Source organism: Tricharina praecox (assembly GCF_024521635.1).
Source record: "Tricharina praecox strain CBS 144465 chromosome Unknown BZA05scaffold_35, whole genome shotgun sequence".
NCBI lineage: Eukaryota > Fungi > Ascomycota > Pezizomycetes > Pezizales > Pyronemataceae > Tricharina > Tricharina praecox.
In genome coordinates, this window is record NW_026250437.1 from 52,463 (window position 1) to 294,864 (window position 242,402).

Consider the following 242,402-nt stretch of genomic DNA (forward strand, 5'->3'; position numbering starts at 1 on the left):
ACGATTAACTGCTGCAGTCGTACGGTGCTATAGTTTTAGGTGCGATTTAAGGATTCAGAGAACCAACTTCGAAGGCGTCGTTTCGGCTCAAGCGATCTCACGCGGTTATACTTCCACGATACAAACTTACAGACGCACAAGCCACGCCCCACAGAGCCAGCGGGAGCCTTCTTTGACACATAACCCCCAAGGTAGCCGCACGTACGTATGTAAGCCAACCGGCCCGCGCCGTCTCTCACAGACTCGCAACCCAGTCGACGAAAACGGACACGCACGTGGGCCGGCTGTAACCGTTCCATGGCCGCGCACTGCGCAGTTGCTGGCCCGCAGAGGTGTTTGACTGTTGACAGACTTTTTCCATGGCCGGTGGCCGCACAGGTGCCCGAGGAGACAGAGTTTTCATATACTCCCTGACCTGGGCGGGTTGGCTCTGCGTTCTTATACCTCATCCCCTCTCTCCCTCTCTCTCCCTTTCGCTGTTCAGTCCCCACGAAGGGCGCACGCACGACGGGGCAGTAGAGATACCGCTTCCCCCCCCCCCCACACACACACCTCTCTCGACGACATGCTTCGCGCGGCACCGGACAATCTTCGAATCTTGACCTCAGAGATATGGCCGCGGGGCACTCAATCGACTTTCCCTTCCTGTCGCAACCGTCCCCCCTACCACCAAGTCGAGAGTCAAGATTCCCAACCCTCGCGCGCGAGACGCCGGTGTGTGTGTGTATGGAACTACTAGGTATACGCATGAAGGTCCGTCGCCGACTCGCAATACGGACGACCCATCTGGCTTTGAGGAATGCAATCATGCGTGCACCGCAACAGTTTCGGGACCCGGCGATCGCAGGTTTGGACCGTTTGGTGGGCGGACGGAAGTCGGCGCATCCGCCGTTATGATAGTAACAGAGACAGGTTAATACGTACTATTTGTTTCTCCGCTCTCCGCCGGTTCGCCGGTTCGTTATTTTCGAGAAGCACTGCTCAGCGAGCAATCAGAATAGCCCCCCAGGGCCCCCACTACCCCCAAACCCAAACCCCGTACCTGCGTTTTCAACCCTCCACCCCACCTCCCAAGCGCCCCGCAAACAAAACAAACATAAAGATCTCACCCACCACCATCCACCGTCCACCGTCCACCGATCGGAGCCTGCCACCGTTTAGCATCTGACTATGTGCATACATATAGTAGGTAGAGTACTCTAGCCTCGCTGCAGATCAGATCCGTCCGTTGTGATAAGGTATATACATACATCCTACACACCTACACAGGGTGGGGTGGGGTGCATGGTGACGACGGTTGCTTGTGATATCACATACCAGCGGTACCGGTACCGGGCGGACGTCGGCATTAACTACAGTCTACAGCTGCGCGCTCCCCCCAGTGTCCACATCGGGACGAGTTCTCCTTCGAATATATGTCCGGTTTTCACGATGGGATGGGGATGGACGTGGCGGGGCAGATAAGAGCCGCTTTCCTCTCTGGGACGGTTGGGGGCGCCGCCCCCAATTGCCCGTGCGGAACCAGCCGACGACCTGCAGTCTGCAGAGGCGGAGGGAGCAGGCAGGAGGAGGCGGCTCATGCTTAACTTGACGGCCGGCGATCCAGAGTCGACCGATCGTTAACGGCGCGCGCTCTTGCCTCACGAGATTCCTTGTCGGCCAGCCTCACCGCGCGCCACTCCGGCCGGTCGTCAACATCCGCAGTGATTCGCACGGGATGATGTTACCGTGGAATCTAGATACAGCAACATGCGCGGCCCGGCGCATGGAAAGACGGGGGCGATAGTGATTCGTCGCGCGTAGTAGTCTGCAAAATCTGGGGGAAATCTAGGGGAGGCGACTCAGGCGAGGCTGCCGTGCTCGTGAAAGAAGGTACCGTAGTCTGCAGTTTCGGTGGGACATCGATGGGGAATCGAAGGGAGGCGAGGCTGCAGTGCAGTGCTTGCCCATCCGATCCGATCCATGTCACTGCTTCACTGCTCGGCCGGCACCGAGGACGAGTCAGGAAGGACCAATGGGCTGGGAACTTAGAGAGGGGGGGCGAGGACCAACCGGTAGGGGTGGGTCGACAACGGCGACAAGCGTAGGGCGGGGTGATGGCCCCTCGGAGAATATGATTGATCCATGTCGCATTCTTCCATTTCGTTGCCGATTCCGGCTGGCAGAGGGCTAGTCAGTTATGGCAGGGGGGCTCCTGATTCGCTGGCTGGGACTCCAAGTGTGCGGTTCCTGAGAGAGGTGAGACACGCGGCGCGATTGGCTGCGCGGGTGATGAGAGTGATGTGTACGCGAGCTTGGAATTGGCAGGCTCCTGTCCACGCCGTTCGCGATGTTTGATGTTTGATGGGAGAGGCCTCGCCACACGGGCGGCGCATTGCTGGCGTTTACTGGAGCGCCAGGTCCCCCGTGCCACTCCCCCTTCGCTTGCTCTGTCTATGCCACCCCATACACACAACGCGGCGTGGGCATGAAGCACCCCATCTTCGCCGCACCCTGTTTTGTTTCCACCAGTCAGAGCACCCCCGAGACGGCGGAAACATCAGCTGTGGAGCCCGCGCTCAACACGATACCTGTACCACAGAGGGCTGAGATTCCCCAGCTCAATACGATGAATGTTCCTCAGCTCAGCCCGGCTGCGCATGCACACGAGCTGACCGTCCGTACGTCGGCGCAATCCGCATAAATGCGAGAAGGAAGCTGTCGACTCGCGCATCGATCCCTCGGACCGTTCAGTGTTCAGTTCACACGACGACCCCCGCACGCACCTACCAGTATGTCCGTCGTCGCCGCGTGCCTACAAGGGTAGCGATCGTCATGCGTTCGCTCCTCCGCCACCTGGTTCTCTCCAGCAAGCATTAACCGCGGGCGGGCCCTGTCGTTCTGTTGTCCAATGTCCCTTCTGGGACAAGACGAGTTTACGCGTCGAACGAGTGGCCGGATGCGATAACGAGACGGTATCGGCCGGCCGGGTGTGGTTTTACTACGGCCTGTGGCCTGCGGTCTTCGGCAGGCGGATAGCCACGCTGCAGACTGCAGTTTTGACGTGCGTGACGGCCATGCTTTGCGCATACGTCTATCATAGAGTAGAGTAGAGTACTGCAAGCAAACATGGACCAGGGCTGGGATGGTACTTGCGTACTATACAATGGACAGTTACTAGGTACACAGGTGAATCCACCCTCTCAGCCCCCCAGTCGGGATGTTCCGAGGAGTATGAGATAAGCTACCACCTACCAGGAGTAACCGTACAGGATCGTCACAGGAGATCGGGGAAATTGGAGTCGGATAGTAGCGCAGTTTGAAGGGGGAGAGCACCTGTAAAGCAGCAGGCGGGAGGCGTCATTGCGACCCCGTGCTTCAGCTTCGTCGAAACATATGGCTACACCATACCTGCTACTATCGTGGACGGAGCGAATGAAACCGTATAAAGAAGCTCCAGTCCGTTTCCAATAACAGCTCCTACTCACCATCCACCCATCCATCCGATCACCAAGGCCAGCCAGCAGCAGCCTCTTCCTTCTTTCCAGTGCAGTGCAGTCACATATCCGGTCTTTTACCACCAGTCCCGCCCAAAATGCGTCTCTCAACAGTATTCACCCTCGCCTTCGCGGCCTTCGCCTCCGCGACCCGCAAATGCGGCACGGTCGAGCCCTCCGCCGAGTTCATGGCGAGCTCCAACGAGGTGATGACCAGCTTCGCCGTCACCGACGTGCACGCGCAAGCCATCGTGGTGCCCGTCTACTTCCACGTGCTGCGCAGTGGCACCGCCGTGTCGCAAGGCAACATCGGCGACGCCGCACTCTACGACCAGCTGGACGTTCTCAACGCGGACTACGCATCGGCGGGGATCAGCTTCAACCTGCTGGGGATCACGCGCACCACCAACTCCGCCTGGTACAACGACCAGGCGGAGTCCGCCATGAAGGCCGCGCTGAGAAAGGGCGACTACGGCACCCTCAACGTTTACTTCCAGAACTTGAGCGGCGGCATCCTCGGGTACTGCTACTTCCCCGAGTCTAGCCCGTCCGCGGCTACCATCCGCACCGACGGCTGCTCCGTCCTCTCAACTACTGTCCCCGGCGGCTCCGCCTCGAACTACAACCTTGGACGCACTCTGACTCAGTAACTACCCCTCCCCTCCCCCCTCCCCCCTCCCCCCAGATGATACAGGATGCTAACACCCACCAGCGAGGCCGGCCACTGGTTTGGCCTGTACCACACCTTCCAGGGCGGGTGCACGGGCGGCGACAGTGTCTCTGACACGCCGGCGGAGGCGTCGGCCGCGTCTGGCTGCCCGACCGGACGGGATACCTGCTCGGCATCCGGCGTTGATCCCATCCATAACTTTATGGATTATTCGTGAGTTCTCCCCTTCGTGGTTGTGATGTGAGAGTAGGGGCTGATGGGACAAACAGTTACGATTCTTGCATGTACGAGTTCACACCCGGTCAGGCGACTAGGATGAACACCTTTTACAACAACTACCGTTAAAGCGGCTGCTGTCCGTGGCGGTGGCACATAGGAAAGGAGGGGAAAAGTGATGTGATTTATGATGTGATATGATGCGGGATATGGGCTATGATACCTAGACGGCCGGGACGAGGAGGGTGGACGGGATGGGAGGGGATGGGAGGGGATGGGATAGGACTTGTACTTATTCAGTTGCGGCCTGCTGGTGCCGTGCCAATGCCAATTTTTCTGTTGATGTTGATGTTGATGTTGAGCACTCGGTTGCATGTTGATGTTGATGTTTGCTCGGTCAAGTAGTCATCCATGCATCCCTCCCACAGTGAAGAAAGTTGCAACCTCCACCCCACGAACGAGCGGAACACGGTGGCGCGGGCGACGAGCGATGGTTGACGAGCTGAATCAGGCCGCACCGGGTCATGCAGCCTGCAGGTGTCCAGAGAGAAGTAAGCTCCAGTCTTTGGGTAGCAGTAGCAGTATCACTGGCCGGCGCTGGAACGGCGGACCGGCGGAACGTGTATGTGATCAGGTTTTTTATTTTTATTTTTTACTCGTCATTAACGATTGCATCTGAGCTTGGCAGATCATGGCAGATCATGGCAGATACATGTACTGTCTTCTACTGTGGCCCTGTGGGACTCAGCGGAAACGAAGCCTTGGAAAGGCCGTTTCGACCCCGGGGCTGCAGACCTGCGTTGAACGGACGGGCTAGAAATTGTGAACTTGCTGGGACCTGGTGGGACCAGCTGCGATGGTCTGTGTTTGTTTTGACTCGATTTGAGAGCGGGCAGGGTCGACGCACGAACGGCGAACTTTAGCCGACCGACCTGGTGTACGTTTTGTCGGCCGGTCTGTCTGTTTCCTCCTCCTCATCATCATCATTGACCTCATCCCTGCTCATCATCATTGTTGTCGTTCTCATTGTCGCTTTTGCTGTTCTCGTCGTTTTTTCGCCGTTGCTCGGTCTCGCTCTTCGTCGTTGCTCGGTCTCGCTCTTCGACATGTAGCGAGGTTCTCGAGGGACCCCTGGATAACACAGGTGTCACGTTCTCTTGCATTGTCGTTCTTCTCTCTCCTGAAATACCATCGGTCTGTCGTGACTCGTCTTTACCAAACTTGCCAAGAGGGTGGTCCACGTCCCCAGCGCGTCTCACTACCCATAGTCGACGTCCTGAGCTCAATGCGGGACTCCCTATTACCATCTAGCCACTGTATGGCCGTGTAGGCTGTCTAATCTACGCGGTAGGTAACAGGTTTTACTAGTCTCGTTGTACCACTAACTCCCCGCCGAGCGGCGATCGCGAGTGATGCCTCGTGCCGTGACTGCGGCGGCCTCGTCTCCCCCGCCCCCGTCCTCGGTCCTTGGCGCGAGACGGCTCGCTCGCTCGCCCGCTCTGCTTCTTCCCCGAGGGACACCTGGCGGCCTCTGTGCTCCTAGAGTATAGCTACATGATCCCTTAGATCGTCAAAAATATTTCACCGTAACGGAGAGCGAGTGGGGGATGCAGAGGGTAGTCAAAATTGGGTCACTACATATGTAGCAAGGAACCGCTCTCCCGCCGGCTGAAGAAGGCTGGCTGCTGGCATGTGGTGCGGGCAAAGGTGGTGCGGCGATGGCGGCGAGGGATCGCGTAGTCGGCCGCACAGTCACCTCACCATACCACTTGACAGCAGCCCGACATCATAACCTACTTCACACTGGTTGCCTCCACCCGTCTGTCTCTCCACCCCTTCAGTGCCGTAGCTTGTCGAAGTGGAAACAATCAAGGGGATGACGAGAAAACAAGCAACCCGCCGACAAAATAGAGCAAACAAGAGCATTCTGAAAGCTTGACCCCACCGCATCGGGTCTGACCAGGTCAGCGAAATTTCGCCGCTCGTGCATTAGCCATACCCGCTCTCCACTCGAATCAAAACAAACACCTCCGTACATAGTTAAACACGCAACACAGCTAGCAGCTGGTCCCAGTTAGTCCCAACCTATTCACGACGTCTAGACAGTAGGTCCCTCTCAGGGCTCGTGCGTCAGCCATACATATACACTCTCCGCTCAGATCAAAACAAACACTTCTGTACATTGTCCCACACGCAACGCAGCTGGTCCTACCTGGTCCCAGCCTATTCACGACTTCTGGACAGTAGGTCCCTCCCAGGTCCGCTGAAACCGACCGTCAAGTCGTCGATTTCAGCTGTGTCCCCAGTATGTTCCTAGATTAGTTCCTTGGTGTGTGCGGGCTTGCGGGGATGGCGGGGATGCGGCCTCAGTACCGGCGGCGGTCTCAGTACCGCTCGCAATAGGCCCGCACTAGCCCGCACTAGCCCGTCACGATTCCGCATAAATATCCGCCTCCCCCGCTCTCCTCTCCTCTTCCTTCTCTCCCTCATCTCATACATCCATCAATCTCAACATTCTCACTCCTCACTACCTTCGGTAGACATCCACCCCAACCTCAATCAACTCCGTCTTATGCGGGCATAAGCCGCCTCCGCCGCCGCCTCCGCCGCCGCCGCAACAGCAGTACGACACGATGTTGTCGCCATATTTATTTCTCTCCGACCCTCAGTGCCGCAACACCACATAATTGGTATGTACTCTATCTACCCCGTTGTGTATCGTAGGAGATGGCTATGCGCTTCTACATAGTTAACTAGAGTATGCTAATATGATGATATGATGCTTGTAGGCGCCTTTTCCATCCTCGCCGAGGCCCACCGCTGTAGTTGTGGCCACCGGTCCTGCTCCCCCAGCAGAACTCGTCCTCGATGTCCACGCCCCAGGTGAGAGACGGACGGTCCTTTTGTACCATATGTCCCCTCTCACCTGACTTGCGGACGTTCCAAGAATCTGCACGGGTGCTGGAATTGTTGAGCGTTTAGAGCTCGATCCGGGGCTTGGAAAGGGGATGGTTCGTTTTGTCGACGAAGAAACCGCCGAAAGCTTTCTTGAGCGACCCGCGAACGGTATCCTCTATAGGGGCGTGGCCGTTGTTTTCCAACCCTGCATGGTGGAAAATGCCATTCTCGATTACATGAGGAATGCAATCTAAAATGGTGTCCGCAGAATCCTGCGGATTGTAGGGGCCGATGCTTGAGTGGGACTTAACTTTCCCGTGGTTGGTCCGGTGAAGAAGATGATGGACCAGTTATGTGTTGTCTGTGTTTTGTTCTGTGTTTTGTTCTGTGTTTTTTTCTGTGTTTTTTTCTGTTTTTGCTTTCTGTTTTTGCTTTCTGTTTTTGCTTTCTGTTTTTGCTTTCTGTTTTTGCTTTCTGTTTTTGCTTTCTGTTTTTGCTTTCTGTTTTTGCTTTCTGTTTTTGCTTTCTGTTTTTGCTTTTTGTTTTTGCTTTCTGTTTTTGCTTTCTGTTTGTTTTTGTTTTTGTTTTTCTTTCTGTCTGTCTGTCGGTTGAGCGAGGAGGTTTAGCGGGAGGATGGGTGGAGATGGTCGGGCGGGGAGGTTGAGCGGAGAGGGAACGAAGAGGTGGTGGCGGGAGTGCTGGATGAGGCGGTTGACTTGGAGGGGATCGACCTCTTGGCCTTATTTTCTGGTCAGAAGCGTGGTGGAAAAAGATATGTAATTTGCTATGATCTACTACATAAGGTCGAATGCAATGATGATTAAACATAGAAAAATGAAAATACCTAGTAAAACGTTCCGGAGAATGCTCGAATACCACGAGTAAGGCCTAACTGACTACGGTATGTAAGCAACTACATGGTGCATACCACCTTTCTGAAGTTTGAACCGACGATACCGGTAGACTGGTCACTACGAGCGCGTGAATACTAGGGCGAGAAATACGATAGGTACAGGACGAATGAGGTGACTGGTCCGTCGGAGGACATGGACATGGAGAACACGGGTAGCAGGGACGGGGAACTGTATTTCCCTACATCAAGTAGTTGAACGTAGTTACGGGAGGTTTGACGGGACGAGAACTGGACTATCATACCAGCAGGTACCTATGGTAGGCTACCGCTTTCGGCCACCGCTTCGAAGCTGGCCGATATGCGATCCAGCCTACATACGCCCGCCAGGCCCGCTCTCCTCACGCGCATGCGTAGCTCTGACCGTTTCAGCTCCGTGCCCCTCGCTTCCGTGGGTGAGCGACTCGCGAGGGCAACAGGTGGTGGTGGAATTGTCGAAAGCCGAGTGACTGTCATGAACGAGTGCACGGAAGGAAGCCTGCCTACTGGAGTATTGGCACCCGGGGACGTCGCATCTCGTGCACGGTATAGTAGATTCATCGGCACGCTCACATCTCCATCTCCTCACACTGTCTGCACAGACTTATCTATTCTCTGCATCCTTCATCATTAAGCATTACTATCCACTAGGTAGTTCCGAGTAGAGTAGAGTAGAGTTTATCGCGTTACACCTTCAACATCCCCACCGACGCCCTCCCACTGCACCTCGACCTTCCGATCCCCCGCCGGCGCCTCCACCTCCACCTCCGCCGGCGCCTTGACCACCACCACCACGTATGCGTGTCCATGAGCATGTGCACCCGCCTCCTCGTCCCCCCGCCCCTCCGTCCTCCGCGTGTACACAGCCAGCAGCAATTTCGCAGCCAGTACTATGCTTCACAGCTCGTCAGCAACGAACGCCACGTATTGCACGAGAGTGTTAAGTACCATAGTGTCGCAGCCGCACCAACATTCCCCCACTGCCACTGCGCCCTCCGCGCGCACACGCTCCCGCCCAGACTCGCGCACCACAGCGCCAGCGACAACGTATCTGGCAGCACCACCTCCAGCGTGCCCAGGTTCTCGCGCGACGAGGAGATGTTCAGGATTGCTGTGAGGAGAGTGAAGGCTGCCTGATTTCCTGTTAGGTTAGCGGGGGTGGTGGCAGGGGCGGGGGGAGCGGGGAGGGGGGGACAAGGATGGGGGGACAAACGACAACTGTGGTGGTGATGGACTCCGCTCCGGTCGAGGAGGATGAGAGAGAGGGCGAGGGCGCCAGGCGGCTCCAGACGCTGGTTAGGAGCACGGTTGAGGAGAGCAGGAGTTGCAGGATTATTAGTGGGCGGAGAGCGCTGGGCCAGCGTTGGCGGACGGTGCGGCGTGGGGTGGGGGTGTAGTAGTGTTCGCACATGGTGGGTATTGGTGTATAGAGGATGGGATCGCTGTTGTCGTGAGAACGCGAAGTAAGAATCCCGTCCGTCCCGACAGAACGAGGGAGGGATGGGAGGAGGGAGGGGCGATGTCGAGATAGATATACATATGCAGACACCAGACACTCTGTACGTAGGCATCGACACGGCATCGACACGACCACCACCACCACCACCACCACCACCACCACCACCACCACCGCAGTGGTCGACAGTCTCCTTGCTTTTTTTCTGCTAGGAGCGAACGAACGAACAAGCAAACCTCATGCATGCAGGGTGGAGGGGAGGGGGCACTGCTGAGCGAGCCAAGAATTCCAACATGCACAACCAGCGAGTCAGCGACCACTGGGCAGTAATCGAGCTGTTGGTTACATATGTAGAGTTGGTGAGTAGAGTATAGTACAGGTCGCTCCGGTGAGGCTGGACGACGCGGCCACGGCGGCGGCGGCATTCCCGAGCAGCGCACGAACGCGCTGCAGTTCCCGGATGGGGATGGACGGATATGTCGCCGTTGGTTCGTGCGGAGCACACGACCTGATGAATTCGAACAGCCTGCCCGCCCGCATCTCACACACTTGGCACCTCCGAGCGCGAGAGCGAGAGTGCCGGTCTGTGGCGGCACGATTCGCTAAGCCATTCCGTTCTCTCGCGCTCCTTTTCACTGCTCAGTGCGCAGTGCTCAGTGCTCCGCGACCTGCGGTGGAATTCTCGCTCGCCAATGTCGTGCTCCGTTCTCGGAGTCTCAGACAAAGACTCCCAAGTACGGTACGCCGTGAACAGGTACCGATGTCGGATCATCGCTTAGTGCGCTCGGTAAAATCTAGTCTTACACCAACCAGCCGGGCCCTCCTGAGTCCTCACCCTTCGACATCAGAATCTCGAGGACGGCCCATCCAGCTTCGAGGACTGAAGCAAAACCTGCGCCCACTCAGGTTCCACAGCCGACCTCTCGATCGCTCGCTCGCCCCTCCCCTCACTCCCACTCCCACTCCCGGGCCGCATCATGCACGCATGCGGCATGCCCAACTTCCCTCCCTCGCAGCCTCGCAGATCTTCAAAGTTCGGGCGCGTTGTGCTTTCTTTTTTTATATGCATAGTTGGGTAGCTATTGGTACATACTTCTTCAACACCACCGACAGACACGGGGAATACAGATCGCCGCTGTGAGGTGGGTGAGAGAACGGCCGTGACGATATCAATAATCAAGCTTCGAAGCGAAGACGGAGAGGGGCGGGCGGGCGCTTATTCACATCGCATGGGGGCGGGGTCGGCTGTGTAATCCATAACGGATCCAGGCCCGCTCTATACTGTGCTGCATAGCACACAACGATTGATTACATACCTATCCCCGCGTCGGCGTAAAGCCTATGCTCCGCAGGCGCGTGGAACTCTGGCCGCTTTCGAGGACAACTCCGCTGTCGTACCGACTAACTAGTGCTCGTCGGCCGCCGCTAGTAACTGTACTCCAACTAGGTGCCTACCTAGCCACGTGCGCCCAGGGTGGCTGAGCTCCCACTGGCACCCACCCAAACATCTGGTAGCGCGAGTGATGGGTTCATACCTCCCTACATCCCTATATATTCAACTATTATGTATTCCCGCGCTTCCCAACCAGTCATCGATTCGTGGGTCGACGTGCGAACCCCGCGGCGGCGGTGGGGAATCGGGGGTAAACGTCTTGGTCAGCTATGCATGGCACATATGTAAGCGCCCGGGGGAGAAAGCTTGGAGTAGGTACTCTACTGAGTTACCCAACCCACCGCGCCTCGGTGTGCATAAAGTGCATAAAGTGCTCTTTCTGCGGTGTTGGATTTGTACGAGGTGATTACTACACGGTATAACATAGGTAGTACGGTGGGTACCGGCGATAAAGAGCGCCACTGTAGTGGGGGTTGAGGCTGATATGGTCCTGACGAGTTTGTGGACGGGTTTCTGCGAGTTCCAAGATGGGTTGCGAAGGTTGAGCGGTAGGTACACCGTACGAATGGAACCCTGTCGGATCGATTCCGTTGGTACGTACCTACCTGGGTGCCTATGCACTACCTATACTTGTGGGGAGGGGGGCTATACTGGTACATGAGATGTCACTCACGTCGGTGGTATAGAGTCTGAGTCGTGACCGATGCGACGAAAATTATGGGGCTCTGTGGCTAGGGAGGTCTGTGGCAAAGTTACTGTGGCTTCCGTATGAAAGGAGTGACTGGTCAGAGTAAAAGAATGGCGGTGTCACTAAAAATCAAGATCTGAAGGGCCGTCGCAATTGGCACGGGTGATTAGCTATGAAGGGCTCCTGAGTGGTGATGGATAACTCGTACAGCTAGACAACTGTCGGACATAGCAACATCAAACTACAGTTGAGAGGCAAGAATCACGGTAGGCTGCTTGGACTGACGGACGTTCGGGTAGGAAACTAATATTCGTCAAGTTTACTTCGGACGTCTTAGCGCGTGTCTTGTGGATGAATAGAATTTAGATAGTATGTAGTGGAGATCGAGCCCTTCGCTCAACTTCCGGGATATGTGAAGTACCTACCAAGTTGGTAAGAATAAGAGGTGTGAAACAACAGCATGGACCGGGAAGATGATGCGCGCCCCGGCTCCGGGTATCCTGTCCGCTTTCCACCCACGACCTCGAACCGACTTCGATCAGTCTGCAGGCGGCAGACGGCTCGTTGTGTCTCCTCCCCACCCGCCCACCGCCCCCACAAAGGTCCAGATTGCACCAAGGAAACCACAAAGGAAGGAAGAAATCAGCGCCTTACTCGAGGGCCTCGGCTCGCAAACCGGGATAATTCCGAGTGATCGCTGCACCCCCGAGCCCCCAGCCAAGTGCCCACGGCAGCATCCAGCCGTGGAACCCCATAACCGGTCACTCCTACCACGCATTTATGCAGCCATGCGGACCACCGATTGGATATACTGCTACGACTTGCATCCCGCCTACACTCGGCTGGGATGCCGCGATACCACTCGAGGCTGCCACGGTTGAGTCTTGACCGGCGGAGTACGGTACCAACAAGTATGGACATGGCCGAGTGGATAATGACATAACACAGGCTGCCTACCTACTCATAAGCTTGTGCGGTCCAGCCTTTAAGTTGAGGCGGACATGCAGCGCGCAGGGCCTGTACTCTGCATATGTCGGAAGTGAGGGAACGGGGGTGCCGCGTGCGGGGGGCCCAGGTGTGCAGACTGCAGACCAGCGGATTTAAGGCTGGTTATCTTCCTCTTGGTCCACGTGGACAGCCCTATCGATACACTCCTGCCACAGATATGGTAGGGCGTCGATGCATCTCGCATTACTTCTTCCCCATCCACTCTGTGGGGGCCAGCCTATGTAGAGCATTGTGCGTCAGCCTTCCCTTCCCCACGGATCGTTGAACACGGAAATTAATCCTAGATCATGGCGGCCGCGGGCCATCACGATTCCCAATCTTGCCTTACCAGTCAGCGAGCACGCTGCAGTGCGGTGCAGCTTGATCCATGACGGAATCCGGAATATCTGCAGCGGTCACGACGCACTCTGCAGCGGATAAATGCGCGCGGTTCCCTGAGCCCTCGTTCCTGCACATATGTAGGCCGGAGACGCAGTGTAACCCGCCCGAGTTAAATACAACCGTCTACTGGTCTTTCCGCGCCCCGCGGTCGTTGACGAAGTAAGCGCTGGCCCAGTTGCGACGACAACGACGGTTTCCCCACGAGATACATAGCAGTACGAATATGCCCGACGCCCGTTCCACCCGCTCGATTTTCGCAGCATTCAGGCATGCACGTCCGGGTGCGGGTCCGGCTTCGACTTTAGGTTTTTGCAGCCATGTGCGGTGTGCGTAATTTACTCCGCTGCATTTTTAAATACAAAGTTTGCAGTGTGAGCTCGCAGCTCTCAGACAAGCCATGCCGTCACGCGACCAGTACAATGCGGCCATCCCCACAGCTGGGGCTTCATGGCCCATATGTAAGCGGCCGTACTGGTCCTCCGAGCAGGGCGGTGGATATACTCCCTGCGACCTCGCCCCGTCCGCCCCATGGTCCATCCGGGTCCCGCACCGTTCGTTCGTGCGCAACTTCGCAGAAGCCGCATCAGGTGCTCGCGTGACATTATCTATTGCAGCCAGCTGGTTAGCTAGCAGTGGTAGTAGTAGTAGTAGTAGTAGTAGTAGTAGTAGTAGTAGTAGTAGTAGTAGTAGTAGTAGCTACCGCCAGTTTCACATCCAGAATTCACATGCTCCAGGAGAATCCAGATACCTAGATAAAAAAAGCTAAAAAGTGAACGCGCCTCCCCCACGTCCTCCCCTCCCCCTCCTCATCCTCCTCCTCCTCCTTCACACAATCACTCGTCCCCGCGTGTGTCTGCGTGTGCTCTCTCTCTCGTGTATGTGTGTGTGTGTGTGTCCGGATTCATTTTTCAGCACTTTTCTGCGTGCCGAGTTTTGCACTTTCACTTTGTGCACTGCCTACACTGCCTAGTGCTCAGTTCTCGGTGCTCAATGCTGAGTGCTGGGTGCTGAGTGCTCGGTGTTCGGTGCTGAGTGCTCGCAACAAACAATGCGCCAGCAAGAAAGACAGCAAGAAAGACAGCCAGTCAGCCAACCCATCTGTTCATCAGCACCGCCGCCGCCGCCGCCGCTGCTGCTCAACCGAGTCCTCCCAGCCGACACTCAACCACTCCAGCTGCCCGGCTGCCCGCGGAAAACCTCGGCTTAACCAGCAAACCCAGCAAACCCAGCAAACTCAGCGAGGCCGGCGGGGCCCGGGTCTCCAGAGTCCACTGACTACTGTTCACTGTCCGCCTCGCAGTCCCCCTCCAAACACGAGGGGTGCGATACGATGCTCTACCTTATAGGAAACTTCTCCTTACGTTTGATCGTCTGCTTTGTCTCCGCCTCTCCTGACGGACAAAGTATCATTCCGCAATAGCGCCGAGGTTCAGGCAGGTCCGTCTACATACTAGGTCGTAGTTAGGGCGCAGAAAGAACCAGTGGGGAGACGTATCTACCATAAGTTAGCTGGGGGGGCGAGGGGATATACCCAATGAACCAACTCCCACCCGGCAGAGTGGGGGTTGGAATCACGATTAAGTTATAAACATTAGATATGAAGTATGTACATTACTCCGCCCCAGCACCTACACCGTGGGCCACCACAGCGCGACTGAACTCTATAGTAATTACTGCCCTCGCGGGCATCGATATCATGATTCTACCGGTACATCAGCGGACGGACGGACGGTACTTACGTTACAAGAATAGAAATAAACAGAACAAAAAACAGCGACCCCAAGTAGAAAAACTCCCAATCGCAGAGAGAAGAAGAAGAAGAAACCCAGACAAAACCAAAACCATCCCGTTCATCCGGAAACAGAGGGGAAAAAAAAGAAGGGATAAAGAAAGACGCGCTGAAAGAGAAACTCTCCCTCCTCCATCCACCCTCACACCCTCCCACCATCACACTTTCCCGGTATTCTGGGTATTCCAGGTATTCCCCCAACGCACTTTCCAGGTATCCCCTCCCGTGCCCAATATGACTCCTGTGACAAAAAAGGAAAGACCTGATCTTCTCGAAACGAAAAAGAAGTTGGAGTCACTAAAACATAAATAAGAGGAAAAAAACCACAAACGATTAGTACTACTATCCCGAGAGCATTTGTCCGGCGGCTGTCCCCACTAGAAACCCGCTATGGGGAAGCAGCAGCGAAACAAAATCCGGAGATGTGAAGAGAAGCCAAACAAAAACGGACAATGCACGGAATGAAGCGGCGTTAAGCGGCAGAAATGGACAATCGGAACGAACGACAAAAACCCGCCCCAAGAGATGAGAAAGAAGATGAGTGCGAAGAATGAGATCAATCATTCGAGCCCCGGCACGAACAGGTTTCGCCCCGTCTTCTTCATGTGCGTCTTCCGGTGCATCCGTAAATTATCTGTGCGCGAGAACTTTCGCCCGCAGATATCGCAATCGAACGGCCGCTCGTCGGTATGCGTTCTCTCGTGTCTCCTCAGGTGCTCCTGCCTCTTGAAACGAGCATTGCACGTGCCAATGCTGCAAACATGCGGCTTGTCGTTGTTGCTGACCACGACCGGAAGTCGTCCGAGGCCCGTACCTTTCGTCTTTTTCGTTGGGGAAGTGGGCTTTCGGCGTTGTATCTGGTGGTATTGCATGGGCATCAGCGGCGATGCGGCGTAATAACAGAGGTGGAGGGCTGATAGTGCGGCGTCACCACAGTTTGTGGCTGGATAGTCGAGCATAGCGGTGGTGGTGGGGGTGGTGGGGGTGGGATGGAGATGGGTTTGGTACTCAGGGGATGGTGGATGATAGCGGTCCGGGCTGTATACGAGGGACTGTGGAGAGTCGGACATTTCTACGGAATCGTTGAATCCGGGATAACGATGTCGGGAATAATCCAGTCCACTGTCCAGGCTGTTGCTTTTCCGGTACTGCGGGTGCTGTAGTTGTAGTGGCTCTTCACATTCCGACCTAGAGCGCATCTTGATGTCCATCTCCATATCCATCGATGACGGGTCGTGTTGTTGTTGCTGTTGCTGTTGCTGCTGTTGTTTTTGCCGTTGCTGTAGTTGTTGCCGTTGCTGTTGCTCTTCTTGTTGCTGTTGTTGTTTTAGTTGTTGTAGCTGTTGGTGGTGGTGGCGGTAATGATCGATGGGATTTTGATGTGCCGTATGATGGTGTTGTTGATGATGAGGATGATGATTATCGTGATGAGGTATCGGTGGCTGGCACTGGGGATATTCCGGGAGGGACAGGAGTTTAGGGGCGACGGCGATGCCGTGGGGGATGGCACTGCCGTTCGAAGGGTAAACATCGTCGTTATCGTCTTCATCCATCATGAGGGAATCCGTGTACGATAGCTGTATCGGAGCGGTGCTGTAGTCTCCAAGTGTTCCTTCCGGAGTACTCGGCAGGCTCTCGTCGCAGCCCGAGTCCCAGGAAAGTGAAGAAGCTACCGAAGTGCGACGGTGCATCAGCGGCGGCGAAGATGAGTTGTAAATATACTCGGAAGGGTTCGGTGTTGTGATGGGCGGTGTTTGAGTCTCATTCTTCATCCCGGTGAAATATTGAGCATTAACGTTGAGGTTAGGAAACCGGGATTGCTGTAGATATTCTTCGGGATCCACTGAACCGAAACAGTTGTCAGCGGAACTGAGGCGATAGACTTAAAAGTTGATATATAGGTATAAACACAAGTGCTCGCGTGGTTGAGATCTGCGCTGGGAGTGTCACGGCAAGCAGACAGGCAAAAGAAAGGATGCATATTATGGAGGAGAACGGTACATTATGCATAGAGCGAGTAGTGGATGGAGAGGGATGGGGTGTATGAAGACAGCCTGCCAGGTTGGTAAGGACCGCAGATACCGCAGCCACTGTACGATTTCTCCGCGGAAGGCGGACCAAGCGAATCCACTCAGTACGGAAGAGCCAGGCCCAAACAGCGTCTGGTCGACAGGGAGTAGTATTGTACAGAGCAAAGCGGCAGAGTGTAGACGCAACAGTGCAGGAGTAAGAAGATATGATACTGGCTCCTCCCCCCCTCCCCCAAGTGGAAGAAGAGTGAAGACAGTAGAGGAGCAGTGGTATAATAAAACACCGAAGGATTTCTATATCGAACCTTCAACCCATCAAGGTTACTCCAAATGAGGGGGTAGACTGGGGGCGGGGGTGAGGGGACGAAACAATACATCAACACGAGTTACGAACAATTGGATTTAGTCTGAACTGACGCGGGGGTGAGGGGGTGGGTTACTTTGAAGAATTGATATATCAGTCCTCCAATGATATATAAAAGCCGCTGAGAGGACGGGCCGTGGGGGACGGGGGAGGGCCGCGAGGGTGGGGGGGAGGTTTTTTTTTGCTGAGAACTCCGCACTGGGAGGTGTTTGACTGAGAGGAGTATCTGACGGAGTGGTGGTTTACTTTTTCCGAAAGGGATGCGACTCCTTTCGAGCGAGTCGATGCTTTCGAGCTGGAAGGTCGGATGTGTGGTATGTTCACAGTATATAGGTTTCGTCCGGCCAGCAGAGATGGGTGTGCGGAACGGTGATTGTTTGTTTGCGCAACGTCTACCGGGCAATTTGTCAACGGGTCTTCCTCTCTCAATATATCGATGTGACCTCAAAAAAGTCAAAGGGTGGGGGGGATGGGGATGGTTACATGGCAATCAATGGGGTACGGGGGCCCACGGGAAGCGGTAAACGGGCCGCAGCGAGTGAGTGATTCGACGATCGTTTCGTTCGATGCTAACCAGCGAAGCGGAGATAGAGTGGTTGGGGGGGGGGGGTTGCGCTTGTAGCGGGGAGTCTGTGTGTAGAGAGCTAGGCGGGGGCGGGGCAGACGGTTGAAGCTTGGGGGTGCTTAGCTGTCGAAGGCCAAACTGTCTAGATCCTGCATCAACGGCGGCGGGCCAGCTTTCTATAAACTCTCCCGTGGCCGCGCGCCGAGTTAGCGGAGGCGTCTGATATCCCCCCTCCCCCCCCTCGACCATACCCCGGCAGTGGACTGCAAAACCGGAGATGCACACATCTTGGAGGGTGGGCGGCAGTACGACTCCCAATGCGGTGATTCGCGCGCCTAATCTGGGCCTTGGCCCCAGCATTTCGGAATAAACTGGTCGCACTGTGGAAAAAGAAAGCGACACCCGGGGAAATGGCGTGTACCGATCGAGGGCTGAGATGCTGAAAAAAAGTGCGTGTCGGATGTTGCGGGAAGAACTCGAAAGGGTGGCCATCTTATTCTTGTTCTTTTTTCGGGCAGTTCTACGACAAGATAAGTAAGTTAGGTGCGTATCACGGCTTCTGCAGGCGAGGACTTCAAACTCATGCTTCGTGACCGCGACGCTCTCATTACCGCCCTAATCGATAGGCTACATGCCTAGGTGGTTCCCGCATCGTGGTCGTCGTTGTCGTAGCCAGCATCGAAGTTAGCCACGCCGGAGATGGGTCTCCAGAGGGACTGAAGGTGGCGGTAGATGGCAGCGATGGCAGCGATAGCAGCGATAACAGTGATGGTATGCAAGGAACCCATTCTCGCCATGAGATCAGCTAAGAATTTAGTTCCATCTAGCTCTGGTGCGCATGTTTCCCGGATTCCAGAAGCGTATGTAACCAGGTAATTGTGTCCTTAGGTAAGTTCTTAGTGCTCGGGGTCTGTTTGCGACACCGTATCCGTCAATCGTCAATGCATCCGCCTTGTTCTCTGCGGCGGCGGCGGCGGCTGCTCGGCCGCTGATGGGGCGACGCGAGGCCAAAACCGTGAGATGCGCAGTCAACAGGGGGCCCGGTTAGTGGTGTGTCGAGCATGGAGCACGTTGATTCCTGTATTTCTTTTTTCTTGTCTTTTTCTTTCTTTTTCTTTCTTTTTCTTTTTTTCTTCTTTTTCCGGGAAATAATGCGTGCGTTAAGCGCGAAAAAAACAACAAAAGTGAGAATATACGGTAGTGGCTTTTGTGGATGCATGAGCAAGCCACTTCATGTGAGTCTATGTAGAGGAGGATGAGAAGGATGAGGAGAAGGATGAGGAGGAGAGAGATGGGGCTTTGGGCGAGTGCAAATCCTGCTTGTCCTGGTGTGCCTGGCCACCCCCATCGAGAGGCGCGAGTCTTGTCGGGGAAGAGAGGCATTGAGGCATTGAGGCATTGGGGGCATCCTTCGCACGCCGATGGTCTGGGATTAGGTTCCATGTCCGGATGGACGTGAACTCTAGTGTAGTTATCTCGAACTCAATTCAAATCTGGACCTCCCCCATCACAGTGCGGACTCGGGAAACCAAAACGGCTGTGCGAACGTATGTACTATACTTAGTACTGTAGTTACAGTGTATACCATACACCTACCGATCACTGCACAGTGTAGGCCAGTAACCTAGTTACCGATGTAGGAACGGCGCAGCACGGCGGCCAAGTATCAGGTACCAAGCACGCCCGCAGCCCGCAGAGGCATCATCTGCACCGGCGCAGGTCTAGGGAGTCAAGCGCGTGTGCGCACGCAGAGAACCTGAAGGAGGAACCGGCGCAATCGCCGCACTAACCGGAACACCATCAAATCTCAAAAAACAGTATGGACGGCGGCGTTCGGTGGCTTTGCGGGCGGAGATGCATGGCCGAATCTTTCCCACCCAACGACCTCGAGGTGGAGAGATGGGCCACGCCCCCCGGCAAGATGTACATACCTATTCTGTATGGACAAAACCATCAACCCACTCGGAGTGGTCACCCGGACCAAAAAGGCTTCGGCGGCGGCGGTGGTGGGCCATGCACACGCGGACACAGTCATCGCACTACTCAGTCGATGGCTGCAAGCCTGCAGGTATTGGTTGGTTGGTTAGTTGGTTAGTTGATTTCTCTTTTCTTTTGGAAAGCAAGCCTCAAGGAACTCGGGTGACTGAGTGACCCTCATCTCAGCGCCGTCGGTACCCAGCCACGGTGGTACAGACTACGTAGTCACGCCGTCCTCAGGAATCCGGGCGGATTGGTTCAGCAACCCGCCTCGAGCAGACTTTGTGAACGGAATGTAATGTTGCGTGTATGTACTCACTGGCGGTGGTGGATGCGTCGAAATGAAACAAAGGGTGGTTGGGTGGGGTGGGGGGGAGGCAGGGAGGGTAGAAACTCAGAAACCGCTACGAGTGGTAACGACGGTAGGCCGCGAGATGTTGGTGACCGGTCATCTGCTGAGGGCAGCCGGAGGAGGCCAGGGGATGTTTCGACCGTCGAGCTCGAGGGTTGCTCGCGTACGGGGAGGGGAATTCTGACCGTGCATGCTTGAGAGCTGCATGGCGGCCATCCAAGTGGTCGCTGGCAAGTGAGTGATTCATCCCCCCCCCTCCCCCCCCCCCCCCCTCTCCCTCTCAATCGCAGCTCTCGATTTACCCATCATCGGCACCACCACCACCACCACCACCACCACCACCCAGCCGCTTGCAAGTCGCAACGAGACCAAACTGGCTGGCCAGGCCATCTCCCTCTCCGCTATGCGTTCCGACTGGAGTAGGTATTCCTCGACCGGGGGTAGTCGTGTGGATGGGTGGGTGGGTGGGTGGGTGAATGGGGCGGAGTGGCAGGAGGCCACACTGGACGCTGAAGCAGATGGACCCCGCAACCGAAAGGTCCCCCGCCCCCCCCCCCCCCCCCCGCGAAAATCCCATGCAGCCCCCACACCCTCTATCGAGGCATATCCTGGCACGGCTTAACAGCGTGCGACGTGCGTGCGTGCGTAGCGTAGGCAGAAATCGACGGCCAACCCTGTTGGTGCATTCGGAGTCTGGGCACTTCGATTGTTGGTTGGTGCTGGAGCGTTGCGGGGCTCTCGCTCTCGGAAGAAGGCACCTGCACGGCGGACGGTGTCGTCGCGTGTTCGAAGCTCAAACCAAGCGTCGTCGTCTGGTGGCAGCGTGGGGGGTGGTGTTGGTTCTCTGACTAGCAGTCCGACCTTGAATTGAGAGTACAAGCAGCATGGACCAGAGAAAGCCAACAAGCTTCGAGTAGCGGCGCTCCGTTACTCGCCCAAACCTCCAACCGAAAAGTCGCATGTCCAATCATGTCCGATTAGCAGTCAGCATCGATGATGGGATGTTGTGTTTCTGATCCACGGAAGCTGCAAACTAGATTAGAGTTAGTTAGTGGGAGCCTGGCCCGAGCTTTTCTTGGTTCCGTTGAGACAGACAAGCATTCATACCAGCAGCAGTGCGCACCCACGCACGGAAAACTGGCGGGCCCTGTTGTCTCTCGTCCCGGCAGCCGAGATAAAACAACTCGGAATGGGGGCAGGAGGATAATACCTATCGATTGCTCTTAGCCCGGTTCCTCTCCGCTCCTCTCCGCTCCTATCGACAAAGCAATGGGTGGGTGGAGCGTTGCATATCCTTCCATCACATGCATAATGCATAGGGCAGCGAGCACGTCGCTCGACCGATCCCCCCGTCAGTAAGATGTCCCATTGATCTGAGGCTCTTGGTGGCTTGGTATGTACCAGGAGTGCCGGAGACATTCTTCGTCGACCGTGAGGACTCGGGGCTGGGGAAGAGCTGTCCTCTGCGGGAGAAATCGCGAGCGGTCGCCATCGATTCCCCGATCACTCGCCATGCTTGGCGGTGGGCCTGATCGCCCTCTGTAGAGACAGCTCCAACACCACGATCACCGCATCGTACATACTACCAGTACTCTGACTTGCTTCCTCCTTGTACCTACGGTAGTCGTCTCACACCCATCACATCATCAACGGAGAAGCAGGTATAGATGCCGCCCATTGCAGCCCGGCAGAGCAGCTACTCTGCTCACTCACTCACTCACTCACTCACTCACTCACTCACTCACTCACTTACGTTCCTAGGTTGACGGCGTTATTTGCAGCCCGGGAGGTTGCTCTACTTGCGTACTTAGCCATCCCACAAACTCGGCTCGGCTCCCCGCATCTACATTATGGCTGCGGCTACCCGCGGAGCACGACCCCGTATCTCACCGGCACCCCGCACTGACGTTTATGTAAGGCGTCGTCTCATCTGGAGGGACATCATCTCTAATTCTTCGTCCCCAGATCTTTGTTCGATGCGATGCGCATCCGTCCTTGCGTGAGCACTTGCCTACTCACTTACTTGCTGGTTGATCCTGCATGTTATGCGAGTTGATCAGGCGGAATCGTGCCGATTTCTGGATGGGCTCTCCGGTCCAGTGCGCGATTGAAACGACAAGCAGAATCCGCGAGAGCGAGCGGCTAGGCTCGCAGTCGCGCAGTCTCGACTCTCGCAGTCTCGCGCACCCCCCAAGAGTATATTTAGATATCGTACGATAAATATCGATGATTCGATTGTGTTCAGTCCAGTTCGCCGAGCCGTTTTTTCTAACGGAGATCCGCGTGTTTCGATGTCTCGCAATCGGTGGGGGGTTGCCTCCATGCTCGTGAAACAGCACACAATCCAAACAAACAGTCGATGTCAGATCGCACCCCGGCCGATCGACTTGCCTCGGACCAGGTCGATTTGGAAGAGATTCAAATGCGGTGGTACATATCGTTCCCCGAAGTAGAAGTGGCGGAGATTCAATGCCGTGCCACCGTTGCTCGAAGTGGTAGAGATTCGATGCTGTGCCACCGTGCCTCCGTTCCTCGAACAGGGCCGCTTTCCCCTTGGGGCCAACCAGCTGTACTACAGTACTACATGCAGCTACTTACCCGCCTGCACCCAACCATCACCGCTCGCCGTTCACTTCTCACCTCTCTCGTCGACAGCCCGTACCGTCGAAAGGGTCTCGCAGCAAGCCTCGCAGCAAGCCTCATGGCCGTGCGGCGTTGATTGATTCGCAATTTCGGTCTCGTGCCCGGCCAGAGGAATCCCCAGGTACCATACCGTACTGTCCTCGGAACGTTGGGACCGGAGGTGCTGCGGCACGACATAGGACGTTCAATCACTAATGTCGCAGCTGCAGCTGCAGTATTTCGCAAGTGCACGACTCAATAACTACTACATACAGAGCAGACGAGACCTTTGGTCTCATTTCCGATGTCGAGCAGAAAAAACGACTATAAATTGCCCTTTCACTATTCATCCAGACAGCCCCTCATCCGTCCAGCAAGTCAGCGACACCTTAACCACCGCAAGGTTTTCCTATTGGCCGCAACAGTCAACCTTCTCTCCCGTCTCAAAATCGATTCTCGATTGCAAGCTGCAATAGCTCGGTAAATATAGACCACAGAAGTGCATTTCCCGGGCTTCATACTTCTAGTGCTGACGGGCGTGTTCCAGAAATCTTCCATACTACTTTTTCTCACCTAACTGCACTTTCTCAATCACCAAGTGCTCCGGGAAGGTGTTTCAGACTCAGGCTGACTTCCCCCCCCCCCCCCCCCCCGCCCCTACATATGTATGAGAGGAGACGGGACGAACCCATCATCGCCCACGAGCAACGTCATATATACTCTTCTGGTTTATGCAACAACAGCACTCACTACATCGATGCACTATGCATGACGGTCATCTCTGGGGGAACGCTGAGGGACTAGAGGTTTTGGAAATCCAGGAGTCGAGCCACGTGGATACCAGACCCTTTTTTTCCCCCAGTTTACTGCTATGCATTGATATCGAGTTTACGGGGGTGGCAATAACTATGTCGCATGTCTATTGACGAGGTATGGCCAGCATTGGCCACGGGGTGGTGCACGGCAGACTCCAGAGTCCAGAGCGGACTCCGGAGTGGAGCGGAGCATATATTTATATCCGCGCTGAATTCGGAAGCTGTGCGTCGATGTTCTGGAATCTGGACCGCTTGCTGGGTATGCTTGATTATTGATACCGTGAACAACGTTCGCCAGTTTTATAACATTCCTGACAGCGATAGTTATCACCGTGAGATAGGGTCAAGCCTTAACACCCGTGGTATGTATGCATATCTCTTGCACTTTCGCGAGCTCACATAGCAGCCCGTTTCATTTCCACGTACGGTACCTAGTTACGTGGCTCTGATCACGATTCACGATATACGGTACTAACTAACTACTGCTCAAGGCTCGAACGAGTTACGAGTTCATGGCCGGTGGACGGCGGGCAGCATTCCAATTTCTCTTGCATGAGCCAGCCACACACCGTCCGAACCGTGACATGCCCAAGTAGGTGCATACATGGAATATATTCCGCCGTCCAGCCGAATCCAGACGTCACCGGAACTTTTCTCCACGACGCGAAGGGCAGTTTCCAACAAGAAATGCTCACTCGCCGGTAGGCTCATTTCTAGATAGGAATCTAGAGTGGTACACACTACACAGAACTCACTGCACAGAACCCACATTTCTCCAGGCACTCGCGAAGATACCACCGTGTTTCGATACCAGCAATGCCTGCGCGCGAACGGCGCATAATACGCTGTCCCTGCTGCCGCGCAGCACTACTTACTCCACATGCATACCACTCCAGCTCCAGCGCCGTCCTCGCTGTAGAGTACTTTCCTTTCTTCACTTATATAAGCGAGAACGCATCCTCCCTAATCCTGACGATGCCTACTACTTCCTACATTCCAGCCCCGAAGAAGAATCGATCACTACTGTTTAGGATCGTGACGCCACAATCATGAGCAGCCCATCTCGCAGGAAACACCTATGCATCTCCATTTATTGGTATGCGTACTGCGCGATTCATGCTGCGCGGATACTACGCCGACGCAGGTCCGGATTCAGACATGCAATCGTGATTCGCCGGTGCTGTACACTGCGCGTGGCGTCTGGGTAGAGTACTCTACACACATGCCATATACAACCGCAAGAACCCCCCCCTTCCCCCCCCCCCCATTGACACGCTACAACCACCCAGCCCAGAGGAAAAAGCAACTCCCACAACGGCTTCCAGAAATCTACCCAGCGCGGCCGAACCGGTGGCCAAAGTAGAGTATCATACTAATACTGTATACAGCATAATGGAGCTCGCCCAACGCCCTGCAAACCAGCGACGCGCGTGCAAAACCGTGAAAACCCGTGCAAAAATCCCAGAATCCCAGGCAATCCCAGGCGACTACGACCAGAGCGGAACAGTGCCGTGCAGCTTGCGGCCAGTGTGCGCCACGCCACGGTTTTTGGGGGGGGAGGGGTGAAACGCACATCCACCCTGGTTGGGTGGGCCTTATTGGATCTGGAAATTCGCATTCAATCGCTGTCGCGGTCGCGCTCGGTGGGGATGGGGAGGGGGGGGGATCTGCGCCGGATCCGTGCGCGGAATGGATGCGCACGCGAGTAGCTGGAGCTGGAGCTGGATGGATGGGTATTCCCATGAGATGATGCTTTTGGATCCTGCTGCTGCTGCTTCCGCTGCTGGCTACACGGTTGGTTGCTAGTAACTAGAGTGGGTATTGCCCCCCGCTGGAATCGCCAATCATGGTAGATCACTCTCAAAAACATTCCACGGAAGCCCAGCGGGTGAGGTTCACCCAGGCTTGCGGGTTGTGGAGACCGAGGAAGCGACGCTCGATAACCTCGGTTGGGCGTGGATACAAAGTAGAGTAGCCTGAGCCTTCACTGAGCCGGCGGGCATCAAGCCTAGCCAGCTTTGGTCGCGAGAAGACACTCCAATGATTATCGAAGGCCATTGGCCACTCCACGAGCAGCTCCCTCTGCCCTCCCTCCCTCTGCCCTCTCTCCCTCTTTCTCCTGACGTATCAGGAGCCAGAGCCAGGCTTACAGGGCCTTAATCCCCCCCAGCTACACCGTCAGGGCAGGATGTGCCGGATCCAGCAGCACACAGGGCCAATCCCTGACGGCCCTGACGGGACGTCTTCTGTGCACGAATCACGATGCCATCCATGATCCATCGCCCCGAAATGGACCTTCGCAGTTCAGTTCACCCGACGCCCTGGGGGATGCGGGGGGATACGGGGGATGCGGGGGATGCTCATGCGGGGAGCGTTTGGGAATTCATACTCTTACTGTTGGGAATCGCATGCTCAGCAACGGAGTATTGTACATACGTCTGCTCGTTGAGTACGAGTACGAGTGCGCGTCGGCTGTCAACTGTCACATGGCACGGAATTGGCATATGATAGCATAGCACAACTGGGTACGGGAGAACCCCGCATCCCACTGCACCGCTCAGAGTACTAGTACGTGTGATAGTAGAGGTGGGAATCACATGCTTCCCCACGAAACCGCCGCCAGTACACAGTTACCTAAGGAAGTAGATAAATCCCCCGGGCCGTAGCCCGCATACCAGTGTAAGTAGGTATTGTACATACACAAAACCGCTCGTAATGATCTGCACCAGGCGAGGCTCAGGCTCGCCCCCCGCTACGCTACGCTATCGAGGGCCGAGGCTAACCAAGCGAAGGCATTTCGCGGAGAACGACATTCCAGAGAACGGCATGCGCGGATGCTCCGGTGGGAGTGAGACTAAGCCAACTACGTACATACCAGCTCGATCTCGGAAAGTTCCCTGTTTAATGCGTGCGATGATCCTAGGGGGGGAGGGAGGATTCTCGTCAGGTGTATGACAGTATGACTACTTGGTAGCTAGAATTACGCCGAGATAACGATAGTAGAATAGCTACAACAGAGTAAACCCGGTTTGCACCTGAAGGCTGAAGGCTGAAGCCGTGTAGCCATTGTAGCCATGGTGGCGCGTGGCGTGTGGCGGGCTTGGCCGGCAGGCCGCGCTGCGGCTGAAGCTGAAGCCAGGGTCCTCTGCGGTCCTCCGTACGGCGGTAGGCCCGTAGGCCCGTATTTATGTAGGCAGCTGAACATCCTCCGTAGCCCATACCGACACCGCTACCTGTGAAGGTGGCGAAGTGCTTCCGTGTAAGTAATTGCGATGCAAGATTCTCAAATCATGCGCAAGCACTCGTATAGCGAGTGATATAGTGTGTCGGACTCAGCAAAAGTTTAGGTATGTAGGAACTGAGGTGGGGAAGCAACACCGTAAACGAAACGAAAAACCTTCACCGCCCCCAGTGGGTGGCTGGAAGCCCCCGGGAGTTGAATCGGTGTTAAATCTCATCTCCCTCCGCCGGGTACGTGAAGCTAGGCCACGTGGGGGTTTTTTTTTCCACGGTGGAGTAAGCGTTTCGCAGGTTATAAACTGGTGATGACTTCGGGTAACAGACGAAGTAGTGCCGCCGCTCTGGTGCTTTTTGGTGCACGATGCACACGGATAACTACTCCTTGCCTTTCAGGATAATTCAACAGTAGGTGACTATATTTTCCAACCGCGAGCTCGATACCGGCCCCCTATTGTTCTCCACCCAGCCCTTCCCGCTCAACCCTCTCCACTCATCGTCGATAATCATTGATTGCATGCGACCTATCTACTGGCATGTAACTATTAGCGAGTGACCGATTGTGAAGAAGTCCGTCTGCAAAGACCAAGTCGGCGGATCGAACAGCTCGTCTTGGATCCTGTGCAAGTCCTTTCAGCTATGCTGATCTCTGAGTTGCAACGACTATAACGACGACGCGGTATGGTCCTGTCCGCGTCAGTTGCAAATACCAGCCACGACCTCTCTTGCTCAACCTACAAATCGATAGATCGGAACACATCGGGGAGGGTGTATGAGCGTGACTCCTGCAGTTTTACACAGTCGAGTAGACGCTTTACGGTGGATAACACTCCGGGAGTACTGCCATGTGTGCAGTGTGCACTGCAGGACAGACCGTAAGGAATTGTAGGACTGGACTGTAAGCGCTGCCACTACTACCAGAAGACTACATTCAAAGCACACAGCACTTTGCCCGCTCTCTCAACACATACAGCGTTTTAGCGGCGGAGCTTGTCCTTCGGGGCACCCACCACTTCATAATTTTCGAATTCATGTATCCAGCACGAAAAAACCCCCGCGAGGTCTAGTTGTCAACTACCTAGGCCATGCAATCGGCGAGGGGAGTTGAGTGAAAGCTCGGAGTTCAAGCCCGGGTGAAAGCTCAGCTCTTGGGGTTTCCAAGCTACCCACTGGGGTGAACCCCCGGGGTGGTGATGGTTTTTGTTTTTGTTTCTGTTTTTGGCGTGGGGGAGGGAGCTACCATATTGAGCCGTGTACTAAAGTCAAAAGCATTGTGACAGCCACACATGAGGGCGATTTTGACACTAGAGTTTTGGGGGAAAAATACTAATGTAAAATAAGGCTTGGTCAGGGTTTTCAAATTCCAGCTCTGATTGTTGAATATGGCTTCTTCAATCCTGAGTGCAGTGAAAATCAGTCCCGACTCGTAAACCTTCTGCAACCACTACGGGCCCGCCCGCCTTGGAAGTTCATAAGAGTTCTATATGAGCTCTGTAGGGAATCTTGAAAAAATAAGGATTAGTAAGGCTTATACGCTCAAAAGGTTTCCATAATGGCTCTTCTGCGAGAAGCCTCATCTAAATGTCATACTTATCACTTATCAATGCGCTTCATTTGACGATGACTATCACTTGTTCCGTACCCTTATATACCTAAAATACTCTTCTTCCCCGCTTCCCAGTCTCCTACTCACCATACTGTGTCCCCCTACTGCCCCTCGCCGTGGATACCGGTATGGCAGCGACAGGATGTAGAGAAGAAAGTGATGGAGGAACTATCAGGGCGAGGAGGAGTTGCGGCGACGGTAACTGTAAGAGATAGTAGTATCAGCAAGAGAATCTATCCGGGAATGGAGGAGCTGCAGCAGGAGTAGTAGCTATATGAGAGATGAGATATCAGCGGGAGTAGCAGTAGTAGTTGCGGCGGGAGTAACAGTTGCGGCGGGAGTGGCAATTGCAGCGGGAGGAGGAAGTGGAAGAAGTGATGCAGAAGCTGTCACCGAGAGAGGAAAGTGATGGGGGAGCTGTCAGCGAGGCGATGAAGTGATGGAGGACCTGTCTGGAAATGGACTGGACGGACGATTCCCAGGCCTGGTGACGGGGGAGCTGTGGGCGAGAGGAGGAGTTGTTAGAAAGATGAAGAGGACGGGCCGTGGGCTCGAGAGTCTTAAACTGAAAAATAAGCTTCATCATATCTGTCTTCAGAAAACTCTGCGCCTAACCATACGTTAGGACATTATCTGGTGGGTTCGATTCTGTCTGAGCTGCCTCTCTCTCTCATCGCCATCTACAGAATACCTAGAGTCCTGGACGTTCAACCTCCCACCCCCGCTCTCTCCTCTCGATCCGCCGCCAATACGTGACACACTTTACGCCGCTGCAGGCTGGGGAGGCGAGAATCCCTACATACGATGGACTTCATCATCGAGGGAAGGGAGGAAGCAAAACGTACGGCGAGGAACCCAAGTCCCCCTACACAGGATGTAAGACTATATACAGATGGATCAAGACTGGAATATAAGGCGGCGGGCCCCCTAGGGCCCAAGCAATGCGTGAATCACGCATTGACTGTAGTATAGATTACATACACTATCGACGTTATAGCGGAGTGATGGAGGAGCTTTCGGCGAGAGGAGGAAGTGAAGGAGGACACCTGTCGGCGGGAGAAAACGAATGTGGTTAGTAGTGAGCACCAAAGTTGGTGGAAATCAACATTGGCGGGCATGGCGGGGTCTTCATCATCATCTTCTTGTTCTTCTTCTTCTTCTTTTTCATCCTGGAGAATCACCTATCGAATAGACGGTCAACCCGCCCATCCCCGCTCCCTCCTCTGTGTGCACAGTGCTCCCTTCCGCGTCCGAAGCCTGCCGGCCTAGAGAGGCATTGGTGAAGAGCCCTCGGAAAACTCGTACTACGGTTCTTTCGCCCCGAGTCCTCTTCTGCATCATGCCGTCCATATACCGGTATTCGGTATCATGTGATCACCTTTTTCAAAAAGCCACTGCCGGTTCGTCCACCACGGTATGATGTACATACGAGCATATGTAGCATGCATACACATCTACACGGTCATCACCGTCACCAGCAGACCAGCAGACCACCATCACTCACGCTCACTCACACTGAATATAGCAAAGTATCAATTGAATTGAACCACTTCCCTCCGCATCCTCCCATCCCATCCCATCCCATCTCCTTCCCCCATCCCCACCCCATCCCCACCCCCCTCTCCTCCATCCACCAATCCTTCCACCAATCCAGAAAGAAAGAAAGAACAGCACGGTTTACAACAAACAAACATCAATGATCAATCGCATCGGAATCAACAAAATGCATCAAAGTGGTTAAAAAAGAAGAAGAACAAGAACACCTACAACACCTCTTGCAACTGGGCGGCAGGATCGGTTTTTTTTTAGGATACCACCCCCTCTCCTCTCCTCTTCCCCCATCCCCACATCCTCCCGTCCTCCCGTCGCTATTCACACTCCCGTCACTACCCACACACTCCCACTCCCACAATCAACCATCCGCTCTAAGTAAAAGCGTAAAAAAAAGGATATCCAGAAGAATCGAAGTCACAAACCAACACAACACAACACACAACACACAAGACAAAACACTATCTTAATCTCCCTCGATCCCTCAAGGGTTCCCTCGAGGGGAGGGAGGGAGGGGGAGGGGGGCGTAAAATAAACAAAGGAAACTTAGGTTAGAAAATCATAAAAAAAAACCATTGAGCAAGTCCAAAAAAGAAAACGAAAAAAAAAAAACTTGTTCATCCATCCACACACCCCATTTCCAGGCATAATAAGGGAAGAAAAGAGAAAAGAAAAAGACATCCATCAAAAACCTCGAGCCACTCGATCAAGCAACATTCCCGCACTACACCGTGAACGAAAAGGAAAAAGAGAAATAAAAGGAAAAGGAAAACGAAAAGGAAAAGAAAATCACAAACATCAAGAACGAGGACACGTTAACCCCTCATGACCGCCGCATTACTAGAACACAAGAAGAGGAAGAAAGAAAAGGGAAAAATACGTAAAATAGAAGATGTAAAAAGATCAACACGGAACCTTAACCCCAGCCAGCCAACCAACCCAACCCGCAGCAGACCAGCCAACCCACATACCCTCCCTACCCAATCAAGCCCAGAAGCGATCATCTTACCCTCTCTAAAAGCACGCAAAGCTCCTCGTCTTCTTTTTGTTCAATGCCTGCATGCGTTCCTCGAGTGCCGCACGAGCTTGCTCCGCCTTCTGTCGAGCCATCCTCTCTTCTTCAACCGCCTGCACCGAGTACCGGCTCGACGCGCTCTCGTTCTTAGTCTTCTCGAGTTCCTGCTGGACCTGGCTGGCTTTGAGCTGGAAGCTGTCGCGATCGCTCGTGAGCCGCTTCATCGTCGTCTCACAGTCGGTCAGCGCCTCCTCGAGCGTCGCCGTGAGCGCCTTCTCGGCCTGGAGCTGCTTCTCGAGCGTCTTGATACGGGCCTCCTGGTCCTCAAAGTGCGTCGACACGTAGTCCTTGCTTGGTCGGCGGGCCGGGCCAGCACCTGGTGGAGGGCTGGTGGAGGGCAGCGGGGGGAGGGGAATCGCTGGAGGTGGTGAGGGCAAGGCGCTGGATGTGCTCTTGCGTACGCTGCCAGTGTTGTTGGAAGAAGTGGAGTTGGATCGCTGTGCTCTCGAGCCCATGCTTTGAAGCTCCAACTCAACCTCAGACAATTTCAACTAGTTATACCGTCAGCAACTCATTCACTCAAACGCATGTATCCAGAGATAGACATACCCTCAACTTCATGATTTCCTCATTAAGGCTCTCGATGACCTTCTGTGACTCGGCCGACTTCTGCTCGGACAGCGCCGCCAAAGCATCGCGCTCCTGCTTCGCCTTCTCGAACTCCAGCGTGATCGCAGCCAAGTTCTTCGAAGACTCCTGGTTCTGATCGAAGGTGAAAGTGAGCTCCTGTTCGAGGTCCTCGACGAGCTTCGCGTGCTTCCTCTCCTTCTCGCTGAGATTCTTGAGTTCCGCCTCGCGCTGGTCCTGGACGTCCTGCAGTTCCTTCAAAGAAGCAACATGCGCAGCAATCGTCTCCTTCTGCTCGGCGAGTTGGCGTTCGAGGTCTTCCTTCTGCGCAGCGAGTTGGCGTTGCAGATCTTCCTTGGCCTCATTCCCATCGTCCGCGGCAACCGACTTCTCGCTCTGCGCCTGGTCGTACGAGGTCTGGACCTGGTCATACGAGGCCTGGAGCTGATCATACGACTCCTGGAGCTGTGCAAGCTTCACAGCGTGTGCGGCACCGGTCTCCTGGCTTTCGGCGAGTTCGCTGCGAACGGCGGCAACAAGCTCCTCGTGCTTCGCGGCAGCGGCGGCAGCCTCCTTCTGAGCACGCTCTTCTGCCTCCTTGAGGGCAGTAAGCGCGGAAACCTTTTCTTCCCGAAGGACCTCAAGCTGTTTGACAGCCTCGTCGTAGTCACGCTCCATCTTCTCGAGGCGACGTTGCTGGCCCTCGATGAGTTCCTTGTTCTGAGCAATATTCATCTGAAGGTTCATGTTGACGATTTGAAGCTGCTCGATCTGGTCTTTGGATGAAGCCTCATTGGTGAGCAAAAAATCGATTTGTCGGTCGGCATCGGACTGGAACTTCTCAAGCTCCGTAACACGGTTGAGCTGCAAATTGATGGTCTCCTTATTATGTGCGATATTCTCCTGCAGTATATCCACGCGCCTTTGGTAGTCGTGGAGCTGCTGATCGTACGAGAACCGGATGTCAAGCTCATTCTGCATCGATGCCTCCTTGGTTTTTGAAAGATCGATCTCAAGGTCACGAAGATTCTTCTCAAGAGCCTGCTTCGACTCCTGAAGGTTGTCAAGTGCCCGGAACTGGCCAGACTTGAGCTGCTCCAGGTCGTTGTGGAGCTCAAGGATCTTAGCCGCCTGATCACTAGTCAGTCGCCGTTCCTTGGTCAACTCGTCGAGAAGACTGAGAGCATTGGACGGAGAGTTTGTTGCGATCGACTCCACAGCGCCTCTCGCAGATGCAAGCTCGCGCTCGCGGTCCGCGAGAGATTGCCGGGTCTTGTAGAGCTGAGCTTCGGTCTCGTCGATTCGGCGCTGCATAACCGCAACGACGGAAATGTCCATCGGCGAAGTCTGAATGCTCGTCCGCTCCCTGGTCAGACCGGCGATCATGGTAGACTTGGACTCCATCTCCTTCCTGAGCGAGTTGACTTCTTGCTCCAGTTCAGAGATACGGTCCAGGCGATTTTGAAGTTCCCGCATGGCACCATCAATGTTGAGCTCAAAGTTCTCAAGCACATCAGGTTGCGCGCTCAAGTGCTCATTCGCAAGTCTCCGAAGACTGGTAAACGCACGTTGCGCGCGATCAACAACAGCCAAACTCTGACTCGACTTCCTTCTAAGAAATTGAGATGGGCTGGGGCTGCTGCTGTTCCGGGGGCTGTTGCCACTCTTGAATTCGGCAAGCTCGTCGCGGGTTTTGCTGAGTTCCCTCTGGAGATTCTGCTGCTCTTCCTCGGCTGCACGCTCGAGCTCTTCCTTCTCCTTGAAGAGCATCTCAAACTTCTTCAAGAGGTCATCCGGCGAGGCGGTAGAAGCCCTGGTGACTTCGCGTTCCGTTTCCGTTTCGAGGGTGATCTTTAGCGCGTTCTCGTCGGTTTCAGTATAGCCCGGAGGGGCATGAGACACACCAGCCAAGGACAGCTCCGATGATAGCGAGAGCGATGATGAGAGCTGTTCCTCGGATTCCTTCAAACCGTTCACCCTCGCGTCTGCTAAAAAAGAGACAGGCCGCAGTTCTGGGGACTCTGGTGGTGAGGTTCCCCTTGATATGGAGTCCATGACAGGAAGGGTCTTCTTGGCGTGCCGAAGCTCGTCGAGTTGATCGCGCATCGCTGATATGTTTCGCATGGCCTGATCGTAGTTTACGGTGACCTGCTCGAACTCCTGCAGAGTCTGCTCGTGCTCCACCTTGAGGTCGAACAATTCCTGCTGCACAGTCTCGAACTTGTCGGCAACAAACTGCGACTGTGCGGGACTTTGCGGCATGTACTTGTACTCGTCGTCTTTGGAAGTAGGCAGGTAGTCGTCCTCCGCAACGGACTCCAAAATCGGAGGAGTGCCGGACATGACAGGTGGAGTGGGTGATCGAACGGCGAACCGAGAAATGTCCAGCGTGGGATGGTTCCGATCCTCTGAGAATGGCTCGGAACGAATAGAGTCTGCCTTTGATGACAGCGAAGGAACCGGCGTTCGGCCTTCCTCGTCGTTGGTCTCAGCAGCAGGCTCTACAGCCGCCTTCTCCTTGTCCTTGATGTTATCCAATTCGAGGAGCAAGTGGTCGAGCTTGCCGAGACTCCGTTGTCGGTCAATGACATGCTCCAAGCGGTCGATCTCGCGCTGCATCAGCTCCATGTCCTGCTCAGATTCCGCGAGTCGTTCCTCGAGAGTCGAAATGTAGTCTTCGCATCCCGCCTCGTTCTCACGAATCCGCGCAATCTCCTTCTGCAGTTCTCGGATGATGGCGGAGTTTTTCTCCTCTCCCGATGTATGGCCACTAAGCTTTGTCTCGAGGTCTTTAAGGTAGTTTTCGGTGCTCGATTCGCGATCCACCATCTTCTGCAGACGAGCCTGAAGTTGGTGGTTGACGGTCTCAACATAGGCAAGCCTGCTCTCCTTCTCGAGCAGAGTGCTTTCCGAGTTACTCAGGGACGATCGAGTGCTAGTGAGCGACGATTCAAGGCTCTGAATCGTCTTTTCGTACTCCAAGACAACCTGCTCGACCGCTTCCGCAAAGGAATTCGACCTCTTGATCCTGTCCACGGCAGAGTCGGCGTACTCAGTGGGGTGCGCCCGAGGCTCATCCGTGTCTGTCGCCCGGGTGATCTCGGAAATCACTTTGGCATGTCGTTGACTCAAAGCGGTGTAATTCTCCTGAAGATCGAGGAGCTGGTTCTGCAACTCAACCTCTCTTTCTGCCGAGCGACTGTCTCTAACTCCTCGCGTCTTCTCATTGGTTGTTCGCTCGTTCGATTCCGTTCTGTTGCTCTTGAGCTGCTCGCGGAGGAACGCAATTTCAGCACGTAACCGATCGATGAGTTGTTTCATGTCGCCGTCATCTGAGATTTGCTGAATCCGGGGTTTACTCTGGATGGCACGAGCGCGTTGAGCGTACTAGAGGCGAGGTCAATCATCCTGCACTACCAATCCACAAAATGCAATTTTGGATTGACTTGCCTGAATGGTGTTCAGTGTTTCACTCAAGTGGAATTCGGCAGGCGTTACACAAGCAATCATGTATGTGATGGCGTTACCACCCAGGGAGTCTTGCAGAAGTCGTGTGAGTTTAGAATCACGGTATGAGACGTGGGATCCCGATTGGCGTGATGAGAGTTGAGATATAACCTTGCCCAAACTTGCCAGACCTGCGTTGATAGAAATACCCTCCTTTGCTCGCTCTCCTTGGGCGTGGGTATTCTACGCACAAATTCTTAGCAACCCATAGCTTCGACTCCGCCTCCCCTTCGGCACCTTTCCCCCTGTATCGTGGATGGAGAGCCCTACCTTCAAACGTTCACTTCCCGCCAAGTCGACAAAGTGCATTTTGCTGTCAACAGTCATGAAACCCTCCGGTCCCATGTCCGCCGGCATCGACATTCTTTTCGAAGCCTTATCCATGTCCTTCACCTTGCGTTGGACCAAGTTCAAACTGAACACAGCATGCGAACGCGAAGATTTGGCGTTGATCGCGGTGGCATCGGTCTGTCGGATTGAGGACCCGAAGCTCAGCACTCCCATCAAATCCTGTACATTATTGATCTCGACTTGTCGCAATCCGGTCAGTAATATGCGCCCCTTCGTGTCCTCCCGGACGGTTATAGGTGCTCTGTCGTCGTGTCGCGTTCCTTCCGGCAATAACAGATCTCGCAGTTGCTCGTTGTAAATCTACAGGGTTGTGTTAGAGAAACATGCAACATCCGCCATCCCCGTTGGCACACGCGCACACTCCGTGACGGAGAGGGGCTCAGCATCAACAGCACCACAAAGACTCACCTCGACATATGTGGCCTTCATTGTCCAGCCTTTATCGGGGTTGTTCCGCTGAAGTGTCGCGATTGGGGTCGAATAGCGCACGGGCGCCCTAATACCAGAATTCTTATCGCAATTCGATCCTCCGAGTCTATCGAAGAGAGCAATGGCAGCCCTTGGGATTACCCCTGAAAAATACCAGTTGTATCAGCCCGCCATCCTGGTTACCGAAAAACAAAAAAACTACCCGCGCAGGCTAAACAGGACGACCCCCCACAGACTCGGGGGCGGAGAGTGCAGTGGGAGTTTCTGCACAACGAATGCTGCGTCTGGAGCCTGCCGTCTGACCCGGGGGAATGGCCTTACTCACCCATTTGGTGGTGATCGGGATGCTCGCCAGGCTCAGCCGTGCCCATGGTATACGACTTTCCAGCGCCGGATTGACCGTAGGCAAGAACTGACACATTGTAACCCTGAAGAAACGCGTTGACGCTCTCCTCCAAGTACTCCCAGACGCCATCCTGTGTGACATCGGGCCCGAAAACACGATCGAAGACGAAGATTTTCCTGCCCTGCGGACTGTCGACGGCGGCGCTGGTGGGGCTCGTAACGTGTACCATTCCCCTCTGAAATCGCTGTGGGATCAACTCAAAGCCGGGGTCGGACGGTTTGAGCGGCGGCCGGACGCGTACAGCTGTGACAAAACAAAATCTCCATGTTAGAAAAAATGCGCACAATAAACTTTTTCAATGCTCGGAGTTTATAGCCCGACCAATCCCAGACCACCGCAACCGTTACCGCTTAAATCCCCCCGCGATCCCAGCCCATTACCGCCAACTCTCCTTTCCCGACTCCCGAGAACACAGGGGGGCGGGAGGGTAGGAGGACGGCCAAGTAGGAGAGTATGCGGGAGAAAGTAATGCACAGGTAAAGCCGGGGATTGAGCTATAGCCTTGCAGTGGTGGGGACAGTGGCGAGGTGATGGAGATACACGTACCGACTTTGACAGATGTCCTCCCATCCTCATCCGAGGCTCTGCTTCCACCCGCTCGACTGCTCATGCTCATCCGACTCGAGCTTCGCGCAGGTCGCATCATGGCGCTCATGGGTCGCGGAGGGTGGTCGCGCGGTGACGGCGACCCTGGAGACCCGACCATTGCCGCCGGAGGATTGGTTCTGACTTGCTGTGTATTTTGAGCGACGATGGTTCGGTGGTTGATGTGGTTGTAGATGGTGTAGTGTGTGCGTGGTACGGTATTACTATGGTTGTGGTATATGCGTGTTTATTTGGAGTCGTTGTAGGTAATCGTGCTCGTGACGATCGTCAAGATTATCGTCGAAGGAGTGATACTGTTAAGGAGCGTATTGGGTTGATTCTGGGGACGGTGGTGGAGGTCGGTGGGTGGTTGAAGGGCCGTGTGTTGCTAGGCGGAAGAGGAGGGAGGGAGGGTGGTGGGTATTGGTGGTGGTAGAGGTGGTAGAGGTGGTAGTGGTGGTAGTGGTGGTGGTGTTCTTCCTATGGCTTTCCTCTCTCACACTTCCTCGCTCTGTCGAAGGAGGTAGGACAGATGGCAGGCGTAGCGATACTGGTGGTGTTGGTGTTGGAGGAAGGAGTGAGATGGCAAGGGGGGGTGTGTGGAGGGGGGCTTGCTTGCTGTAGAGTAGCGGGCTAACGAGTCGTCGCGCGTTCCTCCCTTCGGTCGTTGGGCGGTGGTGCTAGTCCCGGTATTGGTCTTCGTTCGTTCTGCTCGTCCTTCGTCTTCTTCTACTTTTAGAAGGAGTCTTCACGCTCGCAGAGCTGTCATGGGCGGCACCCGGTTCGACTGCCAGTTAATCACGATGGGCCACGAATGGGCACCCTCTCCATGAACAGCAGCAACAGCATCATCAGCATCATCATCACACATCTATCTAGAGTACTCGGCGTCTACGTTTACGTCTGCTGCAGCTGCCTCGCCTGCTGGCAGCAATGAACGGTGATGGGTGAGTAAAGTTCGCAGCTCGCCGGCGAGCATTGCCACTGGTCGGACCGTCGAAGGATGGCGAGGCAGAGCGGGGAATTCGGTGAAGGTAAGGATGTGGGACAGACGGCACTCTAATATCGGGCCTGACAGGCAATCAATCGCAAGAAGGTGCCGTCAAAGGAGGAGACAGAAAAGGAGATCTTTCTCTCCAGATCTAAAAATGCCCACGCCCTCCCATTCCATCCAACCAAGTCCCTCTCTTTCCCCGTTCATCCACTCTCACTCTTTTAATCGAATGAGGCGATCTGAAAGGGTCCGCACACACCTATTCACACACACACCACACCACTGCCACCCACCACCTCACAAAACACGCGGCACACAAGCGAGATCAACGGTTAAATCCAGGAACACCAGTCAACATCTCTCCTTCGGCGGGGAGCGGCAATTGTTCTCGCACTCTCTCTCAGTCTACGCCACCCCTTTGCCTGCGGTACCGGGCCGGGACGATATCTGAAGTGGACCCTTTTTCTTCAAGGGAAGCTCCTGCAGTTTGTTTCGTTTCTTTTTTTTCTTTTCCCATGGTAAGAGCTTGCTCGCCCTGCAACTGCTGCACTAAGCTAGTGATGCCGGCTGTAATCCTCTCGCCAAGACAGAAGGGAAACTGCGGGAGTTACCTGGCGATGCTCCCAGGTATCCTAGGTAGCCTTCCTCGAATCCAAAGTATCAATCCGTGAGTTCAACTTCGAGTTCATCGTTGATGATCCGTTGGAAATCATCCGCTGCAGACGTCAAAAAATCTAGCACTCGAATGGCCCACGCCTCGTCGATCCCCAACTCCTGCTCCGGAGCTTTTGCATGAGATATCCAAGACCGCGGAGCGCCCACTCGCCCGGCGTACGTACTCTACATATGTAGAGTATGCAGAGACGGGGCGGTAAATTCTCTCGAGCGATGTGGGGCGTCAAGATGTCGCACTGGATCTAGAGGATATGTCAGGCGGTAACTCGGAAGACAGGAGAGTACAGTTCCCACATACCGCATAATCCACACGTCATCGAGTTCGACGGTGAAGCTGTAAATTTGTCACCGTTGTCGTCGTTGACGCTGTCGCGGTTGCCTTCGCCGTCGTGGTGCTGTCGTGGTCGTTGGAGTTGTTGGATGGGGTTGGCGGGTATGTCCGATCGAACAAGTCCCCTCCACCAGCAACGAGCTCGTACTCGGCTTCATTCGGATTCTTGCAGCGGGTGCTCGTGTTCGAACTTCACCCGCGCGAACAGATGGGTGAAGTACTCTACTATAGCATATCTACTGAACGTCGCGCCGTCTATGCACGTTTACTCGCCCACTCCTCCGAGCGGTTGCGGAGAACTCACAGCCAACGCAACCACCACCACCACCATCACCACCACCACCATCACCACCACCACCGTCGCCATCGCCATCGCCAACACCAGCATCCGCAGCATCGGAAACATCTGTACTTACGCGTCCGACCCAGCGTCTCCCACGCGACCGGAACCGGTTAGCCCGACAATGGGGGGTCCGTTCGGCTGGGAAGAACACGGAAAGATGGGGGCGGGCGAGACTCGAGAGGGGGAGGGGGGGAGGCATGTTTGGTTTGTCGAGTGCGGAAAAAGTCCGAGCACCCCTCTCCCTCTCCTCTCCTCGGCATGCAGAATGGATCATGCATATCGACTGCTTCCACGAAGCATAGCATGCACATGTCGAGGATGCGGCAGTTGCTGTGCGATACACGATCTCGGCTCGCCCAGCATTCCGACCGTTCGTTCGAAATCCAAACCTGCAGTAGAATTTTCCCTTCCCCTCCAAACCCTTTGATGGAGAAAAAAGGAGAACATCCCCAACCCGGTAGAAGATGGATGGAAGAGTTCGGCGGTGGGGCGGGCACGCACGCTAGATACTCTAGTTGGCACTAGCAAACACAAGCGACCACCCCTCGTTCTTCCTGCAGCCAGCAGGTGTGCGCGCATGCAGGAGGGGCGAGCTCGTCACGTCCTGATTCGGGCGGAAGTACGAAAGTACGAGCTGAGGCGTCGAAAAGGGGAAACGAACGAAGACGAGAGCTTTTTTCTTTTCCTTTTCGTTCCTGGCTAGGGGCGAGGGTTGGGTTGGCCACCCGGCTGCACCGCTGCCAGTCAGCAACACCTTCCCCCCCCCCCCCGACCCATCCCATCCTCCTCGAATCACCGCGGCTACGGTGGGAGGTGGAGACATGTACCGTACCGGTGTATGTGCACACACGTCTGGTGCAGCATCTTTAAGCTGGGTTGCTTCTCTAATTGAGTTGCTTCTCTTTCTCTTTCCGTATGGTTCGTCTGTTTTCGCCTGTAGGCTGTGTTTGATGAGCAGCAACTTCCCTCCGCACAGTCCACCCGCGTAGGTACTCTACTCTACTCTATGTGCCCACTCCGCACGGAAAGTCCCACCGTTTCAAGTGTCCCACGTCCCAGGGGCTGGCCTTGCTTGTTGGAGATCAACTCGACTCGTCTCGACTCGCGATGTTGCAATCAGTTGGATCTGCAGTTTCAGATGCAGCTGGCTGATTGAAAGGGATCTGGCCTTGTCTTTGTACTCTACACACTCTGTAGCTCTTGACGGCGGTGGGGTTCCCATCAGGAACCCCTCCCATTTACGTTCACCTATGTCTCCATCGGGACAGCGGGACAGCGGGAGATAGAAATTTTCACGGACAGAAACGCGGTGAAGAAGGTGAAGAAGCAGAGACCTTCCAGAAGTCGCGATGCAGCGCAGATCCTTCGTCCATCATCCAGCCATCATCCAGCCATCCAATTACATGTGCACGAGCAGCCTTGGTAGTGCCCCCCGTGTCTCCCCGTTCAATTTCGGATCTGCCGTAGAGAAGGCGGTATCTAACTATAGGTAGTAGAGCATCGTGGAGCGTGGAGCGTGGGGCGTGGGGCTAATGCAGTGGCGGAGATGATGCTGATGGATGGATCGAGTTGTGATGGCGGTGTCTCGGAGACTATGCCTACGGCGGTGGACGGGGCACGGGGTGCGGAACATAGGCTCTCACTCGGAGTGAGGATGATGGATGAAGGATTGGTATTTGAAGACGACGACGACAATGACTTCTCGCATGCGAAAATCGTGGTGGATATCTGAACGTGCTATTCTACCTACCTAGTTGAAGAGAGTCGGAGGCTGCGCATTGCCCGGATCTTGAGCGCGCAACGCCAGAGGCTACAGTGTCTGATAAAAGGTGACCTTCACCAGTAGAAGTCGGAGAGGCCGACGTGCGATCCTACGTGCGAGGAACATCTCGTCAACATCGTAGTCCCCTACAAATCCGTTCCCTTGGACAACATGGCAAATACATCCCGCCTCATGTTTTGGAATCAGATCTCACGATCGCGATTCAGGTCTGCGAGTCTGCAGTGATCACGACCACGAGGAAAGCAGCAGCCCGTTGTCTTTCGAGGGCTGTGGGATGATTTGACTTGGCTAAGTCCATGTGAGGAATCTGGAGACACATACATAGCTAAAAAGGGAAGTATCATGGTAGACACGGGAAAGATACTCTTCGGCTGGGTGCATATGTGGCTTTTCGAGGACGACTCAGTTCAGCTCGTCTCTGGGGTACATCGACCTGTTGCAAGAGGGGGGATATCTCAGCTGGAATGGAGTATCCAAGTCTCATTCCTCTCTGGATCATCCGAGCCTGCACTTGTATGTACCGCCTCTCACGAGCGGATCGAAAGCGAATGGCACTTCGAGCCCTCTCTCTGCCCAAAACCGAGTGACAGCCATGATTTCACATGCCTCCCGGCCTTGGCCGAGCTCAGCCCTACGGTATCAGCCTTCGTTACACGGCGCATCTATACGGCAACGTACGCGTGCGTGCGAGCGTGCATCCCGCCAACCTCGGCCCACGTACGGCCCACGTACGGCCAACCCACGGCATGCCTTAACCGCAGCGCACCGCACCTCATCACCTCCGCCAACGCTTCAAGCTTCCCATCTCCTCTTCTCTTCTGTTCTCCCTCATAGTTACTCTACCTCACTAAACACGGCAAGAAACGAAGCACGATACAATACTATGGCAAACAGACTTGCACAGTTCGTTGGTCACTTGGAGTTATCGCCCATTGCGCAGGTCGCTGGGAACTCGGTTGGGAGGTGGGTTACGGCGGGATGGGGCGGGCAGGCGGGCAGGCGGGCAGGCAGGCGGGGTGTCTGGGTGTCTGGGTAGGTGGGAGTGCTGACGAAGTGAATACCCAGACGTTTGGAGGGGAAGGTTGCAATTATCACTGGTATGTCCTGTATCCCGCCCGATCACTTATGAGTTGGGCCTGACATTCCGCAGGCTGTAATTCACCGGTAACGACCCCCACCTCTCTCCCACCATGCTATCATAGGCTCTCGTTCTAAGAGCTCACCGTCCAGCTCGGAATCGGCCGCGCAACAGCGCACCAATTCGCTTACAACGGCGTGCGGGCATTGTACGTGTGCGACTTCGACGGCTCCCACCTTCCGGCGCTGCAGCGCGAGATCGCCGCGTCATACCCGGGCGTGCAGGTGTTCGCGCGCACTTTCGATGCCGCCGACGAGGCCGCCGTCAAAGCCGTGGTCGATGAGGCCGTCAAGGATCATGGCCGCCTCGACGTGTTCTTTGCCAATGCTGGCATCGTCGGCAGTCATGTCCCCGTCACTGATATTCCGATCGATCAGTTTATGTGGACTATGAGGGTTAATGTTTCGAGGTGAGTGGGGGGGGGGGAGGGGCGAGGGGGAAAGTGTGCGGGGAGCGGGGGGGGGCTGATTTGGAATAGTGTCTTCCTGGCCGTCAAGCATGCGTCGAAGGCAATGATGTTCACCGGCCCAGAGAAGCCGCAGTCCGGCGGATCGTTTATCGCCACCGCATCCACCGCGGGAATCAGGTCTGGAGCTGGCGCAAGTACTAATCCCCCGTTCCCGTAACCTACTACCTATCCCATGACCCTCCGAACGACGTTGCTGGATACACAAAGTCAAAATTCGAGGTCCAGAGCGGTGATGGCGAGGGCACGTATATCTCACGGCACCCGCCCGTCCTACGGACCGCGCCGAGTCCGGTTATATATGCCCCACTATTAGCGGGACTCCGCAGCCGGGAGTGCCGTGCTCGGTGCCCTTCCTGTCAAGCTGTCAATCTGTCAAGCTATCCCCTCTCCCCGACCGTTTCCCATACTCACCTACCCACCCACCTACCCACACCCCCTTCCGCAGACATATAATAACACGCCCTCATAGCCGACTACTCCGCGTCCAAAGCGGCGGTGATAAACATGATGCAAACGAGTGCGTTCCAGCTATCGGGGACGAACATCCGCTGCAACGCCGTGTGCCCAGGCCTGATCGAGACGGGGATGACAGCGGCGGTCTACGACGGCGCCCGCAAACGCGGCACCGAGGCGAAGATTGGACAGATCAATCCCCTCAAGCGCGGGGGAAACGCGGATGAGATCGCAAGGGTTGCGTTGTTTCTGGCTAGTGATGAGTATGTCTCCGCCTCCAGTGGAAACGGGGGGATGGGGGGATGGGAAGGGGATGCGGAGAAAGCGGGCTGACGAATGCTGGATCGTGCAGGAGCTCGTACGTGAACGCGCAGTTCTGGGCCGTCGATGGCGGGCTCAGCGGGAGTCATCCTACTATGCCGGGGAGGATGGCGTAGGCCCGTTGAAACGTTGAACGGTTGAACGGTTGTGTTGTGTCGATATGGTTGTTTCATGAATGGTTATGTATTCTGTCCGCTCGTAGTCATGTAACTATCGCCGGTTGATATCCTATATTTCTTAGGGCATTGCGCGGGTGCGATGGTACATCCGCTACATACCTCCGGTACATCGGGCATACCGTCGCCTACAACCCTTCATTCTCGCCGGATGCCGGTGTGTAGGTATGTGGGAAGTAGTTGTTGTAATTGTGAAATGTATTTTTACCGTGCATGGCATTGCATCAGGGAATGAGTATAGTAACAAGTGACAAGTAACCCCTAGTAACGAGTATACAACGAGGATATCGATTGCATTCGGGCAGGGAGTACATGAAGTCCACCCCCTCACCCCCTCACCCCCGCACCGTGTAGAGTATATATGTGGGAAGCAAGTGGAGTGGAGTAGATGCAATGCCTAACTGGGCCCTGTGCATGCTATTCGCCTCCAGAGCATGCGGAGGATGCAGAGCATGCAGAGGATGCAGAGCCTACAGAAGTTTCTTTTGCGGTTGTGGAGGCGGTTGTAACAAGTAAGCAACTTCTTACCCACAAGCAAGAAACCGAGTGCAAACTCATGCCTCACCTGGCCCTCACCCTTCTCTTTCCTCCCTCTTTTTCCTCCCCGTCTCCCTGCTTCCCCACCCCTCTCTCCCTCTCGCTCGCCTCCCCTCCTCCGCCTTCCCCTATGTAGAGTATGTAGGCAGAGTAAGCATGTATGTAGGAAAGTGGATATCACGAGACCACCAAACAGACAAAACAACAAAACAAAGCAAAATAACACAACACAACACAACAACACGGCCCAAGCTCCCGAGCCGTGTGTGTTCGTGTGTTCGTGTGTGTGTGTGTGTGTGTGTGTGTGTGTGTGTGGAATACTCAGGGTACTCCACTATGATGGTTAGGTGGGAGGGAGGTAGTCCGTGTCCCCTTCTATGGAGCAGAGTGTGATTTTGTTTCCTTTCTTATTTCTACGGGCTGCTTGGTGGTGCTGCTTGGTAGTGCTGCTTGGTGGTGGTGGTGTCGCATTTTGGAACGTGCCCACCGCCCACCGCCCACCGCCCACTGCCAACTGCCAACTGCCAACTACTAGTAGTGTACCTGGGTAACCACGGTAGAAAATAATCGGATACACAGATGGATACCATGGTCCACGACTGCGCCAGAGGGCCGGACCGTCGCAGCTACTTTTATAAGTAGAGTACTGGTAGACTCACTCTCGACGTCTCGACGTCGAGGATTCGAAAGCAATAGCTATCATATCTACAGATATTTGAGTTGTACCATAGATACCATACAGGAGCTTATCATGCTGATACGGTAGTTATCTTCATTCACACACACACGGCTGTTCATGAAGTCCACGCTTTATTTATGTCTATGTGTGTGTGTGTGTGGGGGGGGGAGTTTACTATTAGCGCGTCCGATTACTATTTTCCATGTCCCCTGGTGGATACTGGAGAGGGAAGCGTGGGCGTGGGGGAAGAAGCAATTATCTTTTATTTTCGCCTTCCTTTGTTTTTGTTTTCTTCGATTCTCGGCGAAGAAAAGGTCAAGAAAGAAAAGGTCAAGGAGGAGTGCTGACTGTGTAGTAGATACCGTATGGTGATATGATCGCCACGATACGATACATACGGCGGTAAGTTGGAGAAACCCACGGGTTTACCTACCTTGATGTTTGACATATATAGAGTGATATGCATCATAGAAGGAGGAGGAAGAGGAGGAAGAGGAGGAGAAGTTGTGCGGTGAAGGAGTGCAGTGCGCACGGGCGCAGGGAAAAAAATGAGAATTTGGCCATGAAATCGGGAGCCGAAGGCGTTTAGCCGAGGCCTTTTAGAGCGGCGGTTTCTGGAGCGGTTTGTTTGGGCGGGCGGACGAGCAGGGAACAGAAACGGAAGGGGATGGGGAAGGAAGGGTCTTGCTTGCTGTCTTCGGATTCGTTTAACCGATGAGTGTGGTTGTCGGATACGAGACGAGTAGAAACAGAAGAAGAAGAAGAAGAAGAAGAAGAAGTAGAAGAAGAAGAAGAAGAAGAGAGAGGGATGTTCCTGGCCTGGAACTGGATGGAGAGCAGGCGATATCTATCCGTTCCTCGGTGGGTTGTCAGAAGGTTAGGTTGTGATGTGGTTCTAGAGTAGTGGCTTGTTTTCGAAATTCCATCCGTGCGGAGGAGGCACGACCCAACCAACCCCCACGGGCCGAAACACCGACAGTGAGAGCGTCGGCACACATCTCCTTTCCAGGTGGAAGGCGTGAACGCTTTGATGGCGAGTCTGCACTCTCGGTGTGCTTACACATCTACAGACCTTCCTTGTTATGTATAGGCAGGCACCGTATGCACAGAAATACGGGTCGTTGACGCAGTGCATCATCGTCACTTCCGACAGAGTGGTCGTCGAACTAGAGGAGATGGAGGGTCATAGTGAGAGGAGCTTGCTGCCCCGGGTGCGAGGAGCATTTCCCTCGAGATGATGGCGGTGATGATGATAGTGATGATGCTATCTATCCGCTGTGCGGTCGGTCGGTACTGCAATCTGCAGAAGCAGCAGCGGGAGGTTTGTGATGGACTCTGCAAATGCGCAGACTAGAGTGCTACTGCGTCGTGCGGCCGCCGTGGGTTGGATGCGAGATTTGGTGTTCACAGATACTCTAGATATCGATCGCGCCGGCGGCGGCGGTGTGCCGGGGGGAGGGGAGGGGATGAAGCCAACATGTGTGCTCCTGCAGAGTGGACATCCAACCAACCCAACCGTCACCAACCACCCACAGCTGCGATCCGTGACGGAGATGGGGGAAGGTGTGAGACTGATTTCGATTGCCAGTCGACTGTTGGATATCGTGAAGCCGACAACCATGACAGGTATCTCGGTGGGTCTCGAAATGCTCGCACTCTATTTCCTTTCCTTTCCTTGCCTGTTCTCTGTCGTCCTGTTCGCCGTTGACTCCGAACGGCCGCAGGGAGAAGGCCATCGTGCCAAGTGCATCGATCAACCGAATTCTGCAGACCGAATCTCCAACAGCTGCAGGTACCTCACGCCCCAAGCCAGTAGGATTGCGAGCAGCGGGGCCGGTCTAGCCCGACTCGTCACGCCCGCCGACCTGGAAGACTTCCGACGGAGGCCCGAGCTGCCTGTGGTGCGTGCATGCTGGAAAAGGGGATGGGAAGGCATGGGATGGGATGGATGGGGTGGAAGGCATCTCTCGCCGAAGGATTTCTTTGGGCCTGTTCGGACGTTCGACTCGCAGCACCTGCCACTAGGGCAGGTAGTCGGCGTGCCCCGGTCCTCGCGCCGCATCCCTGCCCGCGTCTGGCCATCGCGCTCTCCAGCCAATGGCATCGTAGCATCGCGTGTGAGACTGCGGTGGAACGCCATCTGCACTTGGCCTCTCCCAGCCGTTTCGTGATGTTCCGTGCGGCACTTGGGAGAATGCGCGGAATGGTCTCGTCCCCTCGTTCGTTCCTCTCGCTCCTCTCCTGCTGCATCTGCCTGCCTGCCTGCCTGCCTGCCTGCCTGCCTGCTTGCAACTGCAGGAACGCTGCCCTGCACTCGCCGCCTCGCTCGCTACTAGCACAGCTGCGCCGCTCGAGAGACCATCCCCCCGTCGCCGGACTGGCCTGCTAGTCGGCCTCCCGTCCAGCTGCTCTCGCTGCTATCAACCGTCGAAATCCCTTCTGCCCTTCCCTTTCGGCTCGACCCGGACTGTGTTCTTCGCTTGCTCTGCTTGTTGTTTGCATGCTGGTGCTTGCCTGCTTGTGCTTGCCTGCTTGTGCCACTCGTTGACCGCCACTCTGAACTCCACCTGCTCCTGGTGCTGTCCCCGAGTTATTATTATCATCATTCTCATTCAAAGTCACTCATTGCTCATTGCTGTTCGCTCCCCATCTACCCCCCCCCCCCCCCCCCCCGCCACCCACCCTCCACACACACACTCCCCCCCTAATCCCCGCCCGCAGGCAACATCTGAATCCTTCCCGTGGATTGTCTCCTCCGTTCCTCCCTTCTCCTCGCATATCTCCTTCCTCCGTGCTCGAGAGACTCAAGCTCGCCCGCCAGCCCGCAGTCCCGCCGCCGTCCCGCCCGCCCGCCCCACTCCGCTCTCTTACCTGGCCGTTACTGCCGACGCGGCCGTACTGTGCTCGTTCCTCTCTCTCTCTTCCGGATGACCGCGTTTATTCCCGTTCGATCACTGTAACGAAACGACAAAAAAGTTACTACTGCATACAATACTGCTACTGCTATACACTATCCTTTTTACAGCGCGCGCGTTTCTTTTGAACTCCCTTTTGACGAAAAATAACAAGTCCGCTTCTGCCCAACTCACCTACCTTCCCCACCACTACCACCTCCACCTCCACCTCCTGCCGGAACCATAGTTGTGGAGAGAGTGAGAGAATTCGGACGACCAGCCCAACTCCCGTCAATCTTTTCACCATATCACCCTCATCTTCATCGGAAGGTGCGGCGGCTAGAAGAGCAAGAGCAGCAACAGCAGCAGCAGTTGGTTTTCTCGCTCGCCGTCCATCTAAATCGCCCACCGAAGAGATGCCTCCGTCACTTCGAACCCAGCCGTCCTTTGTGCGGCCACGAACTTCGGACAATAGATCTGAGCGGCCAGTGACCAGAGGCGATGATAACCCTTTGCCGATACCCAGTCGGACCTCGTCGCTCCACAGCAGGATCACCCAGCCAATTCCCTCGACTTTAAACATCAAAGTGCAGCCTAGGACACCAAAGACCCTCACGCACGCGTACCTCGTCTGTGGTGTCGGACGGGAACCATCACAATGGGTCAAGGCTCCGACTCCCGCCCAAGGGAAGATCGCACACATGAAGGGCGCTGTCAACCAATTCTGGCTCCCTGAGATTCTGGGAAGCAGCCCCCGGTTGGAACAGGACAATGAAATGGCAAGATCGTTGCATGCGGCCATGCGGGTACGTCTCGAATATTTTCCCCTGTATCCCCTCGCGTTGCTTCGAACAACCAGGTGACGCGAGATGGGGGTAAATGAGAGGTGCTGATTTGGATTGGCGATGATAGGCTTGCTTCCCCCACGACGTCGAAATTTGCACCGGCCGCACGCAGCCACATTGCATTCATCACACATTCGTCCTTCAGCAGGACTCCTCGCACACGCTCTATGGTATCGCTCTGAGGGTATGGTCGAGGGCCGATGACAAGCGGGCAGAGACCATCAGGGAATTGCGAAAACGGAACGAGCCCGATTATTACGATACTCCCGACGAGACATACTGGATCCCCTATGCTCTCAGCTTCTTGTCGCGGTATCCGCTGTTCAACTTGTTGGGTGATTATCTGAGGGGCATGTGGATTCACTGGAATAAGGCGACGAACCTTTTCCACGCAGAGTACGTGTAACCGCCCTTCGTTTGTGGTCCCACAGCGGGCTGATATCATGTGTTTAGGGAGGTTTCGAGGATATTGTCCTTTCCCGCCCCGCGGTTGAACGATCTCGTGCGAATCGACATGAAGGATTATGCGCTCTGCTACCAGTTTCCCTCTTCGCCAACCGGATTCCAGAACGTATGCAATCACACCACTCTGGCCTCAACCCCCAATTGTGCTGACGATCGAGTAGTTCGCGATGTGGCCGCTGTTCTGTTGTTTGTCGATCCCCAACATTGTCGGTCTCGTCGAGGCCGCCCTTTCGCCTACTCGACGAATAATCTTCGTCTCTCACTACCCAGCAATGTTGACGGTTGCAGCCGAGACATTGCGCTTCTGCGTGAGAGTATTCGAATGGAGTGGTCTGTATGTTCCGATCGTGCACGCTAGACATGCTAGAGATATGGTCCAAGAGCCCGGTCCATATATTCTCGGTTTCACCGCCGAATGCCGAAGTCTATTTACTGCTCCCAGTGACGTAAGTTGGCATTAGAAACAACAATCAAAACAAGCACCGCTAACAACCGAATGTAGGCTCTGGTTGTTGATTTGGACCGCAACTTTGTTCTGACCTCTTCCCCTCCTACAACCCTCAACCCGGGACAGCGTAACAAGATGATTCAGCGCCTCACACAAGCTTTGAGCGGAGATATAGCCATCTCCGGTGTCCCATCTCACCTGAGGTCCGCGTATGGCGGCGGCAAGCTCGTTCCCGCAGGTCAGATCATCGTGATGCGAGGCGAGGTCGAGAGTGTTCAGGATCCTCAGTGGTGGGAACAAGACGCTGTAATGGCCGTCTTGGACCATGCATGCGAGAAGATGGGACGCAACACCGGTATCAAGGCGATCTTCGGTGGCTCGGTCAAGAAGCCTCTCATGACCAAGGTCTCTCTGAGACATCTCAACGAGATTGTCCGTGAACGCAACCAGTACTCGCGTGATGCTGTTGAGGCATGGCAAGATTACATCAACCTTAAGGGGCGCATGGACACCGAGTTGCAGAAGGTCAACAAGAGGAATAACTTCCTCCTGGAGGAGGTTGAGAGCTGGAAGCAACAGGTACAACCCACCTTCCATCACCCTCCTAACGCCCCCCCCCCCCCCCCCCGCCACTCGTAGTGGGTGCTTACGGTCTTGTAGTTTGAGAAATTCCAAGCATTCGCTGCCCAGCTCACCAAGGAAGCCTCCGATCTCAAGGCCAAGATCGAGCTGCACAAGAAGGAGAACTCCCGTCTCGCTAAGCTCATCGATCAGCAGAAGACCGACAGCAACAATCTCGGAATGCGCCTTGCGGGCACCGAGAAGCAGCGCGACGACGCCCTCGAGGCACTGGTCATGCAGCAGGAGGTTGCTGAGGATTTGGAGCGCGAGAGGAAGAAGAACAAGAAGGAGCTCACCGAGCTCATCCGCACCAACCAGAACATCCAGAGACAACGAGACGAGGCACAACGGGTTGTCATTCACCTGCGAGCACTCATCGAGGGCCAGGCCCATCACATGGAGCACCTTGTCCGCTCCCTCACCGATACCGAGCCCGAAGATTTCATCGAGGAGGAGGATTCGAACGGCCAGGTTACCGCCCGGCAAACCCCATTCATGTCAAGACGCGCGTCGAGGACTTCCTCGAGAAGCTCATCACGGACAGCGTCGCGTGCCAGTACGATCGACCCCAGAGGCCTTGATTCCGATGATGTCACGCCTGACATGGAACGACGACTAGTGAATAGCCCATCAATGAAGCGATTCTCCCAGATGAGCTGGTCCGACGTCGCCGACCGAAACATCCGCGACAAGACCGACGCGATCGCCGACATCATCCGCAACATTTCCGAGCAGTGCGCTGCCGCCGTCGAGGGGCTCCACCTTGCACAGGCTGCCGCGGCACAAGAGGAAGAGGCCATCCGCTCCGGCTCGGGCCGCGACTCGGAAGACGAGGATGAGGAGGAGAGGGAGGAACGGGAACGGGAGAAGCAATATGCTCTCCGCAGACGTAGGCGATCGACCATTGACGAATCGAGCCTGCTGAGCCCCACGCACTCGTCTGTCCCCCCGACCCCGGAACTGAGTCATCGGTCGAGCACGGCCATGAGCATGACCTCAACCCTTACACCCGATAGGCATTCACTCGGATACAATGAGCTCGATGTCCCCACAAGAATCATCGAAGCGGAGGACTGCATCTCGGAGCACACCGAGGAGACTGCCTATCTGGAGGTGGTCAAGGACAAAATGAGGAACTCTGATGGCATCATCAACCGTGCTGGTGCCCGGGTGTCTGCTTTCGGTACTCCGTAGTTTAGGGTGGTTTAAATATTTTTGCAGGATGAGATGAATGGTCCCCACTCTGAACTTCTTTTCCGTTTTCCTTTTCCGTGTCTTCCTGTAGGATCGTTTGGGTGTTTCTTTGGGTGGTGTTTTTTTTTTATACTTGTTTCTTTCTCGCTTCTTTCCTTTACCTTCGACACGATGATCTCTGGGTGCTTCTATGTATACCTTTTTTCCCCCTGTGGATTGCCCACACGACACTGCGCTGCGCTCCGGAACCCGACTTCCCTTTCCCTTCCATTCACTTATTGGATCCCCTCGAAACAGTGATACTCTGATACCTGACTATGACCTTCAGCGTCGATTTTTCTTTTTTCTTTTTTCTTCTTTCCTTTTCTGCTTCTCTTCTGTTCTCTTCTATTTTACCTATTCGATTCGATTCTTTCTTCGATTCTCTCCTCCCTTCCGATTCTTGTAATTGATTGTTCAGCGCCCGTTATGGTACCTTGTGTGTTATATTGTTTTTTACTTTGCTTTACTTCTACCCTTTGATTTCATGTCAGAAACCCAGGCGGTGTGGTGGTGGTTACTTCTTCGCAAGTAGGAGGTTAAGTTGGTGGTTATGTAGGTGGTTGGTTGGTGGTGGGTGATTCGGTCGTGGGTGGTTGGGTGCCCATTTCATGATTGTGGATGTTTTTAGCGGTTTTTATGCTTGTGGTTTGTGGTTTTGTGGTTTGTGATTGGAACTTGGAACTTGGAGATATCTGCTTGGTAGGGAGGGAGGAGGGGCTTGGAAGGGATTGGTTAGAGTGGGAAGGCGGTGGGGATGAGTGGGGGGCGGAGGGGAGCAGAGGGAGGGAGGGGACGAGTGGGCAAAGGACGGGAGGGAAGGAGGGGAGTAATTAAGGAACGTTATGAACTTCTATCTATTGGTGACTTATTGGTGACTGCTCAGTGCTTGTGACGTTTTCGCTGTGATGTTTTCGCTGTGATGAGTCTGTAGTTAAGTATTTGCTCTGTGAATGGCGCGATAGGGCGGGCGGTGGCGGGGATGGTGGAGGTGAAGGTGGAGGTGCAGGTGAAGGTGGAGGTGCAGGTGAAGGTGGAGGTGCAGGTGAAGGCGGGCGAGTAGTGAATGAAACTGATTGGCCGGGGTTTGAGACGGGGTACCTACTCTAGAATGGATGTAAGATAAGATTGGGACGGCCAGCCCGAAGCGTAGCTGCGTTACAGAGTTGGAGTTGGAGTTGGAGGAGGCGTGACAAAACCGTAATACGGGTTCGAATCCAGAGCATTGAGCACTGTGTAGACAACCTCGGTGCCCCCAGACAACTGCAGGGGGGCAAAGACAACCCACGTGGATATGGATACCGCATGTACGTAGGTACTCTAGATATTGTGGTGGAACCCCTCAGGGCCTCCCCATGCATACAGTATAGTACACAGGCACTTACGTACGCAGCACTGAGACGACTGAGACGACAGATCTAGACGAGTGAGACGAGTGAGCTCCCGTGGCGTGGATACTCCCTGGCCTACCCACTACGGGGGCCTGTCTACCACGGGGGCTTGCCTGCCACGGAGTTGGGATATAGGTACTATGTACTCTAGGTATGTAGATGCAGTGCCCACTTATCTACATATCTACATAGGTAGCTTCCAGAAGGTGATAAACTGATAAACTGATACACTGATACATGCTTACCTACATGCTTACCCACCTACCCACCTACCTACCCACCTACCTACTCGCCTAAGCATAAGCCTACACCGGAGCCGGCGCCGGCGTCGGCGTCTGCAGATCTCACCGCTGCTGGATACTGGCTGCAGGGTGGAGTACTGGTACATATGAGTATGGGTGTATGATTTCGTATATGCCGAGGGTGAACCCGTGGGGCATGCCGGCTTGAGGTGATGAGTGGCGGGGGAGGGGGGGGGGGGGGGGGGGGGGGGGGGGGGCTAACTATACGTGTTGCATACGAATGCATTGGAGTCGGCAGTGGGGTGGTGGGTGGTCGGCAGTGGGTGGTGGAGGGTGGGTTATCAGATTAATCATCAGCCTGGTGCGCATGTACTACTCCATGGGTGAGAGAACTTGAGGTTGAGGTTGAGGGTGCATATCACGTCTCCTTCCGTGTTATTGCTTCAAACAAGAACGGAGTGGATCCGGCATCTCATTCATCTCTCCAGCTCTGTCCTCCATGGGCCATTAACCAAATCCAACCATGCCCCGCCCCCGCGGCCATCCCAACCCTCCCAAATAAACAAACAAAAAAAAAACGCCCGTAGTCTACCGGTATATGTAGTTATCTAAGTATGTACAAGGTCTCTGACCCTAAAGAATGGAGGGGAATTATATGTAACCAGACGATTAAAAGGAATAGATGTTATGTTTGTATGCCACATTACATTAGGTGTTCACAGCTTCTACAGCTTTGTAGGATCCTGCACTACAGGAAACTTCGGGTAGTACTGATTGTACAGGCTCTGGCAGATATCGTTATAGTCCGCACTTTCACCGTCTCCGACTACAGCGGCGAGTGCGCCCCTCAGCCCCAGTCGGCCCACCACGCCGCTGCCAGGCGAAGTCTTCGCCCACCCCGGCCCGGCGCTCGGATTCTTGATCCACCTGACGAACCAGTCGTGGACAGACTCGGCGAGCGCCTGCTGATGCACCGTGACGGTGTCGCGGATATTATCCGCCCATGCGGCGCCGCCGCCGTGGAAAAACGGCACCTCGCTGCCGTGCGTAGGCCCCGTGCCCGCGATGCCGAGCACGTTGTCGAAGTCGCCGAGCCACTTGTAGCGCCACACGTCAGTGGAGCGCGCGCGCACGTCGACCATGTAGTCGGTCGCGCACTCGAAGCGCACGTCGCCGTAGGACTGGCCGCTCATTGCCGCGATGCTGGGGAAAGCGCTGGTATTGTAGGCCGCGAGAAGCTCCGCTGTAGGAATGTGCGCCATCGCCGCGTCGAACGTGCGGATCCAGGAGGTGAACGGATTGTTGATCCCGCTGTACACGTATGAGAATAGGGCGCCTTCGTTCGCGGTGCTGCCGACGAGGAGGGGGACGTGCGTGGGGAACGCGCGGTCAGTGTACGACGAGAAGTGGGTTGTCTCGTCGACGACAGGCGCGAACCACGTGTTCGTCGTGCTGTTGAACGTGGCCGTCTCGATCTCGGCGACACTCTTCTTGCGGAGGCAGGCGAGCTGGCCGCTGCCGCTAGTAGGACAGCCGACCTCTGCGGCGATGGCGGAGAGGCCGACCCCGGCGGGGGCGTATGGTGGGCCGGAGACGGCGTTGGCGGACATCTCGAGGGCGCCGGCGAGCCAGGTGTCCGGGTGCGTCCAGAGGTAGTGGTCGACCATCACCGAGCCCGAGGAGTGGCCGCCCAGGACGATGCGCTCAGGGTCGCCGCCGAACGCCTGGATGTTGTCGTGCACCCAGTCCAGCGCCGCAGTCACATCCTGAATTCCGAAGTTCTGCACCCCGTCGAGTTCGGGGGAGTTCGGGAAGCCAAATACGCTCTCGCGGTGGTTCAGGTTGACGTACACGACGCTCTTGTTGGCAAAGTTGGCCCCCGTCAGACCGGGATTGCTGTTGCTCCCCGTTACCTGCGAGTGATCGTCAGTGGATGCTACATGCGAGTGAAAAACATATGAAGGGGATGGGTGTTTACCATTGCCCCGCCATATATGTAAACGAATACTGGCAGCTTCTTCCCCTTGGAGGGCGCCCAGATGTTGAGGTTGAGGCAATCTTCGTCTTGCGGCGAGAACTCAAAGTCGTCGCGGTAGGCCTGCGGACAGGTGTAGCCATAGCTCGTAGCGTTGAAGAAGGACGGTTTCTTCTTCTTCTTGAGAGGTTGCGGCGGTTTCCATCTATACCCCGCGGCGTCAATAAAATTTCCCGGAAGCCGAGAAAACCGGGGGAATCGCGCATGATGCCGCACCTATTCTCGCCGGCCGTCGACTCCGCGTACGGGATCCCTCGCCACACGTAACTGCCATTCTCGACGAGTCCGCGGACGACTGCATTGGTGATCGTGAGTGCCGTGGGCGCGCCATCACACAGCGCCGGGTTTCCCGTGATCACCGAGGCGGCCACGGAGAGGTAGCACCATACTGCAGCGAGGTCGACCATTTCTTTGTGGTGGTGGCCCGCTCGCTCGCTCGTCGTTCGAATGCTTTGGAAAGGGAGCGCAGTACGGCAACGACTGTGTGTGTGTGGTGGGTGTGGTATGGCGGGGCGATTCCGAGCGACTTGTGGCGATTGCTAATATATACGATGACACGGACCTTGAATTTCCGTGGTTGCTGCCGCCATTGTTATTTTGTTTTGGCCATTGCAACAGGCCTTATGCTGGAGATTGCCTTGTATGTTATGGATGTTGGAACTTGGTTGGTGTAAGGCGGTGATGGTGCTGGGGTTGGCCTTGGTACCATACCTAGCCCTGGACGCTCAGACGTGCGACGGTGCGAGCCCTCCATCCCACGCCGCTCGGACGCGGTCTCGGAGGGAGAATAAGTACCAATGTTTCGACAGGTTCGGGCCGCATGTTTACGAGGAGACCACAGGCCTCTCAGAATATTCGACGTGGCGGTGTGAACCGTGCTGAGGAAATTCGGTGGTGCGTACTGATACCATCCGTGCCTACGCACTTCTCCCCGACCTCGAGACTGTGCTTCACGGGGTAAATCAATAGGTAGTCAATTCAATCTGGAGAGATGATGCGTAGTTGGAGCGCGATTCATGTAAGTACTAGTTACCGTCATACCTACAAAAAGTCCCTCCAACTTCACAGCCCTACCCCGCTGTGCAGTTCTAAGTATTGCCATCAACAACTATAACTTTCGTACTATCCCCTTCACCACGGTTTTGCAGACGACTCTTCTGCCAATACCTCTCTAGGCCGGAGGCGGGGTTAAGCGGAGAGCACACAGAAGAAAGAGGAGATAGAGGTCGAACGTTTACTCTGTAGAGGGTGATCAAGAAAGAAGAAGAAGAAGAAGAAGAAGAAGAAGACCCCGCCGGACCCACTTGGTCGACCCCACCATGGTCGCCATGGCCGCCAACGTTGATGCCCACTGCTACTAACCCCATTCACTTCCTCCCGCCGACATCTCCTCCATCGCTCCGTCACAGCAGTCAACTGGTAACCAGTCAAACAAACGAATCAGATGAAATCCGTCCGAGAGGCGATAGAGTACTACCCAGTACTTTGGTGAGAGCTTGCGTTCTCGGCAGGGATTGCTATAGTTATAAACGGCGGACCTCCCACAGCATTGCTGAAGGCCCGTGAAGCTAGTAATCTGCTCGGTGGTTCGGCATTGGCGATCACGCGTGGCGCTGCGTCGTCACCCGTTCGCGAGATATCACTCGATACCTGCCCGTCCGGCGCAATTTGGACTGTAACTAAGTTTGTTTATTGAGCTGTTGGATTGTGGATATTGGAAACGGCGGGTAAATGTTGCTATGGTATACCTAGATAGGCCGCAAGTGATTAATGATTGAACCAAAAGTAGATGGATCTAGCCAGTGGCCAGAAGCCTCAAGGGCAGCAGCGGCGTCGAGAAAGCGGGTGAATCATGAGGCGTTCAAGCTGACCATCGTGGAGCCGGACGCCCGTGCAGTGGATTAGCCGCGTAATAATACGGTCAGTACGGCAAAAGGCTCATGCCGTCGCCTGCCTCGTTGTGCTGTTACCTGTAACTGGCCATCGCGGAGAAGAACCGGCAAGAGCAGATCTGCCAACAATGCAAACTGGTTCGAAATTTTGTCGGAACTGCACTGAACCGGCCAACTATGGAAGGGGCTAGAACTGAACTTCGTACAGAACCAGTTTGAATATTCAGTTGGAACTTGTCAAACTGAATAACTGGGAAATTGGTTGGTAGCATCCCAGGCCGCGAACGGGTAGCAGTTGCGAGGCAGAGGTGGCCGTCGACTCCACTCCGAGCCGGTCTGTCAAAAAATGGCAGCGAAACCATCGGCTTGGAAGGTTCGGTAGTCACAGGGCCGGGCCGGGTCAAGCTGGAGCTTGCAAGTTGCAGGCTGGTTCGTGATCCGTCCGCCGTGGGCTGTAGATTATCGGTAGTGAAATGAGAGCCAAGGCCGAAGAAGCTTGGCGAGCGGGGGCAGCTATATAAGATCCTCCGCAGGACCGTAGCGGAGAGAGAAGTCTAATGAACCATCATTCAACCATTCTCCTCTCTTGCCGCTCCGTCGGCCCTTCGTTCCTCATGGGTACCTAGTCGGGCAGAAAGTCTTCATCCGCCTTACCTACTCGGCCCATTGATTGGTAGGTAGTACGGCGCGGCAGTACAGTGCGTCAGTCAACTGATTCGCAGGAGGGTGGGCATGGTATTACCGTACCGTACTCCTTACTGCTCTGCAGTGTATTCGTCGTCGTTGTCGTCCGCTTATGTACATACTTGGTAGGTAGCCAACCAATCGCCCAGGAGCATTGCGGGCTCGAGTGGGGTTGATTGATTTTTCATACAGCACGGAACCCTAAGGTGATGGCTTCCGTGCTGTATGAATTGTCAATCAACTACACTCGAGCTCGCGATACTCTGCTCCAGTGGAGTGCGGTGGGGTGAAGTGAAGTAAACATCACTCCGCCTCCACATCTCGTCCTCCCTGGGACATCGTAGACTTAGTTATAGTATACCAGATGTTTTCACGATTTCGACGTGCATGGCGGCCTGCCCACTGTCACTCAGGAGGGGGCACCTGGATAAGTGGGAGGAACGGGCTGGGCGGAAGCTACTATAAGTAGTATGTAGCATCCAATCTCTCCCTCTCTGTCTGCTTAGATTATACATTCAATTAAGTTTCTACATATATCATTACATCCACCTCGTCATCTAGCCGTATGGTTGACCTAGATATGTCTCGGAAAATCCACCGTCCGCTGACTTCTGAGAAGACTTCTCCGAATCTCTACGGGTATAGACCGAGGACTGGAGTGGCGTGTGGGCAGATCTCTGCCATGTGGGACTGATAGCTGGCCACCACGGCCCGGGGGGCTCTCTCTTTCTGCACTCCAGCGCCCCGCCGTCTACCCGTTCGCCGTCTCGGTCTCCATCCTCTCGGCCCTTATGCCTGTCCTCATATGTATGATACGTATATACCCCACTTCACTGTCCATCCTCCAACCCAGCCCCCCGCTCTCCTGCTATATTTCAGCTTTGGGCTGTATTGGCACGACACCTGATTTGTTCACCGCGGCCGAGTAGCTGCGTTAAATCCTCCAAGCTCTTCTCGTCTGCAACCTGCAGCGCTGTGCCGCAGCCCGAGCCCTGGGCCTCAGTGTAAGCGCCGTAGTCGAGCAGCAGCTGGACTGTGATTGTATGTCCGGAGCTAACCGCGCGGTGAAGCGGTGTCCAGCCCAAATCATCTTTGGCATTGGTGTTGGCCCCGCGGTCTAGAAGCTGTTGCATTATGACCGTATACCCGCGCGTGGCAGCCTGGTGAAGCGGTGTCCAGCCCGAATTGTCTTTGGCCTCGATGTTGGCACAGCGGTCGAGCAGTAGCTGCACCATGTCCGCATTGCTGTCCCAAGCCGCGCGATGAAGCGGCGTCCAGCCGTTTACGACCTTGGCCTCGATGTCGGCTCCGCGGTCGAGTAGTTGTTGCACTATGGCTGTACGGCCGCGCCGGGTTGCCTGGTGAAGCGGCGTCCAGCCGGCAACGTCTTTAGGTTCGGTGTCGGCTCCTCGGCCAAGCAGTTGCCGCACTATGGCTGTATACCCGCGCGTAACTGCCCGGTGAAGCGGCGTCCATCTCAAATCGTCTTTGGCCTCGGTGTTTGCACCGCGATCGAGAAGTAACTGTACCACATCTGTTCGACCTGCCCATACCGCTATATGTAACGTCGTCAGGCTATTCTTAGCCTTTCCCTCGATGTCGGCGCCGAGGTCGAGAAGCAGTTGTACCATATCCGTTCGACCTGCCTCTACCGCTGTGTGCAGCGTCGTCAGGCCGTCCTTGGTCTTTGCCTCGATTTCGGCACCATGGTTGAGCAGCAGCTGAACCGTACCAATATGTTCCGAGATAACCGCGCATTGCAAGGCCGTGTATCCGTTGTCATCCCACGAATCTATGAGACCACCGACAACCTTTACAAGCGCCTCGACGGCGGCGTTGTCACCCTTGCGGGCTGCAGCGTGTAACAGAGAGATCTGTTGCCTTAGAGGTGTCAAGAGATGCCCTATTCCGACGTCGCCATCTCGCTGCCGCTGGAATTGCTCCACGGGAATCCTCCTGCTCGCAAGCTTATCATAGGATTCCCCCTGACCATGAGGGTAAATGTAGCCATTGTTCAACTCAGAGATGTATACCGGGAGACAGATGACCGATATGTTTGAGATCTGGGCCATGCTCAGCCCGGTGAGTTGAGACCATCTAGAATCCGTCGTGCCGATAGTCATGCAAGAGCTACTTGAAGAGTTTTTGTATGCCTTTTTGTACACCCGGGTCTCAACCAGGGTCTGTTCAAAGGCGATCGTGAAGCGGCGAGAGCATCTTTTGGGTTCTGTGGAGAGGATTGAGGTTTTGGAACGAATTGATGATACGTCGTCATTGTTCTCGGATGATCTGGCCGCTTCCAATCGCTCTGCGAGGGCCGGAATCACCCGCAATACCTCGGCCAAGTTGTGCTTCAATTCTGCGTTTTCCTGTTGCATTTGCTGCATTGACGTGCTAAACTTCAATGTTAGCATGTATGTATTTCCATGGCCACAGCAGAACTTTGGGGTTTGGACCGACCAAGTATACACCGAGAGCAACAGGCTCAGCGATGTTTTGTGCATTTGCAGGTTCCGCAGTATCTTGGCGATATCCTGGTCCTTTGCTGCCCACTTGACGCTATCCCAGGCGCCAAACTTGGATCTAGGACCGTCACCGTCACCATCATCGGCTTTGAGGCCTTCGAGCTCCTTGTCGAGTTCGGAGAAGGCGCAAACGCAGCCCGTCAGAGCAATGATCAGATCCTCGACGTAGATCCTGGATTTCCGGGCCGTGCTGTGCTCGGCGAAATGGACTATGAATTCCTCCAGCTGGCGAAAGATTCCGTGCAGAGCATTGACCTCGGCGAGCACGGCACGCGCGGTACTGGGGGCGTCGACGGCGGTAGAGAGGAACCCGATGACCTTTGCTCCGATCTGCAGTAGGCCGGCGACCGACGCCGCAACTGAAAGAGGGTCCATTCTGATGTTCGTGACGCGTATGTAGCGAGTCGTTCTCGTTCTCAACGGGCGGGAGGATTCAGTGCGAGGAGAACGCGTTCGTGAGGCGGCCAGTTGCAGAGCTGGGCTCTCCAAATATTACCCCATAGCTGCGAGCCTTGTGCAACGCAACACCAATGCCATGGCAGTGCTGACCTGTGTTCGTCTAAAGTGCGCACACGCACACGCAGACCAAATTAGTACAGATGATTATGTCTGGAACTCCAAAATCGCGACGCGAACGGTGAGATTTAAGTATCTACCTCAACCCAGGATCGATGGACGCAAGTAAGTACTACATGTAGTACCCTGGCTACGGATTTGACGAGCATGGCGGCCCGCCCACCGCACCACCTCGTGGCCGTTGGAATTGCTCTACGGAGAGCTCCTCCACTCGTGACCTTGTTAGAGTACTGGTTTCCCCCTGAGGGTGGTTGCGGTACATACAGGCGGCGGGACGAGAGGCGGGTTCAGTGTTTATTTCGAACGTTCTTTCTTAGTGCACGCCCTATACCAACCTTGCAGAGATCGATGGTGCCGGTAGTGGAGTTAGTGATGTGTTATGCATTTGTATGTAGGGTGCGTAGTATCCTCGCGATCATATCTCGATCTTTCGGTACCCACTTGGTGATGATACTAGGTAGCCGAGTTGGACTTCCCCGGCATTGGCTCGAGTTACTATTCCTTTTTTCGGTTTGTTTCTTCATTGATTGTGTGCAGCCTATCCAGACTATGGTGATTTACACGCTCTTGACAATCATGTCCACGGTTCCGGTAACGGGCTCGGTGCAACAGCCTCGTCTCCCTCAGTCTTCCGCCTTGCCGCGCAGCCGCAGTGCTAACCTTTTCACAACGCTGAATATCCCCGAGCTGGACTGATAACGACAGGGAGAAAAACATAGGAAAGGGAGGAAAGACCGTCCACATTCTACTCTTCCATCGCCTCCGCTTGCCTCTCCGCTTCGTTCGCCGTCTCCCTGCCCAATAGATCCAGGAAGGCCATACCTAGCTTCCTCTCGCCGTCCATTCCCTCGCAATTCCTCCGACTTGAGCTGGTAGAACCGTGCCGCTTGTCAGAGTCAGAGAGGTGGCCTTCGCTGGACTGCTTCCTTTCACACTATAAGCGGGCACTCTGGCCACTTCATTTCAGATATGGGTAGGTTGAAGTGTGTCCGAAGTGTTTGCTGACTTCGACCAGCCACCCAACTCCATTCCGGTCCGCTGGCTGGTAATACTGTTCCTAGCGTCCATCACTTCTCAAAGCCAGATGAGTGACTGTGATGCAGTGGCTCCGGAATAAACATGCAGGGTGCACTGTTTGTCTGGTATTCCGTTTGAGACCGCGTTTGTGTGCTCTAGTTAAATAGTTTCCCCTACATAAGTTACATAAGTTCTTGGTCAGATATGTGGGATTATGATGGATATATCACTGGCGAAATGAGATGTGCGGCTGGCCCAAGGGCAGTGCAGGCAACAGCCCGAAAAGCCCACGGGCTGGGCTGGGGCTGGTGGGCTGATTTGATAGCCCGGGCTATCAGTTGGGCCGGGCGGGCTGGATCCTAGAGTCGGTATGGTAGGGTAACACCACGACAATCGATAGGAAACAACGTTGATAGGCAGCGGCGCAGCAACGGGCCGTGGTGGTACTAGAGCTTTCTTTCGACCAGCGGCGCTGGCAGGAAAGGAAAGGTTTGGAAGTTGGTGGTCGCCATAGTCTAGTAAGGTCGCGTGCGATAATAATTGACGTTCTCTCTCTCTCATGATAGATAGGTAACAGTCCCACGCCGGCAGCGCCCTTAAGAAAGAAAGCCTGAAGAAACAGGAGGAAAAAACAGTACATGAAATGTCAAGCTACTCTACTAAGAAGACAGGTCCACAGTGGCGGAAGCATGCCAATGTCGCAAACATTCGCAGGCCTCAATGATCTCCGGCTTCAACCCAACCATGAGTTTATCGCTACTAAACACTCGTTCTACCTCTGCCGACATATGCGGAGGTTATTCTCTTGCGGTTGTTGTTGGGATACAGGAGGTGGCCGTGCCGGATCCACCACCCTCGACGATACTAGCAGTGAGACGCATCATTGGAGCTCTCTCGCCGTCGGCCAGTGTGCTGCTCCATTTCCGCTGGACAGCCGTATTTGGCGTTACAGCACAAATGTACCCCCATCTTGATGCGGTCCGCTAGCGTCGGAATGCGGCAACAGCTCGCTTGATTTCAACGTTTATTTAGCGAGGAACAGCGGCTCACAAGCGTCCCCGCTACCAAGTTCTGGGACCGCTACCAACTATTTAGTCTTCCGTCCCCTCACATCCCTTCCCCACACTCCCTCTCTTAAGTGTCACCAGACACTTCCTCCTCCCACTCCCGTCCACACTCAATCCCCACACTCCTTCCATTCTTCCATCCCCCACTCCATCCCTTCTTCCATCCCCCACTCCGTCATCTTCAATATGCCTCCGGATCCGCCCGTGGCTACGAACCAGCCTACCGCCAGTACGAACCAACCTACCGCCACAATGAATCACCCTGACGCCGCTACGATTTGCACCGACGTCGCCTTGCTTTCGTCGCTCCTCAGCTACGAACAGCGCCTCAAGGTCTTGAACCATCATCAGCTCTACGACCTTCTCCGTCACCTGAGGCAAGACTTTCCGGGGATGCCGGCTCTCAGTGCCGACGAACTGGAGAAGAAGGTGGTCCCACGAGAGCGTCTCAGTGGTGTTCTCAGCGGCGACGGCGGCGACCTTCCTCTAAGTGTTAAAATCCTTCGTCTCCTCAACCACCGCCAGCTTCGCGCCATTGCTAGTGAAATCGACGGCATGGCCGGCGTGCGACTCCGCGTCCTCACCTCCGAGTTGGTCCTGAAGAAGGAACAATATATCTCGGCCCTTACTATACCCCAGCGCCACTATTTGGAAGCTCACATGCCGGGACTTCTCCAGCTGGAGGAGAGCAAGTGTCTGACCCAACTACGCTTGGCTGACGAATTTTCCCCCGATGTCATTCGCAAGATCCACGAGACACTTATCCAGGTTTTGGTGAACGCCATGCCCGAAGTGGACGCGCCACAGCAGGTGAATCACGACGCAGGTGGTGGAAATGGTGCCCCAGTGGTATCGGGACCCGAGCAAGAGCCCGACGAGCAGCACAAGAAGGAAGCCGACCCCGCATCCGAAAACGACAGCGACAGAGAAGAGACCATCGATAAAACGCGCATTCCCGTTTACGAACAGATGGGCTATCACAGCTCAAACGCTGCGGGCTACAAATTCGATCGACGGGTTGCCGTAAAGGCTCTGACCGGGGCTCCGAACCGATTGAAGCTCGTCAATCAGCTGGAATGGACGTCGCTCGACACTTCTGTCCAGAACGCCATAGTCGAAAAGGTTCACCAGGCTCTTCCAGCGCACAACCTCGAGTTGTGTCGCCGCCTGGTTTGTCAGATCATTCGTCCCCTCCCCACCGGCACACTTCACCCGAAAAAGAAGAGGCGCATTGATTCGCCCAACGCCTAGATTCGCCCAACGCCCAAGGACAGAAGAGCTGGTGGTAAGATGAGGGTCTTTTTTAGGTGTGGGTGATCGGGTGAAAAAATGGACGGTGCTGACTTCGGGTTGTTCTTGGTTTTCTGTTTGTGTGGGGTGGAGTGCTACTCTTCTGCAGTGGCCTGCGGTGGGAAGTTGAACTTTCCTTCGGTCGATTGTGTGCTCATGAGGAGTTGATAGGGATTACCGACTACTTGTGTAAGTACTTGAGTGCTTACATCTTACACTTTGTACTGACTTGCATGGTTTTTTTTATCTTTAGCTTAGTTTTCTGATTGGGTGGAGTGCTACTCTTCTGCAGTGGCCTGCGGTGGGCAGTTGAACTTTTCTTCGGTTGAATTGTGTGCTCATGAGGAGTTGATAGAGATTACCGGCTACTTGCCTACATGATTTTTTTATCTTTAGATTGCGGCATACGTAGTAATGGGAGGGAACAGACATCATCCTCAATGAATCCCCTTTTTCTCTTATGCTCACACATCTAGATACCTATGGTGGCTGTATTTGAGAATTGCAACGTCGATATATCCGATGGAGGCCTGCACCTGAGTTTCCTTTCCTCGCACGCACGAATAGGATGGTGGATGTGCTACGTAGGTGGGTACATAGCCTAGGTATGCGATATGCCTCAGTGGCAGCGGCGGCGGGGATGAGAGGGTATGCAGCGACGATTGTGTCGTTCTTAGTGCCTGGCTAATGGATCTTATGATCTAGGGGGTACTACATATTGGGTACATGCGTATGCCTAATCGGCAGTAATTTTCATCTTTTTGATTTGTAGTTAATCGCTTGCGACCCATCAGATCGTGGCAATATACACACACCGTTTCCGTATATAACTATTACCGGCAATATTGTAGTTTTTGTTGTATCGTTAATTGCTTGCGACCTATCTGGACCATGGAAATACACGCTCCGCTTCGTCATACACTGTCCAGCCCAACAATAGCCAGTAACAGTGTGTAAACCACCGGCGCCAGAGACACTATGTGAGTGATTTTCTATGACTGCAACACTACCACTGATCGACGGGGTTGGGATTGAGTTTGAAGGTTGAAGGTCAGCTGCGAGGGTGAAAAGATGATCCGGTTCAGAGGATAAGACAAAGACACGGAGAATCGTTAAATGTTTGCGCTACACTCCGAATAGGTAACCTCTTATCCCAGCCGAGTCCCGACCCAGTGACGAATCACGAGTCCCAACACGGCGATTCCCGCACTCACGTGTCATCACGTCTACTCGCGCCAATCGTCCAAACGCGTTCGCCCGCCAACCGTGCCCCAACCCAACCACCATGCCGCCGCCTCTAGACCCCGTCTTCGAATCGCACGTCCAAAAGATCCACCAGATCACGGGCAAGGCACTCAACGAAATCCGCTGCGACCTGCGATTTACCCAGAGCGCTGAGGCTACGACCAACAGGGTTTACGATGGGACGTTCTTGGCCGGTACTGAGAGGGATCCGACGAGGATGACGGGTATCCGGAAGGGATTGTTCCTGCTGCGCCCATCGACTTCGCCCGCTGCTGCCGCTGTGGGGCGGATGGATGATCGGTGAGATACCAGGTGCCATGTTTCTCTTTTGCGTTGCCCACCAACTGCTGACGGCGACGGTCGTCAGCTTCATGACCGATCCAGGTGCAGCTGGGGGGCAGGGTTCAAGCTTCTCGCCGGCAGCTAGCGGCGCGAAGAACGATCGCTTCAACACGTCGGATCATAAAAACCTTTACGCAGTCGACTCCTTCTCGTCCCTCCCAGCAAGAGGAAACGGCATAAAACATCCGCCCACAGACTCGAGTCCGACGCTCCCGATCCGACCGACACCACCACCATATCCCTCGTCGGCGCCGCTACTTCCCATACCACCGGCAATCAAACCCTCGTCATCTTCGGGGCCACTGTTCAATCTCGAACTTCCAGGGATGGATCTAAACCCGATAGAGTTTTCGTCTTCGGCGCCGCAACTACAGTCACGTCCGCGACATCCCATACGGCGACCGGCACAGCGACCGCCGCCACCGCCGCCAACGGGAGAAGTTATCGATCTCCTCTCCAGCGGGGACGAGCTCCCCTCAGTGATCATCCCCGCCAAACGGAAACCCAAGGAGAAGGAGCAAATCAAAGCAGTTGAGCGTTCACCCGGCAACAAGAAACGGAAGAGTCAAGGTACTGCAGAACTACTGGATCTCAGCAACATCCAGGTTCTCGATCTCTCGCAACCGGATGTGACGCCGCGTAGTGGGTTGATCCCGTCTAAGACGCCCGGAAGAAGCAGGGTACCACGAATCGCTGTTGAGGCCAGGGACGAGATAGTAGCTTCTTGTTCGTCTTCGCCACAGGCTGCAAAGAGCATTGGGGGAGTTCCGGATACCAGGGAGGAACCGGTCTACTTCAACAGTGACTTTGACGACAGCCTGTTGGGAAACTGGCGCTCACCCGTATCGGCTCCCAAGATGAAGGCCACAGCTACAGGAAACCCGGCTTTGTTGGTTCTTTCGGACTCTGATGACTCCGACGACTTGGATATGCTTTTGGGGACAGCAGCACAAAAGTCTACTCGGACTCAGAAGACTACTACAAACTCTGTCCGTCCCTTCAGCGCAAAGACTTTGGAGATTTTAGCAAAGTTCAAGTCTGTTCCTGACGACGACGACTCAGATAATGAAAACCCACCTTCAACAGAGAAAAGACATCCCGTCATCAAGCGAAAGACCACTACAAAGAAGGCATCCGCTCCTACTTCCCGCGCTACATCCGCTCCCGTCCCCGCTGCAGCTGCATCAAAACGCGGAGGACTGTCCGAGGAGGAGAAAGCCCATCGCGCCGCCGAGAAGGCCGCCGAAAAGGCCAAAAAAGAGGAGGCAGCACGAGCCAAAAAAGAAGCCAAAGAAGCAGCGGCAGCCGAAAAGCGTCGCGAGCAAGAACTTGCATCGTTCAACAAGCTTCGAACATCCAAGAAAGACTCCTCACCCGAAATGATCGTCGACATCTCCACCGCCCTCGCCAGGGACGATGTTGGAACAAGGCTGGTTGGGCTCTTGAAGGATTTGGGTTCCGACCCTCGCCCTACGTGGCAACTTTCGGGAATCGAGCGCGATTGGAAGGTCGTCAAGTGGAGGCGCGAGGTCAAGGCGGAATACAATCCAGCTCTCTCCGTATTCGTCCCGCTCCCACAGAAGGAAATCAGAAACGAGAAGCACATTCTCGTGCACCTCACAGCTAAGGAATTCGTCGAGCTTGCCTACCCCGAGGACGCAGACGCTCTCCTGAATCTAGACGCCCACGTCAAGATCATGAAGAAGCTCGTTCGCGGCCCCGACGTTCGAGTCATCTACATGATCGACGGCCTCGTTGCCTACGCACGCAAGTCGAAGGCTACAAAGAACAATAACTTCCGCGCACAGGTTCTCTCTGCTATGGACGGCGCTCCAGCACCCGCCGCCCGTCGCGCCGCCCCCTCGGCCCGTATCATCGATGAAGAGATGCTCGAAGACGCGCTCCTCAAGCTGCAGGTCAAGCACTCCTGTCTGATCCAGCAAACCGCGGGCTCCATCGAAAGCGCAGAATGGATTTCAATCCTCACGGGCGACATATCGACAATCCCCTACAAGACCTCGCGCATGGTCTTAGACACCAGCTTCTGCACCGACGTGGGACAGGTCAAGACCGGTGTCGATACTATGGATACGTGGTCCAAGATGCTGCAGGAGATTCATCGCGTCACCCCGGCTGTCGCCAATGGAATCACCGATAGGTATCCCGACGCCCGCAGCCTTATCCGCGCCTTTGAGACGCTGGGCGAGGGCGCGGTGGCGGATGTGCCGCTTATGGCTACCCGTAATGGCGCACCGAGTAATCGCCCGGTGGGAATGGCGTTGAGCAGAAGGATTTGCACTGTCTTTGCGGGGAAGGACGAGGATTGCTTGGATGTGTGAGGGAGTATCTGGGCGTTTGGTCTGCTTTATTAGATAGTATGGTGGAAGAACTGGGAGTCTGGTGCCTGTATTATTGCTACTACTTTGAGTTCTTCTCTTGCTTGCTGCATTTCTTTGCTTATTCGCTGGGGAATCGGGCGCGTATGGTTATTTGTGGGGAGTGAGATTGAGTGAAGGTTGTTTATGCTTGCTTATTCCGGAGACATCTGGCTGGTATACACTTATTATCATAAACGATGGAGATAACTAGAGGAGAGAGTGCGGACGGTCCAGATTTGGCGAGTGAGAGGGGAGGTATATGATGAGGAGTAATACTAGTAATTTCAACAGGCCGAGTGTCCTGCGTGCAGGCTTGGCCTAGGTACTTTAGAATAGGTAACAGCGACTCTTAGCCACGGCATTCTCCGTCCTCGACATCCGTCGCGTCTCCCCAGCACCATCACGCCCCGCACTCGCACCCAACACCACGATAACCATGAGCAAATACTACGATATCGATGCCATCCTAACCGACGCCCAAGTCCCTCTCCCCTCCCCCTCCGCCTCTCCCGTCCTACTAACCAACGCAGAAACTCCCCTGCACCTTCGAACACGACGTCCCGGGCCTGGGCTACCTCGAGTCCTCATCGAGCAGCCCGGACATCAAAGCGGGCACGCGGCTGCAGCTCCCTGTCTGGCTCGCCGAGATGCTAGCGGTCTCGCAGCGCCTGGGCACGCTGTCAGACGTGATCACGCTGGACATACCTGTCGCACTCTCTCCGCGCGTGCAGAATGCACTCAAGGCCGATCCTAGGACCGTCGAGCTGCGGAGTTTGGCTACGCACTTTTATGGTCTCGGAGAACGCGTGCTGGGACTGTTTGAGGAGGAGGTGCTGTGCGATGTGCTTGTCTCGGTGGGATACTACTCTCTCCCTCTACCGCGACCCGCATGGGGACGGAAAGTATGCTGACCCGGGGGCGCGGGGTAGACGTACAAGCTTAGAGCAGCTGAGATCGCGGATCTTGCGCATAATCCGCAGGGTGCAATGGGCGGCGAGGCGGGCGCGTTCCTGCGCGGGCTAGATGAGGAGGAGAGGCAGTGTGAGTTCTCCTTCCCCGCACGCACGTGAAATCGGATCGGCTGCTGGGCGGGCTTGCACTGACGGTGCGATCGATCGGTCGATAGTGTTTCGCGTTGCCCATGAGAGCTCGAAGGCGATCAAGATGTATCTCGGAGGTGGGGAGAAGAAGAAGTGATATAGGTAATACGGTGCCAATGCGATTCACGACGATACGAGCTACATACTTGCCTATAAACGGAACGGGTTTTGGAGGTGCGATGATGTACAAACGAAGTACCGAATTGTCGTGGGATGGAGTATCGGTGGTACGATGGCTATCACGTTGGGCTCACCCGTGGATACGGCTGAGATCCATATGTGTCATCTTGCTGGAAGCAATTACGAGTCCGGCAGCGGTGGACTAAGGTCAAGTACCTAGGGGCTGCCTTCACGGTCCCAAATTCCCAATCATCATTCCTGATGCCTATCTCCATCTCCACCTCCATACCTATCTCCATCCCCACCACAAGCACAAGCACAAGCATGTCCACCACGATTGGCCCGCGAGAAGCGAATACCACACATGATACTACCGTTTCGTTATGAGAGTCTGAGACAAGAACGTAAAACGAACATGTTACCTATCCCAGCGCCGTGGATAAACCCTCCGGCTCGCTAAGCGGGTCAATCATCACCTATGTGCGCCGTGAAGCGACGAAAAAGAAAAAGAAAAAAAGGAAGGAAGGAAGCGATGTGCATGGCTGCGAATGCATTTTTTCCCTCTTGTCGTCGTCAACTACCGTATGCTCTACAGTAGAGTACGCGAGGGAGAAGAAGGTCTACTGCTCCGGACCTCCGGCCTTCGTATGTAGAGCTCGGTGCATAGTACTGGTAGAGGTGGAGGATTAGAAAGTGAAGATTCGGTAATCCGGTGGTCCTGTGGATGCTGTCAGACTCTGGACTCTGGTGCGTGTGGGCAGTGGAACACGATGCTGTGATGCTGCGATGGCGACGCTGCATTATGCATATCGACGATACCCACACTTCGCATGTGGGCACCAGCGGGGTAGGTACTTTGGCATAGGTAGTTCGAGAATCGAAACACTGTTAACTACGGTACTGCGGTCACGACACAAAACCAATAGCAACGATTTCCCAGTGAAGTTCCCACAGTCAACCCATAGTAGGTACACAAGTGGGCAGATACAGTCAGCGATGCAAACCAGCCGCGTAATTCCTTCCAGCTGATGGTGCATTCGAGGACCCGGAATCACGCCCGCTTGTCCGGGTTGTATTTGGAGCGTGCTGGACTATGTACCATAGTTATCGTCCAAGTCCTGGAGTCGTGAGCGGTGTCGAAGATTCGAAAAATGTCAGACGTCGACATGCAGAATGGAGTGCAGCATCAAGCCCTGTAGAATATGTACTCTAGATTAGCGATCGCCGTTGCCGGGTCGTCAGCGTCATGACATGACATCCCGGCCAGGTAGCTGGGAATGGCGGGGAGCAGCGATTCCGCGATTGTGGAGACCCCCGGCCGATTACTGGTGCGAAATGTGCTAGGTGCCCAATCGTAATCTAGGCGGGCGAGCACCATTATGCAGATATAAAAGTGCTGCTCTCGGCTTATGAAGCGGAGGAGATTTGTTCTTGTAGACGCTTCAATTCAATATACCCCGTTTCGTTTCGTTTCTGGCTTTCTTTCTTTGCTGCCTCCATCGTTGAAGATCGATACCGCCCCAGAACTCACTGTACCGGTCATGGTGTTCGGATTCGCTACCAGAGAGAGTCCTGATTTCGAGGAGAAGAGGGAGGATGAGGAGGAAGAGGAGAAGGAGCAGGCGTATAATGACTGGCCTAATACTGCTGGGGTGAGTGATCCTCTTCTCATCTCTGCCTTGTGTCTGCCGCCTAACTCGTGTCTAGTTTGACGGATTCCACGAGGAGACCGCGCCCGTCGAGCTGGTGGTGAAGGGGAACATACCTGAATATGCCCTGTGAGCTCCCACCATCTTCGAAGAGATGATCGCCTCCGCTGACATGTCCTCTTTACAGCGGCGTGCTCTATAGAACCGGTCCGGGAGGGTGCGTAATCCCAATCGATCAATCCACCCGCCCGCAACCGCACTGACAGTCCCACCAGCTATGACGTCCCCACCTCCAAGGGCACAACCTTCAGCATCAGCCATTGGTTCGACGGCTTCGGGCAAACGCACCGCTTCCAGCTGCTCTCTTCCACCCGGGTTCTGTACAACTCGCGGCACTCAACCGACAGCCTCGTGGCGCACGTGCGGCGCACCGGCAACATCCCCAGCAGCTTCACGTTCGCGCAGCGCCGCGACCCGTGCCAGAGCCTATGGCGGCTGTTCCTGACAACGTTCCAGCCGGCGATGTCGGAGCTGGAGGGGAAAGCCGACGGGCTGAACATCGCGGTGACCGTATCGCGCGACGTCCCCGGCCTGCCCGCTACCGCGAAGGACGGCAAGCGCAGTCTCTACACCGCCACGGATGCGTCCGTGCTGCAGGGCCTGGACCCGGATACCCTGGAGCCGGTGGGGATCGCGCGGCAGACGGACCTGCACCCTGAGCTGAAGGGACAGGTTTCGTCGGCGCATGCGCACGTCGACCCCGAAACGGGGGATCTGTTCAACTACAACCTCGACATCGGCCGCACCGTTACCTACCGTGTCTTCAAGACGTGCAAGGCGACGGGGGAAACGGAGGTGCTCGGGACCATTACCGATGCGCCGCCCGCATATATCCACTCCTTCTTCATGACGGAAAACTTCGTCGTGCTGTGCGTGTACTCGGCGCACTTCGGCATGGGCGGCATCAAGATCCTGTACAACAAGAATATGCTGGACGCACTCGACGATGTGTCCGCGGACAGACGGGCGAGCTGGTATGTTGTCGACCGGCGACACGGACGGGGCGTGGTTAGGAAGTACACTTCCGATGCGTTCTTTGCGTTCCATTCCGTCAATGCGTGGGAGGAGGATGGCGGCATCGTCGCCGAGGTGCCCGCGTACGAGAATATCGACATCATCAAGAAGTTCTACCTTCACAACATGAAGGGCGAGACGGATGAGGCGAGGAAGTGGATAGCCGAGGGGCGCTCAAGGTTCAGCAGGTTCTGGTTGCCGGGGCTGGACGATGTTGAGGCCGGCGAGGGGAAGGCACAGCTGGTATGGGCGAGGGAGGCGGATATGTCCATGGAGCTCCCCTCGATCAACCCTCAATTCTCGACCAAGCCCACGCGGTACGTCTCTCTCCACCCCATCCTCCACCCAGCTCACCCAGCTCACCCCACTAACCCACCACCAGGTACACATACGGCCTAACCAACCGCCTCAAATCCACGCTGATGGACGGAATCATGAAGCACGACAGTGCCACGGGGGGCCACCTGCTATGGGAGGAACACGCGCACACACCCGGCGAAGCCATCTTTGTGCCCGACCCCGCAGGCACAGACGAGGACGATGGCGTTCTGATGAGCGTCGTGCTGAATGGAAGGACCGGATTGAGCTACCTCCTCGTCTTGGATGCGAAGACGCTCAAGGAGGTGGCCCGCGCTGAGATGCGCTGCGCGGTGTTGGTCGGGTTTCATGGGAGTTTCGTGGGTGCTTAGGGAGCGAGGGGGAGGGGGCGTTTGGGTGGTGTGGAATTGGGTATTAGGTTTTGGCATACGCTGCGTTAGTATTGTTTACGATTTTGTTCGTACTCAATTGAGTGAGCCGGCCAGATTGGATTGGGCGGGGACAGTATTCCGGGAGCTTTCCGTGTGCGAGGACGAGGGGACTGCAATGTGCATTGTGCATTGAGATTCGAGAGGTTGGTATTCAAATATACCTCATGGTGACCAATCATGATTCATCAAGCCTCAAGTTCCGACGACGACTTGCACTTGCACTTGCACCGGTACATCTAGTAGGTAGCAAAAAGTGAAGTGGGATTGATACGGGAGGAATACCGCGGTCATTTGAATACCGACGAACGACCAGATTTTATTTGGCCAACTTCGGTAGTACTACGTGATCAGCGACCAGATGGCTGCGGTTTCAGTGATCACTACCGAAATACTTCCGTGCTTGCAGAAAGAGATGCTCACCAGTACTTCAAAGTCCGTAGATATACATACAATGCGATCTTTTGGAGTACCATGGGCTTTGGTAGATGCAGGAGCACAACAGAGTTTTGGGAAGTGTAACTGATATTGGAGATGCCAAAGTAATGTTGAAGGGCTGTCATAGTACTGGAGGAATCCGGCAGAACTACAGCAGCGGAAAACACCACGCAGTGTTGGCACTGCCCGATAGTTGCTTCTCGATTCCGTAGGGACTCAGCAGCTCTACTATATTTAGCTCAATCCGAATGGTTTCCTCTACGGTTTTTATTCCGTAGGCCTACAGCACTTCCTGCACTACACGAATGTCGTAAATATTTGCTTGCGTACAGCACGGCTTACTCACTGTACGTATTCCTGGAACTAGAGGGTTTCTACCGTGTGCATACCGGGTTCAGTGACCAGTGCATTCTGCCCACCACGGCATTTCGTCTGTAGGACTCTTGTCGGCATGACAACGTTTTCTCTGCAATACGTTGTTGCGCGAATTGGGTAGTTCTCTGGTAGGTCTCTGGTAGTTCTCCGGTATTCTGGACAGTGCGTAACACCTTACATTCAGAAGAACCGCGGTAGTTCTTCCGGTGTTTTGGTAAGCGTATCTTTACAACACTGCGTATAATTTGTCGATACTGCAGAAATGAGAATACTAGTATAGAAAACAAAATATCAGAATAAATCTGTATTCTTTACGACTGCTGGATGTAAATCTGAGCGGTAGTACTACTGGGGAACTTCGGGCATCAATCGCACCCCATCTTTTGCTCCTGTAATTAACAAGCTGGGACTCCGTCTTTGAAGAAGTGCGAACTCCGTAGGCAGTTGTGTAGGAACGGTATCCGGATTTAGGAGCAAATTTTCTTCATCATAAGACTGCACAGCTTCCAAGAATCTAGGTTGCATCAAATTCGGATAATACATAACACGAGGTAGATGCAGGATCACAACCAGATCCCCAAAAATACGTCTTGCAATGAACACCCATCAAATACCACTTTATATACAAGACTGAGGTGCCGCCTAACGTTCGCCGCGTAATCATATGCTCGTCGACACTCGGCCACAGCCGTTGAGCGTCCTGTACTCTACGTAGAACGGAACGATGGGAGTGACGACGTACGGTTAGGCAGTCAAACAATTTATTGGTGAGTGTCTCGGTACATACAGAAAGAAGAACCACAAGATTGAAGAGAGCCCGCCGCTCCACTGCCCGTCTCCTCCCAAAACTAAGAAACCACTATATAAACATTCGATCCAACGCTCCACACTGTGACCGTCGAGGCTCGGTCTCGACCTTCCACCGCGAAACCCTATCCGTGCCGACGTCTCCGGACGACTACCTAGAGTTTGCCACTTCCCCTCGAACGGAGAAAGTACACAAATGGTACAGACTGGAAAGAAGGAACAGCAAGGGCCAATACGATAACGAGACGTTCCGATTGGTCCTCGCAGAACATGGCATCACCTTCGACTCTCCGAGCCTTCGCCGCCAGACACTCAACATAGGAACGGCGTGTTCGAGCGGTGATTCAGACGCATAACATGAAGGCCCGATATATGCTACTGGATAGCAACCTTACACCGAGCGTGCAGGACCCAGGTATTTTGCGGTGGGTACTGATACTGCTTCTGCCCACCTACGCGGTGGAAGATTGCTGTCCAGTAGCATAGCTCGAGCCTTCGTGTTGTGAGTCGGGATCATTCGCTCGGACACGCCGTTCTCATGCTGAGTGTATGGCGGCGGTGGCTCGGAGGTGATGCCATGGTCTGCGAGGATCGATCGGAACGAGTCATCTCGTTGTCGTATTCGCCCTTGCCGTTCCTTCTTCTTCAATCTGTACCTACTTTCTCCGTTCAAGGTTTTGTTCTTCCAACGGCGTCCTTTGAACTTTCGAGTATGACCACGATGTTTGCGAATGTTTTGGCGAGGGTTGCGAAGATGCGCATAAGTAAACTCCTAGGTATCATCGAGCTCGTCTGGGGTTCCTTCTAGCTCCTGGCGTATATCGGATAGCAAGGAGGTTGTTGAAATATACGGGTAGACAAATGATGATATTATACCTATACGATACCGGAAGCAGACGTCATGGCCAGTTAGGTTCAGTTGCGGAACAGACAGAAGCGGAGTTTTATGGTCTGGGACATATAGGGCTTCTATGTACCCGGAGCTCCATCCCACAGTCAAACCGGAAGTGAATTTGGCCGATGGCAGTTGCTAGACTCGTGGATTCGGCCGAATCAACGTCCAGAGGTGGGTCGAGGGTCCGGTACGGTATTCATCGAAATCCGCCAGGTTAGGTGTGATGTGATGAGTAGAACCAGAGCCGAAATCCAATGGCTGGTGCTTCTAAGTGCGTTGCCGACAGAGCGGGCACTGGCCGTTAGGCCACGTACTATGTTGTCACCATCGGCGTTCCCAAAGGGTCCGGATGCCTGGGAAGCTCGCCTGTGTTGGTTTTCCTTCCGTATCTGGGCTGCATTGTCCTTCATCCGACATTCACCAGCTCTATATATGGCCTTTCTTCGTACAGTAGAAGCATACTACCTATGTCGGGGTCCGAGCTTTCCGGCTTCCTGTCATAGGGCTTACCAGTGTTTTTTCCGCAGCCCTTCCGCTTCCCATGTTTTCCGGAGTTCCTCCTATTGGTATTGGTTGGTCACCATTGCCTGAATAAACAGTAGTACCGGCGGTGTTAGGATTAGACCCAGCTAACGCGGTGCAGAGGTTTTCGGAGGCTTCGTGCTCGATAAGGACTGCGGCGACAGAGTCGAGGGTTTGGTCTTCCCAAGGGTTCCCTTTTCAGGATGACGACTATGTTTGCGAATGCTTTGGGAAGGGTTGCGAGGAGGCGCATGAGTACAGTCCTCTCTTCTTGTTCGTCTGCGGTACCTTCTAACTCCTGTTTTATATCTGATAGGTAGGAGATGTAGTCGGACACCGGAGTTCTAGGTTTCATCGATGAGTTGTGAAAGCGGGAGATGGTGGCTATACGTGCTGACTGAGATGTTGCGCAGTCAAGTCACTGTCCAAGGGCTTCCCATGCGCATTGCGGGTCGCGATGGCCAAGGCCACTGATAAAGGAACGGATAATTGGCTCAGTGGACGATCGTATCACGCCGAAGGCTTTGTTCGACCGTCTAGAGTAGTCTCTTCCGAGGGCAGATGTCATGTTGGCTGATGCTCCTTCCAAGCCGAGGACAATGTCACGGGCGTCGTCCATACCGAGGAAGTCCACGAGATCGTTCTGGTCCCAACATCTTGGCAACAAGTCCGTCTAAAGTCCGCAGCCCCGAGTGATAGTTTCTTGCGGTGACTTGGGCTGTGGAGCCGTGTTTGCTGGTGTGCATCGCGGTGGGCTCGGCCATGGTTTTTGGTGGTCGCCATAGTCTAGTAAGGCCGCATGCGCTGGATTCATAGTCTGTTGAAATATGGATAGAACGATAGAGATGATTGATTTGATACAGAAAAAACCTATCGTCAGCGGGCGGCGAGGCCTCTCTTTATACAAGATTGAGGTGCCGCCTAAAGTTCGCCGCCGTATAGTTAACCATATGCTCCTCGACACTCAGACTTCAGTCGACGCCGTCGAGGCCCGGTCTCGACCGTCCACCGCAAAACCTTATTCGTGCCGACGTCTCTTGGCGACCAAAGTTTGACAACGTTTATGTGGAAGCCGTTCTTCTGCACTCAGTCTTATACTAGTACTCGAGTTTATACTATAGAGAGAGATCTTCCTGTTTTATTTTGCATGCAGCCTATCTAGACTATGGCGAACCCACAACCTCCGTTTCCTGTCCGCCCTGGCCAGTCGAGGTGAAAAACCCACCCGGGACCGACCAGTCTGATGCGGCACCCCACTTCCCCCGCCCCATCCGCCTCGGACCGACACAAGCAAAGAAAAAGTATATCGTCAGTAAAGACCGGTATGGGCCCACATGCCCGCTCCTCCTGCTGCACCTCGCCTCTCTTCCCCTCGAGTTTATACTGTAAAGGGCCCGGTTGGATGGCCTCAGTTTTAGCGAAAACTGTCAGTTTTTCGAGAAACTGAGCAAATGGAACTGAGACCCCGTTTGGATGGCACAAAAACTTAAAAAAAAAACCTGAAACTGTGCGGCTCCAGCGACGAAACTGGTACTGGCCTCGAGAGATCATTTCTTTGCTGCCACTCAGTATCGCATTTTAACTTCAACCATGGACTCCCTTTACGGGGAAGAGACAAAAGCGGGGCCACAATGTGTCCACTACATATTAAAGTTCTGGCGAAGCCTATTATTCAGACTTATGGCTGAGTAATCTAAAAATTGCCAAACACTCTGTTCATCTCACAGTTCTCCGGAAACTGAAACTGGACAGTATTCGGTGTCCCGGCGGGGAACTGAATTTCGCTCTAACATTGGAACTGAAAACTGAGGCCATCCAAACGGGCCCTAATAAATCTCTCGTTCCGTGCATATCAACAGTGCTAATTTTTGAATGCCATGATGCTGCTCAACTACTCAAGCCCAAACCGCAAACCCCCCTCCCCGTGGTGCAAAGTGCTCCCATATTCTACATGCATTTATACTCCCAAACAAAAAAAAACCAGAAACCAACGACCATATCTATGCAAAACTCCATTCCCATCAGATTCCCCACCGGCCTCACTCCTCCCCTCTGTTCTCGCTAACTACCGCTGCGGATACGGCAACGTATTAGTCTTCTGCAGCGGCACGCCCCTCGAGTCCCTCCTATCACTCGCGGCCGAATTCGTAGCGCCACTCTCCCTCCTCGGCGCAACGAACCCCGGATACGGTCCCGAGCTCGCACTATTCGTACTCGCGCTGGAATCCTGTCTTTGGGGCGCGACATATCCAGGCCTGACATACGCGGGCGCACCACCGGGGGAGACAGTGCGGGGGGCCGGAGTCGCCGTGGTGGACGACGGCAATACCGCCTTGCTCTTGATGACATGATTGAGCCTTGCAATTTCATTCTCCCTTGTGGCGAGCGTTGTGCGCACCACCTGCAGCTCATGCCACGTCTTCTGGTGCTTCGCCTCGTCCGCGGCCCTATCCTGCAGCTCCAGCCGCAGCGTCGCAACCTCGGCCCTGGCCGCCTCGAGCTCGCGCGCCGCCCCCGAGTGCTGCAGCGCCGCCGCCTGCAGCTCGAGCGCCTCCTTCCGCAGCTTCGCAATCTCTGCCATCGCCGCCGCGAGCTCGCGCGCAACTCCCGCGTGCACCACCGCAGCAGCCTGCAGCTCCCGCACCTCCGTCCGCAGCTTCTGCCCCTCCGCTGTCTTTTCCGCGACCTCAGCCCGCCCCTTCTCCACATCGCGCTTTACCCCCGCCAGCTCCCCATCCCTCTCCAGCGCCCGCTTATGTGCCGTCTCGACCTCAACTCTAAGCGCCGCCACCTCGCGCTTCGTCCGCACCAGCTCCTCATCAGCCTCACCCGCCCTCTTCCTCGCCACATCGATTTCCGCCTGCAGCACCGCAGCCTCCCGCCTACACTTCTCGAGGGCACCCGCCTGCTCCCGCGCTTCGGCCGACTTCCGCACCAGCTGCTGCGTAATCGTTTCCAGCTCGCGCGTGACGCGCGCGCACTCGCTGTCCTTGTCCGCGAGCACCCGCGTAAGCCGACTGTTCTCGATTTTGGCGTCGTACATTTCGGCGGTTTTGGTTTTTAGCGTCGATTCTTGCGAGACCGTGAGGGTGCGCAGGCGGGCGAGCTCCGGGTCGGGCGCGCTGGACGCCGCGGGATGGGAGGGCGCCGGTGGCGTGTAGGGCGGCGTGGGCTGTGCGGCTTGCGCGGGAGGTTGGTATGCCGGCGGTGGGATGTGTTGGGACTGCGCAGGCTGCTGGGGGTGGGCGGGCGGCTGGAAGTGCGGTTGTTGTTGTTGTTGTTGTGGATACTGCTGCTGCTGCTGTTGTGACTGCTGCTGCGGAAACTGCTGCTGCTGCTGCTGCTGCTGCTGAACGGGCGGTCTATACTGTTGCTGCTGTTGCTGTTGCTGCTGCTGGGGCGGCTGTTGTTGCGGCCACTGTTGCGGCGGATGATTATACGTCTGCGGGCTGGCCACATACTGTTGTGGGGAGACGGGCGTCACGGGCTGCGGAAACGACGGCCGCGACGAAAAGATGTTCAGGGTCTTGACCAGGCTTCCGCCAGACTGTTTTGGCGAGACGGGCGGCGGGCGGTAGCGCGGGTCTAGGTATGCGGGCTGTTGTTGTTGCTGCAGTGGTTGCGGCTGCTGCTGCTGTTGCTGCGGAGAGTAGTTCGGTTGCTGGGGCGGCCACTGTGCCATGGTGTTTTTGTTTTTGTTTTGTTTTGTTTTGTTTGGATATTAGATGGCGATGCGGATGTTTGGCGTTGCACAAGTGATCGTGGCGATGGAGAGAGTTACGAGGGATTTTTAGGGGGCTCGGACTCGTTTTAATCGCGTCCCGCGAGCTCAGAGTCACTCCACCCTCCCTTATCCTCCTCCTCCTCCTCCTCCTCACATCACATTCCGCCTCCACCTCCGTGAGTATGGGTTTCCCCGCAGCTGCGCACTTTGCACGCTGCGCTGCGGCTGAGAAGAGAGTCAAGCCTTTGCTGGGTGCTGCTGCAAGTGGGTGGGAACATTAATGGAGTATACGAGCAGCTGCCCAGCTGATTGGCCGCAGTAACGAGCGTGACACCGTCTTCTTCCCCCTGAGCCGTGGAGATCTGGAAGGTGGGACAATGGCCACAGAAACCGCATGAGGACTGTGGGGTGGCGGCAGGTGGCGATGATGAAAGCTGTCTATTAGGGAAAACGTATATAAATATTCAGTGTCTTCTTGTCGACGAACCGCGCAGTGGACTTGTTCGGTTGGTGGACGCGGAAGACCGCCGGACACGTGTGTTTGAGGCTAAAGGGGCCGTTCATCCAGGATCACTCACGGAACTCTCAACAGAGCAGGCAGGAAAGGCTGTACGAGAAAAGGAATTAAAGTTTTCTCTCCTTTCCACCGTGAAACCGGGTCGCCATAGTCCAGACTCTTGAAAGGCTGTATACGACAATAAACTGATGTCCCTCTCTTCCGTCGTGAAACCCAGCGGTGGGCACAGCAGACGGCTCTGTGGGTGAGAGTGAGGAAGGAGACACGACGGGAAAGGCGACGGTGGAAATGGCCGAGCTGTTCATACTTCGCAAACGAGCTGTGGGAATTCCTGAAGATGACAGACAGACGTTGGTAGGATAACTACATCTCGAGTATTTGGTACCCAGCAGACTTATCTAGAGTATCAGGGCGGTCAGTAAAGTAGTTCCGACGTGACACGGGTGGGAAAGATTCAAACACTTCGATTTTGGCAGAACCAGTACCGGTGAGCAGTCCCGCGCCCCGGCTTCTGTGCGGGGAGCGGCGGCCATCTTTTAGGCGAGTGCGGACAGCCCTGTCATCGCGGACAGTGTTGCGGGGCGTAACGTGGATCCTTCGGCGTGGCTCGTCCACTCTCGGGTACCAGCGGGGCGCCACAGTAGCGGCCGCTCGCAACAACCTCCGCGGAAGTTGCCTGCGCCTGTCCAGTGTCGGCAAAGCCCGAGTAGCTAGAGCGGAGCAGCGATAACGGAGTCGGCGCAACGTCTCAAGAAATAATACCATGAGCAAAGGCAAACATGCTGTGTCCGATCGGCCGGCGATTATTGATCAGTCATGTTACTTAGGTAGGGGTGCATATCAGTAGGTATTTAGAAGCATCGGGGGGCAATCCGAAGGGTTCGCTTCTCTACTGCTGCTGCAACCACCTACTTCGAGATCTTTCCCCGCCATGTCACTCAGAGTCCCCCACGCTCGCAGCCTTCTCCTCCGGCGCCACCGACCGCCGCCAGCACCACGACTGCGTCTGCTTTCCCCGAATCGCGCCCACTCCTCCTCCTCCTCCGCCGCCGCCGTCTCAATCGCACGCCCAGATGCCGTCCCCCCGCCGTCGCCGTCGCCATCGGCACCGCCCGCCACACCCCGCCTCACCGCCCTGCGAACAGCCAAGCCGTTCTCCGCCTTCCTGACGGACCGCTTCTCGCGGCAACACAACTATCTCCGCATCAGCATCACGGAGCGCTGCAACCTGCGGTGCCTCTACTGCATGCCAGAGGAGGGGGTGGCGCTCTCGCCCGCCGCGCACCTGCTCAGCACGCCCGAGATCCTCGAGATAGCGCGTATATTCGTCTTGCAGGGCGTGACCAAGATCCGGCTCACGGGTGGCGAACCGACGGTTCGCCGCGATGTCGTCGAGCTGGTCGAGGCCCTGGGCGGTCTGAGGGAGCTGGGCCTCAGGGAAATCGCCATGACGAGTAATGGCGTGGCCCTCTCCGAGAGGAAGTTGCAGCGCATGGTGGATGCTGGGTTGACGGCGTTGAATTTGAGTCTGGACACGCTAGTGCCAGCGAAGTTTGAGTTTATGACCAGGCGGAAGGGGTTGGAGAGGGTGTTGGGAGTAGTCGAGCACACTGGCAGGATGGGGTTTGGAGCGGTCGGCGGAGAGGGGACCAGGACGTTGAAGATCAATGTTGTTGTCATGAGGGGCGTGAATGAGGACGAGATTGTGGATTTTGTCGAGATGACGAGGGGCAAAGAGCTCGAGGTCAGGTTCATTGAGTACATGCCGTTCGATGTCCGTCTGCCCCGCCCCGCCCCGCCCCGCCCCGCCCCGCCCCCGGTGCCTATCCCACATCCCATGCTGACCGAAAAATATGTAGGGCAACAAATGGGCCACCAAAAAGATGTTCCCATTCGCGGACATGCTCTCGACCATCCGGGCCAAATACCCCACATTCACCGTCCTTCCCCAGCAGCGCCCGAACGACACGGCAAAAACCTACCACGTCCCCGGCTTCGCCGGCAAAATTGGCTTCATCACCAGCATGACCGAGAACTTCTGCGGCAGCTGCAACCGCCTGCGCATCACCTGCGACGGTAACATCAAGGCGTGTCTCTTCGGGAACGAGGAGGTGTCGCTCCGCGACATCATCCGGCAGTACAGGGCTACGGACGAGGCGGTGGGCGCGGGGAGGGATAGGGACGCGATGGAGAGGATGCTGCTACAGGCTATTGGCGGTGCGGTCGGCAGGAAGGAGGAGGGACATAAACCCGCTGAGGAGATCGCCAGGGGCGAGAATAGGCCCATGATTTTGATTGGTGGGTAGTCTTCTCGGTCCTTCTTGTTTGCGCGCTTGCTTGCTTGGTTCGTTTGCTTTTGCTTCTATTCAGGCGTGCATTGGGTGCTTGTTCAAGGGGTTCGTTGTGTATGTGTATGTGTACGATGATGAATGGGAATGTGTGTTGGTTAACGTGATGGACTCGCTCGGGACATGTAGATAAACATATGTACCACACTGGCAGTGGCAGTGGCAGTAGCCACACCAACCCCCACCGCACCCCCTCCCTCCGCATCCCTCTACACCTCCTCCCCCACAGCCTCACCCCCTCCCTCAGCATGCGCCAGTACTCGACCAAGCCCTCGACCAAGCCTTCACCCGCCCCCTCCGCACTCCCACACCTCACCCCCACCGGCGCCGCACACATGGTACCGATCCACACCAAGGCGGTGAGCACGCGCACGGCAGTAGCCGTAGGGACAGTGACGTTCAGCAACCCCACAGCACTCGAGCTGATCCGCAGCAACAGCAACAAGAAGGGCGATGTCCTCGCGCTCGCACGCATCTCGGGGATTATGGCCGCAAAGAAGTGTGCTGACATCGTCGTGCTGTGTCATCCCATTCCCATCTCGTCGGTGGAGGTGGATGTGAAAGAAGTGGTGGGGGAGAGGGAGGGACTGGGGGGCGGGGAGGGTGATGGGAATGGGGTACTGCAGATTAGGGCGACGGTTACGTGTGAGGGGAAGACGGGTGTCGAGATGGAGGCGCTTACGGCTGTCATGGGCGCTGCGCTTGCCGTGGTTGATATGTGTAAGGCGGTCGATAAGAGGATTGTTGTTGGAGGTGTTAGGGTGATCGAGAAGAGGGGCGGTCGGAGTGGTGATTTCTTTGCGGATGGGCCGCCGCCGGTGGAGGGGAGGTAGATGAATGGATCGATGGCTTTGGTTGTACATGGTGGTCACATTGATGTCTGGACTGCTACCAGTTGCTTGTCAAACTTGGTTGGAGAGAATCCAAACCGATCCTACATATCGCATTTCATTCCAGTAGATCATCGGCAGTCTATATGATACGCCCTCTACCGCCCAAACTCAGGCTTAAAGGCCACAACCCCACCCTTCATCACCTCCCTGAGCGCCATAGTCGCATAGCAACTCGTTCCCAACCTCATCCTTATGACAACCACCATCTCCTCCTCCTGCTCCTCCGTCTCCGTCGTCTGTACATCCTCCATCTTCTCATCCTCTCCCTCACGTTTCCTCTTCTCTCCAGCCTCCTCCGTGGCCTGCTTCCCCGCCTTTTTCTTACTCTCAATAATCTCCAGATCGGTGCTGACAACCTGCTCACCGAGCTTACACCTCCTGACCTCGTAGCTAATCTCATCATCGATAAAGTTACTCATGATCTTCCTATAACTACCCGTGAGCGAGTAGTCCCTCACGCTCCTTCGCATATCTCTAGGATCGAGCTGCTCCGCCGCCATAATCTCCTTGTACACCGCCATCAACTCCGGATTGGCGGGGTACTCGATATCCCAGCCGGGCGAGGGAAGAACGACATCGGTAATAGCGAACCTCCCACTCGCGGCCTCCTCAGCAGAGAGCGCTCTCGCGCGCTGGATCCCATCGCCGCCGACGTCAGCCGAGTCAACGGGCGCGATAACCACCTCGCCGTCCTGATCGACCTCCTCGACAGGTGCAGGTTTCTTCTGTTCGGCGAGGACGAGGTCGCCGGGCAGTACAGCGGTGCGCGACATCCGCAGCCTCGCCGACGTAACGTGATTCCACACGAAGCTCTGGTACGCGTGCGCGTACATGATTCTCAGCGAGCGGGGGATCGCCTGCATGGCGCCGAGGTAGTCGAGGCCCTTGCCCTTGCCGTCGCCGGGCATGCCGCGCTCCGCGAAGTACCGGAGGATTGCCGACTCGGCGACGAATTTGCGCGGCATGGTCGACGAGGCCCGCGAGAAATCGTACGTGTCGTGGTAGATCTTGCAGGCTTCCGCGCGCTCCCGGTCGTCGCGCGAGAATTTGTTTTCGTTCTCCACAGGCTGGTCGCAGAGTAAGGCGTTGTAGCTTAGGATCTTGTCCACGGCCCCGCGCCAGTCCCCGCGCAGCAGGTACACGCCGATGTCGGACGTGGTGACGTCGAAGGAGCCGAAGCGCTGCAGGCCGTAGTAGTTCGCGAAGCCGGAGCGCTTGACCGCGTCGACGCAGGTCTTGACGGCGGCTTCGAGCGTGACGCTGGCGTCAAGGCTCTGTGCCTGCCGGAGGGTGATGACGAATTCGTTGCCTTTCAAGTCGCCCAGAGATAGGCCGTACGGCTTGTATTCAAAATCCCCCAGACGCGCACCTCGCAGGCCGTGTTCGCCACCGTTGTTCAAGCCAGCCAACCTATCCGCCCTGATCATATGCGCCGCACATTTCTGCGCCGTCACAGCCCGCCGATCCTTCGTCCCCGCAAACGAAAACGCCTTCCCGCCACTCTTCAGCTTCAACAGCCTCGCCAGGAGATTCAGCACCTCCATCGTATCGCGGTTCTCCTTGTACAGGGTGAAATGGCAATACTCGCCGCCGAGCTCCTCGAACCCCCCCGGCTTCTTGTGGTTCTTCCCGCCGCGACGCGAGCGCCGCCGATCGTTTTCGAGCGCCTGGACACTACCTCGCTGGATGGAGATGCACGGCGGATCGTCGCTCGTCGCCTCGGTCACAAGCTTGCTGTTGAACAGCGTGCGGATCAACGCGTGGAATGCCGACCGCGAGTCCTTGTTATCCATGGGCGGCGTCGTGACGTCGGCCGCCTTGCCCGGCGCACATCGCGCCAGCTCGATGATCGCCGCTGCGGTGTCCGCAGGAACGAACGCAGCGAGCTGTTCCGCCGCGGTATCCGGCGTCTTCTACACACCCATCAGCATCTCTTCGCCAGAAAAACCCCAATCGCACGCACCTCCACAGCCACCTTCTCCCCCACCTCCGCCACAGCCGCCGCGGTAGGCTTAGCATTAGTCGTCTCCCTCTTCCTATTCATATTCGCATTCTTCCCCTCCTCGCCACCACGGTCCGCCTGCGCCGGCGGCCTCGTGTTGACAAGATGCACCACCCTCCCAGCCTGATCGACCTCATTGACGAGGAAATCGGAGTATCGCTGCTTCAGCACGCCCGACCACGCGGGTAAGGTGGGATTGACATATTCGGTGATTCCGACGGCGATTTCGGCGGCGGATTGCGGGATTGCTGTTGTGCTCGAGGCAGTGGTGGTAGTGGAGGCGAGGGGCGCTGGAGACGGGGACGAGAGGCGCGCCTTTTTTGGAGGTGGGGTGGACATGGTGTGCTGTGCTGAGGTGTGGTGGGGTGCGGTGGGGTGCGGTGGGGTGCGGAACCGTGGTCAGGCGTGAACGTGGAAGGACGTGAAGGTTCGGTTTGGCGTGGTTGGAACTTGGGACGCGGAGCCGCAGGCAGGCAGGCAGGCTAAGATATGCTTATGGACTATCACTCGCCATTGAGTATAATGAATACATAGACGTTCGAGTACGTAGCAGCAAAAGGAAGAGGCTGCGCATGCGGGGCTTTGCTTCGCTCTCGAATAGCTGGTAGTTTGCTTTTCCCCGCGCCGTTCAAGCTCGATTCTGAATACCGGCTGAGTGATATCCCGTGCCTGGTCAACACGAGCGATGACCATGTTCATGTTCATGTACTCTACAAAGATGTCACGCGTGGGACTGAAGTGAATATTTGTTGAGAATACGAGTGTGATATTATCCAGTTGCTTTATTCATTTGCAAAACACAGCGGATGACCAGCTAGGTAGGTACATAGACATACGTACCAGACAGAAGCAGGAGCAGAAGCAGAAGCAGAAGCAGAAACAAGTATGAGAATAAACAGGATTCTCGCGGCGCACTCGCGGCGCACTCGAGGAGGCGCAAATGAGGCGCATATGACCAATCTGACAAATGTGCAATATCTGGGAGGAGTGATGACGGTGGCTTTTCAACGAGGATCGCAACAATATTGACTCGATGCCGTGGGACTCTCGAGGTGTCGTACGTATTGATGGCAACGGTATATAGCAACCGCAATAGTTGGCTGGTCGGTCCGAATTCGATAATCCGCCTACAAAGCGCTTGGGTATTTGGGCTCCGATGGCGATAACTAACCGGAACCAATGCCAGTCCGGGTCATGGTCATGCCGAGAGCGATGGCTCTGTCAAGTTTCAACCGGGTCCGGAGATTAGAGTTACGGCCCGCACCGGGAGGGATTCGGATACTTGGGAAGCAGCTCCAATTTGTATCAGTCGGTACTCTACATACCTAGACTTCAATGAAGATTGGAAGGGGGTACCTAGGATAGCTAATGCCTACCGACGAGTGACTGTACATACTGCATGTATCGAGAGGCTTTAAAATTGCCGACGCACCCAGGTATGTAGAGTACGGTATCATGCCTGTTGTTTGGGATGATGGGATCCCCAACATTAGAGATCCTGGAAATCGGGTTTAGTAATCACCCGGTCGACAATGCAATTGTCCTCTTTCGGATAACTCGCTTCCACCGGCTGCAGCTGCCCATATATTCCCGGTTGTTCCATATTTCAGGGTGTCGGCGTTGGGGTCCCGTTCGGCGTTGAGTGGGCCTGAGTATGTGCGGACTGATGCCTACGCTCACCGGATTACCTCCGTGCCCCCCGTGCCGCACGCCGGTCCCGGTCTCCAGGGCGATGCTTTCCGGAATGTTCGGCTGTTGCATCGGCAATGTCAAATACGGCAGATAACCAGTTAACTACCGGTATCGAGATTATGCTTCCTGCTCGGGTTCGTTGCAATGTTTGCCGCCACACAGCTGCAGCCGCCCCCCATCGACACTGAAACACACGATATCCATGCAGGCGCCAAGAAGCCTGCCTACACCGGACTGTGCACGCCGCTGGGGGCTTGACGCCTTGACTCTCATTTCGTTGGTGAGAAGTACCGTAGTGCGGTCACATGCGCCGTGCGTCCGCCCACATAATCGACCGCGCTCCCTCCCTCTCTCTCGGAAGCTGGCGGCCGTCCGAGTGCTGGATCGCGCCGAATGGAACTCCGCATGTTCAGTTCCGGTTGTTCCTCCAACTTACGTAACCAGGGGGTTCCTTTGACTGCGGCGGATGGCGGCGACTCGAAGCCCGCAGATCAACCAGGACGGTGTGCCTGCCAAGCAACGGATAGGGCGTGGGCTTGGAATTCACATGCAGCGAACCGCAGGGCTCCTTGTTTCATCTGCGGACAAATTTCTTCTCGACTGCCAACGCCTGGCGCCCAACCAGTCGTGGTCTGGCGGCAGACCGCCAGCAAGTTACACACCAGAACTGACGGTACTACGTGGTATGTATCTGACGTGCCGCCCAGCATCGAGAACTTGATTTCTGATCATGTCGCTCTTTTCTCTCGCTGGCGGCAACGCTGTGGGACGACCATGCGCTCCATGGATGCTCTCGGAAGCACTTCTAAGTTCTGGATCTGAGTGGCATCACCGTAGCTGGGATCTATTTTGGATTCCCTGTGTTTACTCTGCTGTTCTCGTCAACGCTGTGGCCCCGGGTGACCCCCAATGTGTTTCCCGAGGCCTTCGTTCGGCCACCGGATTGTTCCCAGAGACTTTGATTCGGCCATTTCCTCTTTCGAACGGTGATGTGGAGTACTTAGCGCAGTGTACTGTTCGTTCCTGGCTTGGGGTGGCTTTTTTTGGATGCTTGGCATGCAGCTTGCCTCGTTCGGGACGTGCTCAGCTCCGCCGCCCGCGCGGCCAGGGCCAAAACGTCCGGCAGGGGGAGTCCGCATCTGCCAGGGCATGCATTCCTCCATGGTGCGGCCACTCTATGGCCCTTGGGTCTGTGCAACCATTCAAAGTCCGCCTCCTTATATCACACACTCCTCTCTTCTCTTCCGCTTACATCCGTTCCTCTTCTTATACGACTCCCCTTCCTCTCCCTCACCTCCATCATCACTACCACCACCACATTGACGAATCGCCGTCACCCACAGTCGCTCAATAATCCCATCCACAGTCCTTTTTTATTCGAGTCCCGATAGACCCACTCTTTATATCTGTCCGGAGTCCCACAGCTTTCTAGTCCGCCGTCGAACAGAAATTACCCACCTTCTGATATCAAAAAACATCCCACAACATGAAGTTCTCCGTCCCCGCCATCTTCTTGGCCTTCGCCGCCGCCGCATCGGCTGCCCCCACAACCAGCTACTTCGCCGGGTTCAACTTGGGCCACACGCATAAGAGCGGTAGCTGCAAGACCACCGCGGCATGGACTCAAGAATTTAAGAAGATCAAGTCCTGGAGCACCGGTGGCAAGGGAACCTTCAACACCGTCAAGCTGTTCTCCACCAACGACTGCAACGCCCTTGAGATGGCCGTGCCGGCTGCTAAGGCTGCTGGTGTCAAGATCTGGGTTGGTGCGTTATCGGTCTCCCATCCCGGTGGAGAAGTTCTTTGCTGACGGGATGTAAAGGTGTTTGGAACACTCCCGAGGACAAGTTCAATGCCGAGAAGGCTGCTCTTGAGAGAGCCCTGAAGGCGCACCCCGACACGGCTAAGTGGCTTGCCGGAATCAACGTCGGCTCCGAGAGTTTGTACCGCAAGGACGTTCAGCCTTGGAGACTGGCCGAGCAGATCTACGGTTAGTCTTATGATCCTCTTTGCCATGCGAGAGTGCTCTACTGACGATGGATTCTAGACGTCAAGGGAATGGTCCAGACCGCGTACAAGTCCCCCAACACCCCCGTCGGTACTGCCGATACCTGGACGATGTGGGTTGATGGCGCCAACGCCGCCGTGATCAAGGCCTGCGATGTTGTTCTCATGAACGGCTTCCCGTACTGGCAGGGCGCCACCATCGGCGAGTCGCTCGGAAAGTTCAAGGATGCCATTACCAACACCCGCAACGCCGTCGGAATTAACAAGCCCTTCGTCATCGGCGAGACCGGCCACCCCACCAAGGGCGACAACTTCGGCAATGCCGTCGCTTCCGTCCAGAACGCTGCCGCCTACTGGAAGGCCGCCGCTTGCTACCTCCAGACCACCAACATCCCGTGGCTCTGGTTCTCCGGCTTCGATGAGCCCAACAAGTCTGGTACCATCGAGCAGAACTTTGGTGTTGCTCTCAGCAACCAGCCCCTCAAGTTCAGCCTGAAGTGCTAAATGTTTTTGAGTCGTGTGCTTGGTGGGTGGGTGTTTTGGCTTTGCTTTATTAGACGGGGGTTTTGGAATGCCTGAGGCCCCCCCTGGGTCGTTACGTTAATCATTGCTTGCGCGCGTCGACGGATGGATTGGAAACGTTTCTTACGAGGGGTTTTTCATACCGTCCTTTTGGTAATAGAAGGGGGCGCTCGCTCGGGGGTAGTTAATTGTTAATTGACGCTGCGAGGGCTGGTTTGTGTCATACACTGAACCGTGAACTGTGAATCGTGATGTGATGTGATGTGATGTGATGTGTGCCATCTATGTCGTAGCATATACTCTAGCTTCCGCCCGGTGAAGGAAGGCTAACTAATTGATTAAAGTACGGGTGGGTACCTATTACTCCATTCCTTCGCTCTATGCATAACTTCTGCTATCATAGAAGTGAAGATTATGGAAGATTCAGTCATGGCATTACCTAGGTTAAGATGTGATTCTAAAAGTTGGTGAGATCATAGATGCGGCGTAGTTAGCTGTCGTCGGATTTGAGACTTCCGCTGGTCTGGTGGTTAAACTAGGTAGGTAGGTAAGTTCTTGCCGTGACCTCTACGGCATTACATTGCAACACTCTTGGTTGTTAGAGTATAGTAGGTACATGGGCAGGTTCAATTTGGTAGCGCATGATATGTAGATGGAGGAGGGAGGATGGAACTTCGGACATGGCATAGCATGGTCGGTATCTGTCTTGGTTGGCGTCATGGACATTGGATATCACTCGTGCCAGTGCAGGTGCATAGCTTCACTCGAGTACTAGGGTCTACCTAGGTAGTGCCGCCCGCTTCTACCAGCTGAAGACAGGGCACGCCATCGTGGCGACGTACCTGAAGTGGATTAAGAAGCGGGGTGATGACCATTGCTGATGGTGCAATAGGCCTACCAAGCAGTCCCGGGAGCACCTATTCAAAAACTGTTCACGGTGGAGAGGTCAACAGAAAGCCTTGTGGGCGAATGTCGGGAAGGAGACGGAGAGAAGGAAATAGAGGTGATCAATAGCGGAGCTGTTCGCCGACGAGCGGTGCAGCGAGGCGATACTAGAGTTTCTGGGAACGACGGATGTGGGGGAGAAAAGCTCCACCAGACCTGGAGGAGGAGGATGAGGAGGAGGCAAGCATCGGATCGGGGGCAGAGCAAGAGTGTCCAGCAGGATACTGCGTCTGCGGCCGGTACGAGGAAGCAGGAGATGAGGATGGGCGGTGATATTTCTTGGTGCGATTTCATTTGTTATTTGTTTGGTAGGAAGCGGCGCCACATCGTGCTGGCTGGCAACTGGGTCCTAACTCCCGGCTCGCCAGAGTGGGCAGGAAAGGAGTGTGACGGTTCGCCATAGTCTAGATAGGCTGGATGCGAAATAAAACAGGAAGATCTCTCTCTTTTACTACCTAGGGCCTAGGTAGGTAGTATAAACCCGAGAACTACCTAGGTAGGGCCCGTATGGATGGCCTCAGTTTTCGGTTCCGGTCTAGGTACATAGAGCCAAATTCAGTTCCCTCGCCAGGGCCGGGACACCGAATACCTACCTCCTACCTACTGTTCAGTTTCAGTTTCCGGAAAACCTTGGGGTGTTCGAACTTCAAGCAGAGTGTTTGGCAGTTCTCAGTACCTACTATATACTCAGCCATGAGTCTGAATACCTAATAAGCTTCACCAGAACTTTAATGGTATGTACACAAATATCGTAAGGCTTGTGAATTTTTTCTTCTGCTTCATCATATCATATCATATCATTCAGTACTCGGCCGTGTCCGGCCATGCCAGTTCAAGCACGTAGTGATAGGTAGGCGCTCCGCGACTTGGACTTGGGCTTCCGCCGGACAGGCCTCCAGCCATGACCACAGGATGGCTTTAATTTTCGGGATTCCAATTTTTTTCTCCCCGCAGCACGGGTGTGTTTATACACCGATAACGGAACGAGTGATGGCTTGGAGGAGGAGTGGTCTGTACTAGGTACCTAGGTAGTACATGCGGGTACGCCGGGAAAGTCGGTATGTAGGCGTCGAGGATACTGTAGAGCTTTTTGTACAAGCATTGCTACTGCTAGGTTGGCAGTGAGGAAGTAGAAGGCGTTTGTGAGGGTGCCGGCGGCACGTGGTGTCGGTCAGTGAGAACGGAGAACGGCGTGGCGGCGGAGGAGAGAGCTTGGGAGACGCATCTTCCGGGGATGTAATGATGAGTCGGGAATCGAGAATCTTCGCTCACGGCGCGCGGAGGTACTCCAGGAAGTGAAGTGCTCCACTTGGGGATCAACCCGGAGTCAGCCAGGATCTAATCCATCCAGATCATGACATCGGCCGGCCGGCTTCGAGTCGAGTTTGAGATTCATCCTGGGGACCATTAGCACTACCTACCTACATACCAGGAAGCCCCCGCGAAGTTAACCTTCTTCTTCTCGACCGGTTTGTCCCAGCACCATTCCATAGAGTAAATCCTTGAAGGCTGGAGCGCCTTCGCAGCTGCCCCAGGGACATCCTTCAACAGTCTCGGCAGCTGGGTAGCCATGGGAACTGGACCGAATAGCCTCCAGCTGCAGGAAGACGTAGATTTCTTGGATTGCGGAGGGACGGACGACCGAGATCTCTCGGGGGCCTGCCGCCTGCGGAACATGTCAGATGTGTTTCCGGTGGGAGGATGGAGATCTGTGGGGATCTTTTCACTCACCTGTCCTGACGGAGTCACCATACTTCCAAATTCCGGTGCAAAAGCACCCGATGAACCAGGATAGGTACTGGTCACCAGGTGGCAGGTGGGCCTTAAAGACGGCAGCCGCTATCTACGAGCGTTTTGCATCCCGTATCCGCGATGCATTGGCGGTGAAGCAGATAGAATATATAGGTAGACCCCCGACATACGGAATATATCCGCCGGCGATCTGCTTGAGGCGCAAATCGTGCCCGTACGGGATAATCGAGAAGTTGGAACTCACGGCCAGCGCTGCTGCTCCAACCGAGCGATACATGGTATTGGTGCACTCTGGCAGGGCACTCATCGTGAGGTCAGTGCTGAAGGATTCGGAAGGCGGACTGGTGGCACGGAGGGCGGAACGGGGGAAGATATGGCTTGCTATAGACGACTTGGGTACTCGAAGTTGGTACGTCCGCTCTGCAGAGCCAGTAGGTATCAGCTATCGTCTCGCAGAGCACCTACAATAGAGTACATCCGTCAAATGGCTGCGTCACTATCAGTTCCTAGATGTACAGTGGACACTGAAGAGCCAGATGCCCGGAGGGAGATCCGAGAGTTCGATGCATGCGCCAGAAGCCGGGGAGCTCAGACGTACCCGGTCTTAGATTGGTTGGACGGTGTGTGGAGGAGTTCACTCCACAAATTTCATCTATTCCCCACACTTGCCGTTTCCGCTGGTTGTCTATCGGACACGTGGAATACTAACACTCTATAGCCGATTTCATGAACCAGCAGGATTTTGTGCGCCTCCGTGGTGAAGACGAAGACTCCTAATCACTCGAGCAGGAAGTACTTGGTATCTGTAGAATAGTACATTGGCCAGGTGAAAGATTGTTTTGCAGGTCTGTTAGCAATGATACCTACAGCTTCTACAGACCCCACCTATGTAAGTATCTAGCGACACAGCGGATCGCCAAATACTCCAAATGCTGGGTACAGCGGCGCCGCGGTAATTTAGCGAAACCAGGGCAATTCTTTGTCACTTCGTGAAGGGTTTCTCCGAATTCCTCATCCAACGAGGAAGCTCTGGATCATCCTGAACGGGGTTCGCCGCTGGTTAGGCCCAATAACGAAGCTGAAGGATATGACACGCCCACCTCTCAGGGTCATCAGCCGACAGAGGATCGTACTCCCCGCGCTCGGCTAGAAGCTGGCGCCCTATGTACCCGGCCAGGACTCAGACGATTCTTCGGCACCACCGACAGGTACCGTACATACTGGTTCTTCGACGGTGGGCTGGATGGTAAGTTGATTATTGATAACCGTGGCAATATCCGACGATTTGTATGTACATAATGTACTTAGGCACGACCGCCCGGAATTGTATGTAAGTGAAGGGTATGTAACTGACAGTTTGTGCCATCGGGTCCAATCACATCTTCAAGCCTAAGCTGCTTGGCCATGCATGCAAAGTGCGTAATTAGCGATGTCACTGTTTACATTGCATCCACGTGGGAAAAGAAAGGAAAGAAACGTGGAACATATCAGGGGTAACTATAATTCTGCACTCATGTTACCTTTCTGCTTGGGATTAAGTGCACTGTGCACGTACATACACAGGTATATCTATTCAGATCTATGATGAGAGTGATCCTACAGCCGGCGACTCCGAAGCCGCTCAAGCTCTCGTCTAATTCGACAGCGGCCAAGGTAGGTACGTAGGGGAATTCTTCTGGAATGTGTGTGGCTTCGTTCGCGGCAGTAGCGGATAGAGATATGTATAAAGCCGGCACCGGGTCGGACTGCAGTCTCATCCGCTGGTGGTTGAGAACTACCTATTGCTGAGCAGTCCGTCCAATCTGAAAAGATCTGAGGATTAGCTATTAGTCAGGCATAACCAGATCCACCGACGGCAAGATCCGTCCTGTACCTTTAATACCACTATATAACCCTTCTTCTCCTTCTCCTTGCTACTAGTAGATACCTAGTACCAGTTAGTCCCGGAATCGGTCAGACTGTTTCGTGCGTCGAGTCCCTTCTTAGGGAGAGCCTGGATGAAAAACCAGGCAACTACTAGTAACAGAAGTCAGTATACATACACCTCCCGAAAATGTACCACAGGTGCCCTCCTCTGTGGTTGCAAACGAGTAATATAGTAGAGTACGTCAGCCCCTGGGTGGTGCATTTAGGCACAGTATCTTTCTTAGCTCGGGTGAGCCAGCCAGCGATGTCGGGATGTGGACACCGGTGATGATCAAGAACAAAGGATCCAGTCGGCCTCGAGAATCGCACATTGCTCTCGAGCAAGACTTGCAATGCACTAGAATTCCACCCGTACCGGTGGACGTATGTACCGGACGGCACGCAGCCTTCTATGGCATATATTGTAGAGATCCAATCCTTCGCAACCCTATTGACCCCCCGGTGTTCCAGTGGATACCCTAGAGCACCTAGATACCGGTATGTCAGCGCCGGATTAATCGTGGGCTTCTTTTGGCTCATCCACCTAGGTACCGTAGCTGGTGTTCGAGATATAAGGTCAGCCCTAAAGAAAGCGTGTATGTAGGACTCACGGAACCACTGCAGGACGAAGAGTGGGAATGCCGGTTCCCGGCAAGAGATATGAGCGCCAGAGTTGCCTCAGGGTGCGGTTCATCCAGTCGTTTTACCTCTTCGCCCTGGCCGGTAGTTGTACTCGGTAGGTATCGTAGGTGTGTAGGCAGAAGGAACGGCGACGCCGGGCCGTCGTGTGAGCAGTCAATCCAAGCGGGACCCATTGTGCAGGCTGACATCTCTCCTTCTGCGAATGATGGATGATTTTCGCGGTGTGTTGCACGGCTCGCCTGAAGTTATGCACGGCGAGGACGCCCACATGGACCATTCACGACCTTTATCCTACATATACGTACACAATCCCTCAATCCTTCAGGAATAGCGCAAGTCCTACAGGCCTACTGAGTTACCTACCTGGATCACTGCCACCGCAAGACACTACGAAGCTGTTTTATAGCCGGCGGCTTTCCCGCGAACTTGATCTCCAGTGGATCGGATCTCTGGGGAACCGAATCTTCATATTCCCCATACTCATAGTTAGAACCCATCCTCCCCACCCTCCCCACCCCCCAATCCTTCCCTCCCTGCAGGTGTTTGAGAAAGCGGACCCCATGGCCGACTAGTCCGTATCTACCACTTGAATGCGCATGTAATGGGATTAAACGCTCAGGATATAGGTACCAATGATCCGCCAGGGCGGCACTCGAACCTTCAGCCGGGGGCGAGGTTCGAACGCATCAAGTACATACCCCCTACATATCGCGACCAAGAGCTGAACTTTTACCCATACCCACCGACGCGTTCGCTTGCGGGTTATCTCTCCTTAGAGTACCCCGCACTCTGCTCAGGAACTTATTTGATCAGCAAGACCCCCGAAAGGCTGTACGTATTGTACATTGCTGCTGCTACGACTAGTACATACTACTCACCCCCAGTTCGACGCTCACTTATGCTCGTTTTCCGACAAATAACGTTCACGAACCGGCCTGTTACATATACTACGTAATCTCTGAATCGGTGCCTGCGCTTGGGCTATCCGGACGGCTATATACACACACACACGAGTGATACCATATCGTGCACTGCGGCAGGGACTCCAATCCACACGAATAATCGAAACGTCTCGACGGAAGGCGCAGTTGGCGCACAAGGCTGGGGACGACAAACAGCGGCGATAGTAGTCGTAGGCTACATCAATCGAAAATGGACAGTCGGCCGTCACCACCACCAAACTCAACTCAAGGACCGGCACCCCAGGACTACGGCCATGGACTCTCCCGCTCTCTGGTGACGACCGCGTACGCCGTATCCATACTCCTGTTCGTCATTGGTACCATTTCGATTATCCTGAGGATATACTCCAGGGCGGTCGTGGTAAGGCTATTTGGTCTGGACGATTGGTTGATGACAAGTATTCTCGTGGGTCTATCTGTGCTATGGGTGGCGACGATAGTGGCTGATGAAAGGGGGATAGGTCTTTCATTCTGGGCAACATGCTATCCTCATGCTCTTCTTGCATTATGGGGCGGGATTGTAAGTCTGCTCTTCGCGGTCAACGGGGATCCATTCAACTAACCTTCGTGATCAGACATAACAGTGTGCTGATGGAAACGGACCCCGGAAGTCTCGCCGTTCTCCCCAAGGTCCTCCTCGCCGAACAATTCTATTATGCATTTATGCAATTCATCATCAAGATGTGCATCCTAGCGTTCTACCTGCGCCTCTCACCACTCCAGACATTCCGCAGAGCCGTGTATGGTACCATGGCACTCAATACCGTCTGCACGGTCGTGATCTGGCTGGTGTACTGTTTGCAGTGCATACCTTTGAAAGGGTTCTGGGCTCCGACCGTCAAGGCGAAGTGCTTGCCGCCATTGTTCTTGAACTTTTTTCCGGCGTCGCTGGTAGGAACCCTTCGAGCTTTTCTCGGCTTCGCACAGAGGGTGCTGACAGAATGGTGCAGAACATCGCAACCGACGTCGTCATCTTCATCTTGCCTTTGCCAACACTGTTCAAACTCCAGACTAGCCTCAGACGGCGGGTTGCGGTGATGTCGATAATGAGCGTCGGCGGCATCTCCCTGATCGTGTCTTGTCTCCGACTCATCGTGTATGCCCCCCCGCGCCCTCTCTCTCTCTTTCTCCCGATCGTTCCTCCTTTCCGGTCAGCATCAATACTAACTCCGGGACCTAGCCTCCACCAATTCGCCGCCGACCTAGACTTTGCCTACCTCCTGGGCAAAATGGTGATCATGTCTGCTGCCGAGCTCGAGACGATGATCGTAGCGGCGAACATCCCGTCCTACAAAGCGCTCTGGGTGCACGGTCTAGGGTGGAAAGTCTTCTGGGGCAGTACTCGGAACGAGAGCACCGGTGGAGCCCAGAAGCTCAGCGGGTACGAGCTCACGCACCACAGCCGGCTGCGCGCGCCCACGAAAGAGATCGGAATCGACACCGAGATCGGCCTGCACGATTCCCAGGAAGAGCTGTGTAAGAATGAAGCGGCGGCGGCGAGGGCAGGCGGCATACAGGTCTCGAGAGACTTCACCGTCACGAGTGATAGGTGTGGAGAGAGGGACGCGGCGAAGTTGGATAAAGAGAGGAATCGAGCGTATTATGATGTCGGCAATAGTTGATGCATGGATGTAACGGTAGAGATAGGGATGGATAGACGCAATCATTGCAACAGCTTTTTTTTTCCTTCCTCTTCTGCTTTTGTTGCGGCATTCGGTGTTCGACGGGTCTGGTCATGATAGTTTTAAGTACACCATACGTTTCCTGTTCCCACCAGAGGCCGAGACGGCTGGCCCCGACAGGTTGAAGGAATCGATATCACTCGTGGACAATATACCGTAGATGATAGATACCCACTCACGTTCACCAGTGGCACCGAGCAGCGGATATTTCAACTCCCTACCTACTTATTGTGGAAGTTCGCTTCCCAAGGCCCACGTAACCTATCGACAGAGAAGGGAAGTGCGCAGCACGAATGAACCTCGGGTATACTATATTCTCTATCAATCGAAAAGGTGACCTTGTGCTGAGGTATGTACCGGTTATCAAGCACCAGTCCTGGCGCTACGTCAACGGTCAACATCTACATATGATAAAGCAAGAAACCTCTCAGCTCCCAGCTCCTACTCATCCGGGGGTTTGCGTACTACCTACATCACTACGTGACATTTCTGATTTTTTTGTTTCATCATTTTGCATTCGCCCGTGAGCGATCATGCGCTAGTTATGCTCTCCTAGTACCTACTAGGTATCATGGTTGCAGCCGATCCTGTTCCCACGGGGTTCCCGCGGTATTGCCGCGGCCGAATTCCGATGGCGATAGATAACCGGCTCGACGGGGATGCGGACACACTTCCCTACATAACCACCACCTAGTACCTACTGCATACCCGCCGGTATTGAAGCGAGAATCTGAGATCGACATGGTCTTAATTAAAGTTTTGCGCACGCACGGGAAAACTTTTAACCCACGCTCCGCGGCTCCGAGTGCGGAATTCGAATGATACCTCGTGCTGCAGAAAGTTGAAACTGGACAACAGTCGACATTCTGGCTACCTCTGCTTGGGTACTAGTGAGTAGGTCAAGCTACCGGTGGGGGTTAGCTTCTGTGATCGTCCATGGGAGGTGGTACAATCGGGTGCGAGCTTTTGAAGGACTGCGCGAGTGCTTTTACCTCATGTCCCGCTTTACTCCAGCTACCGACTCAATAACTATCAACATCTTGAATGAGGGTAGCTGCAGTCACGTCCTTGCTCCCCCAGACATATGTGCGGAGCAGTCAAGCATCACAGAACCATTAATTTCGAAGATGATTCTCCAGCCTTCAGGAGAACGGTGTGCAGTACCCTCAGTGGTTTCTCCCTCTTTACAAACACGTAACATCAAAGCTCGACGCCTTAGTCGCAAGCCAAGAAAGTTGAGCTTACACAAACAGGTCCCCTGTGATATTTATTCTGGAGTGATATCTACAACTCGATACGGCTGGAAGGAAGGACAAAACGGCATATATGACGAAAAGCACGATATGCCGTATCTGACTCCGCGGGGATGGGAGATGTCCGTGATGAAAGTGAAAGGCCTGCACCTTCAAGTTTAAGGTGCTCATGTACCGGCAGGATCTCAGAACGGCACCAAGGCCGCCCAGCTTCCGCCGTCTTGAGGGGTAAGAATTCGCCTCACTCATCGTAGGTACACCCTTATCTTTCCGGTCAGCATGAGGAAGTGGATTTAGGAGGATTCTGGACGAGGGCAAGAACAGCACGAGAATTGCCAGAGGAACAGTCAAGTAAAGTAAGGATAGTATCATGACTGGCCCTCAGTCTAAAAGTACGGAGCCAGCCGTCAAGACAGTTCACTGACTGTGCGCAACTGGTAACAACAACAACAAACTCATTCAGTACTTGGAGAACGAGTGCCACCTAAAACCGAGGCAATAAACCCCCCCCCCTCCCTTTTCAACGCCCGAAAACAAGCCTCATTCGTCGTCCATCACCATAGCACATAATCCCCCACCGTCAACTACTTGGGACCACCCAACACCCTACCAATAACAGACTTGACTCCCTTGAAACACTGCGCCTTCACGTTGCCAGCCACGCATTGGGTATCGACCTCGGACGGCACCACGGTCCAGTCGTCGTCTTCTTCCGCCGGGGCCGGCGCGGGCTTCGCCGCCGGCACGGGCTTGGCTGTGGATATGATACTTGCAATCAGCGGGCTATTATCTTTGAAGATTGGGCACCGGACGAGTAATGGTGTACTTACACTTGATATTCTCGACGCGAATAACCTTCGTGCCGCTGGGGAAGTGGACGTGGATCTCCCTGTCGCCGTTCGGCAGGCGGTGGGTGGTGACCTGCTGCTTGTAGGCAGGAATGTACGTCCATCCCGTGGAGAGGGAGGCGTCGACGGGGTTCGACGGGGAGGACGACGAGGAAGAGGATGAAGAGGCCATCTCGGTAATCGGGTTTATGGAAGCGGTATGGAAGGAAGTGGGATGATGAACTCGGCGGGTTGTTGGCAGGGAGTGATGCCGAGGGTTAGGTTGCAGGGACGGTACAAGGTGAAAAGATGAGGGAGTCTGCTGTGGTAATGAAAAGAACCTTCGCAGGCACAAACGGAGGGTCAGAGTTGTCGAATTTGGGGAGGGAGAGGGAAAGGGAGAGGGGGATGGGGGAGTACAGCAAGTTAGTCACTCAACTCTGCTTCACTTGCTTCTGCGTTTCTGCGTAGGAATGGTGTGAAGTAGGAAGATGGAAATCGCTCTCTAGTAGACTACAATGTGGTGGGAGTGATGAGTCGTTGGTACGGTTGTTTCTGATCTTGGAGATGGAGAAGGAGAAGGAGGAGAAGAAGAAGAAGGAGGTAGTACGTGGGAGGGGAAATGGAGAAAGTAGGGACCTCTAGTTGAGGCCGAAACCAGCACTGCATGCTCATTTTCATTTAATCGTCTGCTGGATGAATAAATGAGTTGTTACGTAGCTGCAATAACGGCTAGAGGAAAGAAGAAACAGCATACTCCAGAGAATAAACAAACAGCATACAAAGATAGAAAGCATCCTTCCACGGCACATTCACATTTGTGTGATGATCTAGCCATCTTCAAGTTTCTCTCTGTCGAGGGCATGTTCTGTGCAAGTACGGCCCCAGGGACGTCGACCATCTGCTCCGAGAAACAGGCGTCATCTGTTCAATACATTCCCGAGGCTACGTGTAAAGCATTGAATGATCTTTCGTTAGCAGTCGCCCTCGGCCAGCAGCAGAAGGAAAACACAGATTAATCAATTCACCATCTTCTACGGCTCTGCCCTCTATTTCTAGTATTGCTTTTACCCTTTATCGGATTCTTCCATCGCCGTATCCATCCACCATCATCCCACACACCCGACTCTCGTAAAGCCGTTAGTCCTCATACGACATCAGTCTATTGTCTACCACGGCTACACGTCATCATTTCACAAACATCGAACAAAAATGCCATTATTCCTGTCCTGAGTAATTTCACCACGATGACTTCCGTCTGCCTACGCTTGAATCCGAATTCGATACGAGAGCTCATAGTCATCAGCCATCATTCGATACTAGGGCTTGTCATCATGAGCCCTCATTCGGTACGAGTGCGATATAGTGAATAGCCATATTAAGAATCAATGGCAATAGAATGTTTCTTCAGGTAGATCTGTATTGAATAGCTCTACACGAAGCTATTCATTGATATTCAACTGAAGGGGGCCTTACGTGTCTGAGGAAAACCCTGCCAAAAGATGGTAGCATCTCGTAATTTCTTGTTCTTTATACGCCGGCAGCATAGCTGGCAGCTTATGAGTCTTATCACTGTTTATTTCATGCATTTGCTTGTTTGTAAATGACGGACTCTACCACTGCGACCAGCTGTGGCAGTATGGGAGTGAGATCGGCAGGTTACCCTATCGAGCCACCCTACCCATCGAGCCAACCCGCCCATCGAGCCACTCCGCCGATCCTTCTTCACATCACTTCAACTCTCCTCTGTCCATTCTTCACATCACATCCACTCTCCTCTGCCCATCCGTCTTCACATCACATCCACTCTCCTCCGCCCATCCGTCTTCACATCACTTCAACTCTCCTCCGCCCATCCTTCTTCACATCACATCCACTCTCCTCTGCCCATCCGTCCTCACAACACATCTACTCTCCTCTGCCCATCCTTCTTCACATCAAATATACTCTCCTCAGCCTCAGATCGTAGCCATGGCGGCAGCATTCTTCGACGGTGCAGCATTCTTCGACGGTGTTGCGCAGATCGTAGCCCGTCTTTCTTCACATCACTTCAACCCTTCTCGTCTCATCCTTCTTCACATCAAATTTACTCTCCTCTACCCATCCTTCTTCACATCACATCTAGTCTCCTCTGCCCATCCTTCTTCACATTAAATTTACTCTCCTCTACCCATCCTTCTTCACATCAAATCTACTCTCCTCAGCCTCAGATCGTAACCATGGCGGCAGCATTCTTCGACGGTGTTGCGCAAATCGTAGCCCGTCTTTCTTCACATCACATCAACCCTCCTCAGCCCTCGGCGGCACGACCTCAACCACAACTGTGTACGCTGTCCCCGAGCCGACCGAGCCATCGGGTGGTACCATCAACCATCATCGATTCATCCATCCAACCGGGTGGTACCATCAACCATCATCGATTCATCCATCCAACCGGGTGGTACCATCAACCATCATCGATTCATCCATCCAACCAGTGCCGCCCAACACCAACAAGACGGTTGATACGACTTTAGTTACATTAAGGGTCCTTTATGGAGCATACTGTGGGTCGGACGACTACTGCAAGACCTTTCACCCACGCGCAGATCTCCTCCCCATGGTTCGTCTTTTTGGACGTGACGAGAAATATCATCTACTATTCATCTTCAACAATGCTTTTCTTAACGGCAGGGAAGTTTATCGTGCATTCTTTCGATCAAGAAATTTAGAAACAGCATACCGTCTCCATGACCAACCGATTCAATTGGCTACCGGCCCCAGGGCCATAGATCTGCAGATGTTGCCTGCGGCATCACTCGTCGTGCACTTCCTCGATCAAACAATTGCGGCGAATTTGAGGCTGCATTTCTATGCAGCATTCCGTCTCCATGACCAACCGATTCAATTGGCTACCGGCCCCAGGGCCATAGATCTGCAGATGTTGTCTGCAGTGTTGGACGTTGTCTGCAGCGTCGGACCTAGTCTGCAGTGTCGGATGGGGGGGGGGGGGGGGAGGCGAGAGGAGGAAGTGAAGGTCGACGTTGTCTGCAATGTTGGATGAGGGGGAGGCGAGAGGAGGAAATGAAGGCCAAAAATATATGCAACGTCGGATGGGGGGGAGGCGAGAGGAGGAAGTGAAGGCTAACAATATCTGCAATGTTGGATGAGGGGGAGGCGAGAGGAGGAAGTGAAGGCGGACGCTGTCTGCAGTGTTGGATGGGAGGGAGGCGAGAGGAGGAAGTGAAGGTCGATGTTGTCTATAGCGTTTGGAGAGTAAGTGAAGGAGGAGCTGTTGGCGAGAGGAAACGAATGTGGTTAGTGGTCAGCATTAATGTTGGTGGATGGCTGGTTTCTTCTTTTTCTTTTCTTCTTCTTCTTTCATGATCATCATCTAGCAAATATGTCAAATGTACTGAGATAGATAGGAGAATTGGTAGGAAGATAGAACTGTTTTGTAGCTTGCTTTTTCTTCTTCTCCTGGCCAGTGTACTTCTATATATACAGAATATGTCTGCAATTGGGAGATATCCCCGCCGGCGAGACCAGACAACAGACCAGACAACAGACCAGACAACAGACCAGACAGCAGAACTCATCTCCTCCTCCGGATACAGTTCGCATGACTGAGTCCTTGACTCCTTCAGAACTGAGAACAGTGCTCCTTGAAACTTCACCATCACCATACAGCAGACATAAGGAGAGAACCTTCATGCGCTCCGCACGCCGTAATCTGACAGAATAGACGGTCAACCCCCCATATCCGCTCTCTCCTCTGTGTGCGCTTCCTTTCTCGTCAGGCCTGGAGAGGCATTGGCAAAGAGCCCTCGCACAACGGATAATGCGGCAGTCACTGCTTACAGTCGCGTTTGGTGTACTGCGGAAGTTGCATCGTGTTGGCTGGGTCAACACAGCTGAAAGAATGAAGAAGACTCCGTTCTGCAGTGGACCTGATCCACGCAAGGAAGGTGTGAAGAATCCCGTCCAGTTAGATTCCTAGACGAGTGCGGCATGATGACTGCCCACGTGCGTGCTCCCCTCTAGTTCAGATCCGCTCTAGCCCGATCGAAACCCAAATCAAAGAGAGCTACTTTCGAGCTAATCACAGTCCATCGGCAGCCCTCGATCGGTTCCCCTCATGCCTCATGCACGCCATCCGATCCTCCCCCAACCTCCTCCATAAACTAAGCGCCCGTACCCCAGCCTGCGCAGATCCCGCGCACACGGCAGCATCCCCCACACAACCACTAATCCGGCAATCCGCCGGCCTCCAATCCAACCACACAAACGAACGGAACGCGCTCGATCTTAGATACCTACCCCCCCTCCCACCCGCCGACCGCGCCCGTAAACGACCCACCACAACAAACCACGTAACTCATACCTGCCTGCTCTACATGCACTGACGGAACGGACGATGCCGCGCTCGCACCGAGGCCCCAGCCGCCCTGGGCCACACTCTCTAATCCTCCCGTTCGCGCTCACACTCACGACCGCCGCCCTCGCCTCCGCCGGTCTATACTTCTTCTCGTCTGAGTCCTCCCCACCGAGCTCGTACCCGGGCAGCGACAGTGAACACGAACCGCCGCGTCGCAGCCACAGTAGTGGCCACCACTCCCACCGCCGTCGCCGCCGCCATAGTGACCGTGTCCATGACCACATCACCGAGGAAGACACCGATGCGATTGAGGATTCGCGCCGGGAGGAGGAGCTTTATCGGAAGCGGAAGTCTGCTGCTGGCGTCATGTCCTATATGAAAGGCGCCGTGGAGAACTTTACGCATCATGACGACGACGATGATGGGCTCGCGTTCGAGGAGGACGAAGAGGTGGTGCACAGGCCGAGGCCAGGGAGGGATAGGCCGTCGCAACAGCCACCGAGACCGTCAGTGATTGACACCGCCACTGGCCGTCGGCCTACTGCCCCGTCATCAGCCCCCATCTCCGCCGTTACACCGAACCTCCCCGCCCAGAACAGCTACACCGCCTCAACCTCCGCCGCCTCAGCCTCAGCCTCAGCCTCAGCCTCAGCCTCCGCCGCCAAACCTGCCCAGAATAAGAGCCAATACGTTCCACCGCCGCGCAGGAAACGCCCAGTAGTACTTGTTGTCGAAGAGCGCAAGGCCACACACGGACATGATAGCGACGCCGAGTTTGAGGAGCTTCTACCGGCGGTGCGTTCTAGTTCCCCTTTTTATCCACACCGTCCTTGGTGTTGTGGCACTAATACGTGCGCCGTTTTTCAGCGATCGCTTCTCTCGAAAATCCCGCACCCGCTTAAGCTATCCAATACAATTCTGTACATCCTGATCCACTCTCCGCACATGGCTTCCGACAACCAGAGCACTACCGCACGGAAGGCGAAGAGGAATGTTAGATCGAGCGACAAGTTGACTGTCCTGGAAGCTCCCGAACCAATGCCTTCGCCATCACTCCAGGGCATCCGATTCCATGAGGACATGAACAAGAGTACTTTCGAAATCGCCAGCGAGATCCTACCCGACGGCACATCACAGGACAACATCGTGCCCTTCGCATCAATGGACGCGCTTGTGCCGCTCCTGCGCAAGCTGGCCCCTGACGTCGTGTACTTCGAAGAGGCGGCGGTGGATGCGGAGGGAAGAGTAGTGGATGAGGTTCTTGGTGGGAGATGTATCAACCGCGCGGTTGTGGTTGTGGGTGGTGGTGACGGAGTCGACGATATTGCGGGACTGGTTGACAGCAGCGATGAAGATGACGCCGGCGACAGGAGGCGGGGAGAGGGGAAATGGTGGGGCCCTGGGGCGCCCATCAGAATCCGGCATGGAAAGCGCGTGGATGTCGTTGAGGCGTGGACTGTCGAGGACGATTGGAGGAGCCGTATTGAGGAGGCCGATGTCGCCCCTCAGTAGGGCGTATTTGTGTGGGTGGGTGATGATATTTGATGACTTTGTTTTTTTGGCTTTCTGTTTGTTGTACGTATACCCGGTGTATTTCCAATTTTGATACTATCACTTCCTTCTTGCCTTCTCCCTTAATACCTACACCGAGGGTTGCTTTGTATATCATGCTTTTTTGGATGGATGGGAGGGAGGTCTGAGGGGAATGGAAAATAATCAGCATACCCAAGTACTGAAGTACCTACCTTGAAGCCTGACTGGAGTGAATCTTGAGGTGTCACTCGTGAGAGATGGCTCCATTGCCACATCTGCAGTCTGCACTGGCGAGACCAAATGTGTGCTTCCTCAATGCAATCGTAAATGCAGGCGCATAGGCTAGGGACCAACGCCCAGTCTCCAAGCTCTTTGTTGAGATATATGGGTGAACAGATGATAATATTCTATTCGATACAGAAAAGAAGAACCTATCGTCCACGGCGAAGGCCTCTATTTATGATTGAGCACCGAACAAAGTTGGCCGCCGAACAAAGTTGGCCGCTCATCAGAGTTCGCCAGGCCCGCTCATCAGAGTTCGCCTGGCCGCCGTCGAGACTCTTCCACCGCCAAACCTTAACTGAGATCTCCGGGCGACCAAAGTTTGACACTCTTCTATGGCCGGTGTTCTACATAGCCCAGTTTGTCCGGTTTTCACCTATGGGCTGGACTGGATTACCTATGTGACGTGGTCCGTCTCAAGGCCCGGACGGGACGGTGCAGCTTGGGGGTGTGACCAGACAGGACAGCCGGCAGTCGACTGCCAAAGATGTTCGGAATCACCGAAGAAAATTCCGGCAAAGGACGTTGCTGTGAGAATGATGGGGTTCTTAATGGAGGAGTCGGGCATCCGGTATGCAGAGAAGGTCTAGGGTGGAGACGGGGCAGAAAGAGACCGCGCGGATGATGTAAGGAATTACAAAAGTGTCATTTTGACTTTACGATACCTGCATGCTTCTAAAGAGGTAGCTGCTTCTGTAAATCCCCCGAGCAGAGTGCCTGCAATATATTCTCTATCGCTTCACTTACCTTCCCTCGTTCCTGCAAACAACCCAGCTATGCCCACCGTTTATGCCATCATCGCCATCAAAGAGCTTTACATCCGAAAACCACTAGTTTGGGTCTCCTCATCCATCCAGAGTGGGTCAATACCGTAGAATTCGCGCCTGATGGCAAGTTCTTCGCATCAGTACAATCAATGGTCTAGCAGCTTTTAGTATGTGGATGAAATCCTGGTGCCCCCCAAAGTTTTTAAGAAGCCATTGTACTTGCCACCGTTTAGCGGACGTTAACCGCAATGAGCCCAGGGCTTTGAAACTTGGTGTTTCAATGGGTAAGGCTAGACTGTTAGGATGGAGCTTAATACGTCGTTTCTCGGTGACGCTACGGTTTGAAGTGACTACGATCATCTTGTCCCCTCTACGGATGTCAAACACCAGCTTTATTTTGTATTCAGTGCTGTGTTCATCTTTCTTCATATGGCTTTTATATCACGAATTATGCACATGTCCGATAGTTTTCGGCCCTTCGGGACCGGCCGTGGGCAGCTGATTACATGCAATGACGTGCAACACCGAGTCAATCATGATGATGCACTCACTGACGTTCACTCGCCAAGTGAGAGGTGTTACCGCATTCTTAGACCTTCTCCGAGCTCTCCATTAATATGTATTCTCATTCAAGATCATTCCGGAGGTTGCCGTTACGCGGTAACTTCTCTCTCTTTCTCCGTCAGGTTGAAAGCGCCGCACGTGACGCCAAGCCTGGCACATATCGCCATCTCTCTTGCACTCGCGCCTGAAACTCGACTACCAACTTCAACTTCTCCAGCTCCCAAAATCAAAAGTCGCACAACCGCACGCTCGTTCCACTCCGCTCCTGCAGTTGTCGCCAATTCCCACTCTCTCTTTACGCGATCGCGCAGACCCCTAAATATCTCCTCCCCCCAATGATTGTGGCATAGAAGGAGCAGTCACTTAGCTATTGCAAGCGAGCAAGAAGCCCCCGTTTAACTTCCCGACCGCGCTGTCGCGAAACGCACCGTAACAGAGCCGCATCGAGGGGACCAGGACATACTATCACACACCACCCACCACCCACCTACCCTTCAACACTCGCGCGCATACCCCTCCCCCCAGCATATGCCCACGACATCCTCACAAAGCCCATCCTCAGTGCTCCCTATCTCCCGCATAAAGCTCCCCGCCTCCAATATGGCGGCTGCTGCCACCTCGAATCCTCCTAGGCTGACAGGAAAACATCCACCGGGCGGGTTGGCATCGGCGTATGGGCGGCCATCGGCCGGATCGAAGACGCGTCCCCAAGCGCTGGCGAATGGCGTTGGTGGTGGTGGCGGTGGGGCGGCGGCTTCTGCGACGGGGACGGGTACGCCTACCGCGGCTAGTAAGCTGGCGGAACGTAAGAGGGCCGCCGCAAATAATAAGGCAGCAGAACTGGCACGACAGAGGGCGAAGACAAACGGGGGTAACGACGACGACGACGCCGGTGGAGGAACCAGACGGGAATAGTGTTACGGCGAGGGAAGCTAGAGAGAGAGCTGCTGCGATACAGGTTCGTAGGTCGTTGCGCGCGCGCGCCGGCGGCGGTGGACCGTATGGTGGCGGAGGAAGCTATTGCTAATTCTTGTGCATCTGTAGAAATTACCGCCGCGACCGCCTGTTATATCTACATCTTACATTCTCAAGCGATTTACCGGGAAACCGCCGAGCTTAGTGTTACACCTCCACCAGCTTAACTTCCGGTTCGAAGGGCAGGATGGGAGTTTTGGATATGGCAGTCCTATGAGGGTGTGTTCTTGCGCTGGCGTTGCCGTTGCCTGAGCTGTAGCGCTAACTGATGGCTTGACTTAGACGATTCTGGAATGTGTCCGTAATGAAGAGATTCCCCATGAGCTCATAGAGGAGTTTAGGGATGCGGGGACGATGTTCTACGACGGTATGTGTGCGCGGCGGGGTAGGGTCATGGGGGCGGGGATAAACGGGACAGTGGTCTAACGTGCGCAGGCTGTTTGATTGTGCAGATACATGACCATCGGTCGGCCTCTTCCACGTCAACGTCGAAGGTCAAGAGCAAACAGGACCCCGGGTCGATACACAACTACAACGAGTGGATATGTCCGTCGCCGATGGTTCCATTCCCGACTCCGAAGCCCCCTGAAGCGGTCGAGAAGAAGGAGGAGAATAAGGACGGCAAACCGAAGGGACCGAGGATCTTCACCACAGTTCTACACCCCACCCCACTCACCCTACACTGCGACATGGCCGTTCTTGCCTCAACGCCCATGCCAGGCCGATCACAAACCCTTGCGCAAACTTCTACCACAACTACCCCACGGTTACCCCCTACCCGCCGAACGATATTGGACAACTCGAACTTGCACGATTTCGAAGCCAAGAACCTTTTGGCCACCTCTCCATCTCTGATCCTAACCCCGGCAAAATCTGTCGAACATGCAAAGATGATCCACAAGATACTTCAGCACCCACTACACTGCTTTCCATTGCCTCCGCCGAAGGCGCGGAAACGCACCATGGCCGAACTACAGGCGGACGAGGCACAGGCGGCAGAGCAGGAGCGACTGCTGCTATTTATGGACGAGCGCAGGTACGCCGCACACAACGCCAACGGCTCAGAATCCGCTGTTGGCGATGGATCCGGCTCGTCCTTTGAGCACAGCTTCAAGAAATTCAAGGTCATCGAAAGCATCAAGCTTGCACAGACCGAGAAGAAGAAGGAAGCGGCGGAGAAGGCCGAGAAGGAGCGGAAGTTGCGTGCGGAGCAAGATCATGCCAATCGTCAGCGCGCCGAGATGCGGAAGCAGGAGGAGATGGAGAAGCAACGGCAAATAAACGCTAGGAGGGCGGCGAGCGCAAGTCAGCAGGGGAGTCCGGTGCTCGCTCAGGGCCCGATGGGAAGCTCCGCTGCGCAGGTCAATGGCATTACTGCTACAACGAGGCCAGGTTCCTCGGGTGGCATGAACTCTGTGCCTATGAGCCCGGCGCAGCAACAACATACTGCTAATATGCGATTACAGCAGCAACAGCAGCAGCAACAACAGCAGCAGCAACTCGCACACGTTCAAGCGCAAGCACAACAAGCACAGGCACAGGCCCAGGCTCAAGCTCAAGCACAGGCCCAGGCTCAAGCGGCACAGGCCCAGGCCCAGGCCCACGCACAGGCCCAGGCACAAGCACAGCAGCAGGCCGTGCAACAGCATCACCAGCAACAGGCTCAGCAACAAGCCCAACAGCAACAGCAACAGCAACAGCAACAGCAACAGCAGCAGCAACAGCAGCAGCAGCAGCAGCAGCAGCAGCAACAACAGCAGCCCCAAGCCCAGGCAATGGCAATGCAACACTCCCTATCACAACACTCTCAGCATCAATCCCCACGGCCACAACAAGCCGTTCCCCGCCCTCAACAGCAAATCCCACCGCAACAGCAACCGCTTCAAATCCATCAGCTCTCCCAGACCCCACTCCAACAGAGTACCCCCCACTTAGCCTACATCAACCAACTCCGTCAACAGGCCCAAAGCGGACAGAACCCAATGGTTGGCGTCTCACGCCCACCACAGGCCCAACCCCAACATGCCCCAGCCGCACGCCTTCAACCTCCTCAGATGAGCCATCCGCACGCCTCCCCTCGTGGCACCATCTCCTCTCCACGGATGCCTCCCAACGCCACTTTGCAGCAACAACAAGCCGCACAACACCAAGCCGCTCTCTACCAACAACAAGCCGCCATGGCCGGACACCCGCAAATGATCTATGGCAGCGCAGCATACATGCAAGCCGCGCAGCAACAGATGCTCATGCAGCAGCAACGGCAGATCCAAGGCCGCGGTGGCCAGATGATTGGCAAAAACATGGCTGGCCAGATCCGAGCAGGGCAGATCGGTGGTGGCGGTGTCGGCCGTGGAATGCCCATGCAGCAGCAGATGGGGGTGCAGCAGGGCGTTGGAGGTGTCGGTGGCCAGGGTTTCCAGGACTATGGGATTAATATCGGGCCTGGCGGCGGGATGATGCAGCAGCAGGGGATGGGCGGGGTTAATATGATGGGTGCGGCGGGGAGAGGCGTGGGGATGGGACGGGGACGGTAGTTTCTCCATCGCCATCCTTTCCATTGATTGTGTTTCCGGTGTTGGGCGGATAGGGTTTGGTTTGGTTTTTTCTTCTCTTTCTTTCACTTTTTTTTCTTCCAATCGACTCGCAATTTGGCCGGATTATGCGGATTGTGGGAGTGTTAAATGTTACAGTGGTTTTGCGCTTTAGCTTTTCTTTTCTTTCTACTCCTTCTATTCCTTCTTACTTTTTTTTTACTGTTTTTTACTTTCTTTTCTTTCTTTTCTTTGCTGTTTTGCGGTCTTCTTCTTCTTCTTCTTCTTCTTCTGTCTTTTTGAGTGCTGCTCAGTGTTTACATGCAACTGCAACCAGGCGTTTATCGAATTGAAATATATGAATGGATACAAATTTCTGCGTTGGTCTGATGCTTTGCTTGTTCCGCCGTGCTGGCTGGTTAGGTAGTGGATAGTCAAATGTACTGGTGTTTAGATTTTGAACGGCTGCTGGTCAATGAAGATAGCGGGTTATTTGAATGGTAGAATCATTTGCCGGAATTGCAGAGCCTAGGCGGTGGTATATTCCCACTACGCCCGCTCGCCCCTAGGGTGAATGGGATACGGTACGGCCGATTATCGACACCGATCACTCGCCGCACGTGCCCGATTCGCCGCGCCAGTAGCCAGCTACTCTGGATACCTACGTCATACCCGCCCCGACCCGCCCGCCCGCCCGCCGCAAGAAAGAGAGAGAGAGAGGTATGCTGTGCCATGAAACATGAAACGACGATCGGGTGTGTAGATACCGTACCGTACCAGGAGATACCGTGCCGAGTGTAGACCCCCCCCCCCCCCCGCCACCAACCCCGACCCGGGGCAGGAGGATACCGGCAAGGTTCAGTAGGCCCGCAAGTGCAGAACTACAACCGCAACCTACAGCCCACAGCACAACACGGCAAAACCATCAGGACCGTAGGAGCATCAGTCTTCGGGACCACAAGTCTCCAAATCCCCAGTCTCCAATGGAACAAACCCTCGGAAAAAACCATCGGAACAGACCCTCGGGAATCGGAAACGGGATCGGAATCGCAATCAACCATGTACGCTCAAACCCGAACCGGCGTAAACTCCCATCCCAGTGCCCGCCCCCCTTCCCGGCCCGCCCCAGTGCCTACCCGGCCCCGGCCCCGGCCCCGGCCGCAAACATCCCCGGCCCAAACCCCCAGCTCGGCAGCACCCACCAGCTCAGCAACGTCCCTAGTCCACTCGCAAGCACATACCGGTACTGACACTCGCAGGTACTGCTAGCCTGCCAGTCTGCCAGTCTGCCACAGAAACCGAAATATTCTATATCCTGCCGTTCCTCTCCATCCTCTCCTTTCCCAATGCTCATCCGCTCAATGGATACCACCATGGCACTATCATATCAACTATGCATGATAGGTAGGTGAGTAAGTAAATCCGGACCAGCAGCACCAGCATATCCAGATTCCAGCCATAACACCAGCCATCATTTCAGCCATCACAGCCAGCCATCACCGTATCCAGATTCCAGCCATCACCATGAGCCATCACTATCACCAGTGAATCGAACGTAATGTACCGTAATGAACCATACCATACCGTACCACAACATAACATAACTTATGCCAGTCTTCGCATCTTCTTAGCCACGCAGCCACACAACAGCAAAGCATCTCGACAAAAGCCCAGCACAGCGTGGCACAGCGTGGCACAGCACAGCACGATAATAGTGGAGTAAAACAAACAAAACCCCTCCATAGCCCGACGGTGACCTTAATACCTAATCCACAATTGTCAAGTCAAGTCAAGTCTCAAGCACAAGCAACAGCACAGCATACCTAATAAAAGGACAAGAAGAATAGAAGAAAAGAAGAAGAAAAAAGGAAAGAAAAAAGGAAGAAAAAACACATCAAGAGAACAAATATCCATTCACTCCAGTCCAGTCCAGCTCCCCAATCCCAACCCAACCCAATCCCATCCAACCCAATCCCATCCCGTCCCATCCCGTCCCGTCCGGCCACTGCGCAATCCAGCTTTGTCCCCCATAATCCTCGCGCCAGCTAACGAGCCCCATCCCCCCCCCTCCCCGCCATTTTCACCCCACGCACAGCCATTCACAGTAAATAAGGTAACAAAACACAAGAAGAAGAGACCACAGGAGGCAAAGTGAAGTGCGTGACAGGTCGAGTAAAAGTTAAAGAAAAAGAAGTAGGATGCAGAGTTGAAGAACGTAAGTAGTAGTAAGGTAAGGTAAGAAGTAATTGCCGCTCACAAATCCCTCCCAGATTGTCGGCTTCGGTTGGTTCAGGTATTGGTTGTCCCCGCTGTACACAAAAAAAAAACACACATTTGAAGGAAAAGAGAAAAAAAAGAAGAGAAAAGCAAAAACACCCGTACCATCCATTAAGAACTGTCCACACGATGGCGGTGGTAAGTGTGTATCCACCCAGAGTGAAGAGTTTTCTACATATCTATCGAAGATATGGGCTTCACCTCCCTCATCCGATTCCGTAAAGAGAGGTCGTTTCAAAGATTCTCACGAGGCTCGGCTTCCCGGTATGCTTGGGCCCTGGCAGCTTCGGCTTCTCGGTCATCTCGAGACTTGGCGGCTTCAGTTCCCTCATCCTGGATGGTCTCCCGGAACCACGGGTGCTTGAGCGCATCTTTGGCGGTAATCCTCTTGTTGGGATCGTAGACGAATATCTTCTTGAGCAGATCGTGGAACTGCTTGTTGAAGGTATTGTTGCTGGGGATGATGTCCTATTTCGACTAATCAGAACGATGGGAAGAAAAGCCAAGATATCACGGCTGGAGAAAAGGTAAACAAACCTGCAGATGCTTCATCGCGTTCACGTACTTCTTGCTGGCCCTAGTAGTTTCCGCATTAGGGTAATCCAGCCTGGCTCCCTTGAAGTACCTAGGTAATGTCAGTGAACGAGTCGCCGGGAATGCACGCCAAACGGATAGGTCCGTACTTTGAAGCATTTGAAGTGTTTCCACCACCGCTCTTTCCCGCGATTGCCCGAACCAGCTTCGCGTCGATACGCGGCCCGCAGACGGCCTGCATCATGGCGAGATGCTCCAGGTTGTCGTGAGTCTGGAAGAGAGCATCGCCGGTATAAAACTCGACCAGAATGCATCCGATGCTCCAGATATCACAGGGGAAACTCCATCCCAGCCCCAGGATGATCTCGGGGGCCCTATAATGTCGAGTACTCACGACGCTAGAGTGGTACTCGTCGTCAAAAGTGGCCGAACCGAAATCGATGAGACGGATATCAGTATCCAAGAGTATCCGTCGAGTCCGTCCTTGGCGCTGGGTCAGGTTGGACGACGACGGAATCGAACGGTTGTAGTTGTACGTGTGGAAGCCGTTGTTGACTAGGAGGATATTCTCGGGCTTGAGGTCCGTGTGGATCAAGTTGAGATCGTGCAGAACTAACCAATCAGGTCAGCATCCCATCCCATCCATCCATCCATCCATCCATCCACCCATACCGAACGCGGGGAAAGAAAAGGGAAGAAAGCACTCACACGCAACACTAGTGAACAGCTGCCGAGCAAAACTCTGGATGTGCGTGCTAGGAAACGGAGCAAACTGATTCCCCTTGAGGAAATCAAAAACACTCATCCCGAGGAGATCGGTAACGATACCTGGAGATCTTCGTCAGCAGTGAACTCAATCGGGCTTTTGTCGTGTGAGCGAGAAAGCTGACAGATATGGTTCTTGTAGTCGAAGCAGTCCCTCAGATGAATGCACTTATTCCTATTCTCCTTGTCATTGCAGGAGAGGGTGGATAGAACTCGCAGTTCGATCCTCGACGCATCCCGGTATTTCTGGACCGATCGAATCACTTTGATCGCACATTTCGTACGTTTCGTGCGGTCGTAGGCCTCCACCACCTTGCCGAAGGTGCCCTGTCCTAGTAACTTGGTGATGCGATCTGAACACAAAAAAGGATTAGTCCGGGTCGATGGTCGATGGTGGTGCACAGAATTGTGGGGGGGTGGAGGGAACGACTACGCACATCGAGCAGTCAAATCCGTATTCGGTGAAACAATGTAGTGTCCGTCGTTGTCGTCAACCCTCTGTTGACTATTTCTATCCGGCTGTTATACCAAAGAAGAAAAAAGGGCGACCAGTCAGCAGCGTCCCATCCAAGTGCCGAAGAGAAAAGCGTAAAGCGTATACGAGGGAGGGTGGGTTATCGATCCACCTCCGCGAAACGAACGCTGATTTTTTTTGCAAAGCCAGACTACTTACATCCTGAATTGGTTGCACGTAAACATCCTTCGCCTTGATCGGTGGTTTCGGTGGCGGGTGATAGCTCGCAAACGCATCCAGCGTGTTGGCAGCAGCAGCAGCCGCTTGACTTGCCCTCGTAACCCTCTTTCGCTTCTGACCGTTGGCGGCGACGGCAGCAGCAGCTGCTGCGGCGTTCGAAGAGGCGGCGGCGGCGGCGGCGGAGGCAGTGTAATCCTTAATGCTGCTCACGGACCCCAGCGAAGTCCCCGCCGTGGTACCATTGACGCTCGAAGCACTCGAGTGCGCCGACAGAGTGGTGGGTGAGGCGTAGCCGTTGAGATGTGGCGTCTGCGTCGCAGAGTAGGCGTGGCCCTCTGGTTGACTTCCGTACACGGGTTCGTATTTGACGGACTGTGCCGACTGCGTTGACTGAACTTTTCGCTTCTTGTCCGCATGACGAGGCGGAGCGTTGTTGGCGGCGGCGGAGGCGGCGGTAGCAGCGATCGGATATTGCACGGTTCCATTCTGCCGTGAGGAGGACGATGCCGGAGCGGGGGCCAACGCCGCGGTGCCTGCTGCTGCGGTTGCTATCGCCTGGTGTTGTCGACCGCTGCGAGACGACACGGCAGGAGGGGGCGGACTCGGCGAATCGTCAATGACGATGATCTCCTTCGGGGGTCCATTCCGATAAAATTCCTGCCAGTCCGGTGTCCGCCGGCGGGATCTCCGGGGAGCCGATGACGAAGTGGACGCAGCTTGTGTTCTCGACGCCATCGTTCCTGAAACTGTCGTACGCGTTTCCACGGACGAAGATGGGGACGAGGCCGACGACGGAACTGGAGCTGTCGCTAGCGGGCTCTGAGGCTGGAAGTACGGTAGCGGAGCGGGTAATCGCTGGTGGTTGTGGTGAGAGTGGGAGTTGAGCGAGGTCAGGGCAGCGTGCGGGTTGGTGCTGTGGGTGTTGTTGTTGTGGATCTGGAGCGGTTGGAGGTGGTGGTGGAGGAGTTGGTGCGGGTTGTGGTTGTGGTTGCTGTGGTGGTGGTGGAGGTGGTGGTGGTGGGAGTAGTTGTACGAAGAATAAGGATTGGCGATGTCGAGTGGAGCAAGTGCGGTAGCTGTGGAAGGAGTCGACATCTGGAAAACGTTCCGCGTATTTTTTTTATTCGGCAACGCTTTGCAAGTGCACACGACTCAGCGAGGAGACTCGCTGAGGACTATCGCCAAACCGTTATCTTTTTTTTTCTCTTTCTCTTTCTGCCTCTGGCTCTTGTCTCTGCAGCGCGAAAAACGGAAGGGGGTGGTATGGTATGGTGCGTGTGGTGTGCGTGGTGTTGTGTGGTAGTTGGCGGAATATTGTTTTGAGTAAAATTGACGTGGGAAGGCGAAGGGGGGTTTGGAGTGCCGAGAATTTGTGGATAACTAGAGTGTATTGGAACGAGGCGGAGAGACCGAAGCAAGCAGACAAGCAGGCCGGCAAGCAGGTAGACCAGCAAGCAAGCAATACCAGCGTCACTTGAACGAGGTGAGAAGGGGGGAGACGGCGAAGTTGGGATCGGTGGAGAAGGAACTCTGGCCACGCCACACGCAACAGCAAGCGGTTGAGGGGGTTAAAGGGAGAAGCCGGGTGTCGTGATTGTTCGACTTCGTCTTATTCTTGTCGTTGAAGTTACGCTAAAGGGAATAGAGTTGTTTGGAGTTTGTGGCGGCGTGTGAACGCTGCAGAGGAGGAGGAGGATGGGAGGGAAGACGGAGGGACACGAGAGATGGAAATGGAAGCAAGCCAAGTTCGATTGTTGCCCGCGGATTCTATAGTAAAGGGAGTTTTTTTCTTCTTTTCTCTCTCTAAGTAGGTCGGCTTCAGGTCTATAGTAGGTACGCAGATGGTTTTCTGATCTTGTTCCTCCGTTCCCCGTGTTCTCGTGCCGTCAGAAGTCAGTGGGGGCATGGGTGGTGCGAATATCCGTGTCGTAACAAGCAGCAAGCGAGACCGCTAGAGTATCGGCTGCGGCGGCGGCAGTGGGAGGCAAGTCGGAGCAAGCAAGCAAGCAAGCAAGCAAGCAGGACGCAGTTGGCAGTTTTGGCTGAACGGGCGAGTCTGAATGGATCGTGGCAAAAGCGTTTGGGAGGGGGGGAGGTGGTTGGAGTTTGGGGGTCTCGTGAATTCTATTCTTCTTTGACTGCTTCTGGTCTTCCCGTCCGTTTCTGCTATGTGGCCGCGGAGGTCTCGGTGATTGGTTGTGCTGGCCGGGTTGACGATGGTTAACGATGGGGTGTATTGGCGGTGGTGGTGGTGATGGTGGTAGTGGGTGTGGCGGCGGATTCACGTTACTTCTTCTTCAAGCAGGCAGATCGATATCGAACCAAGTTCCGATTTGCAGGCTGCAAAAGAAAAAGAAAAAGACGAATAAAACACCAGAGCGAAAAGGAAAGGGAAAAAAGAAGAAGAAATCTCTAAAAACGGCAGACAGACAGGAACTCTGCCTGTAGAGTATAGTTAGTACTCAATGGAGTGGGGTACGATATCTAATTGAGAAGACGCAGCCAAAGAAAGACGGAGATGCTGGTGCTGATGATGTCGGTGTTGATGATGCTGATGCTGATGATGCTGATGATGCTGCTGGTGATGATGATGATGCTCCGAGTTTACATAACACCGGCCGGGCCGGTGGCACTCTAGAAGTGGAGTGCTCGCCTCGAGCCACGGAAGTGGTCGTGAATTGTGATTTGCTAGAGTGCTGACCCTCGCAGCAGCCACACGACTCAACGAGTCTGGTTTCCGTGTGTACAAAACTCGGCTGCAGCATAGCCTCCGAGCCCGGGTCACTGGCCTGTCTTGTTTATGTCCGTCTGTTCATTTCCATCCGGGCTCGCGCGTCGGCGGTCGCGGAGGTGGTGGTTGTGGTGCTGGTGGCGGCGGCGGCGATGGCATTATCACAGTAATGATGGTGGTGATGGTGGTGGTAGTCATGGCGGTGGTGATGTTGCGCGATATAACGGACTCCAGAGTCCAGAGTACCTAGTTTAATTATGTATGTACGAGTACAGCATCGCTTCGCTTCCGTCTTTCACATTCCCAGGCTCAGCAGACATGTCCGATGTGCATTATTATGTGATATCCGTAACTCCAGCTTCAGCTCCAACTCGAGTTCGAATCTCGCACATAATAATAGCGATCGATACGAAGCATCCTCATCTTCACGAGTTCGAAGTTGCAAGTTTGAATCCGTCGAATCTCGTAATAGCCATACATACAAACAAACCATCCTCTCCATCCGTCCATCTCGGCCATTCCTCGTCCGTCAAAAACTTACTTACCTACCGAGATCGCCATCGCATGAATGCAAACAGGCCAAAAGCCAAGGGCCCACCCACCGCCCCACCGCCCACGGCCAGGATCCATCCCATCCCACGGGGTCGATCTGGGCTTGGACGGGTTAAGGGCTAGCCGGTAAGTACTCTAGAGCACTTTTGCAGGTGGTGGTGGTGGTGGTGGTGGTGGTGGGCGCTGGACGACCCTGATCGTGATCATACCGTACTTATGATGTGTGCGGAGAGGGTTTCGACACAGCGATGATGTCTTTTCTCTTTTTTTCTCTCTCCTTCTTTCTCTCTCTCTCCCTTTCTCGCGGGAGGCGGGGGGCCAGAGCGCTATGTACCAAGTTGAATCATCAAAGCGACGAGAAGTCCATTCTCTGTTTTACCTTCTCTCTCTCGTGAACTGAGCTGAACTCGAATCTGGGTACTCTAGGTAAGTTATCCCTTGAGCTCTCGAAACGCGTCCACTCTCCCACAGAAAACCCTGGCCACTTTACGCCCCTCCCCTCCCCCCGACCGCCCATCTCCACCCTATAACTACGCGTATCTATCATAGGTAGTACCTACCGTAGTTACATGTCATAGAGTACATAGGAGGTATCTCGCAATCCGCGTCTGTCGCTCAACGGCTACTGGAAACATTCCGGCCAGCAAGTACCCAAGTACTATGTTACGCCCCCCTGGGCCCTCACAGAGTCCCCACGAGCCCGTCCTGTCCTGTCCTGTCCTGTCTGTCCTGTCCTGTTTTTGCACTCTACCATACCATACCGTACCGTACTATACACCCTGCATGTCACCGTCCGCACCGCCATCCGCACCACCGACCGCACCACCGTCCGCACCGCCGTCCGCGGCGCGCGCCGCAGGCCGTATATAGTAGTACCTACTACCCAGTGGAGTGGAGTGGACAAGTAGTAAGCAAGAGCAAGCAAGAGCAAGCAAGAGCAAGCAAGAGCAAGCAAGAGCAAGCAAGAGCAAGCAGACATCACAAATTCCAGGTTTGGTTTACGACGTGCGATCGCCCAGAAGGGCGTGGTATGGAGGGTACGTGTGGGCAGGGGAAGTTCTCTTCCGCTCCGTTGCTGCGTTGCGCTGCGTTCTTAACTTCTTGTTTGTGCGACGACAGACCGGCGCTCGCACTCGTCCACTGCTCGCTGCTGCTGAGTGCTGCTGACTTCATCTGCTGCCCGGTGCAAGGACGGCAATTTGGATTTTGGATTTTGGGGGAATTGCAACTGCACAACTGCAACTGCTGCAACTGCGAGACAGCATAGCATGGCTGCTCACTGGTGGACACGGTGGATACTGGGGATATTTGTGACACCGGGGACACTGCGGACACTGGGCACTGGATCGTAGATCTGGCGCTGCCTGCAGAGTCAGCGAGACGATGACGAGAAGACGAGAAGACGAGAAGGCTTGAAGGGATGCACGGCGTGCACGGTGTGCTTAGTCAAGCGCAACCACCACCTCCACCGAAACTGAACGACTGAACCCCACATACGGCAGAGAGCAAAACAGCAATCGAACACCAGCCGCCGCACGGTGAGCGGTGTGCAGTCAGCGGTGTGGGGAACAGGAAGCAGGCAGTCTCGAGCTTACTCTACCTACCGTCCTACCTCCGAACCTACCTACTCGAGACAGAGAGAGCGAGAGAAGTCAGTATCTATGCATCGCTTCTTCTTCCTCTTCCTCTTCTTCCTCCTCTTCCCCTTCTCCCCTCCCCCTCCTTCAAAAAATTTACGATAAACCCTCCCCCGATTCCCATCCCTCTCATCCCCCAGTGTTTCCATTCTACAACCGAACATCGACCGTAGCTAACGTTCTCTCGGCGCGTTCTCATTCCCGAGCGAGCGGAGAGGTGTCGGGCGTTGGGTCGGGTGTCGGGTGGCGTTCTACATTTCTACACATCTTGTGGCGCGCCAGATGCAGAGTAGGTAGGTTGAGTAGGTAGGTTGAGTAGGTAGGTTGAGTAGGTAGGTTGAGTAAGACTCTGTTACTCTGCTCAGCGCCCGCTTCCCCTTCCCCTTCCTGCAGTCCGGCCGGAACCACGGCAACGGCGACAGCAACGAAAAACGGAAACACGAGGTGTCAACAAACAGCACGACAAAGCAGCATGTGCTATTCCAGAGTAGCAGCAGAGTAGCAGCACGGTCAGCCATCAGCCATCCACCGGTAAGCGCGGCCCCGTGGAAGAGCAGCGTTTCAGCCACACAAGGCTGCTGGGGGAGGGGGTTTCGAGCGGGTGGCTAGTACTCTATGCATAGAGTACTGTAAACGAGGAGGCGTCTAAGCGCGGAGGATCTTACATACACTCCAGGCGCTGGCGCGTCCGGAGCGCGTCCGGAGCGCGGGCTAACAGGATACATAAAACTGAGGGGTGGGGTGGGGGTGGGTAAGATGGGTGAGTGATAGTTTGTGCACCACCCTCGCAAGTCGCGGATCGAGTGGCAGAGGGGGGAGGTGGGTTTTCGTTTTCGCAGCGGGGATGGGGTGTAGGAGTGAGAATGGAGTGTAGGAGCGGGCTTACGCGCTGGTGATGGGTAAATCCACGAGGCGGGTGCGAGGCGGGGTTTGTTTTTTTCTTTGACGTGCTGCATGCTTATGCGCATGCGCGTGAGCTTGAATGACTACTCCGAGAACTACTTGAGCTAGCTTCGTTGATGTTGTGTATGCTTCCAAGCTTCGTGACGGACTTGATGCGGCGGAGCCAGGCTCTAGGTGCTCTGGAAGACTCATTCAAACTTTGGTCTGGGGATGATGAATGATGAATGAGGGTCATAATTTTGAATAGCGTCACACAGATAACAAACAGTCAGCGACTTGTTATGTAAGTACACACTTTTTTACCCCTCGAACCGCAACCCAAGCTCAATAGCCCCCCATAGCCGCAACCCGCGCTCAACAGCCCCTCAATGCTCATCGCAAACCAACCCAGCGCCACTGACACTCCTCCCCCCCTCCTGCGCCGTTTTGATCTCCCCGCGATCCCCACATACTCGGAGATCCTTTCGAACTTCGTCACGATGATCCCCCGCCACGCTCGTGCACATACTTCCTAGGTACGCTGCTTCCGGCTGTTGACATCACCCAAGCGCCATTCGCCGCCGCAGGCCCGCATACCCCGCAGGCCGCAGACCCGTCCGAGGGTTTTCGGACATCGAACGGTGGGTCGGTGACAGCCCATGTGCTTTGTCTCGATGCGGAGTCAGATACCATCTCCTCGCGCGCTGCCTTTACCCAGAGTACTCTACCTACCGATGTGTAAGTCTTACGTAATCGCATGGCTGTCAACGTCAACGTCAACTTCCCCGGTGAACGAATTCGGCGCTGCTTCCTGGAGCTGCACTACCTAGCCTATAGTAGCCTGTCCACGACCCCACGACTACGTAGAATCGATATCTCCTGGAGGTGGATGGACTGGTTTGGATGGCGAACGGATGTCAGGAGGAGTGGAGCACAGTGCACGCTGAGTTGAGTTGAGTCGCCTAGGTAATGGCGGTTAACTATGTGCAAAATGGCTGAATGTGGTGTGAGTGCGGGTGGGGGTGGGCGTCGCTTGCCCCCAGGCGCTTCGAACGGCACAAAGACCTACCTAATCGACCGTCGACAACCGGTCGAATACCCATCGCCAAAGGGTCCCGGCGATCAATGCTATGGAGCTAGTGCTTAGAGGATTGAAACCGAAGATTCGCTTCTACACTGGTAATCCATATTTTGGTCTGGCTACATACTTTCCCAAACGTCGGTACACCGTACCCATCGGAAAGCCTGCTACATTCGGCTGTGGCTAATGTGTTCCTAGGTGTGTGTCTCTATTCACGTAAAATCACTCGGTATTGAAGTCACTTGGGTAAGAAGATCTGTGAAGAAACGGGGTATAGTACGACACACGGTTTGGGCGGTCAAGCTTCCTAGTACCTATTCAAGCGTTTTCGATACTATTGGGTGATTTACCGAATGGTAACAGCTCGACTCTGCACAGGGCTATCCATAACATGGCTTTTCTTTGCGGTGTCATGGAAATTCGGAATGCGATACTCAGTTACATTGAAGCCAAATTGAATGCTTTACTACGGCTAATTCTTCTCTAGGTACAATGTAGGCAGTCCCGGTGCCCGCTCCTCACTCATCGATCCTAACATAACTCGGCGCGGGCGTATCATCGCTCAGATCCGCCCAGGCCGTCCAATGCCTTCCGACATGCCTCCTCTCCTCCGCCTCATCCGCAATCGCGACGGCCAGATCCGCGACCGAAATCCCATGCAGGCGACCCTCCATGGCCTCAGCACTGTTCCTATCCCCCTTCAGCGGGAGAACATCATACGCCCACATATACACCCCCGTCCTCTTCCCGGGTCGATACAGAGAGCTGGGGCTAACAAAGGACCACGCAAAATCCGCCCTGCCCTCAAAAAACATGAAGCTAGTCCTGCAGGCGGTCACAAACTCCATCGCTGCATCCCTGTTTTTCACCTCCTGTTCATACGTCTTTATCACCTTCTCCTCCACCTCCCCGGCCGTCCCCGCCTTCAGCGCGAGCCGCGCATTCCGGTACCCCCGCAACGCGACCCCCGACGGCCCCAGGCGCTCCTCCATGTACGTCACGTGCGCGTGCGAGTCGGCTATGCCGCGGCGGTAGTCGAGCCACCACTGCGGCGACTCGAGGACGGAGACGTGAGGTTGTCCCGGTAGGTGCAGGGATCCCGTGCCGCCGACTTTAATGAAATACGGGACGCGCGCCAGCTTTATTGCGAGGATGACGCGCCGGGTTACTTCGAGGAAGGGCACTGCACCCACCCACCAGGACTACGTCAGCATCGAGGGGGAAGCGGGGGGAAGCGGGGAGGGGAGGGGGGGAAGGGGAAGCACTGTATTTCAGCGCCGCGAAACCGGCGGCGTGCGGGCCGTACTCGTCGACTATCACGTCGAAGCCGGCGAATGCCGCTGCGAGCACGGTGATGTCTGAGGTGATGTCGAGTTGCTTCGGCGTGTAGAGCGGGTGGATCCCGAGCTTTTCGGGGTGTCGAGAAAGACCGGTCACTCGGTGGCCGCGCGAGATTAGCTCCTTCGTTAGCCAGCTGCCGCCGAAGCCGGTGGCGCCAATTACGGCTATGTTCAGCGGAGTGGTGGGGGAGGGGGAGTAGGTGGTGGAGGCCATTGCAATAAGGGAGGTGTGGTTGGTTGCCTAGGCATCGAGACGATGGGGGTGGATATTATATGAGTCTGTGCCATTGAGACGGTCCAGCAAAGATGGATACTGGCAGAAGCTATCCGGCAGCAGGTGGGGCAGATCATCTCCAGATCCCCAAATGTGGGGTTTACTCTGAATTCCCAGCAGGGTTGTGGACCCGAGCCCGGCCGAAGCGGTGGTGGATCTGCCAAACCCTCAAGATGGAGCCTGTATAGTGATTTACGATACTTCTGGAATCACGACAAGTACCTCAACATCGTCTAAAAACGTATAGCAAGTAGATAGGTGTTACAAAAAGCCCCACAAAATCACGGCAACCTCCCAGTCTTTAGCCCCTCCTCAACCCACTCCTTCAAATCCTGATCCAGCAGCCCCATCAGCACCGGATCCGTTCCCTCCTCCACCCAGCTAACATCATGCGCAAGCGCCAGATGCACTCCCATCCCCCTCAGCACCCTAAGCTTGGCCATTGTATCCTTCGCCGCCGGAATATCCACATGCAGCGCCCCCTGGCTGCCATCGGGATTGCACCACGTGGCAATATCGTATTTCCCCTCGAGGAGGCCTCTGGGAATTGTTATTTAGCCACATTCAAGCATTGCAAGGAAGGATAGATGAAACAGCGTACCGTGAGTGACAGCAATCACTAGCCAACAGCACCCACTCGCCGCCTTCAATCCTGACGGCGCACGCCAAGTTCCCGCCCATATGTCCCGGCGCCTGGATAACCCACATGGTGCCATCGCCCAGAAAGTCCATCGCCCTCTCGAACGGCCCAAACCTCTTCCACGGGCCCCGCAGCGCCTCCCAGCTCTCGGTGCGATGCTCCGGATGGAAGAAATTCCCGTCCCACGGAACATCCGCTAGCTCTTCTCCGGTGGCCGAGAAGTGCCCGGCGCCGCAGAACTCCGCCGTGCCTGGCCCGAAGTACCCGGTTGCCCGCGGAAACAGGGCGCGGATGGGCCGGCAATGGTCCCAGTGTGCATGGCTGAAGATCACAGTATCCACCCCCTCTGGAGGTACTCCCGTACGCCTCTTGATCTGCTGCTCGATCGGCTCTGGTGGAGCGAAGGGGCCGAGCGGGAACATGTGTTGGCGCACCCACGGAGTGTAGTCGTCTGGATTCTTCACGGGAGTCAGTAAGGGGGCTTGGAAATGGCAGGCCAACCAAGGGACGAACGAACGGAGGTGTTGCCAACATCCCACACGATCTGACGGCCGCTGGGATGCGAGATGTGGAAGGCCCAGTTGAACATTGTAAATGGAGTGGCTGCGGCGCCGGCGTGCAGGAAGTTGGCTGTGGCGGTGAAGCTGCCGCCCGCGAGGAGGGTGAGCTCCACGTGGCTGTCGGTTTGGGGTAGCGGTGAGGACATGATCCTGTGAGGAAGGGTTATTGGACTGTCTTCAGCAATCTGAGGGGTGGGATGGAACGTGCAATGGTACTGACGCCTCACTACACATGGCTGCGAATCTTTACAGTGATACCGAATCGATAGAGTGAACTCCTTTTCTAGCACTCCTCTGGTCCTCCAGCGGTTTGATAAGGGCATGGCCCAGCCCTCGAGGGGTATCGCTCGTACCATCCCGGCACGGCTCATGGGCGATGCCGCAGGTGTTCTTGGTGAGTCCCAAGCAGCAGTCTCGTGGCCATCAACACATGCGTCTGACCCCGTCCGCCGTAGCTGCGACGCAACTACCCCTTGTTGAAGCGAGTAGCTCTCTCCGCAATTGCGGGTCCGGGAATTGGGATCCCGTTCTGATTTTGTGGGGCCGACGTTGCCATGTGGAGATCTCTGGCCAGGGCGCGTTTGAGGTGTAGAGTAGAGGTGGGGCGATGTGGGGTAGTTTATCGTCGGAACGTCGCACAAGCGACATGCTCGGCCACTACCAGCGTCACTTGCGCCGACATGGCAGTACGGTACGGGATACGTAGACCGCGTAATAGCCGGCTGGCAATAAGTTCTCGCAATGAAAAGATTAAAGAAAACTGTTTGTGCTCCAGAGTCAACCTATCAATTTCAATCCACCGCCGCAATCACAATGGCAGAAAACTCAAACTTCTTGGATGTCAACTTCGGCTTCATCGGTATGGCTCCCCTCTCTCTATTCTCTCCACCCAACTAGCTAACATCTCAGGCCTGGGAGCAATGGGCTATCCCATGGCGATGAACATCTGCAAAAAGATGTCGCCAACCAAGGCCCTTTACATAACCGATGTGAGCCGTCCGGCAGTCGAAAAGTTTCTTGCGCAGGCGATGCAAGAGAACTGGGGAGGTCTCGTGGTGATAGTGGAGACGGCCAAGGCGGTGGCCGAAAATGCGGAGACAATCTTTACAATTGTCCCCGCAGCAAGCCATGTAAGGGATGTGTACCTCAATCCCGAAACGGGGGTGATTGCTGCAGGGAAGAGCGAGGGAAGGCTGTGTGTCGAGTGCTCCACGATCGATCTGGCGACTACGCGGGATGTCGGAGAGAAGATCATGCAGGCGGGGGTGGCGGAGTATGTTGATTCTCCTGTCTCGGTGCGTATCCTGCCCACATTGCTGTCAAGATCCAGATGCTGAGTGTCATTACAGGGCGGCGTACCAGGCGCCACAGAAGGAACCCTCTCCTTCCTCCAAGGCTGTCCGCCTGCCTCCGCTCTCTCCGCCCGTCTCACCGCGGTCTCGCTTCTCATGGCGTCCCCCGACAAAATATTCCCCTGCGGCCCGCTCGGCAGCGGGCTAGCCGCCAAGATCAGCAACAACTACCTCTGCGGCACCAACCTGCTTGCGTCCGCCGAGGCGATGAACTTCGGCATCCGCAACGGAGTCGACAAGCACATCCTGTACAAAGTCATCCAGAACAGCACGGGACAGAACTTCATGCTTGACAAGGTGACGCCTGTGCCGGGAGTCAATCCCGCCGCCCCGAGCAGTAGGGATTATCAGGGTGGGTTCAAGGCGCAGATGATGGTTAAGGATATGACGCTTGGCGTCGAGGTCGCTGAGGCGACGGGGGTGGTGGCGACTATGGGCAGGGCGGCGTTGGAGGTTTACAAACAGGCGGCAGTGGATCCGAGGTGTATCGTAAGTTGTTTCTCTGGAGTGGGTGGAGTTGATCTTGAAGCTAATCAGTGACGACAGGATCGTGATGTGAGTGTTATCTGGCGGTTTTTGGATGGACCGGAGTGAAGATTTTGTCCCGCGAGGGTTGCCGGCAGGTTACTGGTAGAGTGATATGGCGAGAATTAAGCAAGACCTCTTCAGAACTTTTAATATCACTATGGTTCAAAATTTCTGATGCGAGTGATGTGTCGTGCCCATGTATTGGTGACCAGCAACTGTGAACTAAAGCGAACCCGTAAAGCTGAATGAAAACTTGCATGATTGACTATCTCGGTGGCTATTGTGGCAGAGCGATGGTGGAGCTGTCGGCGAGAGGAAACGGATGTAGTTAGTGTGAATGGCAAGGGCAGCCAGCGGGGAGAGAGCGAGCATGAGAGACCTTCTCTCACTTTCTCTCTCATCTACAGAATAGACGATCAACCTCTAACTCCTCTTTCTTCCGTGTGTGCTCTCCGCTCGACCCCACCACCGGCTTGGAAGGGTATTGACAGAAGAGCCCTTTGCAAAACTAGTTTCCCAGCTTCGCTGGCCTACCGTGGTCAGGACGAATTACTTCACAAGCAGACGACCACCGCAATTTATTCACGATAGTCCTCAAGTCCAAGCATCAACACCACCTCTCTAGGATGTATTCACTTCTCCACTCCATACGCCTTATCCCACAACTTCATACTCTCCACTCCAATCCACCTCTGACTCTCATCTGGATAGTCCAAGACCGGTCTCATATATATCTCCTCGACCGAACATTCTCCACACAGTCCCGTCTTTGTCCCGTCGTTAATGAACAAGTCATATGCTTTCAGTATCGTGCTCATCGGGGTGGTATGTTTCTCCGGCCAGACGGCGAGCAGCTCTTTTGGCGCGAGCGAGGTTGCGACGAAGCCGGGGAGAATCGTGTTCACCGTGATGTTCTCGCCGAGCAGGTTGGGGCCCATGCTGCGGGTGAAGCCGACGAGCTGGTGGTGGTGGTGGTGTCAGTGATGCTTCAAGTGAGAACCTATAAGGGAAGGGGGGGAGCATACAGCATGCTTCGCAGCAGCGTACTGCGGCTGCTGCGCCATCGGATACAAGCCAGCAGGGGAGCTTGTGATAACGACCCTGCCGCCGCTGCCCGGGTTTCGACGGAAATAATGCACCGCCAACCACGTCCCGTACACAGGTCCGAGCAGATCCACCTCGATAGTCTGCACATTTGGCTTCCTAGGCGTGCTCTCATCCCCCGGGACACCAGTGGGGCCAAACATCTGTTCGCGATCGGCGATGCCCGCGTTCGCGGCGTGGAAGTCGATGCGGCCCCATTTGTCCCAGGCGGCCTTGAAGAGCGCCGCTTGGTCGTCCCACGAGGAGACGTCGGTGCGGATGAAGATTGCGGAGTCGCCGGGCAGAGTGGCTAGTGCAGATAGGCCGCCCGCTTCGTCGATGTCGGCGAGTGCGACCCGCCAGCCTTGGCTGATCAGGTGCTTGCTGATGGCCAGGCCGATGCCGGAGGCAGCGCCGGTCACCACGCCGACGCGAGCGGACGACGACGGGGAGGAGGAGGAGGGCGCAGTAGACATCTGCCTATGGATTTCTGTGGGGAGGCTTCGTCTGGTCGAGGTTTGACAGATACCGGTACCTATATACACGCAGCAAGTCCACCCTCTCCTCGTGAGACTACTAGTGCAACTCGGTATGCTGAACAGCCCCCCACAGCTTCATTTTGTGGGGCACCCCGTCCTAGCTAGCCGAGGTGGGCTCGAATATTTGCCAGCAAAGGTATCATAGAATGTCCGCGGTGGAGCTAAAAAGGTACCCGGTGCCCCTCGTTGGTACCCGGTGCCCGCTGGTTATGTGTTCCATCGGTTGAGAAGTAAATTTTTTGGTTGGTTGGTATTTCAGTGACTTTGGAGTCAATCCAAGTCAGTGGCAGGTCAATCCATATTAATGACAAGTCACTAGGTGTGCACATAGCAAGTCAGTAACTTTTATGATTCAAGCGCAAAAAATTCCACTCATCTGGTCTGTGCTGTGCCCATAGACAAATTGGCCAGTATACAGTTATGAAATGCAAGCAAGCAGATCCTTAGTAAAATTATTTCAATGATAGTTGCTACAATATCTCGATTCTCGGGGTTCTCTCTTTTTCTACCTACCCCACTTTCTGTCTTGTTGCATTGTCTTCGTTGCATCGATGCCTGAAATTATTGCTGTGGCTGGTGAGGGTGTCGCGTATCATACATATCGACGAGGGCACCGTACCGGGTAGATACCTTTTTAGCTCCACCGCGGGCATTCTAGAATCTATGGTCTATAGATACCTTTGCTCGAATATTTACACTTTAGCACGGCCTGGCACTGCATTGACGAATACGCCTAGTTAGGTAGCGGGCGCGAGGCGCAACTAAACCCTGGCGATGGCCTAGGCATGGTGAGATTTCGGGCATCCGGACTTTCGGTGGTCGGCATGGCCTAGGTGCCAGCTATGTGGGGTCCTAGAAAACTACCCCACGCGGATATCCACGATGACACAACCACCATAGGTATCTCCAGCCCAACCAAACCAAACCAAAGAGGCCGTAGGTATGCTAAAGATGATCGACGTCTGGGTGGGTGAATGAGTATTGATATCCCCAGGCTTATCCAGTAGGTATAGTAGACTGGGTATCAGCATCTATTTTGGATATAAATCTTGCCTCCGCTTTGGTTACAGTTACATACGAATTTTTATCAGCCCGCTGCCCCCTATCATCATCATCACAATTCACCACTGCCCTACCTACCTACCTACGTCCCCGCCCGCCCGCCCGCCCGAAATGGCACTGCCCATCTACATCTACGCCATCCTCGTGCTCGCCGTAGCCCTTGCAGTCGAAAAACTGATCAAATCTAGAAAGCCGCTGCCGAGCGGCTATCGTCGAGTTCCTGGGCCGAAGGGCTTGCCGTTGATAGGGAATACACTGCAGATGGCGAGAAATCCCCGCCCGCAACAGCAGGTGAGGGATTGGGCAGATCAGTACGGAGAGCTGTTTATGATCCAGATGGGGTATGAGAACTGGGTGTTTTTGAACAGGTATTTACGGATTATTTTTTGTTTTTTGGGGGTGGGTGGCATGTGCTGACGCTGAGGATGTAGTCCCGAGGCGGTCAAGGAGATCCTGGATAAGCAGTCTGCCATAACGTCGTCGCGAGTGCCGAGCCCCGTCCTTATGGACCTGGTCTCGGGCGGGATGCGGTTCTTGCTCATGCCGTACAGTGCGCCGTGGCGGAAGATGCGCGGGATCGTGCACCAGCTGCTGACGCCGCGCATGTCCGGGACGTTTGTGCCGAGTCAGGAGTTTGAGGCGAAGCAGCTCGTCTTCGATTGTCTGACGGATAATGAAACCGGCATGGACTTCTATCAGCATGTTAGGAGGTATACCACCAGTGTGGTCATGACGAGTACTTATGGAAGGAGGATTCCGAAATGGGTGAGCCGCTGTGTCTCGGCCCTCGGAGAGAATTGCGCTGATCATGGGCAACAGGATTGCGATGATATCAAGCAGATCTATGGCGTGATGGAGGACTTCTCCAAGACCTCTGCACCAGGCTACTTCCTCGCGGACACCTTCCCGCCTCTTGCCAAGCTCCCGGTATTCATGCAAAGCTGGCGCAAAGAAGCCGCCGTATACTACGAAAGGCAGTGCAACATTTGGATGCACTACTGGTCCACGCTCTCCTCGCAGATCGCCACTGGCGACGCCCCGGCCTGTTTCGTGAAGCAGTTCAAAGACACCGGATACGAGAAGATGAACATTAGCGAGATGCAGGGCGCATTCGTGGCCGGAACCATGATCGAGGCGGGATCGGAAACGACTTCGGCGGCACTGAATATTGCGCTGCTACATCTGGCGGCGTTCCCACAGAAAGCCAGAGCGGCCCAGGAAGAGATCGACCGTGTCGTCGGGCCCAAGAGATGTCCTTCCTTCGTCGACGAAGACCAGCTGCCGTATATCCGCGCCATCGCGAAGGAAGTACTGTGCGTACCCCCTCCCCCTCCCCCTCCCCCTCCAGATTGTCCCTGATCGCGCGGCGACTCACGCCCAACTATGCAGCCGGATGTTTCCAACTACCACCTTTGGAATCCCGCACTACACGGATGACGACGTGAAGTACAAGGACTTCATCATCCCGAAGGGCACCGTAGTCGTCATAAACCAGCAAAAACTGCACTATGATCCCCAGCGCTGGGAGAACCCGTTCGAGTTTCAGCCCGAGCGGTTTCTTTCCTACCCGCTGAAGGCGGGGGCGTACACTGCCATGGCGGATGCGAGTAAACGGGACCATTTCTCGTTTGGAGCTGGTACGTGCTTCCCGTTCTTCGTACGTTATCAGTACTTGACTGATTGTTCCCACAGGCCGAAGAATCTGCCCGGGCATGCATCTTGCCGAAAACTCGCTGTTCATCACGCTGGCGAGTCTGCTGTGGGCGTTCCACATTCTGCCGCCGTTGGATGAGAGCGGAAGGGAGGTCCCCGTTGATACCAGCGAGGACGCGTTTCTGCTCGGCAGCGGGATTCTGGCGAAGCCGTTCAGGCTAAGGTTGCTGCCAAGGAGTGAAGAGATTGAGGGTACGATTAGGAGTGAGTGGGAGATGGCGAGGAAGGAGGGGTTTGTGCTCGGCGGTAATAGAGTTATGGTTGATGGCGTTTTCTGCGTAGGGTGTGTTATGTAGGGAAGGAAAAGTCAATGGTACACACCTGTGAAGAGGATACTTTCGGACTGTAGAAATCTTTTTGGTCGCAGATCTGTACATGTAGATCGAAAAGCCTTCGATGGAAGATTGGATTGGATCAATTCAGACTGACTCACAGTATGTCACTCATAATTACCATTCGTTTCTAGGTGCGATGCTTGTTTCTGGAACTCTGATAGCCCTCTCGTGAGCTTGAACGTACATATAGACTCTAAACTTGTGAATGAAAATCATTTTGAGTAAGCCGACAACCTTAATTCCCGTCCCTCATCCACAAAAGACAGCGCATCAACTCTCCGCATATACAGGATATATCAGCCCACTACCCCTCGACCTCCTTCAAAAACTTCAACACCTCCTGCTGACACAGCTCCGCACACTCCGCATAGATCTCATGCCCCTTCCCATCGACCTCGACCAACCTGGCCCCCTCAATCTGCCCCTTTAGCCACCTAGACGCCTCCAAGGGCACAGCGGCGCTCCTCGTCGGCGCCAGTATCAGCGTCGGCGTCCTAATCCCCGCCAACACCGGGCGCGCATCCAGCGCGCCCAAGAACTCCGCATAGCCCGCCAGGCCCTCAGCCTGACTCTTTGCGACCTCATCGAGCCACCAGCTCAGATACGCCGGATCCTCGCCGGCAACCGTCCCGCCCACGGCGGCCAGCGCCTGCGCCCACCCACGACTGCCGAGCGCCCGGCACGCGCCCGGCCAGTCCTCGTAGCCGAAGGCGAACAGCTCTTGCGCGGCGGGCGGGAGGTGCGTCGGCGATGCGCAGAGAGTTAGCGACGCTACGCGCGACGGGTGCGCCGCCGCAAAGAGCATAGATACTATGCCGCTGGTGCTTTCGCCGAGGAGGTGCGCGCGGGTGACGCCCGCTTGGTCGAGGGTTTCGAGGATCTCGGATAGGATTGTCGAGACGGTGTAGGGGTAAGGCGAGTCCGGGGAGGGGAAAGAGGACCGCCCGTGACCACGGATGTCCCGTCGGATGATGCGGAAGTTCCGCGATAATGAGGGGATCCAGTGGTACCAGAATTGAGAGGTGCGCGCGAAGCCGTGCTGGATTAGGAGTGTGGGCGGCGGGGCGGCCCATGGGTCTGTGAAGTTGTCGATTTCGCAGTAGGAGGTTTGTCCGTTGGCGTGGGTGGCGGTGAAGGACGGCATTGCGGCCGTGGGAGTAGGTAAGGTAAGGTAGGATATGGGATATGGAATGCTGGATGAGAGCAGCTGGGCAGGTTTTATATTTGCAGCGATCAATGGGCAATACCCCACTTTACTTTGATCTAGGTATTCCCGGTCTCAATCTCCAGCATGAATGGTTACCGCAAACACAAGCTTCATTTCTCGCATCTCAAACACACATCGTTACTCTACTCTACTCTACTCTACTCCATTATTCCAACTCCCCGCTCTCTTTCATCTCCCCCAACACCCTCTCCGCGACCTTCGTCCCCTCCAACCCGGCGGGCATACCACAATAAACCGCAACCTGCAACATCACCTCCCTAACCTCCTCCATAGTGGCACCATTCACAATCGCGCCCCTAACATGCAGCGCCAACTCCGGCGACCTATTGAGCGCGCACAACATGGCAATATTCAGGAGACTCCGTGTTTTCCGCTCGAGCCCGGGCCGCGTCCACACGGCGCCCCAGCACGCTTCTGCCACCAGGTCTTGAATGGGCTGCGAGAAACCCGTGGCAGAGGCGAGGGAGCGGTCGACGTGTGCGTCGCCGACGACCGCGCGCCGTACGGCGAGGCCCGCTGCTTGTAGCGTGGCGTGCGCGGAGGCGATTTCGGAGGGGGTGGGGGTGCTCATTGTGGCTGTAGAGAGAGGAATTAGTATTATCCACTGCGAGGATGGGGATGGGTGCACACCGATTGCAACTTTGATGAATTCTGAGAAGGATGGAGGCGCCGAGTGAGAACTTGTGTATGTACGAATTTGTGTGGTTTAATGGGTAGCGGAAGGCATGTTCGGCGGCGCTTATACACCACCGAATTATTCCCCTACCTGTTCTTCACACCGTTGTAATTAAATCTTCTCAAGCCTAACATTGACAGACAACCCCACCCCGCACATTGCGGGGTAGGGTTGGCTGGGCTGAAATTGTGGGGTACATTGATAGTCCGCCCGACATAACACTACCACACGCAGGGACCCTGCTACCCCACACGATCAACGGCGGAGATGGGAAGTCTAGGGTGGGAACGTAAAGCTTGACTGCAAATCCCGTTTGTTATCCGAAAAACATCCTGCTCAGCCGAGAGGGCGAAGGGGTTTGCAATAATGCAAGAGCCGGTCGTAGGCTGTAGTCGGCCTGGCAAATTTGAAGGCTATGACAAGCTGTCCGACGAAAATGCGGGTGCGATATTGCGAGGAAAGGAACCCCTATGCAGGCAGGATGCTTCGTAATCCATAGTATACATGGTATTGGTATCTAATATACAAAACAACACGTGCAGAAGACGCCCAAACGCCATTGGCCGTCACAACTCCAGAACACAACCAAACCCCACAATCCAAGCTCCATCTAACCAAAATAGACTCCTTAGATACCAACCGCAAGCCCCCATTCAGATCACGCTGCCCGCCTCCTCGCAGCCTCAAAATGACTCGCCAACTCCCTTAGCGCCGCGCCCATACATGGCGTAATACCCCCTGTATTATCTCCCATTAGCCATGATTCCCCCCTCCCCCACCAGCACGCGGACCGCCGTGGGAAAAACTTACAAACCCAAGTGTCATCCATCATCGTACTCCAGAGCAGGACAATTTCCTTCGCTAGGCTTGTATCGTTGGAGATCTCGATATCGACGTCTTGCAGCAGCGTGCGGATCTCGCGGAGTACCTCGGACTCTTCGTGGGTCAGTGGCGGTTGAGTCTCTACCGTGTGAGTCCATTTTGCCAGGAGGAGGACTGTGGACGTTAGTTAGTAGTGTAGGTGGGATTCATGAAGGGGAGGGGTGAAATACTCCCGCACCAGCCCGTAAGACAGTGTTCAATCCCCCAATGCAGTGCCGCCGTGCGGCGTACGAGTACATATCCGACCTTGATGGGCTCGTGCAGAACCTCATAGACAGTTCTGATCAACCTGATGAGTTCGGGGTACCTGACCAACGGCTGCGCTACGAACGCGGCCATCGCGCCGGCCACATACGCGCCATCGTGCGCGTGTAAGAGGCTCTTGCTCGGAAAGCCAAAGTCGTGCGCAAAGTGCCGGACATGTGCCAGACGCAGAAGTGAGACGACATTGAACGGGAGCGGCGAGTCCGGGCTTGACGGTTTCAGCTCGCTCTCGTGGCGGCCGAAGAAAAGAATTTTTCGACAGCGGCTCAAAATTCCTTCTGCGAGACGGGAGAGTTCTTGGCCGCTTTGCTCACGTCCCCACATCATGGCGGAGCATTGGCCGGATAACCAGAGCTGCGAAAGCACGCCGTGCATCAGTGCCAGCGCGCCGAAGGCGGGTATCGTGCAGTCGGGCGGGAGGTCAAGTGGTTTGGCAAGGAGGATGTGGTCGATGCAGGATTGGTAAGAGAAGCTATGCGGATATCGTGCCGCAATTTCAGCCCATTCCTGGCCTGGTGCCGCTTCCCAGAGCTCTTCGGCACAAGGAAGCTCCTCGTCCAGGTCCGAGACTAGTGTCGAGACCGGGTAGGAGAAGGTTATGTTCAAGAGGCTACCGAAGACGAAGATTCCGTAGCGGATCCGTTTTGCGGTCTCCCGCTGTATCCAGGTGTGCCAGTCGGAGGTCTCGGTATCAAAGGGAAGGGGACGGTGATGGGATATTGTTGTATTTGCTCGGAAGTACTGCCGACAGTTAAGTATGGCACATGTAACGGTGGGGGAGAGGGCAACCCACATTGACCACCACTGCCTGCTCCAATATTGCTTCCTCCTTCAATATCGGATCATTGCTCCACGCACCAAAGCATGCACACAGCAGCCGTGTCTGTATGATCCATAACATATCACTCTGCGAAGGTTGCATCTCCCTTTTACTAGCCTGAGTAATCTCGTTAGTCACATCACCCCCACTCGCAGAAACCGGGAAAACGAACGTGATCCACCAGCTTCTTCGCCCAATCCCGCAGCGTCCTTGCCCTCTTACGTTCTAATGAATATAGTGCTCCAATGCTGAGCATAGCTAATGTCACTGGAGCAGGTGATGACCCAGGATCAAACGACGGGCTATGAACGATCGGCAGATGCTGATGAAATGCGGTGAAGTACGTGGCCAGCAATCGCCGTAGGGTGTCCCTATTCGGCAGCACGAAGCCCTCCACCAACTCTTCCGGATATCTGGCCTTGATCCCCGCAAACATTGAGTCCCGCGTCGCCGCATCCACCTCGGGTCGCGCAAGTGCGGCAGCCGCAGTGCGAAAGCGCATCTTTTTCTTCGGCCCCCCTGATGAGGTCGCAGATATCGAGGGTGTTCGTGGACATGCGCCGCCGATGGTGTGAGGTGTGGCGACTTTTGGACTGCTAGTGTGTCCGTACAGTACCCCGTCGTCATAATTGTGTTGGTGCTGAATAGCCAGACCGGCAGGTGACTCCGCCGCGGAAACCGAGAGTGGGCTCAGCATTCCGCCGTCGTCAGATAGTGGCAACGCGTTCGGATCAAAGTCGCACATCAATCCCATGAACTCGGACGAAATCCAGGGCGCGAGCCCGGGGAAATCGCTGCCGAACACGGACAGCAACGGTGGATCGGGGTATCGACTCAGTGCCTGCTGCTGCTCTTGTGGGCTGGTGCCGTCTTGCGGATGGTACGACTGTGGGAACTCGAACTCTCGCGCATCCTGGCTGTAGCCGTAACGCGGAAGACCTTCACCGTGGTGTTGGTGCTCATGCTGCGGCTGCGGCTGCTGCTGAAACTCGTGCTCGTGCTGAGGCATGTCCGCCGCTGATATCGAATTCTGTTGGAGGAGCTCGACGAGATGGTTTTCGCTGACGTTTGGCTGGTGAGAATGCGCCGGCGAATCGTTGGATGCACTTTCTGGATTGTCCGTCAAATCGTCATGGGTACCATCTTCAACCGTCCCGGTGCTCTGTTCCCGCTCTTGATTCCCCATCTGTTCTTCTCGAGACTTGTTCCTTGTGCCGTTCGCAGACCGCTGAGCTCGTTTCTTGATGATTCGGGGTTTATCGTGTAGAGTGCGCTCATGCCTTGTTACCAAATCCCTACCGGTCAACCCGCTGTCAGCTGCAAGCTCCTGCCGGATGTGAAATAGGAGTAGTATTCACTTTCTCGAGAATGACGCGCCGCAGAAAGAGCAAGCAAAAGGTTTGTCGGATGTATCTGCAGCCACGAGCCAGAAAAAATCAACACTCCGATCCTCCGAATTGCGAGACGACCAATTAAGCTCCAGGGGAGAAGATTACGGGCTCTCTCGTGTCGTGCCAGGTGCTCTCCACGCTTGAATATCGCGTCGCAATGCCGACAGTTGTATGTCCTCTTCGGTCTGCCGGTCTTTGCGGGCGGCGGGGCCGGAGCCCGAGCTGTGGTGTGTGATGTGGTCTCGGCCATCGTTGTGGTCGCTATGGCAGCCATCTTTCGGGAAGGGAAGAGAAAAGGCGATTGGAGAGGTCCGGAACAGACGACTACTAGACAGGAGAAGGATCATGAAGCTCCGAGAGTCCGTCGAGACAGGAAGCGAGAGGCTAAGAACCGGCCCTAACCCTCCATATTCGTACTCGGGGGTTTTAGAATCCATTACGGGGATGGACCGGCCGGCGTCCACCAATGGTACCGCGGCCCTTGCTGATCATTAAAACCCGCTATCTTGGTAAGCCAATCTAGACGAAATCTGGAGCGAAGCTGCACCTGCGCGGCGCAGAGTGTTCGGAGAGGGGAGCTGGATGCACAGCATGAGGAGATCAACAGGCCGGCGGAACCCGAGAAAGATATGTACGGAGAGGAAGGACGGACTTGGGAGAAATTGAGAGATGAGATGAGATTTTGAGACATGAAGTACTCCGCTAGGGATGGGAGGGGCCATTATGTACCAGCCATTGAGTTAAGGTTCTATGGATACTGGAAAACATCGGACGGCACGCTGGCGTCGCAGTGGGGCATCCTATGCAAAACGAGACGAATAGTTACTCTATCCAGTAAGCTCGTCTATCTAGAGTATTGTACATACTCGCTCCATCTTACCTGTCTTCACCTTTCCACTCCCCGCCAGCGGCCAAACCATCTTCCCTCTGTTCTCCATATACCAACCCACATCGTGCGCCAGCAGGACATTCACATCACATAACTCCAACAGCCCTCTGATCTTCCCCAACGTCTCCTCCGCCATTTCCTTATCCTGATGAATACACCCACATCCGCCGCCCTCCACCGTCCACGTCCCGATCTCATTCTCTCCCGTCAAAATCCCCCTATCATGCGCCGCATCACCGCCCAAATACCACCACCCCTCCCTCGTCCTAACCAGCAGATTGACATGCCCCATCAGATGTCCAGGAGCATCGACGACGAACACGCTCCCGTCATCAAACAAGTCCTGCATCCAGAACCCCGCAATCATCTTCCAGCCAGCGGCTTCACCAGCGACCGTGAGCTCGACGGTTCTTTCCCGCGGCAGCAAGCCGCGCTCGAAGTTGCTGTGCGAGCCGCCGCCGGGAAGGCCGTGCTCCAGCAGGGCTAGACTTCCAGCTCCGACAAGGAACTGTGCGCGTGGGAATGCGGAGGGACGCCCTATGTGGTCCCAGTGCACATGGCTCAGCACCACGGTGTCTATCTCGTCCGGAGTGATGCCTAGCGAGGCGAGAGAGAGGGTGACATCGGGTGTTGTGGTTACCGGCTGGCGGGAGACAATGTGCGCTTGGATCGGAGTGGAGTACTCGCTGATCGGATTGCGGATTCCTAGGTCGAAGACGAGCCGCCCGTGGGAAGGGTGTGTGATGAGGAACGAGAGTGACGGGACTGTGGTACGGTCGGTGGGTGAGGCACCAGAGATGAAGAGGTGTCGTGGGAGCGTTAAGTGGCCGGCTTCCAGTGCGTGGAGGGTGGTGAAGGATTGGTTTAGAGATGCGGGAGGGAGGGGAGAGTTCATGGTGGAGATAGGCAGAGGAAGTTGATGGCTTTGGGCAAGCTATGGTGGGCAATTACCATAGAGCCCGGGGTCTAGAGATGCCCCTTTTCTGTGTCCCATACTCAGAGCTCGACGGTCTGACCGAAGAGGTGGGGTTGGCGTTGTCGATTAACAGTCCCAGGCCCGAAGACCCACACATATCAGGCTACGAGTTTGACTAAACTACGCTTCTATTCGATCGGGGCTTGATCATGAAGTCGCTGTTACAATCAAGCAGAAATATCTCCAAAGACAGCTGATTTTACGCCTGGTGTTGTCAAGGCTGGACCGATGGCTCCACATACCAGTGATCAACTACCTACTATCAGAGCCCACAACCGCCAATTGCTACGAAGGAAAACTCTCGCCCCGAGATATAAACGGAGAGAGATGTCTGTTCTGTCCCACTTGCTGTCGTAGATATCACATGACGGACTTTTGATATTCGCTTCCACAGACAAGTCGTTGCGCGTGAGCAGGGGTAGCTGTGGGGCAATATCTAGTACAGCTAGTGGGGCATTTAGTCTATAGTAGTGGTGGGAATCTCCATGTACTTTGTGGGGTAGTAAATGTAGATCTTACGCGGGGTATCTGATATTCCAATCCCACCGATACATATGTTTGTGGGGTGCCGGCGTGGTGCTAACGTGCTAGGTGGGGAGAGCCAATGGTGGTGTACGGTAACACCTCAAAATGAATGGAAGCTGAAGCATCAATTGAACGAGGTCACTCTAACCATCAATTTCACAGTACAATCAACAATAGTGAGCGATGGCAGAATCAATCTACCCACCCTCGATAGGCTTCATTGGACTTGGGGCAATGGGCTATCCCATGTGTTCCCAGCTCCGCCAGAAACTACCGGTCACCACGCCGCTGTATATTTTCGACGTCAATGCCGCCGCGCTTACACGTTTCACCATCGAGCACGCGAATAGCGGTCCCATTACCGTCTGTTCGTCTGCGAGGGAAGTTGGAGAAGCCGCTGTATGTACTACCATTCGCTCTCAGCGGTGTAACTACCACTGATCATTTGACAGGACACAATCATATCGATTGTCCCGGAAGGCACGCACGTCGAAGCGGTGTACCTCTCGGCGAGCGGCCTACTGCGTGTATCCAACCTGGCGGGAAAAACACTAATCGACTCCTCGACGATCGGGGTGTCAACCTCGACCTCGGTGTCCTCGTTTATCCCCGCGGGCACGCGCTTCCTCGACGCGCCGGTCTCCGGCGGCCCCATGGGCGCCGAAAAGGGCACGCTGACGTTCATGGTCGGCGCAGCGGAAGACGCGTTCTTCACTGCGCGGCTGCGCCCGCTGCTAATGCTGATGGGGAACAATATCTTTGCTTGTGGAGGCCCAGGATGTGGCCTCGCTGCAAAGCTGTGCAATAATTACCTCTCCGGATTGATCGCTGTGGCCACAAGCGAGAGCATGAACCTCGGGTTCGTCCTTCCATCCTTCAGTCCTCCCGCCCAAACTAACACACTGTAAAGCATGCGCTCAGGCCTAGATCCCGCCGTCCTGCACGCGATCTTCAAGACCTCGACAGCGCAGAACTGGGTCAGCGACAGCTGTAATCCCGTCCCGGGGGTATGTCCGGAAGCGCCGCCGAGCCGGGGGTACGAGGGCGGCTTCAGGGTCGAGTTCATGAGGAAGGACTTTCAGCTTGCCGTTGAGGCGGCGGAGCAGGTCGGTGCGAGGCTGGAGCTGGGGGAGGCGGGGCTGAGGGTTTATACTGCTGCTAGTAGGGATGAGAGGTTCCGCGGAAGGGACTCGAGAGTGGTTTATAAGTGGCTGGGGGGAAGGGATCCGACGGTGGCAGAAGGAGGGAAGGAGGCAGAGATGTAGTTATGACGGCGGGATACATATAGAACGGGAAACCTCTTTCTTCATGTCAAACTCTCTCCCATCTAGAGTTCATTCTCTAGGTTTCTAGTGATATCAAGTGATACTCCATAGTGGTGACCTCTGATTATTCCCGCAACCGCTCTTCCGCCTACGCACTGGGACGCAATGGAAAACCCATGAATAGATGTGTGATTTCTGTAGAATCCGAAGTATCTGCCATACGTTTCTTCAAGCAATGAAAGTGCCCGCCGAGAAAGCCGTGCGAGTGATCGTATATGATGTTGCAATTGATTAATCTTCAGAATCAATCTACTGACAGGTTAGGGTGAATAGAGCACTCCACACAAAGGTCTCAGAATGGTGGGCAAGTGATACAATTGGAACTCCAGGGATGTACCTAGGTGCAACACGAGGAGTGCGTGGAGTCTACACAATGGACAGATTCCCAGTTGAAGCAAAAGCAGCTTACCGTGATGATGGATTTCTAGATACTAAAGGAAAACACAGCAATTCTTGCAATAAACGTAAACACACGAATCACGATAATGCCAGCACTCGCCCGAAATCAATCCACTTTTGCCATGTCAAGGTCCTTCATCGCAATCTTAGCCACGTAAAGTTCCTAGCTCAACCTCTGATGTTACAGCTTGGAATTGCGAGTCGCTAAGTACAACGTCACTTGAATGGGGCGGCGAGTTTCTACTGTGTTCTGCATCCGAAGCACGTCTAAATGCCTCCCATTCATTTGATTCATCTCTTTAAAAAGATACATACAAGCACCAGAGAACAGACGGATATGAAACTACAAAATAAAGCAAAAGAAGACAAAACCCCCACGCTCTACGCCGAAAAATCCTCATCCAAAAACTCGTTCATCTGACTTGCCATCATTATGCTCGTCTCCTTCGGCTTGGTATTGAGCGCACGGAAAAACTCATCTCTGGACTCCACCACCGTTGGATCTTCCGAATGCAGCCGGAGCTTGTTCTCCATACTCTGCGGATTCGAGTACTCGACGAAGGCCTTCCTCCGCACATCGCCGTACCGCCGAAGCAGCTGGTCGGACTTGTCGGCATCGCCCTTGACCAGCAGCCGGATTAATATAGTACCGAGCGCTGCGGCATCCATGAGTCCTGTCGTGAGTCCGAGGCCGCCGATGGGGTTGTTGGACTAAGTTTGAGATATCAGTCATGTATCCTCTGCAAAGTTTCGAGCGAAGAACTTACGTGTGCAGCATCTCCCGCGAGAATGATTCTTCCGACAACATACTCCGCCGCGACCCGTTGATGCGCCCAATACGGGCTCGCATTGAGGAGCTCACACTCCTTCCTCTCCTCCGCAGTACCGGGCAGCAGCTCCGCGAACTTGGCCGGTATCTGCTCCAGGATTTTATCGTCGGGCACATCCGTTCTTACACCGAAGGCGACCCTCCAGATCCCCTCCTCGGGCTTCCCCGTGCGCGCAACGACCGCCCAGTCCTCAGGGTCGACGATCATATTTGCCGTCGGGAAGTTGTACTTATCGAAACCGGGATACTTAACATTCGTAGCGACGAAGCGGAAATCATCCCACGTAGACCCTTCGAAGGGGATACCCAGGCTCCTGCGGACACTGCTCCCGGCACCATCACACCCGACCACATAATCGGCCGAAAACCACTTCTCGCCGCGATTTGTGACCATGCACACACGGACCTTGTCGGCGTCCTGCGTTGCGCCCGCGAAGCGGTGCGAAAATCGGATGCCGAAAGTCGGACATAGCTCGGCGCGCTTCTGGATTATCGCTGCAAGCTGGTGCTGCCCCATGTGGATACCCGCGTAGTCGAATTTGTTGACGCCCTTGGGCACCACCGAAAGCGACATCCGCGCAAGGACTTTGTCGCCTTTGCCGGCTGGCGTGCGAAACACGACGCCGTCCGAGTTGATGTGCCCCCCGTCGATCACGTCTTGCAGGAGTCCGACTTTTTCGAACTCGTTGAGGACGACGGGCATGTAACTGGGGAATGTTAACTGTGGTCTGAAAGATGGGGGGAGAGATGTGCATACGTCGTCGCCCGTGGGGATTGCATGATCCCTCGCTCGCCCTCGAGAACAAGCACGTCGATGCCCTCGCGAGCTAGCTTTAGGCCGAGGAAGAGACCGGTCGGCCCGGCGCCGACGATGATGACCTGGTGGTGCTCATGGTCGGTTGGCGGCACGGCTGGATGGAGGTGCGTGTTGAAGCTGGGCATATTTGTGTGAGAGAATTATGAGATGGGGAAGATGATGTGTGTAGACTCTGCTGGATGGTCAAGGTTGAGGTCGGATTGATGTTGCATTATATGCCTATAAGCATCAGGTCGATCGTTTGCCTCTATGAAGTCTCCGCGATATCATACGGCCCTCCCGTTGCCGACGTGGGGCGATCGTGGGGAAGTGGGGCGCCGGCGTAAGGGTCTTCCGTTCCCCTTCCGTCCCCGCTCACTGCCATCATTCCAGCATCCGAGATGACAGGTGGGTGGACTCCCTTGCATACGCGATTGATCTCCACGTTGTTAGTGACACGAGCATAAGGCTTCAGTTGAATGTGGGGAGTGCTGCTCGGCTGCGCATTTGGTGGGGTTCTCCACACTACATACTAGTAGCACATCCGATACCCCACAACGAACGACTGACATGGTTCGGGCCGCCACCATGAAGTGGATACAGGAAAGGCTTCGGTATATAGTATATTCCGGACACCGATACTTGTGCTGTGTTTGTCAGAAGAATATCAGGCTATCGTAACGGCAACATGATGGATTCTTTCAAGTCTCTTACTGTACCGGCTACTCTTAATCCTCTGGCACTTGCAGCGACAACGCTGAAAGGATATGCTTTGCTCGGGATCGTGGGCGTGGTGGTACGAAACACAGCTCCCACCTTCAGTGAACTAAAACTTGGCTAACAACAAACAGCTGGTAGCACTCCTCACAAAATTCCTCACCTCCGACAAACGACGAAAACACCTCCCACCGGGCCCAAAGGGTCTGCCTCTCATCGGGAGTCTTCTAGAATTCGCCGAATCCGACGAAGTCCCCAAGAAGGTAGAGGAATGGGCCCGAAAGTATGGCGATATCTTCCATCTCCGGCTAGGCCAGACGGATTACATCTATCTCAACACGCCGGCTGCTGTTAAGGAGTTGATGGATAAGCGAAGCTCGAAGTATTCTTCGCGGCCCTTTCTACCCATGGCGTTTGGGGTCGTGTCCGCTTTTCGGAGGATGCTGTTTATGGAGTATGGGCCTGAATGGCGGGTGAGTCTCTCCACTTCCACCTGCAAGTTGTGTATCTAACGTGGTGGATGTCTAGAGCCAACGCAAACTGGTGCACAACCTCCTCAATATCCGCCGCTCGATCTCCTACCAGCCTGTCCAAGACTTCGAGTCCAAGCAAGTGATCTTCGACATGCTCGACAACCCCTCGGGGTTCTACGACCACAACCGCCGATACTCCGCCTCGGTAATAATGCTCGTAACCTACGGCTACCGCGTAACGAGCTGGAATGACCCCGTGGTGCAAGAGATCTACAGCGTACTCGACAACTTCACCAACATCTCTGCACCCGGCGCCTTTCTCGTAGACTCCTTCCCCTCACTCGCCAATTGGCCGCAATGGCTCCTCGGAAACTGGAGGAGCAAGGGGCAAGCCATGTACGAACACGACAGCAAAGTCTACCTCAAGCTGTGGCGGCGGCTGAAGTCGGAAGTCGACGCGGGCACCGCTGCAGAGTGCTTCTGCAAGGACTTCTACCTGGCCGATCCGAGCAAGAATGGTATTGATGAGCTGGGCGCGGCGTTTGCGGCCGGTGGATTGGTCGAGGCCGGCTCCGAGACCACGTCGACCACGCTCAATAACTTTATCCTGGCCGGTCTACTGTTTCCTGAGGCGATTGCAAAGGGACAGGATGAACTCGATAGAGTTGTGGGTAGCGATCGGCTGCCTACATGGGACGATGAGCAGAACCTACCTTACATTCGCGCGATGGTTAAGGAGATCCTCCGGTGGCGGCCCGTCAACAAGTTTGGGATGAACCACGCGCTGAGCGAGGACGATTGGTGGAATGGATACTTCCTGCCGAAGAACTCGGTTGTCATGTTGAACTGGTGGTATGTCCCCCGATAGCAGCTATTGAATGTGGCAAGTGGAACTTACATGAAGAAGGGCTATCCATCGCGACCCAAAGAAATGGGAAAACGCAGATCAATATATCCCCGAGCGGTACCTGGGCGTGAATGAGTCAGCTGCCGACCTCAGTACCGCAGCAGACCCGAACGGCCGCGACCACTGGAGTAAGTCCTTATCTACATCCCCCAAATCACCTACTAAAAAACAGTCAGCCTACGGCGCCGGCCGCCGCATCTGCCCGGGAATCCATGTCGCCGAGCGGTCACTATACATCAACATTGTACGGTTCGTGTGGGCATTTGATCTGCACAAACCCGTGGATGCGGCTACGGGTAAGGAGATAGAGCCGACGATGAGTATGGTTAGGGGATTCCTCAGCACGCCGAACCAGTTTGGAGCCGATATCCGGCCCAGGAGTAAGCGCCATGCCGAGGTAGTGAGAAGGGAGTGGAGTAACGCGCAGAGGGAGGGGTTGAAATGGAGTCGAGACTAGGACATGTTTGAGGGCTGTTTTTCTTGATTGGGTTATGTAACTATAATTGTAACGAGATGGCGAAATTGCAAATCTCACTCGGTCCGATTTGTCAAAACGATCAAGTGAAAAAAATAATAGTGATGCAACTATAGTACCTATTACGGCATTTACTATGCCGCTGGAAGGCAAATTGAAACTTTCAGCTCCTCCCCTCTTCGAGTATCGAAGGTGCTATACACATGACCCCACGAAACCTACCGAGATCGTGACATCCCAATGTACTATACGTACTGTTTCGTTCCAACCCCATGGCTCTGGGTGGGGTAGTCATGTATATGGAGCTCCGTTATCCTTCAAGTTGATCTTCCCATCCACACTATTTTCTCCGCATGAACGTCGATCTCCATGAACCGCAATATCCCACTGCCAATAGCTGTCAGCGTATGACCGTTCCCGTGATTGGCCAGTCCCTTCAATTCTAGGTCCAGGCCCCACCCAACTGGAAGGCTGCACATGTATTCGGGCCATATTTTCGGTTATTGGAGCAGTCCGGTGCTCATGTAGCCCACGAACTTGGAGTGTCCCACATTGTGGGGTCGACTCGCCAATTAACCATAGAATAAGCGAACTCTGGGGTAACTATGGAGCACAGTGCACACGAGAACCCCACAAATACCCCACAATATCGTCGCTTTGCAGTCCAGTGACGATGTTTGCTTTGTCCTGGCAGTCGATCTCTGGTGAGTGAGTGATGGAGTATATATCCCACCGTAGTCGAACCGAAGTGGTACGATGATTAGCCACCAGCAATCACAATCAATCAACATGGTGTTCGGAATCCTCGAGCCCGCAATCATCTCTGGTGAAAGAGTTCCCGGCACCGCGCTCCTCGCAGAGCTGGAGGACCCCAGTCTCGGCCTTGTCAACGCCCGAGTAGCGAGTAGGCTCAAGCATGGCAAGGGAAAGAATTCGCATATCGTGCTGGTTCCGCAGCCGAGTGATGATCCGAACGATCCACTGGTAGGATGAAGCCGGTGATGAGTGAAATGGTGGTCGGCTAATGGTCATAGAACTGGTCACTACTTGTGCGAGATGGGATTTCCCTCATGTTCGCATTCACCATCATGACCTTCGCTGGCGCCATCGGGCCGCTTCTCTCGTGAGTCTCACCTTGACCGCATCCGGTCGTATGCATGTACTTCCACTAACAGCAACAGTCCCTTCGCCTTCCAACTGACCCTAGAATACAACGTCTCCTTCACCAAGGTCTCCCTCCTGACCGGCTGGCAACTCCTCACCGTCGCCATCTCCGGTCTCTTCGTGTCCCCGGCCACCCGTATCTACGGCAAACGCCCCGTCCTCCTCCTCTGCAGCATTATCGGCTTCGCGGGCTCTGTATGGCTGCCCTTCGCCACCTCGTACAACAGTCTCCTCGGCGGAAGAATCCTCCAGGGCGTGGGCGTCAGCGCATACGAGTCCATCAGTTTTGCGTTTGTGGCTGATCTGTATTGTGTGCATCAACGCGGCGCCAGGATTGCGTTCATGCTTGCGCCGCTGGGGGCGATCAATATTCTTTGTCCACTGATTGCAGGCGTCGTGGCGGAGAGACTGGGAATCGAGTGGGTTTACAAGATTATGGCCATCATGACTGGGATTGCGTATGTCCCCCCCATCGGAGAGAGGCTTGATACGGGACACATTCTGATGGCCGCAGACTGGGCGTCGTGATCTTCTGCATGCCAGAGACCACCTTCCGCCGCGACCGCTCGCCGATTCTCGCGCTGCTGCAAGAAGACTCAGCCAGCGAGAAGCTCGCCGCCGCGGTCGAGAAGGAGCACGCCTCGACGGAACCCACGATCCCCAAGAAGCGCTCGTACGCCTCGCAGCTGCATCCGTTCACCGGCCGCGTCTCCTCCGAGACCTGGTTTCAGGCCACCACCGGCCCGCTGCGCGTCATGAAGAACCCCGCCGTGTACTGGAGCATGTTCACGCAAGGCGCGGTCTCCGCCTGGACCGTCGCCGTCTCCATGATCCTGTCGCAAGTGTTCGGCGTGGCGCCCTACAATATGTCGCCCGCGGGCATCGGCTACCTCAATGTTGGCGGCATCGTTGGCGGCGTCGTCGCAGAGATCGTCACCATAGGCCTCAACGACAAAATCGTCAAGGCACTCGCCAAGGCCAACGGCGGCATCTTCGAGCCCGAGTTCCGCCTTTGGTCGATCGTCCCGATGCTCGTCACCGGTGTCGTCGGGTTTTTCGGGTTTGGACAGGCGGCCGCGGCCGGACACAGCCCCGTCGTCGTGTCGATGTTCTACGGCTTCATCACCGCCAGCCTAGTGTTCTCGCACGTTGCGAGCGGCAGCTACATGACCGATGCCTTTCCCGAGTGCACGGTCGAGGTGTTCATCGACGTGATGATATTCAAGAATATCTTGTTCTTTGTGTTCTCGCTGGTGATCAATGAGTGGATCATCAAGGAGGGGCCGGCGCAGGTGTTTAATACTATTGGCGGGATCCAGATCGTGGTTTGTGCGCTGTCTGTTCCACTCTGGGTCCTGGGAAAGCGGAATCGCTGGATCATGAGGAGGAAGGTTTAGGTTCAGCGGGTGGTTTTTGTGCTAAGAGGAAGTGAGAATATAATGATTCGCATCGTCACCTTAATGATACTGGTTACTGAAAGATTAAACCTTGTCCTAAGCCATAATCGTGATTCATCACTCTTGTCTTACGTGAGCGTACCTGACAGCGGCGAGTGGGTCGGGTTGGCGGGGTGGATGCACCGTACATATACATTGTAGATGTTGTACCAGGAATAGCCAATAATTAAGTCGTGCCTCACCACCAACACGAATTATAAATGCAAGATGAGGCACCACTTATCCTTGCGCCGGGTACATCTCCCACATATAAAAGTGAGACACGCCACGCACATGACTGCAGATACTGATGTTGAGTGAAGCTTCTAGAACAGTCAGGGCAGCAAATAGGTTTCCCCAGAGTACTCTGTAGCTAGATCGCTGTGGGGTGTTTTTCCTGTAACACGATGAATGGAGCCTCAAATAGTGAAAAAGAAACAGGTACAAGGTGTGGAGAGTGTGAATGGCCAGTCACCCGCAAGCATCAAGGTAGTTAGCCCCGCTGTCCGCCACACCGGCCACCTAGCCTCGTCCAGCAGCCACCAGCAACCACCAGCAACCACGCTGGCAGAAAAATACAACCGTCACGGATTTTGCTTTTCAACATCGATCGCATTGCGTGGCACCACGTGACATGAAACGACTTGTCACACCTACCGGCAGGTATTACGGTTTTCTTCCCTACCAGATCTTACCTTTGCTTCCTGCAGTTGGAAGTTGGAACTGGACAGGCTACAGCAACAACATGATAGATCCCGTCATTATAACTACCAACACAGTCTTTGGAACAACATCCGGCCGTTTGTACAATACATACAGGTTCATAATCAATCATCAATCACCAGCCCGGCCCAAAAAAATTCTAAATTCTGATTCCCAACACAGCCAACAACTCAACAACGCAACAAACCTCGCAGGTTTCATACTGATAATGACCGCAGAGTCCACAACGTGAATACGACGTAAATCGATAGTATCGTGATGGTGGCAGCCTGCTGCCTGTGGGGGCCGCAGGGCGTGGACCACCGCACCAGGACCAGGACCAGGTGCGTATGATACATACCACCTATGGGCCTATGGCCGATAACTCCGTACGCAGTGCGCACCGCCTGGAGATAGGGCATCTTCGTTGTTCCTAACTCCTGGCGACGTCTCAGACTCGGCGACTATCCGTTCGCTTTGCTTCTAGCCTTCTACGGTAGGCATTCTCCCAGGCATGTCATCCATGGCCGCTACCTTACTAGGTACCTGTGGTTTTGCTTTGCCTCTTCCTGGGACTTGGGTGCCTACATACGTTGGGCCACTTCGGGTATGTCGATGATTCGGAGATCGTTGCTCCGATATATATGTTCGCGTATCGAGAATCGAGATTCGACGGTAAGATGTCAACCCAGGTCCCAGGCCTCATAGCCATAGTCATAGCCTCTTCTCCTCCGATGTTGGAGGGACACACCTCAGCTCCGCATTCGTTCCTTCGAGCACTATTCCGCACTGCGCAGCGTGTTTGGGCCAGATTCACGCTCAGAGCAGTGTTTGACATAGGTAGGTAGTCCGGTGCGGACGGTAGTCTGGACTGGACGGCTTGCCTAGATCTGGTCCTGTCCGGCGATTTGGACGGACTGTGTAAACGTGGTCCGTCCAGTCCGTGGATCTCGTGGACTGCAGTCGAAGTTTTATGGACTAGTCCGTCCGAAGGTCGAACACTGCCCCCGGACGGCAGGACTGCCGAGATACAGTCCGGTCTAGGTAGTCCAGTCCAGTCCGAGGCTCAGGATGGACGGACGGACTGGACTAGATATGTCGAACACTGTCTCAGAATACAAGTATGCACTCGAGTACGTAGGCAGGTAGGTAGGTAGGTGTATGCCTTGGAATCATCCCCACCGGGCCGCCGGGCGTGCGGGCTTGTTGCATGTTCGCCCGTCTTGTGTTGGATACGGTACCTAGCGCGGGGTGCATACAAAATCAAAATGGCAATGAGCCTTCAAGTCGACTTCTTGGTGCTGTTAGCCGTTCGCCTAGACGAGTGCAAGGGGGCAGTGCAGTGGGGTCGGTTCGAAGGTGTACCGTTGAAGTCGATGCCTGGATAGGATACGAAAGGTACGTGTCCGATAGTGAAAATGCACCAGAGTATTCTAGTGGACTTCGAACGTCTCGCGTTCAGCTTTACAATGGAGTGTAGTGTGAAGTATGTAAGTGTGTATCAGCTGGTGTACATCCAAACAGGTGGCTCGAGTAAGCACTCGGAGGTGCTGGGATGCTAGTATTCTGGTAGGTAGTTCTCATTGGTCGAGGAAATATTAGTAGCTCTTGGTCTCACAGGTCCGTCAAGAAGATGCAGTTGAGCCTCAGCACTTGGATTGGCACGCGGGATCAGGCATCAGCCTGGGTACTCGTCGGCAAATCCGCCTCGTCGCGAGTGACAGATCATGCATAGCCCCTCTCTTGGAATAGCTAACGCGGGGCACAGAGAGCGTCGGAGTACATAATTTCGATTTTTCGTTGTAACAAGGCCCCTAGATGTCAAACCGCAATAAGCCAGTCAAGAGTATCACGTTTGGCACTGCCTGATTACCATTTACCAGGCCAGCGGCCAACCCCAAGACGTCGGATGCCCAAGGGAGCTCAAAGCCCAAAGCCCAAATCAGCCATGCCTCGTACCTAAAAACACGAGGGAGGGTGTTCGCGAACTTATCATTAAAGTACCTGATTACTTTGCAAGGGACAGCTGCGTGATCTGGAGATTAGCAATTCGCAGCAGCGCCTGCGCAATGCGCAGGCGTCGGCCGTCACTCCGGGTCTGCACATGTTCATCTACTTTGTAGTTACGTGCATAGTACCTACTCGGCTATTCGGAAGCCGGGTCGCTCGGTCTTCCAGAATCCATGCCGACGAAGAACCGTATTTAGCAACCGTATGCACCGCAAGTCTGCATGCCCGCTCGTATGCACATAAATCAGCCTCTTCACCACCAAACTGCCCATGTCGGTCGTCCGAACATTTATAATCCAAAACAGCGATGTGACATTTCGAGCACGAGAAAGTTCTCGCCGAACCTTTGGCTCCTGTAACTAGGTCTGTATGGTATAGCAGGTAGTTGGCCGCACAGCCACACTCGCTTCGTTTCGACTGCAGATTGCATCTTGCGCGCGGTTAATCTGTGCCGTTGGAACTTGGGGCTGATAGACGAGAAATGTCGGGGGATAAAGCCCTACGTTCATCTGATACAAACAGTGGGGCGCGGGTTGTCTAGTGATTGTTTAATCACGGTAATTTGGTTGGTGTGAAACTGTATGTAGAAGTAGAGTACATGCGCAATGATGTCTGTCTTCGAGTCTATCTTCCACCCGCCACCACTCGCAAGCCTAACGTGGTAGCGCAGGAAGAGAATCAAACCTGGAACGAGGGTCAGGTTTCGGTGAACCAGGCTTATTTCATTTGGGCGCTCACAGCAGCACCCCTATGTTGAAAATACTCGACACAACAGCGAATACTACTGATTTTTTTCTCCCAATTACAAACCCCAATCGTTCCCTATACTTACTTTTTCCAATTACTACTACCTATTATAATGAAATTCCTGTGACAAGCAAAATCTACCCGATTAGCAGTGCCGGGAGTGTTGGTACCGGAGAGCGGCTTTCAAATAGCTGTCAATTTTTACTTCGGCAATCGAGAGACGCCAGTTACCCGTTTCTATCTGTCAAATATACTGAGATTGATAGGAGGATAGGTAGGAAATGTAAATGTTATTATTGCTTGCTTCTTCTTCTACTCCGAGCCGGTGCCTTTCTATATACCTATACGGAATATGTCTGCCTTTGGGAGATAGACCTGCCGGCAAGACGAGGCAGCAAAACACATCTTCCCCTCCGTATACAGCTCGTAAGATCGAGACCATACAGAATACCCCATCAGCGCCTAGTCCACCAGGGGCACAGGAGTTCATAGTTTTGAAAACAATGGACTCTCCAGGTTCCGCAGCAGGTTGTGCTTCATAAATGCCACCCATAGGAGACTTGATCATTGCTTACCCAAAAGCTTTGCTGTAGGGCTTAATAGCGATCTCATGCATCTTTGCCACACGTCGTATGTAGTCAATGACTTTCTTTCCTGTTAAATTTGGACCGATAGTGTCAGATTACGGCGTCCGGAGCACATGAAAGATCTCTCCTCATGTCCGCTGTAAAGCAATGGTGAAGTTTTAAGGAGCACTGTTTTGAAGGAGTCAAGGACTCGGTCATGCAAACTGTATCCGGAGGAGGAGATTTGTTCTGCTGTATGGTTCAGCGCATCGGTGGTGGAGGTTCTCAAGTCGGAATTCTTTGTTGCCGCACCCCAGGAAGCAAGATCTGAGGATTATCAACAGTTCCTCGACTGAAGAAGGATAAGGTGAAGAGAGGCTATGCGCATCATGGAAAGGCAGAGAATTTGGGTGTTTGGATGACTGATGTAGCAAAGACCAAGGACGAATGGACATTCGTTCACATTTCCTTTCCATCGGGAACCGCTTCATCGGGATTCGGACTCGGATTGGAGTTCAGATGCCATTTCTCATTCTCTTCTATAGATTAATACATGTAGTAGTATCATAGTATCCCTTTCAATGTATGCAGACAAAGGCCCTCCATAGAGGACAACTCATTCGTTTCGGCCGCGAGCGATTCGTTTCTCGCACGTACCTAGTACCTACATCATCATAAGTAAGTTAAGCAAGCAACTGGAAGAACCTCACCTACCATCAGAAGTTCAAGTCTCGTTTCGCTGGTCACGTTCCATTTCGCTGGTTGCGTTGCGTTCGGTGGTGGTGGTGGTGGTGATGCGTGGTTGGGATGGATCATGGATCATCCACTGAAGTGGTTAGCATTGGTCCACCGAAACCTGACCCTCGTTCCAGGTTTGATTCTCTTCCTGCGCTACCACGTTACCACGTGACCTCTGTCTACAACGCCACTTTACAGCTGCGCCACACGTGGGGTGCCAGACGGAAGAACTTTATGTGGGACCACAACCGGCGATCACACCACGAATAACGCTATCATGTGGGCGATAGTTACCGGTGTCCAACTTTTCGGTGACAACATCAGAAAAGTTTACACCAAGCATTTTTGCCTTCGAAGACCAACATACTTTTTGGAATTCCCTGGTGGCGGAGTTCTTAAAATACTGGAACGCTTTGCGGAGTAGAAATTTAGATTGTTGCCAGTTGTGACCTCCACACTCTACAGAAAATCTCATTACCTTAAAGTTTGGTATGCAGTCACGTTCAAGCGGTCAACTAGGCTCAAGCGACCCTTTGTGTGTGTATGATTTAGCTGGCGCCGGTCCCTGATCGAAGCGATGGCGATGCGCATGCATTCTCGCACCCCAGTGAGACGTTTGATCACCAGCCCCGCAAACAGCCTCCCTTCTCCTGGGAGCGCGAGGTTAACTTGCAGTGGCGGCAAAGTTAGTGTCAGTTAGCTAAATCGTAGGGCAGGGAGCGAGTGTGCGCCCCGCAGCCTCATCGGATATGCAGATTCAGCAGGGATGCGCGGGCGCCACTTGACCCAACCGGTAGCGATAAAGAAGGCAGAAAACAACCCTCCACGATGTGCGCACTCGACTGATGGAACTAGGTTATAACGTGGAATGCGGACAAGATGGGGACAGGGGGGGCGCGCCTGTTGCGTTAATTAGACCTCGCCAGTGAATGCGCAGGCATCTCATCGCGGTGGGTGTTCAAGACCCTCTCGACTCATTGTTGGTCACGGGTTCGCCTTCGACCGTTCATCATTTGCCTTCGGAAGTGGATCCACTTTGTGCTGGACGATCCTGAATCGGCCATAGTTATCCGCTTTTGGTCCGAGTGGCCGCACCGTCTTTGTCCCCGCCACCTTTTTTTTTGGCTTGGGGGCTCATGGACTGACCTTCTGCTAGAGCAAGCACCTATGACTTGGAAATCGACTCAAACTCGCCACGTAGGTACCAGTTAGTACCGGCATGTACTCCCAAGCGAGACCGGCCCGGACTGGATGCCTCACCGTTGCGAGCCCGCCCCCTCCGCCCCTCAGCCTCTCCGGCCCGCCGATACTCGAGTGACACACATCTAGCGTTCTATCGGCTGGGAAGTCTCGATGCAGGAGCAGCAGTATATCTACCGGTCAGTCATGGTGTTGGCAGCATGGGCCGCATCGTACATAGATTCTGAGAGCAAGCAAGATGCCTTGGGGGATGCTCATCCATTGAGCAAGCCAGCCACGTCATACCGGTAGTCCGCAGCGGGATTTGAGCGATGAGATGGATGACATCCGTTGCCGGTATCCAGGGCGCCCGTTGAGCTTGACGGCTCTTTGTTCGTGTGGCTAGGGGCCATGACAACGCTGATGCGAGGTTCTCAACAGAAGGCGACGGGGTTGTGTGTGTTTGTCCGCGCCTTGGAAGTTCTTTCATTGTTGGAATGTAGTCGCAGAGAATACCGGTAGGTTTCATGTATTTTGTCCGACAGCCCTTGTACGTCCACTGCCGTTGAACGCCGGCCGATGTGCATGCAGTACTATACCGTAGTCTGCCCTCTTCTCAGTCTTGCCGGCAATCGGATTCAATGATCAACTACTGGGTGCCAGAGACTTGCGTGTTATTGGCAAAAGGGTCCTTTGTTTTCAAACATGTAGAGTAATTACATAGAATTTAGTTATTTAGGTGTGAGTGAGGGGTGTAGGATGATGGTGTGATTGATAGAATGCGGGAGTCCTCAGTATACAGGGTTGCCGGAAACCATACCTACATAAAGCACCCCTCTCCCCACACACCCCCACCTCCTGAACCTCACAACGCCCACCAGACATCACCGATCCCCACCGCTACTCCACCGCTACTCCTCCATCTTGGTCGAGCAGTATAATCCACACGCAGTCTTCACACCTAATTGATCGCTACATATGTGCTTTGGCCGAAAATCGCGCGGAGGCGACTCGGCAGTCGGGACACGCTCCGTGCCCGGCAACGGATCTCCACCGCCCTATTCCGGGCCTCACGATGCCCCGGTCGCCACACGCGCCTCAATGCCTCCAGCTATGGACGACGGCAAAGCGGATCCCTTCAGCTCCAACCCCACCCCTTTCCAACCCTCATATTATCCGCAGCCCGCATACAATCAACAGCCTCAGTACAATCAACAGCCTCAGTACAATCAACAGCCTCCGTACAATCAACAGTCACCCTACAATTCACAGCCTCCGTACAATCCACAGCCGGGGTACGGACCACAGCCGCCATACAACTCACAACCCCCATACAATGTACAGCCCTACGGCAATCCCCAGCAGATTACCGAAATCCTCCCGCCGATCCGCTCGCACCCGCCGGTCGATGCATACAGCGCACTGCGGCGCTTCGACACTGTCTTCCTGATCGACGACTCCGGGTCGATGCACGGCAAGAACTGGTCGCAGACGGCGTCTGCGCTCGCGTCGATAGTGCCGATCTGCACGGAATACGACTCTGACGGGGTTGACATCCACTTTCTGAACTCGTCAGCGTCGCAGCAGCACGTGCGCAACGCGGAGGAGGTATTCAACCTGTTCGCGCGGGTGTCGCCGCACGGCTCCACCCCTACCGGAAAGCGCCTCGGCGCTCTGCTGGCCTCGTACATGCACGCCTTCCGCAATAACCCTAACATCAAGCCCATGAATATCATCTGCATCACCGATGGTGAGCCCACCGATCCCACGAGCCTCGAGAGGAATATCGTCAACGTTGCCCGCGAGCTGGATCAGATGCACGCAAAGGAAAGACAGGTCGGCGTCCAGTTCTTTCAGGTCGGCGATGATCATGCCGCCACTCAGGCTCTCGAGGAGCTGGATAATTGCTTGGTCGAGGAACACGGGGTTCGGGACATGGTCGATACCATATCTTGGAAAGATATGAATGGGGGGCTGACGGGCGAGGGAATATTGAAAGCGGTTATGGGCGCGGTGGATGGGGGATTAGATCGGAAACGGAAGCTGCGTTGAGTTTTGCTGCTTGCAGTCTTTCATTAGTCTGTATCTGGGTGTAACCCATGTCGCCGAGATCTCATTGGTAGCGCTGTTTGAAATGGATTAGATGAGGGTGAGCGCGGGCCACAATGTACGGGAAGTGCATTTTATCGCGGGAAGTAAGGCACTGGTTCCTGCTGCTAACGACGTCTTAGAATGTTGTAACGTAGATTAATGGTGGATTGAATTGTGGCTGTACATACAAGGGAAAATTCCGGGCTGAAATTAGTTACATACAAGGGTTCGAGGTATTCTGGAGAAGTTATTGAATGATTTATTGGATGGGAATGTCAATTGTCGCTGTGCCACTTTCGGCGCCGGCGCGAACAGGTCCATCGGAATGAGGAGTGTAAATTGTAATAACCTCGATATATGTATAGAATGCACTTTTTGTATGTATGCCATATGGTGCTCCAGTGTTCTCCATAAACCGGTCCGGCCGTCCGACCTTGCCGGTGGACAAGGGAGTCCGTCCCACACACACCTCCGGACGGACTGGATGTATATAGTTCAGTCCCGTCTCGTCCATGGGTCCGGACTCTTCTAGACTACATCGTTACCGTTTGTATCGCTACATGTTTGCCCATAGCACGTGATGAGTGTTATGTCGCGGCTCACATCTATCAGAATTCTTGGGTTTGGTGGAAACGAGTGATTGGCGTGGGAAGGCCAAAGCCTACCTAGGTCTTAACCTGAAACCCTAAATAATTCTAAGGGTTATTGTGAAGACGCTACCCAGTTGGATTTTGAGCTACGGTTTGTTGGGCCTACGAAAAGGCTCCCCAACTCCTACTCCCCAACACCCGCTTCCTAACACAACTTTTACATTCAATCACTTAACTTCACTTTAGTTCACATCTAAACTCTTCGCAACATCCGCCATACTACCGTACTTCGGCTAGCCTTCCCGCCTACTTAGGTATTTCCTCCTCTTCCTTGCATCTCTCCTACACCCCAGCTTTCACGGTAGTCGAGGGAAGTCGGCAAAATAAATCTGTAACTTCGGGAAAAAGATTGCCTCTAATATCGAGTATGGACCCGGCTAACGAGATGCAGGCATCGCGACAACCATCGGATCATATCACAAGTGACCGTTGTGCCGCTCCCGGCTCGATGATTCCTGTTGAGCTTTGGCACCAGTGGTGCTTGTGCCGAGCCCAGCACTCGCACGTTGTCTCCGCCAATGACAGTGTTGCCGCCGCCTCGGGAAGCGCGCTACATAGGGCAATTGAGGCCCGCCGGCCAATCTGCAGCCGCAGAAAGAGTCAAGCCCACCTGCCTACCAGTCCATGATGGCTACCCTCCACCGCGAACGGAAAGTGATGAACTTGGATGACCTCATAGTGGAGAACGCGGAGTCGAATCGTCCAAACCAACCTTTCCCCACCTACTACTACTACCAACACCTCTCTACTCTACACCACCCACGTTCGTGGCCGAAATCTGGACAACACTCCTGGGAAGTGTTTCTCTGGTCTAGGGGAGATTTCGGGCTTTCCGAAAGACCCATGCCCAGTCGGGCAATACATGCGGGGCCTCTAGGGCCGCCGCTTCGATGTCGTCCAGCATTGCTGGAGAAGCGGGCTGCGGGTCCAAGTCAGAACGACACCCGGGAGATTAGCGACGAGCAGCCGAAAACGGATAAGGTTGGAGGCAGACGACAGAGGAAGGGAGGAATGCCCAACCATGAGGGAGAAATTCTGCCTGGTCCGGACGCCTCCGATGATCACGAGGAGTCGATCGCGGCGAGGTTTCGCGCAAGAAAGAGACGCGGTAAGCCCATTGGCAGAGGCGTGGGTAGCGATCGTGGACGCCAAGCCCGGCAGCGCAGGGACGTTTCTGTGAACAACGCCGGTACTTCCAAGGACGATAATGCGGCGTTTCTCGTCATTGACGTGATGCACTTGGTGAGTGGCTCATGATTCCGCGTTACTCTTCTTCCTCCTCTGCTCATAACTGACCGGACCTAGACTGCAATTCCCCATTTCTTTTTCATTTCTTGTTTCTACACCAGTTCAACACCTTATTCTTAGAATTAAACTTCTTTCTTCTTCTTCTCCTCATTATGACGGTCCGTCGGACCTCTCGCTGCAGAACCCTCGTGCCTTACTAGTCCTCCCTAATACTTTGCCACGCAGCCACTGATTTTCGGTGGATTTCCATTGCTACTCGACAAGTTTAACATAAATTCCCTTAATACGCCGCACCCGTCAGCAAGATAGTATACCTAGTGTTGGGAAACGAACACGCTATCGAGGGGAGACGGTGATGTTTACTGCTTTTTGTGTTTTGTGGGAGTGGGAGGGAGATGGCTATAGTCATTGCTGCCGTTGTCGTCGTGGCGAAGAAACTCCATGAAAGGTTACTCGTGGGCTTAGAGTTTTCTGATGAGGCCTTTTTTGAGGCCAAATGATTGGGCGGGATAATACCTAGAAGGAAAAATGAGCACCATTACTATTTATTATTTCGTGCCCATCCAGAAAATCTCGAAGGAACTTCTAGAGCAGCGACGTAAAATGGATCTCATCCACAGAATCTCACCCATCTCACTACGTGGCTTGGCAGGGTTACACGGCAGCGCCCCCACGCTAACTACTACTAGCACAGTGTCCTATGATATGTATGACGACGGCACTCTCGCGCGAAACTGGGTACATATCCAACCTCCACAACCGCCTCATCACCGTCAAACCCCAGCACTCTCGCCCGTTCAAAAATGCGTCTTCTAGCCACCCTCGCGCCGCTCCTGCCCTTGGCTCTCGCGCACGGCGGCGGCCTTCACGACCCACACGACAAGCCCGACCCGTCCCTCCCCTGGGCGGAACGCCACATGATCTCAGAGCACCACATCCTGAACTACGACGCGGGGGCGTTCTTTTCCCTTCACGACTTCAACAACGACGGGTATCTTGCACGCGACGAGCTGCTGCGCACGTACGGTCTGGAGTCCGTCGACAATCCGCCACCCGCCGGACATAAGTCACCCGACGAGATCTGGGAGACCGTCAGGAAGCTGGTGGGCCCCCGCGATGCAGACAGGATTAGCAGAGAGGAGTGGGCGAAAAGTCAGGTCGTACTCCCAGATTTTGGAACGGGACCCGGACATCATGGCGATGATGAGTGGGAGTATGAGATCCATCATTTTGAGAAGTTCCATTCCGACGATAAGGAGGATGGCAGTGATATGGTCATGCATCCGGAGGATGCGGAGCATGTGAGTTTTCTTGGTGTGGCGGGGATGAAGTGATGTTGACAGTGGGACAGTTCGCCCATCACGAGAAGGAGGATAAGGAGGCGGCTAAGGAGGCGGTCATGGAAAGTCTGCAGATTAACGAAGCCAACATCCCGCGTAAATTCAGGGTGCAGGAGAAGGGTAAATAAGTTTATGACGATGGATGAATGATTGTGCCGCTTTCGGACGGGGCTACTAGATGATGGTTGATATCCGGGGACGCCCACCATACTGTGGGTGTCGGTCATGTAATGTAATGTTGAGATGTATCTGTAAGTATGTACAGTCTATACGATGCTATTCTAGACGCGAATATCAAAAACGCAGTGCAGTACGCCAGGTGCAAACGTTTTGACCTTCTCGACATGTTCACACTTCACCTCCGCACCCCGCATCCTCTTGAAATCCTTCACAATCCCCTCCCTCATATCCTCCACCTGTTTCTCCCCAACATTCTCATGCACATGCGCACACCCTCCCTCCTCCAGCAGTTCCGTTGCCACAGGCCACGCACCACGACTCGTCGGCAGCAAGCCCAGATTAACATGCTTGACCCTCCTGCCTCCCATCCTCTGTACCGCAAATTCATTGCTCTCCTCAAACACCACGACCTCCTCGCCCGCATCCTCAGCCTGCACCCACTCCTTGCCGTGCTTTACAACCCTACACGTCCACCCATTCATCTTGCAGCCCCTCCGCAGCGCCTCCACACTCCACGGATTAATCTCCCAGCACCACACACGCTTCGCTCCCGCGCGGAGGTAGCAGAGCACGAAGTACCCGATGCCCGCGTAGAGGTCTGCTATTTCTTCCCCGCGCACAGAGGGGAACGACAGGACTCGCGCCTTTTCGCGGATGTTCCCGCGCGAGAACATCGTGTGCTCCGGCGCCCACGTCTGCTGGATGCCGTGCTGCGTAGTCGTCACCCAGAGCGCGCTGGTGAAGTCGTCGGAGGCGGTATAGGTATGCGTATGTACGTCGACGGGTGGATGCAGAAAGACTAGGCGGGAGGGAGAGCGCATCGTGCTCGCCGCATCGATTGGTGCGTTGCGCGCGATGTGTGTTACGTTGTGGGCTGCGGCGAGAAGTGGGAGCAGCGAGGGGTGCGCGGCGAGGTAGGTGCTCCAGGCGGGGGTGGTGAAGGCATCGCTGGGGAGTAGCAGGAGCGGTGGGTACACTGTGCTACGTTTCGGGGCTGTGGAAAGGAGCGTACTGCTGTCGGAGGTGGGATGTGAGGTGATGTACTCGTGGAAGAAAACGTGAAGCGGGGAACGCGAGGTCGGGAGTGCCGTCTCGGATAGCGCGGCGGAGATGAGGGCGTACGTCTCCACCGGCAATCCGATGAGTTCTATCGGCGGAGGAGAAGGGAGAATAGCATCCATAGGATGATTCGTGGGGAGATTAGTCGCGATATGGTAGACATGATCGCCTTCCTCTTTTTCGTTGTCGGGAGTGGGGGTCGATGACGTGGGGTCGTTGAGCCGCCGCCTTCTCTGCAACCGTGAAATGGACTTGCCCCACAAACGCTGTGACTCGAGCCAATTCTTGGCGACCTTCACGTCTACCGCACGAGAAACGACGACGGCTACGATATTGCTAACGGAAGCAAGATTCTCGATTTCTTCGTCGGAGTGTAAGGAGGTGGACATCGATGGACGCGTTCCGGGGGTTCGTGCAGAAGTTTGGAGTCGGAGGGGTCGGTGGGGGTGATGGCGGATACGGACGGCCGAGGTTTGGCTCTACGAACCCCCGCGTTCTGAGCTCTCTATGAAATATACTGAACAGTCATAGTAGCAGCAGCAGCAGCACGGCAGAAATGTCCGTCGTCTTCCATCCAGCAATCCAAATCACACAACTGACAATCACGCAATAGCCTCGACACCCACCTCCCCCTCACCAAGTCCTTTGTCTCAGAAACGTACGTCTCCCTCCACTTCACCTAGCTATCACTCATCTAACGATTACTTCGCAGCCTCCCCCGCGCCCCGATCCTCGCCGTCGCCAAATCAAATGCCTGTAAAGCCACGGAAGCACATGCGCTTGTCCGGCGTGTCGACGAGCGCATCGCCTCACACGCTACGGCCGCCGCAGAGCTAAAGGAATACGTATCGCAGCTATCGTCCATGAGCGCTGATATCGACGTTGCCGCGAAGCAAGCCAGTGCGTACTCCCCCACACCTCCCCGTTCCTTGAACTCTGCTTATGCGAACAGAATCGATACAAACCCAGCTTCTCGAACTGGAAGGCATGCTCTCCTCTGCCGGAAGCGGCGAGTTGATTGAGTTACAGGCCGCCGAAGACGCACGGTTTGAGGCCGTTGCCCGCGAAAAGAGGAAGAGGCTTGCGGAGGTACAGAGGGCGTACGATGAACAGCTTGAGGCCTTCCAGAAAGAGCGGGTGAAATTATTGGCAGCCCAGGGAGGTACGGCTGGAAAGGGAAAGGGGAAGAGGCGGGTTTTGCCTGTCGGACGGGGCCTGGAGGAGGTGGCTATTACTACTGACGAAACGGCGTCGGGGCTGGAGGATTTCTTTGGGGGGAGTGACGAGCGGATAGGAGAGCAGAACGAGGCCGTGCCGGCGGAGAGTACGAGTGATTCCAGGAGAGTGGGGAAAGGGAAACAGAGAGAGATCAAGCCCGCGGAACGATCTAGACCAACGGCCGCGGCGCCAGCAAAGAAGAAAGGGAACCATGCTATCATGGCGGATGAGGATATCGACGAGGAGGAGGAAATGATGGCGTTTTATGGACGGTGATTCGGTAGAACTTTCCACGCAATCCGGCGATGGGTAATGGGCATAAAGGGAGCGCTCTGTTGGGCGGGCTGGAAACCACCACTGCTAGTCACTCGCTCAGAATCCAGTCCAAACATATTCAACATGAACGATCCACTCGTGATCATGATATCGCGGATCTTCGTTCGCAGCCCTCTCGACTGCTGAACTGTGTTAGCAACCCTAGTAGGAGAGGGTTCAGGAAACTTTACTACTTGATGCATGTATTCAACGGAAACGTGGAGCTCAAAATGGCATACTACAACTTTATATTTCGTTCTAGTTCAAAGCTATAAACCACGACCACTCTTCTAGCTGCTCTCGCCAGTCCGCATCCACAGCCTTCCTCACCACCAACATATATATCAACCCTCTACCAACGCCGTCTCTATGTCACAGCCCAACGACCACCACCACCAACCGGATGAAAGGGACGAGATTGAGACAGAAGAATTCAAAGTTACCGCCGTGAGCCCAGCAGTTATAGGAAGCGGCCCCGACATCAAATCACCACATCCGTCGCCTACCTTTCCGCACAGATCTGTGATCAGGGATAGCCCATACAGCTTAGAGCCAGCAAACGAAGCCTCCCAAGAGGACCCCATAATGGATATACCCTTCCCACCTTCGCTACCTGCGGCTATGGACAGGAAATCATTATCACATTCACCTTTCCACTACAACGACGAGGAGGAATACGTCTCTGACCCCGAGCACCAATCCGAAGATTCAGACTGGGACCACCTCTCCGCAGCAGACACACCGCCCACCGGACTGACACAAGATATCTACACGCCCACGGACCGAGCAATCGCGCAGACGCGGCGCCTAGCCAGCACAGCCGTTTCCACCGCCACCGCGGCAGCCACGCAGCTGCCCACGCTGACGCAGCCGTTCCTCGCCGCGGCGCGGAAGCTATACACGAACCTCACCGCCTCCACAGCGCCCGTCGACCCGCGCGACCTCCGCGCCATCCTGCCTGCTCCATACCCATCGCAGCGGACTATCCGCACGCTCGAGGCCCGCGGCCTGATACGAGCCCCGCTGTACCATCCCGCGCTGGAGCGCATCTTTGCAACGATCAGCGTGGCGGCGATGAAGTTGTATCCACTGTGGATGCGGCGCGACGGCGGGGGGTGGTTGTTGTATTTTTTTGGGAGCGAGGGGGAGAGGTGGTGCGGGTGGATCGTCGCCACGGGGAATGGAGAGCAGTGCTGGTGTGCGGATCGGGAGGGGTTTAGGGAGTGGGTTAAGGGGGGGTTGGGCAGGGGACGCAAGGCGCCTACTGGGAGGGGGTGGAAGGCGAAGGTGGAGGCGCTCGGAGAGGAACTGGAAGGCGTGGATTGGGGGGAGGGATGGGTTTGGTAGTGGGGTTGCGGATGTATGTGATGTGAGGCTTGTGATGTTGCCGCGAAGAGTACGAATCCCACCCACTCGACCCGCAGTCCGTAAACCCCTTCGGCTGCTTTTTGGTTTTGGTTTTTTGCTCAGATATGGAGTCTCTGTTCTTGGTTGCAACGATATAGGATTAATATTTTAAGGTTATGCATTTGGGTTTGGATAAAACGGGAGTAGTGGGCGTTGATGGGTGCATGTGTGGCTGAAGAATTTGTACGCCATAATGACGGTACAATCACGAATAGGCCCGGAGCAGTGGTTATGGATTTATTTCTGCGGTGGAGCCTATAAGGCGCCCTTCCTACTGACTAGTGAATACATTTATGAGATTACGGCCGCCGTGAGGCTGGTAAGGATGGTCGTCTGAATGTGTCATAGCAAATCACTCGCGAAGACGTAAGAAACCTCTAATTCTACATACGTTGGTTCCTGACTACTCGTATGAACACACATGAGAAGGAAGTCACATTGAGCCGCTTGGAGAAAGTTGGGTTGGACAGTGCACATGGAGATGGAGTGTGTAGCTATTGCTATGATCTTGGTAGATAGGTCACATGCAATCAATGAGTAAACGAAAAAAACACTCGTATGCACATGCGAACGCACTTCTGATGTACCGTATCGGTTTGTCTGGGTATGCAGTGGCGGTGCAACGGACTGAATGAATGTATGACAGCGGGGATTCCACCTCGGCGCTCGGCGGAGCGAGCTGGAATGGCTGGTTATTTGGTGGGCTCTCTCTCCTATAAAGTTTGAACGCACTTCAATGGTTATGGCTGCTCGCGTTGAATAGAACTTCTGAGTGGCGGGAGAAGCTAAGAGCCTGGTTCTTGCGCAGTGCTGATCGGGTCACGAGTGTGTACACGTGGAAAACCTCCCGTGAGTGTTGTTTTCCCTGAAGGTCTACCATGGTGGGACGGCAGCCTCAAGAGTATGCACAAATGGGAAACCCCAAACACAGCCAGGCTGGCGAAGCACGAGTTTGAGGCAACAAGAGCCAACGTGCGTGCGTGTTCCGAAAGTTGGTGGGCGTTGTGGTATTGGCTGTTCTGGCTGGGTTGTCAGCTGAGTCGTTCTGTAGATTTGCAAAAAAAAGTATTACCATAGCAGTGCGGTGGTCGTGCCCGGTGCTCTGATGGAACATGGATTCTCGTTGGAGTTGTAAGTTCCGCTGTCCGGGATGAAGAAAATTTGGAAGGCTCTGGTTCGTGACTCGTGAGTGACGAGGTCCGCTGGGGAGTTGGAAGTTGTGACAGTGATACAGTCGATCGGTTGCTGGAAGTAGTCGGTCGAAGAAGTCGATAAGTTGCTCCCATACGGTAGGTGCGTCAAGGAGTCCGTCAAAACGCCCCACATATATGATCCACGCTCACTGCACAGAACAGCAGCCACTCAAACCAATCACTCGCTGCTGTCGAATCCTTGTCATGGCCGGACCACGTGGAAATGACCAACACGCATACCCTGCACCGCCACTGGATACCTTGTAACATCTACTGTATGTAGATACAGTTGGAAGTTGGAATTGTGAAGCGGAACGACGAATATGTGAAGGAGGGAAATGCCTCCACTGATGAGTCGAGAGCGAGAATCGTTCGGGCGAACACAACACCTTCCTCCTGTGCTGAGTCGCTATTCCGTCAGAATCGAGTTTGGAGGAATGGTGGACTTTGAGTGTCTCCAGCGAGTAGTGGTGATGGTTACCAGTTCAAAGAATGACTCGTGCCAGTGGGCACTGGCAGCATCCAGCTTCCAGTAGGTACCCAAACATCAACCTGGTTCTCACTGCTTTCTTGTAAAGGGTCTTGAGTTCCGAAAGGATCTCAGAAAGTGTTTCAGATGACCATCTCATGATTTGACGATTGATTACCGACGAAAGTACCTGTGGTGAGATTACAGCCGAAATGGACACTCTTCCCTACGGCCTAGCAATCTCCATTTATATGCGCAAACCCCCACTCTTCTCCTATGTCCTATCTCCTTGCCTGTCAAACACCTTCTATGTAGGTAAGCACGGCTATCTAGGATCATTTCGTGGGAATAGACACGCGGCGATGCGGCTTTAGATGTCCCGAACCCATTGCTATGACTCCCTTTCGCAAGATCCTGCCTCATTGCGTTTGGCCATATCTGCCGTGTCATAAACCTGGGCCAGCTTTGAAATGCGTGGGAACAACAAGAAGGTAAATGAAGGTCGTTCTCTTGAGGTTCAGGCAGTGCAAAAGTTCCCAAGATGTAGATGTGATAGGCTTGTACACGGCATTATACAATCACCTTCAAATGGTAGCGTTGTTTCTGGGTGCGGCGGCAAGGGGGCTGCGGGGATCCGGAGATGAGGTACACAGATGGTGCATGGAGAGTAGCTAACTAGAGTTGCAACCTTGCTGCTGATATCCATGGCCATGATTTGCAAACGCTATTTCATGTAAAGTCCATCTATTTCGTCATCGCACACGACCTACCACAACCACCGCCACAACCACCGCAGCCTCCCCCTCCCCCTCATCCTCCTCCTCATCTTTTCCGCACCGGTAACCACTCCGCCAGTATTGCCTCCGAGACGTGTTACCCCCGAACAAGAAAAGCAAGACGTTCTTCGGAACCGCAGCTCCGACGGCCTTCCCCGCTTTCCCATAGCTCTAGCACCTCCATAGCTCCGACTGCTGCTATACCACCACCCGCCTGCGAGTGAAGCCTGCCTGCACGCCTTATCCTACAGCTTCACAACCTTGTCGCATACCGTTCAACGACTCTCGATCCCAATACTCTTGCATCGGGCTTCACGTCGGCATTTTCGGCTTGGATACACCTACAAGATCCTTTGAGCATGGCGTCTACCCCAGCTGGGGGCGAGCTCACCTCAAGGGCAACACCATCCCCGCTCAGCAAATCCCCCAGCATCTCCATCGACGATGGCACCGGCTCACCGCCACATGTGGAGCATGACACGGAAGACCCGCAGTCCAACGATCGCCGCTCGGTCAGTCCCAAGTCGACGGCGGCCGGAATAATCCTGAAGGACTCGATCGTGACCTCATCACAGCTACATTCTCCGTTGACCATCACGACGCCGGTCAAACAACCTGCGAACGGGCCGCGAAGCGCTCTCTTCGACGACCACGTCGCGTCCGCACACGTTCCCGGGAGTCTCCACCTCGCGCCCGACAGTACGATTCAACGGCTCGTGGAGCGCCAGGGGTATGTTACGTTGATCCGACAGCTTGCCGAAGACCTTGCGCACCGGGATCGCGAGCTAGTGAGCTTCCGGCGGAGAGCGGAGGAGCGCGAACGAACGTTGAAGCGGATGCTGGTCGAGGTCGAGGTGTCGAATGCGGATATCGAGAAGCGGCTGGCAAACTGCGCGATCCAGAGGGACTCCTCGCGTGATCCTATGAGGAATGATGGGGATGAGACGAGTTATACAGAGAGCATAGATGAAATGATGCATCAGGCCTTGGGCGAGGAAGATGCGTTCAGCATCGCCGACGACGCGAGCGGGTTGAATATCTACATGGATGATGACGGCATGAAGGAGGACACGGTTACGCCGAGGTCGACGCTCCGTGTGCCACCTGCTGCTGCTGCTTCTTCTGCAAAGATCGAGAGGGACACGGATTCAGTGTCGTTGAACTCGAATGCGTCCAGAAAAAGCTCGACGAGAGGGTGGAAGGGGTGGATTGTGGGGCAAGGAGCTGCTAATGGTCGCGACGAGGACACCAAGAGAGCTCGAAAAATGTCCGTTGCCGGTGGTACGGTGAAGAGAACATCGATATCGCCAGAAACCTCTAACCTACCACCGGGAGAGGCCAGCCCAATTCCCCGTTCGAGCTCTCGGGCATCTCTTGCATCCATGAGATCAACCTCCGCGAACATTAACCAGAAGTCCGGTCGGGTCATACCTGCAGCATCCATCTACACCCAGCACCATTTTGCCTCCGACCAATCGAAGGCACCGTCACAGACAGAAAGCGAAACCGCCAGTGCAGCACAAAGGAGATCATCCAACTCTGTCGCTCATTGGGCGCTTCGACTCGTTTCCCAAACACCTCCCGCCGACCAACCAGAACCTCCTACGAGCCCAACCCGGCGGCGTTCACTTAGTACCTCTGAAGGACCCATGGAAAGCTCCAAACGTAGGGGAAGCACGAGTACGGGGGACAGTCTGCAGCGGGTCAAAGCACGTAACTCCGTGGCGGCTCCCGGACGCGGCCGTGCACCGTCGACCACTTTCTTCCAAGACCTTCGGGATACGGCGGAGCGTATTGTGCCCCTTTCGCAGAGCAAGGAATCCAAGAAGCCGTCGGATGAAGCGGGGCCGGTGGAGATGGACATGATTGTCCCACACGAATCGCAACCCCCGACCCTTCTGCAAGGCTGGAATCAAGAGTATTCCCACGACTTCCTCACCGATCGCTTCGGATTCATTTACGACAAGAAGCAAAGATCGGTTTCCATTAAGGGAGCAAATTCCATCGAAGGGTCGTATACCGAGAGGAAGCAATCCGACGAGAGTGCCAAGAACAATGTCATTCCGGAGGAGCCCATGGAAACGTGCACATCGCCAGAATTGGACACGACGCTGTCGGAGTGGTCGGAGACGATTTATGGACCTTCTTCGTTTTCCGTTATCCAGCATCCACCTCTTCCTCCTTCGGCACCGAGACTGTTGACTAAGCCTGCCGATGGCAGTAAACCAGCTCACTTGACGACATCACTTGTGGAACGACTCTCTCGTCCGAGTGCTGCCATCTCGTCACCCACAACAGCGACCAATGCCGTTTCAGAGGCCTCGTTGGCTATCCGACCACAGATCACACCCGTAGGCACGTCAACAGCGGAAGAATCCACGGTTCGTTTGCTTCTCGGGCAACTATCGGACCTTCACGATTCCCTGCAGCATGACCGGTCCCTCAAATGGAACGAGTTTCTCCGTAAAGTCCGTACGGAACGCCGAAAAGGCGACGACGAGGAGAATGGGATGCCGGAGACACAGATGGCAGACGGGGAACTTATCGGCGTGGCGACGCTGGGAACCGAGGGCCGTGGAGGAAAGCAAAGATGGAAGGAATTCAGTAACCTTGTCCTGGGCGGCATTCCGGTTGCATTCCGGTGGAAAATCTGGACCGAGTGCTCGGGCGCCACAGCAATGAAGGTTCCGGGTTACTATGATGATCTGCTTCAGAATGGCCACGACGATCCAATTGTGATCAGCCAGATCGCTATGGATATCAATCGCACGCTGACGGACAATATTTTCTTCCGCAAGGGCCCGGGCGTGTCCAAGCTGAAGCAGATCTTGCTAGCATACAGTCGCCGGAACCCGGAAGTTGGGTACTGCCAGGGGATGAATATGATCGCCGCCAGTCTGTTACTCATCATGCCGAGTGAGGAGGATGCATTCTGGGTGCTGTGCTCGATTGTTGAGAGAATTCTGCCAAAAACTTACTTTGAGCCGAATCTCTTGGCTTCGAGGGCAGATCAAGAGGTATGGCCCTTCCTAACTGTGCAAATTGTCGTGTGCTGAACTGATCGTTTGGTAGGTGCTGAAACACTTTGTCGCCACCATCCTCCCATCACTTCATACCCACCTCTTGGACCTCGGTGTCGAGCTCGAGGCATTGACATTCCAATGGTTCCTGAGCATCTTCACGGATACCCTCGCGGCGGAGGCATTATTCCGCGTCTGGGATGTGATACTTTGTGTTGCCGGCTCGGTCTTCCTCTTCCAGGTGGCGATTGCACTACTGCGACTGAACGAGAAGGCGCTATTGCGTTGCGAGAGTGCCGCCGAAGTGTACAGCTACCTTAATGGCGGGATGATACATCAAGGGATCAGTATCGATGGGCTCATCAGGGAGTCCGACGGCCTCAAGAATCTCATTCGCAAGCCTGAGGTGGATAAACGACGCGAGATGGCGGTGAAGAAGGAACTGGGCGGTGAAACTATGGAGACCGAGAGGAGCAACTCGACTGTTACCGAGAGCGATGTCGGCCCGCTCGATGTCGATGGTGCCGGTAAAAGGCCACTCGCTGCGATTGCCGACGAGGGCGAATCCCCGGGAGTGGCTGCTTCCACTTCTAGGGAGGCGGATGGTGTGTCATAGATGGCACTGCACTGGGGGAACTGGCATGGGAATCAGGATGGGAATCGGATTGGGATACATAAGAATATTGATGCTGGGGCGCGATAATAAGACTTGGGGCGTTTGCGGATTCATTTTTTCTTTCTTGTTTGGGCTGCTATCTACCTCTTTGTTGCTAGGTACTTCTGTTTTATTGCGGCGGCGGGGATTTGTTTTTAGTTTTAGTTTTGGATCAGCGAGCGGGCGAGCGTGCGTTGGTTTGCATCATTAGGTACATGGTACATTGTATTGCTTAGCGGGGGATGTGGGGGGGGTTTTTTGTTGTGCATGTATGATATCTAGAGTTTTACATCGGTTTTCACATGGGCTTTCGTTTCTTCACTTGCAGTGCACACCAGCTGAGCAGCCTGAGCTGAGTAAGGCATGCTAGCGTGCTAGCGAGCTAGAGTAGGGTGGAAGTGGCGTGGTGTGGCGTGGGGTGTCGGGCGTGGGCGTGGGGCGCGGGCCTGACTTATCAGCGATTCAGCGGATGTTGCTCCCGGCCAAAGGGCTGGGCGAAGGGCAGGACACGAAGGACACGACGAAAGAGCCGGACAAGACCCACGTTAAGCCGTGGGGGTGGTTTACGGTAACTTCTATGTGCTCAAGACTCAAGAGAATCTTCACGATAACTACAGGAAGGGTATTTCGCTGACGAACTACGACAAGTATCCGAAGAAAGGCAGCACCGATGGGGGTGGAGATGGTGGATCGATTGAGTTTGAGTTTCGACCTCATGCACGCGCCACAACCACACAATTCACAGTTGGCAAAGGCGAAGTCAGTACCGTACTCTACATCCAAAGAGAGGGGGAAGCATGTTCATAAGGAAAGAAGACCTCGGAAATCGGCAGGCAGGCAGTTGCAGTTGCCTTCCCCTCCCCAGTGCCCACCCCCTCCCAGTCTCAGTCCAGGGGCCCAGCCAGCCAGCCAGCCAGCCGGAGGTACAGCCGCGACCTAGCCGCAGTTTTTTTAAAAAAAGTCCGGGGCCGTCCGGCGTCCACTCTCCACTCTGCGCTGCGCGGTGGATCTCGTGCATGCGCTGCTGCTTTTGTGAGGGCTTGCATCCCACAAGCTCCAACGCCTGACCTGACACCCGTAAGGTGGAGTAGAGTAAGCGGGCAGGGCGCGATTGAGGGGAGGGGGAAGGGGTGAATGAGGAATACATGAGAGGAAACAGGAAACAGGCAGAAAACGGAGGGGATTGGAGAGTGGTGACTGGTGACTCTGAGAATCGGATGGAAGGTGCCTAAGGTAAGGAAAGGACAGATGTTTCGCTGGCTGGCTGGACGACGGCACAAAGACTACCTGCGGTGTCTACAGTACGGACCAGTACGGGCTGGTAAGGACTAGCACGCGATGAGAAGATGAGTAGATGGTGACAAACAAGACGACATGGTGCTGAGAAGGGGATGATGATGACGAAGAAGGGGAGGAAGGGGAGAAGGGGGAAAAGAGAAAGACGAAGAAGTAGAATAGTGAGAATCGCATTCATGCTTCAAAATCAACAAGCTGATTAACTTCTGACTTTAACTGTATCTATCAGCATTGTAAGTTCCTTACATACTCCCTTACTACATAGTCGCCTTGGCTCTCCATCCTCCGTCCTCCATCGACCACTCACATTCCCACTGCCCAGCACTCCCCTCCCACCCCTGCCTCCAATCCAAACCCAACATTCCACTCGCGCTGCTTAGCAACCCACAAAGTCGCCCGTTCACTCACCAAATTCCTGGCTGTTTCCCCGTCTCAAGTCGCATCCGTCAACTCCTCCGCTTTCGCGCACTACATACCAACCCAAGAACAGAAGAGTCAACTCTCAAGACCTGAACCCACATGCTCTAAGAAAAGATACCTGCCCCATCCGAGAATACACCGACCACCACCTGTGCACCGCCCACTGCCGCTACCTCCTCCCATCACCCAAACCACCCATTGCCGCTACCTCCCATCCGAACTCCCGCCCGCGACGAGGTCGACGCATCAAACGCAAAGGCCGACACTCCAACACACATACCTATACTCACAGCTCGTAGCTCGACAGTCAGACACACAATTCTCCCTTCACCACTCTTTCCTCGTTCTTTCTATCGCTCCCTACACCTACATAATCCCACGTTCCCTGAGATACCTACCGGTTGCCTCATCTACCTAGCCGATCGGTATACTTGACAACCCAACCCACACTGCATCGCCAAAGCCAGTACCCCCCGTACTTTTGTGTCGCAGTAACGGCCAGCACAAGCACAAGCACCTTCCACGCTTGCCTGTCCACTTGCAGTCAAGAAGAAAAAAAAAAGATCATTCTCCTTTCACCTTGTACTACTCGCATCAAGCCTCGCAGCCAGCTCTCGTCTTCTGGCCCGCGTTCAATTCGCTTCCGCACGACGACAACGACGATATATCGATAAACTGGCGACCACACCAGCTCCGCGCTGCCACTCTCCCTCCCTAATGACACAACTCTTTGGCGGATCCTCGTCGCCGTCATCGACGAGCTCGCACGATCGGAAGGCCACGCTCACGACACCACCGTCGTCGTCGAAAGGACACATGCACTTTGGCGGGGGGGCGGGCGGCGGAGGAGGAGGAGGAAGTGGTGGTGGTGGTGCTGGTGGCGGAGGATCGACATCGGCTGCGGCACACGTCGGCTCGAAGCTAAGGAACTTCTTTCGGATAAATTCGTCGAGCCATTCGGGGAACAATGAGATGTCTGGATCGGGCCATGGCCACGGCATGAGTGGTGGGAGTGGTGGGAGTGGTGGAAGTGGAGGAGGAGGGTTACGACCGAAATCAAGATTTCTTCGTGGAAGGTCGACAAGCTCCGCCAGTCAACTGGATCATCCGACCGATATCTCGCCCACGGCAAATGCGAATCCATATTTTGCGCACCAGGGCCAGCCGGCACTGCGACATCACAACCACGACTCCGCTCCAAGTTCGCCACCGGACACGCCGTCGTCGGCGGAGAAAGCGGCGGCGGCGGCGGCGGCGAATGGAGCGGATAAGACGACGGATAGTGGAAAGGCGGAATTGGCAAGGAAGCTCAGGAGGGTGGCGTCCGCGCCGAATGCTCAGGGGATGTTTACCAATGGTCAAAATCCGGACGAGGAGGTCCCGGAGGTCCCGCCGATTGGAGTCATACCTAGCGGCTCGAATAACAATAGCACCGGGAATCTGCTGGTGCCTGGCGATCCGGCGGTAGATCGGTTACGAGGGCAGGCTTTTAGGAGGACTTATTCCAGCAATTCAATCAAAGTCAGGGATGTGGAGGTCGGTCCTGGGAGCTTCGATAAGATTAAACTGCTGGGCAAGGGAGACGTGGGCAAGGTGTATTTGGTGCGGGAAAAGAAGAGTAGTCGGTTATATGCGATGAAAGGTGGGAGATTCTTCCCCCCTCTGGATCATGTGTGCACGAGTACTGACTGTCAGTGTAGTTCTGAGTAAGAAGGAGATGATCAAGCGCAACAAAATCAAAAGAGCTCTGGCGGAACAGGAGATTCTGGCTACCAGCAATCATCCGTTCATCGTCACATTGTACCACTCGTTCCAGTCGGAGGACCACTTGTACCTGTGTATGGAGTATTGCAGCGGAGGAGAGTTCTTTAGAGGTAGCATACCCCCCATAAGCTTAGCACCCGGCATCAATTAACAATGTGTGCAGCACTACAAACTCGACCAGGCAGATGCATTCTGGAGGACGATGCTCGCTTCTATGCCGCCGAAGTTACTGCTGCGTTGGAGTACCTCCATCTGATGGGTTTCATCTACCGCGACCTCAAGCCGGAAAACATCCTGCTTCACCAATCGGGACACATCATGTTGTCGGACTTTGATTTGTCGAAACAGTCCGATCCCGGAGGAGTGCCGACCATGATTGTCTCACGCTCTGGTGCGTCGCAATCCTCGCTGCCGATGGTGGACACCAAATCCTGTATCGCCAACTTCCGCACCAACTCCTTCGTGGGAACCGAGGAGTACATAGCGCCGGAGGTGATCAAAGGATGTGGCCACACTAGTGCTGTGGATTGGTGGACGCTTGGTATTCTGGTGTATGAGATGCTCTTTGGAACCACGCCGTTCAAGGGCAAGAACAGGAATGCTACATTCGCCAACATTCTCCGCGACGACGTTAGCTTTCCGGAGCATGCGGGGGTACCTACAATATCGAAGTCAGTCTGCACCTTCGTTTCCATCTTGTAGACTTCGTTGACTGACGAGAATAGTAACTGCAAATCCCTCATCCGCAAACTGCTAGTCAAGGACGAGAACCGCCGACTCGGATCCAGAGCGGGTGCGAGTGATGTCAAGGGACATCCGTTCTTTAGATCCACGCAATGGGCGCTACTCAGACACATGAAACCGCCGATGATCCCGAATGCCGGCCGCGAGGTCGATGCCGTCAACTTCCGCCCGGTCAAGGAGAGCGAGAGCGTCGATATCGGCGCGGCCAGAGTACAGACTCCCAGCACGCTGCGCGCAGATATGGAGACACCCGGCGAGAAGGAGGTCGATCCGTTCGAGGAGTTTAACTCTGGTGTGTATTATGTTTTCCATCTCTCCGCCACGATAAATACTGACATGTACCCAATAGTCACCCTCCACCACGATGGAGAACACGATGCTGGCAACCATGCGCACATGAGAAGCAGCGATGAAGATAATGCGAAACCACCGAAAGGAAGCATGAGAAGACGTTAGTTGCGTACTTATTGATTCGTGGTTTGCGTATTATTCTTATTTTTTATTTTTTATTTTTTTTGTGTAGTCCCCCCCCCCCCCCTCTCTCTCTCCTTTTTTCTCTTTTTTGGGTGCGGGACGGAGCGGATATCATCTCTTACGGCCATATTCTGAATTGATTTTTACGTGGAGGACGGGGACGAGGCGTGGGAAGTGGGAAGCGGGATGTGGGATGTTGCGGATCGATTGCAACGGAATGCAGATGGAAATGGGATGCGATGATTCGTTGAATGGTGGGAATTGTGGGGACGGTGGGAACAGTGAAACAGTGGGAATGGAGGGGATCGCACTTGGGCGGGGGTGGATATGTCAATTATCGTATGGAGTTTAGATACCTAAGTAAGTACTTCTATGTGGCTTACGATTGTGATGGTGGTGATGGTGGTGAGGTCGTGACAGCACGGGACGGTACGGTGGCGATACCTTGCACACCACACACAGCAGAGTACCATACAAGTACCGACAGAGACAGACAGAGACAGAAAACAATACATTTGACGCCCGCTGGTAAAGTAAAGCAAATCAAAGTAGGTAGTATACAGAACAGAACAGCGCCGTGTATAAACATGAAATGTGAAATATGAAAGGAAAGCAACACTCCCACCTCGTCCGATATGCGATCATATCCTCTTCCTCCATACTGTTGCGCTCGGGGTATACAGGGTACATGGGGTCGCTTTCGGTGCAGTCGGGGATGTCGAGGATGATGGTGATGATGGTAGGCTGTTGGTAGGCTGGTGGATCGGTGCGACGAGAATACTGGAATACCATACATGAGCGTGATATGCATCGGCGAGAGTCGAGAGTCGAGATCAATTCTCCCGCCACTTATGCCCGCAAGTAACACACTGCGCACACTGCGATCAGCCCTATGCAATTCCCCTCGAGTGATGAGTATTTGACTCACCTTATAAAACGTAGTCATAGGCTCATCGGCGCTTCTGATCTGGACCATATAGAAGTACGCCCTCATGCCGTTTTCACAGTTCGCATCAGGACATTGCGCGTCAGTCTGGTCGACATTGTCCCACGCCCCGTCGCCGCCCATCACGTCGTCGACTTCCTTGCGCTTCATCGGCTTGCGCTCGTAGTACTTGCGTGTCAGAAGGAATTGGTACGGGCACGTCCGGCATTCGAGTCGGTTGCTGGCGCTCGAGGGGCAGCGGGATACGGTCAAAGTGTTGGAGCATTGCGGGCAGAAGAGGAGCATTGTGTGGTTGTTGGGAGGGGGTGCGGGCGAGGGGGGGGAGGAGGGGCGCAGGTGGAGGACGTGGAGAGGTGGGTTGGTGGTGGTGGTGCGCGCAAGTGGGTGATGGTGGTGAGGGAGCGTGGTAGCGGTGGTGATGGGACGTGGAGAGGTGGTGGTCGTGGTGAGGGAGCGTGGTGGTGGAGGACGTGGAGGGGTGGTCGTAGATGGGTGAGGTTTACGGCCGGTGGTGGGGTGGAAGGTATGGTCGTTTTTTTCGAGCCGCGTGAGTTCGTGTGTGACTAACTATAGTAACAGCTAACAACTCTAGAGTCTAAACACGCGACACGTGACCGTAGAGGTTCACGTCGCGTCACTCGCTCACTGCAGCCCAGATCGGAGAAAAATTGACACAGTTCGGTAGCGAAAGTAAAAGAGGACTTGGAAAGTTTAGAGTAGGATCTCTAATTATCACACACAGAAATCAAGATTCAAGAAACAAAGAAGCTTGGAAAATGGAAGAATTGCACCGAACACTTTGCAACATGAGAGACTAGCAATAGATATTCACGACCACACCGCTCATCGATCCTCACGGTACGGTACACTATCTGTCCCCACGCAGCTCCCTTCCGCTGGCTCGAAGCATATAGTCGCCGCCGACGACCGCCGCCCCCTCTCGTCGCGCACGATTTTCGCCATTCGACGAAATCGAGGCGGACTAAACCGATGGTTGGGTTGTTCTAACTGTTAGCTTCCTTGGAATCAAGCCCTTGGTTGGGTGAGATACGTTTGAGTCTTGGGCACGAGCGATTCCAGTCCGCTGCTACTTTCCGAGGGGCACTTAGAAAGCGTGAGGAACGTTGAAGCTTGAGTTTGAATGTGGTAACTGCTCCGCTCAGAGTGTCGGTCGAAAACTAAACCTCTGTTGGTTACATCAAGTTACTTCCTCTCGTCGTACATATCCACCGGGGAAGGCATTACCCCCTCATCTCAGCGAACTACCCGCCGGCTCCTTCCTTCCCTCCTTCCTTCCGAACGCCCAGCACCCATTCGCCTATAGCGGCTTGTGCACGGGACTGCGGGTAGCCATTCGAGAGTCCGCGAGAACAGAGAACCGAGATTCTGGAATGGATATCCACAATCCCGTACACAAGCCACCACAGGCGAATTGGTGATGGGTGCATACTGCCTAGGTTCTGGGAACTGCTCCCGAGAGGGGTGGGGGGAGGGGGGTATGGCGCTGGGATGGGTTCGGGCCTTTCGTTACAGTCACAGTCCCCACCCGTCGTCGTCGGAGAAGGACATATTGAGAGGTATTTACATAGGACGCTCGGTGACGCTGGCCGCTCGCGTCTGCTGGAGCCAGGTCGGCCACAGATATACGTACCTCGTCCTGCTCGTCTCCTGCCGAGACTCTCGATTCTCACCTGGACCGTCCTTTCAATCTCAATATCTGAAGGGGAGAACGCGAACAGGACATCGCGCACTCCAATGGACTTCTTTTTGTGGTCAGTTGCGGAGGTTGGGCGTCGAAACGCTACCTAGTGGTGGAGCTTGAAGGGGATTGTAGTATGATAGCGAAAGGACCTAGCCCCAACTGTAGGACACGACCGCCTGCAACTTATGTATTCGCGGGGCCAAAATGTCTGTCCCAACCCCACTCATGGGCAATCCATGACTCGACCGCTGCTCGACCAATAGACAGCGGCTATGCAAGCCACCGGTTGTAGCAGGGTGTGGGGATGACTTCTCGGCGCCGCGAGGAGAGTGGTCACTGGTGCCGAGCCTCGCTTGCGTCTGCATCCCTGTTCCGGATGTGAAGCAGCGTGCTGGATATTTATGTATCACTCGGCAGGTCGTTCTTTATGGGCACATCCGTGTTCTTGACATCTGTGATAGCTTGACAAAACCATTCGATGCTTGCTGTACAGCTCTGGGGATATGGGATCCGGCATGCATACACCACCGTCACACCCCAGAGTAGACAGTCTACCCTTCAAATGGACAGGCCGTCGTTACAGACATCAATAAGACTACATGCATGCCATATGTGTTCCGTCATCCAGTAAAGATGAAACCCCCCAATACAATCATACCCTTGAAGTGAAAATCACTGGCTCTCCCAGTTTACCCCCATAAATTTCTTCCAAAAACTGATGGCGCTGAACCGCGCCCCTGAAGGTGGCCAACCTCTCATCGCCCTTCGCAAACGCCTCATAAAGGCGCGCGACATTTGCCGCCGGCCCGACGTTTCCGCCATCATCCACCTTCACATCCTGAATCTTCCCATCGGCATCCTTGATCCTGACCCTGATATTGTTCGACATGTTCAAGAACACCGACGAGCTCGTGATCTCAACCTCTCCCTTTGTTCCGTAGATGTACCATCTCAACGCCGGCTCGGACGGGTCGAATTGGGGCCCCCCGCGGAGCGAGAATGAGAATGTTACGCCGGAAGTCAGGAAGCCGTGCAGGTTGATGTGATCAGCGGTGTTTTTGGGCGCGGCGGCGGAAATCACCTCGCGCGTTTTCCCGTCGACAATGGTGATGGTCTTGAGCTGGTTGGCGAGGAGTGATTGGAATGAAGTGATTTCGCCGAGTGAGGTTTGAACAAGGTCGACCACTGCTACGGTGAGCACCACTGTATGCGATCCAAGAGAAAAAGAGGAGACGGCTTACAGTGTCCGAAGTGGATAGACACGATGCTGCCGCCAACCTTGGAATCCAAGAAATACGCCATTCCCTGCGTCTCCACTGGCGCCATTTGCGACGCGGCCGCCACAACAGTAGAGCTGAGAACACCTCCGATCCTGCCGCTCTCCACGATGCCACGGATAGTATCCACCAGGGGCTCCACCCTTCCCTGGAGGCCCACAACCGTCTTCACGCCCTTCTTCTCGGCCAGTGCGGCCAGCTCCTCCGCCTCATCGATATTCCTCGCCAGCGGCCACTCGACATACGCCATCTTCCCGGCCTCGAGCGCGGGCTTGACAAGATCGTAGTGGGTAGCGACATTGACCGAGACGACGACGAAGTCGACGTCGGGGTCTGTGGCGAGCGCCGCCGGACTACCGTACACTTTTGTTTTGGCGGGGAGCTTGTACGCGGCCACGACGGCCTCGGCCGCTGCAATGCTCGAGTTGCAGATCGCTACTAGCTCGTACTTTTTCTGCCCCGCGCCCGACAGCAGGTACGGTAGGTGCGTGGAGTTGGCCCACGCATGGGGGTTGGAGCCTGAGGCGCCCATCAACCCGACGCGGATACGGGGTGCTGCCATGTTGACTAGTAAGCGATACTGAGGTGATTGCGGTTGGTGTTGGGATGGTCGCGGTTGATTTGCGATGACTTTGAGAGATATGAAACTGTGGGCCTGGTTTTGTTCTTCCTGGAGAAGAAGCAACTTTATATTGCTTAGTTCTTCAGCTCGGGGTGGGGTGAGCACCGGCCAATGGAGTTCCGGTCCGGCAAAGCTTCGAAAATTTCAAGCTCCGGCTTAGAAATGGTCAAGCGCCGGCTTAGAAATGTTTGAGGATCGGCAGAGCGGCGGCAGATGGCGTAATCGGTTGATCGTTCAAGCGAAACTAACTACCGGTAGCCCGGGTTCCGGCATCTCGTCGCATCCGCTTGGGAGGTTAGTTAGTTAGCCCTCATGCATGCATCCAACACGCCCAAATCCATGCATAGTTTTCTGCTCGTCGAATCTCAATAACAAGACCAAGGTACCAGTATCATCATCTGCCGAACCCGTGGGCTCCTGGGTTTCGTCGAACGTCATCGCTCGCCCGCCTCGCGTATGCAGCTCCGCAGGGCTAACATCGCCGCCCTGAAGGACTTGGCACCGACGTGAGTACTCTACCTATCAAGGTAGAAAAGTGTCTGCGGTCGTTACTCGAGACATGCTCGAAGGGCTCTTGTTGATATGCTATGAAGGTGGGCTAGAGAAACCGACCTATCAGGAGCTGATGCAATTGGTGGGAGACGACGGCCGGGGCGCAATATATCCGGTTTCGCAAGTTGTGTGTGATTAACGCCCTCCCCGCGCGGTGAGTCCAGTCCCTGCAAGTGGATTCAGCGGACAGCGTCTAGTTTACTAGAGCAGTGAGAGTCCCGCGACGGGTATGGACAACTGATGAACTGATTCAATTAGGTGAAAAGCAACGGAAGAAAAGGAGGCCTATCGTCTATGAACCTTTTGAGGATATCTGTGGTGGTTGATAATAGGTGCGTCTGATGTATTGAACAAGAGACTGACCGACTATGTAGACGAACATAAAAGCAGTATCAGAGGACATTTCAACGTTGAGAGACGGCATCAGGTCTACCCGCCTTCACATCTTGGTCTCACCATAGTTACCGCCGCTCGCCGCCCGCCGCTTACTGCAACACGGAGGCGCCCCCGCCCCGAATCCCACACTAGGGAGCTCAGTTTGACTCAAGAGAGGGACGGCGATGGCTACATGGACGGTCTATTGCACGCCGTCCCGTCTCGGGCCGAACTGGACGGTCTGCCGAAGGCTGGCGCTGCGAGTTGAGCGTGGGTGCTCGCCCTCTGATCCGGCCGTCTCGGCTTAGAACAGAATAGGCAGCATAAATAAGCATTGCACTTAACGAGTCGGATATGTTCAAGCAAGTACGTTACGATGGTAAATCTCTGGATTCGAAATAGCAGAGTCCACGAATGTACGGTAGTAGGCAAGACTTCGGGACTTTGGTTCTCATGTTCTACAGTCTACAGGGCTGCATCGCCACTACCAGAACGGCAACCCATCCCAACCCGACAGCTACACCTCATGTAACAACCACTCCCACTGGTTACCCCTTAAATTCAACCTCATCCATCACTTGGATCGTAACTTTAGACTTAGAGTTCCAAAATGGCCACGCGACTCCACTCAACCCGGAAAATCTCCAAAAGTAGGCCAGAATATGTCCAAAGAATTTGCGGAGAGAGTTGTTCTCTTGGTTCGTGGCTACAATCTAGTGAATTTTGAAAGTTTTTCACGCTTGTGATTGAGGTTTTAAACGAGAAGAGGCGCGAGAGATCTTCGCCATCTGGCAAGTCGCAATTTCAGATACAAACTTGCCCCATTCAGCACAAAAATCGTCACCTAAATAATGAATACTCTGGGGGCAAAGAGATGATACATTAAAAGCCCTTGACGGTCATCAACTTTCCAAAAGACAAAGCACCGATGAATAAATGCTGCCGCACGGTATATCACTCGCTGAAACCTGGCAGACAGATAAATCACACCTCTGATGTCTCAAAACAAGTCCTGGAAGCCCTGATTTCACCAATCTTTCTCTACAGCACTACTCTATCGCATTCCAAACGTCACATCGCCAGCTGCCCTGTCGTGGAAGGCTATAGAAGCGGTCCAAGTGTCCAAATTCTTCTCGAGGAGACGACATTTTTATTCTTCCATATTTACCTCTGAGGGTTGCTTATGATCTTCAGTATTGCTACGAAAGGTAACCCAGAATAAATCCTATTTTTAAAAATGTTACGATGGCATAGACCGCCGGACAAAAATTAGCCTCGTTTTGAGATGACGAAAAATGTCGACATTTGCGTCCAAAACCCAATGATCGCGTAAGGTCTGGGGGGCGCCGCTGCGTCACATCAATTTCTAGAGTGGCTACATCATATTTTATGAGTTCTAGGGGTTGAGGGCAAGGGTCATGTGGTGGTGGGCCAGTATGGTCGTGGAAAGTTAATTTGCGCTTCTGGGTGGAAAGCTAGCCTTAAACCATCATTAGAACTACCATAATATGATTGAAACCCTTTATTCGTATCTAAAGAAAAACTCTATCTAGTCACAGCCCTACTCCGGGGTGTTGGTGGTGCGACTGGGTGGGTGGAGGAGTGGCCATTTCTGAGGCGATTTTGGAACTCCAGCGCGTTACGATCCATAGGATAGCACTGATGATAACGGGGGGTTCTTTGCCGCCACCAGCAGCTGCAAGAAGTCGAGAGTAATAGGAACGAGGTTGAACTTCACTGGAAGATTCTTTCGCAACTCTGTTGGAATACCTACATATATGAGTAGTGGCACCGCCGCCGAGGAATTACACCGTGGGAATCCGCGGTTACGCTTAAGGTGCAAATTTCACAGGGTAGTACCTACCTATGTCGACGGGCTGCGTGTACAGCTCCTCTAAACTCGATAGGGAGCGGAAAAGCCTCAAAACAGGCTGTGGACATTGGAGACGATCCTCGGTCAAAGTGTGATACCTGGGCTGGTGTCAAGTGGGCGGCAAAAATCCGGGATATCGCGGAGATCGTGCGGAATCTACACATGCATAAGGTATCACTCCTAGTGTTGTACCAGTGAAGATGGTAATGGCCCTTGGTGGATCGCCGTGGCGGCCGTACGTGTTTTGGAAGCCAAAAGATCTGAGTATCTCCTACGTATGAATATCGTGCCTTGGATCCAACGAGCATATATATAGAGGGCTCGAAGCGATTTACCTAGGTATTGTAGCGCTGCGCATTGGCACTTGAGTCGCTGATCGGACGACATGGTACAAATAGTATCCGCTTTGATTGATTGTCTCTACACGGTGAATCCGTGGAACGTGTGCAAGATTTGATACATAGGTGCCACCGATACCATGCATGATGTGCGCTTACAGCCGCACATCACGAACCCCGTGATCGCCTATGAACACCCTCTGCCCACCGGACCACGAGCGTCAACCGGCCACTACTTCCACGATGGACCCTCTTTCGATTGCCCCATCGGTAGCATGGTTGTTGCAGGTCGGAGCCAAGGTCATCGGCTTTCTTTCCACCGCGATCGACGCCCCCAGCACTGCCCGCAACACTCTCGTAGAAGTACAAGCACTCCACGGGATATTTCGCTAGCTGGACGACTTCATCGTAATTTTCGCCCAACAGAGCATAGCTCGCAAATCCAGGATTGCAATCGACGACCTGGTTGTCATCCTGACGGGCTGCGTGTGTAAATTCTCTGAGCTAGATAGGGACCTCAAAGGCGTCAAGACGGACTACGCCTACAGCACCAAATATCAGTTTCGGCCTTGGGACAGCGTCAAGTGGGCAGCCAAAGAACAGGATATCGCCAAAATACTGCGGAACCTACAGATGCATAAGACTTCGCTGAATCTATTGCTGTCGGTTTATGCATGGTTAGTCTAGGGTCCCGTCGATGATACTTCCCCGGGGCTCCACCCAGCCCTTCCCGAAGCCTGATCTCTTTCGCACACGGCCAACACGTGCGTACGAATAGTTGCTGATACAGAGCTTATTACCTAGTGCATCAACTCAGCAACTGCAACCCGACATGAAAGAACTGAAGCAGTTCATGGTGACAGTCAGGGAGGCGGTCCCGGACCTTGTCGAGCGTATAGCAGCAGCAACTCCTCTTGAGCGTAACGACGATGCATTGCTAGGCCTTTCGGCAGCATCTGGACACGGCTTTTGCAGAGTTCTGGCTGAGACTCGGGTATAAAAGAAAGCGGCTATGGACTCATCAGCTAGTTCTTTCAAGACCACCCGCACGACGGAATCCAAATAGTCTCAGCTCACCGGTCTGAGCCTGGCCCAGATATCGAATATATCCGTCCTCTATCTTCCGGTATACAGTTGCGAGCTGAATAACGGCAGTATGTATGACCAGGGGAAAACCGGCGACAGCGGGGCGCAACTACAGAGCATCACGGGTGGGTTGCTCTCCTTAGGAAGGATTAAAAAGCCATGGAAACGCCACCGCAAGATCACCACCACCACCACGGTTCGGCATCGCTTGGCCCCAGTTACAGAGCAAGTCATTACACTACACGAAGCAGCTCGCCAGGGAGATGACATCACGGTCAAGGCTCTTCTACAAACGCCAGGTGTCGACGTTGAGTCCCGGGATGGCGAAGGCTTTACGCCACTGCACATAGCGGTGTACATCGGACACGTAGCTACAGTGCAGCTACTTCTCGACCGGAATGCCGATGTCGACGCTAGGTTCGACTCCGGCTGGACACTACTTCACTTAGCAGCCCGCTACGGACATAGACCTACAGTGCAGCTACTGCTCGACCAGAATGCCGACATTGAAGTCAAGTAAAACCGGCATGCTACGGCATTGCACTTAGCGGCTCAGTACGGACACATAGCTACAGTGCGGCTACTGCTCGACCGGAATGCCAACATCGAGTCCACTAACGATAAAGATCGGACACCGCTTCACCTAGCAGTCGACAAAGGATCCACAGCTACAGTGCGGCTTCTGCTTGACCGCAATGCCGACATTGAAGCCAAGGGAAAACAAGGTTTTACAGCGTTGCTCTTAGCGACCAAAAGCGGACATATAGATAGAGTGCGGCTGCTGCTCGATCGGAATGCCGACGTCGAAGCCACGGACCACAACGACTGAACATCACTTCAGTCAGCAACCCGCTTCGGACACACAGCTACAATGGAGTTACTGCTCGACTGGAATGCGGACATAGAGGTGATGACCATCCGAGGATTCACCGCGTTGCACATGGCGGCTGAGGACGGAGACACAGCTAAAGTACAACTACTGCTCGACCGTAATGCCGACATCGAAGCCAAAGAAAACCGGGGTTCTACGCCGCTGAACATAGCGACTCAACAAGGACACACAGCTACAGTCCAGCTACTACTCGACCGGTGTGCCGAGGCCGTGGACAACGACTGGACACATGTTCACCTGGCAGTCCAGAACGGACATGCAGATGCATTGCAGCTTCTACTTAACCTGGGTGTCGATATCGAAGCCAAAGGCAAATACGACCGGACGCCACTTCACGTGGCGGCGCTTTATAAGTGGGATGCTATAATACAACTACTGCTCGACCACGGTGCTGTTGTCCACGCCAGAGATAGGCACGGCTGGACGGCTCTGCAACTAGCCGAAAATAATGGGCACGAGGCCACGGCACAGCTGCTTCGACAGTTTGCAATTGGCACCCCTAAGGAGGACCAGGCTGCGGTTGCTGGTTCGGTTTCCCGGAACAGGCGCAAATGACGACGCCGCACGATTGGTATGATACTATTAGCAAGATGGGCAGCTGTCGGACCTGTACATAGCAGTAGAAACAGTGTAATACATACTGGCTTCGCTTCCAAGTTCCAATTCACATTTGTTGCCCGAGCTAGGTACTCAAGATAGCCCGCCACCGAGCGGCCACCTCATCGCCGAAAAGTGCGCAGCAAACCACGACCTTCTGCTAATCCTCCGGTAACAAGTCGGAGCTGAGGATGTGTGAGGTGAGAACAGGCACTGCCGAGGGGCGGCATGTGGCGAGCACAGATAGGTAGAATCACACATTATATGGTGGTGCCGTATGGCGAGCAGCCTGCAGGCCCCCATGAATACCTTTTGAAGCACTGTAGGTAGTGCCCGGAGGGTGAAGCAAAACATCCTATTGTACGTACGAGGTCGAACGAGTGACTGGCAAGGTGAGGTGCACCGTGCGAACCCATATGGCCGGATACCCATCAGAACGGGTTTCTCTAGGACTGTCGTAGTTATGATTCTCAGGCCAAGGGCAAGTCGTGGCCACCACCGTCATATCGCCGTAAGTGCCAAAGTAGTTGCTCCCGCACAAATCTCATTAACTATATCTCACTCGTTTCGCTGCTGCCTGCTGGTTTATGACCGTAATGGGACTAGTGTGTAGATCATAGTCACGTGACGTGGGCGGCTGGCCGCCACCATCGGACTGGGACCAACCCTGTCAGGCGCCACCTCGGACCGGACGGACTACCTCCAAACGGTCTGGACGGCCGTTCGGGCCGGACTACGGAGCACACTGTCCTCGGCATCGCTAATGCGAGATCCCCGTGGATCATACTCTGGTTGGTCCCGAAGGATATTACTAATGCGACAACCTAGAGTATAAGGAAGACCGGGCGTCGCACAAGGCTGCCAGCAGCGAGGGGAACACCTAGAGGGATGGGGGTGGTGGGGGCGGGTGAGTGACCCGACTCCGCAACAGGCCGCCTACTGTGCATACCAAACACCACGCCGCGCGCACACCGACCTATCGTCCGTCCTCCAACCTTCGACCGCTTACATACAAGCTGCCGTTTCCTCGATGAATCGCCTCTCGGTTCCCGCATCGGTCGCGGGGCTACTGCGGGCCAGCACAACGATCATCAGTGTTATCTCCGCCGCCGTCGACGCTCCCCGCACTGCGCGTAACGTGCATGACGAGGTGCAAGCGCTGCACGCGATTCTCCGGCAGCTGGACGACTGCATAGTCGGCCGTTTCGCCGAGCCGGAGAGCATGGCGCGAAAATCGCAGATCTATGTCAACGATCTGGTCGTTACTCTGGCCGGCTGTGTGCGTACTGTCTCGGATCTGGATAAGGAGCTTGGGGGTGTAAGGGCGGCTGGCAGCGGCAACAGTAATAGGCCTCAGCGTAGGCGCTTGGAGGGTGCTAGGTGGGCCGCGGAGGATCCGGATATCGCAAAGATACTGCGGAACCTGCAGATGCTCACGATAGCTTTGAGCTTGTTGCTGTCGGTGTACACATGGTTAGTCCTGGGTCCTCACCGATGTGTGATGGCAACTCCCATACCTAGGCGACACCCAGCCGTTTAAGGCGGATTGATGATCTCTCTCCCGTCCAGCCGTTGCGTTTCTACGTATCACTGCTGACAAAGATTAGTACTTCAACGCAAAAACTGCAAGACGCCATGGCAGAACTCGAGCAGTCTCTGACAGCTGTCAGGAAGACGTTCCCGGACGTCGCAGAGCCCATGATAGCAGGAATTCTAGCGGAGACTAGGGAATACACCAAGGCGTGGAAGAACGATTCATCAAGCTCTTTCGAGACCACCGGCACGATGGATTCCAAATGGTCCCAACGTACTGGGCTGAGCTTGGCGCACATCTCAAAAATATCGTTCCTCTGTCTTCCTATATCCATTTCGGAACTAAATAATGGTTACATGTATGCCCAGGAGAAATCCAGCGACAGTGTGGTGCAACTTCGCAATATCCGGAGTGCATGGCCCTCTGTGGAAGGACTTCAACGGCTACGGATGAGCGGCAGCACCATCACCACCGTTATTCGACACCGCTTCACACCCGTGAACGAAAGGGTCACTGCGTTGCATGATGCAGCTCGTAAAGGAGATAACGCCACTGTCGAAGCGCTTGTACACAGGCTGGGCGTCGATGTAGACTCCCGGGATTGGGAAGAAGAAAGTTCGGCGCTGCACAGGGCAGTTGTTTCAGAGAAGATCGATACTGTGCAGTTGCTGCTCGAACTCGGGGCTGATATCGAGGCCACGGAACCCGACGACTGTACACCGCTCCATCGGGCGGCACAAAACGGACAAACAGCTATAGTGCAGCTACTACTCCACCGCGGTGCCGATATCGAGGCTAAGGATAACGTTGGTTCCACGGTGCTTCACACGGCCGTTGACCATGGGCGTGCAACTACAGTGCAGCAGTTGCTCGACCACGGTGCCGGCATAGAATCGAAGGACAACAACGGTTGGACATCACTTCACCGGGCTGCCTGGAAAGGTCATCTACATACAGTAGAGCTGCTGCTCGACCTTGGGGCCGACATCGAGGCGAAGACCAACAGCGGTCACACGGCATTTCATCGAGCAGCTTGGAACTGGAACACTACGACAATCCGATTACTAATCGACCGTGGTGCCAACATCGAAGCTACGACAAACCGCGGTCATACGGCGCTTCGCCGAGCTGCCCTGAATGAGCTCACTAGTGGTACAGTGCGGCTACTGCTCGCCTGTGGTGCTAATATCGAGGCAAAGGGGAACAACAGTCATACGGCGCTTCACCGAGCAGCTTTGGACGGACACATAGCTACAGTGAAACTACTGCTCGAACTTGGTGCCGACATTGAGGCCAGGACCAACACCAGTCACACGGCACTCCACCGAGCGGCCTTGCACGGGCACACCACTATAGCGCAGCTACTTCTCGACCGAGGAGCCGACATCGAGGCCAAGGCAACCAACGATTGTACGCCGATCCACCAAGCGGCACAGAGTGGGCACACAACTACATTAAGGTTGCTGCTCGAATGCGGTGCTAACATCGAGGCTAAGACGAAAAGTGGTCGTACGGCCCTTTACCAAGCGGCCCAGGGCGGATACACAGTCGCAATACGGCTACTTCTTGACCGAGGTGCTGAAATTGAGGCCAAGACCGATGAGGGCTTCACGGCACTGCTCACAGCGGCCTACGAAGGACACGGAGCGACAGTGCAGCTACTGCTCGACCGGGCTGCCGATACTGAGGCTACGACGGATCTGGGCTTTACCGCGCTGCACGCAGCGACTCAGAACGGGCACATAGATACAGTACAGCTGCTGCTCGACTCGGACGCCGACATTGAGGCCAATCAGAGCGGCAACTGGACACCGCTTCACCGAGCGGTCCAGAACGGACACATAGCTACAGTGCAGCTACTACTGGACCGCGGCGCGAACATTGAGGCCAACGCCAACAGCGGCCACACGGCGCTTCATCGAGCGGCCATGAACGGGAATCTAGCCATAACCCAGCTGCTGCTCGACCGTGGTGCCGACATTGAGGCCAAGCAGAGCGGCGATTTGGCGCCGCTTCACCTAGCGGCACAGAACGAACACACGGTTGTAGTGCAGCTACTACTCGACCGCGGTACAGACATCAAGACAAGGGACAAGGACGGCCGGACACCGCTTCACCGGGTGTCACGTGATGGGTTCCCTGATATATTGTAATTGCTACTCGACCGCGGAGCTGACGTCCAGGCCAAAGATCAGTACTGTTGAACGCCGCTGCCCCTAGCTGTAGAGAATGACAATCATGCCGCAGCACAGGTGCCGCGTGGGCTAGAGGCTATAGACACTAGTGGCTCCAATACGCCCGTGCTCCCCATCGGAACTTCGTAGAGAGACCCACGAGGTACGCCTGCTGGGGACATGGACTGACTACGAGACCACGTGATACACAGTACATAGTAGTAACATTAGTAGTCGTACATAAGAGTTGTGGCAGTCGCAGCGGAGGATCGGGATGGGAATGCCGTAGGTACGTGCGAGTGGGAATTTCTTCCGTACTCTCGCCTGTTGAATAGGTATTTGTATATTACATTCGCTGCCGGGTGGTTCGAGATCGCTATGCCCCACAGGACTCCTAGTAGTTAGCTGCCCCCCGGCTGTGACTGGGAGTTGTCTGCCACCACCATGGGAGGAGGGATGTAGGATAGATGGGCGATCAGATAAGATAGGAGGATGAGCTAGTCAGATCGGTGTATCCGAATGGTAGGGAGAGCCGAACTAGCCGGATCGGGTGGCACCAAACGTTCTAGGCAGCAGAGGAGAGCCATATTCGATGGTTCTTCGAAGTTGAATACAACCCCAACTTTTCCATCTTGTTTATTTTCACCGTTCCCTCTGCCGGGCTATGTCATCATACCCGCAGTACGCCAGACATGGAGCCGTACGATTAGCCTTCGATATTTTGAGAAGCGTTCTGCACACGATTTAGGTTCGCAATCCGCCACCACGTGCACCACCGCCGCCGCGTCCGACGGACTCGGTGTGCCTTCTGGCGTCCTGCCCGATGTGTCCAAGTGCTCCGGCGGGTTTTCAAAAGAAACGTTGCCAATGGCTGCATGCCGCTCGTATCTAGCTACCGGTACCGCTAAGCCACGAGGCTCCTAGATAGGTGTTTCGCAGGGCTGTGCATCTGCGGGGAATATTGTGGTATATAATGACACTGGATCTCTACCACCAGCCGGCGTCCAATAGGTAGCTCACTACACACCCATACTTTGGTTAGCAAGTCATGGACCCTCTTTCGGTTGCAACGTCAGTTACGGGACTATTGCAAATCGGAGCAAAGGTCATCGGGCTCCTTTCCACCACTATCGACGCTCCCAGTACCGCGCGTAACGTGCTCGCCGAGGTCAAATCACTGCACGCGATCTTTGGCCAGCTGGAGGACTTCATAGTCCACTTCACTGAGCAGAGCATGGCCCGGAAATCTAGAATCTACGTCGAGGATCTGGTCGCTACTTTGACGGGCTGTGTGTGCACTTTCTCCGAACTCGATAAAGAGCTCAAGGGCCTCAAGACCGACCACAGCGACGATCCCAAGTCCAAGTTTGGTATCTGGGATCGCGGCAAATGGGCGGCAAAAGACCAGGATATCGCGAAGATTCTGCGAAACCTGCAAATGCATAAGACATCTCTGAGCCTGTTACTCGGCATTTACACATGGTAGGTCCAATAATTTCCGGTTTATCCCCCACCTCTTATGCCCCATGACCGCGTGTATGTACATGCTACAGACATTTACGGTGTACCTTAGTTCGTCGACGCAGCAAGTGCAACGCGACATGGCCGAACTGAAACGATTCATGACGGCAATCATGGAGGCGAATCCGAGCCTCGAGGCGCGCATGGTGGATGCTTCGTCGGGGGATGATGATGTATCCTCGGTTCGTTCCCGAACTTCGATCCTCTCCACAATATCGGAAAGGTGCTTTCGCCATTTCTCAACCGAGCATGAGCAGACTCCGGTTGAGAATGGAGTGAATAAACAGGCAGCCGGAAATTCAGCAATCGGCTCTCTTAGGAGCATCCGAACGTCGGATTCTAGGTCGAGCCAGCTCAGTGGGCTGAGCATGGCCCAGATTCCGAACTTATCGATCATTTGTCTTCCAGTAAATATTTCCGAGCTGAACAATGGCGACATGTACAGCCGGAGCGGGAGGGAAACTGGTGGCCGCGTGGCCGGAGAGGGGCTCATTGTGGGGCAATTGCAACGGCTTCGAAAGGGCAGCATCAATCTTACCACCTCAGTTCGATATCACATGACACCCTATAGTTCCAGGACGTCTCTGTTACACGCCGCCGCTGGCAGGGGAAACACCATCGCCGTCATGTCGCTCGTACAAAGTCTGGGCCTCAGCATCGAGGCCATAGACACCACTGCAGGAAGAACTCCGCTTCACTTCGCAGTCATCAACGGGCATACCGATACAGCGAAACACCTACTCGACCAGGGCGCTGACATAGAGGCCGAGCAGGCGGAGGCGTCTCGGAGGCCGCTTCACTTAGCGGCTTGGGGCGGACACACAGCTACAGTGCAGCTTCTTCTCGACTGGAATGCCGACATTGAAGCCAAGGAGCTCCACGGTTTTACGGCGCTGCAGTTCGCGGCTCAGATGGGACACACAGCTACAGTGCAGCTACTGCTCGACCGAAATGCCGGCATCGAAGCGATAGATAATGACTCCTGGACATCGCTTCACCACGCAGTCAGAAACGGACACACAGCTACAGTACAGCTTCTGCTCGACCGTAATGCCGATATCAAAGCCACGCGATTCGGGGGTGCTACGGTGCTGATCGTAGCGGCACATTACGGATCCACGAATACAGTGCGGCTACTGCTCGATCGGAATGCCGACATAGAGGCCAAGAATGACAAAAGTTATACGGCACTACTCGCAGCGGCTGGAGACGGACACACAGCTACAGTGCAGCTTCTGCTCGACCGGAATGCCGACATTAAAGCCAAGGAGCTCCACGGTTGTACGGCGCTACAGTTGGCGGCTCAGATGGGACACACAGCTACAGTGCAGCTCCTGCTCGACCGGAATGACGACATAAAGGCTACGACGAAAGACGATTTGACACCGCTTCATCTGGCAGCCCGGAACTTTGACCCAGATACAGTGCAGTTACTGCTCGACCGGAATGCCGACGTACAGGCTACGACGAAAGACAACCGTACACCGCTCCACGAGGCTGCCGCGTACGGAAGATACAAGACATTGAGGCTATTGCTCGATCGGAATGCCGACATAGAGGCCAAGACCAGCCGGGGTCTCACAGCACTGCTCATAGCGGCTGAGGGCGGGCGCATATATGCAGTGCGGGTACTGCTTATCTGGAATGCCGACATAAAGGCCACGGATAGAGACGGCTGGACAGCGCTTCACCTGGCGGTCCAGAGCGGACACACAAGTATAGTGGATGAACTGCTCCGCCGGAATCCCAACATAAAGGCCAAGACCAGCCTGGGTCTCACGGCATTGAATATAGCCACTCAAAAGCGCTATTCAGATATCGTGAAGCGACTGCTCAAAGCGATTGCTGCCATGGAGGAGTGAGACCGACGATAAGTACAATTTGTCGCTGTTTCCCTTGGCTGCCGTTAGCGGGAACGCGGCTAATTGCTACTGGAATGCAGGTGTGCCAACGTCGAGGCATAGTCCAAGATCGGTTGAAGAGGGCGAAATAAGAGGCCGGATGATGGCCGAGAATAGGAGTTTTATGTAAGGAATGAAGATGTCGTTTGGGCGGATAATTTTTGGGGATGAGGTGGAATGAACGGTTTCTCTAGTTATCCCACGAGTGACCAATCATGCCGCACACAGGCGGTCCCTGTGTCCCTCCGACCCCGGCTGGGCCGTATCGACCCTACTCTACTCTGTGGCTACTCAAAGTATAGTACCTAGCTCCGCATCCACTACAGGCTGCGATTGACCGTTCGCCTTTCGTACTGCCGCTTCGATCCGCTTCACATCAAGTTCCAAGGGGGAGGGAGGGCACAGAGGAACCGAGGAACAGCCTGCGCTGATACCCACGCACGGGCGAGTGCGTGGAGGTACCCAGGGATGCCGAAGCGAATACGCCGGTTGAGATTATATACTCTATGTCCTGTACGATGCACACTCGACGCTCCGAGTCCGAGTCCGAGTCCGGGTTGCGCGAGTGCCAGTGCGTGATCGCGCCGAGGGGTTGGACTGGTTTTCGCGCGCTTGACGCCGTCCGGGAGGAGGAGAGAGGATTCGCACGAGTTGAGTGCCCCAGGGCCGAGTCCGTATGCACATACTCTACATATCCTCCGCCAACCAAACCAGAGTGCGATCGCAGCGGGCAAACAGCATCTTCACACGCAAGCACTCACTCTTTTCCACAACTGGACGGGACGGTCACGAACCCCGCCCGATCCGACACAAGTTACAACCACCACCAACGCGCGTTTGGAATGCGGCGAGGCATGGGCGGGGTATGTATCATACAGGTTGTAAGAGAGCCTGGTCCAACGCGACCAGTCATCTCCCGCCAGCGAGGAATGTGTTTGGATCGATCTTGAGGACACGGGACACGGGACAGCGAGCGAGGGAGGGAGGGCTGTAGCTTCTCTTGGACGACAGATGGTGGGTCTTCTGATTCGAGAGTGTAGCCGTGGTTCTCGGCGCAGAACATACCCCAGCCCTGGGGGGCCTTAGACATGATGCTTATCCGCTTTCACAGAGCAGCTAGAACTATCCTGGAGCGAGAACGACCCCCCCCCCCCCCCCCCCCCCCCCCCACCCTCAATCCACTGGAGTCCCGCCGTCACATCATAGCCAATAGGTAGCAGCCAAAGAGTGGAGGTGGAGGGGCGAGACGATACGATACGAGGCGAGCCGCTTCCCCACTACCTACTCTAGAGCAGCTAGCCAGCTTAGCTAGCTGAGCACACTCGCAGCCCGCCCGTACTGCACTGGCACTGCACTGCAAATCTCACGGTTCAAGATTCTCAGCTCCGACGCTCAATCTGCTGTATTCAGAGTAGTGCATGAATGTGCGCAACGATGCGCAACAATAGATAGAGAAGAGGGAGGGGAATGGTAATGGAGACTAACTAAACGGAGCGGACCAGTGTCCCACATCCGTGCAAGATCACGACAACCACAACAACAGCTCGGATAGCGGCTTGCCTGAGACAACTAACAAGCGGCGACTAAACTCCACCTCCACCACACCTCAGGAGCCCCGCTCGGGAGTGAACAACGGGCGAAAAGAAGGAAATCACGTCCCCGACGCCCGTGTTACGTCGATATCTAGCGGCAACGATATGAAACAAACGCACATTACCACCTACTGGCAGCAGTACTGCGCCCGTTGACGCGAGGCGAGATGCCCTGACCTTACCACATACCCACATATCGACCTAGAGTACATACCCATCTCATCTCCAGCATCCGCGCGCCAGGGTGAATTTCTGGGGAAGCCCAGTCCAGTGCAGTCCAGTGCAGTCAGGACGCGGGCGGGAGGGGAGGGGAGGGGAGGGGATGGGAGGGGATGGGATGCATGCGAGATCTAGTTACTACCGAGCAAAACATGGAGTATGATAGTAGATAGAGATATGATCCGCGCGGCTGAACCCATGGACAGCGGGCTTACGGTGCAGTTGCGGGGCGAGAAAACTATAAGTCCCAATGCGTCAAGGTGGCGTCTAGCAGAAGCAAAATTGCACTTCAGGAATGTGGAGTGCATGCATACGGTATCTACACACGTACATAGAATACACATGGGCATGGGCATGAGCACGAGCACGGGCATAGGGTGGTCAGCGGGGAGGAGCTGGGTGCATCGCGATGGTTCTGATGCCTTTTGGCGAGGGTTTTCACCATGAGAATTCCAATTACAAGTCATCCAGAACTAGACTCGGCACTGAGCAACATCTGCAAATTTCGCTGCGAGTGTGTATGTGCGTACCTGCTGTAAGTACCTGTACATTGGTACTTGTGATTTGACCGGTGTTTGTTCCCGTGAGCAGATATCTCCCATACCATACCAACTATATACATGCACGCCCTCGCCAAGTATGTACTTCAGAGACACGCAGAACCCGGGAACGAACGGCAGAGGAATTCGTACAATACATGCATACATAGGATTCGACCTCTTGAGCGACTCACAGCCCATCACTCCGGCCTGGAACCTGGCGAGGCAGATTCGACTCGATTCGATTCGCCAGGCGAGGCCTCGCGAGGCCTCACTTTTGGCCCCCAACGCGCAAGTTCAACGCCCACGGATCCGAGTGGTTCGGATTGACGAATTGGCGAAATTCAAAACTCATGCAGCATCCGTGCCGATGTGATGTGATGTGATGGGACAACATGATACATATCTCAGCTACATAGGTGCGGACGTAGGTAGGTGGGCTAGCGATCAGGCGTCCCCCCTCCCCCACTTCACCTATAACATCGAGCCGGCAGGGAAAAACGAACGAACGAACGAACGAACGAAAGAACGAACGAACGGATACGGTATCTACGGATGCAGTTGGATCATGACAGCTCACGCCATGTACTCTACATCTCAACATACGTGTATGTAGCTACCAGATACCTATGATAGGTAGAGTACAATTAGGCTACCGTTTATCACACCCGCACCTGCACCATCCGTGCCGTATCATGTATGTAACTAGAGCTATGGAGACTCGTCGCATTGATCAAGACCATGGTGGGCGGCCACGACCGCGACCGTGACTGCCCCCAATCCATCATTATATTGCGCTACATATGATAGTTTACATATAACCAATCGTTGATCATCTTGCGTGATTTCGTGCTGCAATAGTTACAGTAGTTAGCGAACCCCCCTCCCCCCGTCCCCCACCAGGCCCCTCCCCCTACCCCCAGCTCTGTAGAATAGTATAGTAAATACCAACAGCTCCGTTAAGTAGAGTTCCAACAGCTCCGTAGACCAGGTATGTATCCAGAGGAGAAACCAACAGAGCTCAACATGTTGGATCTATCTAACATCTCATATCATATCATATCGCGTTCCGCCTTGTCCCGTCCCGTCCACTTCGACTTGAATTCGCCCCATCTTCTCTCACCCTCACCCCCACCCCCATCTCCCCCCATATCCATATCCATCCTAGGTACTCTACTAGTTATTAGAGCTAGTTAGTAGAGTTAGAGCCGACAGGCACGCGAGGGGTGGCGACTCGCGAGAACGCAGACCGACCGCAGAACGCAGATTAGCGAGCCTCGCATTCGTCCTCGTTCCCTCGCTTGGCAGGCAAAGTGCAAAAGGAAGAATGAACGAATGGCGAGGGTCGATGAAGCGCCCTGCCACTGTGCCAGTCCGTGTCGTGGAAAGAAAATGAAATGATTTTGCGAGTCCGTCCCTCGCAATGGGGGCGGAAGATTCTTTCCGATACTCTGCACAGTGCACAGTGCACACGGCGCACTCGACTCCTGCGCAGGAAACCACTCCGTTTGATGGACCAGCAGGCGCCTTCGACGACACGACGACAACGACGACAACGACGACGCGAATGCGTGCATAAGTGAGTTTATGCACTGAGGAGAGCAAGACTTGCAGACTTGCAGACCCGCAGAGCGTATGCATCGAATACATATCTCCAGTAGAGTACAGTAAATCCCGACGCGACGTGGAGTCGTGGAGTCGTGCAGTCGTGGACTAGCAGGACAGTTTCTGCACAGCGGGCGCTTAGAAGTTATCTAGAGCTCGGGTCCGGGTTCATCCATCCATCCATCCAAACCATCCTTCCTTCCATCGTGCAGGCAGGCCCTGGAGCTAGTTGCTCGTAGAAGTAGTTTAACGGGCCACGAGAAAGCTGCAGCACCAGCACCAGCAGCAGTACCTAGACCGGCGGGCTGTGGAATCTGGATTGTTCTTCGGGGCGGGGTACGCGTACTCTACATACACAGAGTACATGAGAAGGGTGGGGAGGGGGAAAACGGTATGTAGCGACTGATCGCGAAAGCTGCTCTAAAGCTAAAGTATATCATACTTACATTGATGCCTATTTTTCCTCGGCGGCGGCAATCTCACGATACCGTACCGCTGATGCGCTGATGCGCTGTTAATGCCGATGCGGATGATGCATAACCTACTACCTACGGAGTATAGGAGGTATGTATGCATACCTCTTCTGTTGTTTGTAGTATCTAGTGGTGGTGGTGGTGGTGGTGGTTAACCATCGGCCGTGCTTGCAGTCTGAGGAAACAGAAACAGAAACGCACACAGAGAAACAGAAACGCACACAGAGAAACAGAAACGCACACAGAGAAACAGAATTGCATACAGCACAGAATCCCAGACGATGATGATGCAGCTGTCTTGTGCTTGCAGCGAGTGCTCACAGAACAGCGAGTTGCCCAGAAAAGTAACCTCGGTCTTTTGGTCGTCGGTCTTCGCCGCTCACGCGTCGACATGACGCTAGCGAAAACAAAAGCAGCAGGCACTTCCGGTCCCACCGGTGAACAGAGCAGAATAGGTAGAACAGAACAGGACAGGAAAGAACAGGAATGAGAAAAAAAGAAGGAAAAAGTAAGTCGGGTCGGTGCCCGGGTGAGGAATGGAGGGGAGGGAGGGGAGAGATGGGGGGGAGGGGGCCGTCTCGCTACCAAACATTACGACACATAGATAGAATGTAGATACCGGTCGGCGGTAGATGTCTGTTGGTTGTGTATGTGTGACGGCGTGACCTCTTTCTGTCATCAGCTTGTGAGAGTGCACTTTTGTTTGCGATGGGTTTCGGGTTCGCATTGGTAGGTGGGTACTTGGGTACTTGGGTACTTGGGTACATGGGGAATCATCGTTGCTTCACCGGTACCCCAGTCCTCCAGTATGTATTCCAATACCGCACCATGCCCTCGCTCCCTCGCAGAGTCTCGCAGAGGCTCGCACAGTCTGCCTGCAGTATCCATCATAGTACCCGTAGAGCTGGACCGGTGTCCCCACTCCAGCACATCATGAGACTCCGTCCAGCTGCACGTACGTACCCGCCGGCAGCGCCTACGCCCTCTTTTGTGTCTTTTGTCTTTGACAACGGCCAGTCGTGCCCTCCCCTCTGCGGCGGCAGTTCCCAAGCACAGGCTCCGTGTACCGTAGCTGCGCCGCTGCGCTGCAGGGTCGTGGAGAAGACAAGCAAAAGAGAAGGAAAGAAAAGAGAAGGAAAGAAACGAAAAGCACACAGCAGCAGCAGCAGCAGCAGAAGCACAAGTTGTACGGTGGTATGGACGGTGGTATCCGTGAGTTACTGCATACCTATGATGGGTGCATTCAAACTTTTCTCTGTGCATATCATATGTCAATATGCGGGGCCTGTGAGCGACTCGAGTCTCGGGTTCGTTTGCTCGCCGCTCGATGCTTCGGCGGCAAATACTCAGCTTTCAAGAGCAAAGAGCAAGAGCAAGAGCAGAGACAGGGCTACTGACGAGCGTGCACGGTTATTGACTACACGCACGCACGTAATCTACCGGTGCCTTCTCACTCGCATCGCTTGGTTGCTGCTTGCTGCGTTGCTGTACTCGATCGGGCGGTTGCTTCTTGCTTCTTGCTTCTGCTTCTTGCTTCTGCTTCTTGCTTCTGCTTCTTGCTTCTGCTTCTTGCTTCTGGCGCATGTGCTTTGCTTCGCTGAAGCCTGAAGCCTGAAGATGCATCGCACACCGCACACCGCACACCGCGCACAGAGCAGTGAGCGCGCGAGAGCTCGAGCTCGAGCTCGAGAGAGGAGCAGGAGGAGGAGGAAGGAAGGCAAGGAACCGACCAGTCCAACCGGCACCTCACCAGCAACCAACCAGCAACTCCCGTGCGCTCTCCACCGTGCACACTGCAAAAGCTTGAGAGAGGGTGCACACTTCTTACACACATTCCGCACCACACCGGATCGCCTCACCTCGCATCGCATCGCATCGTATCGCCGCCCAATTTCCTGGTCCTCGCCATGGCATGGCATGGGCTGCTCTGCTGCTCTGCGGCGCTGCGAATGCGAAGCATGAAGCCAACATGATAGCACAACCACTGACCACCGACCACGGACCCACCTGTAGCGCTTCGGAAGAATTTGCGATTCCCCCCCTCAGTAACCATGTGGCCATGTGGCAGTGTCAATCGGCCACACCGCGACGATAACCGGATTACACCCGCACCGCAGTGTTCAGCCCTGACCTGCTTTGCGCGCGACGAGGCCAGCAAGCAGGCCAGCAAGCAGGAAAAAAAACAAACGGACTGGAGCAGTGGAGTAGTTACCTTGTGGAGCCTTCGCGGTGCCGTCGCTTGGAGCCACCCAGAACCGGAGTTTGCAAGTACCATACATGCAATACTCAGATCCTGCCCCATGTCTTCGATGACGTCCACCTCCCCCGGCGCGATGGGATGGGACTTCAGCTCATGCCATGGCCAACTAAGGACTTATCGATATCGGCCCCAGAGTTCCTTGTCCATGCCCATGTCCTGGTCCATTCCTTGCCCTTGCAATGTCCGTGTCCATGTGCGGGCCCATGTGCGGGCCGGGGACAGCGGCCTGCGGAATGGAGGCGCGGGATGGAGGCGCGGGATGGAGGCGCGGGATGGGCTGCGGGTTGGGCATGCTTTATCGGTTCTGGATTTAGGCGCACCTACTCTACATAGTAGAGTACTACATACCGTATTCCAGAGTCTATGTAGAGTGCAGCACAGCGCGGTAGGCAAGTACTTCTCACTTCTTACATACTTCCTTATGTAGAGTACCGGTAACTACTTGATCAGTATGTACTCGAGGCTGCATATCACAAATTCACATTCACAATCACAATCACAATCACAATCACAATCACAATCACAATCACAATCACAATCACAATCACAATGCCCCACCACCCTTCGCTGTTCCCCACAGCGCATGGAGGAGGAGGAGGAGGAGGACTGCCGGTAGATTCTTCCAGCACCCGCCGCCCATACATATCCCATATCCATCCGTATCCATCCATCCATCCCACGCATGCCATCTGCGCATGCATGATGATCGGAACGGAAGAACCCCCCCTCCCCCCTCCCAAGCCCGTCTACCGTCTCGTCCACTGGCCTGTGGACTCTTGAGCGAGTAGAGTCCACGCTCGCTCGCCGAAATCCCGCATCCCCGCCGATGCAGCAGCAGCAGCAGCAGCAGCAAACGCCGAGCGAGCGAGCGAGCAGGTAAGGTAATCAATCGCCGGCCCAGTTATGGCAATCCCGGCAGCAATCGAGGATTTCGCCGGGTTGCCGGTACGGTAGCTCTCTCTTTCTATGTATGTATGTAGCTAGATGTCTCTAACTAGATGTCTCGCGGATAATGGATCTGGTTTGGGAAGGGCGGGTGGCAGCAACGGACCGAACGGGAATGAAATGAACATGGAAAACATCATGACGGATATCCGGGCGCGCCGGGAAAGACGGAGGATCGAGAGTGGAGCACTCACTCGCTCGGGTCTGACTACGACTACGTCAGTGAGCTCTCTCTCTCTCTCTCTCTCTCTCTCTCTCTCTCTCTCTCTCTCTCTCTCTCTCTCTGTGTGTCTCTATGTGTGTCTCCTCCGCGGGCGGGTGGGTGGGCGACCAACAGTCCCGTCCACCCGTCCACCCGAAAGGCGAAAGGCGGAATCTACCACCCCCATCGCCACGGCCGGATAGAGTAGAGTAGATGACGAGAGATCCATCTCAGATCCGACGACGACAACGACGACGAGGACGCCAACCACGTTGTGAGCCAGCCATCTATCCAGCGAGCCAGCCAGCCGGTGATCGCAGCCCACCCACCTACTCTACTCTATGGTAAAAACTGGATATCCGATAGAGTGTTTGCGTTGCGGTGGATGCGAGTTGAGTTGGGTGGGATTGCAGACTGGGTGGTTACGTCAATACTTGTTCACTTCTCTGTCACCTTCCCTTCCCTCTCGGTTTTCCTTCCGTTGCTTTTCATAGCTTCATAGCTCCATAGTGAAGTCTGTAATATACAGCAGTATCTATAGTACTATCGCCATCGTCAGCCAGCCAGCCAGCCAGCCATACGGACGACTATTCCGACGGATTTTTCCTTCCCTCGAGTCGCACCCAACTTAGCATGTGAAGACAAAAAAACCTGCTTCGTGAACTGTTTGTTGGGTTGCAACTTGCGATCGTAAAATCGTAATGGCGGGCGCTAGCCTGCCAGGTGGGAATGTCAGAAGCGAATCCCACCCCCCTCCATAATTACCATACCCGATCGCCACTCGCACGAACCGTAAACTCGGAATGACCACCACCGCTTCGCAGAATGTCACTACCGGATACCGAGGACCGGCCGACGCGTGCGTGCGTGCGCGCGCGCGACGGATAGTATGTAGTTGAAGTGGGTGGTGGAGGGTGGAGGGTGGATCACGTGCTACTTAGAGGCACAAGCTATTCCATTCTCATGACCGTGAGTCCGTGACATTGACGTCGTCGTTGTCGTCGCTGGATGATCAATAACTACTCTAACAATAGTATTCTAGTTATTGGATCGCTGTGAAGTTTGAGGTTTGAGGTTTGAGGTTTGTCGTGCTGCATTGTGCTTCGTCAGATAATCCCTCTCTCTTTATTTTTTCTGCTTTCTGCTTTCGTGGCGTTGGTGGAGGTGGTGGAGTTGTGTACTGGTACAAAACTACCGAGGAGAATCGGCGAAGTTGGTGGGAAAAGGAAGGCTCTCTCCTACTCGTGGAACCGGGGCATGGTAGGCCGACCGACCTAGTCATGTGTGTGAGTACCGACCTGTGTACCGACCGACGACCGGCGACCGTCCGACGGACGGACATTTCGCCAGCCCATATTCCAGGCCAGCCCAGCCGTAACCATATCGTACATATGATACATTCCGGCAACCAGAGTACATATGATATGGAGAAATAACGGCCGCCCAATAGATCGTCTGCAGACTCCAGTGCAGACTCCAGTGCAGACTCCAATTGGAATTCCAATCGTCTTGCATGCCCGCCAATCGCCGGAAAAAGAACGGAAGGGAAATCAAAAGAAAGGAAAGGAACGGAAAGGAAAGGAAAATAGCTGGCTGACTGGCTGGCTGGCTCTCTGGCTGGCTGCCTGCCTTCACAGGGTGTACTGGTGTTTGCTGATTTGCCGGTTTGCTGATCTACGGTTTACATGCTCTACACACTCCACCTAGAGTACCTAGAGTGCTTCGGGGGCGAAGAAGCGGATGGAAATCCGAGCGAGCGTGCGAGCAGCAGCCAGAATTGCAAAGGCAAGGCAAGGCAAGGCAAGACAAGACAAGGCACATCGCCGAGTCGCCGAGTCGCCGACGGAATCACGGAACTGCCACTCTATGTAATTAGCAACCAGCCACGTACTCGCCACAGGAACCCGCCACATGTCCGGCGGAAGGCTCGGCTCGGCTGTGCTCTGCTGCGCTGTACTGTGGCGTGCCGTGCTGTGCTGTACTGTGGCGTGCTGTACTGTGGCGTGGCGTGGCTGCTTGGAAAGTGGGCGAGGCTGGAGTACGGTATCGGTACAGACGGTACGGTAAGGTATCGGCGGATCCGGCGATGAGTCTTCGTTTCGTCGGCGGTCTTACAAATCGCCCGACTGACCGCTCGTCACTGTCAGGAGCTGCGCCTTCAGCTCGTGTTCCCCCCCCCCTCTCTCTCTCCTTCTTGGGGTTTGCATACGAGAGGACGAGAGGATCAGGAAGGATACTTTTGGCAACCATCGTGAATCCGATGCTCTTTGTGGCTGCAAAACGTGTTGCTCGCCGGGAGCGGTGATTATTTTGCTCAGAGCCGCCGACCATAGAGTAGAGCGGAGTATGCATGTATGATAATCATTTCGCCGGGGCGGTTGTTCCAGTTGAATCCCTTGTCGTTATGATAAGTGCAACTAGCGTCGCCCAATTCACAACTCCCGAAGCCCCTCTCTCGAGGCTCGAGTCCAGTCTGCTGCCCCCAACTTCCAAGAGCACATAGAGTACTCTAGGAAAGAACCAGCGAAAATCTACCGCCGCGCGCGCCCCCGCTCCGCGCAGAAAGGGAGAGGCAGTGAGGGGAAAAGGCGTCTCGAACAATTCGATTTTCCGCTGTCGCCGTTGCGAAAGTGCACGGGGTTGCCTACCTGAGGTGGGTATATGGCTTCGGCTGGGTCCAGCTCAGCTCGCGCCTGCCAACGCAGCAGAGTTTTGGTTGTTTTTTCTTCGCGAGCTTTCCTTCGCCTTCGCCTTCGGAACACACGTGGCTACTACCTAGAGTAGTAGTAGTTTCGCACCGCTATGTGCTCGCGAAGGCGGGGCGAAGGGGGGTTACGCTGGGTTGGGTTGGATTCCCCAACTCGGCTGTCTATGCTATGCTAGTATCACAGGCACAGGGAACGTGAGAGCCTGAGAGGGTCTTCTGGCACGCAGACTGACCGACGAGCGGTAACGGATGACGTCTTGCATTACACGGAAAGAGGAAAAAATAAAAAAATTCTCCCGCTGCGTGTTCAACTGCCAGAGCCTACTCCGTGCTTGCCTGCCTGTCTGCCTGTCTGCCAGCCAGACTTCCGAGCACGGGTGACAACGGCGACGAGCAAAATCAAGATTGGGAGGGGGGGAGGCAGCAGCTGCGAGCCCCATCTGCCCGAGACGATTACTGCGCCAATGGCACAGTTTCGCATCATCCGGCCGCTTACTCGGAAGGCCCCGGCTGGGTCCCCCGCCCGCCACTTGTCGTCCTCCACGACCATCATAGAGTCATATATCGGAGCGAGGGAGCGAGAGAGGGGCAAGGCACGAGCTGGAGGAGGGGGGCTCTCCAAATGCATCCAGATCATATATAAAAACACACCCCGTCGCCGAGTAGGCTATCCCCTCGTTAGGATGCCCGCAACGATAGAAATCAACCACAGCCATACTGTTTGCACATCTCAGAGTTCGGACCCGCCGCCACCACCACCACCATTACAACTATTACAACTATCACCACTGTCAACACCATCAACCCCATCACCGCCATCACCATGTCGCAGATTATGACACCCATCATGTCCGACCTCAAGACGACCGCCTTCGGCATCTCGTCGCCGCGCTCGAGTACAGGAGGCGGATACTCCTGCGCCTACCCATCCTGGCCCAACCGACCAACACTAGACAGCCGCACACCGCTCCTAGCGCCTCCGTCCTCGGCCCCGAAGCATTCGATCCCGAGCGTCGAGTTCCTCGAGAGTCTCCGCCGTCGCCCGCGCCCCGACTCAGTATTTGACGACGACGAAGAAGACGAGGATGACGACGACTTTGTCATCTGCGGCGGCTCATCGATCACCAGCGCCTCATCCACCGCCTCGTCCGGCGGCCGCGGCCATATACTACTCCCACCGGCACGCACCGTCCAGCGCTCCAACTCCTTGCTCTCTCAAGCCTTCTCGCAGCTGCACCACCACAACCATCACCACGACTCCCGCAGGGCCGCGTGATGGAACGGACGAATGAACGTCGTGTTGCTGTTATGTGTGTACGTAGTGGGGGTGGCTGAGAAGACGCACCGGCATTCGAGATGAAATACTAAGGATCCTACAACTTCTCCCTCGGAGACGTGTTTGATTGGTGAGCCTCCTCCCCCAAGACCTTTAGTCACCTATCCTTGCCGCCATAAACCCTCATGTCAATCCCCTCGACTTCGCTCGTCGCACGGTTTCTAACGGTTAATCCCTCCAGCCCTTTCAGCCCGTTTGACAATAACACATCCAATAAATGTCCGTCTCGTCTACCCCGGCATGCCCGCCTGCGAGGCAGGTTTTACCCACCACAACTCCCTCGCCGTCCCAGTCCCCAGCCCGTCTGTAAGGCACAGCGCATGGCATGTGTGTAGAGTGGTTACATAACTCCTCGACGTGGGGTTGGCCTTTCTCTCCCTCCCTCGCCCTGGCTGGCGAATCATCGCGGAATACAACTCTCCCGACCGATACATTTTTCCCTCGCTAGATTTATCCGTCTGAAGTTGATTATTCTGCTATCCGATATTACCCCACTCATCATCACCAACAACCAACGAGACCAACTCAAACCAACAAACCAACCAACCAACAATACAAACTCTCCTTCCTTCTTTCTCCTCATAAAAATCCTTACACTGTTCGGAGCGTGACGGGTTAGGGCGGGGTGACGGGAACTGCTCAGGAATGCGGAAGAAGAATAAGAGGGGTGGGGGGTAGTGGGTGGTGGGAGGGCGGGATAGTGGGAGGGTGGGACCGTGGGAGGGGAAAAAAGGGATCGATATCGATTATCGATGGCCGGCATGCGTCGGTTAAAATAAATGAGGCGGAAGCCCGGGGGAGATTAACTATGGGTGTGTGTGTGTGTGTTTCCATTTTTTGGTTGCAACGCAGCGCAACGGTGTGTTCGCCTTGTGTACAAGTATAGACACTCTAGAGTCTATGATAGAGTACCAATTATGTTAGAGATCGGGGGAATTAGAGTTATGTGATGTATCTGTTTATGCTCTACTCTACTGTGATACCTAGCGGGATAGAGCGGGCTCGTTTTTCCGTCCGCCTGAGATGTTTCTTTGCCGTCTGTCCATCCGTCCCTCCCACGCTTCCACTCCGCATCCCTCCGAAAACGAAAAAAACCGTTCTACAGAGCGAGGTGGATGTGGAGAAGCACAAGAACGTTCCCTACCTGCCCTACATACCATACTCTACCCATCGAGCTGGAACGTGGTAGAGTACACACGAGCTGATTGCCGATTCCGATCTTACACTGGGCACTGGGCAGTGGAAAAACAGCCCCGCCGCTGGAGCACATAGGAGCACAACAGCCGCGTCCCGTGCATGCGTTCTGCGTTCTGCATTCAGCGTGAGCGGGGTGTGCGGTGAGAGGTGGGCAGGACGGGCGGGACGGTGAGCCTGCGGTGAGCCTGCGGTATTATGGCTGCTGCTCGACGCCGCTTCGCTTCGCTCGATTGCACGGTGCGGGGTGGGGGGATGATCTGCCGCCAGCAGTCAGCGGCCCGAAGCCGTCGGGTATCAAACGGGCAGACACAGCAGCAGCAGCCACAGCACATCAGCCACAGCAGCAGACACAGCGGCCACACCAGCCTCACCAGCAGGCGGAAGCGGGGAAGAAGGCAGAATCGCGCCGAAACGGCTGCTTATCGTTACATACATCTTATGTACTCCGAAGTCGACTGCGGGGTAATTATAGCGTAGTAGGGCACGACCACGCCGTCAGCGGCAGTTGGATTACTACTTCTTACTACATCTCACTACCTACTTCTTACTCGGTTACTAGTAGTTAGTAGTTAGCACCCATCCCATCCCATCCCGATTCCCGCGTGACTGCGCATCCGCATCACTGTAAGTCTGTATGTAAGCTCAGCGAAACTCCACAAAGCTCCGCGAACCGGCGGCGGCGGGCAGATGTGCACTGTGGAATGCAGCCGCTGCTGCCCGCATACCGTACGCGGTAACTATCAGCGCGCTCGGGAGGCGCGGGGGTACCGGGGGGGGGGGGGGGGGGGGGGGGGGAAGTGTGTCTTGGCCCTTGAGGCTTGAGGCCTGAGGCTTGTGCCCGATTCTCCGGCAATACCAGTAGTCCGGGAAAATGCATGCACCGTTGCACTATTGTAGCATCTTTGAAATACTTGGCTCATGCCTTTCGAGTCACTGTGCGAGCTTTGAAGCAAGCCTTGTCACCCGGTCACCGCCGGGTGCGGTACTCTGCTATTATAGACATGCAGGTGCAGCTGGGTGGAAACTGCAAAGAGGTGGAAAGAAGGTGCTCCAGCGGCGGTGGAGATGCGGTCGCATGGCGCTGTCTTTCTTTGGCGCTGAGGATGGAAGGAGGGATGGAAGGAGGAAGGAAGGATGGAAGGAAGGAAGGTCAAGTCCTGCCTACCACATATAGGTACTCTAAGTACTATGTATAGATTGTACCTTCCTGAGGCAGTGGGGCCTAGATGCGTGGCGGCAGTTTACACTGCACTCTATGTACCTACTAATAAGTACTCTACTGTAGGTATTCTGCCGGTAGTAGATCAGAAGCGGGAATTAAACTACCATACAGGTGTGGTGAAACTTGGAGGCTGCCTTTTATATGTGCTTTGCATGTATGTACGCGCGGTCCCTAGAAGTCCCGTTGTTCGATGAGTGAGAATCGGAATCAGCATGCAATTGTGGTATGTACTTGTACCTAATGGGTTATCGTGGTGTGGTATGAATATTCCGCGGCTTTATTCCGCCGTCTCCGCTCTCGAGGTGCTGTACTGTCTCTACTAGTACCCTCCCTCTCTGCTCTCCCGATCGGGACGGGAAAGGTAGTGGACAACACGCCGAATCAAAGCCGTGCCTCTCGTGGGAGAACTTCACCGGAGAGCAGCCGCAGCGTACCTTTCGGGGGGTATGAGTCGAAGCTTACGGGTTGGCTTCATGGCTTTATGTACATAGCAATGTACCATAGTTCTAGGTACTCCAGATGAAAGCCGTAGTGCTTGTCCTGGACTCCCAGGAATGGTTGTGGGGGTAATGCCGAAGTTCCATCGTCACGCCCACGGTCTGAGCCCACCCCTCTCCATCATTTCTCCAGGAGTCGCATTTTCATTTTCACGAGCCCGGCTTAGTTAGTTGCTTAGCTCTAGAAGCAGACTGTACGCAGTAAGAACCTGCGGCGTAGCACCACGGCCAGGAAATCGATTTTTGGGCTGCAGGCCCCGCCCGGCCCTGCCGCCAAGAGCGACCGACCGAGACCCGACACGTGCGGCATCCCTGCCGGCGATCTGCCGTTCTCAAACGCGGTCTGCGGAAGGGACGCGTCTTCCTGGCACTGGCAGCAGCGTCGACATCTCGCTTGACGGGGAGACGGGAAGACAGGAAGACGCGACTATGGTATGTACATACATAAGTTGGAGCGAGTATGTCGGACGGTATCATGCATGTATAGTTAGTACTATGGAACGATGGAGGAAGCGCGAGCGGACGCGGAAGACGCAGATGATACTGCGGAGATGGTCCGGCAACTACTTGACGGGAAGGAGAGGTCGGCGGAGATCAAAAGTTGAAAGTGGAGAGCCGAAAGTTGAGTGTGCGGGGTTAGCGATGGTGGTGGTGGAGGAGGGGGGTTGGCTAACTAGTTCCTGGGAGGATTGGGCTCCAAGTTGAAGGGTTGTCGGCAGGCAGGAATGGGACATGGCGGAAGGAGGACGATCGCACTTTCCGAAGGTGGTCTCCGGAGCGGGTATAACACGGAGAGCGGATCAACGCCACGAAGCTGCTCTCCTCCAGTCCAGCGGATGATCGGCTGTGCCGCACTGCGGCTGGAGGGGAAGCTTATGTAGCATGTCTGACTGTGTGGACCTCCGCCCGCGGAAAAAACGGTTACCCTCCATGCATACGTTGACGGACATGATGTCCTCGTTGAGGATAGTAATGTCTTTCGACTCTACTCTGAGTACAAGGAGACAACACTGACCAAGCCTGTAAGCTGGTAGTGGCTCACATTTACAGGTTGTCAGAACTTCAAACTTGGTTTTGTTGCGGGACCGTTTGAGATCGTCTGACGTGCAGTGTAGGTAGGTCGGTTTTATACTTCCGGACTCGCGTCCGCCGTGTGTTTGTTTTCGCGGTGTGGTCAAATATTCAGGCCGACTGTGCCTGACTGAGTCTTCCTTATTTTGAACACGGTATCTCATGGATGCTTTTCCTCAGTTGGGTGTCTGTCTCTCTCAGGGTCATTGGCATCACTGGAAACGATTGTGTCAACTGATGGTGGTTTTGTTCTGTGTTCTTGAAGCGCACCAGTAGGTTACATTTCCATTCAGATGTCCCAGTACTCGTAGTTAACAGCTTGATCGAATTCGTATTACACCAATCCCATGGTTAGTTATCATGTGACCGCTCAGCCACACCAGCCACATCACCGGCGATGCCTTTCATGCCTCCTTAATATTTCCATTTTTGTAATATTACGTGACAATACACGACTTCTGTCACACTCACATTACCTACCACTGGACAGTGGAAATCTCTGCCTTGCGATTCCGCTCCACAATCTACTCTATCTACATAGAGCGGGCCGGGAGCTGGAAAGAAGAAAAAGGACTCGGATAAGGAGACACAAGTGGCTGTCTATTCGCAACCCAACTGGCAGACAAGGATTCAGGCGAAGAAGTGTTTTGTGTTGGAGATTTCGTCGGCACAAAACATTCTCGAAAGAACCGATGTTGTTGTTAGGGAGAGGGGGTGGAGGGGGGAAGGAGGGAAGCGCGCTGATTGGCCAGCCTGGAGTTAACGCATTAACCTGAGTATGTCGTATGGTCACAGCGGCCCATGGGATCTACTCTATATCGTGCTCTCTTATGGCGAAGATCAAGCGGGGTTGAGAGTTGAGGTGTTGGAACTTGGTGGGCGTGGTGGGCGTGGTGGGCCCCCACCGCCGCACATGGTCTCGGTCTCGACGTCTCTCAACTCCGGTAGGCTGTGTTGGCGATGGTTAAAATGTAGAGTAGATACCCTAGCGAGATGAGGCTTCGGCTTCGGCTTCGGCTTTGGCTTCGCAGGCGATGTGGGAGGTGGGCATTAGACATGTGTTTCGCATGGTGTGTACCTACTCCAGAGTGGCTGTGCACATGGGTAGTATCGCATAGCGACCCTCATTTGGGAGTGCTTCGCAGTGAGGCGGACGCGCGGGGGAACGTGGGAACGGGGGGAGGACATCGCATCGGTGCCGGAGCATCACATCACCGCCGGAACGAAGACCTCGATCGCTCGTCCTCGGCGCCAGCGAGAAGAAGAAAAATCGTCTGGCGACAGACCACCGCCACCACCACCGCCGCCGCGTCTAGATATCTAGCGCACAGTTGCAACCGCCTTCCTCCCCCTCCGCCACCCCCTCATTGCCGGAGCTTGCAGCAGATCCACCGTCGAAACCATCCGGCCTGTAGATATCTAGAGTCCTTGGAGGAGATACTAGTTGGTAGCGGATGGTGTTGACGAAATTTCCAACCACCAATGGGAATGCGAAGATCGATGGGGGCCAAGATGGCATGGGTTGGCGATTGTCCACTGATCAGTCCAGCTCGGCAGTTTGACGCGAATAAACTCTCTATCTATCTATGGGAGGAAAGTGAGTGAGTGAGTACGAGTATGCTAGGTATGATACCTACCTCTGTCGAGTGTGTTATCAGCAACAAGCAAGCAGGCGTCTGTCCGTCCGGCAAGAATATACTGGGAATAGGTACTGTAGGTAGGTGATGGAAACGCTCGTACTCACATCTGTAGGATGTACTCTATGTACTCATGGTCTCCATGTTGGTGATGTTTGTTGTCGCCGTGCAGATTCTCGGTACGACGTTCGTTCGTACATTCGTTCGTACATCCATACGAGACAGAACACCACCACCACCTCCACCCTCCACATCACCGTTACCCCACCACTACCCGCTTCATGTGACTTTGGAGGCACCAGGACGGAGCTGCACCGCATTCCCATCCGCTATCCAGAACACACACAGTAGCAGCAGCTAGGCGAGAACTCCCAAGGAAAAAAATAAAGAGGGTACCGCAATCTGCGAACGAGACGAAATTAAAATTAGAATTAGAATTTAGAATTAGAATTTAAAAAAACAATAATGGAATAAAGACATTGGCTGCTCGTTGGCAACAGGTACATCTTACTCCACGGACGGGAGGAAACGTGCACCATTTTTCCCTCTATTCCAAACGCCGTACGGGACGACAACGCCGATTGGAAAGCCTCAGGAGCAGCAGCGTCGGTTGGTTGCAGAGACGAATGATGAATCGCCATGGATATATGGAGCTGAGTCCACCACCCTACGGCGCAGTCGTCACCGCTCCAGTCAAAGCCAGGAGAACACGACGAAGCTCGGAGCGAAGCGGAAATGCAGAAGCTTTCGCCGGGGGATCCCTTAGACTCTCTGCTCCGTTGTCGACGTTGGGGGAGGGGGGTTTGGAAGAGGAAGCAGGCAGGAGAGATGGCCGTGGATGACCCACGAGCGATGCTATGTAGAATAGAGTACGTTTAACGTTGGGGTCGGGGGAGGGGAGTTGGTTGGGCTCGGAGTGGTGTGTTGAAAGGCCGTGAGGTTGACTCTTCCACCCATCTGTTTCTCCTTGAGCATCTCTTTTCCTCACCAGCGGTAGCGGCCTCATCGCCACCACCACCACCAACACGATCATCATCTCGGCCACCAACCAGATTGTTTCCATCGAGATGATATGATATTGTTGCATGATGCCCGCTCCACAGCAGCTATCAACTATCAACTAAGGTGGTGAGATCCGGTCGCCTACGTGCGAGTACCTGGCACCATGGAGTAACGAGAGCACCTACTACTCTAACTAGTGCTCGATAGTGCCGTCGAGCACCTACACCATAAGCGCCCACCGCGAGATCAACGATTTAGCAACGGCCCGAGCCTGCAGCACCTACCTTGACCGGCAGGGCTGTCTGAGCTAGATGCTCTGCTGAGACTTCAGCAGGAAGGAGGACGGAGGGCTCTTTGGAGCAGGAAAACACAACCACTTTTGCTCACACAACTGCACAACTGCAGCCACTATTCCCGGCTTGGGGACATGACCTGGGGTACGCTCTGAAAGAGGCATCCCCCCCTGTTCCCTCTGTCCGCCGCATCGCAGCAACAGCCCAATCCAACAGTTCCCTTGCAGTAGGGCCCACTTCCTTCATATCACCGCCCACTACTCTTCTTCAGCCCTCCGTGGTGATGAGCCCCCCCCCCCCCCCCCCCATCCTCTCCATCCCCCCCCCCATCCCCACTCGGGGTCAATGGCTATTTGCAGGGTAAATATTTCGCTGCTGTGATGGGATTCGAGTCCTCGACCACTCAGCGATCTCTGCTGCACACTCCGCCTACCTTGCATGTGCATACATCCAGGGGTTCTGCAGGAGCACCATCACCACAAAAACACTAGCCAAGTGAGTAGTTACCGATCAGTTCGAAGAGGTTAACTCACTCCTTCTGCTTAGCACAGACAGAGAGCGGCCTTCGAGACTTGCCTGAATACAGGGCCCCATCCAAGACCTCTCGCTTCAAGGTTCGTCGTATCAATATCAGCGACCACCTGCCCCGGCTCTTCTACGCGCCCTGACGTGACCAGTACATCTGGATGGCTGGACCGCAATGTGCGGCATCCGTTGGGCGATGGGGCAATTTGCCTCCAAGCATCTATACATACCAACAGCTCGAACCGTCCAATGAATAACCGACGCCTCAATAATCGAGTTTCGACCGCCATCATTGAGGAACCCCCTCTTCTGCGCGTCTGTTAAACGTCGACCTGCTCATCCTTTTCTCCGCCTCTGTACATACATCTCGCGTCCTCTTCTTTCTCCCGCTCCTCACAGCCCGCTGCCGGATTGTACCGTTGTGTTGGACTTTCGTTGGATAGGTATGTAGCTCGCTCCCTGCTACTCTACCTGCTGTGTGTGTGTGTGGGTGGGTGGGACCTTTTTATTCCACGCATACCAATCCCGCCACTTTAATTCCTCCGCATACATACTGCTCCGGGGGAGGGGGGGGGGGGGGGGGTCTGCGAGGCCACACACTCACTGAAGAACTTCGGCAGCCGTGGTGCGGGGTTTTAAAAAAGTACATATATCAACTGATATCCTAGCTGCCAGCAGGCCGTCGCCAATACAAAAGAAGGGCCGATTGTCTCCACACCCCCCCCTCCCCCCCGCCCAGTCGACAACTTTTTGGTCTGCGTTTCTATCGGCGAAACCTCACCCAAAGGATAAAGTGTTTAGTGGTCTACAGGCACTCACTATTGTCCCCACAATAACGCGTGCGAATTGGCCGCTTCTTGCCTCACAATGTCCCGCAAAGGATCCATCGGGTCCAGGCCCAACTCGACAATCTCGGTCGCCAGTGTCATTCGCGACGATATCCCAGAACTTCTACCGTGTTATGCTTCGTCACAATTCGTCCTCCAGGCGCAAGGCTCATCGATCCTCTGCCTACAACACGACTCTCTGGCAGCGGAACGGCGGTTTGTCCGTCACAAGGAGAATGTGACCATCATCGCCGTCGACAATATCAGTGATGTCGTTGCGACGCGAGTCGTCAGCGTGGATAAATCCAAGACTGCGATCGTTTGGGATATCGACTCCGGGGAAGTGCTCTCGCAGTACGAGGCGTACGAGGATATTCTGGTCGCATCGTGGATGAAGAACGGGAATCTGGTCTTTGGTATTGTCACATTTCCTCCGGCGTTTGCTCTTCTCGCAGGCCGTCGTTTCTGACTCTTTGGCTGGCTGGCAGGTGATTCCTTGGGCAATCTCATACTCTTCAACCCAGAAAACGCAGATGCGATAACGGCGCGCACGATATTCGACCCTCTGTGTGCGATCGCCCCAACTGCCGACTGCAAAGCGTTCGCTTTGGGGTACGTGTGCATGCCACAGTGTTCCAGATACACGTTCTGACTCTGCATATTGCACAATAGGTACAACAATGGCTCGGTACTCATTGCAGCTTTGTCGCCGGCTTTTACTATACTGCACACTCTCACAACCACCTCGATGCAGCCCTCAACCATCACAACATTAGCATGGCACGCCTCTTCGTCGAAACAAAAGTCGGATATGTTGGCTGTCCAAACCAGGGACGGCGACCTGCGTGTGTGGAGTGTTCCCAAGTCGCTGGACGGCGATGAAAGTGCACGGGTAGTGCGCATATTGAAGCGGCCCGAAGCTTCAGGACGGGGAAACAACTGGCTGGGATGGTCTCGGAATGGTCGGATCGTACAGTATTCTGCGGGGTAAGTAAGCTGCGCCACCACCTGGAATCCTGCAGCTGCCATTCGTTGGTATAAAAAAATAAAAAATGGGGAACGTTTCAACTGATGTTATTTTTAGTGCGACCACTGTGTGGGATGTCCGGACGAAGAACGTGACCTGGGAGGAAGTGCCAACACCGAACAACGTCGTCGGAATATGCATCTATGGTCCGCATGGATCGTTATTCACATTGTCGAAGGATCATACAGTGCAGCAGTACATGCTGTATCCTCCACAACTGGTGGCAAATATCCACCACGACCCGCCGATGCTACCACCGTCGCCACCGGTAGACCTTATCGGAGAAAACGACGAGACCGCGGTGATTGTGGTGCAAAACCAACAGCAGGACGATTACAGCATGACCGTGGCGTCATCGATGGGTCATACACTACACGAGCCCGAACACCTGGAACCGATGGAGTATCGCGAGGAGGGTTTGGGAATAGCCAATATCGTCGGTCAAAGACCATCATCAACAAGCTCTAGGGGATCAAGGGGAAGCGCGGAGCTTCGGCGCAACTATGGTTCTTCTGTATCCAGGGGCGGCACTCCAGCACCAGCACTAGCACCAGCACCGGCGCCCGGACCCGCATATGCGCCCGCACCGGCACCCGCACCCGCTCCCGAGTACGCGCCCGCACCAGCGCCCGCACCAGGTCCGGGCTTCGACCGCAAGGGATCGGCTGGATCTATTGAGCAATATTCTATCCTGCCACAGCAGGGACGCAAGGGCTCTACTGCCTCTATGGAACCGAGAGAGCAATATTCATCACCGCCAACAACAGATCGCAAGGCGTCTGCTGGTTCCATCGAGCAGAGGGAGCAATATTCCGGTTCACCGGTCGTTGGTCGCAGGCCATCCATCACCAGTCGCAAAACACACCCCCTGAGACACGAAATTCACATCAGCCCCGAGACGACACAAGTTCCCGTCAAGGCTCTTCCTGGTTCCCTCGCACATGTTACCGATATCTTCGCAAATCTGCGGATACGCCTGAATACCGTTACCTACGAGAGTCCTCGGGACGGTGGCCGTCAGAACAAACTTTCCGAGGATGATCACCGGAAGGAAATGCTTTTCTGTGTCTTTGGCTGGAAGGGTGATATCGAAGAGCTGATCGGCGATGAGTGTAAGATCTCTCCTATCCGAAAACTTGGAAATCGCGTAGATCTAATTTTTTTATTTTTTTTTAGTGGAATCTGTGAATGCTCGGTCCCTGAACTCACTGGTTCTACGGATGTGGTTGGGTGACCTCGATCAGAACTCGCTGGCTGTGATGCTAGGCGCCGACTTCAGCGTCTCTGGGGATTGGTTATTTCTCGCTTTAAGCGCCATGGGTAAGCTGACCCCACTCCACCTCGTATGATCTGGGGTCATCCCCGGGGATCGAGGGCGGTTCAGTACTCTCGCAGATGCTAATGTCTACAAATCAGGTGGCCAGAATTCATGGACCCACGTGGCAAGGGCTTTCGTCCTAAAGCTCTTGCAGAAGGGTGAAATACATACTGCAGTGCTGTGTCTCCTCGCTATCGGCGATAAGAATGACGCTGTGGAAATTTATATCTCGCACAAGCTATACCTGTAAGGGTTTCTTCGTCTCCTTGATGATGCCTGTTGGCTGACACTGTGACACAGCGAGGCTGTTCTCTTGACGTGTTTGTTGTGGAAGAAGGATTGGAAGCGCATATCTGGGTTGGTTCGTCAGTGGGGCCAATACGCCTCAGATTGCTATGATGGGACTTTAGCCGCCCGATGGTAAGTTCTGACAGCGACATGCATGCATGCATGCAGATAATTTGCTAACCGTAGCGATTAGCTTTGCTTGTTCCGATACCGATGCGCCGTCAGCACCGGAGCAGCGGCCTCAAAGAAGCCGCACTCCATCCGTTGGACACTCACGTTCCCGCTCAGATAATGACGGCGGCAACAGTCTTACGCGAAAATTGTCTATTAGTTCACCGTCCAATCCCCGGACGACCTTGAAGATGACGCCGAAGAACTCACCGCTCAAGCTCATCACGGATTTCCCTGCTCCCGTGGAGGCCAAGGATCCTATTCAACGCTCGCAAACCACCTCACCGTCCAGCAGCATTATTGCCGGTGTGAACCGCTTCTTCTACGGAGCATCAGGTCCTTCTCGTTCGGCTACTTCGACTCCGATCGCCATGTCCGCCTTGACACCGGTCGACCCGTTCTGGGCCGGGCGCGATAACTTCCCAAACACCAGAATGAACAATGCTAACACCAAGTTGACACCCGTGACTGAGGCTTCACCCTTGGACAAGACTCCGATCCAACGGTTCGCACACCAGCCGATGGGACAAATGGCCATGGCACCTGCCCCACCGCCACCACCTCCACCGCCTGGCAGAGAAATATCTACTCCGATCATTACTCGCAACTCTAATGGCTTCTTCGAGAGTAAGCCGGTGACCCTTGGCGACTTCAACAAGATGGAACGTGCGCCAACTCCTCCTCATAACCGCAATCCGTCGATCCAACTGAATCCGCCCAACCACGGTCCGATCAACCGGATGCCGACTCCGAATCTGCGTGTGGCCAGCCCTCCTCCGGATCCGATCATTCGGGCCCAGAGCAGTGCATCTCTGCGGCCGAATAAACCGGTGGGTCTACAGATACAGTTCCCTCCCATGGACTTTATACTTCGTGAAGGCACACCTCCGATCGCCGGTCGTCAGCGAGCGGGTTCACGAGCTTCGCCTCCGATTCCCGCTGGACAGTTCCATCGCAAAGATTCTAAAGACGCGAAATTCATCGACCTCATCGAGAAGGGTAATAAGAGACTTGACGATCAACGGGCCTCCCCTCGTCAGAGGAGGGGTTCTCAGGAGCGCACCCGTAGGATCTCACCTGAGCGAACATATCCTCGCAAGATGAGTGTCGAGAGGGAACCTAGGGGGCGCACCGCCGAAGTGAAGCGCTCGCACATGAGGTCCCCATCTAGCCCTCTTCCGTTCTCACCTCAAGCAGCGCTGTACAAGGACGAGCCAATCCATGTCGAGATCGAGCCACAATACCAGATTCCGCAGTTTAACGAGCCGCGATACGACGAGCCTCGGGGACGCAGTGCTGCTAGAGGTTACCCTCGTGCAAGGTCTCCCAGCCCGGTATCGCCAGAACAAGGTCGTGATAATTACGAGGACGAGAGATACTACACATCTCCTCGACAGGAATCTCGTCGTCCGTCTCCATCTAGGAATCGCAGCAGAGGAAGGGGTCGCGTTAAGGAGATCAAGGCGTCGCACGTCCGATCGCCGTCGAGCCCGCTTCCCTTCACACCCCAGGCAAAGCTTTACCAGGAAATGTCCGAGGAGGTCGACCGCCAACACGAGGAGGAAGAATATCACCGGCAACCTCGACGGACCGCTCAAAGTCAGACCCGGGGCCGCCAACGTATGGACTCTCGCACTCGCGACCCTCAACCTCAGTTCCAGGGACACGGCCTCCGCCATTCTAGGTCGGAGCGCACCCTCCGGCAATGGAGCGACACACTCGAGCGCGGCGACCTCGGCGCTACTGACAACTACACCTTCAACCGTGGCGCTACTCCCACTCCCAGCACTATGTCCCGTAACTTGTCGATTCGTGGTCTTCCTTCCAATCCCAAGGTCTGGCGAGCAGAACTACAGGCGAACTCGCGTGGAAATTCCCCGGCACCTTCTCGTGGACGTTCCCCACCCCGTAGCATGTCGGTAGCTCCTGCTCCACCTGCACGTGGCATGGAACGACACATGTCTCCAGCGCCCCGGATGATGTCTCCTCCACCTCGTGCGATGGAAAGACATATCTCTCCGGGTCCAGGGCATCGGTTGAGGTCACCAGCTCCACCATCCCATCGGACGATGTCTCCTTCGATCGGTATGGGCCGCACCATGTCGCCGGCTCCGGTCCACCGCGGCTTGACACCGACTCCCTTCGAGAGCGCTCCACGGCCGCCTGTGACACTCGGGAGTCTTTCCATGGCTTCCTCTCCGGCACCGTCACCCTACGAGAGCATTTTACCGCCACCGCCACCACCACCTCCGCTACCGGCGATGGCGATGGCCATGGCACCGGCTCCGTACGAGAGCATCCAGGACATGCCGCTCCCAGCAATGGCAATGTCTCCACCCGAGGCACCCTATGAGAGTATTCCAACTCCACGACCCCCGCAGCAGCAGCAGTTCCGCGCCAGGACACCCGCGCCGGCCCCGCCGCCTCCTCAACAGTATCGCTCGATGACTCCCGGCCCGCAGTATAGTCGCTCCATGTCAACGACTCCAGCACTATCCCGCTCGATGACACCAGGACCACAGCCATCGCAATTCCGGTCGCGAACCCCAGTACGCGCACCGAGTCGCTCACGTGGCCGTTCCCGCTCCCGCGGCCGAGACGACAACCCGCGCAACCAATACTACGGCAGTCCCTCGACCAACGAATACGACAAGCCGCCGCCATTGCCGAGCGTCGCCCGCAGCAACTCGCACTCGCGCAACAACAGCGAGCCAACATTCATCCCGCTCATCCGCAAGCTGCCGCCGATGCCGCTTTCTCCGCCACCGCTGCCCAAGGATTTCCCGGTGCACTCGGCGCTGCAGATGCATCTCGAGCCGGGAAAGAAGAAGGATCCACACGCAAGGGACCGAAGTGTCAGGAGGCACAATGGGAGTCTCGACATGACTCCCGAGTCGGACTACGGCTGGGATAGAGGTGATCGCGGCGGTGGTCAACGGGGTGTCAGTGGAGAGTACGATTACCAGGGACAAGACTACCAGGGACAGTATTCGAATCCCGAGGCATACTATGACGAGATGAACCAGATGGAAGAGCAGATGAGGGCTCGGCGTGCGATGTCGCCGGCACCGACACTCAAGGGCGCCGGAGGTGTTGGAATGATCTAGGAGGGATGAGGTTTTGCGTAGCGTTTAATTTTGTTCTTTGTTTTTGTTTCCCTCCAACATTTGCATTCATTCTTCATTCCTTTGTTTTTGTTTTTGTTTATTATTCTTGAGCATTCACTGCTCCCCACTTTTTTCTTTTTCTTTTCGTTTCACCATTGGGAATTTTGGAATTCACTTCAGCACATCATTACAGGAGATTGAGAATAGGAGTTTTTTTTTCTTTGGAATTTTGTTTAGGTTTGGATTGGATTGGATTGGATTGGATTGGAGGGGGGAGGGGGAGGGAATGGGGCTTTATGACGACACGATACGATTATCTTCACTTCTATACTTCTTTCTACTTTTTCTACTTTACAAATTTCTTCCGTTTGCTCTGTTTCTGTATCTGTACTTGTATCTGTACCTTTTTTCTTTCTTATCATTCTCTGATACCCGTCTCCTTCTTCTTTTCTCTTCTTCTTCTTCTCTTTTGAAATGTGTGCTGTGGTGATAATTTTTGGTTTTGTTCCGCGATTGGGGGGAGGGACAGGTGGGATGGGAGGATGGGGGGATATGTCTGGATATACGCGGACGGCTTTGGACTTTTGGACTGGATTTTGTATGTAGATAACTACTTGAGTACCTTGAGTAGGCTTGATGGATATTGGTGGATGGATATTGGCAGATGGATTTTGGAGGATGGGATTTTTGGAATGGTAATTCTTCTTTTCTTGGGGAACATTCTGCGCATTGCGTACATATCACCGTGACAGCCGCGAGACAGAATACCAACATACACACCTACACAGAGTACCTCACCCTGCTCTCGGGTGCTAAACATAACGAACGCCAGATCCATCGCAAAGCACAGCATCAGATCACACGGTATCATGCCCGGTTAGTAGAGTAACCGCCTCAGGGCCACGGTCGGTCCGAGATCCGGTCCCGCCAGGTACATATCGGAAGAGTTTGGGAGGTAGTGGGCAGATTCTGCTGATGCGAATGCGTTGCCTATGGTAGGTACTGGCCGTTCGTTGGCTACTCGTTGGCTGTTTCTTGACGTGTGCTCCTTGACGAGTGCTTCGACTTTTCGACTCTTTGATTCTTGTCGTTCGACTCTTCGCTCTCGACTCTTCGAGCCTTCGATTGGCCGGTTGTGTATGTGTATAATTAGCAGGCGGTTACGGCCTGGCCTACCTACTTCCTACAGGCTACACAGTACAGGCTACCAGGTACATGTCTACATACTCAGGTACACAAGTAGGTGCATCGATAGATAGATACTCAAAAGATCGTTCGACCTCCCCCCTCCAGGATGAACCCTGCAGACAGTCAACTGTGGCACTGTCCGACAGCTCGGCTGCACTCAAAACGCACCACCGTAGGGCATAGTGGTGAGTGTTTGGTTTTGAACCTTGACTCTCCCCCTCCTTAAGTCCGTAAGCGAGGTGGAGGATAACTATACTAGTTGTTGGGTGCTGATTAGTCAGTCGATCGGCTGGGAGTGAGTGAGTGAGTGAGTGAGTGAGTGAGTATGTAATCGGCCGCTCCCGGGGGTCTCCATATCAGTGGTTATCACTCGCCGCCGAGTGATATTTTGTGGTTGCGTTTGAATACTCAATCCACCGCGGTCGAGGAGAGGGACTGGTAACGAGTTACTGCTCCGTCCCACAGCCAGTACCGGGAGGGGAGTGAAGAATACATACCCGCGATTGTTCCATCATATATCATGTATGTAGGTACATACAGATCCGCCTTCCGATGGTAGTCCACCGCACTGGCCCTCCTCCGCACCGTGCCGGCAGCCCAGTTCCGAGCACGGGAACACGAAGCGAAATGTCTACGTCAGTTGCCCACCCCCCTCTCCTCTCTGCTAGGTATCCGACTTCACCTCCCCTCATTCCCTCCCCCAAACCACCAGCCTGCCACGATGTCCCACCCATCCAGCCCACCCCATGCATCCCATCCTTCCACCACCACCACCTCCTCCTCAGCCGCCACTTCAGCCGACCACCGTTTCCGCGCCCTCACCACGCTGCTGCACATCCTCTCCAGCAGCCTCTCGCCAGCACGAGCGCTCGAAATCACCGTGCCGATAGTGGAGCCGTACACGCGGCGACTCGACAGCGTGGCAGAGCTTTTGAGCCGGCGGGCGTCGGAGCAGATCGCAGTGTGCGTGCGGTACCAGCGGTTCCCGTCCGTGATGCGGCCGTGCGTGTACATTTTCGTTTCTGGAGGTGAGGGTGAGGATGATGGTGAGGATGGAGATGGGGATGGTGCAGGGGGCGGGGAGGGGAGGGGGAGGGGGGTAGAGGTGCATGAGGTGGATCCGCACGAGTTTGGGGGTGTGGCGGAAACGGCGCTGCAGGAGCTCACGCCGTATTTTCTCGAGAATCCGAGTGTGCCGCTGGAGCACCATGTCGGCGTCCTTCTGGGCTGGCTGCATAGGGTGTTTAGGGAGTGCGCCGGGCCAGAGGAGAGGTACGAGAGGTTTCAGGTGCTGGATTTTTATATGCTGTTCCGCCAATGCGGTAAGATGTTGCTGAAGCTGGAGGCGGGGAGAGGGCTGTTCTTGGGTGCGTTCGAGGAGGTGGCGGCGAGGACGTGGGTGGACGGCGAGTTGGGGAACAGGTGGGTGGGCGAGCAGGCGGGGTTCACAGAGAATTTGAAGACGGGTGCGAGGCTGTGGACCAGGATTGCGGTGCTCGGTGGGCCGAAAGAGAAGTGGCCGAGCCTGTGGAGGGCGTGTGAGAGGCGTCGTCGGTGGGAGGCCGGTGAAATGAAAGTCGAAACGGCAACGGAGGTCAATGGGGAAGGGGAAGGGAAAGGGACGCAGCCATGTCTACAGGACGAGAAGGAGAAGGGGAAAAAGGAATGCTTGAACATGGGTGAGAAGCTGTACAGACAGCAGCCGGAAGTCCGTACGAACGGAGATACGCCCGAGTTACAACAGGAGGCCAACGACAAAGATGACATATTCATCGGCTTCGATCCGGCCATCGACTCCATATACAACGCCACCACCTGCCTCGACTTCAACTCCTTCCTCATCCATAGCCTCACACAGCTCTCCCGAAACCTCACCGAGCTGGAATCCTACGCGTCCTCGTCCCCGCGCACTGGCCTGCCAGAGGATGAGAAAGCCGCCTTCACCACCCTGCACCGCCACATCCACCTTTCGGTCCGGGTCTTCTACAACCTCTTCCACGACTCCTCGGGCATCCTGCAATCCCACCTCCACTGGGTCGCCGCGGTGCTGGGCAAAGACAAGCGGCACGCCACCTCGCGATCCGTCCACGACATCCTCGAGCTCCCGCGGCCGGGGACGATCTACCGCGGCCCCTCCGTCCGACCTCTAGCCCAAGGGGCCAGCCTGTGGGCGCGAGCCTGCGCCGAGTGGCTGAAGCTCATATACCGGCCGATGGAATGTGTGCACCGGTTCCAGGGATCGCGTGGCTTCTGCACACTGCGCAAGGTGCTGCAGGACTGCGATGTGGCCATCGTGCGGTGCAAGCTGGGGGACCGCCGAATGGCGGCGTGGGAGGACGTGGTGCGCAGCGTCGTCGAGGGCTGCCCGCGCATATTCAAACCGGAGCATGCTGACATGCTGATCGCCCACTTTCGCGACGAGGCCAGGAAGGCGGATCGGGCGAGTCCGCTCAAGAAGCTCCTCGGGGACTGGACTTTCGAGGGCTGTGTCCATCCTCTGGCTGCGCTGGCGGGACTGAGGTCGGCCGCGGTGGAGCGCTCCTCGCAAAAGGCCAAGGCTAAGAGAGGGAAGAAATCCACCATCCCACACTCCAGATCTCACCAACGTCCCGCCTACCATGACCCTGCGAACAATCCCTTCGCGACGTCCGAATTCCAGTGCATCGGTGGTCTGGTTGGCATCTCGCACACGCCGTGTGCCGTGTGCAACATGCTCGCCGAGCACGCTCTCGACGTCAGCAGGAGCAGCAACGTGGTGGCACCGTGTGCACTGCCGCCGATCATGTCGGCCACGCAGCGTGTAAATGTGATGCGAACGGTTGAGCGGAGGCTGGAGGATGTACTGATGGAGCTGTTGGAGGTGGTTGATCCCGACCCGAATCTCTCGGAGTTGTCGACGAGGGCTGGAGGTGTGGGGGGGCAAAGACAGGCGAGGTGGGTATGAAGTAGAGAGCAGGTACTTGGGCATGCTACGTAGGACGAAGTAGGGGGTAGTCAGGGAGGGAGGCAGTCAAGGGAGGTAGGCGGGGAGGAAGGAATGGATACGGATCGGCACTGCTTGCTTAGTTAATTAGGGGCAGGCGGGAAGATGCAGGTGTACGTAAGACGGGTAGGTATCAAAAGCATCATCTAGGGTTTTTGGGGACTAATGCTTGAACTCTGTGCAAAGACCCCAGCGTAAGGATTCCGTGGGGGGGGGAGCGAAATGCGTCGAGGGCACGAGCCAATTTGCTGTGCCCATCGCACCGCTTACGTGGGTGGACATTTGTAAGGATATCCGAAGATGGCTGTCGTCGTGCGGACACAGATCTTCCTTGGCCTGGGAAATAGCCGTGGCCATGTGTGGAAGGCCTGGTCCCGGTGTGGAAGGCCTGGTCCCGGTGTGGTGTGCACAGCGGCTGCGATAAGATGTGCTGTGATGTGTTGTGCAGCCAGTGCGCACAGACGGTGCACTGCTTGTGAGCACTACATATTTGGGTACGAGGTAACTGTGCACAGTATAGTGAAGCTGAGCATATGTGGGGTGGATCGATATTCAACTCGGGGTACTTGAGGTTCACCACCTGAAGAACACAGGTGGCTCTTTTCTTTCATTGTCGGTTCTCTCTCTAGTCAAATGCAATCGGTCTTCTATCTTTTAGTCATCTCGTCCCCAGTGCCTCAGCACTTGCATAAGTCCCACCCCCCCCACCTATCCAGACGTAGCTAGTCCTTCGCGATGATCATCACGACCACGACGGCGGTCCGACCCTGGTCTTGGTGGTGATGCACCTGCACCTGCAGCTGACAGCTGTAGGGTGTGTAGGAGTAAGGCTGCGGCGTATGCAACGAGTTCCTCGCCGGCCGGTGTTCGGACCGTGACATACGGACTCTAGGGCCTCCTCCCTCCCCCCCTCCCCGGCCATATGCAGTTAGCCGGCGCAGAAAAGCGAGGACTGGACTGAGCCCCAACCGCCCCGAGCCCTTGTCCGTTATCATAGCATCGGCCAACTATAACCGGTCGGATTGTGAGCTCAGATCTTAGATGCGTCCGTGCTCCGGCCCGCTAGCCAGCCAGCCAGCGGTCCGCCAGCGGTCCGCCAGGAGACAGAAGATTGAGCACTGACACCTCGCACTGGGCACTGACCACTGAGCACCGAGCACCGAGCAGGTATAAAGCCGGAGCTTTCCCTCGCTGTTTCAAAGACTGGCCGGAAGGCGGGCGATGGCGAGACGATCGACAGGCCGAGATCCCCCCCAACTAACCGACGACGGAGCGATCGAACCTTAGCTATCGATAAGACAGCAAGGCTGAATACCCTACATCACCGCCCGATCCCGGGGTTGACAGCGGGCATGCCACATGCCACACGTTCTGCCTCTGCATCTCGAGGCCATTCCACATGTTCCGTCTCTGCACCTCCAGGCCACGGCGATTCTTTGCGTCATATCCCCTTCTGCTCGCTGTGCCGTTGCACGTGTTCCGGGCGGCTACCTCCTCGGGCACTTGCACCTCCTCGGACACATGCACATTCTCTGATCGAGTGCGCTCCGGTGCACCAGGCTTCCTCGTGCTGCACTGTCAGCTCAGTGCTCTTACTTTTTTTCTTCTTTCTACAGATTACTCACAGACGTACATGCAGATTTTTCTTCCTCACGTCTCTGTCCAGCCTCCGGCAAACACAGAGCAGAGCTGTTTTCGGAGAAGACTCTGCCTGCCGGTTAAAACAAGTTCATCAGCGACCGACCGACCTCGACGGCTTTGAGTATTCTTGAATCTAGTCCGGTGCTTTCGAGTTCCGACACCCTTTTTCCATTCTCTCTCGACTCGACTCGACTTGATCGCTAAATTCACGTTCGCAAAGTGCAAGTGCAAAGTGCGAAAGTCTCACGAGACGAGAGACGAGGCGAATCTGCACCGGAAGCCAGCAGGGGGGATACGGACTACCTACTACATCATACATAGTAGGTGTTCGTGTTGTTCGGAACTCGACATCTGGTGGTTCTGCACGACGGGTGCCGCCTGATCGGCCATGCGCGCTCCCTTTCGACTGATGTTTTTTCCCTGTTTCTTTATTTCTTTCTTTCTTTTGCAGTTCTCTTGCAGTTCTCTTGATTAACCTGCAGCGTGTACAGGTTGTCTGTCTTGACTCTGCAGGCAGCGCAGACAAGATTCCGATTCCGATTCCGAAGGCCGTCGCGACTCGAGATTGAAGCTTCGTGCGCAGTCGTATACGGTACTACATAGTACGGTAGTCTAGCTCGAACCCCGCATGGTACGGTATCTCGAAGTCGGCGGTCGCTCGTCAGAGATCCAGATCTCTCTCTCTCTCGTTTCGAGTCGAGTCTCGACGGAAGAAGAAAAATAGCCGCATACGCAGAGCACGGTCGTCTAGAACCCTGGGAACGATGAACATGCCCTCGTCATACCTGTGGACTTTCTTTCTTTCCGCAGCCGCCCTAAACGTTTCATTGTCACGCAAGAAGAAGCTGCGAAAGAAAACAGCAGAAGCAGAAGCAGAAGCAGAAGCACAAGCACAAGCAGCAACACGACAGCTGAGCGCTGTATGTACTGTCTGCTCTTTTTCCCACCTCGCCTCGCCTTGCATTCGGTTGCTAACCAAATACACAGCTGTCGGTTGGATCGAGCAGCACTTCTGCCGTCGAGCGGCAGAACTCCTCTGGGCTCAACTCCGCAGACTGCTGTGGAGTGAGTGGAGTGGAGCAACAATAGCTCCCTCCGTCCGGTAGTGATTAGAGAGAGAGGGTATCGTACATACCATACCGCCTGCGACCCCTCGGGAAGAGAGGGGATCCACTCTCATTCCGTCCTTCTCGCCCTCCTTCCTTCCGCCCCAGCACTTCCGCCGGTTATTCGCTAAGACTTTCTTTATTCCTCAGCATTTTAACGCATTGTTGGGGGAAAAACACTTTAGTGCACTTGCATTTGCATTTGCTCGCTGGCTGGCTGCTTGACGACGTGCCAATACCTACCTACACACCCCGGTGTTTACACCGCATATGCCATACATAGCTGCCCGCCCACCATGAACGTGAGGGGGACGGCTCAATCAAAAGCCCTTGACTTGAGTCGACAAAGATTGCCATGGATCGAGGGGCTGAGATTGGGGAGAAAGACCGTCTTGTGCTCACGAGGGGTTGGTCGTCGTGTGTCGCGGTGTGTTCCACTGTCGTCGTGTTTCGCCGGGTGTGTGTCAAGTCTGTCAAACCTCGATCAAATCGTGTCTCGCGTGTGCGGAGGTGCACCCCCACTTCGAATCGTTGTCTGATACTGTCATACTTTCGGTTCACATGGTTGGTAGCTATCGACCTCAGTTTCGCATAACTATATTACTGATAAAATCCTTATGTATGTGTATACCTGACCATTGTAGCAAGCGGTGAGAAGGGGGCACTTATTTTGAAAAAAAAAACACTCAGGGCAAGCCCGCCATAGAAAGCCAAAATGTCAGAAATTTCATTCAACAAGTTTGAGTTCGAGTCGAGGCAAAACAATGGATAGCGCGGAGGGGGGGAAGCACAAAAGGCCCGGCTTCTCCCCCCTTCATGACTCCTCGTGCAAAATGTGGAAAAATATTAGTATTGGCGATATCGATATCAAAGGGTTACAGTTACAGTGCCGATAAACGAAACAAATCAAGACAAACAATCAAACCAAAAAACAAACAATCAGTCACGGGATTCGGCATAGGCAGGTACCGATGTCGTCGAGCTTGAGCGAAGACCATAGCAGCACCATCAGCAACAGCGACAGCAACACCAGCAGCAACATCACCGGCCTCGGCACCGGCACCAGCGGCGGCGGCAATATCACCGTCCGGCCGGCGGCCTTCCCGGACATCGCCCGCATAGCCCGCGTAGCGGTGGACAGCCTGCCCGACGACCCAACATTCGACTACCTGTGGTCACACCGCCACGAGTACCCAGAGGACAACTACTTCTTCTGGCAGCAGACGCTGAAGGGGCACCTATTCAACCCGCGCTTCACGCTCCTAGTCGCAACACTCACCGCCCCCACCGAGGAGAAATCCGCCCACTACGCCCTATCCCCCGCACCACCCCCGCCGCAGGCGGAAACCATCATCGCCTTCGGTCTCTGGGAGCGTAACGGGCGGTCGCGGGCCGCGCGCCTCCGCCGCCGCGAGCGCAACAACTGCTACAACCGCCTACACCGTGAGCCCGCCGTTCCCCCGCCCTCCCTTGTCCCCCCTGCTAACCCCCCCTTATAGGCATCCTAACGCGCCTCGAAACCTGGTCGCTCACGCACCACTACTCCCGGCGCGACTCCAACCCCCTACACCTTTCCGCGTTCTCCTCCGTCATGAGTTCCGTACACAGCACATACTGGACGTCCCGCTACCCCGAGAACTTCCATCTGGACCTTTTGTGCACGCTGCCAGCGTTCCGGCGGCGCGGCGCGGGGACCGCTCTGACGAGGTGGGGGATCGACGAGGCGCGGAGGGAGGGCGCCGCTGTGGGCGTGGAAAGCTCGCCTATGGGATTAGGGCTGTATGAGGGACTCGGGTTTAGGTTGCTTGAGAAGATGGTCGTTAATGTGCAGGGTGAGGACGAGGAGCTGGTTGTTAGGGTGATGGTTTGTTTGCCTGGGAAGGCGGCGGGGACGGGGACTGGGGCGGTGGCGGGGATAGATGGAGGCGTGGGGCGGTGACGGGATAGGGCTGGACTAGGGACGTGAGTGGGGTGGGCGGGTTCGGCTCGGCTCGGCTCGGCTCGGCTCGGGAGGTGGGCCGGGCGCGGGGGACGGGTCGGGGCAGGGGGCGGGGGGCAGGGGGCGGGGGGATGACGGGGGGTTGGAACGGAACACATGGACGCACATGTGAAGCTACATACATATCGCTATTGGTTTTGGTCTTGGTTTTGGTTTTTGCCAGGATAACTACGGTACATACGGGATACGGGTGATTGAAACGGTTGCTTGTAAGCAGTGTCGGCGTCAGCGTACCTACCTGCCTGCCTGCCTGCTTGCTTGTCTGCCGAGGTGGAGTTCGAAGTGGAGTTTGTTTTCTTCTTCTTTTTTGTTTATTTTCTTTGCTTTTTTTTACTTGGGTATGATGTCGATTTCTTTCGGTGCTTGTGAGTTGTTCGTGCATACGTATAAGAGTACTTCCTACATACAATTACGCTCTCTCTCTTCGTCTTTTGTTTTTGTTTTTGTTTTTGTGGGGAGTTTATGCCCCGGCTCCCGCGGGTCCGCGCCGTACGGTTGCATTGCCTGCCTGCCTATTGGAATGGAAGTAGAATCCTAACTAAACTCTAACCTGCCATTCGTTCGTGGGCGTGGCTACATACGGTAATGCATGTATGTGGAGATCCTACAGGACCGGACGGGGCAGGACGGGCTGCGGGGAGGGGAGGGAACGGACGGAATAAGCAATTTCTCATCAGACCAAAGAAAAAGGAATAAAGTTACGCCAGGATTCAAAGCAAAACACAAGAGTATCCCGCCCCACCTCCCCCATATGCAAAAATGTGGAGATTGAAACGAAATAAACAGAATAAATAAATGAATAAAACCGTCCAATGCTGGCCAGGTGAAATAATCTGTCGAAAACGTGAACGTGAACGTGCACGTGAATGCACTTTAACCACCCACACGCCTCTGCGCCCCCTCCCCGCCCCCCTGTCCATCCCCGGCCCGACCCGTCATTAGCCCCCGTCGCCTCACCCCGTCCGTCCCACCCCCATTCACACCCCGCCCTCCGTTCACCCCCCGTCATCCCCGATTCAACCATTCTGACTCCACCCATAATTCGGCACCGTCCCGCCGCGCGGATAATCGAACGGAAAGTCCTCGGTCCGCGGGTCCGTTCTACTTCCGTACAGCTCATCCCACTGATCCTGTACCACGGGTGGGATACTCCACGCCCTTTCCGCGTCGTCGTCGCGGACAAACATCTTCAGTAGGTGGCGCGCACTCGCTTCCCCGGACTCGGACGCGGACGTGGTCGCGAACGTGGACTCGGGCGCGGACACAGACACAGACGCGGGCGCGGGCGCGGACTCGGGGTGGGACTCGGAGTGGGACGTGGACGGCGACTCGTGCTGGTCCCTAGCATGCAGCAGCGCGAGGTTGTTGAAGACGCAGAGGTCGCCGTCTGCGAAGTTGATGGTGAGGGAGCTGTTTAGCGCGGCGAAGTGCAGTGTGTCCAGCGCCAGTTTCTGTGCAGAGCTTAGTGCCGGCAGCGTGTCGGACCGCGCGGTGCCGCCGAAGCCCGTGAATGGCCGCCGGAAGGATTGCAGTAGCACCCGTCCCGCGTGGAAGTGCAGCAGCGGTTTTTGGTACGAGGGGATGTCGGGGTGTAGGCTGCGGGGGGTTAGCGGGGCGGGGGCGGGGGGAGGGATGGGGGGGGGGGGGGGGGGGGGGAAGGGACGCACGTGTCGAATACGAACGGCTGGCTCAGGGTGCGTAACACGTCTGGACGGGTCGCGCGTAACACGTTGTAGACATTCCAGGCGCTGGCGATGCGGAACGCGCCGCCGGAGGTGCCCTTGCTCGCGGTGAAGATGGAGACGATGTCGCCGAGGTCGGTGTGGAATGTCTGGCCGTTCGCATTAGCGGCGGCACACACACGGGGGGATGACGGAATGACGGAATGGCGGCAGACAAACCATTGCCGCGTTCGTGAATGATGGGGACACGATATCTTGCCCCGGGAAGTGCTGCTGGATGTTCCGAATGTGCGCTTCACCCCCCTCCGTCAGTAGGAGCTCCTGGACACCATCGACAACGGATGTTTTCGTCGCATACCCAGAACGTCGTTCCCCTGAGCCCCCATGTACCCCCGCTTGCTACCGAAGTAGCTGGTCAGACCCGCGTGGATGACGATGTTCTCCTTCATGGTGTAGTCGCGAGAATTGAGGCCTTTAATCAGGCCGAATCCCAATCCGTCGTACAGCGAGTCTCGGAGCTTCGCAAGGCGCTCCCGTAACTCGGGACTCAGCGAGAACGTCGCGGGCGAGATTTCCTTAAACAGTGCACCCGTGTCTGGTGGAGGGGAGTGGACATGTAAGCTTTCGATGAAACCGATGGATGGATGGATGGAGGGGTGGATGGTTGGATGTATGGGTGGATGGTGGTTTGATGGATGGATTACTCACCTAGAAACACTTCCATCGCTCCTTTGATCTCATCCACATCGTCCTTGCTCAGCTGGAGGATCCACCGTTCGGGCGTGGCCGCCACCTCCTCGCCCTTCCAGACGAGCGGCGACTCGATGACCTTCGGGAATTCTTCGGGCAGGTACTTCTCGTCGGGATCGATCTCGAAGCCGTCGTTCTGCACGCGGAGCAGATGGGACTCGTGCGAGGGGTGGTACGGAAGTGCTGTTTGCTCGTTATCATTCTCCATCGTTGTAATGTAATGAATGTAGCTTTTTGTAATGTATGTAGTCTGAAAGGATTCCAATGCAGCCTGATCAGAAGACACGGGAAAACAAAACGGGTGACCGGACCGGGAATGAGTTTAAATACACAGCACGTCGTTGTTGCGTTAATCGAATAAATGATGGCGAGCAGTTAAAAGTAATGTACTTACATCGAAAGTGAGGACATTGCACTGTTCTGTTCGTACGTATTGGTAAAGCAAAGATAGCGGCGAGTGCGGCGTGATCCCGATTTAACACCACCACCGGCGACGCGGCCGATGGGCGGCGGGGCGGCGAGTTTGCGCGGAAAAGCTTTGAAACAAATCTCTGTGGTGGATGGGGGTGGGGCAGCAGCAAAAATAATAATATTGCTATCCCCATGATACCATTCGGCCTCTCATGAGGGCGGGGAATCGGCACTGCAGCTGCTGCTGCTCGAAAGCTTGGACCAAAGTAAATCAACCAATGGCCTTCAGTCGACACAAATCAGCAAGCACTGCTGGTAAAAAGGTCCCTAGCATGAACTTAGCATGTACTGCCTGCAGGGAGTCGAGCCGGAATCGCGGAGGCCTAGATATCAAGTATCTAGTGGGACCTCTCACAATCGATAGCTCTCAAATAGCAGCCAATAAGTAAACTTGTTTCCCCCCGCGGAATGTACGTGTCGGAATATGCTTTGCAATTGATATATACCGTGTGGTAAGAAGAAGACGATGGTGTAAAACCCCCCCACACCCCAGCTTCAGCAACCACCATTCACGCGCACGGACGTGGCAGATGTAAGTAAGAGATTGTCAATGAACTCAATTCTCTCCATCTCATAGTGTGGGTAGTAAGTTAGAGTAGACAGGATAGTTGTCCGCTGTCTGTGAAGTTCGGCGTCATAGTTCTCTGTCCAGAACCAGCTCCCGGCACCACTTTGTCTGAAAACAGAAGCCACCCCTCTTTCCCGAAGAGCGTTCCTTCCCGACTTCTGTGTGTCCAAACTATTAGTACTTAGACAGGATGAAGCTCCCCCCGCGAGGAAAATGTGGGGGATTGTTCACCCTTGCTCCAACCGATCAGATAGGCCAGGTAATCTTTCGCTGGTTCGTCGAGCCCCGCGACTTGCGAGGCGGTGGAAAAGTATTCTTCCGAGAACAGCGGCGCTTCCGATAGAGCGCACCGTTTGATATGGTGCCTGAAGACCTTAATCAGGTATCCCGCCGTCTCCTCCCATGGTGTCAACATCTCCTCCGACTGCTCCTTGATCTTGCATCGGAACGCTTCTGCACTCTTGCATGACGCCCCGTATCGTCAGCCAATCCCCATCTGTGAGCTGCACGTGTTGCGTATGGTGGTGTATGTGGTGTAGGGAACCGTAGCGGGGTAAAAGCGGGGAAAAGGGAAAGTAAGCACTTACGTCGTGATCGGCGCGGGCGGAACCATGCTGCTGCGCGTATTCTAGTTGCGCTTCGTAAACATATTCCAGATTGTTGAGCAGGATAAATATCACGAGGAACACGTCGAACCACGATTCCGCCGAGTGGCATTTCAGGACTTCCCAGAGCTCCTTGAGCATGTTCTTCATCGTTTCTCGCATCCACTTGATCGCTACCGTGTCCAATTGATAGTCCAGCATCGGCGGAATAGGTATGTTCCCGTGGTCATGCGCGCTATCGTCTCCGACGAGCGGAGTTATGTTTAGAGTATGCTCGCCCCTGAGTGATCCTGTGATACGGTTAGTAAATCGCGGATGTCACCTGAAAGCGAACGCGTTTCTTACGGGACGCTGCTATGAAGTGACTTCCAGCCCAAATTTGTAGCGCGGCCTTCAATAGAGGTTCTCGATCCTGTTCGCCTCATCATATTTTTTTTAGAGACAGTACAATGAGGAAGAAGTAGCAACAGGACAGTGAGTACCTGGCGTGCAGTCGCGATCTTGAACGTCTCGACCATCACCCTCGGCATATCAACCGCCTCCGCTATGGCGGCCCGATGGTATTCATCGACCATATCCGGCATCTGTCGTCGGAGAACACTCAAGTTTGCAGCACAAAAGGTCGGAATTCGCAGGATCTGGTGGTCTTCACGGCCCCACTTCCTAGTGACGATGTCTGTTTCCTCCTGCTTGAACTCCCGACATGGAATTGTAAACCGAGGGCCTCGGCCGTTGCGGTATATGCATTGGACCTGTAGGTGGACTTGACTGGTTGACCGCCACACCATTTTCTCCCGCAATGGTTTGGTCCATGCTGCGGATTCTATCGATGGTTGATTAGCTTTCGTTGAGAAGTTGTAACTCGGATGATGATGGTTTTTCCTACTGGTTCTGAAGAATCTACACCCGTTCAAATCAAGCTGAAAGCAGGGCATTGACGGAATAACACTGAATTCCAAACCGGCGCATTTGGAAGAGCTCGTACAATTGCTACAAGGGAGTTGGAGATCGCACTGTGGAGGCAGGTGAGAATCGTTTCATCGATGGCTGGGGGATGGTGTAGTACCTTTCTCTTGGACATCCTACACCTAAAGCAAGCCCCCCGAGCCCTGACTGCTGCCACTTCCTTGCGTCTTTCGGGCTGAAACGGTGCACGAGGATTCCCGGAATTTCTTCCCTCGATGGAGTCGAACATTACCTGCCCCTCTTTGTACTTTGGGAGAGGTTTCTTGTGAACTCGGCCCCCGATCACCCTGGGGAACGTTGGTTGTCTTCTGCGCCGCGAAACCAGTGTGGCTTTGGTTTCGGCCTCTGGGGATTCCGAGGGCGGGATGAACCTAGAGATCTCCACGGATTCTGGCTCGGCCATGAAGCTGACCCCCGGTGATGGCGTAAGAGGGGACGGTAAGGTATTTCCACTCGAAAGGTTGGAGGCGGATAGCGGCATGAGTGTTACAGTTGTGTTGCAGTCCTGATAACACGCGGCCTCCATGTTCGTGTTATTCCAGGCGTCGTTTGATGGATCTCCCCCATGGAAAGGCATCATATCCAGCGCAAACCCGGAGAACCCCATCGGTACCTGGAAGTTCATGAGACCGAGCGCATGAAGTGGTGTCCATGGGTCTTCGTCCGTTCGATTGTTGTTGCTACACGAGACCGAGTACTCATCGCCCGCACCTTCGAGCAGATACCCAGAAAACTGCTGTGACTGTTGCCATGAGAATTCGTTTGGATCGGAATTGACTAAATTCGGGTGCTGTGCGAAGTTTTGGAAATCGTCGAAACCGAGATCGATATCCAAGGGTACTGGTGAGTCGACTATGTGGCGCGGCCACTGCTGTTCAAGGGAAACTGCAGGATATTGTCCCTGAGAAGGACAGTGGAAGAAGCCGTCTGTCAAGGTAGTACTGCTCGCGGGGGAACCTTGTGGAGGAGGAGTTGGATCCATGGTTGAGGTACAGCCGCTAGTTTTGCTTTGGAAGTGGTTGGATCTGCGGATAATGCCGCCTTGACCCGAGACCCTATATATCACTGTAGTACATGGCGTAAGTACCATCTGATCAAATCGTGCGGCAGCGAAAGATGAAACGTACGGGGCATACTGGGAAACCGTGAAAGTAAGTTATTGCTTTTCGTTGTCGTGAAGCACAACTGCCACTCCTAGAAACAACGACGCCTCGAGAGGTACCCTAGACTCTAGAGCAGAACATCAGCCGGTTCCATCTCTGGTATCCGAGGGCGGGTACTCACCGCTTTCCAGTTTCAGCGGTGTCAAGCCGGGAGGACTATCGAGAACAGATCGAGATGGAGATAAATGGGCGTTGAATCTTCGGTCCACGTCGCATCTGATTATCTCGTTTATGACAGCCTGGCGAGAGAGAGGTGGAGTGCAAACGAGTCGATCAAGGCGATATCCTGCATGAATATTTTAAGTTTTCCCCCCCTTCAACTGTTGCGGGCTTAGGCAGCGATATGGCTGGGTGGAGGCCAGTTCGAGCAGTCCTGGAGGCTTGACCCGCCACTTCATGCGGAATCTGCGTGCGTGCCCTTAATGCGCACGGCGGGCTCCTCGGCGGTTAAATGGGTGTAGAAGGGTGCGTCCGGGACGAATGGTGTGTACGAAAGCACCTGCTGACTTCGCGGCAGCCAACGACATACGTGGAGGTGTGAAGATGTGCAGGATCGTATCATGCGGCAGTGAGTGGTGCATGCATAATAAAAAGTCCGCCATAGCCACCATGCTAGTCAATGCATACTCCTACCGTTCGGCACAACGCGATTGCCCCGGTTTCAGGCCAAGCCTACAGACCAATAAACAAAACCATTTTGTTTCTGGCAACCGTCATTGTTTCCCTCCCGCTTCCATCATCACCGTTCGAAGCGCTGGCATCACCCAGTTACACTAGATGACCTCTTCCCCATCGCCAGAATTAGACCATAAGACTCAATTTTTCAGGCGTTAAGCTGGCCCCTCCAAAATCCACATCTTGCTGGATATAGCCCGGGGGATCGATCGGAAACGTAAAAATGCTACTGGATGAGGCGGCCTCTTTTTGAACTCCGAAACGTCTTGGGGCATGTTTTTGCTGATCCAATGATTGACGAGTTCTTGCGTGAGTGTTTTTGGGCCCATATCACAGTTTCTCACGTCGGAAACGCTTTACCCGCGCACACTGCCGTGAGGTGTGGATCGAAGCGCTAAATGCTCCGACGTACATAAAGACGTACAAGCAGTCAGATAATACTATTCTGGGCGGGGCCACCTCCAGAAGAAATGGTTTTTGCTGTGATATTCTTCAGACTGTAGTTGTTTCAGTTCTTTTTTCGAGACCAACCTTTGCCGTATGTACTGGTGAGCCGCCAGTAAGTACTACTTCTCTGGTATTTTACCGTTACGATTGCTCTGACCTGATGTACCTGATAGTGGCAGATTGGCCCCATACCAAGTGGCGAGGTTCATCCGAGCAGTAGGCTCCAATATCTCGGCGACCACTCGTTCAGCCACCGAACATTACACGACACAATTCTCCGCGGTGAACAAATCTGGTAATCCGTGAACTGAATTTGAATATAGAGTTTGAGGCTACGATCCGAGTTTCGGCCCGGTTGAACTGGTGTCCAGTGACTTGACAGTTCGCAGCCTTGCCACCTAGTTGATATATTCGTCACCGTCGGACTGGTGGACAGATCTTCCGGAATCTCCGATTGAACTTTTTGCTTCGGAAGCAATTGCGGGAATGAGACAATCGCGAGGTCTGCCTTGGCCTGAGGAGGAGCTCCACGTTGGTTTGCCAGCTGTCTCAACCATAGAAACGGATTGCGGTGTGAGCTGCGGCTTTCACCACAAGAATAGTTCATCCAATGTTGAACACTTGTCAGAAACCCACGATCAATGGACTATACGGATGTGATATCACGATTGCGGATGATCTAGGTAGTTGAAGCAGCTGATAACCAGCCCCTTTGTCAGCTCTCGAAAGTTCCATGCAAGAGCTTCACTGGAAGGGAAGTATGCTCCGGAAGTGTTCACACGGAGCAGTTCCATGCCAACAGGTTTAACAATGGTACCTTGTAAGTGCCACTCGATGCCGGCTGCGCCATATTGCGCAGGGCGAAAAATCAAACAAACTGGATATCACAGCGCTATGACCAAGCTATCAAGTGAGCCTGTTCAAGCTGTCAAGCTATCCCGCTCTCCTAGGCATATCCCAAGCGTGTGCCGGAGGTGTCCGCATAATGCATGAGTTTCCATGCATATATATTACCTGAAGAAGCGCCTGCCACCGGTGTTGAAACAAGAGGGCCACGAAACGAGCAAACACCACGCATGAATCCGAGCAACGGGAATCGAAACCTTCACAAATATTTTGGCAATCACATCATCCCCCTTTTCTTTTCTTACAAGCCGCGGTCTAGATTGCCAGCAAACCGACCTACGTACTGGGCAATCTTTTGCCAACCAGCACCTTGTTTTCTTTCTCGTCGGTTCGAACTGCCATCACTCCCGTACGCGGGCAGACGTGTTCAATCTTGCCACCAGGCAGAGCTATTACTGCAGGACTAACTTCTTTCTGTCAGTAGAATTCAGCCCCCCGCCCGTGGTTATGTGCCACAGCACAGGCGTGGGGCAGTACTGCACTCTCTCTCCGCCACTCTGATCCGTTAGTGACAGATCTGCAGGCTGCGGAACCAGCGGAATAAAACCTTCTCAACAGATAGAAGGATCACACCGTCGCACGAGCCGATCGCCTCCGTGTCAATCCGATGTTGTTGTTGTCTCGGGGTGCAAATATAGCGCTCGATCTTGAAGGGAGAGAGGGAGCGCAGGGCAGACTCTGCGGATAGTTGGTTCTAACAACAGCTATCATCTATGGACCTAGTGTGAGGGCCGAGTATAGTCAGAACTTGAGAGCCGGAATTCACTCGAGTACAGTTTTGTTTTGTTTCTTCATTGCATTCGGTTGGTTTCGGCCATCACGGCTAATTACACTCTGCTCCTGCCTCTCCCGTACCTCGAATGGTACAGCACTTTCGAGCACCGTCAGCAAAGGAACCCACCTCACAAACCAAACAAAAGCAAACAAATAAAAAGAGACAGACTTCCCATTATATTTGCGCTCCCACTCCGAGGACGGCTAGGAAACGGCGTTCGCCGCGCTGTCTTTCTACCCCGCTATTCAGTGAGGTCGGCCTGCCAATATCCATGTCTCCCAGGCTTGAAGGCTCGTATAGTTTTGCTGCATTTTTCCTTCAGATATCTGCAGCTGGCTTTTCTTCATCCTCCTGCACCTCATCGCCTCCGCTCACAGGATGGCCTGCGTCATCCCCCATCTCGTGCAATTCCTCGAGATGTTCTGCCGGGGATCTTCCTGCATCCGATTACACCGTCAGTATTACTTTTCCACCTTCCACTCCTCTTCGGGTATAGTGAAATCAGCGCGTGGCCCGTCTCGAGCTAGTAGAAGTTCCTCGTGGCGATCGACTTCTTGCGATGGCCAGCACCGACCCGTCCCGCTGCTTCATTCTCAAGTGACAGGTATTAGTACATGGCGCTTGTTGCACGCCGCTTGTTGCACGCCGCCTCATCCCACTTCCCCGCCGTGAAGCCACTTCTCTTGCGAAATTTCATTCTCAAGTGGCACCGGGACATACACGACTCGATCCATGCTAACTACCGTACTGCCCACACCTCCGCGCTGCGCCTTTGCTGCCGTATCTTTGCCCTTCGTTGCCAACAACAACCCCTTCGCGTCTCGAATCCCCATGGATATTCGGACGTTGCCGCCGAGAGTCAAGGCAAATCTTCCTCCGTCAATATATCTGTTGTCAGCGATCGTTCTAGCCTTGGTCATCCTGGCATGTCATCTTTCGTATGTACTGTACAGCTCAGAGTATCTTTGTTTTGTGGCGGCAGCGGCGGCGGAATGGTGGTGGTGGTGGGGTGTGCTACTGACGAGGTAGCCGCGCGCTGCCGTCAACCGTGTCCGCCACGACGCTCGTAGTGGTTGTGAACGGAAACCCCGTCTCATGTCTGACAGAAAGTGGCACAAGTATGTACCGGCCACAGCAGCGCAACCCATTTCTTCACTGCAGCGGGTGGTGATCGTGGCTTTGAGATGGCATGGTGCTGCATCGCCTGAAGGTACATAAATATCCGACGTGGAAGTTGAGTTGGTAGCAGACCGAGGAGAATGTTTGCGAAACGAGAGCGACACCTGCATGCGATCGATCATGCACCCGGGCGGAGCAGCTGGACTTGGCACAAAGGAGGATATGACATGAAGATCAGTTCCGCTGGATATGATGACGGTTGTTATCCTCGAGCTCCCACGTAACACACTTTCAAAATAAAGTCTACGGTAAGATACATGGAGTGAACAGCTTGAAAATCTCTACCTCCCGGGCTGCCTCTATGTACGGCCATCTCAACAAAGAAGAACTAACAACAGGCAGAACAAACGTATATACATACCGAAAGCAAATAACCAGGCGTGAGTGCCATTTCACTCCAACCTCTATTTGTGGTCCCTAAGTTTAGCCCCGGCCAGCTCATGCACGACTCCGTGGTATGGGTTTCCATCCAACTCCTCCCGCGTGTAGTCCGCATCCTTCTCCGGAATCGTTGCAGTTGGATCGTGTTGTGCTGGAACCGGTGGTCGGTTGGGAGGATACATGGGTGGTGCTGTCCCGCCGGTATGGTGAGGAGTAACCGTTGTGGATGGCGGTGGTGGTGGTGCTCCACCGACCTGGACATGACCATGATATTGCTGTGCTCCTCCTACTTGGCCATGGCCGTGATATTGCTGTGCTCCGCCGACTTGGCCCTGACCGTGATAAGGCTGTGGAGGGGGGACCTGAGAGGTGGGAAAGACAGCCGCGCCAGCCTTCTTCTTTCCGGACTTGTAAGCAAACCACAATGCGAATGCCAGCAAGATGATGAGGGCGATGGCGCCCCCTGCGATGCCAGCCATGGTCGAAGTCTTTATTCCTCCACCACCAGCTCCACCAGCGGCAGCAGTGCTCGTGCTAGCTCCACCGACTATCGTGTTTGTCGCACCAGGCGTAACATTGATCTTCCCGACTCCGGTGGTGGCGGTTGCTGCGGCGCCAGTAGCGGTCCTGAGCGTCTGGCTGCCGCCGGATCCGGGAGCGCTGGTTGCGCCGGCAAATGGGCTCGTCTACCGCAACACGTGTTAGTGTTACTGCAAGCATTCCGTGGGACAACAACAACGACAACAACGTACAACAGTTGCCAAGAGACTTGAAGCGACATTAAGCGGGGCCTCGCCACAAGCCTCACCTCCGGTTCTCCCTTGACTTCCCGGCTCTCCGAAGTAGCCCAGCTGGCCTGTTCCGTCAATACATTGGTTAGCAATCAAGGACACAATGCGAAGGGACTGGGCTGACCTTTGGGACAGCAAAAGTGCTCGACGAGAGTATCGGGCATCGGCCAGCCGGTGCGCGTGTACGTGAATAGCTCCCAGTCCGGATCGGCACAGTTCGGGGATGTCCGCACCAAGTTAGAACAATCATCGTCTGTGTCTGTTAGAACTTTCGCTGGTCGGTGCACCGAAGAGGAGTACTCCACCAGTTGGACAACAATCAGTGGTATCCGCGGCGCACACGGTGTCCTTTGGGCAGCAGTAATGAGTTCCGAGAGCGCCGCTCACGCCACAATCTGTGAGCTCCGTAGGACATGTTTGTGCCCGTAGGGGTGCTGCGCCAACGAACGTGGCACGGTTTCGGAGGTTGTTGGCGCTCACTCGGCGATCTTGTGGCATGCGTCGGACAACTGGTACAGAGCTGGCCGCGGAGAGTTGGAGGAGGAGGGCAAAGCTGACGGAGAAGGAGGCGGAGAGCACCATTTCTGCGAGTGAGAGATCGTGAGGCGAGTGAAGTGAATATCGTTCTGGCGGTGCTCCGTGCCATTCAAGGGACGAGCGGGCGGACTTTATCAGTGCCACTCTTTGGCGGCCACAAAGATCTCGGTTATCAACCCATCAGGTACGGCTGAGAAAGACATCTGTGGGCTCTTCAGCTTGCAGGCTTGGTTCGCTTCTACGACGGGCTGTGATACGAGGGTCGTCCGAACGGCAGCCCTGCGCGTCTTCCATTGGCTGTGTGTGACTGTTGTGTCACCCATTACGGTAGTACTCAAGTCGGCCAGCGTGGCACCAACAAAATCTCAGGGGGAGGTAGGTGCAATGCGTGTAACCAAAGGCTGTCCCATGAACCAAGCCTGAGAACCCCAGCACGATCCGATTGGAGGCAGCATCAGCCGAGATGCGGGCATGGGAAAGTGGCTGCTCAGCATTCGTCTCAACTGGGCGCAACTCTGGTGCTGTCTTTGGGGGCGGCCGCAAATAGGGATACACCACACCCGAGTAAGGCAGCGGAAACGAGAAATACACCACCTACCGTGGCCTAGCAGTCCTGCCTCTCGCTTGATCATTAGAGATTAAACCTAAATACGACCCGCGCATTCGCCTGGATTCCCGATAGACTGGGAGTGAGTCTTAGTATGGGCATCTAGAGTATAACGAAGCTGGAGTCTAGGCTCGACAACTTGTCACCGCAGGAAGCAAGTGGCAAAATCGTTCATGTATGTAGAGTAGATACCTTATGAACGCCTTCCGTGAACCTCCCGCACTCCAACATAGAGCATATATACAGCTTCGTTGTTGAGCGACACCTGCCACGGCCATCCCCTACTGTCTCTACTTCTCCCCGTGGCCCCCCACGGCTCAGAGAGAGTTTCGGGGGGGAAGTCGAGCAATGTCAGGGCAATTAGACGAACCTCTAAACTAATGTCTGTAGTCATGATCCACCCTTAAATCGAACGGCAACCTTATATAATAGGCCAAGCTGCGAGACGTCATTGTGAGGAGTCTGAGGCTCCCTAGGGCACGAGCCAAGGCTTGAGGGCACGTGGGGCTGCCGAGTGAGAGAGATGATGATGATGACGAACCGTCGGGAGAATGAAAAGGGAACGGGAGAGATAGAGAAGCACGTGGAGAAGACTTGAAGAAAGGAAAACGTGAGGAGAGGTTGTATGCAATTAAGTTGTCTGGCAAACAAGAAGAAGGAGATAATGATGATGATGGTAGTAAGACGCCAAGCCGTCCTGCCTTCTAGCCGAGGCTCTACCTTTGCCTCACACGAGGCGTACGTTGTGCTGACAGAGGTGGGTCACGTGCCGTCTCCCGTCGCAGTCATTGCGGCCGCCACTAACTGGGGCTCAACTAGTGGCTAGGGCAGCACGAGCCACGAACGCGAATATCTCCGTCGCTTCTAGGTATCAAGTGGCCACTCCGGATGGAGCAAGATTTCATTCAATACATAAAGCCTACCAAGCATCCCGTCACGCGGCATCGCGACGGGCTTGAACAGAGCTTAGAGAAACCATTCATTCCACCTCACCCCCAAAAATTATCCGCCCAAACGACATCTTCATTCCTTACATAAAACTCCTATTCCCAGCTATCATCCGGCCTCTTGTTTCGCCCTCTTCAACCGATCTTGGACTATGCCTCGACGTTGGCACACCTGAATTCCAGTAGCTATAATACCCGTGTTCTCGCTAACGGCAGCCAAGGGAAACAGCGACAAATCGTACTTGTCGTCGGTCTCACTCCTCGATGGCAGCAATCTTTTTGAGCAGTCGCTTCACTATACCTGCATGCTGCGGGCCCTTTTGAGTGGCTATAGATATTCAATGCTGTGAGACCTAGGCTAGTCTTGGCCTCTATGTCGGCATTCAGATCGAGCAGTATCTGCAATGTATCTTCGAGTCCGTACGCGGCAGCCTCGTGAAGTGATGTCCAGTTGTCTATCGTCGTAGCCTTTACGTTGGCATCCCGGTCGAGCAGAAGCTGCACTGTAGCCGTGTGTCCGTCCCAAGCCACTAAGTGAAGCGGCCTCCAATCCGCCTCCGCCTGCTCGGCCTCGATGTCGGCGCCCTGGTTGAGTAGCGTTATTCAATGCAGGCAACAACCCAGCCCAATCAAAGCCAGCCCACAGCCCGGCGCGTGTAGCCCAGCTCAACTGATAGCCCACCAGCCCCAGCCCAGCCCATGGGCTTTTCGGGCTGTTGCCTGCACTGGCGCTATTCATGCTGCCCTTTCGAAGCCGTTGGAATTGCCCCACAATGAGCCCCTCTTCGGCCACACAGCCACCAGTATATCTTTCGCTCTGGCTGTACATGTCGCCATTGTTCAGCTCGGAAATATTTACTGGAAGGCAGACGATCGATAAGTTTGGAATCTGGGCCATTCTCAGCCCACTGAGCTGGCTCGACCTAGAATCCGACGTTCGGATGCTCCTAAGAGAGCCGATTGCTGAATTTCCGGCTGCCTGTTTATTCACTCCATTCTCAACCGGAGTCTGCTCATGCTCGGTTGAGATAACTTTTAACCGTACTGATACGGAAAAATGCGTATTTTTTACCCCCCCCCCGCCTTCACTATACAGTATGTAGAGTATGTGCATACGGACCCGGCACATCCCTTCCCCGGCACATCCCTTCCCCGGCTCTGTTCCGCTCGTAAAGTGTAAGTATTATAGTATACCGGTACTCTACTAAGGGCGGGAGCCTCGCGAACCCCCGGCGTAGCCTATCGATCCCGCAGTATTCCACCACCGTCACCACCACCCAACATGCCACCCGAGTTCCACCACCGATTCCACCCTCGGCTATGGGGCACCCACTCGCGCGAAGCCGCTCTCCTCCCGGCCGGCGGAGACGCGTGAAACCAGTCCAACCCCTCGGCGGGATCACGGACTGGCACTCGCCTGACCTGGATTCGGACTCGGACTCGGACTCGAAGCGTCGAGTGTGCATCATACATTAGGTGCTATTTATGTAATCTCCGCCGGTGTATTCTCTCCGGCACACCTACCACCACGCACCCGCGACGAAGCCGGTCGGTATGTACCGGTATTTCTCTCGGGTCGTTCCTCTGTTCCTCTGTTCCCCCGAAACTTGATTCGAAGCGGATCGTTCGCGGCAGTACGCAAGGTAAGTGGTCAATCGCAGCCTGTATGGAATGCATAGCTGCTACATTTGCAGTAATCACGGAGTAGAGCAACGGGTCGGTACGGTCCAGCCTGAGGGTCGAAGCGTGCAGCATGATTAGTCACTCGCTGGAACTGGGACCCGCCGTAATGCAACTTGCTCTTTCGGTTCGGCCCACAGAATCGACGGGATCGTGCAGCTCGGCTAACTGCTAGGTAGTCTACTCTGGGTGTGTTCTTGCTTTCTTTCTGCTTGCGGATCTCCGCCCCGGTCGGGATCGAGCGAGGATCGGGAGGTCGTCCTTATTCGGAATGCCGGCAAAGAGCGGATCTGTAGGAGTACTCAAGTACTTTTTGATCGCTGGGAAGAGATGCAATGATCAAAATATGCGGGGACGATAGCCTACATACCGGGACCTGTGGAAACCTTTGTCTCCTCATGGTGTAGCACTCGTTGGATGCATCGCCCCCGGTTCGGCATGAGTTGCAGCCTCCTACGTTTGTATTTTATGGATCAGGAAAGCGCTTGCTGTTGCTTGCTATCTGTTCAGATACCGTGTCCCACGGCAGGGCGCCGAAATTTTTACCTTACACACCGAGTCTTGGTTGAGATCCGTCGGTTGAGATCCGTCGACGTGCAAACTAGTATACCGCAAGGCTGAAAAGCAGCCACACCCAACCGCATTTGTGTCTGATGCCTGAGTGAGGCCTAGTGATGGTGTGTGCATACCTCTTCTGTTCTCACGCTCGCAGGTTTGAGACTGGTTTCGCACAAGAGCCTCACCGTTTTTTCAACCGCCCCATGTATAAATTCAGCCTTTCTCTCTTCTCCCTCCCACACATCTGCAAGATCGACAGCCTTTCTCTCCTCTCCCAGCCACACCTCTGAGAAATCGACAGCCTTTCAGAAATCTCCTCTCCTAACCACACCTGAGAAATCTCCACCCTTTCCCAACCGCTTCAACAACCTCTGCGAAATCTCCACCCTTTCCCTCGTCTGCTCAACTACCTCTGTAAGTTCGACACCCTTTCTCTCGTCTCCCAACCACACCCCCAACGCAATCCTTCACACCCTATCACGCTTGCACTAGGCTGTTCATAACAGCTAGCTTCACTGTGTCCGTGCCTTCCTTCTCACCACTTACCTTTCCCTCTCTCCTCACCTTCTCCCCTCCACACCTCTTCTCCCTTCCACTTCTACTCACATTCCGCCCTCCACTTCTGCTCACCTACACAAACCAATTTCCCTATATAAAGCTTCTTCACCTCCACACCTTCTTTCCTCCACACCATCTTCTCTCCACGCCTCTTCTCCCCTCCACGTCGACTGACATCCTCCCCTCCAGCCTTGCTCACCTACGCGCAACCAATTCCCTCCCACCGAGCTTCTTCACCTGCTGGTTACATTTGATTACATTGGTCGAGTGATCAACGATTGGATCGGGAGAGATTAAGTTGCCGACGCTAATGGACGATATGTCTTGGCATCAAAGACTTTTGCCCTTAACCTGTGCCCTCAACCCACAGTCCCTCC

General features: G+C 54.7%; 61 protein-coding genes across 61 annotated transcripts; 34 read left to right on the forward strand and 27 right to left on the reverse strand.

Annotated features, from left to right (window-relative positions):
• The first annotated feature begins 3,322 nt into the window (after positions 1–3,322).
• Positions 3,323–4,519, forward strand: BZA05DRAFT_186665 (metalloprotease 1 precursor). Its single transcript, XM_051479360.1, has 3 exons — positions 3,323–4,122; positions 4,189–4,359; positions 4,416–4,519. Exons 1-3 carry the CDS (start codon positions 3,575–3,577, stop codon positions 4,489–4,491), a joined length of 795 nt encoding a protein of 264 aa, XP_051335371.1. The 5' UTR covers positions 3,323–3,574; the 3' UTR covers positions 4,492–4,519.
• A 4,131-nt stretch (positions 4,520–8,650) lies between these two features.
• On the reverse strand, positions 8,651–9,738 carry BZA05DRAFT_411287 (uncharacterized protein). Its single transcript, XM_051484979.1, has 3 exons — positions 9,363–9,738; positions 9,098–9,282; positions 8,651–9,044 (listed from the first exon to the last, which is right to left on the reverse strand). The coding sequence occupies exons 1-3, from the start codon at positions 9,729–9,731 to the stop codon at positions 8,828–8,830; spliced, it is 771 nt and encodes a 256-aa protein (XP_051335372.1). The 5' UTR covers positions 9,732–9,738; the 3' UTR covers positions 8,651–8,827.
• Positions 9,739–15,300: 5,562 nt separating this feature from the next.
• BZA05DRAFT_186716 (uncharacterized protein) lies at positions 15,301–16,894 on the reverse strand. Its single transcript, XM_051479362.1, has 2 exons — positions 16,866–16,894; positions 15,301–16,707 (listed from the first exon to the last, which is right to left on the reverse strand). Exon 2 carries the CDS (start codon positions 16,634–16,636, stop codon positions 15,425–15,427), a length of 1,212 nt encoding a protein of 403 aa, XP_051335373.1. The 5' UTR covers positions 16,637–16,707; positions 16,866–16,894; the 3' UTR covers positions 15,301–15,424.
• Positions 16,895–30,997: 14,103 nt separating this feature from the next.
• BZA05DRAFT_427457 (uncharacterized protein) lies at positions 30,998–37,024 on the reverse strand (the record flags this gene model as incomplete). Its single annotated transcript, XM_051486060.1, has 7 exons — positions 30,998–31,549; positions 31,608–35,012; positions 35,076–35,315; positions 35,403–35,783; positions 35,892–36,055; positions 36,238–36,561; positions 36,865–37,024. The coding sequence occupies 7 exons, from the start codon at positions 37,022–37,024 to the stop codon at positions 30,998–31,000; spliced, it is 5,226 nt and encodes a 1,741-aa protein (XP_051335374.1).
• A 2,381-nt stretch (positions 37,025–39,405) lies between these two features.
• BZA05DRAFT_411311 (uncharacterized protein) lies at positions 39,406–40,016 on the reverse strand. The gene has a single exon (XM_051484980.1). The coding sequence runs from the start codon at positions 39,823–39,825 to the stop codon at positions 39,517–39,519; it is 309 nt and encodes a 102-aa protein (XP_051335375.1). The 5' UTR covers positions 39,826–40,016; the 3' UTR covers positions 39,406–39,516.
• A 1,719-nt stretch (positions 40,017–41,735) lies between these two features.
• Positions 41,736–43,816, forward strand: BZA05DRAFT_359511 (uncharacterized protein). The gene is made up of 7 exons (XM_051481470.1): positions 41,736–41,992; positions 42,095–42,126; positions 42,180–42,193; positions 42,260–42,576; positions 42,646–42,770; positions 43,106–43,352; positions 43,442–43,816. The coding sequence occupies exons 1-7, from the start codon at positions 41,913–41,915 to the stop codon at positions 43,524–43,526; spliced, it is 900 nt and encodes a 299-aa protein (XP_051335376.1). The 5' UTR covers positions 41,736–41,912; the 3' UTR covers positions 43,527–43,816.
• A 4,107-nt stretch (positions 43,817–47,923) lies between these two features.
• On the forward strand, positions 47,924–51,364 carry BZA05DRAFT_186882 (AEX-3 domain-containing protein). Its single transcript, XM_051479363.1, has 6 exons — positions 47,924–48,502; positions 48,609–48,937; positions 48,995–49,112; positions 49,168–49,452; positions 49,509–50,033; positions 50,115–51,364. Exons 1-6 carry the CDS (start codon positions 48,113–48,115, stop codon positions 51,267–51,269), a joined length of 2,802 nt encoding a protein of 933 aa, XP_051335377.1. The 5' UTR covers positions 47,924–48,112; the 3' UTR covers positions 51,270–51,364.
• A 2,132-nt stretch (positions 51,365–53,496) lies between these two features.
• BZA05DRAFT_431930 (carboxylesterase) lies at positions 53,497–55,527 on the reverse strand. The gene is made up of 3 exons (XM_051486206.1): positions 55,193–55,527; positions 54,920–55,121; positions 53,497–54,854 (listed from the first exon to the last, which is right to left on the reverse strand). The coding sequence occupies exons 1-3, from the start codon at positions 55,381–55,383 to the stop codon at positions 53,667–53,669; spliced, it is 1,581 nt and encodes a 526-aa protein (XP_051335378.1). The 5' UTR covers positions 55,384–55,527; the 3' UTR covers positions 53,497–53,666.
• A 7,153-nt stretch (positions 55,528–62,680) lies between these two features.
• On the forward strand, positions 62,681–64,198 carry BZA05DRAFT_411326 (uncharacterized protein). The gene has a single exon (XM_051484981.1). It carries the CDS (start codon positions 62,924–62,926, stop codon positions 63,986–63,988), a length of 1,065 nt encoding a protein of 354 aa, XP_051335379.1. The 5' UTR covers positions 62,681–62,923; the 3' UTR covers positions 63,989–64,198.
• Positions 64,199–65,214: 1,016 nt separating this feature from the next.
• On the forward strand, positions 65,215–68,285 carry BZA05DRAFT_411329 (uncharacterized protein). The gene has a single exon (XM_051484982.1). The coding sequence runs from the start codon at positions 65,566–65,568 to the stop codon at positions 67,951–67,953; it is 2,388 nt and encodes a 795-aa protein (XP_051335380.1). The 5' UTR covers positions 65,215–65,565; the 3' UTR covers positions 67,954–68,285.
• A 72-nt stretch (positions 68,286–68,357) lies between these two features.
• Positions 68,358–69,260, forward strand: BZA05DRAFT_186945 (DNA replication complex GINS protein psf3). The gene is made up of 4 exons (XM_051479364.1): positions 68,358–68,473; positions 68,523–68,846; positions 68,922–69,033; positions 69,119–69,260. Exons 1-4 carry the CDS (start codon positions 68,429–68,431, stop codon positions 69,187–69,189), a joined length of 552 nt encoding a protein of 183 aa, XP_051335381.1. The 5' UTR covers positions 68,358–68,428; the 3' UTR covers positions 69,190–69,260.
• Positions 69,261–70,581: 1,321 nt separating this feature from the next.
• BZA05DRAFT_411332 (carotenoid oxygenase) lies at positions 70,582–73,107 on the forward strand. Its single transcript, XM_051484983.1, has 5 exons — positions 70,582–70,864; positions 70,920–70,990; positions 71,049–71,078; positions 71,137–72,252; positions 72,318–73,107. Exons 1-5 carry the CDS (start codon positions 70,622–70,624, stop codon positions 72,622–72,624), a joined length of 1,767 nt encoding a protein of 588 aa, XP_051335382.1. The 5' UTR covers positions 70,582–70,621; the 3' UTR covers positions 72,625–73,107.
• A 7,927-nt stretch (positions 73,108–81,034) lies between these two features.
• Positions 81,035–82,265, forward strand: BZA05DRAFT_315831 (uncharacterized protein; the record flags this gene model as incomplete). The annotated part of the gene is made up of 2 exons (XM_051480376.1): positions 81,035–81,733; positions 81,819–82,265. Coding segments are annotated over 2 exons (1,146 nt in total), but the record flags the coding sequence as incomplete, so codon positions are not given.
• A 290-nt stretch (positions 82,266–82,555) lies between these two features.
• Positions 82,556–83,140, forward strand: BZA05DRAFT_448876 (molybdenum cofactor biosynthesis protein C; the record flags this gene model as incomplete). The annotated part of the gene is made up of 1 exon (XM_051487297.1): positions 82,556–83,140. The coding sequence occupies one exon, from the start codon at positions 82,556–82,558 to the stop codon at positions 83,138–83,140; it is 585 nt and encodes a 194-aa protein (XP_051335384.1).
• Positions 83,141–83,226: 86 nt separating this feature from the next.
• BZA05DRAFT_379543 (pseudouridine synthase) lies at positions 83,227–85,579 on the reverse strand. Its single transcript, XM_051481887.1, has 3 exons — positions 85,170–85,579; positions 83,526–85,041; positions 83,227–83,462 (listed from the first exon to the last, which is right to left on the reverse strand). Exons 1-3 carry the CDS (start codon positions 85,539–85,541, stop codon positions 83,296–83,298), a joined length of 2,055 nt encoding a protein of 684 aa, XP_051335385.1. The 5' UTR covers positions 85,542–85,579; the 3' UTR covers positions 83,227–83,295.
• A 1,328-nt stretch (positions 85,580–86,907) lies between these two features.
• On the forward strand, positions 86,908–87,398 carry BZA05DRAFT_411350 (uncharacterized protein). Its single transcript, XM_051484984.1, has one exon. It carries the CDS (start codon positions 87,097–87,099, stop codon positions 87,349–87,351), a length of 255 nt encoding a protein of 84 aa, XP_051335386.1. The 5' UTR covers positions 86,908–87,096; the 3' UTR covers positions 87,352–87,398.
• A 683-nt stretch (positions 87,399–88,081) lies between these two features.
• BZA05DRAFT_411352 (glycoside hydrolase superfamily) lies at positions 88,082–89,646 on the forward strand. The gene is made up of 3 exons (XM_051484985.1): positions 88,082–88,660; positions 88,717–88,884; positions 88,942–89,646. Exons 1-3 carry the CDS (start codon positions 88,381–88,383, stop codon positions 89,403–89,405), a joined length of 912 nt encoding a protein of 303 aa, XP_051335387.1. The 5' UTR covers positions 88,082–88,380; the 3' UTR covers positions 89,406–89,646.
• A 2,958-nt stretch (positions 89,647–92,604) lies between these two features.
• BZA05DRAFT_422266 (uncharacterized protein) lies at positions 92,605–93,936 on the forward strand (the record flags this gene model as incomplete). Its single annotated transcript, XM_051485782.1, has 8 exons — positions 92,605–92,740; positions 92,839–92,864; positions 92,999–93,009; positions 93,116–93,366; positions 93,429–93,446; positions 93,477–93,535; positions 93,684–93,773; positions 93,913–93,936. The coding sequence occupies 8 exons, from the start codon at positions 92,605–92,607 to the stop codon at positions 93,934–93,936; spliced, it is 615 nt and encodes a 204-aa protein (XP_051335388.1).
• A 1,785-nt stretch (positions 93,937–95,721) lies between these two features.
• Positions 95,722–97,457, forward strand: BZA05DRAFT_187187 (uncharacterized protein). Its single transcript, XM_051479365.1, has 5 exons — positions 95,722–96,035; positions 96,091–96,149; positions 96,205–96,520; positions 96,580–96,725; positions 96,810–97,457. The coding sequence occupies exons 1-5, from the start codon at positions 95,820–95,822 to the stop codon at positions 97,249–97,251; spliced, it is 1,179 nt and encodes a 392-aa protein (XP_051335389.1). The 5' UTR covers positions 95,722–95,819; the 3' UTR covers positions 97,252–97,457.
• Positions 97,458–103,654: 6,197 nt separating this feature from the next.
• BZA05DRAFT_411354 (uncharacterized protein) lies at positions 103,655–105,493 on the forward strand. Its single transcript, XM_051484986.1, has 2 exons — positions 103,655–104,543; positions 104,616–105,493. The coding sequence occupies exons 1-2, from the start codon at positions 103,788–103,790 to the stop codon at positions 105,258–105,260; spliced, it is 1,401 nt and encodes a 466-aa protein (XP_051335390.1). The 5' UTR covers positions 103,655–103,787; the 3' UTR covers positions 105,261–105,493.
• A 1,832-nt stretch (positions 105,494–107,325) lies between these two features.
• Positions 107,326–110,888, forward strand: BZA05DRAFT_187214 (Spt20 family-domain-containing protein). Its single transcript, XM_051479366.1, has 4 exons — positions 107,326–107,852; positions 107,939–108,088; positions 108,152–108,236; positions 108,305–110,888. Exons 1-4 carry the CDS (start codon positions 107,568–107,570, stop codon positions 110,401–110,403), a joined length of 2,619 nt encoding a protein of 872 aa, XP_051335391.1. The 5' UTR covers positions 107,326–107,567; the 3' UTR covers positions 110,404–110,888.
• Positions 110,889–112,911: 2,023 nt separating this feature from the next.
• BZA05DRAFT_427467 (kinase-like domain-containing protein) lies at positions 112,912–115,765 on the reverse strand (the record flags this gene model as incomplete). The annotated part of the gene is made up of 8 exons (XM_051486061.1): positions 112,912–113,145; positions 113,215–113,302; positions 113,361–113,701; positions 113,768–113,823; positions 113,920–114,039; positions 114,102–114,329; positions 114,414–114,495; positions 114,650–115,765. 8 exons carry the CDS (start codon positions 115,763–115,765, stop codon positions 112,912–112,914), a joined length of 2,265 nt encoding a protein of 754 aa, XP_051335392.1.
• Positions 115,766–119,571: 3,806 nt separating this feature from the next.
• Positions 119,572–120,346, reverse strand: BZA05DRAFT_411371 (uncharacterized protein). The gene has a single exon (XM_051484987.1). The coding sequence runs from the start codon at positions 120,106–120,108 to the stop codon at positions 119,842–119,844; it is 267 nt and encodes an 88-aa protein (XP_051335393.1). The 5' UTR covers positions 120,109–120,346; the 3' UTR covers positions 119,572–119,841.
• Positions 120,347–121,984: 1,638 nt separating this feature from the next.
• Positions 121,985–123,277, reverse strand: BZA05DRAFT_187337 (uncharacterized protein). The gene is made up of 2 exons (XM_051479367.1): positions 122,819–123,277; positions 121,985–122,736 (listed from the first exon to the last, which is right to left on the reverse strand). Exons 1-2 carry the CDS (start codon positions 123,105–123,107, stop codon positions 122,072–122,074), a joined length of 954 nt encoding a protein of 317 aa, XP_051335394.1. The 5' UTR covers positions 123,108–123,277; the 3' UTR covers positions 121,985–122,071.
• BZA05DRAFT_187341 (beta-lactamase-like protein) lies at positions 123,278–124,761 on the reverse strand. Its single transcript, XM_051479368.1, has 4 exons — positions 124,576–124,761; positions 124,325–124,517; positions 123,769–124,265; positions 123,278–123,707 (listed from the first exon to the last, which is right to left on the reverse strand). The coding sequence occupies exons 1-4, from the start codon at positions 124,599–124,601 to the stop codon at positions 123,449–123,451; spliced, it is 975 nt and encodes a 324-aa protein (XP_051335395.1). The 5' UTR covers positions 124,602–124,761; the 3' UTR covers positions 123,278–123,448.
• Positions 124,762–124,970: 209 nt separating this feature from the next.
• Positions 124,971–126,391, forward strand: BZA05DRAFT_411378 (putative 3-hydroxyisobutyrate dehydrogenase). Its single transcript, XM_051484988.1, has 4 exons — positions 124,971–125,226; positions 125,277–125,662; positions 125,717–126,208; positions 126,266–126,391. Exons 1-4 carry the CDS (start codon positions 125,109–125,111, stop codon positions 126,311–126,313), a joined length of 1,044 nt encoding a protein of 347 aa, XP_051335396.1. The 5' UTR covers positions 124,971–125,108; the 3' UTR covers positions 126,314–126,391.
• A 488-nt stretch (positions 126,392–126,879) lies between these two features.
• On the reverse strand, positions 126,880–127,806 carry BZA05DRAFT_461736 (uncharacterized protein; the record flags this gene model as incomplete). Its single annotated transcript, XM_051487684.1, has 2 exons — positions 126,880–127,206; positions 127,273–127,806. 2 exons carry the CDS (start codon positions 127,804–127,806, stop codon positions 126,880–126,882), a joined length of 861 nt encoding a protein of 286 aa, XP_051335397.1.
• A 1,236-nt stretch (positions 127,807–129,042) lies between these two features.
• On the forward strand, positions 129,043–130,940 carry BZA05DRAFT_343968 (putative O-methylsterigmatocystin oxidoreductase; the record flags this gene model as incomplete). The annotated part of the gene is made up of 5 exons (XM_051481104.1): positions 129,043–129,299; positions 129,363–129,696; positions 129,751–130,244; positions 130,321–130,568; positions 130,624–130,940. 5 exons carry the CDS (start codon positions 129,043–129,045, stop codon positions 130,938–130,940), a joined length of 1,650 nt encoding a protein of 549 aa, XP_051335398.1.
• A 280-nt stretch (positions 130,941–131,220) lies between these two features.
• On the reverse strand, positions 131,221–132,155 carry BZA05DRAFT_379563 (Alpha/Beta hydrolase protein). The gene has a single exon (XM_051481888.1). The coding sequence runs from the start codon at positions 132,121–132,123 to the stop codon at positions 131,284–131,286; it is 840 nt and encodes a 279-aa protein (XP_051335399.1). The 5' UTR covers positions 132,124–132,155; the 3' UTR covers positions 131,221–131,283.
• Positions 132,156–132,352: 197 nt separating this feature from the next.
• On the reverse strand, positions 132,353–132,778 carry BZA05DRAFT_427474 (AhpD-like protein; the record flags this gene model as incomplete). Its single annotated transcript, XM_051486062.1, has 1 exon — positions 132,353–132,778. The coding sequence occupies one exon, from the start codon at positions 132,776–132,778 to the stop codon at positions 132,353–132,355; it is 426 nt and encodes a 141-aa protein (XP_051335400.1).
• A 638-nt stretch (positions 132,779–133,416) lies between these two features.
• Positions 133,417–136,802, reverse strand: BZA05DRAFT_411382 (fungal-specific transcription factor domain-containing protein). Its single transcript, XM_051484989.1, has 7 exons — positions 136,346–136,802; positions 136,208–136,262; positions 135,022–136,144; positions 134,823–134,966; positions 133,936–134,770; positions 133,694–133,879; positions 133,417–133,621 (listed from the first exon to the last, which is right to left on the reverse strand). The coding sequence occupies exons 1-7, from the start codon at positions 136,512–136,514 to the stop codon at positions 133,542–133,544; spliced, it is 2,592 nt and encodes an 863-aa protein (XP_051335401.1). The 5' UTR covers positions 136,515–136,802; the 3' UTR covers positions 133,417–133,541.
• A 279-nt stretch (positions 136,803–137,081) lies between these two features.
• Positions 137,082–138,247, reverse strand: BZA05DRAFT_411385 (beta-lactamase-like protein). The gene has a single exon (XM_051484990.1). The coding sequence runs from the start codon at positions 138,022–138,024 to the stop codon at positions 137,089–137,091; it is 936 nt and encodes a 311-aa protein (XP_051335402.1). The 5' UTR covers positions 138,025–138,247; the 3' UTR covers positions 137,082–137,088.
• Positions 138,248–138,747: 500 nt separating this feature from the next.
• On the forward strand, positions 138,748–139,925 carry BZA05DRAFT_431945 (NAD binding domain of 6-phosphogluconate dehydrogenase-domain-containing protein). The gene is made up of 3 exons (XM_051486207.1): positions 138,748–139,029; positions 139,083–139,489; positions 139,541–139,925. The coding sequence occupies exons 1-3, from the start codon at positions 138,814–138,816 to the stop codon at positions 139,893–139,895; spliced, it is 978 nt and encodes a 325-aa protein (XP_051335403.1). The 5' UTR covers positions 138,748–138,813; the 3' UTR covers positions 139,896–139,925.
• A 683-nt stretch (positions 139,926–140,608) lies between these two features.
• BZA05DRAFT_477320 (uncharacterized protein) lies at positions 140,609–142,436 on the reverse strand. The gene is made up of 3 exons (XM_051488301.1): positions 141,941–142,436; positions 141,122–141,890; positions 140,609–141,065 (listed from the first exon to the last, which is right to left on the reverse strand). Exons 1-3 carry the CDS (start codon positions 142,123–142,125, stop codon positions 140,736–140,738), a joined length of 1,284 nt encoding a protein of 427 aa, XP_051335404.1. The 5' UTR covers positions 142,126–142,436; the 3' UTR covers positions 140,609–140,735.
• Positions 142,437–142,530: 94 nt separating this feature from the next.
• Positions 142,531–144,545, forward strand: BZA05DRAFT_461753 (cytochrome P450). Its single transcript, XM_051487685.1, has 5 exons — positions 142,531–142,775; positions 142,831–143,169; positions 143,225–144,021; positions 144,077–144,204; positions 144,253–144,545. Exons 1-5 carry the CDS (start codon positions 142,668–142,670, stop codon positions 144,531–144,533), a joined length of 1,653 nt encoding a protein of 550 aa, XP_051335405.1. The 5' UTR covers positions 142,531–142,667; the 3' UTR covers positions 144,534–144,545.
• Positions 144,546–145,340: 795 nt separating this feature from the next.
• Positions 145,341–147,079, forward strand: BZA05DRAFT_359565 (major facilitator superfamily domain-containing protein; the record flags this gene model as incomplete). The annotated part of the gene is made up of 4 exons (XM_051481471.1): positions 145,341–145,535; positions 145,586–145,674; positions 145,733–146,173; positions 146,230–147,079. Coding segments are annotated over 4 exons (1,575 nt in total), but the record flags the coding sequence as incomplete, so codon positions are not given.
• Positions 147,080–153,937: 6,858 nt separating this feature from the next.
• On the forward strand, positions 153,938–155,552 carry BZA05DRAFT_411397 (uncharacterized protein). Its single transcript, XM_051484991.1, has one exon. It carries the CDS (start codon positions 154,072–154,074, stop codon positions 155,143–155,145), a length of 1,074 nt encoding a protein of 357 aa, XP_051335407.1. The 5' UTR covers positions 153,938–154,071; the 3' UTR covers positions 155,146–155,552.
• Positions 155,553–156,272: 720 nt separating this feature from the next.
• BZA05DRAFT_187537 (uncharacterized protein) lies at positions 156,273–157,282 on the forward strand. The gene is made up of 2 exons (XM_051479369.1): positions 156,273–157,076; positions 157,140–157,282. Exons 1-2 carry the CDS (start codon positions 156,459–156,461, stop codon positions 157,200–157,202), a joined length of 681 nt encoding a protein of 226 aa, XP_051335408.1. The 5' UTR covers positions 156,273–156,458; the 3' UTR covers positions 157,203–157,282.
• A 603-nt stretch (positions 157,283–157,885) lies between these two features.
• Positions 157,886–158,550, forward strand: BZA05DRAFT_427481 (uncharacterized protein; the record flags this gene model as incomplete). Its single annotated transcript, XM_051486063.1, has 2 exons — positions 157,886–158,383; positions 158,434–158,550. 2 exons carry the CDS (start codon positions 157,886–157,888, stop codon positions 158,548–158,550), a joined length of 615 nt encoding a protein of 204 aa, XP_051335409.1.
• Positions 158,551–158,703: 153 nt separating this feature from the next.
• BZA05DRAFT_343962 (S-adenosyl-L-methionine-dependent methyltransferase) lies at positions 158,704–159,783 on the reverse strand (the record flags this gene model as incomplete). Its single annotated transcript, XM_051481103.1, has 1 exon — positions 158,704–159,783. One exon carries the CDS (start codon positions 159,781–159,783, stop codon positions 158,704–158,706), a length of 1,080 nt encoding a protein of 359 aa, XP_051335410.1.
• A 385-nt stretch (positions 159,784–160,168) lies between these two features.
• BZA05DRAFT_461759 (uncharacterized protein) lies at positions 160,169–161,328 on the forward strand (the record flags this gene model as incomplete). The annotated part of the gene is made up of 4 exons (XM_051487686.1): positions 160,169–160,191; positions 160,275–160,319; positions 160,374–160,561; positions 160,614–161,328. 4 exons carry the CDS (start codon positions 160,169–160,171, stop codon positions 161,153–161,155), a joined length of 798 nt encoding a protein of 265 aa, XP_051335411.1. The 3' UTR covers positions 161,156–161,328.
• Positions 161,329–162,822, forward strand: BZA05DRAFT_461763 (uncharacterized protein). The gene has a single exon (XM_051487687.1). The coding sequence runs from the start codon at positions 161,564–161,566 to the stop codon at positions 162,539–162,541; it is 978 nt and encodes a 325-aa protein (XP_051335412.1). The 5' UTR covers positions 161,329–161,563; the 3' UTR covers positions 162,542–162,822.
• Positions 162,823–165,000: 2,178 nt separating this feature from the next.
• On the forward strand, positions 165,001–169,004 carry BZA05DRAFT_411407 (rab-GTPase-TBC domain-containing protein). The gene is made up of 2 exons (XM_051484992.1): positions 165,001–168,056; positions 168,112–169,004. Exons 1-2 carry the CDS (start codon positions 165,399–165,401, stop codon positions 168,673–168,675), a joined length of 3,222 nt encoding a protein of 1,073 aa, XP_051335413.1. The 5' UTR covers positions 165,001–165,398; the 3' UTR covers positions 168,676–169,004.
• Positions 169,005–169,604: 600 nt separating this feature from the next.
• Positions 169,605–170,227, reverse strand: BZA05DRAFT_411408 (uncharacterized protein). The gene is made up of 2 exons (XM_051484993.1): positions 169,860–170,227; positions 169,605–169,782 (listed from the first exon to the last, which is right to left on the reverse strand). The coding sequence occupies exon 1, from the start codon at positions 170,186–170,188 to the stop codon at positions 169,943–169,945; it is 246 nt and encodes an 81-aa protein (XP_051335414.1). The 5' UTR covers positions 170,189–170,227; the 3' UTR covers positions 169,605–169,782; positions 169,860–169,942.
• Positions 170,228–171,246: 1,019 nt separating this feature from the next.
• BZA05DRAFT_343988 (Serine/threonine-protein kinase nrc-2) lies at positions 171,247–173,394 on the forward strand (the record flags this gene model as incomplete). Its single annotated transcript, XM_051481105.1, has 5 exons — positions 171,247–172,072; positions 172,131–172,304; positions 172,358–172,865; positions 172,920–173,230; positions 173,288–173,394. 5 exons carry the CDS (start codon positions 171,247–171,249, stop codon positions 173,392–173,394), a joined length of 1,926 nt encoding a protein of 641 aa, XP_051335415.1.
• A 198-nt stretch (positions 173,395–173,592) lies between these two features.
• Positions 173,593–174,416, reverse strand: BZA05DRAFT_187658 (uncharacterized protein). Its single transcript, XM_051479370.1, has 2 exons — positions 174,341–174,416; positions 173,593–174,281 (listed from the first exon to the last, which is right to left on the reverse strand). The coding sequence occupies exon 2, from the start codon at positions 174,221–174,223 to the stop codon at positions 173,792–173,794; it is 432 nt and encodes a 143-aa protein (XP_051335416.1). The 5' UTR covers positions 174,224–174,281; positions 174,341–174,416; the 3' UTR covers positions 173,593–173,791.
• On the reverse strand, positions 173,871–174,886 carry BZA05DRAFT_411414 (uncharacterized protein). The gene is made up of 2 exons (XM_051484994.1): positions 174,341–174,886; positions 173,871–174,281 (listed from the first exon to the last, which is right to left on the reverse strand). The coding sequence occupies exons 1-2, from the start codon at positions 174,641–174,643 to the stop codon at positions 174,246–174,248; spliced, it is 339 nt and encodes a 112-aa protein (XP_051335417.1). The 5' UTR covers positions 174,644–174,886; the 3' UTR covers positions 173,871–174,245.
• Positions 174,887–176,477: 1,591 nt separating this feature from the next.
• Positions 176,478–178,251, reverse strand: BZA05DRAFT_187671 (NAD-binding Rossmann fold oxidoreductase family protein). The gene is made up of 2 exons (XM_051479371.1): positions 177,302–178,251; positions 176,478–177,245 (listed from the first exon to the last, which is right to left on the reverse strand). The coding sequence occupies exons 1-2, from the start codon at positions 177,897–177,899 to the stop codon at positions 176,713–176,715; spliced, it is 1,131 nt and encodes a 376-aa protein (XP_051335418.1). The 5' UTR covers positions 177,900–178,251; the 3' UTR covers positions 176,478–176,712.
• Positions 178,252–181,286: 3,035 nt separating this feature from the next.
• On the forward strand, positions 181,287–182,703 carry BZA05DRAFT_448908 (uncharacterized protein; the record flags this gene model as incomplete). The annotated part of the gene is made up of 4 exons (XM_051487298.1): positions 181,287–181,460; positions 181,524–181,774; positions 181,902–182,091; positions 182,164–182,703. 4 exons carry the CDS (start codon positions 181,287–181,289, stop codon positions 182,701–182,703), a joined length of 1,155 nt encoding a protein of 384 aa, XP_051335419.1.
• Positions 182,704–185,017: 2,314 nt separating this feature from the next.
• BZA05DRAFT_187676 (ankyrin repeat-containing domain protein) lies at positions 185,018–187,618 on the forward strand. The gene has a single exon (XM_051479372.1). The coding sequence runs from the start codon at positions 185,308–185,310 to the stop codon at positions 187,357–187,359; it is 2,052 nt and encodes a 683-aa protein (XP_051335420.1). The 5' UTR covers positions 185,018–185,307; the 3' UTR covers positions 187,360–187,618.
• A 5,090-nt stretch (positions 187,619–192,708) lies between these two features.
• Positions 192,709–193,047, reverse strand: BZA05DRAFT_411424 (uncharacterized protein; the record flags this gene model as incomplete). The annotated part of the gene is made up of 1 exon (XM_051484995.1): positions 192,709–193,047. A coding segment is annotated over exon 1 (239 nt), but the record flags the coding sequence as incomplete, so codon positions are not given.
• Positions 193,048–194,946: 1,899 nt separating this feature from the next.
• On the reverse strand, positions 194,947–197,623 carry BZA05DRAFT_439339 (uncharacterized protein). Its single transcript, XM_051486532.1, has 10 exons — positions 197,238–197,623; positions 197,059–197,173; positions 196,992–197,023; positions 196,662–196,841; positions 196,190–196,315; positions 196,058–196,105; positions 195,494–195,585; positions 195,336–195,356; positions 195,204–195,298; positions 194,947–195,102 (listed from the first exon to the last, which is right to left on the reverse strand). The coding sequence occupies exons 1-10, from the start codon at positions 197,289–197,291 to the stop codon at positions 195,050–195,052; spliced, it is 816 nt and encodes a 271-aa protein (XP_051335422.1). The 5' UTR covers positions 197,292–197,623; the 3' UTR covers positions 194,947–195,049.
• A 13,368-nt stretch (positions 197,624–210,991) lies between these two features.
• BZA05DRAFT_427486 (WD40-repeat-containing domain protein) lies at positions 210,992–213,546 on the forward strand (the record flags this gene model as incomplete). Its single annotated transcript, XM_051486064.1, has 7 exons — positions 210,992–211,367; positions 211,440–211,563; positions 211,624–211,938; positions 212,036–212,492; positions 212,682–213,090; positions 213,155–213,298; positions 213,395–213,546. 7 exons carry the CDS (start codon positions 210,992–210,994, stop codon positions 213,544–213,546), a joined length of 1,977 nt encoding a protein of 658 aa, XP_051335423.1.
• A 230-nt stretch (positions 213,547–213,776) lies between these two features.
• Positions 213,777–216,979, forward strand: BZA05DRAFT_187745 (uncharacterized protein). Its single transcript, XM_051479373.1, has one exon. The coding sequence runs from the start codon at positions 213,947–213,949 to the stop codon at positions 216,860–216,862; it is 2,916 nt and encodes a 971-aa protein (XP_051335424.1). The 5' UTR covers positions 213,777–213,946; the 3' UTR covers positions 216,863–216,979.
• Positions 216,980–217,737: 758 nt separating this feature from the next.
• On the forward strand, positions 217,738–218,365 carry BZA05DRAFT_411440 (uncharacterized protein). Its single transcript, XM_051484996.1, has 2 exons — positions 217,738–218,163; positions 218,219–218,365. The coding sequence occupies exon 1, from the start codon at positions 217,855–217,857 to the stop codon at positions 218,119–218,121; it is 267 nt and encodes an 88-aa protein (XP_051335425.1). The 5' UTR covers positions 217,738–217,854; the 3' UTR covers positions 218,122–218,163; positions 218,219–218,365.
• A 436-nt stretch (positions 218,366–218,801) lies between these two features.
• On the forward strand, positions 218,802–221,423 carry BZA05DRAFT_411443 (uncharacterized protein). The gene has a single exon (XM_051484997.1). It carries the CDS (start codon positions 219,045–219,047, stop codon positions 220,992–220,994), a length of 1,950 nt encoding a protein of 649 aa, XP_051335426.1. The 5' UTR covers positions 218,802–219,044; the 3' UTR covers positions 220,995–221,423.
• A 3,112-nt stretch (positions 221,424–224,535) lies between these two features.
• Positions 224,536–225,752, forward strand: BZA05DRAFT_187863 (uncharacterized protein). Its single transcript, XM_051479374.1, has 2 exons — positions 224,536–225,223; positions 225,280–225,752. Exons 1-2 carry the CDS (start codon positions 224,752–224,754, stop codon positions 225,717–225,719), a joined length of 912 nt encoding a protein of 303 aa, XP_051335427.1. The 5' UTR covers positions 224,536–224,751; the 3' UTR covers positions 225,720–225,752.
• A 958-nt stretch (positions 225,753–226,710) lies between these two features.
• On the reverse strand, positions 226,711–228,604 carry BZA05DRAFT_411463 (uncharacterized protein). The gene is made up of 5 exons (XM_051484998.1): positions 228,170–228,604; positions 227,820–228,056; positions 227,681–227,754; positions 227,447–227,610; positions 226,711–227,375 (listed from the first exon to the last, which is right to left on the reverse strand). The coding sequence occupies exons 1-5, from the start codon at positions 228,417–228,419 to the stop codon at positions 226,796–226,798; spliced, it is 1,305 nt and encodes a 434-aa protein (XP_051335428.1). The 5' UTR covers positions 228,420–228,604; the 3' UTR covers positions 226,711–226,795.
• Positions 228,605–229,200: 596 nt separating this feature from the next.
• Positions 229,201–232,195, reverse strand: BZA05DRAFT_187872 (uncharacterized protein). Its single transcript, XM_051479375.1, has 9 exons — positions 232,106–232,195; positions 231,958–232,051; positions 230,922–231,886; positions 230,742–230,868; positions 230,338–230,678; positions 230,201–230,267; positions 229,838–230,145; positions 229,482–229,703; positions 229,201–229,408 (listed from the first exon to the last, which is right to left on the reverse strand). Coding segments are annotated over exons 2-8 (1,854 nt in total). The 5' UTR covers positions 231,959–232,051; positions 232,106–232,195; the 3' UTR covers positions 229,201–229,408; positions 229,482–229,658.
• Positions 232,196–236,160: 3,965 nt separating this feature from the next.
• Positions 236,161–237,935, reverse strand: BZA05DRAFT_477338 (uncharacterized protein). The gene is made up of 5 exons (XM_051488302.1): positions 237,456–237,935; positions 237,263–237,391; positions 237,100–237,203; positions 236,328–237,033; positions 236,161–236,265 (listed from the first exon to the last, which is right to left on the reverse strand). The coding sequence occupies exons 1-4, from the start codon at positions 237,718–237,720 to the stop codon at positions 236,371–236,373; spliced, it is 1,161 nt and encodes a 386-aa protein (XP_051335430.1). The 5' UTR covers positions 237,721–237,935; the 3' UTR covers positions 236,161–236,265; positions 236,328–236,370.
• Positions 237,936–239,483: 1,548 nt separating this feature from the next.
• Positions 239,484–239,930, reverse strand: BZA05DRAFT_448918 (uncharacterized protein; the record flags this gene model as incomplete). The annotated part of the gene is made up of 3 exons (XM_051487299.1): positions 239,484–239,524; positions 239,583–239,814; positions 239,874–239,930. 3 exons carry the CDS (start codon positions 239,928–239,930, stop codon positions 239,484–239,486), a joined length of 330 nt encoding a protein of 109 aa, XP_051335431.1.
• Positions 239,931–242,402: the final 2,472 nt, after the last annotated feature.

What these genes read in the sequence shown, in the direction of transcription:
- BZA05DRAFT_187187 (XM_051479365.1), top strand. Translation starts at nt 95,820, where the DNA reads ATGGACAGTCGGCCGTCACCACCACCAAACTCAACTCAAGGACCGGCA. An exon ending in ACTTTTTTCCGGCGTCGCTG is followed by an intron (nt 96,521 to 96,579) that starts GTAGGAACCCTT and finishes AGAATGGTGCAG; the next exon opens with AACATCGCAACCGACGTCGT. An exon ending in TCTTGTCTCCGACTCATCGT is followed by an intron (nt 96,726 to 96,809) that starts GTATGCCCCCCC and finishes TCCGGGACCTAG; the next exon opens with CCTCCACCAATTCGCCGCCG.
- BZA05DRAFT_187214 (XM_051479366.1), top strand. Translation starts at nt 107,568, where the DNA reads ATGGGCGGCCATCGGCCGGATCGAAGACGCGTCCCCAAGCGCTGGCGA. An exon ending in GATATGGCAGTCCTATGAGG is followed by an intron (nt 108,089 to 108,151) that starts GTGTGTTCTTGC and finishes GGCTTGACTTAG; the next exon opens with ACGATTCTGGAATGTGTCCG. An exon ending in GGGGACGATGTTCTACGACG is followed by an intron (nt 108,237 to 108,304) that starts GTATGTGTGCGC and finishes TAACGTGCGCAG; the next exon opens with GCTGTTTGATTGTGCAGATA.
- BZA05DRAFT_379563 (XM_051481888.1), bottom strand. Translation starts at nt 132,123, where the DNA reads ATGCCGTCCTTCACCGCCACCCACGCCAACGGACAAACCTCCTACTGC.
- BZA05DRAFT_411311 (XM_051484980.1), bottom strand. Translation starts at nt 39,825, where the DNA reads ATGCGCGCACACCTGCTGGCTGCAGGAAGAACGAGGGGTGGTCGCTTG.
- BZA05DRAFT_411332 (XM_051484983.1), top strand. Translation starts at nt 70,622, where the DNA reads ATGAAGCGGAGGAGATTTGTTCTTGTAGACGCTTCAATTCAATATACC. An exon ending in ACTGGCCTAATACTGCTGGG is followed by an intron (nt 70,865 to 70,919) that starts GTGAGTGATCCT and finishes ACTCGTGTCTAG; the next exon opens with TTTGACGGATTCCACGAGGA. An exon ending in AACATACCTGAATATGCCCT is followed by an intron (nt 70,991 to 71,048) that starts GTGAGCTCCCAC and finishes TCCTCTTTACAG; the next exon opens with CGGCGTGCTCTATAGAACCG.
- BZA05DRAFT_431930 (XM_051486206.1), bottom strand. Translation starts at nt 55,383, where the DNA reads ATGGTCGACCTCGCTGCAGTATGGTGCTACCTCTCCGTGGCCGCCTCG. An exon ending in TCGACGGCCGGCGAGAATAG is followed by an intron (nt 55,122 to 55,192) that starts GTGCGGCATCAT and finishes CGCGGGGTATAG; the next exon opens with ATGGAAACCGCCGCAACCTC. An exon ending in ACATATATGGCGGGGCAATG is followed by an intron (nt 54,855 to 54,919) that starts GTAAACACCCAT and finishes GATCACTCGCAG; the next exon opens with GTAACGGGGAGCAACAGCAA.
- BZA05DRAFT_411378 (XM_051484988.1), top strand. Translation starts at nt 125,109, where the DNA reads ATGAAAAGATTAAAGAAAACTGTTTGTGCTCCAGAGTCAACCTATCAA. An exon ending in TGTCAACTTCGGCTTCATCG is followed by an intron (nt 125,227 to 125,276) that starts GTATGGCTCCCC and finishes CTAACATCTCAG; the next exon opens with GCCTGGGAGCAATGGGCTAT. An exon ending in CAGTGGATCCGAGGTGTATC is followed by an intron (nt 126,209 to 126,265) that starts GTAAGTTGTTTC and finishes CAGTGACGACAG; the next exon opens with GATCGTGATGTGAGTGTTAT.
- BZA05DRAFT_411371 (XM_051484987.1), bottom strand. Translation starts at nt 120,108, where the DNA reads ATGGCTGACCGTGCTGCTACTCTGCTGCTACTCTGGAATAGCACATGC.
- BZA05DRAFT_461763 (XM_051487687.1), top strand. Translation starts at nt 161,564, where the DNA reads ATGTCACAGCCCAACGACCACCACCACCAACCGGATGAAAGGGACGAG.
- BZA05DRAFT_461753 (XM_051487685.1), top strand. Translation starts at nt 142,668, where the DNA reads ATGATGGATTCTTTCAAGTCTCTTACTGTACCGGCTACTCTTAATCCT. An exon ending in AGTATGGGCCTGAATGGCGG is followed by an intron (nt 143,170 to 143,224) that starts GTGAGTCTCTCC and finishes GTGGATGTCTAG; the next exon opens with AGCCAACGCAAACTGGTGCA. An exon ending in GTTGTCATGTTGAACTGGTG is followed by an intron (nt 144,022 to 144,076) that starts GTATGTCCCCCG and finishes TACATGAAGAAG; the next exon opens with GGCTATCCATCGCGACCCAA.
- BZA05DRAFT_411414 (XM_051484994.1), bottom strand. Translation starts at nt 174,643, where the DNA reads ATGCTCCTCTTCTGCCCGCAATGCTCCAACACTTTGACCGTATCCCGC. An exon ending in CTATGACTACGTTTTATAAG is followed by an intron (nt 174,282 to 174,340) that starts GTGAGTCAAATA and finishes CAGTGTGCGCAG; the next exon opens with TGTGTTACTTGCGGGCATAA.
- BZA05DRAFT_187676 (XM_051479372.1), top strand. Translation starts at nt 185,308, where the DNA reads ATGGCAGAACTCGAGCAGTCTCTGACAGCTGTCAGGAAGACGTTCCCG.
- BZA05DRAFT_411463 (XM_051484998.1), bottom strand. Translation starts at nt 228,419, where the DNA reads ATGGAGAATGATAACGAGCAAACAGCACTTCCGTACCACCCCTCGCAC. An exon ending in AGCGATGGAAGTGTTTCTAG is followed by an intron (nt 228,057 to 228,169) that starts GTGAGTAATCCA and finishes CCCCTCCACCAG; the next exon opens with ACACGGGTGCACTGTTTAAG. An exon ending in TCAGGGGAACGACGTTCTGG is followed by an intron (nt 227,755 to 227,819) that starts GTATGCGACGAA and finishes AGGGGGGTGAAG; the next exon opens with CGCACATTCGGAACATCCAG.
- BZA05DRAFT_186882 (XM_051479363.1), top strand. Translation starts at nt 48,113, where the DNA reads ATGCCTCCGTCACTTCGAACCCAGCCGTCCTTTGTGCGGCCACGAACT. An exon ending in TATTTACTGCTCCCAGTGAC is followed by an intron (nt 49,453 to 49,508) that starts GTAAGTTGGCAT and finishes AACCGAATGTAG; the next exon opens with GCTCTGGTTGTTGATTTGGA. An exon ending in TTGAGAGCTGGAAGCAACAG is followed by an intron (nt 50,034 to 50,114) that starts GTACAACCCACC and finishes ACGGTCTTGTAG; the next exon opens with TTTGAGAAATTCCAAGCATT.
- BZA05DRAFT_411397 (XM_051484991.1), top strand. Translation starts at nt 154,072, where the DNA reads ATGTGCTTTGGCCGAAAATCGCGCGGAGGCGACTCGGCAGTCGGGACA.
- BZA05DRAFT_359511 (XM_051481470.1), top strand. Translation starts at nt 41,913, where the DNA reads ATGGCAAACAGACTTGCACAGTTCGTTGGTCACTTGGAGTTATCGCCC. An exon ending in GCTGGGAACTCGGTTGGGAG is followed by an intron (nt 41,993 to 42,094) that starts GTGGGTTACGGC and finishes GTGAATACCCAG; the next exon opens with ACGTTTGGAGGGGAAGGTTG. An exon ending in TTGTTTCTGGCTAGTGATGA is followed by an intron (nt 43,353 to 43,441) that starts GTATGTCTCCGC and finishes TGGATCGTGCAG; the next exon opens with GAGCTCGTACGTGAACGCGC.
- BZA05DRAFT_431945 (XM_051486207.1), top strand. Translation starts at nt 138,814, where the DNA reads ATGGCAGAATCAATCTACCCACCCTCGATAGGCTTCATTGGACTTGGG. An exon ending in GGGAAGTTGGAGAAGCCGCT is followed by an intron (nt 139,030 to 139,082) that starts GTATGTACTACC and finishes ATCATTTGACAG; the next exon opens with GACACAATCATATCGATTGT. An exon ending in AGCGAGAGCATGAACCTCGG is followed by an intron (nt 139,490 to 139,540) that starts GTTCGTCCTTCC and finishes CACACTGTAAAG; the next exon opens with CATGCGCTCAGGCCTAGATC.
- BZA05DRAFT_477320 (XM_051488301.1), bottom strand. Translation starts at nt 142,125, where the DNA reads ATGCCCAGCTTCAACACGCACCTCCATCCAGCCGTGCCGCCAACCGAC. An exon ending in CAATCCCCACGGGCGACGAC is followed by an intron (nt 141,891 to 141,940) that starts GTATGCACATCT and finishes AACATTCCCCAG; the next exon opens with TTACATGCCCGTCGTCCTCA. An exon ending in TCGCGGGAGATGCTGCACAC is followed by an intron (nt 141,066 to 141,121) that starts GTAAGTTCTTCG and finishes TCTCAAACTTAG; the next exon opens with TCCAACAACCCCATCGGCGG.
- BZA05DRAFT_411443 (XM_051484997.1), top strand. Translation starts at nt 219,045, where the DNA reads ATGCGGCCGTGCGTGTACATTTTCGTTTCTGGAGGTGAGGGTGAGGAT.
- BZA05DRAFT_186716 (XM_051479362.1), bottom strand. Translation starts at nt 16,636, where the DNA reads ATGAAGAATGAGACTCAAACACCGCCCATCACAACACCGAACCCTTCC.
- BZA05DRAFT_411329 (XM_051484982.1), top strand. Translation starts at nt 65,566, where the DNA reads ATGATCGGTGAGATACCAGGTGCCATGTTTCTCTTTTGCGTTGCCCAC.
- BZA05DRAFT_411440 (XM_051484996.1), top strand. Translation starts at nt 217,855, where the DNA reads ATGGTAGGTACTGGCCGTTCGTTGGCTACTCGTTGGCTGTTTCTTGAC.
- BZA05DRAFT_379543 (XM_051481887.1), bottom strand. Translation starts at nt 85,541, where the DNA reads ATGTCCACCCCACCTCCAAAAAAGGCGCGCCTCTCGTCCCCGTCTCCA. An exon ending in AGGTGGGGGAGAAGGTGGCT is followed by an intron (nt 85,042 to 85,169) that starts GTGGAGGTGCGT and finishes GCGATCATCGAG; the next exon opens with CTGGCGCGATGTGCGCCGGG. An exon ending in CGATCTGGAGATTATTGAGA is followed by an intron (nt 83,463 to 83,525) that starts GTAAGAAAAAGG and finishes AACGTGAGGGAG; the next exon opens with AGGATGAGAAGATGGAGGAT.
- BZA05DRAFT_411352 (XM_051484985.1), top strand. Translation starts at nt 88,381, where the DNA reads ATGAAGTTCTCCGTCCCCGCCATCTTCTTGGCCTTCGCCGCCGCCGCA. An exon ending in TGGTGTCAAGATCTGGGTTG is followed by an intron (nt 88,661 to 88,716) that starts GTGCGTTATCGG and finishes CGGGATGTAAAG; the next exon opens with GTGTTTGGAACACTCCCGAG. An exon ending in ACTGGCCGAGCAGATCTACG is followed by an intron (nt 88,885 to 88,941) that starts GTTAGTCTTATG and finishes GATGGATTCTAG; the next exon opens with ACGTCAAGGGAATGGTCCAG.
- BZA05DRAFT_411354 (XM_051484986.1), top strand. Translation starts at nt 103,788, where the DNA reads ATGCCGCGCTCGCACCGAGGCCCCAGCCGCCCTGGGCCACACTCTCTA. An exon ending in TTGAGGAGCTTCTACCGGCG is followed by an intron (nt 104,544 to 104,615) that starts GTGCGTTCTAGT and finishes GCCGTTTTTCAG; the next exon opens with CGATCGCTTCTCTCGAAAAT.
- BZA05DRAFT_186665 (XM_051479360.1), top strand. Translation starts at nt 3,575, where the DNA reads ATGCGTCTCTCAACAGTATTCACCCTCGCCTTCGCGGCCTTCGCCTCC. An exon ending in CTTGGACGCACTCTGACTCA is followed by an intron (nt 4,123 to 4,188) that starts GTAACTACCCCT and finishes AACACCCACCAG; the next exon opens with CGAGGCCGGCCACTGGTTTG. An exon ending in CATAACTTTATGGATTATTC is followed by an intron (nt 4,360 to 4,415) that starts GTGAGTTCTCCC and finishes TGGGACAAACAG; the next exon opens with TTACGATTCTTGCATGTACG.
- BZA05DRAFT_187863 (XM_051479374.1), top strand. Translation starts at nt 224,752, where the DNA reads ATGTCGTCGAGCTTGAGCGAAGACCATAGCAGCACCATCAGCAACAGC. An exon ending in CTGCTACAACCGCCTACACC is followed by an intron (nt 225,224 to 225,279) that starts GTGAGCCCGCCG and finishes CCCCCCTTATAG; the next exon opens with GCATCCTAACGCGCCTCGAA.
- BZA05DRAFT_187337 (XM_051479367.1), bottom strand. Translation starts at nt 123,107, where the DNA reads ATGGCCTCCACCACCTACTCCCCCTCCCCCACCACTCCGCTGAACATA. An exon ending in TTTCGCGGCGCTGAAATACA is followed by an intron (nt 122,737 to 122,818) that starts GTGCTTCCCCTT and finishes GGGTGGGTGCAG; the next exon opens with TGCCCTTCCTCGAAGTAACC.
- BZA05DRAFT_187658 (XM_051479370.1), bottom strand. Translation starts at nt 174,223, where the DNA reads ATGCATATCACGCTCATGTATGGTATTCCAGTATTCTCGTCGCACCGA.
- BZA05DRAFT_187537 (XM_051479369.1), top strand. Translation starts at nt 156,459, where the DNA reads ATGATGGCTACCCTCCACCGCGAACGGAAAGTGATGAACTTGGATGAC. An exon ending in TCATTGACGTGATGCACTTG is followed by an intron (nt 157,077 to 157,139) that starts GTGAGTGGCTCA and finishes GACCGGACCTAG; the next exon opens with ACTGCAATTCCCCATTTCTT.
- BZA05DRAFT_411407 (XM_051484992.1), top strand. Translation starts at nt 165,399, where the DNA reads ATGGCGTCTACCCCAGCTGGGGGCGAGCTCACCTCAAGGGCAACACCA. An exon ending in CTTCGAGGGCAGATCAAGAG is followed by an intron (nt 168,057 to 168,111) that starts GTATGGCCCTTC and finishes ATCGTTTGGTAG; the next exon opens with GTGCTGAAACACTTTGTCGC.
- BZA05DRAFT_186945 (XM_051479364.1), top strand. Translation starts at nt 68,429, where the DNA reads ATGAGCAAATACTACGATATCGATGCCATCCTAACCGACGCCCAA. An exon ending in CCATCCTAACCGACGCCCAA is followed by an intron (nt 68,474 to 68,522) that starts GTCCCTCTCCCC and finishes TAACCAACGCAG; the next exon opens with AAACTCCCCTGCACCTTCGA. An exon ending in TGTGCGATGTGCTTGTCTCG is followed by an intron (nt 68,847 to 68,921) that starts GTGGGATACTAC and finishes GGCGCGGGGTAG; the next exon opens with ACGTACAAGCTTAGAGCAGC.
- BZA05DRAFT_187671 (XM_051479371.1), bottom strand. Translation starts at nt 177,899, where the DNA reads ATGGCAGCACCCCGTATCCGCGTCGGGTTGATGGGCGCCTCAGGCTCC. An exon ending in GTCTATCCACTTCGGACACT is followed by an intron (nt 177,246 to 177,301) that starts GTAAGCCGTCTC and finishes TCACCGTAGCAG; the next exon opens with TGGTCGACCTTGTTCAAACC.
- BZA05DRAFT_411385 (XM_051484990.1), bottom strand. Translation starts at nt 138,024, where the DNA reads ATGAACTCTCCCCTCCCTCCCGCATCTCTAAACCAATCCTTCACCACC.
- BZA05DRAFT_411287 (XM_051484979.1), bottom strand. Translation starts at nt 9,731, where the DNA reads ATGCCGTGTCGATGCCTACGTACAGAGTGTCTGGTGTCTGCATATGTA. An exon ending in CCATCACCACCACAGTTGTC is followed by an intron (nt 9,283 to 9,362) that starts GTTTGTCCCCCC and finishes ACAGGAAATCAG; the next exon opens with GCAGCCTTCACTCTCCTCAC. An exon ending in GGTGCGGCTGCGACACTATG is followed by an intron (nt 9,045 to 9,097) that starts GTACTTAACACT and finishes CGAGCTGTGAAG; the next exon opens with CATAGTACTGGCTGCGAAAT.
- BZA05DRAFT_411382 (XM_051484989.1), bottom strand. Translation starts at nt 136,514, where the DNA reads ATGGCTGCCATAGCGACCACAACGATGGCCGAGACCACATCACACACC. An exon ending in GGCGCGTCATTCTCGAGAAA is followed by an intron (nt 136,145 to 136,207) that starts GTGAATACTACT and finishes GTTGACCGGTAG; the next exon opens with GGATTTGGTAACAAGGCATG. An exon ending in CGAAGAAGCTGGTGGATCAC is followed by an intron (nt 134,967 to 135,021) that starts GTTCGTTTTCCC and finishes GAGATTACTCAG; the next exon opens with GCTAGTAAAAGGGAGATGCA.
- BZA05DRAFT_411350 (XM_051484984.1), top strand. Translation starts at nt 87,097, where the DNA reads ATGCAGGCGCCAAGAAGCCTGCCTACACCGGACTGTGCACGCCGCTGG.
- BZA05DRAFT_411326 (XM_051484981.1), top strand. Translation starts at nt 62,924, where the DNA reads ATGCCTCCGGATCCGCCCGTGGCTACGAACCAGCCTACCGCCAGTACG.
- BZA05DRAFT_187745 (XM_051479373.1), top strand. Translation starts at nt 213,947, where the DNA reads ATGACGCCGAAGAACTCACCGCTCAAGCTCATCACGGATTTCCCTGCT.
- BZA05DRAFT_439339 (XM_051486532.1), bottom strand. Translation starts at nt 197,291, where the DNA reads ATGGCCACATGGTTACTGAGGGGGGGAATCGCAAATTCTTCCGAAGCG. An exon ending in AGAGCGCACGGGAGTTGCTG is followed by an intron (nt 196,842 to 196,991) that starts GTTGGTTGCTGG and finishes ATGCATCTTCAG; the next exon opens with GCTTCAGGCTTCAGCGAAGC. An exon ending in GAGGAAAAATAGGCATCAAT is followed by an intron (nt 195,103 to 195,203) that starts GTAAGTATGATA and finishes GTGTATGTAGAG; the next exon opens with TACGCGTACCCCGCCCCGAA.
- BZA05DRAFT_477338 (XM_051488302.1), bottom strand. Translation starts at nt 237,720, where the DNA reads ATGGTGCTCTCCGCCTCCTTCTCCGTCAGCTTTGCCCTCCTCCTCCAA. An exon ending in CGCCGCGGATACCACTGATT is followed by an intron (nt 237,392 to 237,455) that starts GTTGTCCAACTG and finishes TAACAGACACAG; the next exon opens with ACGATGATTGTTCTAACTTG. An exon ending in CAAGTCTCTTGGCAACTGTT is followed by an intron (nt 237,034 to 237,099) that starts GTACGTTGTTGT and finishes GTGTTGCGGTAG; the next exon opens with ACGAGCCCATTTGCCGGCGC.
- BZA05DRAFT_187341 (XM_051479368.1), bottom strand. Translation starts at nt 124,601, where the DNA reads ATGTGTAGTGAGGCGTCAGTACCATT. An exon ending in AGTGAGGCGTCAGTACCATT is followed by an intron (nt 124,518 to 124,575) that starts GCACGTTCCATC and finishes CCTTCCTCACAG; the next exon opens with GATCATGTCCTCACCGCTAC. An exon ending in AGTGATTGCTGTCACTCACG is followed by an intron (nt 123,708 to 123,768) that starts GTACGCTGTTTC and finishes AACAATTCCCAG; the next exon opens with AGGCCTCCTCGAGGGGAAAT.
- BZA05DRAFT_187872 (XM_051479375.1), bottom strand. An exon ending in GTAGGATGTCCAAGAGAAAG is followed by an intron (nt 230,869 to 230,921) that starts GTACTACACCAT and finishes CTGCCTCCACAG; the next exon opens with TGCGATCTCCAACTCCCTTG. An exon ending in TCACTTCATAGCAGCGTCCC is followed by an intron (nt 230,146 to 230,200) that starts GTAAGAAACGCG and finishes ACCGTATCACAG; the next exon opens with GATCACTCAGGGGCGAGCAT.
- BZA05DRAFT_411408 (XM_051484993.1), bottom strand. Translation starts at nt 170,188, where the DNA reads ATGAATGCGATTCTCACTATTCTACTTCTTCGTCTTTCTCTTTTCCCC.